This window comes from Tiliqua scincoides, chromosome 3 (assembly GCF_035046505.1).
Source record: "Tiliqua scincoides isolate rTilSci1 chromosome 3, rTilSci1.hap2, whole genome shotgun sequence".
NCBI classification, from domain to species: Eukaryota; Metazoa; Chordata; class Lepidosauria; order Squamata; family Scincidae; genus Tiliqua; species Tiliqua scincoides.
In genome coordinates this window covers 72,518,312-72,806,669 of record NC_089823.1, presented here as the reverse complement: position 1 = coordinate 72,806,669, position 288,358 = coordinate 72,518,312, and the positions used below count along the sequence as shown (strand labels likewise).

At 43.5% G+C, this 288,358-nt stretch overlaps 4 protein-coding genes across 13 annotated transcripts; 2 read left to right on the top strand and 2 right to left on the bottom strand.

Annotated features, from left to right (window-relative positions):
- Nucleotides 1-80,943: 80,943 nt before the first annotated feature.
- Nucleotides 80,944-105,418, bottom strand: TASL (TLR adaptor interacting with endolysosomal SLC15A4). 2 transcript variants are annotated; one of them, XM_066622232.1, is made up of 2 exons: nucleotides 105,405-105,418; nucleotides 80,944-82,573 (listed from the first exon to the last, which is right to left on the bottom strand). In XM_066622232.1, exon 2 carries the CDS (start codon nucleotides 82,570-82,572, stop codon nucleotides 81,697-81,699), a length of 876 nt encoding a protein of 291 aa, XP_066478329.1. In that variant the 5' UTR covers nucleotide 82,573; nucleotides 105,405-105,418; the 3' UTR covers nucleotides 80,944-81,696. The 2 variants fall into 2 exon arrangements, with proteins under 2 accessions (XP_066478329.1, XP_066478328.1); XM_066622231.1 differs by lacking the exon at nucleotides 105,405-105,418 and adding an exon at nucleotides 86,020-86,040.
- Nucleotides 105,419-105,828: 410 nt separating this feature from the next.
- Nucleotides 105,829-159,210, top strand: GK (glycerol kinase). Its single transcript, XM_066619185.1, has 21 exons — nucleotides 105,829-105,955; nucleotides 113,059-113,132; nucleotides 115,015-115,121; nucleotides 118,514-118,591; nucleotides 121,757-121,836; nucleotides 124,377-124,514; nucleotides 125,793-125,902; nucleotides 129,189-129,255; nucleotides 131,681-131,698; nucleotides 133,627-133,662; nucleotides 136,083-136,150; nucleotides 137,531-137,573; nucleotides 138,143-138,223; nucleotides 139,548-139,626; nucleotides 140,597-140,693; nucleotides 141,434-141,518; nucleotides 146,151-146,271; nucleotides 147,646-147,789; nucleotides 149,005-149,085; nucleotides 155,971-156,057; nucleotides 157,715-159,210. The coding sequence occupies exons 1-21, from the start codon at nucleotides 105,872-105,874 to the stop codon at nucleotides 157,726-157,728; spliced, it is 1,692 nt and encodes a 563-aa protein (XP_066475282.1). The 5' UTR covers nucleotides 105,829-105,871; the 3' UTR covers nucleotides 157,729-159,210.
- A 12,759-nt stretch (nucleotides 159,211-171,969) lies between these two features.
- On the top strand, nucleotides 171,970-219,603 carry LOC136644780 (kinectin-like). 7 transcript variants are annotated; one of them, XM_066620914.1, is made up of 10 exons: nucleotides 171,970-172,075; nucleotides 198,973-199,712; nucleotides 199,792-199,913; nucleotides 202,648-202,735; nucleotides 204,679-204,854; nucleotides 206,696-206,897; nucleotides 208,644-208,766; nucleotides 211,063-211,219; nucleotides 217,197-217,433; nucleotides 219,376-219,599. In XM_066620914.1, the coding sequence occupies exons 2-10, from the start codon at nucleotides 199,016-199,018 to the stop codon at nucleotides 219,431-219,433; spliced, it is 1,860 nt and encodes a 619-aa protein (XP_066477011.1). In that variant the 5' UTR covers nucleotides 171,970-172,075; nucleotides 198,973-199,015; the 3' UTR covers nucleotides 219,434-219,599. The 7 variants fall into 7 exon arrangements, 6 of the variants coding, with proteins under 6 accessions (XP_066477011.1, XP_066477012.1, XP_066477010.1 ...); XM_066620915.1 differs by lacking the exon at nucleotides 171,970-172,075 and adding an exon at nucleotides 172,597-172,628; XR_010794111.1 differs by lacking the exons at nucleotides 171,970-172,075; nucleotides 219,376-219,599 and adding exons at nucleotides 182,364-182,454; nucleotides 215,781-216,047 and having other exon boundaries at nucleotides 217,197-217,256.
- A 1,171-nt stretch (nucleotides 219,604-220,774) lies between these two features.
- Nucleotides 220,775-262,513, bottom strand: TAB3 (TGF-beta activated kinase 1 (MAP3K7) binding protein 3). Of its 3 annotated transcripts, XM_066621679.1 has the most exons (8): nucleotides 262,226-262,513; nucleotides 248,627-248,676; nucleotides 242,597-242,787; nucleotides 239,047-240,499; nucleotides 230,977-231,137; nucleotides 227,946-228,039; nucleotides 227,386-227,469; nucleotides 220,775-225,803 (listed from the first exon to the last, which is right to left on the bottom strand). In XM_066621679.1, the coding sequence occupies exons 3-8, from the start codon at nucleotides 242,696-242,698 to the stop codon at nucleotides 225,628-225,630; spliced, it is 2,070 nt and encodes a 689-aa protein (XP_066477776.1). In that variant the 5' UTR covers nucleotides 242,699-242,787; nucleotides 248,627-248,676; nucleotides 262,226-262,513; the 3' UTR covers nucleotides 220,775-225,627. The 3 variants fall into 3 exon arrangements, with proteins under 3 accessions (XP_066477776.1, XP_066477775.1, XP_066477777.1); XM_066621678.1 differs by lacking the exon at nucleotides 248,627-248,676; XM_066621680.1 differs by lacking the exon at nucleotides 248,627-248,676 and having other exon boundaries at nucleotides 220,775-225,776.
- Between the last annotated feature and the right edge of the window lie 25,845 nt (nucleotides 262,514-288,358).

Sequence of the window (288,358 nt, the reverse complement as noted above, 5' to 3'; positions counted from 1 at the left end):
TATTATTATTATTATTATTATTATTATTATTTTGATGGGGATGTAGGCTGATTGAATACGAATTATTATTATTATTATTTTGATGGGGATGTAGGCTGATTGAATACAAAGAAGATCTGGTCTTTCCGAGTGGTGAAGACCAGAAGTGATTGTGAAGAGCTCCAGAAGGATCTCTCCAGACTGGCAGAATGGGCAGCAAAATGGCAGATGCGCTTCAATGTCAGTAAGTGTAAAGTCATGCACATTGGGGCAAAAAATCAAAACTTTAGATATAGGCTGATGGGTTCTGAGCTGTCTGTGACAGATCAGGAGAGAGATCTTGGGGTGGTGGTGGACAGGTCGATGAAAGTGTCGACCCAATGTGCGGTGGCAGTGAAGAAGGCCAATTCTATGCTTGGGATCATTAGGAAGGGTATTGAGAACAAAACGGTTAGTATTATAATGCCGTTGTACAAATCTATGGTAAGGCCACACCTGGAGTATTGTGTCCAGTTCTGGTCGCCGCATCTCAAAAAAGACATAGTGGAAATGGAAAAGGTGCAAAAGAGAGCGACTAAGATGATTACGGGGCTGGGGCACCTTCCTTATGAGGAAAGGCTACGGCGTTTGGGCCTCTTCAGCCTAGAAAAGAGACGCTTGAGGGGGGACATGATTGAGACATACAAAATTATGCAGGGGATGGACAGAGTGGATAGGGAGATGCTCTTTACACTCTCACATAATACCAGAACCAGGGGACATCCACTAAAATTGAGTGTTGGGCGGGTTAGGACAGACAAAAGAAAATATTTCTTTACTCAGCGCGTGGTCGGTCTGTGGAACTCCTTGCCACAGGATGTGGTGCTGGCGTCTAGCCTGGATGCCTTTAAAAGGGGATTGGACGAGTTTCTGGAGGAAAAATCCATTATGGGGTACAAGCCACGATGTGTATGCGCAACCTCCTGATTTTAGGAATGGGTTAAGTCAGAATGCCAGATGTAGGGGAGAGCACCAGGATGAGGTCTCTTGTTATCTGGTGTGCTCCCTGGGGCATTTGGTGGGCCGCTGTGAGATACAGGAAGCTGGACTAGATGGGCCTATGGCCTGATCCAGTGGGGCTGTTCTTATGTTCTTATGTTCTTATGGGGTTCTGTACCTTTAATTCTTGTCTCGAATTTTGCCTTTCAGCACACGCAACTTTTCTGACTCCCACATAGCAAGCCATAAGACCAAAATTCCTTCTTCTGCACAGCTATTGAAAGGTACAGGAGTGCTACCCTCTGTTGAATATGGTTGCTTTAGGAGCAGATCAGTCATTAAAGTCCAACTTGTTCACCCTTCTTCTTCTGTGTCCCCCTCTGACAAGCTAAAATAAGTATTCCAATGTCATTCAGTAAATTCTATATAGTATGTTTGGTCCAAAGAGTAAGCTAAGGGCCAGATCACATGATTCACAAATGCATAATATGGCCTGGTGTTCTGTGCTTTTCAAAATGGCGCGTGGGGGGGGGGGGGAGAAACAGAAACTATGGCAGGGGGTAGTGGGCTTTATTTATTTATTTATTGTGCAATCCTAACCCCTTATGTCAGTACTTTCCAGCACTGGCATAGTGGTGAGAATGGGACATGTGCTGCATCCTGCAGTTGGGCATCACTCACGGAGGCCTCCTCAAAGTAAGGGAATGTTTGTTCCCTTGCATCAGAGTTGCATTGCCCTTATGTCACTGCTGGAAAGCACTGACATAAGGGGTTAGGATTGCACCGTTTAGTTAGTTAGTTAGTTAGTTAGTTAGTTAGTTAGTTAGTTAGTTAGTTAGTTAGTTAGTTAGTAAGTAAGTAAGTAAGTAAGTAAGTAAGTAAGTAAGTAAGTATGTATCCATCCCACTATTCCCAAAGCAAATGCCCAGGGCAGCTAACAAAACTTTATAATCAAGTACAAAGTATAGCAACAAGTAAAAACATCAAATAAGGCATTAAAAACATTAATTTTCACCTTACATAGTGGAATGTAACCAACAGAGCAGAAACAATTATCAGTTGGGTCAAAGGGGAACAAGTAAGTCCAGGGAGGCAGTCAAGTCACAGTAGTATTTCAGAGGCATAGAGGGCAAATATCCACTCAGCAGTCAAATGCCAGATGAAGCAGGTATGTTTTGAGCCCTCGCCGAAAAGGCATGGGCATTTGCTCCCACAGTATTTCCAATCCTGATCATGCCCCTACATGCTATTTTAAACAGAAAACGTCTAACAGGTCAATTCTGTTTCACAACCTCCCAACCATTTCACACACACACGCACGCACGCACGCACGCACGCACACACCCTGCCAGACCATGTTACACATTTCAGAAAAAATGTGATCTGACCCTTACGGCCCAACCTTATTGGGGCTGATAGCAGCAGAATGCAAAAAGCAGTCAGTGCCAGCTGTAAAAGGTGCTCCAACAGTGTGCTGAGTAGTGTCATTCCACCCACGCAAGTGGATTCCCAGCCACCTTACAAAAAATGCTAAGGTGGTGGGGAAGGTGGGAGGGAGCAGGGAAGGCAGAAAGGGGAGGGAGGACAAAACTGAGTGGGGATGAGACATAACTGAGTTGGGGAGGCTGCAGGGAGGAGGTAGATCTGATGGTCACACCAGATCCTACCCCCTTTTCTGCAACCTCCTCAACCCCTTTTTTCCTTGCACTAGTGAAATCTCTAGTGCAGGTCTGAAGAGACCCAACTTGGAGCTGGAGGCTAAAGAGATGTAAGGGGATTTAAATCTCTCCTTTTGCCTCTTTATTCAGCCCACCCCCCACTGGATACAGCTGCACCAGTGGGGGGGGAAGGGGGAAGGATAGGATTGGGTTGTTAGATGATATTATTATTATTATTATTATTATTATTATTATTATTATTATTATTATTAAACAGTATTTATATACCGCTTTTCAACTAAAAGTTCACAAAGCGGTTTACAGAGAAAAAATCAAATAACTAAATGGCTCCCTGTCCCAAAAGGGCTCACAATCTAAAAAGATGCAAAGGAATACCAGCAGACAGCCACTAGAACAGACAGTGCTGGGGTGAGGTGGGCCAGTTACTCTCCCCGTGATAAATAAAAGAGGAGCACCCACTTGAAAAAGTGCCTCTTACCCAATTAGCAGGGGTATATTAGAAATCATAAATAAGATAAAGTATATTAGAAAGTGAAGGGTAGTGATTAGATCATGGCTCAGTTCATATGCTCTGAATATTGTTCCTGTTCTGTGGTCCCAGTCTGTCTAAGGCCAATCACTATCACTGTACCTGCAAGGTATACATGCCTTCTTAAAAAGTAATCAGTACGAATTGTGGGACTTGCCATTCTTCAGATTTTAGTTCTCTACCCTAGATCTAAAGTAGTTCTGAGCTGAGCAAGGTGTCGCTTGTTTCTTGCACACCATGTAAATTTGCACACATGAACATCAATGTACCATGTAGTGCACTGCCTGTCTTTTCATATGTTGGTGAAGCTTAGATAACAGATTATAGGATGTTTATATTTTTCTACCATACCTTTAATCAAAAGAATAAAGATTTCCTTTAAAACTCCACCTGTGTGCAGGAGTATGTTTTACAGTGTGCTCCTCAATGTGCTCCTCAGCCACGAAAGTCCAGCGTGGCTTCACTTGAGTCAAGTCACAAGTCTCCACCCCCACCCCCGCAACTGGTCTCTGAGCCCTGAGACCATTCTGAAAAATAAGCTATTTTGACAGAAATGGGTTCGTCTTTAAGGTGCTATAAGTCTCTTTTTTGCATTGACTACAACAGATGAACATGGTTTCCCCTCTGGAAGTTAGTTTACTATTCCCAAATAAATGAATACAAGTAATAAATAATGGAGGGACAAGGGCCAAGGCAGTGAGCAGTCATATGAAAATAACAACACAATCAATATGGTTAATATGCAGCTAAGGTGCGCTGTGTCCAGCGCAAGATTGGGGCTGGCTGAGGCTCAGCCCAAGGCAAGGGGAAAAAGTTCCCTTTACCCTGGGGAGAGCCGCAGCAATGGGTCTACTCAGATCTACACCAACTGATGAGGTGGTGCAGATCCAAGCAGAACGGAGCAGCCTGGAGCCACTCTACCCTGTCTGGGAATGGGGCTAGGATCTTCATAACTGCTGGATCCCAGCCTCGCATCTCACTCCCTGCCTGCCCACCCACAATCCCACCCGCTGCCTATCCTCCCCCACCCTGAAAGCCTCCTCCCCGCCTCCTCCCCGCTCTCCCTACACTCCCCCCAGACCCCCGCGTCAACTGAGCTTGGCCGGTGCGGACTCGGAGGCTGAATCAGACCTCCGCAGGCCAGTGCTCCTCTGTGCACCAGTGCAGCTTACTCCAAGGGAGGCACAAATATGGTTTATGGCAAGTTTGCAACCCTCCCACGCCAGCGCAAGGGACTTGCACTGGTCAAGCGCATCTTTAGGATTGCACTCTAAGAGTGTTAGAAGTATTTCCCTGTTGTGATCTGTGAAATACTGGAGTTCTATCTGTGAGCAAATACCTGCACGTTGACCAAAAACAAAAAACAAAAACCTGTCTTTTGACTCTGCCACAACAGCTACAGCAGCTGCCTGATGTAGGGCAAGTGAGGCAAAATGCTTAACACTGCAGCAGCAGGAGGAGATGCTGCACCAAGACAGATGATTTCTGAGCACATGACTTACATCACTGTAGCAAGAGAATCAAGTTCCTCTTTCCTTGAGACATTATCTTCCCAGGCCTCAGAGCATACAACACGGCTACTAGTGCTTTGTTCAGTTTGAATCCACAGCACGATGATGCGCACTAAAATCTAAAATCACTTCCCTGAGCCCTTTCCACTTATTCATTTCACTGTTAGTTGAAACATTGCCTGTTGAGACAATCCGGCATGTTGCTTTCCTTCCTTCTCGTTGTCTTTCCCTTAGAGTCAGAAAACATGTTCTACAAAGCCTTCCACTGCAATCATATATGTTGAACATAATGGAGTGATTTCACTCCATTGGAGATTGTACTGCTACATTCCTATGTTGATTTTCAATGCCTCTCATCACAAAGAGCATGTGTTTCAAGGGGCTGATTAACATCGACCACAGGTAATCTTTACAGAAACACGACCACCACTGTGGAGGCCTTGACAGCTGCATGACCCTCTTCTTCCCACTCCACCTCCCTTTCATTTTCTCAATTACAAGCAGGGAGATCAGAGTTTGTATGGGCTGGCTGGAACACACGAGCCCCTTCCCCTGCGAGGGGATTGGAGGAGGGCTGTTGCTGGGGGGAGCAGAGGTATGTTAAGGACACAGCAACAGCCCCCCTTCCTTCTTTGCTCATGGGCACCAAGCAGACCTGACCCCATCCAGCCACCTTAGGACCAGTGCAACTTCCGAGGAGGCCTCCTGTGCTGGATCCCACATGCAGCGTGTTTGGTGCAGTCCAGGCACACTTTCCTGGGAGTGAGCCCCATGGAGTGCAGGGGGACTTGCTTTTGAGCAGACATACTTGGAGTGTGCGCTCAGGCTACCACCTTCCAGCTCGGAACCAGGTCTCCCTGCAGGCCTTGCTGGGGGTCTCAAGCGCACGTGGTGCTCGCAGCTCCTGCTGCTGCTTCCAGGAAGGGTGCCCACTGGGGTTGCAGGGCTGCCGCTTTCCAACTCGGAGCCAAGTCTCCCTGCTGGCCTTGCCGGGGTCTCCAGTGCACGTGGTGTGGTGCTCGCAGCTCCTGCTGCTGCTTCCTGGGAGGGTGCCCACCACCTGCCCAGGTGGCAGGTTGCAGTGCACTCCATGTAGGAGCAGGTTCCGCATGGCGCGAAGCCCTCCCAAAAGCGCAGGCGCCTGGCCATGCACTGCGCGAGCTGCAGGACTGTTGCAGCTCCCTGTGTGCGGCTGGCAGGCAAGCCCGGGGCTCCAGGAGGTGTCCCTCCAAGCGGACGACGTGGCGTTGTGCACATGGGGAGCCGCGCAACCCCCACCATAGGTGGCGGGCGCCAGCTCAGAGCCTCTGTCGTCCCCACCTTCATGAGAGTAAGCCCCAGGGACTGTAATGGGGCTTACATCTGAGGAGCCAGGCAGAGGCTTAAGCGCTGGGGCTGCAACCCCAACCACGCTTTCCAGGGAGGAAGCCCCTTGGGCTATAATGGGGCTTGCTTCTGAGTAGGCATGCAGAGGCTTGGACCATAGGGCTGCAGTCCTTGCCCCACTTTCCAGGGAGTAAGCCCTTTGGACTATAATGGGCTTTGCTTCTGAGGAGGCAGGAAGAGCCTTGGACTCTGGCTGAAATCCTACACATTTCCTGAGAGTTAGCCCCATAGTCTATAAGGGGCCCGTGCTTCGAAGCAGGCATGCAGAACCGTGAACTTTGGCCACAATCCTAGACACGCTTTCCTGGGAGTAAGCCCCATGGACTATAAGGGGCCTTGCTTCTGAATGGGCATGCAGAGGCTTGGATCATAAGGCTGCAGTTCTCTCCCCACTTTCCAAGGAGTAAGCCCCTTGAGCTATAATGGGGCTTGCTTCTGAACAGGTACACAGAGGCTTCGTCATAGGGCTGCAGTCCTCACCCACTTGCCAGAGCGTAAGCCCCTTGGGCGATAATGGAGGCTTGCTTCTGATGGGGCATGCAGAGGCTTGGAACATAGGGCTCCAGTCCTCGCCCCACTTGCCAGGGGTAAGCACCATGGGGGCTATAATGGGGCTTGCTTCTGAGTCTGCATGCTGAGGCTTGGAACACAGGGCTCAGATCCTTGCTCCAACTTCCAAGGAATAAGTCCCACCAAGTATAAGGGGTCTTGTTTCCAGGTAGACATAGCTGGACTTAAGGCTACAATCCTGTCCACGCTTTCCTGGGAGTGTGTTCCATCAATTTTAATGGGACTTACTGATGCGTATACAGGCATAAGATGAGCTCCAGTGAGTGCAAGCCAGCACAGATCCAGTAGCTCCTACACAGGCACATGGGGATGCAAGGAACTGGGGCTTCCCATCTTGCACCGGCCTGTAGGAGGGCACTACCCCAGCCCAATTCAGCCCCCCCAGGGTGGCCGAAAAGGGAGCACCTTACTGGCTTGCACAGGTGGCTGTGGTTGCTCCCCCCCCCCAAAAAAAACCCAGGCAACTTAAGATTGTGTGCCTGACAAAGAGCAGCCCCAGGTCTGGGGTCAGGTTGGTAGAGAAACTCACAGTATCTTACAGGGATATTGCCCCCCTTGGTTGGGCAGGGGAGGGAGTTGCAAGTATCCAGCAATTTGGCTAAAGGGATTTTGATTTACACCTCAGCCGTAATTTGGATGTGCCCTCTGGGGCATATGGGGACATAAGACACCATGCCTGTCAGGGCTATGGCATATTGTGCTCAGCAGGGCTATGCTTGTGAGCAGCATTTCTAGATTTAGGGCTTTTGCTACCTAGTAAAAACCCACTGGGGTGGAGGATCCCACAGTGGGGCTCGAGACATGGCAGGTTATGCCGCCCAAAGGGGCTTGGGGGGAGCTGGAAAGGTAGCAATCACCTGATAGCTAGTGGCAAGGCTTAGTAGTCCTAGGTGCTGGGAGATGTGCCACGGGTGCAGATCCCACGCACTTTTGAAGGCAGCTCGACCGGCAACTTCAGTAGGAGCAATTGCTTATGAGCACATGCCTGCAGGCTCTGCAGCATAAAGCAAGCAGTCTCCGCACACCTTAGGGTGCAGTTGGCCCCAGCCTGGACCCTGAGGGTGAGCACGGGATAGCTGCAGAGGATGCACTGCCTCTGCCAGCAGCCAGAAAGGGGAGCGGCACCAGTTAGATCCCCCCCATTTACTTCATTGGTTGAAGCCTTCGACCCGACCATCAGTCACCATTAAATCAATGCAGCAGTGTAGTTGCTAGTTTCTTGGCCTGGGACAAGGTATTTTGTTAGCTTTGTAAGTTCCAAGTTGCAACCAGCATTGGGACTCTGCAAGTGTCTGGGGAGAGCTTCGCTTCTCTAGGCATTTTGAAATGAACATGCAGACACTTTTGCCCAGCATGTCTCTTGAATAAATAAGGACAGAGCTGAGGTTCTTCCCCCCTTTATGCCCCCATGCCTGGACTCTGAGCGCAGTCCTCTGAGACCTTGGCTCAACATGAACCAGTATGCCACCTTAGCATAGAGCACCAGTGATCTACCGGAGCTGAGCTAGCACTGGTGCTGGACTAGCGCTGAGGGCCGTGAACGTGCTTTCGGCATGTCTGTGACACTCAATGCCAGCGGAGCGCTGGGGATACGAGCTCAGGATTGGGTTCTTAGGCTGTAATCCTAACCACACCTTCCTGAAAGTAAGCCCCATTGAACAAAATAGGACTTACTTCTGAGTAGACCTGGTTAGGATTGTGCCATTAGTCAATTATTTCTCATATCCTTCTATAAGCATGTTTGTGTAGTAATTTCCTTTACAGTGTTCATCAAGGGACGAATAACAGTGTTGAGAATACATCTCATATGGAGGCTAACTATTTTTTAATAAGTTTCTGGCTTCTTTGGTCACCTATAACAAGAAAAAGTAGTCACTTTTTACATATGCAGGCTTACATTTATATTTACATATTTTTATACAATGAGTATGTAACATGGAGATAGGAGATACAAGCTGGTGTAACACCGTGAAGATTGTTAAGAGATGCATTTGTAATCTTCTAGGAAGTGTCTTTCAATTCTTCTCTACTATGTTTATGATCATTTGGAGTCTATGCAGGCTGTAACCAGGCTGCATACATGCTCTCCTGGGGTGAAAGACTATTGCAAAACAGTGTCAACCTAAACACAAGGTGCCTAATATGTTTAAACATAAGTTCTTTAATGCAGTGGTTCTCGCACATTTAGCACCGGGACCCATTTTTTAGAATGAGAAACTGTCAGGACCCACCAGAAGTAATTTCATGACCGGAAGTGACATCATCAAGCAGGAAAATTTCTAACAATCCTAGGCTGCAATCCTACCCACACTTACCCAAGAGTAAGCCCCATTTACTATCATTGTTAAAAGAATATACAGAGTAGCTTGTTAATAGTACGGGTCTGTAACATTTCCCTAAATGCAGTCACATACCATGGTAGCATCAAGTCTAATATATTAAAAATAAAATATTGAAATGAACCAGGTAGCACCTGAAATTGGCTTGCGAACCTCCTAGTGGGTCCCGACCCACAGTTTGAGAAACACTGCTTTAATGTATTGAAAATATTAATAAAATATATATTTTAACAAAAAATTAAAAATAAGCACAAAATACCCCAAGTGCTTGTCAGTCCTTCCTGTGCCTTGCTGAGTTGCTGGGAGTAGGTTTATAGGAAGCGAACTATTGCCTGTGTGTTTTTACTTACAGTCCTGTTAGTTTTAAAAGGATTGGCGGCATGGTTTATTTTGAATGAAAGATGAACTTCAAGGAAGGTGCCTGTGATATACCTGAGAAAGAAAGCTTGAAACACCCCAGCCCCTCCTGCAGCTCTGGCCCTGTATTATGAATTAAAATGTTAATTTCATCTTTCATTTCAGAAGCTGAATTATGTAAAATTCTGTCTTCCATCACAAGGTATGCTTAAGAAGTACCTTTTCAATCATATGCCAGGTTTTTCTCTTTCAAAGCCCACTTACCAGACAAGTTGCCATTTTCAGCAACTAAATTGTCCCTAGATCACCAACTAATAACTTTTGCATGTTCCTTATGCCTTAAATAGACCCCTTCATGACATGCTGTTCAAGCTCATGGTACTGATCTAAAAACTGATGTCACGTGTCAGATCATTACACAACTTTGAACTGCAGAGATATTTCACAGTATTTACCATTTCATAAAATCTAAATGAGTGGCCATGGTCTGTACAATTTCAGTCTATGTCAGTTTGTACGAATAACCTTGATCTTGTTTGCTTCACATGCTGCTTCACATTAATAGGTTTGCTTCAAGACTACGTAGAAAGAATTTTCCCCTGCGTTAAATTGTATGCGTTTTAAAAGTAATTTCTACAGACTACATTGCTGCTGTTCCAAATAACCCACTTCATTTTTTTCTTTCAGTCAAAGAAGACTGAATGGCTATAAAAATTGCTCTTTAATAATTGCATTTTTTTTCCCTAAACAAGCAAGCCCTTTTTGATACGAGAGAGTTCTTTGCTCAAGGTGAAGCCTTGAGTAAAATATGATCTGCTCTTTGTTTAATGAACTAGATTAGTTAATTAACATCTTAATGAATGTCAAATGAAACACTTATTTTTAGCCTTGAGCCCAGGGTTGCTTCAGTGTGTCATGTTACGATGTCATATGGGCTGTCTGAACTCAGCTCAGTCCTTAAGAAAGGGAAGGGAAGCACTACTCATTCCTCATAGGAGAGTAATGACAGACTCCATTACTGCCCAGCTGCTGTCAAGCAGTGATTTTCAAACTTTTTCATCTCACAGTACACTAACAGGGTGCTAAAATTGTCAAGCCACACCATCAGTTCTTTTTTAAAATAATTGACAAGGAACACCATGCTGCTAGTGGGACATTCATATCCCTCAACAGCCCTAATAATAAAGGACCCTCCCCCAAACTCCTGCAGCATACCTGTGGACCATTTGGACACACCAGTGTGTCACGGCACAATGGTTGAAAATTGCTGCTTAGAAGATCGGTTTGTGACTTTGTATGGCTGTGTGCTATTGTTAGCATTTATATTCATATTTGTGTTGCTACTAAGCATGTATGTTTAAAATGAGACCACCACATAATATTTATTCATTTATTAATTGCATGTATATCCTGCACTTCCTACAAGGAGCTAAACGTTGTATGCATTAGTTTTTCCTCCACTTTTCCTTGCCACAATCCTTTGAGGTAGGTCAGGCTGAGAGACAGTGACTAGCCAGTGAGCTTCATGGCAGAGCAGAAAATTGGAGCAGAATGGTGGACAGTTCTGACCTAGGAGGGGGCAAAATATGCAGCAAATCCTATTCCCACCCCAGGCCTGAAAGCCCAACATAGGGCTTCTTGGAGATGCACCAGTGATTTTGCTGGTGCAGATCCAAGTAGCCCCATTGAACAGGCTGGGGTTCAACATGGGGTAAGGGAACAAATGTTTGCTCACTTAGAAGAGACCACTGGCCTGCTCAGTTCCAGTGCTGGAGACAGTGTGGACTGTGCAGCCCCACTTAACCAGCACTGGATAGGATTGGACTGTAAAGCCTCAATCCTATAAACACTTATCTTGATTTTAGATTGTTTTGATGTTCATTATGTAAGCTTATGGAGTTATTCTTTACATTATTCTTACAGAATGGAAAGGCAGAGAAAAACACACACACCAAAAGATCGGTGGTGAGTTAAAAGCATTCGCGTCGGGCGGCAAGCCCCACAGGAAGGCTGAGGATCTGCTCCACTGGTCCCGCCTCCCTCCCATCCCCTGAAACACCTCCCCCGCCCTCTCCCCACCCCATCTCCCCATCACGCCCCCTTCCCACCCTCTCCCCGCCTCCCCCCACATCTCCACTCACCTTACCGTGGCTCGGCAGTCCACGTGACCGCCAAGTAGCGTAGCTCAGGTGCCCGCCCAGCGCTAGCCCAGTGCCGGGAGACGCTGGACTACCACTGGTGCTCACCCGGCGATAAGCCTCGCAAACATGCCCAGGATTGGGCTCTTAAACATTTTTTGGGTTGGGAACCTTGCCAATTGCAAAGAGAACCCTCTTGTTTCATACAGAGAACCCACACCTCCACCCCAGCTTGGAGACGCCTCCAGTAAAATTCTTCAAGCAGCCTCACCTCAGCCTGCCATCCTATTTGGATTTGCAAACAATGCCACAGCCCTGGGACTTTCCTGGCTTTAAGATAGAGGACCATTTGAGCATCACAAAAGAGAGCATCTCTTTACCAATTTCGCTGATAACTCAGTCAAAGCCCTGTGCTGAAGCAAGTCTCATGAACAATGAAGAAGTGCTTAGTCACACCTGTCCCAAGGTGAGGCACAATAAGCCATCTCCTAGCCAAGCAAGGGCAATAAGAACCCAACAAGAACCATCTCTGATCAAAGGGATGATCCAGGATGAGCTCATCTCTCAAAAGTCTCTCCATAGGTCTGTGGCTAGAAACACTACAGTCCTATGGCCAGAGACCACCAAAGTGTGCGTTTCTCATCCCACCTACTTTTGGTGTGTCTGACTGTTATCTCCACCTCCTTTTCCTATGGGGAGGGGGAACACCACTTCCTGGGGCTTGCTATCCCAAGTGACATACCTTCCAGTAAACCAGGCATACCTTTAGAGCTTCCTTTTTTTATTTTGTCCATTAGGTTGTTGAAGAAATGAAAAATGGGACCATTTCTGCCCTGTGCTTTTCATCCCTCCTCCTAGGCAGACACCTTGGCTCTGGGGGCCACTCACATGGAGGTGTGCCTCCTGTAGTGAAGCCCTGGATAGGATATCCAGGGGCAATTTAGCCCCAAGTTACCTGCTGCCTAACTAGGGTGTCCCAGAGCCCACTGCTGATCTTACAGTGCCAGCCTTACGCCGGCACTGGGTGTCACAAATGTGCTGTAAGGTGTGCCCACAACACTCAGCGCTGGGTCAGTGCTGGCACCGGCCTAGCGCTAGTCTGCACTGAGCCCTGTGCCAACCACAAGCCAGCTGCAAGCCACCGGGAGCAAGGAATGAGCTCTAGATTTGTTGATGCCGGGGGGGGGGGGGTGTTCTGAGGTGGAGAATATGCAGGGGAGGGCAGAGTGGGGGAAGGAGGTGAGGTTGGAGGGGGCGAGACCGGCAAAGTTCTGCAGCCCCTGTGCCATTACTTGGAGGAAGGGAACAAAAGTAGCCATATTGCCACCACTGCACCCAGTGGATCCCCCAAGGATAGGACTGGGCTGCCAGTCTCTCTTGGGGATCTGTCCTGGCTCCCTAGCCCATGTCAGTCAGAGTAGGAGCATGAAAAAGTTATGTCACCTTCATACTGTTGCACATTCATAGAAGCCCTTTCAGAACTTCTGAAAAGGATACTTTGTTATTAGTATAACAAGGTCTTTTAAATTTATTTTCCTTTTGAAAAATCTTAGAAGATTGCATTGCACAAATCCTTGATATTCATTTAATGCTACAAAAATAGAAATTAGTAATTGGTTTGCTCAAGCTGCTATTTCCCACAGTCTGCATGATACTCCTCTTGTCCTAGCCCAACATGCCTTTTTTCTACTTCTGCAATTTCCTGCTCTGTTCACACCCATTAACTCAATGTCAAATGCCCTATTGATTTCAAGGGGGGCCAAAATCCTCCAGAACAATCAAGCTGGTGCTTATTGTGAAGAATGACAGGTATGAAAAGTGTTAGGTTTAACCTTCTGCTTTTTGCCTTTCATGGGGTCAGATTTGTTTTTTAAAAAACAAAAGCAGCTCCTTTGCTTGTTTAAAGCTGAGAATTCACAATATTTAGGAAGGAATTGGGTCACTTGTTTCTTTAAAAGAATAGCACACTACAGAAGGAAAAGTAGGAAGTGGTTTCGGTAGAATTCAGGAATGGACATCGCCTTCATATCCCAGTGCTCTCTAGTCAAATTCTGATTCTAGTGAAATCACCACAGGTCTTACATTTAATAAACTCCCAATATCACTCATGTAACAGACTATGCAGATTATTTTCCATTTTTCTTTGGTGTAATAAGGTCACTTATTACTTTCCACAAACATTCAAGGCAGCTAACAAATAATTTACAAAAAAAGAGAATGCAATATATTTTTTGGCATAAGGAGTTATATAGGATGCTGAAATTTCAACATTTAAATGAATTTCTTAGTAGAACTTTTGTTTTATCTTATTTTATATGACAACGATGTTATGGATGAAGGATTGGTTATGACATCTAAATATGTACATACGATAATACAGATATATCCATTGTGCTGCTTTAATATACAATGTGCTAAGGCAGTAGGAGAAGCCAGATCAACTCTTATCAAATCCTAGGCATTCAGTGGGCTAGTATGGCTTCTTCTAAGGGCACAAGCCTAACCAGGTCTACTCAGAAGTAAGTTCTACTTTGTTCAATGGGGCTTACTCTCAGGAAAGTGTGGTTAGGATTGCAGCCTTATATATGTTATTGTTTGCCTTTCTTTATCCTGTGTCCAGTGCAATAATCCAGTCCAGTGCAATAATCTCTGATCCATTAAGACAGTATGTAAATGGATACAGGTTTCGGTGTATTTATCATCCTGGCTGCATGGGGAAGACTGGGAGGGAGGAAAAAACAGCCAGAAGCACATGATGCTCTTGCTTGGCATGTGCATGACTAAATAGATGGTACACACTGTCAGCAACAAAAGCATTCATTACTGAGGGAGCGAACTTAATCCAGGATCCTGTTTACCTGCCCCAGTTTTTAATACTGTCAGAGATTATTGCACCGGACTTTTTTTTTTTTTTTTTTTTGCCAAAAGAGGGGTGTGTGTGTATGTCACACACATATATGCATGTGCACACATGCACACCTCAAAATATCTACTATGGTTGCCAGCCCTCTGAGATTTGTCTGTGGTCTCCAGAAATTGGCATCAGTCTCCAGGTGACTACTCAAACCAATCGTATTAACAGGGCCTCCAGGAATCTGGCATCATGTCACATTGCAAAAGAAATATATAGGAATGGTTTCAGTCAGCACTGGCAACCCTAATAGCAGTAGGAGCGCTCTACTTCTGTGTAGCCAAGTGAAAATCTTAATATACTCCCACTGTTTGATTGTATAAATGAAACTGAGGAGAGAGAAGGAGAAATAGAATTTGGAGGAGGAATGAAATGAAAAATGAAAAATAAACTTTATCTCATAATTATATTTGGTTATCCACATAATCACCAATGATCCAAGTGATTCTGTAGTGATTCCCTTCCCTACATTACATTTTACAAACAGGCATCACCAGTACAAACTCTTGTGAAACATTGACCAGTCATCTGGTTTAGAAGAGCAAGCTGGCCTTACCATTAGACAGAATACGGTGGTCAACTTTGGCAGTCAATTTGGAGGACCATTAAAGGAAAGCAAATTGTCAGCTATTAAATGTGACCACGTACACCCATTTGTTTTTACTATAGCTGGGCATGACTTTTTTCCCCTTTTCAAGCAAAAGCACTAAAGTATCTTGAGCCATCTCCACATAATAGCTTTGCTTGCACATAACACTTTTTTTTCTCAGGTTTTTACTTTAATATTTTACCAAAGCTTATCTTTTGCGAACTGAAGTTCCATGTGTGAAGAAATCAGAAGAGGCAAAGAGTGCAATCCTGAAGTTCAAACATGTGCATTATGAGTCACAAGGCTACCGGTCGAAAGAGAACAATACAGTTGTTTCAAAAGATGCTACCTGAAGCGAGGGGATATTGTCTCTGAAGTATAGAATAAATTGATTTCTACTACAACAGAGAGATTAGATGCAAATGTCTGTTTTATAACTGACATTAAGCAAAATCCACTCATTGATCTGGGTTTGCCAGACTCTTACAGCTAAAAAGACTTACCTTGCTACTATAACATAGCATATCATTCTTTGAAGAATCTCCTTCTCTCACCTGAGTCTACCCATTCTGTACATTAGGAAGGATTTCTTACATGTTCTGTAGTTAGAAGTTTTGAGTTGAGTACTATTGGTTGGTAGAGCTGAGGCATTAAAGTGGTCCAGCATACAATAACCTACCTTTTGCTAAGTGCTTTAGAGCCCAATTCTGTGGTCCACGCTGCACCTCCGCGGTGCGGACCACAGTCGCAAACGTGCCATAAGACACATTTGCGGGGCTTACTGCTGGCCTCCCACCGGAGCTGGCTCAGCTCCAGCTGACGCTGAGCCAGCACGCGGCAGGTGCGCGGGTTCCGTGGCTCGGCGGTCTCCGTGAACCCCAGGCTGCGGAACGGGAGATGGGGGCGTGGTCAGGAGCATGGGGGAGGCGTTCTGGGGAGGGGGGAGACATGGCCAGGGACATGGGGAGGCGTGTCGGGGGGCAGGGGAGAGGTGGATCTGCAGAGCTGCTATTAGCACCCAATATGTGGCCCCTGGCCCTCGGCTGATAATTTCCCCAGCCCTGTTTGGCTGATGGGGATATATGATCCAGACTTTTTGCCCGTCACACAGCTCCTTGTCAGTGGAGCCAAATCCCTGGTTCCCCCTGGCCATGGGCTTCCCAGGGCCATCCACCTCTTGAATGGCTGGCCTGCTATATTTTTCACAGATCAACTGTGCAATTCGTTGCCCCGCCTGGCAGGTGATGTCATTTTTACTCCCATTATGGAGAATGACTTTTACCTCCCCCTGGTAGTCAGGGTCTACCACCCCTCCTAGCACCTGTATCCCTTGAAGTGCAAGGCCCAATCGGGGTGCAATCCTCCCATATGTTCCTGGGGGTACTGTCACCCCAATCCCCAAGGGGATAGTGATCTGCTCTCCTGCTGACACAATTATTTCCTTTGGCGTGGCCAAATCTATTCCAGCACTATCCGGGGTTGCCTGTATAGGCAGAATGCCGTGTTTCTGCGTCTTCCAGACTCTCAAACTTGGTATGGGGGTGGGAACCACCAAACCCACCATGCGCTGCAGGGGTGTTTGCCCTCCTACAATGGGCCTGCTATTAAGTTCAAACTCTGCCTGGTCCAATACTGTGCTCCACTTTTTCAGAGTATGGTCAGGGGTCAACTGTCTGATCTTTTGTTTGATCAGTCTCCAACATCCCGTTTCTGGGCAAGGTAATTGAGCGGGTGGTGGCATCCCAACTCCAGAGGGTCTTGGATGAAGCGGATTATCTGGATCCTTTTCAGTCTGGCTTCAGGCCGGGCTTTGGGACGGAAACCGCCTTGGTCGCCTTGGTGGTTGACCTACGCCGGGGACTGGACAGGGGGAGTGCGTCCCTGTTGGTCCTGCTGGACCTCTCAGCGGCTTTCGATACCATCGACCATGGTATCCTTCTGGGCCAATTGGCCGAGTTGGGAGCTGGAGGCACTGTTTTGCGGTGGTTCCGCTCCTACTTGGAGGGTCAGTCCCAGATGGTGGTGCTGGGGGATGCCTGTTCGACACCCTGGCCCTTGAGATGCGGGGTGCCAAGGGCTCAATTCTGTCCCCCATGCTATTTAACATCTACATGAAACCGCTGGGAGAGGTCATCCGGGGGTTTGGAGTGGGGTGCCATCAATATGCTGATGACACCCAGCTCTATCTCTCCTTTCCTCCAGACTCCAGGGTGGCGGTTGAGGACCTGGAGCGCTGTCTGGAGGCAGTGAGGATCTGGATGGGGGCTAACAAGCTGAAATTAAATCCGGATAAGACAGAGGCTCTCCTGGTTAGGAAATCTTCGATGCAGGTGCTGGACTATTGGCTTGCGCTGAATGGGGTTGCACTCCCTCTGAAGGAGCAGGTCCGCAGCTTGGGGGTCCACCTGGACTCGCAGCTGCTCCTGGATTCCCAGGTGGCGGCTGTGGCAAGGGGGGCCTTCGCTCAGCTTCGGCTGGTGCGCCAGCTGCGGCCGTACTTGGATCGTGCAGACCTGGCCACGGTGATCCATGCCTCGGTGACATCGAGATTAGATTACTGTAACGCACTCTATGTGGGGCTGCCCTTGAAGATGGTTCGGAAACTGCAACTAGTGCAGAATGCGGCGGCCCGTGTGGTTACTGGAGGTAGGCGGTTCGACCCTGTCAGTCCGCTTCTCCAGCGGCTGCACTGGCTGCCCATTCGTTTCCGGGCCCAATTCAAGGTGCTGGTATTGACCTTTAAAGCCCTATACTGCTCTGGACCAGGGTATCTTAGAGATCGCCTGCTCCCGTACAATCCGGCTCGCCCTCTCAGGTCATCAGAGAAGGCCTTTTTACAAGTGCCACCGCCTAGGGAGGTAGGTGGGGCGGCTGCAAGAAATAGGGCCTTCTCAGTAGTGGCACCAACGCTATGGAACTCCCTTCCCCTTGACTTAAGAATGGCTCCCTCTCTTGAGACCTTTCGGCAAGGCCTGAAGACCCTTCTGTTTAAACAGGCCTTCTGAGTTCTTGGCCTTTTAACATCTTTTTAACATCTTTTAATATTTTTTTACAGGCCTGATTCTTTTATGACTTGCTGCTGCTCTATGCTCTTTTTACCTATTTTTTTTTTACTCTGACTGCTGTTTTTAGTATGTGTTAATATGTTTTTATTTGTTTTTTAAATTGTTTTTAATATGCTGTAAGCCGCCTTGAGTCCCTTCGGGGAGAAAGGCGGGGTAGAAATAAAGTTATTATTATTATTATTATTATTATTATTGATCCTTTCTATGAGGCCAGCTGCCTGGGGATGGTGAGGGATGTGGAAAACCCATTGGATTCCCCATTCGTTTGCCCAGTTCTGCACAGCAGCCCCTGAAAAGTGACTGCCATTATCACTCTGCACCTGCGCCGGCACCCCGTATCGCCTTATTAGTGATTCCATCCCTCTAATCGTGGTCTGTTGGGTGGCTCTAGCCCCAGGGTGTACTAATAGGTACCCCGAATATGTGTCCACCATGGTCAGCAGGTACTGCCATCTCCCTGACGGGGGCAGCGGGCCTATGTAGTCCACCTGCCAGACTTGCCCTGGTCCCTTTCCTCGGTGAAGGTGGCCTCTGGGAATTTTAGTGAGAGGGATGTCCTTAATTCTTGCACATATATCGCATGCTGCTGCCACTGTGTGGGCAGCGTCAGCTGAGCAGGGAATGCCCTGCTGCAGTGCCCATTCTCTCGTGCCCTTTGCCCCCAGGTGGCCTGACTTTTCATGGGCCCATCGAGCTATGACTAGTAGTTCATCATCCTGATTTTGGGTCGGTGTGGTAGTTCGAACACGGGCCAGCCGATCAACTGCTTGATTGTACTCTGCCTCTGTAGTCCCAGTAGAGTGCCCATCTACATGTCGAGCACGTACAATCAAATGCTGTAGACACTGATCAATTCGTAACCACAACTCCTGTCCCCACAATGGGCGCTGATAAAGAGTGAAGTCATCCCTTTTCCACTTGTTGAACCACACTGTCAGACCTTTATATACAGCCCAGGAGTCTGTATATATGTATGCTGTTTGATCTCGTTGCTCTATAGCGTGCTCCATTACCATTAGGACTGCCATTAGTTCAGCATACTGGCTGGACTTTCCTGTCCCAGCCCGTGTTAATGTGGTTTGTTGCCTGGGATTGAGTGCTGCAGCCTGCCAAACTCGATTCCCCCCACTATATCTTGCCGAGCCATCTGTGAACCATGTGGTATCCTCCTCCACCTGGTCATAAGGTGGGGCCTCTTTTACGGGGGACTCCCCCAGTGGCTCTGCCTTCACCATCTCTACCTCTTCCCCCACTGGTGTCAGAGCCAACACTTGCTCCTGGAGAGCACTTACCCCGAGGACCAGGGCGTGCCCTTTCTGAAATGTACCACTTCCACTTTATTATGGAGGACTGTTGGGCCCGGCCTATCTTTGGACTGGCAGAGTCGTCCATGATCCAATGCATAATGGGGATGCTGGGCCGCATCACCACCGGGTCCCCTCCCGTAAGCCTCTCGGTCTCCACCGGAGCCCAGTAGCACGCCAGCAACTGGCGCTCAAAAGGGGAGTAATTTCCCGCTGCCCCAGATAGTGTTCTGGACCAGAAGCCCAGGGGCACCTTTTTCCCTTCCTGCCCCTTCTGCCATAGGCTCCACATTGCTACCTCTTGGTTGGCAGACACCTGCAGTTCAAATGGAAGCCCTCTCACAAATGGACCAAGCGGCACGGCTGTAGCCACTGCGGCTTTGGTGGCAGCCAGGGCAGCTTGCTGCTGTTCTCCCCACTTGAATTCCGCCTTCTTTCTAGTCACCTGGTAAATGGGTCGAAGTATCTGGGCCAAGTGGGGGATATGCTGCCTCCAGAATCCCATTAATCCTACTATTCGTTGGGCTTCCTTCTTTGAGGAAGGAGGAGGCAAGGCTGCTATCACATTCAGTACTTTCTCAGGGATATGTCGTACTGGCCCTGACCACACCACCCCTAAGAATTGGACTTGTTGGGCTGGTCCCTGTATTTTAGCAGGGTTAATCTCCCACCCACGAGCCTTCATGTGGGCTACCAGGGCAACTAATCCCTCCTGCACATCCTGTTCTGTAGGGCCTGAAATTATAATATCATCTATGTAATGGGCTAGGAACAAAGTAGGGTTCAAGGTTAACCGCCCCAGGTCTCGTGCCACCAGCCCATGGCACAATGTAGGGCTATGCAGATACCCTTGGGGCAAGACCTGGAATGTATATTGTGCTCCCTTCCAACTGAATGCAAACTGGTCCTGTGATTCTTTACTGATGGGGATGCTAAAGAACGCATTAGCGAGATCTATTACGGCATGCCAGGCTCCAGCGTTTTTCTCTATGTGCTCCAGCAGGGTCACCATATCAGGAACCACTGCAGCCAGTGGTGGTGCTAGTTTGTTTAGTTGGCGGTAGTCAACGGTCATCCGCCAACTACCATCTGGTTTCTTAACTGGCCAGACTGGGGAGTTAAATGGTGAGACTGCTGGCCTAACTATCCCAGCTTCTAACAGGCCTTTTATAGTCTCAGTTATTTCTTTGTGACCGCCTGGTAGGCGATACTGTTTCACAAACACTGGTCTGTCCGGCGAGGGAATGTGCAAAGGGGTCCATTTAGCCTTCCCCACCAGTACTGCCCTCAGTCCAAAGGCATATCGCCCTTGGGGAATTTGAAACTCTTTCCCCCTTAATAGGTCCATGCCTATTATATACTCTGGGACCTGTGAAATTAGGACCGTGGCTATGAATGTTGCAGACTTCCCTATTACTAAACGCACCTGCGTTTCATTTGTCACCTCTTCTCCATCGCCATAGACATTGACATATCTGATAGGCCCTGCGTGTTTCTTTGGGTCACCATGCAATAGGGTCACTTCTGACCCTGTATCCATTAAGGCCAGGAGCATCTGCACATTCCCTTTGGCCCAGTATATAATCAGGGGGATGTGAGGGCGTGGGTCTCCAGGGATCGCTGTTTTCATGGGCCTTACCACTGGAGCCCGCCCACCTCCCTATTCCTGGGGTTGGGCTACATCCCACCCAGATGTTGTGAGATCTTCCTCAGAGGAAGCTGGAGAAATCTCATCCTCGTGGTGCACTTCCACTACGAGGTCTGTGGGACTTGCCTGCCTCACTTGGGGCTTTTTCTTCCCCTTGGTGCACTTGTCTCTCCAGAGCTTACGTAGCTCCATGGTAGAAAGACCATCTATCTGGTCCTTGGGGACTCCTTGTTTCAATAGATCAGCCTAGAGTTTCCACCAGGAAACTACTTGCTCAGGCTGGTGCGACACCTTCCCCTTACGACTTCTCCCAGTGGTCGCCCTCCCTTCATACTCGGAGGGATGCCTCTCATTTTGTACATTTCGGGCCCTTGGCCGGGAGAGGCTTTATCTTGTAGTTGCCCTAACAGGAAAACTACATCCCCAACATCATGTCCCTGGGCTGGTCCTAACATGGCCACTATGGCACCTTTTAGGTGTGGCAGGGCCCCCCTTACCAGTCGTGCCCTCATCCCAGGTGAGAAGGGCAGAGAATCCGGCCCTACGAAGCCTGGCACATACATGCCTATTTGCATGGCCATTGTGCGCAGCTGCCCCATTGCCTCTTCTATGGTGCGCCAACCTGGCAGGTTCTCCTCCCAATCCAAGGGTGAGGGATATCTCGCCTGTATCACCAATCCAACCCAGGCGATAGAGGTAGGTGGACCATGAGCCCCCCACAAATAGCTGTTAATTACAATGTCCCATGAAAGGGCCCCTAATGCTTTTAATTCCTCTGGGCTTAAGTGGATGGCACCCACCCCTTGATCATATAAACAGAGCAACCAGCTACTCAGCTGCTCAGTAGGGCATTGCCTCATATCCCAAGCTATCTCCACCAATTCCTGTGAAGTATAGTCCCGCAGGGTCCTCACTGTTTGTGCAGGAGCGCCTACGGGACCCTTTGCCTTGTTGGTAATCAAGGGGCATGCCCGTAACACAGGTTGTGCTACCCTCCTAGTTTTTTCCATACCCTGGCCTACTGAGGTCCCGGGCATATCTCCTTCTGAGGAGGGATTCACAGGGCTCTCACTGTCTTCCCACCCTTTTGCTCCAGGCTGAGGTTTAGCCCTTAGCTCGATCAAGCGCTCTGTTAGGACCTCACCAACACTTTCTGCTACCCTAGCAGCTTTGTGGGCCCTTGCTAAGGCCTCCACATAGGCTGAGTTCTTTTCTTTTTCCACTAGGATCATCTTTTTTAATTTGGCATTTTCTGCTTTCAGGTAGCATATCTCCGCATTCTTGGTATATGACAAGCTCAATTTCCTTACCAAAAGGATACCACGCTTGACTATTCCTCCCATACACCAGACCATCTTGACCAGAGCCCATCCTAAACTGAAGACCATCCATGCCTTCCAGAAGGCATCAGGGACACTCATGTCTCTCACCATAAGGTCCATTGTATTCCACATCCACCAGGTATCCATTCAGCCTGTTTCCCTGGTTTTTACACTATGCATGCTGCAGGAAACTATACGCCCTGGGTTTGCACCCCACTCCTGGTACCAATTTGTCTTGTCACAGCTCCTCCCCACTGGGCCTTGTACCCACTTAAGGCTGATTAGTTTTCCTTGGTTGACTCACCAGTACAGCAAGCAAGCAAAGATCAGTCGGTTGCTGGCTGGCTCCATGTTCACTCCTCCTACAACCCACAATCCTTTCTATCTCAGGTGCTCCTTATATCCTGAGGGATCTCCTTTAGCCTCTAGTGGCTGCAGCTGTGCAGCACACCTCCAGCTACCACCTGGGCCTTAATCCTGCATTCACTTAGAGCAAGGGGCACTGTGTACACCACACCCTATCTCCTCGGTAATATCTTCCGCAATGTCACTACACATGACAAATAATGTTTTGAACTCAGCATAACCATCTTACCAATGAACTTCTAAGTAAATAGTAAAGAAGACAGTGATGGTGTCTTTGAGGCCAAAAAAGCCACTTTGTGTCTTCTACGATTTATTGCTGCCACAAGACCCTTTATTCCATTTTTATATAACACTGCTGTGCTTTTGTGAAGTAAAGATCATTTCATTTAAGGAGCCTGACTCCAAAATGAATCTACCTTGTTTTTTGTCTCAGATGCATACTATTGTCTTTTAAAAAGAATAATGCAAAGAGAGATGCTGTACTTTTGCAAAGTATGACTAGAGCAATAAAATTGGCATTGTGCAGCAAAGTTCAGTGTGTACTTCAGGATTCCAAGGACTAGTAAAAAGTAGGGGTGTTTAAAAAGAGCGACTAAAATTAAATGTGTGTGTGTTGTGCTGCATTTGGTTTCTGTCAGAATGAATCTTGCTCATCTTGGTTTCAAGGTTTCTATTCTGTGTGCTTTTAAACCAAGGTCAAGCAGTAGGCAGCACAGAGACCTTGAAGGTGTCATTGACAAGGAATATATAAGCTTTATAGCTACAGCACTAATTATTTAGCATTTATAGAAAGGATATAGGTGGGCAAAATGAGACAGAGACTTTTTTTCCCTAAACCTGTGGCCTCTCCACAGAAACATTTCAATAGGTCAATGGAGTGATATACAGTATGTACAAGGGATGCATATCTATGTGTACATGACTAGATTTGTGTATAAAATACAGCACAATTCAATAGAATAAAAAGTATTTATTTAAAATGTGTGGATAGATGTATGTTGAACAACACCCGTGCTTCTCAGAGGCTGTCTGAACAGTCAAGCAAAGCATACAATTTTAAAATCTAAGCATTGCTGTAACGCTGTAATGTAATTAAATGACTGTACTTTTTCTCCTCAACATAGCCTTGAGTTTTTCTCTTCAGTAAAACTCAAGCTTGTACAATAAAAATCCTAATGAAAGAATGTCTTGACGTTTTTCTCCTGCTCTCATACACAGATGATTATCAGTGGTGAAAGGATTCTCCACTCCCACATTTTCATTAGCCTCAGGTAAAATATTGCTTTTTCCAGGCCCAAAGCAAAAACAAAAGCAAGAAAACCCTCATACCAGAATGATTTCCATGTTGTGCAAGACTCAAACTAGATCTTCAAATGTGCTAACACTGCATACTGTTGGAAGGAAGAACTTCACAAGAATTTGCCATTGGTGACTGGATTCTGGTCTGTCAGAGCATATCTCAAAATTGTATGTTTCAAAGAGCCCCATGATCCCCATGATCACAACAGTGTGTCTCATGAATGCCTCATTTCAAAGGTCCCGTTCAGATTTCTGATCCTGACAATGATAGAATGCCCCTACCATTAAGTTGTTCCTTGGGACTGGTTAACCCAGTCCCAGAATGATTCTATGGCAGAATTGGACACACACACACCCATTCAATTTGTACTTTGCTAGATTCTACCCCTTCTTCAACATAGGTGGCCACCTCACCTCCAAAGCACCTTTCCCTGTCCTTCTTGTGGAATTTGTATCCTCGGGTTGTGATGTCCCACTGGTTCTCTGTATTCCATCAGATATCTCAACTATATCAGTGTTTTCTCTAGCCAATTCCCCCATCTTAGCTTTGAGACTTTGGGTACAAGTGAAGTGTATAGGCCTGGCTTCTTCCAAAACATTCCCCGGTATCAAATAAATCTAAACCTCTCCTCCCAACACCACTGTCTTATTTATGCATTAAACCCCCTAAACTCTGCCTGCCAAGCTGGCCCTGCATGTAGAATAGGTAGCGCTTCCAAGAGCGCTACCTTGGGGGTCCTGGCTTTAAGCTTCCTACTAGCAGCCTTAACTTGGCCTCCAGCAATGCCTGACTACATTTCCCCACATCCAGTAGTGTAGCTGGAGGGGTGCAACATCATAAGTAAGTGCAGATTCCTGACCGCAAGTGTAAGCAGCCCCTCCCACTCACACTTGAAGCCATTCAGGCATCAGCAAGGTAGCTGCTGATGCCTGAATGTCTCCAAGGGTGATCAGGACGGGCTGCTTACACTTGTAGTCAGGAGCCTGCACTTACTTATGATGTTGCACCCCTCCAGCTACACTATTGCCCACATCACTGATGCCAACATCAATGCGTGATGTAGAGCAAGTAATGGGTTCCTCAACATGATAAGAATTCATAGGTCATCTGGAATCTTACCCACATAACTGACCCATACTGCAAGCTCGCACCATACATACATACCATCGTACATACATACCATCTTATTCATCAAACAAAAAATGTACATATCCTTTGCCAACTCCTTCACAATATTTTCTCTAAATTTTACTCTTTTTCTTTGCTTGCCTGTTGCTATGGCCAGGGATTACTTTAAGCAACTAATGGTTTCCTTACACCTTTTGCCATTAAAGTTATGGGGTGAAAACCCATCACAATAACCAACTGTTATATGCTGTCGTGGGAATAGACATTTATTTGAAAAGCAGTACTTTTGAACAACAGCAACTGGAGAGTATGACATCATACCGTCTTGCTGAATAGTTTATGAAATAATTGCCAAATCTCACTTTCTGTGTGTTTTTAAAGATTGGATTGGCAGAGCAGCATTTCCGTTTTTCTTCTGTACTCAAAATGGGATTTGGGGAAGAGTACGTCCTGTCTTAAGAAAACAGTTATGGGTCCAAAGGATAAAAAAAGCTTTACAGCCCAATCCTACACAACTACCTCCACATAGATCCACCAGCACTGGTAGGGTGCACACTATATCCTACGGGGCAGTTTCAAGTCCTGGAGGCCTCCTTGGGGTATAGGAACAATTGTTCCCCTGCCCCAGGGTAAGCTTGTGCTGGCCCGCTGGATTTACTTGAACCTGTGCCAGCAATTTTGCTGGTGCAAGCCTGCATAGCCTTGGGTTGGGGGGTCAAGGAAGGGGGGTAGTATATCAGTGGCCCCATCTCCTCTCCATCCCTTCCCCTTCTCACCCCATTCTGCCTCTTCCCTGCCACCTTCTCCCTTCATGCTGACTTAGGTCCCAATCCTATCCAACTTTCCAGCAGCAGTGCAGCCACAATGCAACCCTGAGATAAGGCAACAAATGTTCCCATACCTTGCTGAGGCCTCTGACTGCCTCCCCACCACAGGATGCAGTGCATGCTCCATTGGCACAGCTGCACCAGCACTGGAAATTTTGATAGGCTTGGGCCCTTAGTGGTGCCAGCAGGCATCCTCTGGCATTGATGCAAAGGGTCTGGTCACTCACTGCTTGTGGCGGCATCCAGGCTGCATTTTGTGACCGCCTTAAAGGGTCTTATGCTGCTGGAACACTCATTCCAGTGGCACAAAACTCTAACAGGATTGGGCCATTAGCTATCATGCTGTTGGATTGTTAAGATGTGTTCACCCAATCACACCCCTTTTAGTATCTGATTAAACCATAAGAGAAAACAAAAAGCTTTGGGAAAATAAGTATATGGCTTATTTGGTTTTTGAAAGTTGCTGAAATAGAGATTTGCTCAGTGTCTTTCCTGCTATGATATCTATTGGCTGTCTCATAATCCTAAAGATGCCTTAACTGGCTTGGAATGTACTGAGTAACAGTTTCCTCTTTTTCAGTGTAGTCTAATGAATGCGAGGTCAATGTGCCCTTGTGTCAAAATAGTAACACGCTGGAAGACTGAAGTGTTGTCCTTCTTTCTTTTTTCATTTTTTCTTTTTCTTTTTAAGGAATTTCTTACTTCAGAAATCCTCTCATGGTGCCTCTGCTGATGCTTTCTTTGAGCATTTCTTTAATTGCATTTTTGCTGTTTTCTATCCAGTAAGGTGAACGCATTCCTTTCTTTGTTCACTTGAATATCACTCCACATGGTAGTGAAAAGTCAAGGTTGTGGCACTTCACAAACTAAGGGCGCAATCCTAACCCCTTATGTCAGTGCTTTCCAGCACTGACATAAGGGCAATGCAGCTCTGATGCAAGGGAACAAACATTCCCTGACTTTGAGGAGGCCTCTGTGAGTGACACCCAACTGCAGGATGCAGCACATGTCCCATTGGCACCACTATGCCAGTGCTGGAAAGCACTGACATAAGGGGTTAGGATTGCGCCCTGAGTGAGTGAGAAGCATTTCTGTTTCTTGTGAAGTGTGGATCCCACTGTTCTGGCATAGCCTTTATTCCCTTTCCGTGGTGTGACACCTGGAGACCCCTTTCTCACCTTCCTATATGCTTTCTTCATTTTCAGCCCCAGAGAGACTCTTCAGGTCCTTGCCTCTCCTTTAATTACCATTCTCTTCCTTCCTATGTCCCTTCCACCAGATTGCACATTCTGTTGTGCAATTCTGCTCCCCAAGATTGCTATCAAAAATTACATCTCAATGTTATGTTCTATACTTCTCCTTGGAACATGTAGGAATGCAAACTCAAAGGTACAGTGTTCTCATGATGTCTGCTTCTCATCTTTCATCAGCGGTAGCCAATGATGAGAAGCAGACAGGAAAGAGTTCCTAAACTTTTCACAGGAGTGAGACAGAATGCCATTTTTAGTGGAAACCCTGCTGAGCTTCATAGTTTTCTGCTGCATATACTTCCACATCTATCTTGGTATATTAAATGGCAAGAATAATTTTTAAAATACTTTTTTAAGGATATATGTCCTGCTTTCATTATTAAAACGAGCCCAAGGCAGCTAACAGAATCAATACAATTGGACCACTGTATCCACGGGGGTTCCATTTCCAGACCTCGGGCATTTACCAAAATTTGCGGATAAGTGAATCTGCTGGTCTGGTCCAATTTGACCTCCGCACATGACCAGAGATGTTCTCTGGTTGCATTCGGAGGTATTCTGAGGCCTAAGGAGGTGTCAGAGAGGCGCTTCCAGTTTTTATGAAAACTAGAAGTGCCTTTCCAGCCGTGTTGGGAAAATCTAGTGAGGCTTGACTCGAGTTGGGTTGTGGAGTCACTGCCCCCAAGATTTGACTCAAAAAAGTCATAACGGGCTATGCTGGGCAGGTGTTGCCGGGTTCTGTGTGTGTGTGTCAGAGTTCTCTTTGAACACTCCCCTGAGGTCCCTGCCCATCTATAAACAGGGCAGAGGCGAGTGCAAGAGAGCCGGGAAAGAAGTGGCAAGAGAGAGGAGGAGGACCACGAGCAGCAGATGCGAGGCTTACTAGGATGACCCAATCCTTGCAGCTCTACTCAGAAGTAGTCCCACTGCAACTGGTCATTCAACTGCTCCCTCCCCCAAGTAACAACAGATCCAAGAAACCACGAGGTTGGAAAGGAGAATCGGGCAAAAGAGTTTTCTCCTACCTCCCTGGGCTTCTGCAGCCAATTATAAGGCAAGAAACCCCTTGAGCTCCTCTTCCTGCTCATCCTCAGCCAATAAAAATATCAGAATGCCCATAGTTTGTCCAATGATCATTGGTTCATTCCTTCCTAACAGAGATGGGGGGAAAGCGCTCACTCCCGCATCCCCCCCAATTCATTAACCCTTCCCTGCCTCCGCTCTGGAACTCCCTACTGCTCACTGGTCAGAATGCTGGCCCCACAAGGATTTCCACATGGCAAAAACAGTAAGCAAGCACTCCCAGACCCAGGCAGATTAGATTTAGTGTGTGGGGGGATGAGTGCTGAATCAGAAAGGCCCTGACTTGAGTCTTTGTCAGAGTTTTCCATGCGCGTGACTCACAAGTCACCAAATCACCAAAATACGCACATTTTCATGACTGTGTCCAAGTCACCTGACTCAAGTTCCCAACACTGCTTTCCAGTACCTCCAGAAGCCTTTCTGAGGCCCACAGAAGTTAGGTGCAGCCAATACGGGCCTCAGAAAGCATCCCAGATGTGACCAGAGAACACCACCGATTATATCCCAGAGGTCAGGTCTGATCCTCCACCACAGGTTTGGAACCTGTGCTGAGTTAAATCTGTGGGTTCCAAACCCGCAGATAAACAAAGCAGATCTGTATTACTTTAAAAAGCAACCAATCCTATCCCGGTGCATCTCCATATATACTAGGGCAATGACAACCCCACCAATGGGGAAACCAGGTGGGACACTATAGAGCATTGTGTTTTGCAATGCCACAAGTTGAGATGCACTGCTGGGGCACAAGTTCTGGCCACTCAGCCCAATGATAGAATTGGGCTGATAGGAACCTTATTATTTCCACCTGCATGAATAACCAGGATGACAGGAGTACTGGGTTAAATGTGAGGTTTGTATGTAATGTGAGGTTTGTACGTAATCTCACATCTTAGTTACAGTGTGCACGTAAGTGGTATAATCCAACTCCTCTTCAACAAGGTCTACTTTTGAGCCAGAGAGAAGAGGTTCTCAAACTGGGTCGTCGCAACGCTCCAGCCTGAGGCACTCTGCCCCTTTGGGGGGGGGGGGGAATGCAGCAATGCCATCCCCAGAATCATGCTGCTACCAGGGGCGACAGGAGCTTTATTTTATTCAGCAGCAGCCTCCCAGGGGTGTGGAGAGCCCTGCAGAAGCCTCTGCAGGGCTCTCCAAGGCTTGGAAAATCTAAAAATAAAGATTGCAACCCACTTCCAGCTTTGCAATCACAAACTGGGCCGCAATCTTTATTTTTAGATTTTCCAAGGCTTGAGGAGCCCTGCAGAGGCTTCTGCAGGACTCCCCACACTCCCGGGAGGCTGCTGCTGATACCAGTGAATAAAACAAAACCCCTGTTGCCCCGGCAGAAGCACGATCCTGGGGATCACATTGCTGCATTGTCTCCTCTCCCACAAAGACTTACTGCAGCTCCCAAACTTCCGGAGAGTTTGGGAAGCAGTGGCTTAGAGAATATCTCAGCTCCCAGCTATAGAACAATCCAGATGCCGAAAACCAGACAGATGTTAAAGTCATGTTTATCTGCACTAAAGTGTGTAGTAAAAGTGCAATGCAGATGTTATTCTTTCTGAAGGCTCTGGGAGTCTGCAGTCTTCAGGGTTACTGATTAATAAGCATTCAGGTCAGCAATATACAGTACTCTTAAGAGCTTGCTGGGGGGGGGGGAGTTAAAATGTGCCAGAGGGGGAACAGATTTGATATGTGCTCATGGTCTGTGAACCTGAGGAAATATTATATTTCCCCCAGAAAAATGTCATATTTTTGAGTGTGGAACGCTTTGCTGTGAAACCATATATAATGCATACTTGTGTTGCACCGTATTTATCATTAAAACGAAGACATGTGAATGCAAGAATGCTCCATGCTTTGTAAAAAATGTTTTTCCACTCTGGTATTTATTACAGTTTAGTTCCTTTCCTAGATCTGCTTACTGATTCATAACTTGGTATTGCTCACAATGCTGAAGTTCTAAACTGCCCACATGAGTGGTCAACATAGCCTTGACCTTAACCAAGAGGTTCAGCTTTAAAGACTCACTAATTCAAATGTTGTAAGTTAAATTATAATTGTAATTCTTAAGACACTTAGGCTAAAAATCCGGACAGACACTTGGGCATGCATAATTAGATAAAAGAGGTCAGGAGAAAGATGATTTATTGTCATCTTCCTGTAAGTGTTAAATGAAGCCATGAGAAACTATGAGATACCAAGGGATATGTTGCACAGTACTATAAGTAGGAATTAGGGGCTGATTCACAGATGAGAAAAAACTTGTACTTTGCAGTGCATGAATGATATCTTGGGCACATACTTTACTCTGGACTCAAGCTGTCTTGAGCTCCTGGAAAGTGGGGAAGGTGGGGTATAAATCTTTTAAATAAATAAATACATGAGGAATTTGATATAAAAACAAGATTTCCTATGTGGGTACCAGAACAAAAAGAAATTATCCAGCCAGCATTATACACAAAGAGGTATGTCATGTGCCATCCAATCTCTGTGTCAAAAGAAAGTAACATGTAAAGTGCTCATAAAAATAGAGCCTTGAGGAGAATCTATTGAATAAATGGGTGCAGAAGACAAACTGCTTCTATTACCCTTGAACAATATTACTTTTGTTAATTAAAAAATCAATAGGCAAAACCAGTAATTGTCCATTATAGTGAGGCTTTTCCTAAATCGTACATTCTGATTTATTTATTTTCCTGGTATAGGTCAGGAATAAGTTTTCTCTTCTTGCACAGAAACTGCTACCCATAATCCTATGATATTTTATACTGTACTTGCATTTTGACCCAAATTCTAAGCAAACTATTTCTTCCAAGGGTATTTTTTACTAAAATTAAAACCATTGCTAGTCAAAAAATCAAAAGTCAAAAAATCTAGAACTGAATTGAACTTACGATGCATCCACAGATAGATTTCTAAAAGATTTTGAAAAGATTTTCTTCTATAACCCTAACATAAGATTGCATAAACTGGTTCCACTCAAAAAGGAAGGGAATGGAGTGGGAAGAAAGCTGAGAGGACAGGAAAGTGGTGGGTTAGAGCATCTCTGACCCCATCTCCATATTTCCACCCTATGCTCCACTGCTTTCAAATCCAGATAGTAGAGAAGCAGCAGTAGGATTGGAAGAGGTAAGGATGGAAGCAGATGACAAATACCCCTTATTAGGTCAGGCTTGTGAATCCCAGTATGCTAATGAGTGTACCAGTATGAGTATACCAGTACCACTAGAAAGTTGGATAGGATTGGGCCCTTAGGTTTATTATACTGTTCCTAGAAATGTATCAAGACTTGTAGCCCAATCCTATCCCCAGTGGCTCCGCCAGGTGCACCAAAAAGGCTATTGCTGCATCCAGCTGCACTGCCAAGGCTGCTTTATCCCCTTCCCCTGGGGAAAGCTTCAGGTCCCGCAATGGGGCTTCTCAAGACTATTTTGCGGGTGCAGAATTGAGAGCCTCCATGTCAGGCTTTGCAGCCCAACACAGAGAATAGGATACGGCAGAGCAGGGCTCCGATGCTTTCTTCCCCTGCCCTGCCCAAATCCCATGCCGCCCACTCCCCTGTCCCAAAAGTGCTCACTGTTGGCAGCCCCTCCTCTCCAGGTGCTGTGGATGTGCCTTATGGCATGTTTGCAACATCCGGTGCTAGAGCTCAGTGCAAGCACTAGGGCCGAATAGGATTGGGCCCTAGATCAGCACATTTCCCAGAAATGTGGAGATTTCCTTCCTAATTATTTTTCTGGGTTCACGAATGAACTTTCCTTCCTGTTAAGTAAAGTAAGGACATGAAACCCAAATCAGAAATTAGGTGACAGTATCCATTTGGATTCCAATTCCTTATGTATGTTCTCTGAAGTCTTCAGTCATAATAGTTTTCCTTCTTATCATTAAGCTTATATCCTGATATGATATTTTTTCCGCTTAACAGAACCTTTGCAGTTATTTCTTTTTTAGACCCCAACTTTTACTCTCCTACACCATCCATTCTGGCAGTAAAATGTGTTCACTTTGCTCTTCTGAGATGCAAATATATATTATCAAAATGTGCTCCCCTTATTATTGTTCCATAGATTAATGCAGTCTCTCCTCACTGGCATGCGAAATATTGCTTATATTACCTCAAAATAGAAACAAAACTGCTCTTAAAATGTCCTTTGTGGAGTTTAATGCAAACAATGAAAATAAATAAGGCCTGTTCCTTGCCAAATCTCCTTGTTTTAGAGTTTTTAAATGCACAAATCATCATTAATGAAGCACTTAACATTACACTTCTGACAGCAGGGTGCAAAAAAAATTCCTCACTTATCCAGAGGATAAGAGGGAACATAGCAGATGAGTTCTGGAGGAAAGATTTATTCTCTTTTAACCTGACTTTATGGGTTTAATTTTACTTCCCAGAAAACAAAGAGGGAATTATGTCAGGGGAGGGGTGACATTTGAGGTAAGTAGGTTTTGATGGAAATAAGGCATTAGATACACTTGCATTCCTTATAGCAAATACACAAATTAAAGAAATTTGTAGAACTTTTACACTGATTCACAATTTAGTTGAACATACATAGTCATAATCAGAGAGTTAGATTTTTTTTTTTTAATTGGAATGATATGAGTTACTGGACCTCATTGTCTTAGGCCCCATTCTTATTTTGGTTTTAGGCCCTAGTCGTATGCTAGAATCAGTATTCCAGCAGCTCAAGGTCCTTTATGATGGCACAAAAGCCAGGCCGCTGCTACAAATCATAAGAGACTCATGCCCAATCCTATCCAACTTTCTAGCACTGGTGCAGCCACAGTGCAACCCCGAAATAAGGGAATAAATGTTCTCATACCTTGAGAAGGCCTCTGTGACTGCCTCCTCACCACAGGATGCAGTGCACGCCCCATTGGTATGGCTGCACCAGCACTGGAAAACTGGATAGGATTGGGCCCACAGGCTCCAAGAGGCTCTGCAGGCATTGGTAAGGAAGGGGAGATTCAGGAGTATTCTGAGGTGGGAGAGGGCAGAGAATGAAGAGTGGGAGAAACTCAGGGACAATATGCATGCTTGATCTTATCCCTCATTTTTGGTCCTTTCTCGGACTTATGCCAGTTGTATAGCTGGCAGGGGAAAACCCAGCGTGATACAACTAAGTTGAGTCTAGAGTCTCCGCACCCCGCAACTCAACTTGAAAACAAGTCATAATGGGGGCACTTTCCAAATCGCCAAGTCACCCTTTTGTGACTCTAAAGGACTCAAGTCAAGTCACCCCCCCCTTTAAAAAGTCCGCCGTGGCTCTACGGATGGAAACGGGACTGCTGCCGATGTGTGTGTGTGTGTGTCTGTGTAGAGTTCACTTTAAACACTCCCCTGCTGTCCCTGCTCATCTGTCAACAGGGTTGGATAAGGTGGGAAGGACTGTGAGAGAGCGGGGACAGAAGCGGTAGCAGGGAGGAAGGTCACACGCAGCAGCTGCAAGGCTTACCAGGACGACCCAATCCTTGGCAGCTGTATTCAGATGTAATTCGACTGCAGCTGGTCATTCAATGACACTTTCTCTGCCCAAGTAACAACAAAGCGCCTCAAGCAGCCTTTGTGGTGGAAAGCATGATTGCTATGAACTACCCAGACAAAGGCAGACTCGAATCTGCACGCGTGGGGATGAGTGCCAAGTCAGGGGGGCCCTGACTCAAGTGTTTTTTAAAGTCTTCCACGCGAATGACTCACAAGTCCATGAGTCAGCAAAAAACATGCATGTGGTGTAAGCCACCACAGCCCCACTGGGTCTCCTTGGATATCTGCCAACTCCAGAGGTGGCATATGTCCAAGAGGAGCAGAGCGGCTTGCTCCACAGTGCTTGGGTAACAGGGTTTTGATCTGGCATAACAGCCAGGTCCCAGCCCCGCCTCCTGCTCCCCACCTGCCCGCCTATCTGCCCCCGGGACTGCCCTCCCTCCACCCCAGAATGCCTCCCTTCCACCTCCTCTCTGCCCTCCCCAGACCCTTGAGCCAGCCGACGCAAGCCTCCCTCCCCAAGTTGGCGCGGAGGCTGAATCCAGCCTCTGCGGGCCGGTGCGTGTCCCTGCGCCAGCCCAGCTGACTCTCAAGGAAGCGTAAACATGCTTTATGGCATTTTTGCGACCCTCCCGGGACGGCGCAAGAAACTTGCACCAGCCTAAGGCGCAGTTAGGATTGTGCCCTTAAAGTGGTGGCCTTCTTCATATTTTGTGGTCTCAAACTTCATAGATGACTTATGCGCTGTGCACTTTGCAAGCTCTGAAAGCTTGGTACAAATGTATTATTACAAATGACAAGCAATAGATACTTATTTTTAATGTTAAAATACTTTAAACATATTGGACTTCCTGCATTCAGGCTCTGGTGATTCTGTATTGATTTCCCCCCTCTTGTATTGAGGCCACTTCTGACTGGCTATTGGCCTGAATTAAAGAATTAAATTGCCGCAATTTATTTTATTTTGGTTTTCCCAAACTCTCCCTCCCTCAATCAAGTCTGACATCAGATACTGGGGAATTATAAGCTAAGAAGTGGTCCAGTGCCCCACATCCTACACCAATACACAACTTGATGGGTTGCAGTTTCTAAATGGAGGACAGCAAAGCAGTAACTTTGTAGCCTGGTAGTTACTATCTAGATGACACTTTGCCAGACAGTCTCTGTCCAAACTCACAATATTATTTTTCCAAATCTCAGACATATTTTGGTGCTTACTCAGTGTCGAGAGGCACTGACTGGTCCATGACATTAAAAATAGGTATTGGTGCGAAACATGGTTAAGCCTCAGCTCAAAACCATTGTTCTTTATTGTAGCTAAAAGCATTCATTTGTTTCATTTTAGAGGGAGAACTGGTGGGGCTTTTGAAATATTTAAATAGGGTTGCTAGTGCATTCTTTGAAATTATGCAAATGGTTCCTGAAATTTTAAAAGATTTGTTTTTGTTTGCATCATGACACAGCTGCGTGCACTCAATTTTTTTCTTTTAAAGTCCTGCATAGAGTCAATATACCATGCCATATGGAGTTCCTTAAGCTAAATAACAGCCCAATCCTATGGGCTCTTTACAATGGCGGAACTCACTTTTCCCTGTTGTAAATGGCACGGTACCAGAATAAACAGCACACTGCTGCAAAGTGTGTTGGAACAACTGGTGGAACAGCTGGCAGTTTTGCACACCCTCCACGAACAGACCTGGCCCATGCCAGAGCAGGTAAGGTGGAGGCAAGGGTGGGCTTTGGGCAGTTTGGGGGAGGTTTAGAGTGGGGGAGGTAGATAGGGGGTGGTTAAGGGGTTGAAGGGGGGATCCCGGTGGCAGCAGCTTGCAGTAGGATGCTATCCCCTTTGCAGCCTGACTTGCCCCTGTCCTCTCCTTGGACTACACCAGTAAAATAGCTGCTGGCATGGTCACCCATAGGCCTACTGGCAGGTAAAGAAAAAAGTTTCTCACTGGTCACCTGCCCCCCCCCCACTGTAACAGGCATGTGCCAGAGTCACAGCACCAAGTCTCCCTCCCCTTGGCTTGACTCACTCGCAAGTCATATCAGGCAGCCATCGCAACTTGTTCTGAGACTTTTTAGAATCATTTTGACTCAAGTCTAAGTCTTTTCAAAAAGCAAGTTAAACCCCAAGTCAGGCACAGCTCCACAGAAAAAACAGATGCTGGGGTGTGTATGTGTGCAATTAACATTGTCCTGATATTTCCATCCCATATGCGATGTATTGAAGTCCTTCACTTCAATTGAGTTTGGAAGGCATTCCTTTTTTACCCCAAGGAGAAACCTCTCCCCTGCTTTGTCCACCTTCTTAGCCCCCTCACTAGGCGATCCAGGCATTTTCTTATTGCAAGAGTCCCCTTCCCCATCCATTGGGCTCCTCCCTTCCCTCATCCAGAGAAAAAAAAACAGGCCATCCATTCAGCCAATCAATTGTCCATTCCTTCCAACATGGACAAGAGCGTCTGCTGCCCCCCCCCACCCCGTGTCTTGGCCACCCCTGCCTTCTTCTGGTTCCTCTCCTCAACCTCGTGCAGTCTCCCAGCTTCCCACTACCCCCCAGCCCCCGCCTCCTGGAGCCAACCTACACTCCTCCCACCAAGTCTGCAGCTCGCACTGGTTTGGATGCCCGCTTCCAGATTGCCCACTAAGTCTTTCAGGGCGAAAAAAATAGTAAGCAAGCATGCACGCACACAAAGCCAATTTGCTAAGTTGCAGGCCCAAAATGACACATCTTCATGACTTGTGTTTATACAAGTCATGACTCTTCCAGTCAGAGCCATGAGTCACAGGTCAGTGCCTGAGTCAGCAACATGCATGACTCAAGTTCCCCTGAGTCTTGGAAAACATGTGTTTTCATCACTCAAATTGAGTGCCCATTCCTGCATTGTAGCATGCAGCATGCAGCGCATACTCCACTGACATGGCTGCATGCTGTAGACTGGTGGGGAATAGGATTGGGCTGTAAAAAGCATTGCGATTTAGCTCGCACTCTCTTCTATGAAAGTTCTAACAATTCCAAATGTCACTGCCATTCCCCTCTCACAGAGAGGTTCAGTCTTTCCTGATTGATCAGAAACATGGCTATCCCTATGCTTGGATCTCTAGTTTCTGATGGTAACCAGAAATGCTTTGAACTAACTCCATCTGTTGGGAAGTTCTGAGGCTGAATTGTTATAATGCATTCTATGTGGTGCTTCCACTCCAAAGCTTCAGATGGTGTAAAATGTGGGATTCTGCCTTCTGGCTAGGTTGTGAAAGTGGGGGGGGGGCACTCAGAGGCTCATTTCATGCATATTCTGGGTAGCTGACCATAATTTGAGATATTGAGAGTTATCTAAATTAATGTACAGAAAGACATAAATGAGTTGAGCTCAACTTATTTAAAAGATGGCATCAATCACAGCAGTCTTTAAATACTACATGGCCTTGCCTCACCCAGTGTGGTACCTGGAAAAATTCACCTTTTTTAGTTTTGACAGGACAGGCTCTGATTTAAAAAAAAAAGAAAGAAAGAAAACACCTTGTTTTAAAGACAGGAACAATTGTAGATTTAAGAAAAGAAAGTCTTTGGTAACTACTTCTCCCCTCAGACATATTCTAAACTTCACCCACTCAAGCAGAGCAGAGACCTGCAGCGTTCTGCTCCTTTTCTTGGTGGGATTTTTCATGATCCTAATCACCCTTATGCTTACATAAGTAATCCACAAAAGACACCCTGTGTCAGCTGTTACGATACCAAGCAGAACAGGGTACTTGAAGGGGAAAAAAGGTTGCATAAAGTTCTCTGGAAGGAGTAATAGAAACTTGCTGCACACTCCAATTAGCTGGACTCCAGGCTTTATTTGAGCCAGAGCTTCAAGTGCCCCAGAGTTGATCCACTTTGCCCCATCAGCTTTTACACAATATGTTATGTAAGTATGTGTTGATTCTAAGGAAAGCACTGATTTCCCATTGCTGTGTTTGAAGTTCCTCCTGCTCTTGCTGCCCATCTGTTCATCTGTTTCTTTTGCTCCAGTCGTCTTCCACATTCTAATCTAAGCTGTTTAGACATTTGGCAGAATCAAGCAACAAAGCTTCTTCTCGACCATATAGGACTGCATGTGTGAATATTTACTGATGGGGAAAATTACCATAGAGAGACAGACAGGCAGACACACACACACACACACACACACACACACCAAGGACATGCAGAGAGACACACACACCAAGGGTATGCCAGGTGAGGCAGAACCACCCCTTCATAGTCCATCATAGTCCATCTTGTCCAGCTTTCTCAGCTGTAAGGAGAGCCTCCTCAGATGTAAGCAGGCAGGGCAGCTGCGGTGCTTTCCATGGACTATGATCAGGTGGTTCTGCCTCACCTGATACACCTGCTCCACACGTCTGTCCATCCGTCCGTTTGTCCTTTCCCCCCCCCCTCTCTCTCACACACACACACACAGAATTTCCAATCCCCCTGGATGGCTAAAAACCCTGGCTGTATTTCTGCCAGTGCCTAATCTAACCCTACACCTTGTCAAAGTATGTGGGCTAATTGCTTGACCAAATTCCTAAGAGGTTTGTTGGTATTCTATTGCAGATGTGAGGCTGAATATGAAAAGGAGATCACCTATGACTGGAGTGCAGCAATCAGAATGTTGCAGCACGATAGTATGCCCATTTACTCAGAAGTCAATAGCACAGAGTTCAGTGGGGCTTACTCCAGGGTACATATGAATATGATTCATAATGAACAACAAAAGAATCTAAAATCAATCAGTGAACAACAGATAAAAAGCAAAGTACAATCCAAAACAGATTCAGGGAATTTAGAAACAGGTTAATAGCAACTAACTGAAGGCCTACATTGTTCTCTATCATCCTTCAGCCTTGTGGGTCAGTGTACATCTTAGTACTCAATCCTATTCAACTTGCCAGCACAGATGCAGCCATGTGAATGGGGTGTGTGCTGTATCATGCAGTGGGAGGGGGCAGTCGTGGAGACTTCCTCAGGGTAAGGAAATGTTTGTTCCCTTACCCCTGGGCTGTATTGTGGTTGCATTGGTGCTAGAAAGTTGAAAAGGATAGGGCCCTGAAGCTGACGCCATACACTGCACTAGTTCCATACTAGATGATGAGAATAAGAGTTCACCCATCTATAAAGCTGGTAGCAGCAAAGCATAAATGGTGGCATTGACATGTCCCAATGGTTGCAAAACCAATTGAAGTTTTCCCATTGACTGCAGAGGGCTGGAACCCTCCCAGTAGAAAGCAAGAGGGTGTTATCTGCATCATATGTCAAAAACAGACTGGCTGCTCGGTATCAGCAAAAAAGAATGTTCCATCAAGGCTGCTCCCTTCCCTAACGGGAATTGAGTTTTGCCAAGCTTTGGAAAGAGAGTGCTCATCTGAAATGACACTAATCAGTATTTGTCAGCTTAAGTCTGAAGAATGTGGGAAGAAGAGAGGAAACAAAGGGTTCAACAGAAACTCAAGCAAATCAACATTTCAGTAATGTTCTTCAGTGGGTCATGCATCTTCTGAGCACCTTTTGAATGGAAGCAGGAAAATAACATGGGGATCAGTAATAGGCTATGGTTCAAAACATCAGTCATTTGAAGAATGTACCATAGAGTTGTTTTTTTTAAAGTACCACTTAGTATGTAAATGCAGAATATTACTCTGCATTACTCTGCAATATACTTAGGAGATTAAATGTCCTAAGTATCAAAAATAAAGAAAAATGAATGTTTTAAAGAAAACTGGTAGAACACATTATAAGTACAGGAAGAATACAATTCGGCAGTTTTATCCACTCTATTTTCTTCAGGTTCTGAAATTCAGCATGCCAACTTTTTAATACTCTTTGTTCAGTGGATTTCAAACTGTGTTCTGTGGAACCCTGGAGTTCCTTTAAAGCTAACCAGGAGTTCCCCAATGAGAAAATCAATAACGGTGAACAAAACTCTCTGAAAGATACCTTGCCTGTCTGCTGTCAGTTGCCCCATGTCAATCAGGCATCTGGGCGGCTGTTGCTTCTGTTTGTTATCAGTTGATGCAGAATGATGACAAGGCAGAAAATGAGTGGAGGACATTTTTCAAGATTCTCTATAGCAGGGGTCAGCAATCTTTTAGGCAAAGGAGCCAGCCACTTGACAATGACATCATCACCAAACTTCCAGATTGCTGAGATCCCAGAAGCACCCATTTGGAGCTTAGCTTGGGAGACAAAACCAAAATTTGTGGCACAGGAACTCCACAAACCTGGGCAGGTGGCTCTCTGCCTTTAACTGCCTGACATGTGGCAAATGGGGCAGGAGGCTTCACCTCCCAAGCCAAGTGCCACATGGGCCTGATTACTTTGAGAGGGGGCCCAGATCTGACCTGTGGGCCATAGGTGCTGACCTCTGCTCTATAGCATGTGGGGGTTCCATGGCAGATGCGTAGAGGTTCCGCAGACAAGGTGATATGAGAAAGGTTTCCTAAAGAAGAAAGTTTGAAAGCCAGTGTCTTACAGTGAGCTAATATGAAATTAAGAACCACTTAGAAAATATCTGTAAGTCTTGCAGACTAAACCTAGCTTGCCCCATGCCAGCCCAAGTCCCTTGTTATGGCTCCTCAGTGTCAGGAATGTGCCGGAAAGCATGGTCACAGCTACTTGGGAGCAGGCTGAGTCAGTGCACAGACTTGCCCTGGCTTCCTGGATCTGCCCCAGAGAAGGTGAGTTTGTGCCAGAGTGAGCAGGATGGTGCGGGGGTGGGAGAGGGTGGTAGGAGCACAGAACAGAGGCAGGTGTTTTGGGTGGGGGAGGGCAGCCCAGGAGGCAGATCAGGCCTGGGAGAGGGGTGGGACCAGCCATGGCAGTGCAGGCCAGATCCTAACCCCTGGCCCCAGCCTGACCAGCATTACATGGGCCACTTCGATTCATGCTAGCAAAATCGCTGGTGCAGTAGCCCCACAGGGGTGGCTGGCACGTGACATGAGGTAAGATGACAAAAATCCCCTTACTCCGATTTGTGTTCCAGCCCACACCAACCTTGCACTGGATACAGTGCAAGTAACTTGGTCTGTCTGTTCCAGTGCAAGTTAGGACTGAGCCCTTGGACTCACAAAAACACTAGAGCGCTAGAACACTAGAACGCATATAGCCGAGTTTTATATATGGAGAATAGGAGGAGAAATATCAGTAGGAATGGGAGTATTTTCAGTGTTTGTGCTGTGGAAAAGCCGCTTGTTGAATAACATGGTTTTAGTCAGGTTCAAGAAAGATGAAACGAAGCTGATCATAAGGATATAAGAATAGACCTGCTGAATCAGGCCAAAGGTCCATCTAGTCCAGCATACTGTTTCTCACAGTGGCCCACCAGTTGCCTCTGGGAAGTCCACAAGCAGGAGATGAAGGCTTATCCCTCTCCTGCTGTTGCTCCCCTGCAACATGTATTCAAAGGCCTGCTGCCTCTGAATCTGGAGGTAGCTAATAAAATCCCAACAGCCTGTCTTATGAAATGGGGTTTAAAAGACATGTTTAAGCCAAGGCCAAGGCAATTATGAGGATAGATAGGTGTGGTGAAGAAAGCATATTGGGGGAGGGAATGGACTCAGATGCTGTCAGGTCAGGGAAAGGGGAACATTCAGTTTACTTTTCCGTAAGTGCTTCAGTTTTATCTCCTATCATTCATGATTTTGCAACCTGCCATTTATGGCGGTGGAAATAACAAAGGTCTTAATCCATAATCTTTGTATGACAGAAAACAAGGCATTGTAGTGCACCTTGCTTACCACGGGGCACCAAACAGGCCAATCATATTTTAAAATTATGACAGGATAAATATTTTATTAGAGGTACTTCTGGAAAAGGCCAGGGTCAAGCCTGAGTACCTCCAACTGGAAAGGAAAAAATATACAAATCTCTTGCTGGCTATAATCTGAAAGCTTGTAAAATATAATAGTGATGAGACCGGTCTCCTTGCTACTTCACATCCCATCACTGCCTGCCAAGGCTGAGGAGGACTCACTGACAAACAAACAAACTGGTTGTGCTGCGGCTAGCAACTTGTCGTGCTAGAAACAATGCAACAAAACTAGAGAAGACTATTTCAGTAGACTATTCTTATGGCAACAGAACAGAGACCATGAAAAGTTGGAAGAACCACTGTCAGCGTTCCCCTGGCAGTAGAGCCGCCCAGGAGCCAGCCCCTAGGCTGCAGCAGCAGGAGGAGGGAGCCTGCCTTAGCCACTGTGGCTTGCCTGGGAAATGGAGCCATGTGGCTGCCACAGGCAGACCCTCACACCCACCGGGAGGGTAGTAGTGAGGCCAGAGGGGACAGGCCTGTGGACTCCTGGGAACAAGGGACGGCGAGCCATGACTGGGCACTCAGTGGTACACCTGGCCTGTTCCTGAGCCCGTTGCTGGGGCCATGGGGGACCAGGTCAGTGCCTGTCCGGCTGGCTGGCCTCCGGCCGATGGCACAGAGCTCCAGGGCTCACTATTACCTCCTTGCCTGCCGGTCTGTGGGGGCAATCCATGGCAGGGATGAGCGAGTGGGCAGCAGTCTCTGCAGCCTGGCTGGCGGCAGAGCAGGAGGGAGAGGCACAGATGAGAAGATGGAGGGAAAGCTCATGTGGCCAGCATTGTAACTCTCACAGGGAGGAAGCGGCAGAGCCTACAGGGGGCTATCTCCAGCATAAAACCCAGCCCAGCCAGGGATGAAGGCAGAACTGGCTAGGCTACTGGCTGGAGCAGATGCTGGCTAGCCCATGAGCCAAAGCAGCTGGGGGCTGTGAGAGTCCCAGACTGGGGGGAGAAGGACCTGGGTGATGCAACCCCCTTCCCCCCACAACCCTGCTGAGGCCACTTGGGCCAGGCCGACATCACTAGATCCTGAGGTGCCCTGCCGCTGCCTCCTGCAACCCAGGGGGTTCCCCCGTGTCCCAGGCCTGACAACCACGAATGGTCATTATGATACCCATTGAGGAGACAATCCAAAATAAGGGAGGGCTGACTGTCCCTGGCTTCAGTCTATCGCCAAGGCTTCTGCAGGTGAACTATAACCTCAGCAGCAGCGTTCACCACAAAATCAAGGAGCAGAATAGTATACTAAACTATGCATGTGTTTGATTTATAATAAGCTGGCCTTAAATATAAAACACTTACTAATTACCTTTGTGTATCAGTACGTATCAATTAATCTGTTAACGATTATGTCCGTTGTTTCTTGTTAAACATGACAAGGTGACACACACAGGTTACTTATTTGCATGAATCAAAGTAGAACATACAAGATAGCAACCCTGTAACATAAGAGTAATAGTGTCAACTTTATATTAGCACCTTTGTGGACCTCCAGGCACCATCCCTGTCTCAGGGCTGGAGATATCATTAGGCCAACTAGGCAACTGCTGAGGGTGCAGATCTCAGAGGGGTGCAGTACTGACTTTTGAGGAGCACAGTTTTATGCATATTAGTTTCTTTAACATGCGTAAAAAATGCAACAGACAATTTATGGGTTTTTTCATTTTAAGAAATATTACAACAGTACTATGGAATATAATTAATTTTAAAGTCTTTCAATTGGGGGGGGGCGGAGTAGTTAGCCTTGCCTAGGGCACAAAATAGCCTGGCATTAGCCCTACCCAGATGAGGATCCCACCCACCACATTCCATGTTCCCTCTTCCCATCTCCAGTTTACCACGGTGGTGAGCTGCCATCTGCTGTCCCATGGTCTGTATTTTATTTCTGTTTAATATGGGGCATACAAGCATATTTAAACACTGGTGCGTGTTGCTGGACCTAGAGATCAAAAGGTCAGACCAATATTGTGCCTATTAGAAGGACTGACAGCAACAGTCTATAGTTCCACAAGCCAGGAAAGCCACAATTTTGATTAAGAGCCATAATACCCCCACCCCTCCCCCCACACATACTCCTTAATTGAGTTCTGAAATTCTGTGCTTCAGGTTTGGATGTTAAATGTATTAAGTCATTTCTGCCCAACGTTGCAGATATGCAACAGGGACCAAATGTGTACACCTGTGGGTCTGGCAAAAATGGGTTTAATGTTAATGCAGTTTTCACTCCTTCAAAATGGAAATGAAGCTTTCCATCTCTAAATCCTGCTGTGAAAGCAGAACCGGGGCAGGAGGGGGATGGGACCAGTGGAGCCCTGCTTCCAGAGCCTGGCAAAATAGTCGGCACAGACAGGAGGATACCTATTGCAGCCCCTTAGACTTTACTCGGGGGAAGGGGATAAAAGGGGACAAGGAGGCCCCTGGCAGGCCCAGTGGGGCTGCTAGATATATCAGCCGCTATTTTGGCGCTGTTGCATCCAGGGGTACAATTGGGCTGTTAATGAGTTATGACCTTAGATTACTTTCTGGACACCCAAATTTGGGGGGGGGGGGAATCTTTTGAAAGACAAAGAAAAGTTTTCTTACCTTCTTACCAAGCTCATGATGAAGGTTCCAAGAAACATCTGACCAGCTATTGCACCCTCAATTGGGTGGCAGGACAAAGGCTAACAATAGAGGACCTCCTGACTGAGTCACCTGTGCCCCAAAACCATGCAGGCAGTGATCTGCTTTCCTATCCATTCACCTCACTCCTTCCTTGTAGTCCTAAAACAGAAAGCACAGGACATGTTGGTTGCTCCAGCCAATAACCACTGTGCAGACCCCTTTGCTGGCTGCATGGCAGCTCTATGGTGTTTCCAGGTGCATGGCAATGATGTCATATGTCATTGCCAGACTTCCATGAATGCCAAACTCTGAGCTGCACAGCACTCAGCTTGGCTGGGTTTTGAACTGTGCAACTTGAAGGGAATAATGGCTCTAGCATGACCTACACTTCTTGTTTTGTTGAAATGGAATGTGTGGGAAAGAGCAACGTAAGGGAGGAGAGGGAGGGGAGTGTTTGGGGGAGAGGTTGGGGGAGTGTGCGCACAGCAATGACAGTTGATGGGATGGCATGAAGCTTCAGCTCTGGTTGTGTCATTCCTGTTTGGCAGTGCACGACCACGATCAATGTCATGCCATTTCTTTAGCCCCTCCCCCATGAGTTTCAAAGTCAATAGACACGTGCTGCGTCCATTTGCAGCACTAGATAAAGCATAATAAGGCTTCACAATGTAGTAGACATTGTGCATTACCCATTAATTTTGTTGAGCATACTGTATTCTGTAAATGAGGAACAACTTGGAGAAAGAGTGGTCTTTTAAATTGACTAGAAAGAACTCATTAACACAGTGACAGTTGGAGAAATCATTAGCAGAGTTGATAGTGACCTTCTGTAGCCTTGGGAAGAAGCTTTTACACAGCTCAGAAGGAGATTACATTACCTTCGAATCTCAAAGGCATGAGTCATGCTCTGGTACAACTGAAAACACTGGTCTTGTGAACACTGATTTGCAATTAAAGATTTAACAGTATTACAGCAGTGGTTTAAAGCCATGGAAAAATAAAAATAAAACAGAGAAAACACCAGTTGGAAAAAAAAAACTCTTGAAAACCAGATAATTCACTTATAAATAGGCCAGAACAAAAAAGATACGTAATGTACATGTATAATGATATGTAATCTTCTTTCAACATCCCATTCCTTTTGTTCCCTGTTTGTTTTGGATTGCAAGGCTGTGGGCAAAAACTTGCGGGTTTCTTTATTCATTTTTTAATTTCTGTAGAGCAGTGGTTCTCACACATTTAGCACCGGGACCCACTTTTTAGAATGAGAATCTGTCAGGAACCACAGGAATCTGTTAGGAAGTGATGTCATGACCGGAATTGACATCATCAGGCAGGACCATTTTTAACAAGCCTAGTTGCAATCCTACCCATACTTACCCAGGAGTAAGTCCCATTTACCATCATTGTTACAAGCATATATGTAGTAGCCTGTTAAAAGTACAGATCTCTAACGTTTTCCCAAACACAGTCATACCATGGTAGCATCAAGTCTAATCTATTAAAAATAAAATATTGAAATGAATGGAGACCCACCTGAAATTGATTCGCAACCCAACTAGTGAATCCCGACACACAGTTTGAGAAACACTGCTGAAGACTCTGATAGATAATAAGGATGAAGCTTATTAGGATCTGGAAATAGACTGAAAGAGAGAGAAAATGAGAATAGAGTATTTATTTTCAGTGCCTAGCATTTCAACATCCATTGGTTATAAATCATATGAGTACTATGTTTTTCTGTTTCTACTCTGTACTGCTACATTTTTGTTCCATGTTTTGAAAGTTATCTACTGTTGACGGTTTTGTGGCTTTTGTGCTGCTGTCTCTTGCTTTCTGCTGCTTTTTATATTTTATAATGTTCTATTATATTTTTTTTTAAGCAAGACACCTTGGGCATCCATGACCAATGAATAATTTATTTATAAATATATAAAATAAATTCTCATCTGAAAAAGACTTTACAAAATTAATGAAACATGGTTTGTTATTTACAGTCAGTTTGGTGTTAAAATTGTAGTAAAAACACAAAAAGACATCAGAACTAGTTTTGGCTAGTAAAAATGTGAAGCAACCACCAAGTATCTTGGAAGTTTTCAGATGCAACTAGTCCAGTGTTTCCTAACCAGTGGTATGGGTATCACCAATGATACTTGAGGTGATGTCTGGTGGTACTTGCGGGACTTCTAGACACCTGTCACCCAGCAGTGGGAACACCCAGCAGTGAGACACAACAAACAGCAGTAGGAGGCTTGGCTCATTGAGCAGAACTCCAAAGCATGCTTTTTCATGCATGTTAAAATGGGGGGGGGGGGTGTTTAAAAATTTTGTGTCCCTGGTTGCCAGATGACTACCTATGCCACTGGATGGGCCTGACTGCATACTAAGCTTGTGTAGCATTGCTTTCCTTCAACATTTATAAACCACAATACAAGAAAATCTCAGAAGTGTTCAGTTTGTTATTCAGTGGAAGAGAAAACCATTACACTGGCAGCGGAAATCTGAGAGGCAGTCTCATTGAAGGCAATGGCCAACAAGTGGGAAAGGACCTGGTATGGCACAGAACAATAAAATTAGAGCAGGTGTGTATTTAAAGCCCCACTGAACTCAGAAAGACTTATTTCTGAGATAGAGGTGGATCTTATGCATTGTAACAGGAAAAAAGAGCTGCAAAAGGAATGAGAAACAGAGCATTAAGAGGAGGAGGAACAAACGGTATAATTGGTGTGAAAACAACACAAAAGGTTAAATGAAGAGGAGACAGAAGAGACAGGAGACAGAAGACAAAAACAGCAGAGAAGGAGGGAAACAGAACCCTTAAGGCTGCAATCCTCTGAAGCTTATTTGGGAGAAAACTCCACTGAGCAGTGGAATTGTACTACTAAGTAAATATGAATCTGCATGGGGAAAGGGGTAGGGACGAGGCGGGGGGAAACCAGACAAGGAGAAACTAAAGGGAAAGGGAAATGTAGAATAGGATGGAGCTAGCTACTGACCATCTTTTGCTCCTTTTGAAAAGGCAAGTATATATCTGGACCTGCTTCTAGTAGGTGTGGGAGAATGGATCTAACCACCCCACCTCTCTTTCAGTCACACACACCATTTCTCTATCACATTCTTTCAGCACTTTTCACATGTGCACAGTCCTCCTCCCCCCCTCTCTCTCTCTCGCACACACACACACACACACACACACACACACACACACACCCATCCTTGCCTCTGTCTCCCACTTTTCAGCCTTTGGAGCCCCAACCAACTGAGGTGTGTTCCTGCTCCAGCCTCATTGCCTTGGTCACCCCAACATCTTCCTGAAGTTCCTTTCCAGTGCAGGCTAAAAAAGGCAAGCATATTCCTCCATTTTCTCTCTCCAGCCCCAAGACTGAAAGATCAGAGTATGGCTGAAAGGATGCCAAAGATGGATGCCATAAGGAGAAAAGCCAAGGAAGGAGTGGGAAGCTGCTTTAGGGTTGCCAGGTCCAGAGAAGGAAATGGACTCCTGTTCCTTTAAACACTGAATGGAAAACTCTTAGCTAAGCCTCATGCTGCTGTACATGCAACCTTATGAGGTGTGCAGAGAGCCTGTTATCACTATGGCAACTTGCTCTTGCTCCTCATGCTTCCATGCAGGTGTCAGGCTGCCGGCTGCTGTTGGAGCTGTCCAACAGTGCTCCAGTTTCACACAAAGCACTAAAGAGGTGCTCCTTTCTGCTTGGGGGCAACGACATAGCTGCTTCTGAGCAGAGATGCAGGAGATTGTTCTGTAAAACATTAATGGTATCATGGCTTGCAATTCACTGTATGCAAAGCAATAAGTTCCATAGGGCCCAAGCCTACCCCCTCCAGCCCATAGCATACAGTGCTGCTAATGGAGCATCCACTGCATGCTATGGGGGCAAACAGATGACCCAAGAGAGTACTGGTGATCAGGAGCTCACAACAGCTACGTGGCTTTCATGCCATTGGCCTGGACTTATGGTGGCCAAACATGAGAGCCACCACCATAAACCCAGGACTAAGATTAAGGCTGCAATCCTATACACACTTTCCTGGGAGTAAGCCCTATTGTGCACAGCGGGACTTACTTCAGAGTAGACATGCATAGGCTTGTGCTGTCAATTGTTAAATTGTGGAATCGTCCATCAACAGTTATATAAAGCCAGTTGAAATCTTAATTGGCTTTTCAAGCCACCTGATCCCTACAGGGCTGAAAGCTTCAGTAGACCTTCCATCTCCTTAGAGTGCTACATAGTTCATGACAGTAATTCCCTTTGCTTGCAAGTAATGGCATAAACAATTTATTATTATTATTATTATTATTATTATTATTATTATTATTATTATTATTATTATTATTATTATTATTATTATTTTGATTCTGATTATGAATTCTGGAGAAAATGCAACCATCCCCACCGCCAATATCTAGCACTGAAGTCACATAAAACAGAGAGATGATTGTTTGCTTTGAAATATGCACTATGCCAAAGGTTAGCTGGTGTGAAGCTCATGAGCCTCTTGAGTGAAACTGTGTCAGATTTATTCAAAAGCAACTATGACCCTCAACCAAGGCAAAAGTGATAGTGGCCTTTTCCAGGCCTCCACTTGTAACTTATCACACAAACAAATGAAAAAAGCTGGTATCTGATGTGTCACACAGAGGTGAGAAAAGGTGCACTGTTTTTATAAAACCTGTCAACAAAGTGTCGATTTCTTCTTCTCTGAGACAGAGTAAATGTGCTCCATGTTCTTGGTTTCCTCCACATTTCCCCCTTAAACATAACAAGGTTATTACACTGCCTCAATTACTGGAAGCATGTACATCAGTAGGGTCAGGATCTCACACACATAGGGTGCAATCCTGACCCTCACTTGGGCCAACTCAAGTCCCTTGCACCTGCCCAGGAGTGCAGGTGTGTCTCAAAAGTGTCACAAAAGTGGTTAGGATATCTGGGAGATAGGCCGGCGCATGGATGTGCGCTGGCCTTCCTGTGCCGCCATGGGCCCCGGGGAGAGGGCGAGTTGAGTCAGCCGAGCTCAGCTGACACAGGAGTCTGAGGGAGCATGGGGAGGGCAGGGAGGAGGCGGGGCATTTTGCAGTGAGGGAGGGTGAGGGGTGAGGGAGGGCAGGACTGTGGGAGGGCAGGTGGGGAGCAGGAGGTGGGGCCAGGACCTAGTAGTTATGCCGGATCCTGATCCTGTTCCTGGGTGGCCCAGGGCAGTTCTGGGCTGCTCAGATTTAGGCCACCACGTCAGGTGGTGCAGATCCAAGTAGACTCATTGGGGCTGCTGCAGCGCAACATCGGGTAAGGGGAAACATTTCTCCTTACGCCGGGCTGGCCTGCAGTCAGCCCCAAACTTGCTCTGGATACAGCATAGGCCTGCTGGCATGCCTGTTTCCAGCGCAAGTTAGGACTGGGCTGATACTGATTCTTTCCGAAGTATGTTGACTCTGAGCTCTTGCATAAAAATCTACCCCAAAAAAAGGTAGATTGTAGTCTTTTGCAAGTCTTTGAGACAATGCGCAGCCACATCCTTTCCCATAATTGCCTGGTTTATGTTTTGAAGATAGATATGTTCTGCCAGATCCTGAATCAGACCATTGTTTCCTCTCACTCAGTATCTGTTCTTCCCTAGTAAGAACATAAGAACAGCCCCACTGGATCAGGCCATAGGCCCATCTAGTCCAGCTTCCTGTATCTCACAGCGGCCCACCAAATGCCCCAGGGAGCACACCAGATAACAAGAGACCTGCATCCTGGTGCCCTCCCTTGCACTGGCATTCTGACATAGCCCATTTCTAAAATCAGGAGGTTGCACATACACATCATGGCTTGTAACTCGTAATGGATTTTTCCTCCAGAAACTTGTCCAATCCCCTTTTAAAGGCATCCAGGCCAGATGCCGTCACCACATCCTGTGGCAAGGAGTTCCACAGACCGACCACACGCTGGGAAAAGAAATATTTTCTTTTGTCTGTCCTAACCCTCCCAACACTCAATTTTAGTGGATGTCCCCTGGTTCTGGTGTTATGTGAGAGTGTAAAGAGCATCTCTCTATCCACTTTATCCTTCCCATGCATAATTTTGTATCTGTTAATCATGTCCCCCCTCAGGCATCTCTTTTCTAGGCTGAAGAGGCCCAAACACTGTAGTCTTTCCTCATAGGGAAGGTGCCCCAGCCCAGTAATCATTTTGGTTGCTCTCTTTTGCACCTTTTCCATCTCCACTATATCCTTTTTGCAATGTGGCGACCAGAAATGGACGCAATAGGTGTGGCCTTACCATCAATTTATACGGCAGCATTACAATATTAGCTGTCTTATTCTGAATGCCTTTCCTAATGATCCCAAGCATGGAATTAGCCCTCTTCACTGCCACCGCACATTGGGTCAACATTTTCATCGAGCTGTCCACAAGGACCCAGAGATCTCTCTTAGTTTTATTGAATTCTGTGGCTAGGGAGGTGCAGTGCTACAATTACATATCTGGGGCATGTCTGGCCCTCCGGATACTTCAGACGGCCTTCTGGCTTCCTCAGAAGCCTTCCAGATACAACTGGAAGGCACTTCCAAGTTGCGCATGACCTCCCCATGCTTCAGAACACCTACCAGACACAACTGGAAGGCACTTTTGGTTTGTACTTGCAAACCAGAAGTGCCTTCCAGTTGAATCCGGGAGACCTTCTGAGATCCTCCAGCCGTGGGCTTGGCATCTGTGGATATTCAAATCTGAGGATGCCAACCCTGTGAATAAGGAGGGACCACTGTATTGTCAGGTCATGGCTCTCCAAGGTTTCAGAAAGGAGTCTTTCCCCAGTGCTACCTGGGGAAAGGGACAAGGAACTGAACCTGGGACCTTCTACATCTCCATTTTCTCAGTTTTCTCCCATCTCTATTTTCTTTGTTTTTTATCTTGTAGGTACTCGTTCTTAAAGCATCTCATATTTATGTATCCAGTTATGGAGGCTGGGTGTCGGAAACCCAGCTTCAAATTTCCCACTCAGTTATGGGCTTGCAGAATATCCTTGGCTTTCTCACCATCTTTGTCACAAAAAGATTGCTGTGATCCTAAAACATCATTCTGAGCTTCTGGTGCAATATACACTGCTCAAAACAATAACGGGAACACTTAAACAACACAATGTCACTCCAAGTCAATCACACTTCTGTGAAATCAAACTGTCCACCTAGGAAGCCACACTGATTGACAATCAAGTTCACATGCTGTTGCACAAATGGAGTAGACAACAGGTGCAAATCATAGGCAAGTAACAAGACACCCCCAATAAAGGAGTGGTTCTGCAGGTGGTGACCACAGACCACTTCGCAGTCCCTATGCTTTCTGGCTGATGTTTGGGTGACCTTTGAATGCTGGCGGTGCTGTCACTCTAGTGGCAGCATGAGGCGGAGTCTGCAACCCACACAAGTGGCTCAGGTAGTACAGCTCGTCCAGGATGGCACATCAATGCGAGCTGCGGCAAGAAGGTTTGCTGTGTCTGTCAGTGTAGTGTCCAGAGCATGGAGGCGCTACCAGGAGACAGGCCAGTACACCAGGAGACGTGGAGGAGGCCGTAGGAGGGCAACAACCCAGCATCAGGACCGCTACCTCCGCCTTCGTGCCAGGAGGAACAGGAGGAGCACTGCCAGAGCCCTGCAAAATGACTTCCAGCAGGCCACAAATGTGCATGTGTCTGCTCAAATGGTCAGAAACAGACTCCATGAGGGTGGTATGAGGGCCCGATGTCCACAGGTGGGGGTTGTGCTGACAGCCCAACACCGTGCAGGACGTTTGGCATTTGCCAGAGAACACCAAGATTGGCAACCTCGCCACTGGCGCCCTGTGCTCTTCACAGATGAAAGCAGGTTCACACTGAGCACATGTGACAGACGTGACAGAGTCTGGAGACGGCAGGGAGAACGTTCTGCTGCCTGCAACATCCTCCAGCATGACCGGTTTGGCAGTGGGTCAGTAATGGTGTGGGGTGGCATTTCTTTGGGGGGCCGCACAGCCCTCCATGTACTCGCCAGAGGTAGCCTTACTGCCATTAGGTACTGAGATTAGATCCTCAGACCCCTTGTGAGACCATATGCTGGCGCGGTTGACCCTGGGTTCCTCCTAATGCAGGGCAATGCTAGACCTCATGTGGCTGGAGTGTGTCAGCAGTTCCTGCAAGATGAAGGCATTGATGCTATGGACTGGCCCGCCCGTTCCCCAGACCTGAATCCAATTGAGCACATCTGGGACATCATGTCTCGCTCCATTCACCAGCGCCACGTTGCACCACAGACTGTCCAGGATTTGGCGGATGCTTTAGTCCAGGTCTGGGAGGCGAACCCTCAGGAGACTATTGGCCACCTCATCAGGAGCATGCCCAGGCGTTGTAGGGAGGTCATACAGGCACGTGGAGGCCACACACACTACTGAGCCTCATTTTGACTTGCTTTATGGACATTACATCGAAGTTGGATCAGCCTGTAGTGTGTTTTTCCACTTCAATTTTGAGTATGACACCAAACCCAGACCTCCATGGGTTAATAAATGTGATTTCCATTGATGATTGTTGTGTGATTTTGTTGTCAGCACATTCAACTATGTCAGGAACAAAGTATTTAATAGGAATATTTCGTTCATTCAGATCTCGGACGTGTTTTTTAAGTGTTCCCTTTATTGTTTTGAGCAGCTTATAATTTAAACGTACCTGTTTGGGTGGTAAAAATTCCACCTTTTGTGTTTTAGTACTAAAGTAATAATGCATGGGTGTAGATGCCTGGCATACCTTTTGGAAAATGTGGGTACTTTGCTCATGACTTAAATGTATGTTAATCTTGTCTTATTCCACAACTGTTCTTAATCCCTTCACCCCTGATTACTGACTCATTATGTTGCTTTGGATTGAAGACCTTAGTTCTGTTGTTCCTTTCTTGTATTGCTGCAGCATTCCTTGATTCTTTGCTTATGGAAGTGCATAAGTAATTATGTATTATCATACTATAGGTTCTCAGTTAAAAAAGAAAATTTATTCACCCACCAAGAAGAATTAAACTACTCACAAAATCTGCAGTTATTTGGATCAGTATTGGCAACCTTCAGTCTCGAAAGACTATGGTATCACGCTCTGAAAGGTGGTTCTGGCACAGCGTCTAGTGTGGCTGAAAAGGCCAATCCGGGAGTGACAATCCCTTCCACACCGGGAGCAAGTGCAGTCTGTCCCTGGTCTGTCTCCCTGGCTATGGGCCTTCCTTCTTTGCCTCTTAGCCTCAGACTGTTGGCAAAGTGTCTCTTCAAACTGGGAAAGGCCATGCTGCACAGCCTGCCTCCAAGCGGGCCGCTCAGAGGCCAGGGTTTCCCACTTGTTGAGGTCCATCCCTAAGGCCTTCAGATCCCTCTTGCAGATGTCCTTGTATCGCAGCTGTGGTCTACCTGTAGGGTGCTTTCCTTGCACGAGTTCTCCATAGAGGAGATCCTTTGGGATCCGGCCATCATCCATTCTCATGACATGACCAAGCCAACGCAGGCGTCTCTGTTTCAGCAGTGAATACATGCTAGGGATTCCAGCACGTTCCAGGACTGTGTTGTTTGGAACTTTGTCCTGCCAGGTGATGCCGAGGATGCGTCGGAGGCAGCGCATGTGGAAAGCACTCAGTTTCCTCTCCTGTTGTGAGTGAAGAGTCCATGACTCGCTGCAGTACAGAAGTGTACTCAGGACGCAAGCTCTGTAGACCTGGATCTTGGTATGTTCCGTCAGCTTCTTGTTGGACCAGACTCTCTTTGTGAGTCTGGAAAACGTGGTAGCTGCTTTACCGATGCGCTTGTTTAGCTCGGTATTGAGAGAAAGAGTGTCAGAGATCGTTGAGCCAAGGTACACAAAGTCATGGACAACCTCCAGTTCATGCTCAGAGATTGTAATGCAGGGAGGTGAGTCCACATCCTGAACCATGACCTGTGTTTTCTTCAGGCTGATTGTCAGTCCAAAATCTTGGCAGGCCTTGCTAAAACGATCCATGAGCTGCTGGAGATCTTTGGCAGAGTGGGTAGTGACAGCTGCATCGTCGGCAAAGAGGAAGTCACGCAGACATTTCAGCTGGACTTTGGATTTTGCTCTCAGTCTGGAGAGGTTGAAGAGCTTTCCGTCTGATCTGGTCCGGAGATAGATGCCTTCTGTTGCAGTTCCAAAGGCATGCTTCAGCAGGACAGCGAAGAAAATCCCAAACAAGGTTGGTGCAAGAACACAGCCCTGCTTCACTCCGCTTCGGATGTCAAAAGGGTCTGATGTGGAGCCATCGAAGACAACAGTGCCCTTCATGTCCTTGTGGAAAGATCTGATGATGCTGAGGAGCCTGGGTGGACATCCGATCTTGGGGAGAATCTTGAAGAGGCCGTCTCTGCTGACCAGGTCGAAAGCCTTTGTGAGATCTATGAAGGCTATAAAGAGTGGCTGTCGTTGTTCCCTGCATTTCTCCTGCAGTTGTCTAAGGGAGAATACCATATCAGTGGTGGACCTGTTGGCTCGGAATCCACACTGTGATTCTGGATAAATGCTCTCTGCAAGTACCTGGAGCCTCTTTAGTACAACTCGGGCAAACAGCTTTCCTACAACACTAAGGAGAGAGATGCCGCGGTAGTTGTTGCAGTCACCCCGTCACCTTTGTTCTTGTACAGCGTGATGATGTTTGCATCCCTCATGTCTTGAGGTACTCCACCTTCTCTCCAGCAGAGACAGAGGATTTCATGCAGCTCAATGACGATGATCTCTTTGCAGCATTTTAGGACTTCAGCAGGGATGCTGTCTTTTCCAGGTGCCTTGCCAAAGGCAAGGGAGTCCAGGGCCACGTGAAGTTCTTCTAGGGTTGGTTCACTGTCAAGCTCTTCCAGCACAGGCAGGCACTCAATGTTGTTCAGCGCTTCTTCGGTGACTACGTTTTCTCTGGAATATAGCTCAGAATAGTGCTGCACCCAGCGTTCCATCTGCTGCGCCCGATCCTGGATGACCTCGCCTGTGGCAGACTTCAGAGGGGCAATTTTCCTCTGTGTTGGACCTAGGGCCTGCTTGATACCATCATACATCCCCTTGATGTTGCCCGTGTCAGCTGCTAGCTGTATCTCGGAACAGAGCTGGAGCCAGTAGTCGTTAGCACATCTCCTGGCAGTCTGTTGGACTTTGCTGCGAGCAGTTCGGAGGACCTGCAGGTTGCGCTCACTGGGACAGGCCTTGTATGCTGCTTGAGCTCTCCTCTTTTCCTCAATGACTGGTGTCAACTCCTCAGAGTGGGCTTCAAACCAGTCTGCCGCCTTGTTGGTCTTCTTGCCGAATATGGACAAGGCGGTGTTGTAAACGGTATTCTTGAAATGTTCCCATCTGTTGGATGCGTTTGCGTTGGCCGGGCCTGGAAGAGATTCCTCAAGCGCTTGTGCAAATTCCTCCACTTTTCTCTGATCCCGGGTCTTGCTGGTATCAATGCGAGGTCTTCCTTCCTTTTTCGTGTGATACAGTCGCTTTGTTTGCAGTTTCACTCTGCTGCACACCAGGGAGTGGTCAGTGTCGCAGGCAGCACCATGATAACTGCGTGTGATCTTGATGCTGGGAAGGCTAGAGCGTCTGGTGAGAATCAGGTCGAGCTGGTGCCAGTGCTTTGATCTTGGATGTCTCCAAGAGACTCTATGTTGGGGCTTTGTGTTGAAGAACGTGTTGCTGACACAGAGTCCGTGATGACAGCAAAACTCTAGCAGGCGTTGGCCATTTTCGTTCATCCTCCCAGTGCCAAACCGACCTAAGCAAGTGGGCCATGAACTGTTATCAGCACCAACTCTAGCATTGAAATCGCCGAGGATGAACAATGGCTCCTTTACAGGGATTTTCTTGACAGTGGTGGCCAGGTCATCATAGAATTTGTCTTTGGCTTCTTCTGGAGACGACAGAGTCGGTGCATAAGCACTGATGAGAGTGACAGGTCCTGCTGATGACTGGAGCTGCAGGGACAAAATTCTTTCACTTCCCACAGTAGGTGGGATGATGGATTTAAGCAGGGTATTTCTGACCGCAAAGCCAACGCCATGTTCCCTGGTTTTGTTTGGTGGTTTTCCCTGCCAGAAAAATGAGAAATTTCTCTCCTTGACAGATCCGGAATCTGGCAGCCTAGTCTCTTGAAGGGCGACGATGTCCATCTGCAGTCTGCTCAGCTCCATGTCGATGACAGCTGTTTTGCGTGCGTCGTCTATTTCTTGCAGGTCATCAGAGAAGCCAGGTGTCATTGTCCTAACGTTCCAGGTGCCCAGCTTTAGGGCAGTAGTTTTCTGTTTTCTGTTGCATGGTGCAGAGTTGTCGATCCGCTTGTCGGTTTTCACCCTAAACCCCACGCACCCCATGAGGTTAACGGACCGTGGCGAGGCAACACCTTACTGGCTGGGGACTGCCCAGCTTAAGGCGGGCGGTAGCTGCCCAATGAGATGCAATTATCTCTCCCACCGTTGGAAGCAGCCCCTGGCGTCATGCTCTACGCCAATCGAGCAAAGACTTATAACCGGTAAACTGCTGCTTCCCGTGTTGTGCCGACGCCGTATGGCGAAGTTGGAGTGTCCTCTCCAGTGCGCGAAGCCTGGGTAAAGAAGGTATGGAGGATAGGCTGTTACCCATGCAGCAAATCCCCCCTCTCCACGTCGCTGGAATGGTCCAATGGAAAGGCAGAAGCCAATACGGTTGGTTCCAGCAGCGTCGCAGGAGTTGCCAGAACGTGACTGCGTTCAGCCATGAACTGCCTAAGGGACTCCGGCCCCTGATTTTGCCTCGAGGTTGACTCCTGAAGCCTTTTCCACAACTGGATGTAGCCACAAGGCAGTGGAGGTTTGAGGTCAGAGTTTCCTTCTCTTAGATGAGCTGCCTTCCTAGGCTGACGAGTCCCATCTACCCGGTTATTTGGATCACTGCAAGTATATAAGATCACTCACAACTGTGACATCTGAAAATCACAAAAAAAAAAAAAAAAACCCTAGGAAGACAAGCTATTCCTAAAAAGATAACTCTAACCATTAAACTATATAACTCAGCCCAAATCCTATGCTGTGTTCCACAGCATATCATGTTTTCCAGCTGTCGCAAATGCAACAATGACAGAGAGCGTGGCCTGGCTGCTGTCGCAAGCGGCAAGCTGCTGGGTCCACACAATGATGGACTGGGGATGCCTATCGCCTGAGCAAGAGCTGCTCAGGGGGTGGGAGGGAGGTGGAGAGGGGGTACAATAGGGTGGAGAAGGATGCAATGCGAAGGCAAAGGAGGTGGGAAGGAGAGTGGATGGCATCTGGGAAGGGGGCAGATTCGGAAGCGGCACCCACAGAATCATGAACCCCTTCCCAGGCATGATCCATCTTCACTGGTCCATGCAGACAGGTCTGATTAGACTCAGAGGCCAGGCATAGCCTGGGGCAAAGGAATCAATATTCCCTTATTTCAAGGAGGCCTTCTGAGGCTGAAACCGCCCTGGAGGATACAGAGGATGCTGCATTGGGGCTGCAGCATTGCTGCGCAGAGAGTTAGGTAGGATTAGGCTGTCAGGAGATGGTCTTCCTCACTCAACATCTCCAGTCATGAACTGCTAATGCATGCAAACATCCAACCATATAGTAAATGTTGCAAGGCTTATCTTGGTATAGACCTCACTCTGAGATTGCCTGCCAGGTCCATGTATTCATTGATACAGGTGGCAAAATAACCATATGGGAGAAAACCCTGCCATGCGGGAAGCTGATTGTCTGTACAGTGAGATGAGCTTTAAAATTCTAGTTTTAAATTTGTAAGACTAACTGAAAAATATACTTGCAGCCTAACCCTATGGCTCAGTATGAACAGGCCAGTCCTACTTCCCTGCCAATGCAGCTGCGCCAAAAAAAGGCACCCATTAAAAAGGCTGCATCCAACGGGGTGGGGGGGAGGGATTTGGAGGCTTAGGCGAGATAAGGGAAAATACTTTCCTTTTCCTCTCTGTAAAGCTCCCATTCTCCAATGGGTCTCATTGGACCTTCACCAGCTGTTTAACTGGTGCAAGTCCAAGGCGAAGAAAGGGATGGGGAGCTTTAAAACGAAGGGATAGGATCTGGCGCACAACTTTGCTGCAGCCTCCCCACCCCCATTCCTCCGCACCTCTGCCCGGTTTCACCCCTCCCCACCCATCCCCTACCCCACTGCTACTTTACTTGGTCTGGCGGCATAGCAGTGTCCACCAGCTGCTCTCTACGCTCTCCATCGACAGCATTTTCCACGGTCATAATAGGCTCCACGCAACAACCCAATCTTGCATAGGATTGGGCTGTTAGTTGCGTTTAGCTTACTTAGAAGTTAATCCCACTAAATGTGTGTATTTGTATACAAATGCACAGAAATGTCTGTTTCCTAAATGTTCAGTAAATGCACACAGCGAAGTGAAGCAATCCAGACTTCTTTGGCAGATTGTGAAGTCAACAGGCCATATGGAACTATCTGGGTTCTGCTGCTTGCTTTCTACCCTGCTTTGAAGATCTGCTATTGCACAGAATGTCAAAAAAGAATTCTTTATTTTATTTGACAAATGCGAAAAGCTATTGAAGCGTTAATGGATATTTTCAAATCACACTATTCTCCATCTTTCATGAACACCGCCCTTTACCACAATATTTCAGCCTTGCACAAGTTTGGGTGTAATTTATCGTCTCAACACTCCACCCACCTCACACCATCCTTCACCACTATAAGGCATTATTGTAGCTAGAGGGCTTGGTAATAGTTTTTCAAGGACAAAAGTGGTATTTAGAGACTTTAAATAGCCCTGAAGTTTTTATTTACCCCTTTAAAAATTTACCGAAGTGAAAAATGCTTTGCTCAAAATCACTCCATAAGTGATTCTTCAGAAGCAGCCACAGCAGCTCACACAGTAGGATAACTGGGGAAGGCCTATGTCTCAAAGCTGCATGCAGAAGGTCTCAGGTTCAATCCTTGGCATCTCCAGGGTTGGGGAAAGGCTGAAAGACACTGCCTGAAATCCTGGACAATTAATGTACACAACACGAAGCTAGATGGCCTGACTCAGGGCCCAATCCTGTGGGCCGTGGCACGGTTCCCCACCTGCGCCGCTGACCTGGTTGCTGCTAAAAGTGCCATAAAGCACTTTTGCACCAGCAGTACTGACACGCCACTGGTGCTGGCATGGTGAGGTAGATAACAATCAAGACGAAAGGGAAGCCTGCACCCTTCATGATAGGCATCTTTGAGAGACAACCAAGGTGAGTTACAGATGGCTTGCAAAGCACCAGGCAGGTGCACTGCTGTGAAGAATTAACAGCACTTGGTTTAGGCCCACATCATTGGCCTATATTGGTACACAGTGCTTCTTGGCTATACACCAACAGCTCTGTAAATTGCTGGAGTTTCATTGTTGTTGGAAGCTGTGCTATACTGTTTTGGGAGAAAAACCATTTGAAATCTACAGGTGCACATGTGGAAAGATCTGCAATGGGATTCTATGAGTAGGTCTAAGGCCCTACACCTGCAATTTTCAGTAAGTCCTTTTAGGGGAGGGGAGGGAGGCAGTGGGGGCAGGGGGAAGGCAGCTACAGGGGCTGCAAGAACTGGGATGGACTCACCAGTCCCTGCAGCAGCCTTCCCAGGGTGCAGGGAGCCCTGCGCGAGCGACTGCAGGGCTCCCCAGCCTTCTAAAAGTGAAAGCGGAGCACGATCGCTCCGCTTTCACTTTTGGAGGACTGCGGAGCCCTGCAGTCGCTCACGCAGGGCTCCCCGCACCCCAGGAAGGCCTGCTGCAGGGACTGGTGAGTCCATCCCAGTCCCTGCAGCCCCCAGAGTGACACGATCCTGGAGATTACCTTGCTACCTTTCCCCCCTGCTCCCACCCCTTAAGGGGGTAGAGGCCAGGGCCTTCAAGCTGGGGTGTCAAGACGTCCCAGTTTGAATACCACTGCCCTACACCCTTGATAAAATCATCTGCTTGCAAGCAAGTTTTAGAGCACACATGGATACAATGTACAGGTTTAATTTTTCTAGTGTCAGGCTGAACATGCGTGTGAGTTCTGCTTATGTGCTTCAGCCTCTGCTGACACACTGAAGGATCTGGTATGTGAGCTGGGAAAGGGATAACAGTCCAAGGTTCATTCCTCCCACAACATGTAAAAGCTACAGGATGGGGCTGAGAACAAGCATTCAGCAGGGCTCCCCGCACACAGGGACTGCTGCTGCAGGGACTGGAGGATGCACCCCAGTTCCTGCAGCCCCGTCAGAAGGGAAAGTGGAGCAATTGTGCTCCGCTTTTGTTTTTGTGGAGCAGGGCGCGATCACTCCGCTTTCACTTTTCCTGACCTAGGGAGCGCTGCCGAAGGTTGTGCAGGGCTCACTGCACCCCTGGGAGGCTGCAGGAGGCTTGGGCAAGTGCACCCAAGCCCCTGCAGCCCCCCTGAGCGGTGCGATCCTGCAGATCGCGCTGCTGCCTTCCCCCTGTCTCTAGGCTGCCCCCGCCCCTTAAGGGGGCAGAGACCAGGACCCACAGGCTGGGGCGTCGCAATGCCCCAGTTTGAATACCACTGGCTCAAAGCCTTGTATTTCACCCTGATTAATAAAACGCACACCATCCATTGTTTGCAGCATCCTTCTTTAGGTAGTGCCGCAATGCACGACACTAGACGAGAAAGGTCACAGCACTGTCACATTTCAAAGTGCATCAAAATATCAACATAATGTCATTTATGATGATGGAGAAAAGACAAGCCATTTCTCCTCATGTGAAACAAAGGCAGGCAATAAATACGGTGCACTCAAACCCGAAAGGGAGGATTTTATCTGAAGGGGAGGATTTTATTCATGCTGTAATTAGTTCAAGAAGAAAGAGCCAAAGGGGGAGATCATGAGGACCACATTCCAGAGATATGATGGTACTACATGCTTCTACACAAAAATGATCAAAATAGACATCTTGTATGTCTCCTACATTATGTGGTGTCACAAAGGCATCCCTTTGATTTGGTCCTTGACAGTTTGCCATGATCTCCATTTCTGCTGGAGCTAAGCCTATATAATTCATCTGCATATGCTTTAAAGAAGCTATTAAAAAATACCAGAAAAAGTAATGATTGTAAAATTGCCTGCAGCAGAATGCTATATTGGTGAAACAGCGACATCTTGTGGCGAGCGGAGGATCAAAATGATGCAGTTACATTTTCAAGTAATCATTAAACCAAGAAGAATTCTATTTCACAGATGCACTTGCTGAGACCAGACTTTGCCTAGTCATGGTTTTATTTTTGTTCCATATCAGCTAGTCTTACCAAGTGATTAGCAATGGAAACATAAGCAACTACTGATCCTGAAAAGAATTGCCCCCCCACCCGTACATGGTGTGCATTCAACTAGTTAAGTTGGTACAGTACCCAAAAGTCTCCATCCCACATGCTCCTCTGTCTTCTTTGTCTCACTACTGTGTCTATTATTGTTAAGCTGTGTGTTTTGAAATGGATCCTCCAGAGAAATGCATCACACAAGCATAACAGATTTATTCAGGTTAGGAGGAGCACAATGTTTTCCTCAGCATCAAAGCTATGGGGGACACAGCAAGCTTGTCTTGCAGCCATTTCCAGCTGTGGCCACAGCAGGAAGTATGGGTGGTACTAAGGAGGCGACAGCTTGGACCAATACACTTCCTGTACTCAAGAGAAGGGCAAGCTGGAGCGAGCACAGTAAGTGAGTTTCTGCCTGGCCTACCATCTCCCTGCTTTTTGTCTTCCATTATCAAGTCAGTTCTGGTGTTTCTAATGCATATGTTACAGTCTTGCACTCAGTGTGAGCTAGCTGCTTGGTTCACTGTTGGTCTTTCAAGGAAAGTATTGAGTGAATATTGCTCCCTCACAATTGATAAATAATTTTTGTATTCCACTATGTCACAGTATTGGCATGAAAGCACTTCCTCAGTTCAAGGGTGTTCCAGGGGGGCACAGAGAAGCAAAATGCACAATAATATATGGAATACATATCCCAGACAGAAAAGTGATATAAAAAGGGGAGGTATATATCTAGCCCTTAAAGCATCAGTCATGGGAAGGTTTCACCACTTGACACCCATTTTGCATCAAGAAGCAATTTATTCTGACCTGATGGTGAAAGGTAGGCAAAAACTATGTTTTACATTGGCATGCTGAAAATTACAAAATAAATCTTAAATAGTCTTCACCTGAAACATTAGACAACAAACAAGTCAAATATACTGGCAGGGGCATATGACTAATAGCACACTTACATAAAATGTGATACTAGGAAAATTGCTTTTCTTGTCGGAAAGAAAGCCATACAAACCAATTACTGCAAAATCTAATGATGCATAAATTGCTCGCTGCAAGCAGCGCACATCAAGCATTTCACAAAGCTTGTTTAACAGCCATCAGGCCATGGAGGGGCTGCATCCTATCTGGGCAATGGAGATGACACTTTTTGCCTGTTTTGTGGTGAAATCGCTTAATGCCAAAATCCATTCACAAGACCAGCATACATTAAGTGTCCAAAAGGACTAGATTTGGCCATGGTGCATGGCTGCACATAGGCCCAAGGCAGGACTACACTCCTGCGCTGAACAAGAAAGCAACATGAATTCTCAAATCACTAACATATCACCAAAACCTCCAGATGGGCATTTATGTACATTCCAAAAATAACTTGCCTGGCATTCCTGACTCACCTCCAATAGTAAAACTGTCGCTCTTAACCTCTGGATGGGAGTCATTCTTTGGAGCCAATTCATGCAGAGGCAGAAAAAAGTTTCTTCATTTCATGCTCCCATTGGTCAGATGTACCTAACATGTTGCAAATATTATCACAATTTAAATTAGGCAATAACACATTAGGAAATTCTTTCCTAGTTTTTATGCAAGGGAGGAAACTGTTCAGTGTGCACGTGAATTGATCAGACTTTCTGAGTTGACAGGTAACATGCTGATGATCAGGTGAACATTTTAAATTTGCAGAGCCATTTGAATGTTTGAAAAACTATTTATGATTTTCAAATATAGAAAACAAAAACTGTAGAGACAATTCAAAGATAAATTTCAATGAACAAAAGGTCTAAAACTGAACACTAGATGAGTCATGCAATCCTATGGCCCTGCTATATTGGTGATCTGCTTATGCTGGTAAGATTAAGCTAGTAATCATTCCCTTACCTGGAGATAAGCCTCCATTGCGCGCGGGGGGGGGGGTCCACTCGGACCTGTGCTAGCTAAATATCTGGCACCGGTTCATGTGGATGTACATTGTGGGATCTGGTCCAAGAAGTGGCTCACGGTGCTGCAGTTGAGAACAGTCAGGGCAGGTACATGACCTATCTCGCTTTTGTTACTGGCCTCAGAGGGGATTTGAGTGTAGGCACATGGAAGGGGGTTGAAGTACACTTGCATTCTCCTCCTTGAAGCAGCCCTCCTGGGTCTCACTAGCTTGTCATGCAGAAGGTAGGTAGTAACAACCTTCAGCCTTGAATTCCCATGCTGCTGCCTCCTAAAAGGCAGACAGAGCACATCAGAACATCAGAGCACATGAGCCCCGACCTAAGCCCTCAGTACATTCTGATGTGCTTTATCTGTCTCTTTCTGGGTGGGAGAATCTGAACGTAGGTTCCTAGTTGCCCTGGCTGATTAACAAATTGCAGAAGCTGCTGTTCCAGTACAGCCTCTGTTTCCAGTTGTTCCGGACTTCAGGGGTCTAACAAATCTCATCCAAAGCCAAACAGCACAAGTGGAAAGTTAGGGAAAGTTCCCTTCCAGAGACGACACAGACTGATCCAAACTGGGCCACTGAACAGCAGCTTTTCATAAAAGGAGTCACCGGGACTGGGAGTTCCTGTCACAGATTTCCTGCATCGTATACATTTGTCCTTAAGGGTCAAAACATACTATCTGCAGACTCTGCAGAGGAGGAAGATCTAAACTCCTCCGGCATCATCTGGGGCCAAACTACGTCACACCTGGTATCACTGCCTCAAATTGAGCCAAGTGGCTGCAGAAAGAGGATGTCTGGAGCAGGTGGCTGGCTCAGAGGGAAAGCCACTACCACAACCTCAGCAACCAGTGATGAGCTTCAAGGCCTAGAAACCAAGGCAGCCACCTGTGACACCGATACCACCAGTGGATTCTGGCCACGGAGGTCTGGACCAGCAACCCCACACATGGGACCAACTGCCCACTATATTCCCCAGAGATTACCACCACCCAGATATTTTTTCACATTAAAAAATGTGAGAGCTTGGCAACCGGGAAGTATGGTGGTGATGTGACAATGTCATCATGTCACTGCCAAACTTCCCTCTTGCCAAGCTCCACACTGGGTGACACCATCCCTAGTGACACCTCTGTTTATCCATGCATCTTTTCTATATTGTCACGTGTGATCTGTCCCTTTCTGTGTGAGTGACCGGATAATCACACCTTCACTGCTTTGACTGCCAAAATCATTACATTCCTGTACATTTCTATATGCATTTCAATTGTCTCTGTGGTTAATTGAAATCACAGCTGATAGCCAATCTGTGATTGGAAAGTTAGCACAGATCCAGATACCTGATGCAGCATGGCTGAAACAACTCGCATCAACTTGAAGAAGAAGAAGAAGAAGAAGAAGAAGAAGAAGAAGAAGAAGAAGAAGAAGAAGAAGAAGAAGAAGAAGAAGAAGAAGAAGAAGAAGAAGAAGAAGAAGAAGAAGAAGAAGAAGAAGAAGAAGAAGAAGAAGAAGAAGAAGAAGAATCTGGAGCAAAGCACACAAGATAGGAAAGAAAATATGCATGTAACATTACATGTGTTTGGACTTAAGAGTCTCCACTTTGGATGCTAAACTGGGAGTAAGAATTAAGAAACCTGTTGGTGAAATCCTGGTTTGCTTTTTGATGTCTGAAACAGCAGGATTGGCCACAGAATGTCTATAACTGACCACAATACAAAAGGTGTACTATCTAGCAGATTTCCCCCTCCTCAATTTCATTGGGAAAATGTGGCACAGAAAGAGTGGGTTAAAGTGACATCCTTAGAAACACATCCACTACATGGCCATCAACTCCCATGTTCGAGATTGAGATCGAGGAATAGTTTCCTTCGGACTGCTGCCCCCCCCCAAACAACCAGTCACCACAGACTGCTCTGGAATTATGGAAAGTGAGTCAGGAGCTGCCAAGTGAATGGGCACAAAGACATACCTGCCCACCACCCGGCCTAGAACAACCTTGGCCTATATGGAAATCTTTAAACAGTTTGCGTGCTGAGGTAGGAAGAGCAAATGATAATTTGAGGAAATGGGGTTTCCCCATAGAAGCCACTCTGTCTGAATATGGAGAAGAACAAACCACTTCATATATGTTACAGTGTATACAGTGCCCTTCAATAAGTACAGAGGAAGATCTTATGTTGGCAAGGGTTCCCCTGCTGTTGTAGTGGCCCGGTGTTGGGCAAATGATATCTAGGTTTTAACCTTTTTATGTATATTGTTATACTGTATAAAATTTCATTTCTGTAGGTGCTTCTAACAAACATAAAGAAAGCAATGTCTGATTTGTTGCATAAGTGTGGATACAGCTACAGCAGACTTTAAAAATGCTAAAGCTCTAAGGTCATTTTTTTTGCTCATATCTATTCCAACTTCTACCACACATTTAAAAAAAGTCAAATAGCTGCTCGTTTGGGTTCCTGTCATAACCATTTGGAGATACTTTTCTGTGAATCCCCTGTCAACTCTAAGAGTTTCACATGTCAGTTTGGCTGTGTATCTCTGTAGGAAACCTTCTAAGTCCATCAGCCTTGTAAAAATCACTTTGAGAAGTGATGGTGGGTTTTAAATGTAGTTTAGCATATGAAATATGCAAGCTGCATGTCATACTCCCTTTGCTCACACTTTACAATTGATTTGCTACAGCTGCTGCCAGAAGTGAACTCCTAAGGATGAGAAAGATGAGCCCTTTCATCTCCATGGGCTGCCTTGTACTAATATTTGAACTAGAATATTTCAGCCATTATGGCTCAGATGTCCTTGGAGAAAGAGGGATATGAGGAAAAAAAGTTTGGATCTCAAGGAAGGCACTTGAGAAGGATGACACTGTACTCTAGGCAGGTAGTTGCCGCTCCCAAGAGACCCAGCCCCTCATTTCTCATTTCCTTTCAAGTCACCTAAAGGAGGGCAGAGAAAGCGTGGGGGGGGAGGGGAATACATGGATTTATGCAACACTCTTCTCTCTCCAAACCATTTATCTATCCAGTCATTCCTATTTAGCATCTTCTTTTTTTCCTCTGAAGAAATGTGGTGGTAATATTTCCTCTTGTGCTTCCAGGATAATGAAATATTTTATAGTCCAACTCTACAGGGTGAAAACGGAGCTCCATTCAGTCTAGAAAAGAGAAGGGGGGCCAACAAGGAGAATACGAAACTGGTGGGATAAAAAGAGGAACTAAGCTATCTAGCTAAAATTAGCAAAATCAGATTACTGCTCGCTAAACCCATTTGTGTCTCAGTGCACGCAGGTCTGTTACTGGAAATTCACAGCACCTGATGTGAAACTCACAGCCCAGTCCTAAGCTTCCTGGTGCCCACTGGAGCAGCACTGCCAAAATGGCTACCACTGCATCCAGCAGGTGCCAGAAAGCAGCTGGAGGTCTCCTCAGGGGAAGGGGACTTCTGTCCCCTTTCACTAGGGAAAGCCCCAAGCCCCGCAATGGGGCTTCTCAAGTCTGTGCTGGCTATTTTGAGTGTGGGCTCAAAATAGTGGCTCTGGGCAGTGTGCCACTGGTTCTGGGCTCAGCACAAGTGGTGCTGGGCTGGCGCCAGAGCTGACCTGGTGCAGAGTGTAGTGGTCATACCTTATGGCATGTTTGTGACACTCTGCGCCAGCAAAATGCTGGCACAACAAGCTCAGGATTGGGTTCTAAGGTTTCCAGTGCCAATGTAGCTGCAATGTAGTCCCAAGGTAAAGGAACAAGTGTTCCCTTACCTTGAGGAGGTCACTAGGACTGCCCACCACCACCGCACAATGCAGCACACACTCTGTTGGCACAGCTGCATTAGCGCTGGAAAGCTGGATAAGATTGGGCCCTAAGAAAAATAATTAGTATTTCAGAGAAAGCAAGAAATTGGAAATAGGCACAGGCATTCCTGATATTCTTACCCAACCGTGTTTCCATCTCTGCCATCCTGGAATGATCACTGCAGCTCCATTTAAAAGTCTGGGCCAAGACCGCCTGGTGCTCCATAAGTGTACATTTTGCTATGTCACTTCAGAAGAAGTCTGAGGCCCAGCACATACCTCCCCTTTGCTGCCTGGGAACTCTTGCAGCTTGCTGCTCCTGCACTGCTGCCAGCAACATTCAAAGCAATTGGTCAGGTGAGCAGAAGCCTGCAAAATTATTTCTTCCCATGCACACACTGCTGGGGATGCAGAGCAGGCAACAGCCTGACATGGGTAGTCATGGGTTGTCATAATTTCCATAACACTAGTCCAGCCATTCTCACTGGAAGCTTTATGGCCACCTGACTGATGGACTGGAGGATTGACAATGAACTGGCGCACTGACTAATGGACTAATCCAACAGAGACTACTGAGTGGTGGGGAGCTGAGGTGGTGCTGCTGTACCTGAAAAGACTGCTGCTTGGAGAACTGGGAGGAAGGACCCTGCAGACCTACAGGCAAGCCACCTACTAGTCTCCTTCCTGCTGGGGTACAGTGGTAGTTTTTGCAGTCTGCTAGATTTAGCTGGGGGAACTAATTAGTGTAAAGTGGGCATAAGTTCTTTAGGCAAAGTTCAGCATAGGAATTTGGCAGAACAACATCATAGTGAGGTGGGGTGAAAATAGAAAATGACTGAAGCCGCTAAGTAGCATTCAAGAGGAAGGAAAGCCCTTTACCAGCAGGGCATTTGTTGGAGGCAGGCAAGATAGGGAATGGCTTGCTCTGAAATCCTCTGGAGAGCACCCTGATGCCTCAGGCCTTCTGGCTCTCCAAAGAATTCTGCCTTTATATTGTAGCAGCCCAAACTCAGTTTCCAGACCCCAACTGTACAAGCCTGAAACCCTGAAATTTCCAGCCCTTAGGGGGGGCCGGGTTTACACAGGCAAAACTTCTGTTTAAGAAAATGTAAACAGAGCCAAGAGCCACTTCCTCTCTCAGTTACCTGTATCCAGTCTTACATGAGACTGAAATGCCAGTAACTTCTCTTTTCGCCTGTATACTCATTGATCTGTGAGAATACTCACCCATTAGATTAGTAATGCAGTGATTTCAGTGACCATTTGTATAATTTTTGTCTGTTTTTTGTTACCATATAGCAGGGGTGCCCAAACCCCAGCCGTGGGGCAACTTGTGGCCCTCGAGGCCTCTCAGTGCAGCCCTCAGGGAACCCCCAGTCTCCAATGAGCCTCTGGCCCTCTGGTGATTTGTTGGAGCCCTCACTGGCCCGACGCAACTGCTCTCAGAGTGAGGGCGACTGTTTGACCTCTCGCGTGAGCTGTGGGATGAGGGCTCCCTCCACTGCTTGCTTTTTCACATCTGTGATGCAGTAGCAGCAGCAAAGAAAAGGCCAGCCTTGCTTTGTGCAAGGCCTTGTATAGGCCTTGAGTTATTGCAAGACCTTCATTCATTCATACAAGTTCATCTTTAATATATTCACTTATGTAAACATATGTAAATTTATTCAAATTTTAAATGAAATTAATTCTTTTTTCCCCCGGCCCCAACATAGTGTCAGAGAGCTGATGTGGCCCTCCTGCCAAAAACTTTGGACACCCCTGCCATATAGTACAAGCTGATGTAGTATAATCGCTAAGAAACTGAGCTGCAATCAGGACTTCCTCGGTTCAAATCTTCCCTGTTATATATTTGCAGGTGGCCTCTCAGCCTCAGCTCCCCAGTAGCAATATGGACTTAGTAATACTTACCTACCTACATAAGTACATAAGGTAATACTTAGTAACTTTTGTAATACTTACTTACATAATACTTACCGGTATGTCTCCATTGTTTCTGGCTTGGTCTGTATGTTTTCACTGTGCAAGAGGTGTGTGGCAAATAGTTCATAGTTTTCATGCGGTTCTACATGGCTGTATTATAGTTCTCATGTGATTTACAACAAGCTCAGTAAAATTCATTTGTTTATATAAGTTCCAATGTATTCATTTATGTAAATTTATTTAAATTTGAAATGTAAATTAATTCTTTTTTTTTTTCCTGGCCTCTGACACAGTGTCAGAGAGATGATGTGGCCCTCCTGCCAAAATGTTTGCCCATCCCTGCACTAGAGAGAACAAGAATCTAGGGCAGGTAGCAGGATCAGACGAAGATTTGCTGAGGAAATAAAAGTTCAAGGGCAAGCGCAGAAGCGGATGCAAGGAATCCAAATGCTCTGAGAGGCACAGGCAAATTGCTCTGACAGAACAATGTTCTCTAGCTTGTCAGAAGCCACTTCTGCATTCCTTTTCCAAAGGCTACTGAGGCTGTAGAGAGTGAGGCGGAATAATTGCAGCAGTCCCACCTGTGTCTCATTCCACATGCAGCAGGTGGAGTTAGGAAGACAGATCTGACAGTTGCCTTCAAACAGACACATTTCTGAAAGAAGGAATTGTGCCTGATGGGGCTTTTCTGTTTCTTAGAAGTGCTGGTTCCCTATATGTCAAAAACATCACTTCCATACCTGAGGATTTCTGTCTTGATGGTGGTTTCATTTTGTGGCAATATACACAATGGCTGTCAGTCCACTCTGAAGCTGCAGATTGGGCCTCATTACTGTTCCCCAATTACATTAGAAGAAAACTGCACCAGCAAACCACACTTATTAATGAAAAGTCATTTGAGTAGGTTGGAATCACTTTACATTATAAGGGAATGTTCGTGTACCCTCCAGTAGATCTAGATCCCAATCCTAAAGCCCTTCCCACTGCTGGCGATAGCGTTCAGACAGCAGGGGGCAGGGCCACTGAGAAGAATTTTATCAGGGAGTACAAAGGTTTTGAGAGCTTCTTTTGGAGGTACAAAGATTATTTTGGGCCCTTTCCCTTCTCTTGTGGATCACAATTTTATACAATCATTGGATCATAATTTCTACAAATCACAATACACAAAACTGTGGGCTACCCAAAATGTGAATGCTAGTCTTCACATAATATATACAAAAATTTTCTGAGATCCCAGGAAATTTTCAGTTCTCCTCCATTGGCTTCCAGACCCCTTTTTGACCCTGGGTCCAAGTATGATGTGCACTTCCCCCCGCACTCCCCTCTCATGGGCCCTGGTGAGATCAGAAAATGAAAGATCCCAGGAAATTATTTGACTCTCTCCTTTGTTTCCTGGGCTCCCTTTTTGACCTTGGGCTCAGGTACAAATTACCCCCTACACAGAGGCATAGCTAACAGGGGGCGGGGGCAGTGCGCCCCCAGGTACCAGCCTTGGGGGGAGTGACACCACAAATGACCCAGCATCGCTAACGTTGTGGAGGTTATAAATAACCCCATCATGGTATATACCGTTGGATGTGGAATTAGAAGTAAAATGCAATGGAAAAAACTGTAGTAAAATATCTCATTTCCATCAAAAGTTATGGCCAAAAAACTGGTAACACAAAAAAGGCATGGAGCCCTATGGAAAGTGAAACAGAGCCATATCTCGTTCATAGTCCCTGCAGCAGCCTCCCGGGGGTGCAGGAAATCCTGCACCTTCCCCCCACCCCCGCTGCTTTCCCTGCTCACTCCCAAGCAGTAACTTACTGTGGTCCTCAAACTCCCTGAGAGTTTGAGAACCAACGGATTAAGCCATTAATGTGTTAGGACTATGGAAAGTGTAAATTCCTGGGCCGCCACCATGTTTCTGGTACACTGTGGTGCAGGTGAAAAGAGGAGAAAAATTCCTCCTTGCACCTCTGTGGCTGCTCCCACCTGCTGACAGGTGAGTAAAGTCTGGGAGTGTGTGCTTTGGGAGGATGAAGAGCTGACAGTGAGGGCTGGTGGGGAGAGGGTTGTAATTTCCCCAACCTAAAATTGTCTTGGGAAATGATCCCATTTTGTCCCGTTTTTCCTGAGAAGTCAAATGATTTCTGAGCTAATTTGAGGCAAGTGTGAAGACGGTTGTGTTTTCATCACAAAGCTCCCCTGAGCCAATCAGGGCTAGACTCTTTGTGATGTCAGAGTTATTTTTTCCAAGGAGACTCTGTGTCTGGTCCTGAATCTGCCTGAGCTCTTTAAGTCTTGGTCTTTGGTACAAGGCAGAATCATGTTTGTGCTTGTGATGGACATACCCTACAGTGACTTTGTTGCAGGGCCAGAGCAGCTCTTGCTTCTGTTTCTCTTCACCATCTGGGGTTTCAGGTTGGTTTACTACTCTAGGGTAGAGCCTCAGTGTGGAAGGAAAGATGAGTCCTGGTCTGACTTAAGAGTCTCCCAGAAGTGTCTGTGAGTATGTCACCAAGGAGGAGGAACTGAACCTGTTCATTAGTGTTCTCTTTTGAACGTAAGAATTAGTTTTAGGCCTGAAGACCTGAAGACCATGAAGGTAGGTTACCAGGACTCCTCAGGTTCAGACCCTAAGACTGTTCACACATGTAAGTGAATGGAGGTGGGCCTGGTGGGTGGAGCACCTAGCAGTCAGTGACTAACTCCTATCTCCCTGCTTCACCTTTTTAGGTGGGAGTGAACAGGGAAAAGGTAGCTCACATTGCCACCACCTTAGTTTGAAAGCCTACATGAAATGTGTGTGGGAGTCTGTAACTGAAAAATAACATACAAATTCAAAAGAAACAAAGACCTGATATCCTGCCTCCCCACACATTCTCAATGTTTTATTCCTCTTATGTTCTTATGTTTTCCTGTCTGTGTAACAGGATCGTGGCCCCACAACCAGGCACTCAATGGAGAAAGAGAGCAGCCTCTCTCTTAGTCAAGGACCTCATGGGCAGTGGAAGGTCCTCTGATTACTTCACTTTCTCACATCAGTTCACATGGTCCTTCGTCTGATCTTTGCAGTATTATTGATCTACACCATTATAAGCTACAGCAACATGTTCTGCAAGATATACTGCAGGAAGAAGAAGGCTGCAAGAGGGAAGTAAGTAGCAGTCACTGTGCTTACAGAGAGCCACTACCTTATAACGTCAGCCTAAGACCCACAGCTTTCCTTGCAGGTGTAATGGATATTACATCGTAGAAGAATTTTGCCTGCCATGTTTTGGTCCCTTCTGTGGCTACATCAGCCCTGACATTAATTCCTGTATCTGGAAGGATGAGCCCCATTTCACATCTCATGGCACAGATGATGGGTTCCTTGAGAGTGCGTATGGACCTGGAAGAAGCCACTCTGCAGTGCTCAGCTCTGCTTCATTTCTGCACATCAGTGAGTTGGTGTTCTAATGCCTGGTATATCTTTGTATCCACTAGGTGCCAATCTCATTTGTCAAAAACATCCTTGGACTCATTTTGCTGTTTGATCAGTACTTCGTCTTTGGCAAACTATGAAATCCCAAGCCTATCAGGAAACCCACCATCTCCACCACCTAATGCCCCAAAGAAAGATGCAGCTGGATGTCTGCAGTGCCCTCCCAGACCCCCTAGAGCTGGGCTGAAGCAGATTTGCCATGAAGTCATGACCCACCACATTGGCAAATTTAATATTAGAAAGAAATGGGCTTGTGGGGGTGCCCAACCCCTGAGTCAGACTCCCAGGAATAGCAATCTGCTATTTGTCCAGCCTCCAGGCATCACTGAGGCACAGTCAGGGCTGATGCCAGGCTATTTTGTGCCCTATACAGGGCTAACTACTTCCCCACACACACAACCCACAGATATGGAAACTGGATATAGGGAACACTGTTCAAATACTGAAGCAGTCACCACATGCCTATTCCATTACCTTAGTCAGGGCTTTTTTTCTAATGGAACGCGGGGGGACGGAGTTCCGGCACCTTTTTGCAGGGCCCCCCCCTTTGGAGGCATTCCAGGAGGGGGAGAGCAAAATAGAGGCATTCGCTGGGTGGGTGCTGGGGAGTGCAGGGTGGGCAGGCGCCTGGCCCCTGCCTGACCGCACAACGACCCCCTCCTGCCCCCATCTCCAAGCTCTCGCCTGAGCCCAGCCCGCCTCCCCTCCCCCTGCGCTCTGCTTCTCCGCGCAGCTTCCAAGTCGGTGGAGGGCACGGGGGACATGCACTGATGCCGAGGAGGAGGAGGATGGATGGACAGCCAGCCAGCCAGCCAGCCAACCAGGGAGACGGGCTGCGGCACCCACGGAATGCCCAGGTACTGGCTTGGCGGAGGAGGAGGGGAAGGAAACTGGCTGGTGCAGCCTTGCAGCCTGAGAGCCCAAGCATGTCTACTCAGAAGTAAGTTCCACTGTGTTCAGTGGGGCTTACTCCTGGGAAAGTGTCATAGCCTTGCAGCCTGAGTAGACAGGCAGAGGACGGGCTCTGTGGCTGCAGTCCTCTCCACACTTTCCTGGGAGGAAGCCCCACTGCCTCTAGTGGGACTGACTTCTGAGTAGACAGGCACAGGATTGGGCCCTGAGGCTGCCATCCTATCCACAGTAAGCCCCATTCACTAAAGTGGACTTCTGAGTAGACATGCATAGGATTGGGCTCTTAGGCTGCAATCCTAGGCACTTTCCTGGGAGTAAGCTCCATTGACTAGACTTCAGAGTAAACATACCTAGGATTGGGCTCTTAATCCTGGCAGAGATATATATCTGCACCCGTTTTCACCTGCTAAGGGCAGGTGAAAAGGGATTCTACGTGTGTACAACGTGCTGTCCAGCCTTGCCAGAGATCCTCCTCATCCTTCCCCCACAAGCATGCCCTCCGCCAGCCAGCATTTGCAGCTCCTCTCCAGCAATGCACAGCAGCTGCTCAGGGCAGCAGAGAACATACAATTGCATGCCAAGCGCCTTCTCAAAGACACAGAGTATTCTGATACCTGAATTAAACCATATTTAATCGCTTGTTTGCAAACATAGCTGTTTCTATGTGCACCTAAAGACCCCTCTCGTGTAAGAATTCCTTTTTTGTTCTTACTCCCACAGTTGCTTAGAGTAATTTTACTACATAGAACTCATGTAAGCCATTTTTCGGAATCCATTCACTGCTTCCTCTCCTTGAAGTAGTACCACACTACATACTACATGCTACAAGTGCACCTGTACAGTATTTTTCCCCATGTGTAGAAAAAGTAGCTAGGGGGAAGGGGATGTGGAGAATGACAGCCGAATCCTATGCATGTCTACTCAGTTCATCTTTAGGGGGGAAGCACATAAAAAATATTTTATTTCTCCAATAAAAAATGGTTTATAAATAAATAAAATAAATAAATAAATAAAAGATTAACAAGTTGTGAGTTCCTGCACCTTTTTATTTACAAAAAAAGCACTGACCTTAGTATTTGTGTTTCTTCCTTAAACAAAGTGAAATCCTTGCTGAATGAAGAGCAACATACAAACAACCAGCCTGCACACTATAGGCATAACTGTAGTGGAGTTATACATAACACATAAGTTATGTGGAGGCATAACTAGGGCAGAGACTGAGGGGCACCACTCCGCACCAGTCTCTGCCCTAGTTAAGGAAGAGGTGCTGGTGGTTTTGCATCCCCATTCCTTTTCCAATGGAGAAGGAACAAAGGTGCAAAGCCACTGCCGCAAGCACCCCTACTCCAGGGAGAATCAGGAAGTGACTTCCTTGCACCACAAGTGACGCAAGGTAGCCACTTCTGGGTTCTCCCCAGAGGAGAAGGTGCTGGTGGCTTTTCACCCTTGTTCCTTCTCCTGTGGAGACTCTTCTTCAAGGGGAGCCTCCACAGGAGGAGGAATGGAGGCAAGAAGCAGCCGCAGTGAATGCCCCTTCTCCAGGGAGAACCCAGAAGTGACTGCCTTGCACCGCAAGTGTTGTAAGGCAGTCACTTCTGGGATCTCCCCAGAGGAGGAGGCGCTGGTGGCTTCGTGCCCCCATTACTTCTCAAATGGAGGCACCCCTTCAAAAGGAATTTCCACAGGAGAAGGAACAGGAGGCACACAGCCACTTCAGTGAGTGCCTCCTCCTCTCGGGAGAACTCAGAAGTGACGTCACATGGCATGATGTCAAGTGGCCTCATAATGTCACTGCCCTGGGCACCCGGGGAGTGTGTGACACCTCTGAGAGAGACTATGTTAACAAGAAGTACTTCCTGTTAATGTTCGGTTAGGCTCCATCTAGCATGCAGCTGTTTCAGTTGCTCTTCATTTCAACAACAATTTTGCTTTGTTTAAGGAAGAAACATTAATGCTTCCGGTGCTAGTACACAAACACTAATGTAATGGAATCAGTGCAAGGGGCACAGGCCCCCCGCCTGATCCACGGATAATTGAATCTGCAGATACAGAGGCCTGCCTGGATGTTTTGTGTGTGTTTATCTATTCAGTCATATCTGATGTTTGGCGACTTTATAAGTGAGAGCTCTCCACGCTATCCTGTCAAGCATGGCTTCTTTCAGTTGTTGGATGTTCATTTTTGTATCTGTTTTGCATTCTTTGCCTGTCTCTTTTTCTTGTTCCATTAACAATTCCTAACATCACTGACTTCTCTAGTGAATTCACATGAGATGTTTCATGTATGTTGTGGTATTGATCTTAAAATTAAAAAAAATTATTGCATTTTTGCAGTTGCATGTATTGCAGTTGCATTTTTTACGTGAGTTAAAAAACTAATCTATATAAAACTGTGCCCTTCAAAGGTTGGTACTGTGCCCCCTGAGGTCTGCACCTTAGGCAGCTGCCTAGTTGTCCTAATGATAGCACTGACCCTGGTCACATTTGTGCACATCTTTCCACAGCTGAGGCAGGCACAGCACATTTTCAGCTAGGGAGCCCCTGATAAGGGGCAAGGAAGCAAACAAAAGAAGAACACTCTCTGCAATCCAGGGCTTTCGTCATAGTGGAAGCCATGCTAGTTCTTTTTCTGCACTGCCAGTCAACTTCTGGCAGACTTCCTGCCTCTTTTGGAATCCCAGGAGCCCTTGCAGTGAACAGTGCAGGAGCTTTCCTCTGAGGCTTTGCCCCTCTGAGGACAGGAAACTAACTGTTGTGTCCATAACATATGATTTCCCACTCCAGTGCTCACAGGGCAGTTCTTCTCCATGTTCTGCGCCTCTAGTTTTCAACTAAGGAAGCAGGGTTCCCCTAACAGGAAACACTATTTGATAGGATGTATTTCCCAACCCTGGTTTCTTGCAAGGATGTTTCCCAAGAATTAAGTGAAGTTGGGGTCTCACTGTTGCAACCCACTGACCAAATCAATCACTGTGCGCAGTATATCAGCCAGAACTCAATACATGCCTCTGTTTCCCACGGGGGGGGGGGGGGTGCTTTATGGTCATCCCAAATGGTCTTCTGGCAGTGCATAGAACTGCATGCTACTGACCCAGTGATGGAATGGCCATAGCAGCCCCACATGGAGCAACAGTGGTATCTAACTAAGGGCACAATCTTAACCAGATCTACTCAGAAGTAAGTCCCATTTTGTTCAATGGGGCTTACTCTCAGGAAAGTGTGATTAGGATTGCAGCCTAAGTGGTATCTAACATGAATGTGGAATGGGGTACAAGAATAAAATAGGGCTGTATGATTGGGGGCATTCTGAAAATCTGCTGTTAGCAAGATTGCTTCACTGTAGTTCCTAATTTGAAACGCTGGTCACATTTAAAGGGCAAGGTCACCTGAATCCATCAAGATAAAACAGGAATCAATGGTTTTTCTTGAATGCAATTGACCTTACCTTTATGATCAGTGTGCAGGCACAAGGTCACCAAAGAACTTAATTCTGCAGCCCATGACAATTGGAATGTAAATTGAACAGCAGCTAAAACTGTCTTGTCTTCTTGTTCATTGGTGTTACTCTTTAAATACTTACAGGTTTCTTTAAATGTGTCAATGGTATAATGACTCTTGTAATGTATTTAATAGAGGCTGGTATCAAATTCATTGCCTCTTACCCAAAAACCTCAGAAGAGAGATAAAATCATTAGGAAGTAATCTTGTTCCTGCCTTTAAAATAATATACTCTTCTTCTTCTTCAACTGGGACAGAGATGCATGCATAATATTAACGTTTCTGCTTGATTTAATGAATATGATTATAGCACCTCACATTTTTATCTCACCTAGTCCTCTGGAATATATATATTCATGATAACAGATTCAATACTACTGCTTAGATAAGCTATGTGTGTAGAGATCCTTCTGGATTTTGCTTGAGTGAAGACCACAAGTTGTAAATTAGAGGACATTAATGCAACAAGTTTTTTTTTCCTGATAGTTGCACACTCTTAGAGCTAGACTATACACAGTGGGGCAGCTGCCCACAAGTTTCCTTCATTTTCAAAGTATTTTTTAAAATGAAGAGAAGTGCAGGAAGGCAGAGGAGAGAACCCTTCCCCCACCTTACTTCACTGTCCTTTGCTGCATCTGATGCTAGATATGTGCCAAGCTGGAAAGAACTGCTTAATGGGGCAGAGAACCAAAGATAAGGTGGGAGAGGGAGTGCGTTTCATTACAGGAAAAATGCATGCAAATGTCAAGGAGTTAGAAAAACTATTTCTTAACTCATCTTTTAGGGTAAAAATACACAATTTTGTATTGTGTTCAATCTGTTGTATAGTTGCCCTTGAAGAAGAACTATTTTGCCTGATATGTGCTTCACTGGAGTGAATGTCTAGTCATGTCACTAGTTATGTCTAGAATAGGTGAATTTTAACATTAAATTTGCTGTTTCAAAAGAATAATCATGAATCAGTGACAGTGACCTATACTTCAGCTATTTTCTACATCCCTGTGCCAAAATTGTAGATGCTTGTCAGGAAAAGTAAAGTGCTGATGTCCTTTTGATTTCCATGGGATATATAAGAACACAATTTTCTGGATTGCAGTTGGAGGGGTTTGTTTGCTTGTTTTTCTCTGTTTAAAAAAAAACCCTTTAAAAATACAATTTGGAAAATGCTAGTTTTGAAAAATATCACTAAATTAAAACATCAAGTGTGCAGTGAATTTAGGAAGCTGTACAGGGAAAACCACACGTGCCATTTAAATAACCATAGATTAGGTATTACACAGGACGGTTATGATTGCTGCAAGAAACAGGGAAGCTGCATGATTGTGAAGGGCTTTTTTAAAAAATAATTTTTTTACAGCCAATTCATACAGAAGTAACTATGTATGCCTATACAGCTTTCAACACCTGTGCTCACACACCTGTGAAACCTCAGAACTCAGGATTATTGAGGTTCATCCATCTTTTCTGCCATAGAATAGACAGAAACACTGAAGAAGAATGCAAGGAAGAATTACTCACTTGCCCATGCTCGACATCAGCTAAGGTGGAAGAGGATGCATAATTTCTGCCTTTATATCAGTTGCAACTGCTGTTATTACATTAACAACAGTAATGTAATAATAATAAAGAAATGTTTGTTTCCGCTGGCTGGCAGCTAATTTTCAGTTCAATCCACCAGTAATTACTGTATGAAGACAAACTCTTAGAGATGTCCTGTTGTTTCCTTACTCATTACATGTTAAATGTAGGATAATTACATTGTACAGGTCCAACCTTGTTATACACTGATTTTTCATACATGGATTTGACTCAACACGAATGGCCACTGCAAATGAGAAGAAATGTGCTGATCCCTGAAGAAGGGGAAAATGCATCCCTTTAAAATCACAGTTTAAAAAACTGCTTTTTATTGTTGTAGTCATACAGGTGATTACAAGTATAACCTAATTATCCATAGCTCTCAACACTGATGAGAAGAGCCCTTTAAATAAAAGGAAAACAGTAACAATACTGTTACGGGCAGGAGATCTGGTCTAGAGGGTAGAGCCTCCATTTGCCTGAAGATAACATCCGAAGGTCGCCAGTTTGAGGCCACCGGCACCGTGAACGGCGAGACCTTGAAGCAGCTGACAAGCCTAGCCGAGTTATTCCACCTGCTCTTTTGCCACTGTCGGTCTGTATGGGAGGAAAATGGAGGCCAGAATGTGATGCCAGACCATAAAAGATCCATCTGAAATGTTTGTGGTTCTTGAAAGACGGAGCCTTCTTCAATTGTAAAAATCCCTACTGAGATTTAGTATAGCCTGCCTATGTAAACCGCCTTGAATTGAAGTATGAGGAGAAATCTGACGACCAAGAAAGGCGGTATATAAATACCTGTATTATTATTATTATTATTATTATTATTATTATTATTAACAATAGCCTCATTGATGCTAGATTGGGCAGCCGGCTGACATTCCATCAATCATTCTCCAGTTTCACTCCTCCCTTCCACCTGAGCACTTAAAAAAGGCTTAATGGCAGTGATTATCACCTTCTCCATTCTTTCCCCCTCACTGCAGCTCCTGGTGAAGGGAGGGATTGCTGCCTCCTAGTGAAGCCTAATCACCTGGAGAGAGACTGATTGCCTCTGTGTGCATTTCAAAAGGACAGCAAGGCTGTTTTTAAATCACCAGAGCAAAGGGACTTAGTTTTTTAAATTGATTTGCTTTAGTGTATTTTTTGCCATGAGTCCTGGGAACCCTCAGGAATAACGAGACTCAACCTGTATTGTCTCAAATGTTGTGTAAATGGCTGGCCTGTTTATGTCAGTGGGTGAAGATCTGCCATACGCACACAAAAGCAATCGCTCAGGTCCGATTTACTTCCCTGAAATGAGTATGGGTCTGCCTTTCCAGGTGAGATAGATCCATGGGTGCATTCTCATACAAATACAGTATTACTCTGCATTTATATCTTTTAGTGGGATGTACATTTGGATGTGTGTTTTTAATATTAGAGGGAATGTCTGCTTGTTTGCCTCAGCAGTGTGGAAAAGTCCCTTCTTTCCTTTCCACAAAGTAGATCAGGAGAACAATGACATCAAAAACTCCCTGCAAAAGAGTAAAAGGCAAGGCTGAAATGCAACTTCTGCATCATTAGGAATTCGCTGGCTCTTGTGTTGGTTTCTAGATCAAATACAGCAATATAAAATGCAATATTACCCAGTGAAGATGGTTTCAGTATGTTCTCTAAGGAGACATAACAGCCGAGTCCCAGCCCCGCCTCTCGCCCTCCACCCACCCGCCCCCAGTGATAGCCCTCACCCCGCCCCAGAACACCTCCCTCCCACCTCCTCCCCACCCTCTCCAGACCCCTGCATCAGCCAAGCTCAGCTCACACAACCTACCTGGGGCAGGCCGCCACAGAGGCTGGATGCAGCCTCTGTGCTCCAGTTGACCTCCATACACTGGTGCAGCTTGCTCCGGAGGAGGCACAAATGTGCTTTATGGCACGTTTGCAACCCTCCTGGGCCAGCACAAGGGGCTTACGCTGGCCCAAGGGCATTTTAGGATTGCGCCCTTAAAAGCTAATAGCAGTCTTGAGCATTGTGTTCACTGGGGCTCACCTCCAGGAAAGTGTGTATAGGATTTCAGATGAAGTGGTATTCGTTGAATGCTATAGCTAAGCCTTGGGGTGGTGGTGAAGGGAAATCAGGAAATCTAAGAATCGCATTGATATGAAAAAAGCATTTGGGAAGAGGGTTGCAAAATGTGGGAAGAGGTGGTCTAAAATATGATTGTTGCCAGAAAACAAGAATGAAGAAACATTTGAATAAGCATCTATGTTTCTTATGTAATTTCCAAACCCAGTTTTTTACATAAGCTTATTGCCATTTTTTTTGTTAATATCTTTATACAATTTTTCAATAACAACAAAAAGTTTACAAAGCAGTTTGCAAAGAAAAAGAAATGAAAAAATGGTTCCTGTCCCCAAAGGGTTCACAGACTAACAGCCCAGGGGAGCTGCATCCTGCAGGGAGGCAGTCACAGATGTCTGCTCCAGATCAGAGAATATTTATCTCCTTGCCCTAGGGTAAGCTTCCACTGCCCTGATGGGTCTACTTAGACCTGAACCAGCGATTTTGATGGCACAAGTCTGAGTGGACATGGGTAAGTGAATCGAGGCAAGGAAGGGAATAGGATATTGGTGGAGCTGCCAGCACCAATAACTGCCCCCTTCTCACCATTGGTGCATCCCCATCTCCACCCCGGTTCTGTTCTTCCTCCACCCCATTTCACCCACCCTCTGGCCCCCATGCCAACTTACAGGCACCAGAGTTCCCGCAATGACTGATGTTGCCTGGCCACCATTGCTCACCATTTGCCAGACTGTGCTCTATGGTACCTTTTGTTCTGCGATGGCTATAAAGCACACTGTGCTGTTGATACATGCATTCTAGTGATGCAGCAGCCCAGTACAATTGGGATGTAAAAAATACATAACAGAAAGATACTAGCAAAACAGACACAATATCCACTGCAAAAAGATGTTATGCCGTGATGAACACAGACACTTGTTCTCCCTCTGCTAAATACTCGTATAAGAGAACCAGCACTTCGAAAGCCACCTCTTTTCCTGCAGGGGAGTTCCTTTAAAATAATTAATATTTGAGAGCTTCACTACACAGAAAATGAAATGAACTTTTTCCTTTCTTTTTCAGCTGATTGTACTGAACTGGGAAATCTGGAGACTAGGAGTACTCATTTCAGAGGACCTTTTCCCACTGGCTAGTCTCAGAAGGCAATTAATGACCATGTCTTTGGCTTTGGTGGTCTTCATGTTCCTCTCTTGTGATAGCTTCATGCTGATTTGATCCACGTTGGTCATGATGAACTCTGATGCCAAGATCTGTGTGGGGGATGCATTGTTGCTCAGGTTATCCATAATATATTGCTTGTACAGCTCCACCACCTTCTCCTCCAAGTAGTCATTCAGTACCGAATTAGACAAAGGCTGCTGGTGTTGCATGATGCTGGCAACTTGCCAGCATGATGAATATCTTTGGGCTGCCTTTTGAGGAATCTCAGCACATGACATTGCTATGGATTCCATTGGTGGTGGAATCTCTGATGATTCTAGGAATGGGCCAATCCCACTGTCATAAGTAAAATCTGTTTTTACTGAGTTCATTGGCATCACCTGGTCACCAGCAATATGCAAGTCATTGTAATTCTTACAAATGCTTTTACAAGAAGATGGAACCAGATAAGCCTCTCTGCCCATAGCAGATCCCATGCAGATTTCTACAGCTGAAGATGTTTGCCTTTCAAATACTGGATTGGGAGTAGGCTGGATTGACGTATCCTTTTGTCTTCTACTGTTTCTGTTTTCTTTTGAACAAACAGAGAAGATGAACCTGCCAACAGATGTACATCTCCAAAAGAGATTTCTGTCCTGCGTGTCCTCTGCAGATGCATAGGTGACACCATTCAAGGAGCTCATCTCATGTACTGTCTCCTCTGGCTTGCTGCACAGTTGATATTTCAGGAGATTGTGGTAAGGAATACTACAGAGGTAACCTTCTGCCAACATGCTTTAAAATAAGAGAGAGAGAGAGACATCAGAGCATTGGTTTCAATGAACTTGATCACAGGAACCAGAACTGGCCCACTAATGAGGCCAGGTAAAGCTTGGTGAATTGGTGGGGTGGTGGATGGACATGGAATGTCCTATAACCATCCCAAATCTGCCTACCTCCTTTCACCATTCTGCCATCCACCCTCTGCTTCAGAGGCCAGACAGCCATAATGTTGCTCCTCTTTTTCCTGAAAGTGATGGAAGAAGTGAGAAGGTCTAGAGCATCTTGTGGCTGACACTTTAGGCCACTACTTCTCACTTCTTTAACAATTCCCTTTCTCCATTTCCTGCCCACTCTGTTGTTTGAAAAGGCAGAGGTGTAGGTGGAAGTGAAGAGGTACAGAATAGCAACAGTGGCCAAAAGGAGTTGTGGAACTCCTTGCCACAGGATGTGGTGATGGTGTCTAGCCTGGATGCCTTTAAAAGGGGATTGGACAAGTTTCTGGAGGAAAAATCCATTATGGGGTACAAGCCATGATGTGTAAGCGCAACCTCCTGATTTTAGAAATGGGTTATGTCAGAATGCCAGATGCAAGGGAGAGCACCAGGATGAGGTCTCTTGTTATCTGGTGTGCTCCCTGGGGCATTTGGTGGGCCGCTGTGAGATACAGGAAGCTGGACTAGATGGGCCTATGGCCTGATCCAGTGGGGCTGTTCTTATGTTCTTATGTTCAAAAGAGATAAGGGAAAAGAATAGATTTGGGGAAGGAAGAGATGGGGAGAAGATATGGGAAAGTTTGGTGTATGTCTGGAGAGGAACACTGGGGAAAATGATGGGAGAAGGTTGGGGTGAGGAAATTTTGTTCAGAGCACTATTCATGTCACAGAGATAAAACAAAGCATGATGTTTAGCAGCCTCAAGAGCCAAGTAGACTTAAGCCTATCCTGGCACAAACTCTCCCTTGGGATAGCATGGGTAAGAAAAACCAAAATGTTAGAATTTGCACTCAGCACATATGGATGGCTTAGAATATTAATGATAAATCACACTATATCAACATTGCCTTAGCTTATAACAAAAGTCTTAACTATAAATCTATACAGAGTTTAGTTATAGAAGTCTCACTATAACAAAACCCAGTCTAAACTACACACACACATATATAGAAATTTAAAATTTATTCCAGTTGTCAAATAAACTAGCAGGATTTATGCACTTTAAGTAAAATATCTAAGGTTATTAAACTGAAAGATAAACCCAGTCACTGAGTACATAAGAAAGCAAGCTCTCTATTCTTTCTTGCTGGCATTATTTACTGCTAACAACACATTTGGGATAGTTCAGAGTACAAAAATGATATAGATCTGCCAAAGGGCATTAAAACAAACTACTCTGATCAAGTCTTCACAATGTCATTCCAGTAACCTGACTATGGCTGCAATCATATCCATACTTGCCTGGGAGTAAGTCCCATTGAACTCACTGGGACTTACTTCTGAGCAGACATGCATAAGATTGCTGTTTTTTACAGATAGCCCAAGAACCAGAGAGAGGAAGGCTATTCCAAGCATTAGGAACAGCGTAGCAAACAATACAAATGTATGAGAGTAGGGCTGGTTCAATCCCTCCTCCTGCTCACTCCCGCACACATCCGTCCTACCCCACCTTCTCTGCTGTGCACTGCTGTGTCCTCCCACTGTTATTGTTTCTGAGAGGGCAGGAGAGAGGAGCAGAACAGGGGGTATCTAAAGAAGAGAAGGTGGTATCTCCTGGGAAGATGCTCTAGGCCTAGGTCACCACTCTGCTTTTCTGCAGAGAAGAGTGGTGGTCTGGAGTATCTTCCAGAAGATGCTCTGTGCCAGTGCTTGTCAAACCACAACTCATGAGCCAGATCCAGCACAGCGGTGCTTCCCTCCCTGTGTGAGCAGTGCTTACTTTTCCACCATGCTGCTCACATGAAACTCACCCAATGGCTGCAACATGATGCTCTGGGCAGTCGCGTCTGCCCAGAAATGCAGGTACAAAGCTGGCTGGGGCAGTGGCCTACAAACTTGACTGCCTATAGCAGGGGTGTCAAACATAAGGCCTGGGGGCTGGATGCGGCCCGTGGAAGCTTTTTATCTGGCCCTCAGGCTCTCAGCTGCTGAGCAGTGCTGAGGTGTTACTCCTGAAGGGGCAACCAACATGAAAATTGGGTTCTCCCATATCTTGAAATACTATCAAGATTTGCACATTTTCTCTTTGATCATTTGTAGGTAATGAGTTCCTAAGTGAGAAAAAAGGCTTATTTTTGGTTATGACCTGTTTAATGACATAACTTCCTGCCTAATGACATCATTTCCAGCCCTCAGCAGGCATCATGAATGCTATTCGGCCCTCTGTATGAAATGAGTTTGACACCCCTGCCCTAGAGCATTGCACTGCAGTCATTGGGTGGGCTTCTTTCAATTAGCACAGCAGAACGGTAAAAGCTGGTCCAAATAGGGACCACTTTTACTGAGTACAGTAGATGTGAATTTGGCGACCACTGCTCTATGCCACCACCAGTCTTCTCTCCTTCACAAACTTCCTGTTCCTTCCATACATTGTCAGGACAAGTGATTTAGGCTGCAATCCTATCCAGTCTTACCTGGGAGTAAGCCCTATTGACTGTAATGGGCTTTACTTTTGAGTAGAAATGCATAGGATTGGGCTCTTAGATACATTTTAGGTAATTAACAGCCCAGTCCTAAACTGTGCTGGTGCATTGGGGCTGTGTGGCCTACACTGCATCCAGTGCAACTCAGGAGGCGGCCTGAGGTCTCTGCAGGATAAGGGGATATATTTCCCCTATGGGGCTTTTCAGATCCATGCCATCTATATAGCTGGCACAAATCCAAGAAGCCTTGTGTAGGGCTGCCCAGCTCAGGAAGGGAATTAGGATACAGCAAGGAGGTCTCTAACCCTCCTGCCACCCTCTCCCAGCCCCCATGCCACAACCTTAACTGTGCCAGCTGGCACTTGGACAGGATGTGGTACCAGCAGGCCAGCGGGATAGCACTGCCGGCTCACATGTTGTCATGAACTTACTATATGTCATATTTGCAACACTCTGAGCCAGCATGGGGACGGCTGTGCTCTCTTAGTCCAAAGTTAGGATTGTGCTGTGAATGTAATAAGCTAATTACAGAGAGTGTATTTGGAGAAAAGTGCCTAAATGCTTTGATGCACATGGTGCACAGCTATCTTAAAATATCAACAAATGTTTATTCAGTCTTTTATTAGACATCTTTTAAAATATATTGTCACTTGTGATGTAAACCACTTTCAGTTCTCTTTCCTTAGCATAAGGAGACAAAAGGCTAAACTGAAACTGTTGGTTTCATTATTTGGGCCTAGCAGAGCAGTGACTCAACTGCTGCACAGATGGCATCTTTGGCCTAGAGCCAGCCCTTCAGGGCCAGGTGTTTTACAAGTCCTACCTTATCTAGGAAAGTGTCCAGTCAGGCCAGTAATTCTGCCACAAAGACCAGTGTTACCTGGGATTGCAGTACTGACAAGGGGCAGGAGTTATTAAAGGCAGAGGGGGCTGAAACACAATTAAAATGATGGTAAGTAGCAGCAGTGCATTGGCAACAAAACAACTAAGGCCCCAATCCTATCCACCCTTACCTTATATATACTTTGTGGGTTGTTTGTTTAGAAACCCATCTGGGTTTTCCTGCAGATATATATATACAGGGCTTTTTTTCTAATGGAACGCGGGGGGACGGAGTTCCGGCACCTTTTTGAGGGGCCCCTCCCCTTCGGAGACATTCCGGGGGGGGGAGCAAAACAGAGGCATTTGCTGGGTGGGTGCTCGGGGGTGCAGGGTGGGCGGGCACCTGGCCCCTGCCTGACCACACAACGACCCCCTCCTGCCCCCACAAGCTCTCGCCTAAGCCCAGCACGCCTCCCCTCCCCCTGCAGCTTCCAAGGGCGGGCGGAGGTGGGTGGAAGGCACGGGGGACACGCACCAATGCCGAGGAGGATGAGGACGACGGACAGCCAGCCAGCCAGGGAGACGGGCTGTGGCAACCACGGAATGCCCAGGTACTGGCTTGGTGGAGGAGGAGGGGAAGGAAGCTGGCTGGTGCAGCCAATCTGCAGCACGAGCCTAGGCGTGTCTACTCGGAAGTAAGTCTCATTGTGCTCAATGGGGCTTGCTCCTGGGAAAGGGTGCATAGCCTTGCAGCCTGAGAGCCCAAGCCTATGCATGTCTACTCAGAAGTAAGTTCCATTGTGTTCAATGGGGCTTACTCCCGGGAAAGTGTCATAGCCTTGCAGCCTGAGTAGACAGGCAGAGGAGGGGCTCTGAGGCTGCAGTCCTCTCCACACCTTCCTGGGAGTGAGCCCCACTGCCTCTACTGGGACTGACCTCTGAGTAGACAGGCACAGGATTGGGCCCTGAGGCTGCCATCCTTTCCACAGTAAGCCCCATTCACTATAATGGAACTTACTTCTGAGTAGACAGGCACAGGATTGGACTCTAAGGCTGCCATCCTTTCCACAGTAAGCCCCATTCACTAAAGTGGACTTCTGAGTAGACATGCATAGGATTGGGCTCTTAGGCTGCAATCCTAGGCACTTTCCTGGGAGTAAGCTCCATTGACTAGAACGAGACTTACTTCAGAGTAGACATACCTAGGATTGGGCTCTTAATCCCAATCCTGTCAGAGATATATATCTGCACCCGTTTTCACCTGCTAAGCCTTGCCAGAGATCCTCCTCATCCTTCCTCCACAAGCATGCCCTCCGCCAGCCAGCATTTGCAGCTCCTCTCCAGCAATGCACAGCAGCTGCTCAGGGCAGCAGAGAACATACAATTGCATGCCAAGCGCCTTCCCAAAGACACAGAGTATTCTGATACCTGAATTAAACCATATTTAATAGCTTGTTTGCAAACGTAGCTGTTTCTATATACACCTAAGGACCCCTCTCGTGTAAGAATTCCTGTTTTGTTCTTACTCCCACAGTTGCTTAGAGTAATTTTACTACATGGAACTCATGTAAGCCATTTTTCGGAATCCATTCACTGCTTCCTCTCCTCGAAGTAGTGCCACACTACATACTACACGCTACAAGTGCACCTGTACAGTATTTTTCCCCATGTGTAGAAAAAGTAGCTAGGGGGAAGGGGATGTGGAGATTGACAGCCCAATCCTATGCATGTCTACTCAGAAGTAAGTTCATCTTTAGGGGGGAAGCACATAAAAAATATTTTATTTCTCCAATAAAAAATGGTTTAAAAATAAATAAATAAATAAATAAATAAATAAATAAAAGATTAACAAGTTGTGAGTTCCTGCACCTTTTATTTTACAAAAAAACCACTGTATATACCTCATAACTGCAAAGAAATCTCAGCAGGCTGGCTGTTTGCAGGACTTTGGCCACTGAACACAGGAGAAGTTTATGATGCTGCTGCTTCTTTATATCACCAACTTTGTGCCTGTCCTAAAGGACAACTGAAATTGGAAATCTGTTGGTTGTGAGAGGGGATCCTGGTCATAGAAATACAGAACAGATCCCATTTTAGCATGGGATCCCATTTTAGCATCAACCATTTTGCAAATACAATATGTTTCAGGCTACAGTTTGAACAGCAGTACCACTATGCTGTTTTAATTTTTGAATTCAAGGTTTCTAGTCATCCTATCATTTTTTCTACATGTTGTCTGATATTGTAGATCCCAGCCATTGTTTGGACATTTGTAGAATATTCTGCAGTGGGAACTGCAACCCGAATGGCTAATCTACATACTTGAGAGTGAGTGTGTTACTGTATCTACATAGGGGGTTAATTGTGACAATCTGGTGTTGTAGTTGGTGCAGCCCCACTGTTCACACCCATTGGCAACAACTGCCCTTCCAAAAGACAATGATTCACTGCAAGGAAAGACTGAATGGAGCAAAGGTATAGGTACAAGCAGGAACATAATGTCTTCAGCAAAGGGGATACATTTTAATGCATATCTTACTGCAGAGCAAGACATAGTCAAATACACACAATGGAAACATAACACTGCCATACAGATGACCTTAACTAGTCTGTCCCCAGACCTGTGGGACATGGACAGACCTACACTCCAGGAGGAGAGGACTGCCAGGGCTCTGCTGGAGAAGACAGAGGAAGGGACTGCCTGAACTCTGCTGGAGAAGACACAGAGGAGGGACTCTGCTGCAGTGGACTGCTACTGGGGAGACTGGACTGGAGGCTTCAGACCTTTACCCACTAAGTTAAGTGGAGTTTTGGGGAGGGGAAAACCTCTGGACAAGAGGAATTTCAGGGAATAAGTGTTGGTAGCAATAAATTCTGTTAATTTCTCAAACTGATAAGGAGTTTTGTAGTCATTCCTTTGCACACAGCAGCTGCTGTTCTTTGAAAAATGGAGGTGTTAATTAGCCAAGAAGTGGGCATTGGGAGACACAATATTTTTTGGATGAAACAAATTGGCATAGGCAGCAGGATACGAACCTATTGGACAAGACGGATAGCAGGACCAGCTAAGCTCAGGTCTACCGGATCCTGAGCCCCATGTCGAAGCAAGTGGCCCAACATGGGACTCTTCAATTCTGTGCTGATGTAAGAGCTGCCACAGAATCAAGTAACCCCATTCCAGGGATACTTCCCTTACTCAGGGGAAGGGGATGAAAGTTCCTTTCTTCCAAGACAGCTGCATTGGCTGCCCGGGGCATGCAGGATACTGCAGCAGCTGTTTTTGGTGCCCTGGCTGCCCTATGCTCCAGGCATCTCAGGATAGGGCTCTTAGAGCCCAATCCTATGCATGTCTACTCAGAAGTAAGTCCCATTATAGTCAATGGGGCTTACTGCCAGGTTAGTTTGGATAGGATTGCAGCCCAAGTCTGCAGTCCTATACACACTTTATTGGGAGTAAGCCCCACTGAAGATAGTGGAACTTACTTCTGAGTAGACATGCAAAGGATTGTGCCATTAGTAGAGGTGTTTGATAACGGTGTTATTTATTTTACTCAGAAGTAAGCCCACTGGGTACAGTAAGGCTGTAATCCATCTTCCTTACCAGAAACAAAACACCTCTAGCCATTAGTCATGAATACCTTTTGTAGAATTTAGCTCCATGTCTGTAAAGCACATGGAGGAATAGCTGTCATGACTCATGAATGTAGGAAGAGTTTATATAAGATTACAAAATTTTAACCAAGCACTGAAAATGGACAGAATTCCTATTAAGAAATGGGGTGTACAACTTCGCATACAGAATTGGTTTGATTTGTAGTTTAGAATACAGGCCAAAACAAATCTAACAAATTGTATACCTGTCTACTCAGAAGTAAGTTCCATTGTGTCCAATGGGACTTACTCCCAGGACAGTATGTTTAGGACTACAGCCTATGGTTTTCTTAACTGAAATTCTACAGGCATTAACAAATAACACATGCATGAGAAGACAGAGCAGATAAACCAAGCCAGGTGCAAATGCAGGGGAAGTCTATGCATAGTATAAATGAGTATATGCATAGTATATATGAGTATATTCTCACCTACCTTTGAGAACCAAGCAGCTCCTTTAGAACAAGAAATATGCAGCAATGAGAAATGTTGTGCAGAAATGCTGAATGTCCTTGGGGTGCCTTAAAATCTTGTTGTAAAACACCCTGTCTTCACGAGTGTAGTGATGGGTAACAGGCTTCATTCACAGCCACGGAGATGGATATATTTCTAATAGTTAGCTGCACAGCATTTTTAAATGGAAATCTGACTAGGACGAAGGAAATTCTTTGTAAGTAACTTCCTGGTGTCATGCAACTACAAAATCTTTCTTCCTCTTTTGGTTCTCAAATGAAACCTTTTTTGTGGAACTGTCGGTCGTTAAAATAGTTTGTTGCAACACATTGTGCATTTGCTAACCAACCAACATTTCCGGCCTGCAGTCACCAAGAACTAAAAAGTTTTTCAACAGCCAGAACAGCTTGGCTAGGTGGCACTCTGAAGACATGAAAAAGCAGAGGAGAGAGAAAGAAAGAAAAGGATCTGAGGAATGATCAAGAAAAGTTGTCATGTCAAATCACCTTGCTCTGCAGATTTAGAGCAACACCTATCTTAGGATAAAGAGCTGCCTACCCTGAGCATGGAAACCAAGTCTCAAAGACTTTTCATCTGGCCCACAGCATAGCCCCTTAAGCCCATGGAAGCCCACACACTATTAGACACTTCAACCACTTTTTCCTCAAGCTGAGGAACAGGGCTTCTTGATCTCATCTCCCCCAGTGTGATGGGGTAAGGAGGACAAGTTGTAAGAAGAACTGTACGTGTTCTTCCCTTATGCACCTCAGTTGCTCTCATCTGTGTGTCAGCCAAAACGCAGGCAACTGGCAGTGAACAGCTGCCTCACAGAAGGGCTCTACTCTGTGGCGTCACTAGGGTTTGCATCACCCAGTGTGGGAGGCCAGCTTGTCAACCCCCCCCATGGACCTCCTCCCATGCAGTGGGCATGGTGATGCCCCAAGCGGTGGGCATGCTGATGCTCCATTGCCCCACCCTGCTGGCTTTTAGGCTATAACTTTTGATAGAATGGAATATTTCAATGTGGTTTGTTTCACTGCATTCTGCAAGATATTAGACATCAAATGTTATATAACATGATGGTATTATTTGAAAATACCAAGATTTTAAGAATTTGGGGCAGTAGTGATGTCACCCAACCTGTGTGCATCACCTAGTGACGCCACTGGCTCTACTCAAACCTTTCTTGCTGTCCACAGTGAGAAAAGGGGGCTTAAAGAACTGTGTTGTGGGAGTGAGTCTGTGGATGGAGCTCGGTTCAAACATATGGCCTCTTAAAAATGCCTCATTAATACAGGTGTTTTGTTTCCTGTAAGTAAGATAGGCTTACAGCCTAAGACTTACTGAACACAATGGAATTCTTCTGAGTAAAATAACACCATTTACATCTGCTCATTAACCAAGTATATGGTTCATCCACAGGGATGGTGGAGATGCCCTGAACATGGTTGGTGACAGGCCTAAAGACCAGCACTGGAGGCAGGAAAGGAGTCACAGGTGCAGTAGGTATTGGCTTGAGAATATTATCACTGCCTCACCTTAATATGGTGAAGAAACACTAATATTGAGCAGCGTTAAAAGGGAAATGAGGAAACCACTATTGTGCAGGGATGACTAACCATTTGGCCAGGCTTACTTGGATAAAGCTGCATGTGTTGGGGGAGGGGGGAGAGCAGAGATCCTTCAGGGTGAAGATATCATTGCACCCTTTCCCTCAGAAGGTTGGAAGGGAAGCATCTTAGTTGCCCCGCATTCCAAGAATTCCCACCCTACTTAGAATACACATATTACTGCTTCTTCCCTGGCATACATCTCTCCCAGTGGTAAATGTTTCCTATGAGGCCTATGAAATCATTACATATTGTTTTCCAACAGCAGAATACTTTATGAGTTCAATATAAGTGATCCTGTTTGGTAGTTGCAGTCCATGAATGGGCTAGAGCAGAATCTCTGTCAGACTCACTGAGAAATTCCAGGGTTTCCTTGGTAGAATCCATGACAGTCTGAAACCAGGTGCCCTAAGTAGCTATAAGAAAGAAATTCCCCTCCCAAACTTGATGGCAGAATATTTATTTTTCTTTTGTTTTGCTCCAGAATTTACCACAACATAATGGAGCCTGTTCAGGTGCCTATAGTATGTATTCAGAGATGCTTTTAAAACCACCTATGGTGAGACACTAAATGAGATTTAAAGAAATACATGCAACACTGTTCTATTTAAAGAAATGCAAGCAACATTAGTCTAAAGCTAGAGAACATCAGCTATGAACTATACCAGGGGCGGCCAAAAACACAGCTCATGAGCCATACATATGTTGGCTGAGCTCCTTTTTGCCTCACAATTAATATAAAAGGTAAATAAAAAAATTTTGTTTTATATTTACCGGGTGTAAACTAAGAATCCACTGGATTAAAACATAAGTTTAATATTCAAGGAAATTAAATATATTTAAGAATTTAAATGGTTCTTAAATATTGTGGTTTCCAAAGTTTATCATATGTGGCTCTTACTTTATGCAAGTTTGGCCACACCTGAACTATAGGTAGGTGGCTGGAGCCATCTAGTGATAGTTAAACTGTCTGCTCCTTTTTCATTACTCGTTTTTGTGAGTATGCATGTTTTGATTATATTTTTATATTTGCTGGACTTTTACTACCTCTGCAACCCCCCGCTCCTCACCATGTATACAATTCTGAACAATCAATAGGAATTAACTCAAAATACTTACACAATGGGGTCTTTCTTCATGATATACATGAAAACTTGGGCAGTTCCATGCTATGCTGCCCAGCACCAGCACTGCACTGGCAGCACTGGTGCTGGGTGTCACAAAAGTGCCATAAGGTACTTTCCCACTGGGGAGAGACACCCAGCGCCAGCAAAGAGGCCAGCACCAATCAGTGCTGGGCCTCAGCAACGGCAGGATGCCCAGGAGGACTGCCAGGCAGTAAGTAACCCTGCTGAGTGGTGGGATGACTTCTCAGGTAAGGGGAAGGTGGGGACATGGAGGAACAGGCTGGAGGGAGGGCAGGCTGGAGGATGGAGCAAGTGAAGAGTGGAGATGGCAGCAGAGGCTGCTGCAGGATTCTACCTCTCCTCCAGAGCCACAGAGCCCTACATGGGCCTCTTCAGTTCTGTGCCAGCTCAAGGGCTAGTGCAAATCCAAGTAGACCCATCGGGGCACCCAGAACTTGACATAGGGTAAGGGAACCAATGTTCATTTTCCCTGAAGAGACCTCTGGTAGGTTCCCTGGCCCCATTCCAGTGGTCATTCCAGTGCCACTGTAGTGCTGGGCACCCAGAAAGTTTAGGATTGGGCTGTAAATTAGAAGTATACACCAGATTAAAACAGGACAATAAAAGCATGGCTTTCCCACACAAGATCCATGGGATTTCATTTGAAGATGTGTATGAATTTGAATTTATATGATTTAAAGTTGCCTTTGCCATCACAGACAAACACATTTCTGACCTTAGTCTGAGCAAATTCCATATTAATAAAGAAAATAACAGGCTTACAGTTGATAAGGGGGACAAAATATTAATATAGGAATTTATTTTAATTTAAAGAATTAATATTAAATGATAGGGAAGGTGCAAATTGGGCAGCAAAAGTTCAGGTACTGGTCCTGATGTATTTGGCAAAAAAGTCTAGAGCAGTGTTTCTCAAACTGGGTTGGGACCCACTAGGTGGGTTATGAGCCATTTCAGGTGGGTCCCCATTCATTTCAATATTTTATTTTTAATATTAGACTTTAGACATTAATTTTTAATATATTAGACATTAGACTATATTAGACTTTAATATATTAAAGTCTAGTATAGTCTAATGTCTAATATATTAAAAACCTGAGAGCTCTTAGAAAAACAACTATTGTGTTTAATAAGACTGCCTAGAACACAAGAAAAGCAGCACAGGTTGTGTCTTGGCATCTGTGGGAGTTCATTTAAATCATGTTAAATGAAATCAATTTTTAAAAAACAAAGTCCCTTTACTCAGTGATTTAAAAATAGCCTTACTTACCATTGTAATGTGGGAGGGTGGCAGCAGGCAGTTGATCAATCAACAGCTTAGTTTCAGTTTACTCTGAGGTAAGCTAACCCTCCCTTCCCCCTGAAGCATGCAAATGAATGCAAAGAGATTGCAAAGCAAAGGCGATAATCGCTTCCACTTTGCATACTTTCGCACATACTCTGGGTCACTTTCCTGGGAGTGAACTGAGTTGTTCTAAGCCCCTGGAGAGAGTTTGATTGATTGATTGCCTGCTTGCCGACACTCTCCTGCATTAAAATGGTAAGTGAGGCCGAGTAAAGGAATGTTTTTCCTTTAATTTAAAGGGCAGTTCTCATCACTTTTAGTTAAAACCACAGGTGAAAAATCTGTGGATAATTAGGTTATACCTGTAATAACAAAAGCAAAGGGACAGATTTAGGTGGGAACAATTGAAATGGGCTAGAACAGAGACTCTCAGGGCCCAATCCTATCCAACATTCCAGTGCTGATGCAGCCTCAATGCAGCCCCAAGGTAAGCAAACAAACATTTCTGCACCTTGAGGTGCATGCTGTTCCATGACTGTCCCCCCTCAGCAGAATGTAGCACCCGTCCCATTGGCACAGCTACATCAGTGCTGGAAACTTGGATAGGATATGGCCCTCAAGCTCATTCTTATAACTAGTAGCCAGTCAAGAGGGAGGGCTATAGGAGAAGCATCTCTGTAGCTCCCATAGTTTGCATAGCTATGTGGGAGGCTGCAGTGTTAAACCTCTGCTGCTGATTAAAAAAAAAAAAATCCATGCCCTTATCAGAATTTCTTCATCTTCCTTTCCAAATACTTTGCCTTATCCTCTCCTCCAGAAAGGCCTGCCTTGTCATTTCAAACCACTACATAAGCATATATACAGTATCACTACTTGCTTCCAACAACATGCCCTCACAGTATTTCACTATATAATGTGTAACACACACTCAACTCACTGCCAGCTCCAGGTGTTGCAAAGAGTGGTGTATGGCACTCCGGCATCAGCAGTGAGAGTGCAGGGAAGGCACTGAGTCTCATTGCCATGAAGGTGACTGGATGGTGCATCATGGCAGTAAGCTTATTTGGGGCAAGGAGAGGAGAAGAGGGGTGGAATGGGGTGGAGGGAGAGTGGACTATGGGGTGAACCAGGCCTGAGAGGGAAGTGGAGACAGTGGCAGACTCTGCCACCAAATTCAATACTCCTTCTCAAGCCGGGAAGCATGACACAGGTTTCCTTGATTCTGTGTCTGCTCAAAGGCAGGTGCAGATTTGAGAATACCCATTGGGGCTGCTGTAGGTCGACACTTACTTGGCCCCATAGTATACCGCAGTAGCCATTTCAGGGCCACTATAGCCCTGGGCGCTAGGGAAGTATAGAATTGGGCCCTTAGAGCCCTATGCATGTCTACTCAGAAGTAAATCCAATTATTACTAATGAGGCTTACTCCTAGGTAAGTGTGGATTGAATTGCAGTGTGGATGTTTCCTTAGAAACAGGTCACAATGTGATGTAACCTTCTTATCTAATGTTTAATCACAGAATGCCACTTGAATTCTGATAATGCAGATTGTTTTAAGAGATAACAGTACATCCTGGTGCGTCCTGGTGTCCTCCCCTGCATCTGGCAATCAGAGGCAGCCCGCCTCTAAAACCAAGAGCTTGCACATACCTACTATGACTTGTAACAAGTAATGAACTTTTCCTCCAGAAATTTGTCCAATCCCCTCTTAAAGGCTTCCAGGCAAGATGCCATCACTACTTCCTGTGGCAAAGAGTTCCACAAACTAATTACACGCTGGGTAAAGAAATATTTTCTTCTGTCTGTCCTAACTCTCCTAACACTCAACTTTCAAAGATGTCCCCTGGTTCTGGTGTTATGTGAGAGGGAAAAGAGTCTCTCTCTGTCCATCCCCTGCATGATAATGTATGTCTCAATCATGTCCCGGCTCAGGTGCCTCTTTTCTAGACTGAAGAGGCCCAAACACCGTAGCCTTTCCTCATGAGGAAGGTGCCCCAGCCCAGTAATTATTCTGGTTGCTCTCTTTTGCACCTTTTCCATCTCCACTATATCCTTTTTGAGATGTGGATGCAATACTCCAGGTGTGGCCTTACCATCGATTTATACAGCAGCATTACAATATTAACTGTCTTATTCTCAATGTCTTTCCTAATGATCCCAAACATTGAATTAACCCTCTTCACTGCCGCCGCACATTGGGTTGACACTTTCATAGAGCTGTCCACAAGGACCCCGAGATTTCTCTCCTGATCTGTCTCAGACAGCTCAGAACCCATTAGCCTATATGTAAAGTTTTGATTCTTTGCCCCAATGTGCATGACTTTGACTGTGGCTGCATCTGCTGACACCATATATCTATATATGCTGACGCCTATATCACTTACCTAGTCCATTTTTAAAGTAATTACAATTTATAATTATAAACTAAATTTTAAATAAAAACACCTAACACCACTTTCTGCACTTTTAATGTTGGAAAACACTGAAACCTACAACAAAATAACACTGTTTTCTCCCACCTTTACTGATATGAGATGTATGAGGGCCCAATCCTATCCAATTTTCCAGTGCCCATGCAACTGTGCTAATGGGGCATGCACTGCATCTTGTAGTGGGCAGCAGTCACAGAGGGCTCCTTAAGGTATGGGAACATTTGTTCCCTTACCATGGGGCGGCATTGTAGTTGCTCCGGAGCTGGAAAATTGGATAGGATTGGGCCCTGAGATGAAAACTGAAATGGAGCTATCAGAGACTAACGGCAAAAGGAAGACCTATCTATCAACTCTGCTCATAGTCCCTTCCATCTCTTTACTCTAGGTTTGGGTGAACCTGTTACTGCTTGCCAGTTAGTCATAATTATTTGCTACTCCCTTGCCACTAGCAATGTTAACAGACCATCCCACATACAGGTGGAGCAAACATTTCTCATATTTTCCTTTGAATATCCAAACATTCACTCGTATAGCTAGCTTATCAGATATTTGATATCAGTAGATTGCATGGTATTAGTCATTTTGAGTATTGCTTATCCTTTGACATAATACTTTTTATTTCCTTGAGAACTAGCAACTGCAATACTCCAAGTGATGTTGGTACTCCTGTGTACATCTCCACCTGCCCCAGAACCTCACCTGTTCCTTAAGTTGATTGTTCCAGAGATGACCTTAGTCATCAAACAGATCAGAACAAGAAAATATATACGGTAAGCTATTTACATGATTGAGAAACTTGCACAGTCTGAATTCTTGATTGCATGGAGAACTTATGTGCACACAGCACCATGTCCATAGAGGCCCCTTTCAGATCTTTCGCTGAATGTATGAAGGCCAGGGGAGGGCCAGCAGATGCATTAATGTCAGGCATGGGGGCAGTGGGCAAGTCCCAGTATGCATTGTGAAGACATGCTGGAAATATTTGAAGAGCAGTCTAGGCAGAATTTACTAGAGACAGGCCAGGCAGGTAAACAAACAAGGAATAGCCGCAACTCTTTAGTCTATGGGTTTCCAAACTGATATTGTTGTTGCACCCATTGCTGTTCTACACAATTAGTACAAACTGATGTTCTCCTTCATTGGCATAGCTATGTTGGGCAAGAGGTCCATTGCCCAGGGTACCACACCTTGAGGGGGTGCCAACCCTCACTTCCAATGATGGATTCCAAGGCACAGGGGGGCAGGAGAAGGTACTGCAATTGCGAGAATGCCTCCTCACCACTGTAGTATCTTCTCCTGCACCCTAGCTTGTTGGCACTCCCAACACTTGTGTGTCACTCTGAGTGGATGACTGCTTTTTTCACAAAAAAATGTGATTGGCCACTCAGAGTGGCTTGCACGCCATAAATCCAAAAATAACACAGGCCTACAAAATTGAGGGTCAGAAAAGTTTTTTCCCAAAGTTTATGGTGGTTTGATATGAATTTGGGGTGCTGATTCCAAAAATGGCATCCGTTTTGCCCTATCATGTCTAGTTTTTGGAGATATAGTATAGCCTCATTAGTGAATGGTTCAAGCAGCTTCCTCATGAGGCCATGGTGTAGGCCTCCTCATGAGAAAGCTGCTTGAACCATTCACTAATGAGGCTATACTATATCTCCAAAACTAGACGTGATAGGGCAAAACGGATGGCATTTTTGGAATCAGCACCCCAAATATACCCAGGAATTGGTGTAACGTTTAAGGAAGCAAAATGTGTGTTGACCTGTGTAATTGGTGGTTATGTCATCACAATTAATTCTGGGTTAGGCACTTCTGGGGGTGATGTCCAGCATCACAGCCCCAGGTGCCATATACCCTAGCTACACTCCACCACTGTCTTTCCTGGAGAGACACATGTCAACAAATGAATTAAAAAGTAACCCTGTGCACACTGACCACCCATGGGAAAAAATGAGAGTGTATTGTTTCCTTCCCATTCCCCACAGTGACACATTTTCAAAGCTCTGCTCCCTGCTTCCCTTGTGGACACTTTTTGTTTGCTTCGACAAATCTCTCCGCAGTGCAAGCAGAGGTAATGGTTCAGGAGTATGATGGTGTGGGTTGTGTTTGCCTGCCTATTTCCCTCGCCATTTTTGCTTGGACAGTGTCCATGCTTTATAGAACCTGATCATTCAAGAAATGATTTCAGAATCTTTCCTACAGATGGAACTGGGGAGTTTGCCTCCTCAAGGAGGCAACACAGGGAAGAGGAGGAGTGTCCGTGTTGGGTTACTTCTAATTCATTCTTCTTTGTTGTTTAAATAGGGAAGGAGGATACCAGCTTGTACTGTGTTTCTTTTGCTCATGGCGTGTGGGAACATGATGTCTTGCCAAGTTACTTACAAGACTGAGACAAGGCCTATTGTTCAGTTTAAACTTAGAAAGTGGGTAGGACAGATGGAGCCAGTTCTTCAGGCTGCTTCATCTCTCTGTGGACGCAGCCAAGCAGCAAGTCACAGTTTCTGGGACACATGAAGTCAATGATCTCTTGTGGCTACAAGTTTCAGGGGAAGATAGGTAATGGTGAGCAAGCAAGCTTTCAGGAAAGCATATCTAGTATTATTTACTGGAGTAATAGTTGAAGGTTTCCCAAGGATTCCTCAAAACACAGTCTGAAGCCACTGTCTGAGCTAATTCACAGAGACATTGTCTATATGGCCAGCCACTTATTAGGAACCCAGACTATGCCATACATGTGACACAAACCACAGTTCACTCTGCTTCTCTTCCATACACCTAAATATTTATACCTAAATATTACTATGTAAAATATGGTAAATGAAATAAATTCTTGAAAATCTTTAGCGTGCATACTATGCAGGAGAATAGTTCCAAGTTTCTTAAATTTTTGTTTTAAACTGGAATCAGATTATAAATGTGACAAATGGTGGTGTACATTTGTGGGTTTCTTAATGGTGGAAACTGTGAGCCAAACTACACATTATAATAAACATATGCTTGCACTGGCGTGTGTCTCTCCAACAGCTGCCATGGGGGGGGGGGCCTCAAATCAAGACTGGAACAGTGAACGTGGAAAAGGTTTAAATCCCTCTTCCCTCCATGCATTGATTCTGTCCTGCAGCTGTTACTTGGGCAAAGAAGAACAAGCATGTTAAGGCCACAAATGCAGGGTTATAGACAGCCTTCCTTGCCATTTGGGGCAATTACATTTCTAGGTGGGGCCATGCCTGGTTCACTAATGAGGCAGTAGATTGGTGGGAGGTGGAAGATTGTGAGAAACCTGCCCGCCACTGCCACTCTGCCTTATCAGTCCCAGACACTGCTGCAGCTGCTCCTCCTAATCTGCTCAGTTTTGTGGTTTTAAAAAGGCAAGGGGGAAGCAAAAGGGAATGTGAAGAAATGAGACTTGTGGACTTCACTAGAGCATTTCCTGGGATCTCTTTTTCAGGATCAATTAAGCATATGGGTGATGTTGATAATGAAAAATCCACTGGAAGTCAGAGTGAGTAGAGCTGCAGGTCCAATGGGTGGAATCTGAAACAGTACTAAATTTTTGGCAAGGGAGAGGAAACACCAGATTTTGTTTTTTAAACTACAATTGTTCCTAAAAGAAGCTCTCCTTCTTTAAATGGTGGCTGTCATTTCACAAACTTAAAAGCCAGTTTCCTCCTCCACCGAGTGGTGTAGCTAGAGGGGGAGCCTCTGTTTTGTTCCCCTGCCCAGAATAGCTCTGAAGGAGAGGGACCACTTGCATGCTGTGGTGAGGTGCCCTGCAAAACTAGCTATTTGCACCTCCTCTAGTTACATCACTGCCTCCACTAATAAATTCTAGGTGTGAGCAAAGCAGTGCTCTAGGTGTAATGGTGCATCCACAGCAGCACTGACTTTGCAGCTTGCTTTCTATTGCCCAGTTTTTGTGTGTGTCTGTTTGAGGAGCTGTTTAAAATGACTTTCTAAAATAAAAACAGGTGATTTTTTTTCTGTCTGGACAGACTTTCACACTGACTGATTGTCCCTCCAAACCTGAAAGATGTTTTCTTTAATAGCAGGTATGTGGAAACTGGTTATGTTTACTCATAGTGAGAGGCTATCATTGAGAGTCTATTATGGCTTCACATTTCCAGGACTAAGCTATTGCACTGAAGGCAGGTTTTTCTAGTGATAAGAGCTAAAATGAAATGTGATACTCAGTGCAGTTTTTACCCCTGACTATTCCTGTTTTATAAAATGTTCTCTGGAAACTGCAATTTTACGTAGAACACTGGCATGGGTTGGGAGTTTCTTAACCCTTTCAACTTGTGCCATTCCATTCCCCCCCCCCCCCACACACACACACACACACACACACCCAGCTGTTTTTTGACCTGCTGGGGAAATGTTTGGAAATCTGTGTACATGACTGAGCATCATGTGTAATTTTCCCCTTGAGCTCTACTGGGTCTTGGTTCAAGTTAAATTGTTGTATTTGTCGATGTGGCTGACAGAATTAGTTCTTTTGATCTGGTAATTAAGGGCGCAACCCTATCTTGCACTGGAACAGGCAAGCCAAGAGGCTTGTGCTGTATCCAGTACAGGATAGGTGCCCGAAGTGGCTCTGCTACTTCTGAAACACTTCCCCTTACCTCCAGGTAAGCCACTGAACTCCTATGGGTCTCCTCAGACTTGCGCCACCTCCTGAGGTGGCACAAGTCCAAGGAAAGTGGAGCGGCCTAAAGCCATTCCGCACTGCTTGGCAACAGGGGTTGGGATCTGTCATAACAGCCAGATCCCAACCCCGCCTCCCAGCTCCCCCCACTCACCCCAGGGACTGCTCTCTGCCCGCCCTCCCCATCCTGGAACACTTCCTCCCCCCCAGCTCAGCTGATGCAACTTACCTGGGGGAAGCTGCCACAGAGGCTAGATGCAGCCTCTGTGTGCTGTTGCAGTTTCCTCCTGAGGAGGTGCAAATGTGCTTTATGGCATGTTTGCAACCCTCCTAGGCTGGTGCCAGCCTAACATGCAGTTAGGATTGCACTGTAAATGGTTTTCAATTTGAGAGGATGGAAGTTTCTGGGGAAAAGAAACTGCATGGATCCAGGAAAAGTGTCCCCTAACATCTTTAAAATGTGGATTGTCATAGTTAAATGCGGGCTAGGTGGTACTACTGGTAGGTGGGCTGCCCATCTTCAAATTACCTCCTGGTTCTGTTCTGGAGGTTTGTACAGAGCATACAGAAGTTGGAACAGCTAGCTCTTGCCAGCTCAGCACTATCACGTGTGCCAGAAAGCACCAGAATGGACTGTGCTGTGTGAATGTGGCAATGAGACCATCCATAACTCAGACATCCGTAAATTAGCGACCTGGTGTAATTCCTTTAGAAGTCAATGATGCCTACCCCATATTACACGGAAACTGACTTTACTTTCCTACTAGAAATCCTCTCCTTATCCATTGAGATATTAATGTAATAGTCTTATCCAGCACTGATTAGCATTCTGTTTAAACAGTTCAGCCTTTGGTTACACTTGTGTGGGACAAAAAGGCATATCCTCTGTGTTCATTAAGCTGACAGCTCTCCTCATAATTCGCCTCATCTTTTACAGAGGTACATAATAGAAAGCCACACCTAGTGTTTCCATGGTTTTGTTTGGATATGCACGGTGGTCAGAATTAATTTCTTCTCTTCTTAGTATGTATCCTGTCACCACATTATCTGAAATGTTTTGTGCAGCTCTGCAGTATCCATGCAGAATAACTTACAAACAAATTGACAGTATTTGCATGTGTGATTCTCATTTCCTTTGTACTATATTTCAATAGATTTAAGTAACTTGCTGTTTCTATAAGTGCTTTCTTCCTTGATGAAGTGACAGAACCAGCAGTGCAGACAAAAAAGAGCATAGGTTTGGGACTTTTACAGCAAGGGCAGAGATTTCAAGATCTGGGAATCTAAAGACCTGTTAAACTGATCTCAATACCTGGAAAGACCTTGGAACAGATTACTAAACAGATTGTCTTTGAGCATTTAGAAAATAATAGCAGCCACATGGGTTTATCAAGGACAAGTCATGCCAGGTTAACCTCACTTCCTTTGATAGAACAACTAGACAGGTAGACCATGGGAACACCATAGACATAGTATACTTAGATTTTAGCAAAGCATTTGACAAAGTCTTCCCTGATATCCTTGTGGATAAAATGGCAAAATGTGGGTAGGTGATTCTACTGGTACGTGGGTGGATTCAAAGCTGGTTGAGCAACCATTCCCAACACGAGCTATTAAATGGCTCCACATCAACCTGGAGGGAAGTATCCAGTGCACTGCCCATGATGGCTCCATCATGGGCCCTGGGCTGTTCAATATTTTTATAAATGACCTAGATGAGAGGATGTAGGGAATGTGTATCAAATTTGCAAATAAGACAAAGCTTGTGGGAATACCTATCCTTCCTCCAAGGAGTTCATTTTGATGTGCATGGCTCCCTCCCCCTTTATTCTTGCATTCCAGTGAAATAGGCTGAGAGATAGTGATCAACCAAAGGGCATCCAATAAGCTTATAGCTGAGTGGGAATTTGAACCCGGGTCCAGATCTATGCCACACCCTTCCCAGAAATATTGGTTTGATTATGACTCTGTCATCTTTTAGGCGTCAAATTAATGCTGCTTTACTTTCCCAAGCATTTTTTAAAAGGATCTTCATAGCTGTTCCACATATACTGAAGAAATGTTTTTTTATATTGCAAGGGTCAAAGATACGATGCCAGTGCAGCACAATACATACATTCTTAAATCTCAGTTGTTTTTGGTGCAACAAACTTAACTACTTTTCAAGAATTACAGCACATTCCTATGCATATATACTCATATGTAAGTCCCACTGCATTCAACAGGGTTGACATAATCCTATCCACAATGCAGCCCCACGGTAAGGGAACAAACATTCCCTTAACTTGAGGAGGCCTCCATGACCGACCCCCCCCCCCCCACCTTGGAACATAGTGCACACTCCATTAGCATAGCTGTATCAGTGGTACAAAGTTGAATAGGACTGGGCCATAAGTGAGCATTAGGGCTGCAGTTCTGCAGTGCAGTTATAATCCTGTCTACTCAGAACTAAGGCTGCAATCCTATCCACACTTACCTGGGAGTAAGCCCCATTGAATTATAATGGGACTTGCTTCTGAGTAGACATGCATAGGATTGGGCCAATTTTCCAGTGCCGGTGCAGCTGTACCAATGGGGCATGCGCTGCATCTTGCTGTGGGGCAGCAGTCGCAGAGGCCTCCATAACGTATGGGAACATTTGTTCTTACCTTGGGGCTGCATTGGGGCTGCACTGGGGCTGGAAAATTGGATAGGATTCGGTCCTAAGTCCCTCTTAGTTCAATGGGATGTATTCCCAGATAAGCATACAAAGAATTGTTCCAACCATGTGCACATTTAGCTGGGAGAAACCCTGCTGAACACTGTAGAACTTAGTGTTTACTAAACATTTATTCAATTACGTTGTCACTCTTTATTATATTTGTCATCTGAACCTGGCAGGAGGGTACCTTTTGTCTCAATATAGAAAGCAGTCATATCAATCTGTTCCAGAAAACAGCGGGTGGGTTTTTCCCCCCTCTGTTTCTTTAATTCCACATCGTTGTGTAGTGTGGATTGACACCCACATAAAAAGTAAGCAATTTGACCTCACAGGCATGTCCTCTGAATAGAGTTGTGGTGGGAGGGCAGTAGTGGAGGGAGATTGCCCTCATGCCCAATTTCCTTAGAGGTCATCTGGTTGGCAGGCTCAAAGTTTATACACGTGCCCTCCAGAGCTGCAGTGTGTGTCATCTGCTTATTTCTGCTGCTCTCGTTGCTTTCATTTACCCATTTTTGCCGGGCCCACATGTGTACACATTTGGTCCCTGTTGCATATGCAATGTTGGGCAGAAATGGCTCAAACATTTTAGCCCAGGATCCACTTTTTAGAATGATAATCTGTCAGGATCTGTCGGAAGTGATGTCATTAACCTGGAAGTGATGTCATAGCCAGAAGTGACATCATCAAGCAGGGAAAACTTTTTAACAATCCTAGGCTGCAGTTCTATTCACACTTACCCTGGAGTAAATCCCTTTGACTACTATTGTTAAAAGCAAATACATTGTAGCCTAAATACAGATCTTCCCAAATGCAGTCACATACCATGTTGGCATCAAGTCTAATATACTAAAAATGAAATGAATGGGACCCACCTAGTGGATCCCAACTCGCTGTCGGATGAACAGTGGAAGAATCAGGCTGCAATCCTATATGGCAGTGGTTCCCAAACTGTGGGTTGTGACCTCATTTTTTGGGGGGGGTGAGTCGTCAAAGGGTGATGGAAAGATCAGACAGCTAATTACTTCAAGCCCTGGGGCTTGAGATAATGTAGCTGCTAATTACCCTGCAAGGGGCTCAGTTCCTGCAGTTTGCAAGGATGTGGAAATATAGGGAGATAAATGCTTTTTTCTGATTATTATTAAAGATAAATAAAATATGTCTTTCTAGATCTCTTTTTAAAAGTCTGGTGAACCCAGGTGGGTCCTGATAGAGTGTCATTTTTAAAAAGTGGGTCCTGGTGATAAAAAGTTTGGGAACTGCTGCAATACAGTACACACACTTTTTCATAGAACACAGTGGGACTCACTCCTGAGTAGACACGCATGGGATTGTGCCCTCAGGAATGCATGGGATTGTGTTTCCTCCTGCATGACAGCCCAAGCCTAGGCATGTCTACTCAGAAGTAAGTCCCATTCTAGTCAATGGGGCTTACTCCCAGGTAAGTGCGGATAGGATTGCAACCTAAAGTGGGGAGTTCGGCTCTTGCCTTGTCAACCAATCACAGCGGGTGGAATGTGGATGACGTCACAATAGAGTCTCAGCGTTCCAAGGCTTCTCTGTAGCATCACCAGCCCCGCCTGATGGCAACAGGGCAGGGTGAATGCGGGTGGGCGGGCACAGGTGAGGAGCTGCGGTGACGTCAGACACCCGATGCACGTGACTCAGCGCCGCCTGCCCAGCCCCAACCTCCCCCTCCCTTTTCCCTTTCAAACATTTGTCCCATTGCTCCGCCCACCCCTCCCCCCCACTCTTTCCCCCTCACGCTGATTGGTGGCCGAGCGGCAGCGTGTTGGGCAGCGCCCCTTCCCCGCCCCCTGCCTCTGGTTCGGGAAGCCACGCGCCGCTTTCCAAAGTGAAGGGCGCCGGCGGCTGGCCAGTGTCAGGCTGCTCGCGCGGTCGCCTAGGAGACGGGCCGGCAGAGCCTTCTGATGACAGCGAAGGCGGCCCAAGGGGGGCCAATGGACCCGCTGGTGGGGTCCATCGACCAGGGGACCAGCTCCTCGCGCTTCCTGGTGAGTGCCACCTGCTGAGGGAGGGGGACAGGCGCTGTCAGGCTCGCAGGAGTGACAGGGCAGCTGGGGAAGGGCTGTGGTTGTCCTTGGTGGGAGCCTGGAGGGCAGGAGCCGACCGTGGAGCGACTGCAGGGTAGGGACCTGCGGTGGGTGGGAAGGCAGGTGAGGCAGAGCCTCCCCACCGGAGTCCTTCGAAAAGCGCTGCCGCCGTGCGAGGCACCCAAGTACCCACAACCCACTGTGTACCAGGGAAGTGCAGTGGGTGGGGAGGCAGGTGAAGCAGAGCCTCCCCACCGGAGTCCTTCGAAAAGCGTCACTGCCATGTGGGGCACCCAAGCACCCACAGGAACGGTGGGTGCTTGAGTGCCTCATCTGGCGACGGTGCAGAGTGCCTGGGTTGTGCCTCACACATCAGCGGTGCTTTTTGAAGGCCTCCTGAGGGGAGGCTCTGCTTCACCTGCCTCTTCACCCTTTGCTTGTCCCTGCTCCAGAGCTGGGCAAGGCTGGGCATGTGCCAGGGAGGGCATCGCCCAGAGCACTGAGCTTAAGCGTGGGTGTGCATTTCCCACTCACCCAAGATGATGATGGTGATGATTCTTAACAGTATTTATATACACTTTTCAATGAATAGTTCACAAAGAGGTTTACAGACAAAATCAAACAACTAAGGGCTTCCTCCCTGTTCTAAGAGGGCTCACCATCTAAAGATATGCAAAAGAACAGCAGTAGACAGCCACTAGAGAAGACACTGATAGGGTGAGGAGTGCCAGTTACTCTGCTTAATAAAAGGGGAGCACCCACTTGAAAAAGTGCCTCCTGCCCAGTTAGAAGGGCTAGATTCAAGGTGCTGTATCAGGGACACTTATTTCCAGGAGGACTTAAGCCCCACTATTATTTTTTTTTTCCTACCAATTAAGCACTCAGTGTGTGAGGAGGCACAGAGCCTCTTCACCTCTTTTTCCTGTGTCTGAGGGTGCGCCTAGAGCTGCTGGTGTTGGCTGTGCCCAGTGAGGTGATGGGGTTCCACACTCTGGGGTGTGGTGAAGCGAACTGTCCCGTTCTTGCAACAGTAAGTAGTTAGACCTGTGGTTTTCAACCTTTTTTTCATCTCACAGCACACTGACAAGTTGCTGAAATTGTCAAGGCACACCATCGGGTTTTTGACCATTGATAAGGCACACCATGCTGCTGGGGGCTCAAATCCCCCAATTGCCCTACTAATAAATGACCCTCCCCAAAGTCCTGTGGCACACCTGAGGACCATCTGTGGCACACCAGTGAGCCATGGCACAGTGGTTGAAAATGGCTGAACTGTCAGACATTGAGGACCAAATCCTATCCAGTTTTCCTGTGGCAGTGCACAGGAAGGTGGAAGGGCAGTCACAGAGGCCACCTCAAGATATGAGAACATTTGTTCCCTTACCTCCGGTCTCCATTGCGGCTTCACCAGTGCTGGAAAGTTGAATAGGATTGGTTCCTGAGTCCATTCTTTCTCTTGCTTCAACTGTACAAATGCATGGCTCCTTTTTTTCTTCTTTGGATTTCAAGGAAAGATCAGAGACTGGAGACAGGGAATGAGTGTTGGGAATGAATGCTTCACCCCTATCTTACCAAGTCTTGTGGTATGATGAGTAGGGGTAAAGACTTCTCTTGTATATTTCTGATCCCTGCAAGCCATGCATTGTGCATCCGTAGTTTGTCGCCTCTCCCAGTCAGGGTCAAAATGGACAGAAGTCCCTATGGAATGGACAATGTCCCTATGGTGACAGTGTTAACTTGCAAACTGATGGGTTAGTGGGTGATGCTGTTCACACTGGAAATCAAACAGAAGTGTAAAATCTGGTAATAACTTTCAACATTGCCCTTTCTCCTTCTTATGTTACCAGTTGGAAACATAGGAAATTTCCTGATATTGTACTGAGGTGGAGACCACTGACCAGTTCCCTGGAATCAAGTAGCCAATACTCTACAATACTGTGTAGAGTTGGATTTAGTAAACCTTTGCTGCCCTGTGAGGCTCAGTGCTGAGGAGGATGAAGTAAAAAAAAAAGTTGAGTGTCTTGTTGGCATCTTGCATTTGACTCATACACACATACAAAGTTGTATCTTGTGAAGACACACCCACTGTATCGACTTACAGCAGCAGTCCTTTGCTTATTTACTTGAGAATTAGTCCTATTGTATTCGGAAAAACTGGCAAGTAAGCATAGGATCAGAATATATCGCAGATGTCAGAACTCTTAAGTTGTTGCTGATGTAGAAGTGTCACTTGGAGTTTTGTGTGTTGACTGCTTCTTTCTGGAGCAGGATGTTTTGGTGATTGTGATTACTATTATACATTTATGTGTTTCTTTAGTGTTGCCTTGTCTCAGTAGTCTTTAGCACTAATGGTCAAAAACCTGCTCTGAAGTTCATCTGTGATTCTTTAAATGGCTGTCTTACCTTTTTATTTTCTCCCTCTGGCCTATCTTTAAACAACAAAAAAAGAACAAGTTGTAGCTTTCTGGAGAATTTGGCAGCTGATTGCATTCAGGAATCTGTGTACCAGAGGTTGTGAGAGAGAGAGTAAGAGTAAAATAGCTTTCAGGGCAGTCTAAAGTCCTTTTTGCTTTTGTTGTAGAATTCTAACACAGACAAGGGGAATGTGTGAAAAGCAAGTTAGTACAATTTGCAGTGCAGGGATTTACAGAAAAGAAACAGTGAGCCTGTCTGCACTAGGGTTAAAATGCCTTGGTAGGCTTGCCACGTGTGCCAGTTTTAGCATGGTACAAGAAACAGTCTGCTATTACTGTATGCTCTTGTTAAAATTGTATTAAGTAGAGAGGAAATATGATTTTGGGACATCAGTCAGGATCACAAGAGTGGCAGTCCTCAAACATCAAGCCAGGGTTTGATAGTTATTTCAAAAAAACCAGCAAGTGTTGCATCTGGTGGGTCACTGTGAGATACAGGAAGCTGGACTAGATGGACACTTGGTCTGATCCAGCAGGACTCTTCTTATGTTCTAATGTTTATGTGCAAAATGTTTCATAATTCTTTTCTTCTTTCTTAACAATTCTGAGGTTGACTAGGCTGGGAAACTCCAAGATTGCCAGTGAGCTTCCTAATTTATGCCAGGGTGATCTGCTATGTCCAAAGTTGGCACTCTGTCCACTCCGTTCCTGAGATCCTTACAAGTAGCAGCGAGAAGCCAAATTGTCTTAGTACGAATAGGAACACTACAGTATAAATATATGCTTCTTCAAGATAGTTCCTTTCTCTGGACACCCTGTTAATTTGTGGTATATAAATCCACTGTTTGTTCATTGGTTTTGTAGGTTGGACCTATTACATATGCAGATACTAGATGCAAAAATGTCATAAAACAATGTCTTGGAAAAGTGATATTTGGCATGGCCCTTCCTCTACTTATTCAGGAGTTCATATTCAGTTCATTAGTTCAGTTCATTCAGTTCATTAATTCAGAGATTAATTGTTGCCTAGGGATGAATTCAGCTATGGTTAAAAGCTAATTTGCAATACATGTTTTCAGCACAGTTGGAAACATCTTTCTCTGGAAAGTGTTGATTGAACCTGACTTTTGGAGTAATAGCAGCCTTTAACTGAAAAGCAGAAATCAAATTATCTTTTGTTTTGAAAATGGATTAGATAAAAAGAACTAAAAAGGAACAGGATAAAATTCTATCCTATTCCTGGGGATACATTTTAATGCATATTTTACTGCAGAGCAAGACATAGTCAAATACACACAATGCCATACACTGCCATACAGATGACCTTAACTAGTCTGTCCCCAGACCTATGGGAAATGGACAGACCCACACTCCAGGAGGAAAGGACTGCCAGGGCTCTGCTGAAGAAGAGAGAGGAAGGGACTGCCTGAACTCTGCTGCAGTGGACTGCTGCTGGGGAGATTGGACTGAAGGCTCCAGAAATAATTTTTTTTCACAAATAGTTCATATTAATTGAAAATTCACAGTACTTTGAATTTCTAGCAAAAAAAAATTTTCAGAGTGTAGATCTCTCATTAGACTGAAGTTGGTTGGTTTTAGGAAGCACCTCCTCAGTCCATGTTTTCAGGATGAGACATCCAGAGAACAATGATTCAGAAGCCTTCATCACTGCCGCACCATTTTTGTTACAAAACATTACCCTTTCCTCTAATTCATCCAGAAGCTGAGGGCAACACTCACCATGCTTTCTCCTACTCATTTAATATGACGAAATCAGAACTGCAATGGTTCAAACATGTCTTGCTTCATTTATGAAACAAGGTCTGGTTGTGACCAAGCTGGTTTAGCAGAATTTCTAGCAGCTGAGGTTAAAGATCCTTTTGATTTCTTTATCCTGCCTAGTAAGGAGGTTTTTAAGTAGCTGCAGGTGTACGTTTGCCACCTGAAGCATTAGAAGTACAGCAAAATGATGTCCTGTGCTGTGCTTCCTTCACCAGTGATCTAAGGGTCTTTCTCACAGAATTAGGTGCACGTTCCATGCATTCAACTACTATTTAGTTTTTGTTTTCCTTAGTGTTTTGGAAAATGCCATTGAGTCTAAGTTCTTCTGGGTTTGAAAAACAACTTGAAGTATGTGTTTAAGTTAACATTTTTTCTAGTATCCTCAGCATTTTGTTTGTTAATCTGAGACACTCAACGAGCACTTTGCATTTGAGAGCACTTTCCGAAAGGGAAACTTGTGGGACAACAGAAGATTAAGGGTTTGCATAGTATGACTCAGTGCTGGTATTAAGTCAAGGAATCTTAAGTATTAATTAGTATATTTATTAATTACAGTATTTGCATACCATCTTTATCATAGATTCAAGGCAGTTTGCATCAGCAAGCTGGCATAAACCCCGTTTTTCAAATGGAGTTTTTGCAGTTATTGTTCTATTTGTATAGAACCCTTCATTCTCCAGATGTTTTCATTCACAGTGTGTTTATCTCTCTGGTTGCATAGTTCTCATGCTTTCAAGCTTCCGCAGGCCACTACAAATCAAGCTAGGCAGGTTCTTGTCATCCATTCTAGCCAGCAGACAGCTCCACATCTCTTGCTGTGGCAGCTCCTCAGTGATTCCGTTGTCTCACAACTGGCTATATAAGCTTGTCTACAGATTCCAGTCTCCCCTCCAAGGCGTAACTGAGTTAATCCTGCATAGCTTCTTCAGGCAAGGGCTCGATCACTGGACTACACACCTCCTGCTCACATCGAGTAAATAATGGATTGTGATCAGCTCTTGACCCCGGGCTTTAACTTTTATCATCTTTAGTAATTAAACTTGGTGGTAAGGCAATGTGTTCATTTTGGTGGGAAGATGCAGACAACACATTTATCAATCAAATATTCTGCAATGCCTTATTTTTATGCCTTCCGTGTATAAGACATTTTACTTGTAGGTTCAGTAAACTGAACTGGTCAGAGCTGATTAAAAACATGTCGCATAAATTGGTTATTTTTCACTTACCATCCCTTATAGAGGGTAAGAATATACCTGGTATTCATCCATGTTGCATCTGCCCGAGCGTTTTTAATTGTCTCCAAGCATGCAGTGATATTAATGTGTATATGTAACTACTGTTCAGTGTTTCATGCAACAAAGCTGTCATAAGTACCTGTTGCAATTTACCTTCTCCAAACACTCTTAATATTTGCAGTAGCAGCAACATCTGTCTTCTACACTCATTGTGTACAAATGTTTCCTTCTGTATACATTAGCACCTTGTTTTGGTAAGCCAAGAATGTATGGTGCGTTAACTTTTGTTAATAAGCACTGTGGATTTAGTAAAAGCTTGGCAGGAAAGTTTGGAACTGAATGTATGAAAAGGTCTACAGTATCATCATTTGTTAATGTGGAAGAAAAATAATACTTAAAATTTAGAAATTCTTCCTGCAGTCAATTATATTATAGATGGTCAAATAAAATGACTGGAACTTGAGAAAAGAATTCAGAAAATATGTGATTTTTGATTGGTATGTTTGTATGTAGTCTGAAGAAGCGAATTTGTGTAAATATTTCTTCTCTAGAGTGTTGGGTCAAATTGAGGTTGAAAAAATTCAAATGAACTAGAAGGCTAACAGACCAATCCTGAGCTGCTCAGCGTGCTGCAGCATCCTGAGTGCACCAGGCAGCCGCCAGGGGAACATTTGTCCCCTTTCCCCAAGTAAGGAAAGAAGCCCCTCAATGGGGCTACTCAATTCTGCGGCGGCTATTTAGCTGCCTCGGAGTAAGGGAATCTTGTGTCGGGCCACATGGACTGAGAAGGGTCTCTGGATCCAGTGGAGCTGAGCTCTGCTGGCCCCACTGCCTCCCCTGGAACGCCTCCCCCATGCCTCCACTTATCTCTCCACCCAGAGTGCCTGGTGGTGGTTTGCTGGCCTCCAGACCAGTGCTGGTCCATCACTGGGCTGGCACTAATGATTGCAGGTGTGCCTTATGACATGTTTGTGACAATGCATGCTGGCGGTGAGCAGGTGCACAAAGGTCAGAATCAGGCCCTAAGTTCCCAGTGTTTTAAACAGAACAAGACAGTTGCATAATTATTGTTGTTCATATTGTTGAATTATTAGGTCACCAATATTCAGCTTCTAAAATTCTTATATGGCTATATTTTATGGACATGTGTCTTCTATTCTAAAGAGGTCTTTCCCGTAGCATATCTCTTTTTGGTTAGTAATCCTCTCTAGGTTAGTTTCCTGAGATGGTTCACTGCCTACCTTTATCTGCTTGTTATGCAGACGTTTCATATTGTTGCAAAACTGTTTCAGATGGTTGCAAAACCCTCATGACCCCAAAATCCCTATGTATACAGCAGTTGCTTTTCACAAAGCTTGTTTAAACTTCTGTTTACAGCAACAAATAGCTTATTATCCTGTTCAAGGATTGGGTAGGTATTTCCACAATTTGTTGCTCTTTGTATAAAATGAACTTTGTTAGAGCTGTCAACTATTTTTAATTTTATTCTGAATCTTAATATAATTGACAACAATGAATTTCACTTTTAAAAACCTGTTGTGAATGTGACTTTTTTTTGAATGCCATTTTTTTTGTTTGCTGCCTTTTCTAATTATGGCTTTCCAAACTAATGGGTTGAATTTTGTGTTTGCAGGTCTTTAATTCTAAAACATCAGAATTGATAAGTCTTCATCAGGTAGAACTAAAGCAGAACTTCCCCAAAGAAGGGTATGACCTCTTTTTTTTTTTTTTGGTGATTTTGAACACTGTCATTTAGTATTATGTTAGTAAACTAGATATAATTCCACTGAAATAAGTGGGCACCTACATTTGTTGGATTATTATACTTGTAAAGTAAACGTTGGGAATTTTTATAGTAATTTTTCTGTGTGCCTTCAATACAGGAATGTGCGTTGCAGGGGTGACAGGTGAGGCAGAACTGCCCCATTGTAGTTTGTGGAGAAGCACTGCAGCCACCCTACCCACTTACACGTGAGGAGAAAGCGGGAGAAAGCTGCCTCCTCAGGAGTAAGCAGGCAGGGCAGCTGCGGTGCTTTCCTATGGACAATGACAGGATAGTTCTGCCTCACCTGCTGACCCTGTACCGCACGTCCCTGCTTCAGTCTTCATAAAAATTTTGAAAATCTGTATAGGCGATTTCATACAACACTGTTTCATGTGGAAATGTCATAACTGGACAGTCTTTTTCTCCAACATTTGCCTGACCAAGTAGTCATATGAATCTGTCCCCCAGCAAGTTTAAGACTTTTCCAGGAAGCCAGTAACTAAATATATAATCAAATTTGTATGACCACTTCACCGTGCAAACTCTTTGTGGCATTGTCACTCTAGATCAGGGGTGTCCAAACATTTTGGCACGAGGGCCACATTATCTCTCTGACACTGTGTCGGGGGTTGGGGAAAAAAAGAATTAATTTACATTTAAAATTTGTTGAAATTTACATAAATGAATTTATTAGAGATGGAACTTATATGAATGAATGAAGCTCTTGCAGTAGCTCAAGGCCTATAAAAGACCTTGCACAAAGCAAGGCCAGCCTTTCCTTTGCTGCCACTGCTTCATCACAGATGTGAAACAGCAAGTAGTGGAGGGAGCCCTCGTCCCACAGCTCAAGTGAGAGGTCAAACAGTCATCCTAATGCTGAGAGCAGTTGCGTTGGGCCAGCACAGACTCCAGCAAGTCTCCGGAGGGCCAGAAGCTCATTGGAGACTGGGAGCTCTCCGAGGGCCGGATTGGGAGCCCCGAGGGCCGCAAGTGGCCCCCGGGCCGGGGTTTGGGCACCCCTGCTCTAGATCAGGGGTGTCCAAAGTTTTTGGCAGGAGGGCCACATCAGCTCTCTGACACTGTGTCAGGGGCTGGGGGAAAAAAAGAATTGATTTACATTTAAAATTTGAATAAATTTACATAAGTTTACATAAATGAATATATTAAAGATGAACTTCTAATAATGAATGAAGGTCTTGCAATTTCTCAAGGCCTAGAAAAGGCCTTGTACAAAGCAAGGCTGGCCTTTCCTTTGCTGCCGCTACTGCATTACAGACATGAAACAGCAAGCAGTGGAGGGAGCCCTCATTCCACAGCTCACGCAAGAGGTCAAACAGTTGCTCTCACGCTGAGAGCTGTTGCATCAGGCCAGTGTGGGCTTCAACAAATCTCCGGAGGGCCAGAGGCTCATTGGAGACTGAGGGCTCTCTGAGGGCCACATTGAGAGGCTTCGAGGGCCACAAGTGGCCCCAGGGCCAGGGTTTGGGCACCCCTGCTCTAGATAACCTGCATTAGAAGTGGTCAGGAAAAACCACCCTAAGTTTGCAGTTGCTACGCCCAACCCTTAAATCTGTGCTTTTCACAATGTTCATAAATCATGTAATTCTAAAGCGTTTGTTGGTTCTGGGACAAAAAAATGATAATACAGAAATTCCTCTAAACTCTGCTTGTTGATAGAGTTGTTGATATTCAATTTCTTTAAAAAACACACACAATTTACTAAGAAAGTAGAGCAAGTAGATGATCCTTTATAAATTTCCTTAGTTCCATTTACAAAATTTAGCCTTTTGACATCAGCTTTGTTCTTCATTATTTGTCTGCAAGGTGGGTAGAACAAGATGCCAAGGAAATTCTCCAATCAGTCTATGAATGTGTGGAAAAAACATGCGAGAAACTGAACCAGCTGAATATAGACATCAGCAACATAAAAGGTATAACTCTTATGGATTAAAAAATGAACACATTTAAGGGGGACAGTTCTGAACATAAGAAATAAAACAGAGATAGAGACATAGCCAAATAAAGTGGTGGTTCTTGTGGGAAAGCAAAGACAAGATTTTCCTGTAATTTATATTGTTTTAACCAAAAAAACAAGTTTTTTTGCTTTGGGATGTCATGGAAGTTAGACTACAGTTGATTTAATACATCAGCCTGGCCCAAAACTGTCACAATTTGCAGTTAATGAGAATGTTAGTGATTTTTTTGTAAGGTGTGCATCCCAAGTAATGGAAAATAAGTGGTAGACTTGGAGTGGCTTTTCAAAAGTGTGCCTTCAAGAAAATTGTGTTAAGGACACTAGTCTACAGCAGTGGTTCTCAAATGTTTTGGTCTGCGGAAACCTTTCCGCTTTTAGTCATTAAAACTAAGGCTTAGGCATTAAATTGTATTGGGTCAGGGCTTACCGAACAAACATTTTGGGAAGAGCAAACTTGCAGGACTTATATGTAAGCTTCTTACTATGGAACTTGCTTCCAAGTAAGCATGATTTGACTACAGCCTTGACTTTTCATGAAGATCGCCCAAGCCTGACTCTCGCTCATCTAAGGCATTGAAGGAGGGCCGGATTCTAGCATGTGTGGGGTAGGCTCTCCGGGTGCTTTGAAGTAGTTGTTTTATTGGTTTTTACTCTGGGGGGGGGGAGACCCACTCTCATCTCCTTGCTGGGAGAATGGTTTTCCTTCCATGTCACTCATGTAACTGGCAGCAGCTCCTGCCTGCCCTCTTTTGCAACCTCTCCTTTCCCTGCTGTGTGGATCCAGGGAAGAGAAGGAAACCAGCTCTGTAAACTGTTGCTTGCAGACCTGCTCCTCTCCATCCCACCCCTCAGTGGGTCAGCTGCTGGCAGGTCTCATGATGCTAAGCTCACAGAGTCCCTAAAGGGTCTTGTGGAGCCCCAGGTTTCTGTGGAGCACAATTTGAGAAGCGCTGGTCTAGAGAGTGCTACTCCAGTTGCACAAGTTTGAACAAGGCTGTTCAAGAGAAAAAAATGCTGTGTGGAGTAAATTAATTTTTGATGCAGTTGTCTGGGCAGCAATACTATTGATAATTGAGCACTTCGGGCTGCAACAAAACACGAGGAGGAAGCAGGGAAAGAGTTCACACCATAAAACTTCCTTTATAGCTTTCAGCGAGGTTTCTGTTACAGAGTCATTATTCAAATCAGTGATCTTTGTCCATGTAATGGACAAAGATCACTGATTTAACTGATAATTTTGCAACAGAAGCCTCATTGAGAGCTATAAAGGAAGTTTTTATGGAGTGAATCTCTTCCTGCCTTCTCTCCCTGTTTTGCTACAGTATGCTGAATGAATTGGGAGTTCTGCTGAAAACCAATGTTTGGATTTGTTAAACCAACACTAATTTTTAAGACATGACTGCCTTTAATAGAAGAGTCAACTTTAACCTGATATGGATATTGAGATAGCTTTATCGCAGGTTATCAGTATCACTGTTTGCTGACCAGATGAGGTTTTCCAAAAATTAATCTACTCTTCTGCACACTGTTTCTTGTTTTGAACAGCCTTCCTGAGGGGGAAGGCAGTGGAATGGAGTAGCACTCCACTTGCATTTTCTTCTTAGTGCAAGGTTTTTTGAAGGTACTCTACTTAAAAAAAAAAAAAATCATATACAGGTGTGCGCCATTTAACAACAGGAATATGCTCTCAGATCCTCCTTGTTAGGTGATTAAATCATTAAGTGAACATTCAGCCCAATCTAATGCCTTTGTGTAAACAGGCACTCCGTGCCAGACACTCATAGGCTTCACAGGCAACTGAAGACTGATTGCCTCTTATTTGCATTAAGTGTCACTTTGTTGTGTAAACAGGCACTCTGCTGCAGGCTATGGGAGACCTGACTGCCTCATTACAGCCTCTTTGTGCTTTGGCCACCATCATGTATGCGGTCCATCATTAAGCAAGCACTCCTGTATTAGAAAGGCCCCTTTTTATACAAAAAGTTCTCAAGTTAAAAATTATTCTAACCCATTTTTCTACCACCTCAAAACCAGGAAGGGAATCCTCTTGAAGTTAGACTGCTGCATCATTGCTGTAGGAATATTCTCCAGTTCACGACCCAGATACCTACAAACTTCCAACTGTTATTTTCAGTGTTGTTGTTACCACTCTTGTCTTCAACAGTTTTACTCTAGAAATTTCTAGTTCTTAACACTCATAAGCCAGTAAAGCTGAAAACAAACAACTTTTATCATAACACTCCACTTCTCTGATACCTCTTAGACTTAGGCCCAAAGGCTAAGCAACTTTCCAGCACTGACATAGCTGTGCCAATGGGACATGTACTGCATCCTGCAGTTGGATGACACTCACGGAGGCTTCCTCAAAGTAAGGGAATGTTTATTTCCTTACATCAGAGCTGTATTGCCCTTATGGCAGCACTGGAAAGTAGGTTAGTGTTGTGCCCTTTTTTTCCTATAAGTCTTTAAGGCTTCAGAGACTAAGGCTCCAATCCTATCCAATTTTCCAGTGCCAGTGCTGCTGTGCCAATGGGGTATGCACTTCTTCCTGTGTTGGGAAGGCAGTTACAGAGGCTTCCTCAAGGTATAGGAACATTTGTTCCCTTACCTCGAGGCTGCATTGAGGTTGGACCTGTGCTGGAAAGTTGGATAGGATTGGGCCCTAAGAGCCCAATCCTGTGCATGTCTATTCAGAAGTAAATCTCATTGTGGTCTATGGGGCTTACACCCAGGTAAGTGCGAATAGGATTGTGGTCTAAGGTAGTAAAACTTTTCAGAAGAATTCCAGGGACAGGAAAATTGCTCTAACATTCTTTATTGTTTTGGTTCTCTTTTCTGCTATATTTTTGTTTGATTTGTACTCTGGATGTTAGGCTATCTTATTTGTGTGTGAGTTTATTGTTTTTTGAGTTTAAGCCACCTCGGGCTTTTCAGCTGGGGTAAAGAAAATGCAGGATAGAAACTCTGAAAATGTAACAGTATTTTAGTTTTATGAAATCCAAAGGGCCTTGCACAGTCCTCTGAGCTATTAAACCTTTTCTTTTCCACTGAACTCCACTGCATCTATGGAAAAACCACCCTCCAAAAACCAGGGGACTGTCTGGAATAGTATTCCGCTTAGTTCAGAGGGCTGCTATTGAATATGAAAGCCAGCAGCCCTTTGCCAATCTATGCATACATCCTTTCCTGGATCATAGCTAGTATCTTTGTTGTACATAAATTTCCTGAAGGATAAATAGGTAATGTACAGAATAAAATGGAAACAATGGAAAGTGATTTTGAAATTTATCTACATATTAAACTATGTAATAAATCTCAGAGACTTTAAGGTTTTCTTTTGTTCTTAAGCTATTGGAATCAGCAATCAGAGAGAGACAACTGTGGTTTGGGATAAATTTACCGGAAAGCCTCTGTACAATGCAATTGGTAAGTAGGGATGTTATATTCTACTAGATTTTGTACTAAACCTTGTTAGTTTTAAAAAAAAAAAAAAAGTACTCTCCCATTTGCAAGAATTTTACATACTCTGTTAAAGGAATTAAAATGGTTTTTGATTGTCCCATTGAAAGTGAAAGCTATGATGAATTCCTTAAACTTAGAAATTTAAGTCTTAAAGCACTTGAAGATTAAAACATTTCTTCTTGTGCTGCTAAAGGTGAAGAGGAAAAAACCAAAACAAACCCTTCAGTGTCAAAACTGTTTTCTCATATATTGTCTGAGAAGGCAAACTTAACATTGAAAAACTAGCTGCCCACTCACTAGGTCTCTGCTGTGACTGGTCCCAGCAAAGGCACCACTGCCTGTTGACTTATAAGGATGATGGTAGTATTTCCAAATACTATCTGGAGTCTATTTCTACTAATTATAGCCTACCAGTGAGGTTTTAAGAACGAATACCAAATATAGACAAGGCAATTTCTCCTCTAGAACACAAAAATCAGTGTAATCTTAAGTTGGGCTGTCACTCCTGAAGTGACCAGTGAAAAGTGTGCCACAGTGAGCAGATTGTGACCTCTACTTTGGAAACTGGTGATGCCGCCACATTCTAAACAAGGTGTGAGTAATGGAGGAGCATTGTTAGAAGTGGATATGAGATGGAATTGGAAACATCAAGCACTGTGTCAACAGGGCATGGGATGCCGCAGCATGGGTACCTAGTACAAATGTAGACTTGGGTAGTTTAAATTGCACTGAATGTAACTAAATGGAAAACCTTAAATAGCCCTAAATAAGAAGCTAAATAGAAAACCCTAAAGTAGGAAACTTTAAAGTAGAACAATGCTTACTACCATTTCTTCATGTCTAATAAAATAACTTATGATTTCCCCCTCCATTTTTGTCAAGTTCAATCTGAATTTTTAAATTGTGATTCCTTTAAAAGTACATACTGGCATGAATGATGCGTGTAAACCAAATGAAAATGGATGGCAGTATGATGGATGGCAGCATGACCCTAAACATGTTTGTTCAGAAATAGGTTCCACTGAAATCAGTGGTCCTTCCAGGGGATCAAGTGTGCATAGGGTTGCAGCCTGCAGCTTATTGCTTTAGTCCAGTTTTCTTTTCTAGAAGGTAAATAGGAAGTGATCTTTGGTTGAATGACATTAGTCTCCTGGTAAAACATTAAGTGTGTTCAATCACCTGATTGACCTAGATGTTACAGCTGAATAGAGTATTGAACTTTGAACCGGCTTTGGGTTTGTAATACTGTAGCATAGTAGTGCACATCATTTGGTTTTGCTCGCAAAGCAATCAGACTAGTAATGAGATGCAAAAGTATATGCATATCTTTGCAGGCTTAAATTAATGCTGGCTTATAAATAGACGCTTATAACATTGCCTGCAAGCATTTCCAGCAATGAAACTCTTTCAGGCGTTAATTATATGCCATGAATAACTAATACACATGCATGAGAAAGTGGGCTTCATCTGTGGACTTTTTTTTTTTTTTGCAAGGTTAGGCCAATATAAAAGTTTTTTTTTCCAGATATTCTCTAATGCAGTGCTTCCCAAACTTTTTAGCACTGGGACCTACTATTTAAAATGACAATCTGTCACGACCCACTAGACAAAATATCTAGAAAGAAATATTTTGTTAATAATAATTTATGCATTAATAATTCAGGTCCTATGCTGCCAAAGTGGGCACTCAGAAGGCTGAACTGGAGAGCAAACTGTGCAGTTAGGAAATTCAAGGCCAGGCAAAAGGCTGAAACTGGGTTCACATGTGATCTGCAGCACACTAATTACTCAAGAAAATTTGAAAATGTGACATTTTAATTTGGGGGTATGAAGTCTACCTCATTCCCCAAGTTAGCATTCCAGCTAACAATTTACTTCAGCAAACCAGGCAAGGGCAATGGCATAGCTAATGATTGTGTAGGCAGGTATCGAGCTCAAAATGATTACCTGGTAGTGATGTCACAACTGGAAGTGACATCACACCTGGACTTTTAAAAAAGTGAAAATAGTGGGAAACCCATCTCCTCCTCCCAGCAGCTTGCTACCCACTTGCTTTGCCACCGCCTCCCAGCCAGTGGCATAGTTAAGGCACCTATCTGCTACCTGGGATCAAAGAAGATTTTGTAACCTCTCTATGAAAAATTAATTTAAGTAAATAAATAAAAAGTGAGCCACTTATTGGTTAGGAACACTATGCTAAATACATAAGAGGAGCACCACTTGAAAAAGTGCCTCTTTCTCCAGTTAGCAGGGGTAACTGTATTATGATATATGGAAACGAGAGCTGACTCATATTAACACCTTATTGGCTCCTTGCTGTATCGTATAATATCTTATTGGCTCTCGGAACAATCAGTCTCATAGGTCAGTTCTGAGTTAAGGAAATCCACTATTTGTTCCACAGGACAGTTGTTTTTATTTTCTAGTTAATTGGCCATACCTCTTGATAGAATACAGATATTACAATGCAGTTTGCTTCATTGCATTTTGCATTAAATTACCTTTCCAATTTTATATAGCAAGATAGTATTATTCTTGTTATATTCATGCCAAGATTTTCACAATTTTGGCCACTAGTGTCAAGCTCAGCTTGTTGCCCCACTAAAGCTTGTTGCCCAGTGCAGTTGCTACTCTCTGTACCCCCTTAGCTACACCACTAGTCAAGGGTGCTTGTAAGTTGTTTAATACTTTAAAAAAAATTTGCGACCCACCAAAAATCGGCTTGTGATCCACTGGTGGTTCCTCACCCACAGTTTGGGAAACACTGTTCTGTTGTGTTTTCATAGACCTTTATAAATGATGGTTTAAAAACACACACTCACCCACACACCAGTGGCAAGGGGGTCAAAACAAAGGCCCAGATATGCCTACAGCCTTGGAATTGCTTTACAAAAAGGAGGGGGAAGACACACTGTCAGGAGGCAAAAAGTCCAACATTGTCTTGAGTGTTGTTGATTGTAGGGAGAGAATGATCAGTCTGAAAAAGTCATATGCTAGCTGGGTTTGGAGGAGAGTTGTCTCTTTTTATGGAAGCCTCTTCAGTTTCTGAAGCTTGTTCAATTAATACATTGCTTATGTGATGGGCAGCAAAGCTTTTACCTGTTCCTAATGTTTGACTTTTGATTATAGTGTGGCTTGACCTTAGGACCCAACCTACAGTTGACAAGCTGCTTGAAAAAATTCCAGGACACAATAGATTCTTTTTCAAGGTAACAGCTATTTGGAGACTGTTAGAGACAATGTGATCATGTGAGATTTAGTACATACACTACTTGTTTTGTTGTGAACAAAGTTGTGGTTAGATTAGCACATATGAATTTCTTTTCAAAATGAAAATGTTATAGTAAGGCACTATCGGTATGGAGGATGCAGTATTTGAGAGAACTAAATTTAGCCCTCAAAGGAGTGCAAAAGAGGTTTGAGAAGGACTGAAGGAAGGATTTTTATCATTAGTAAAGGGAACTAAGTGGCTTTTCAGAAACCTGTGATGTCAATAATAAGCGGAATAGCAAGAGTTCACAGTGTACTGAGCAAGCACAAAATGGAATTTCTAAAAGTTTTATAAAAAGCATCCATTGAGAGATATTATTTAAGGTTTGTTATACTTCAATGTAAACTCCGTAAGTTTTTCCCCAAAATGTCTGTTTAATTTTTTCAGTTACAAAATGTACATTTTACAACAGGGTTGTCAAACCTAAGGTCCGTGGGCTGGGTGCAGCCCACAAACTCTTTATCTGGCCCTTGGACTCTCCAAGCACCACAATCAACCTCTCTCAGCTGTTGAGCTGTGCTGAGGTATTGCTGCTGAAAGGGTAACCTGCATGATAATTGGGCCCTCCCATAACTTGAAAATATGGTCAAAATTTGCCTATTTTCTCTTCTGTCATTTGCAGCTAATGACTTCCTAAATGGGGAAAAAAGTGCTTATTTTTGGTCATGACCTGCTTAATGACATCACTTCCGGCTCTTAGCAGGCATCATGAATGCTCTTTGGCCCACTGTATAAAACAAGTTTGCCACCCATGTCTTACATAATGTAAAAATGAATTTTAAAAAAACTTTAACCAAAAAGGGAGAAGTACAAGTAGGTTCTGAAGTAATCATGTTCTTACAGCAGAAGACATGCAATAGTGTCTGTTAACAACACAGATCAAATTACAAGATCAAACCATCTCCCATAATAACAAGTGCTGCATAGCAGGACGTATTACCAAAGCATTTTTGTTCACAAAAATAAGAAAAAGCTACTATAAGTGTTAACCCATTTTTGCCCAGGCCCACAGGTATACACATTTGGTCCCTGTTGCGCATTTGCAACATTGGGCAGAAATGTTAAAGAACATATATACGGCTTGCTTGACCTTAGCAGACTGAAGCCCAAAAGTAAACTTAACAGCCAAAGCTACCTGTCAGACTGTTAGTGTTTATTCATAAACAGATCAGCTAACCTAAACAAGCCATATTTATTCCAGTCATTAAAAAAAATTCTGGATCAAAACATAATGGGTAGGTAAGAAATGGAATAAGTGGCGAAGCTAAAAGCAGTAGCTTGCATTGCTCTTGCTTCCAGGCAGCTGAAGTGGCTCACAAGAATGGGTTTTTAGCTTTTGTAAGGAAATGGGAGTCTCTGGTTGAAACAGCATGTGCTTGAAGGAGAAATTGTCAATGAAATATACTTCTAGTTCAATACAGTCTTTTAAAGTAGGGTTGGGGGGGGGGGTCATTAATAACTTCCTAAGATGAAAAGCAGCATGATATAATACTAAGTTGTGAACTTTAAGGCCACCAAACTTAGAAGAACAATACGTATTAAAATTGCTAAACAGAAGCTGCTGCTTCTGAAAAATAAAGGAATTGCAACTGACCTGCATCTTACATGAGGGTTATATTCCAAGGCCAGAGCTTAAAACCAAAATCACATGCGGCCATTACTCCCTTAATATAGTAAAGTTGTATATGAACTTATTTACCTTAAAAGCTACCACTTCATAACTTAAGAGTTCATTATTTTATGGACAATCCTATCCTCATGATAAAGATGCAGATCTTGCAGTCTGCCATCATAACATGCAGGCACCATCGCCTGAGCTGCTCTGAGGGCAAGTGACTTGCTGCTGATGAAGCACTCGCCGGTAAGCCCCACACAAGCAGCAGACTGGCATCTGGAGTAGGTAAGGTCACGGTGGGTATTGAGTCAGCACAGGAGCGGATCTCAGCAGTAGTGGCATCCACAAGATCCAGAGCCCCATGCTGTGCATGACATATTCCCCTGGACCCAACACATTTATGCCAGCAAAACAGCTGGCGTAGATCTTAGTAGGCCCATTGGGGACCAGGGAGCTGCAGAGGAGATAATTTAAAAATAGATTACCCCTCCCAGCCCCTCAGCTGGCCCACAAGATGTAGCAGTGGCTACATCAGCGTTCCTGCATTGCAGAGGAGATAGGATTCAGCCCCTAGTGTGCTCCAATCAGCATTTGTGTTGTCTAAATACAGGCAGATAGCCTGTATAAAACAACCTTTCACAGAGTGTCTGTGGTTTAGCTACTTGGCGGATTGTCAAACAATCTTTCTTCTTTATTTTTGACTACTGAACATGTTGGAATTGGATTTTAGTACATGTAGGGTTTGCAGTATTATTAGTATGAAAATGAACTTTTATTATGCTTTTCTCAGAGATGAACTTTGTTTGGTAGTTTTATTGCAGTTGTGTATTTTTTTAGCCCCTAACTGACTATTCGTCCTGCAGAATAAGACTGGTCTCCCACTTACCACATATTTCAGTGCTGTGAAACTTCACTGGCTTCTGGAGAACGTGAAGGAGGTCAAGCAAGCTGTTCAAGAGGGGCGAGCTTTATTTGGTACTATTGATTCATGGCTGATATGGGTATGTTTCAATAAGCTATTTTGGAAATCTCTCAGTCAAATTTTCTTCCTTCCTCTTTAAGTTTCACTCAAATATCAGTCTCAGACAACCAACATGCCTTGTTGATCAATAACCAGTAAGATCCCCTCTTCACTATTATGAACTGTCACAATGCTACAGAGGGCTTCAGTACAAGCCCTAGTATCAAGAACTCTGAAAAGCATTGAAGGCATCAATAATAGAATTTTAAGTTCCATGTAGATTAGTCTGCTGTATAACTCCTGCTAACTGGGCGAAAAAAACACGTTTTAAAAAGGTAGTGTTCGTCTTATATTTTGCAGTTGGAAAGCAACCAGAGTAGCATCTTTCTAGTGGGTGTTTGCTGGTGTTTATCTGCATCATCAAGACTGTGAGGCCTTTTGGGACCGGAAACTATTTTTGTTCTGTAAATTCCTTTTGTGAACTGTTTTTTGTTGAAAATTGGTATATAGCAGGGGTGTCCAAAGTTTTTGGCAGGAGGGCCACATCATCTCTCTGACACTGTGTCGGGGGCCGGGGAAAAAAAGAATTAATTTACATTTCAAATTTGAATACATTTACATACGTTTACATAAATGAATATATTAAAGGTGAACTTATATGAATGAATGAAGGTTTTGCAATAGCTCAAGGCCTATAAAAGGCCTTGCACAAAGCAAGGCTTGCCTTTCCTTTGCTGCTGCTACTGCATCATAGATGTGAAACAGCAAGCAGTGGAGGGAGCCCTCATCCCACAGCTCACGTGAGGGGTCAAACAGTCGCCCTCACACTGAGAGCAGTTGCATCGGGCCAGTGCGGGCTCCAACAAATCTCTGGAGGGCCAGAGGCTCATTGGAGACTGGGGTCTCCCTGAGGGCCACATTGAGAGGCCTTGAGGGCCGCATGTGGCCCCAGGGCCGGGGTTTGGGCACCCCTGGTATATAGATATAAAATACGTGTGATGATGATTACACAATCTGTTATATAATTGTCTCTTTATGTGTCTCGAACTGTAGGTGAGAGCGGGGACCTTGTTGGGGTTTTCCCTCCCACTCTGTATAAAGCACCATGTACAAGTATGGCATTAAACAAATCTTTTTTTGTATATACTTTAAATTAAGCTTAATGTCTCAGCTCTCTTATTCATTTTGTCAAATAAGGAGGCTCAGATTATAGAAAATGGAGAACTTGCAGTCTTTAGTACTTTAGACTTGTTGCTTTGAGCATGATAAATGGACTTCTAGTTTGACTGATCTTTGTTCTTTGTTTTTTTTAATTCAGAGTTTGACAGGTGGAAACAATGGAGGTGTTCATTGCACTGATGTAACCAATGCCAGTAGAACAATGCTGTTCAATATCAATTTGTTAAAGTGGGATGCTGAACTCTGCAAGTAAATAATTCTTCTGTACATCTACTGAAATGGCAGGTGTCATTGATGTTCAAAAAGCCAAACAAGCAGCTTGATTCTAAGTAACGTTACTTGTCAGTAAGTACCATTTAGTTCAATGGGACTTATTTCCAAGTACACATGCATAAGGTTGTAAGCATCGTTCTTTTTTCCAAGGTGTCCTGTAAAGCAGTGGTTCTCACACATTTAGACTGGGACCTACTTTTTAGAATGAGAATCTGTCAGGACCCACCAGAAGTTATGTCATGACCAGAAGTGACATCATCAAGCAGGGAAATTTTTAACAATCCTAAGCTACGATCCAACCCACACTTATCCAGGAGTAAGTTCCATTTACTATCATTGTTAAAAGAATAATAATAGTAATAATAATAATACTGGTATTTATATACCGCCTTTCTGGTCATCGGATTACTCCTCTGACTTTTTTCAAGGCGGTTCACATAAGCAGGCTATCTTTAAACCCCCGAGGGGATTTTTACAATAACAGAAAGGTTCTAACTTTCAAGAACTGCACAACATTTCAGATGGATCTTTCACAGTCTGGAATCACTTCTGGCCCCCAGTTGCCTCCCACACTGGCTGACAAGCAGCTCCCTTATCTCTCACTTGAAGGGCAGCCAAGATGCTTCTTCACTCACACCAAAGAGCAGGTGGAATAACTCAGTTCAGCTTGTCAGCTGCTTCAAGGTCTTGCCATTCACAGAGCTGCTGGTGGCCTCGAACTGGCAAATATACATAGTAGCCTATTAAAAGTACAGACCTGTAACATTTCTCCAAATGCAGTCACATACCATGCTAACATCAAGTCTAATATATTAAAAATAAAATATTGAAATGAACGGGGACCCACCTAGTTGGTCCCAACCCACAGTTTGAGAAACACTACTGTGAAGAAAACCTTCTCATAAGCTGGGTTCAGGCATAACACAAAAATGCACTTTAACTAAACCATGAATTTTTGTTGTATCTGAACTCCTATCTGCCCACAAACTGTGGTTGGTTTGTGGCCAGCTCACCAGAGCTTGAAACAACAGTTTGATGTTAGTTTGCTAACCGCAGTTTATTTTAACACTGGTTTTGCATTGTCTCTGATTTCACAGACCATTCATAGCTGGGGCAACTGTTCCTCCTTAAGAAACTACTAATGCAGTGGAAACAGGATTGAGTGTATGAATCTGAGTCCTGAGCAAGTGGCTTATAGAAATGACTCTAACCATTTCTTGCATTTAGTATGCATGGAAGCACCAGTCATGAACTCAGTTATGACTTTGAAGAATAAATTACTGCTTAATAGTGATTACTCATATAGCATAAACTCAAATCTCAATTGTCCAAAGTGTTATTGTCACAAAACAATTGTGCATGGGTCACATTATGTAGTGGCTGTAAAATATAGTCACATAATCAAGACTCATTGGATGAACTGATTCTCTGACTACTTAAAGAGAATTAAAACAATGGCTTTACTTCGTAATTAATACAAAGGCTTTCTGCAGCTTTAGGTGTATATGATGTTGGATCATCCCACTTTATTTAAGAATAATACTGTACATTATTAGATACTAATGTCCTTTAAGAGCTGCATGATGGGAAAGACACTTTAAATATTTTAATTACTGCTGTAAATCTGTGTACCATCAGGTAGGCTATCCCAATTCAGAAAGGTTGTTTCAAAGCTCTGAGAGCAGGCTTCCCTCTTATACATACTGATTCTAGGAGACAAGAATGGTAAAATAGCTCAACATTTAGAAAATTTTTCCTAACTTTGGAGTCACCATCCTAGATGATTTATTTAGCACATAATTGAGTCTTTTACTGTACTGTGGGTGCAATCCTAACCTCTTATGTCAGTGCTTTCCAGCACTGGCATAGCGGTGCCAATGGGATGTGTGCTGCATCCTGCAATTGGGTGTCACTCACAGAGGCCTCCTCAAAGTAAGGGAATGTTTGTTCCCTTAACTTGGAGCTGCATTGCCCTTATGTCAGTGCTGGAAAGCACTGACTTAAGGGGTTAGGATTGCATCCTAAAACTACTGTGTATTTAGCAGTATTTGCAGATTCAGCCAAACTCACATGTGAACTTACCAGATTTTCAGTTGTGTAATTTTGGATATGCTGAAGACACTTTGATGCTGTGGAGAACAGATAAAATCAGCGAGGGGAAGATAATGCAACTTATGGTATTTTGTAAGCTGTATTTAATACCCCTATTGGGGGGGGGGAGGAAGCAGGGTATAAACTGAATGAAAAAATAAATGGCCCTCTAGCAGTGCTGATGCTCAACAAGTAGAAGGTTAACAGGCACTTTGGTTCTTGCAAAGTCTTTAAATCATAAATTAACTACAAAACTTGCTTTTCTTCAAAACAATACGGAGCAAATGATGTACATTGCATTCTCATGGTAGATACCTATATATTTGGTATATATATCTGGTGATCTCATTTTATATAAAATATAAGTGGATTGTTGCATCTCTGCTGAGCCCAATTCATGACCAGGTTAAACTCACTATTTGCATTTAAAGCTGATTTTGTTGTCACTGATGTCAGTGCTATTGATTCATTTGAATGTGACTGCAGTTTACCAAAGCCCTACACATGCCAGGCTTCCATCTTGTTTAGTACTGCAGAAAAGCAGTTTGTCCAATATCTGTGAGACCATTATTACTAATTGGTGACTGTACAAAAATTGAACAATGTTCTTTTTAAATTGTTAGCAGAATATTCTAATTTAGTAACTAAAGCTTGAGCACCATTCTCGTTGCCAATGACTGTCTTCTGGTGACTGATTGTACACACACCTGTGGGCACTTGCAGCCATGGGAAAGCTGCCTATAACACTTGGCTGAATACCAAGGTGATTCTTGCCTTGCTCTCATTGCATTTGCATTCCTTGCCGTTTCAAGTTAGGGCTGAGACGGACTCCCATTTGAAATGCTGGAGAGCCATGCCATTGTGGACCATACTGGGCTAGATGGACCAATGGTTTGACAACTTCCTATACTCATATGAGAGCATGGTTGTGGCAGATTAGCTAATCATGCAACTAACCAATCCAGATTCCCACATAATTATTTTAATGTAGGTCACCAGAGGGATAAGCCATATATGTCTAGTCATACAAATGTTACTGAAACTTATTAAAAGGATAGGAAATAGATGAAGAGAATCATTCCTCTTTGATAATGTTCCCTTAATCATGGGGACAAATGAGCAAACATGAAGGATTTTGCACTAACCTTTGGAAAATAATATTTATTTTCAGATTTTTTGAAATTCCCATGGAAATACTTCCTAAAGTGCGGAGTTCTTCAGAGATCTATGGATTGATGGTATATATAATATTTGTTTGTTTTGGTTAGGTTAATTCTTTTTTCCCTCTGAATGCACCTAATGAATTAAAGTTGTGCTAATTAGGCCTGCTTCGTACAGATCAAGCAAGCTGATTAAAAGTACCAGCATTTTTTTTACCAAACAAACAGGAAATGGAGTAGATCTCAAACTTTCCCAGTTGTTGCATTTAAAGAAAAATAATGTTTAGAATAGAAACTAAAAGTTACTTTTTTACTTATGTCTCAGGGGGACTTACATTTTATGAAATTATTTTTGTTCCACTGAACTGCATATAGACCTTTCAAACTGCTATGCAAATCAATGTGTTTCTGCCGTGCCTTTAACTGAAATAAGTCCAAGGCCCACAGAACTTGTGTGCACAGATCTTTGTTACAGAGGCTTGTGGAGACTGTTACAGAGGCTTGTGGAGGTGTGGCTGTAAGTGATACATTCTGTTAGGTTTTTTGAGGCTGATAGAAAGGGAGAAAACAGCAGGAATTTAAGAGTTGCCCAGTATTTCATAAGACATGTTCACTAGGTCAGCTTCTGTGCTCTGCAGTATAGCACTGCAGTAATAGATACGGCCCATCATAAGCATTCAGATTTCTAATGACAGTTCCCTGTGTTTCTAGCAGTGTCTAGCTCTTACCATTGGAAGAATCCTTTGGAAAGTTGATCACCTAGTACTTTGCCCCTGCCATGGCTCCAAGCCTGATCATAGCCCCTCCACATGCAGTTTTTAATGGGGGGAAGGAAGCTTCAGTTTCAGCCCCTACATGGTTTGGAGCCACATTACCCTTCCTTTAAGGGACATCTCAGTGTGATCCAAAGCTACCCCAGTCCTCTGCCTGTGTGCCCCCCCAAAAAAATTATTATTATTATTATTATTTTATTAATTTGTACCCCGCCTTTTTGCCCAACGGGCACACAAGGCGGCTAACAAACAATTTAAAAATACAACATGAAAAACAGTTAAAAACAGTTTACAATGATTAAAAAGCTAAAAACAAAACAAACCCCGTGGATTTTCATATAAAAAGCAAGAATGCCAGCCAGCCTGTCAACAATTAAAAGCTTTTTGAAATAAAAAGGTCTTCAGTCCACGCCGAAATGTTAGCAACGAGGGAGCAGTTCTCAGTTCTAAGGGGAGGGTATTCCACAGTTTGGGGGCCACCACCGAGAAGGCCCTCTTCCTGGCCGCCACCCCTCTCACATCTCTTAGTGGTGGCACAGTCAAAAGGGCCCCCCCCAGAAGATCTAAGAGCACGGGCCGGATTGTAAGGAAGGAGGTGGTCCCTCAAATACCCCAGACCCGAGCCGTAAAGGGCTTTAAAAGTCAAAACTAGCATCTTGAATTGGGCCCGGAACAGTACCGGCAACCAGTGTAGCCACCGGAGCAACGGCTCAACAAAGTCAAACCGACGTGCCCCGGCAACCACACGAGCAGCTGCGTTCTGTACAAGTTGTAAAAAAAAAAACTTAGGTAGAAGAATCCAGTCCCTTATCGCCTTGTCTCACTTCTTCCTATGTGTTCCTTTTCCATAAAACAAGAACCGCACTTCCTATTTTATTTAAAGAGACTGCACAAGGAAGGAGAGAGGTGAGTAGATACAAACATGGATCAACCCTACTTATGTGGCTTTTTTAAGGTGCAGACAGCAACAAACCACTTTTTTCCCACTTACATTACTCCTTTCTCACATAATCCCTTCGAAAGAACCAGGAAGTATGCTTCCTGATTAGTTTAAAAGACCACAAGGGAGAGGAGTGAGGTGAGTAGGTAGGGAAGTGGATCAACGTGGCTCTGTCAGCAGTGGGCTGGAGAGCAGAACAGCAGGCTCAGGGTAAAGGCATCCAGAGTCTGCCATTTCCTCCCCACCTTCCCTGCCCCCCCATTACTTGATGTAAGCTGCATAATTCACTTCATGAAAGCTGACCATTCCCCTGTGTGCTATTTCCTTTCAGAAAAAAATGAACATGGAGGTGGAAATAACATGTTTAGTGTCACTTTTACTTTGACTCTTACTGAGCATAATGTTAATAGGCATTAAGACAATTGGTTAATCTTTTAACACCAGAAAAGAGAGATTTTCCAATTGCTGAGTGGTTCAAAAGATGGTTTTAGGGGGCTGGTATTCATATGACTCACAGGCCAATCCTAACCAACTTTCAGTGCCAATGCAGCCCCAAGGTAAGGTAACAAACATTCCTTTACCTTGAGGAGGCCTCCATGACTTTCCCCGCATTGCAAGCTGCAGAGCACACCTTGCTGGCACGACCATATCCGTGCTGAAATAGGGTTGGGCTGTTTGACAGCAACTTCTAGGAGGAAATAATTCCTCTGGGGAATGGAGTCGGATTAGCATACTTTGAAACTGTGAATCTGATTGCCTTTCTTCCCACTCCCTTTCTTGCTGACTATAGAAAATCTCCCCTAGTCTGGTGAGTAGAGGATTTTGTTAGGATATCCATTAGTCACATCTTCATCCATTCTGCTTGGATACAGTGCATTTCCTTAAAGAAAATCCCATTCTTAAGGGAACTGATCATGTAGTCTCTCCATAATTGGATCTTCTGACGTAAAAACTATTACTATATTAAAAGTTCTGCTGAGCAGGATGCCTGGGGGAAAAGTTACATATAGGAAAGGGACTGCGTGGCTTCTAAAAGATTTTGTTTTTAATAAAAGAACAGGTGATATATCAAACCAAAAATTATGAAAGCTGGCAATAGCATCTTATGGTAGAGCACCAGCACTTCAAAAAGCCAAATGGAGAGATATCCTGAAATGGAAATGCACTGGCTGCACTTTATGCATGGCTTTGAATTAAATTGTCATTGCTGGGTGCATGTACGCACACACAAAGAAAGCAGTGTTTGTTTGGGGAAGGGTGGGTGTGTGCTAGTATGTCTGGCTGGATGCAAGAATACAACTGCATTTTGTATTTTTTTAGCAAAAAAATCTTCACCTAGTAACTAATGTTCTGTTGCAGATCTTCTTTAACAGGCACTGTGCTCCCATTTTGAAGCATTATATTTAAGTTTATCAAAACTAAAATTATGTTCTGTGTGCTACTTTGGGTTTTTGGATCAACTGGAGAATGAAAATTGTGTTCCTTGACTAAGCAGAGAGGATAGGCATGTGGAAAATGCACACGGACTTCCCACTCCCCAGAAAAGACCATGTGCTGGAGGGGGTTGCAGTAGTGGATAAACAAAGACTCAGTCATTATAGGAAAAATTGTGCCTATTCAGTGTCTTCCTTTGTATAAATACCTTATATAGTTCCTCTTAAAATCCATTTAAATTTATTTTTGCCTACTGCCACCCATCATTTCCAGTTTAGGTGCACTCAGTGCGTGCATATGTGACTGGTAAGATGAGCTCTGTTCAGAAATGCTTCAGGTGCCCTGCCCCAGCATGCTCCATACCCTTCCTGCCATACTTACAGCATAACTATTCTCAGGGAGAGATCTTACCCATGATTAGGAATCTTAGGAATTCAGTGCTTCTAATCACAAAGAGGATCTCTCCCTGAATACAGCATTTTCCTATGTAGACTAATGCTATAAGGGGGTGTGAGTCGCAAAATGACTGCCATGGCGGCCTCTTCATGCTGCATGGCCTCTTTCTAGTTTGCTGGGCTGACATTGCACGAGGTCACATGTGATGTTGGTCTAGCAAGCTAGGAAGAAGAGGCTGTGTGGTGCCCCTGTGAGTGCGAAGGGCACCATAGCCCTGGTGAGTTTGAGAACCACTGCTCTAGACTTTTCAGAATGTAGATTCTGAATCCAAAGAAAAGTCTACGTTACATTAAAATTGTACTCTTGCTTTCGTTGATCAATTAATAGACTAGCAACTGCTTCCTACTTCCTTCATTGTGCTAATGGGGTTTTCTTGTAGTTCAACTAAGAGAGTGGAACAGGGTCTATGACAGCACGATTGAGTACAGGACTTGTTGGACAGATTAAGAGGCAAATATAATTTCTGTGTTTTTTTTCTCCAATGTTGATCGGACAAGGGGAGTTGGCCATTACATAACATAGGACATTTTTGTCTTTCAAAAATAGCCATGTGAACAAATCTGTACATATACTCCAATAGGATGTATAATGTGATCTTATGCATGTTTACTTGGAGGTAAGTCCTATTGATTTCAGTGGGATTTATTTTCGGGGAAGTTTAATCTGAGTGACTTCAAGACTTCTGTTTAAAAAGGCATTGATGTGTAAAAGTTGCTTGATTAGGCTCCCATATGTTCTAGTTGAATGTAGTTTTCCTCATTAATAAAATATTAGAACATCACTCTGATAAAAAGCAGATGAGGTAGACTTAAAAAAAAATCTGCATTCTTTTTTTTATTTTTGTAGAGTTCCGGAGCCTTGACTGGTGTACCAATTTCTGGGGTGAGTTCCCTAAATCAAACTGACATACTCAGGATACAGTTTCTGAACATCATATTTGTTGTTTGCATTAGAATGTTTCCATAATATTTGTTGAATAGAATGTTTTTAAAAAAACACTAATTGTTCCAAAATATGCAAACTAAATGTTAATAGAAGCTAATTGTGTTTCCAGCCAGAATCCCTAAAGATTGTGCTTCTTAGCATGTGTCAGAGTGCCTTCTGTCACTGCTGAGTAACTATGGTCAGCTCTAATCTAGGATTAGGGGAAAGTCTTCCAGGTCTGCATGACCCTTCTTGCAAACCTGAACAGTAGTGACTTTGGCTGCAATCCTAACCACACTTTCCTGAGAGTAAGATCCATTGAACAAAATAGGACTTACTTCTGAGTAGACCTGGTTAGGATTGTGCCCTGTGTCACTTAAATACTGTACTCATGGAAGTAATGTAATGGGTAGAGCTCGTGAAAGCTTAGCAATTCTTCTGTGAAGAAGAAAAGGGAAGCAAGTACTTAGCTCCCATCATGCTAAGAACACATCAGAATGGGAGCTACATTCCCTCTGTCCCCAGGGAAGATATTAAATCATCAAGAAAAAGACTCAAGCTTCCCTTTTTGTTACTTGTTCATTTCCTGAACTGTGAATACAATTTAACTGCTGTAACAACTAAAATATTTACACTTGTTAGGATCATGTACTAAGAACTCTGGTCATACATCCTGTGTTCTTCTTGCACTAGTCAATTATATTTGCTAGGAGATGAGAGGAAATGGTGAAATTGTAATAAGTTTGTGTGGCTCACAAGTAGAACCATTGTACAGGATTGCAGTGCTTCCCCCCCCACCCCACCGCAATGTCTAATATACAACTTGATAAGTGCTTCTACACATGTTGGAAATTACTAGATGAAAGACTAAACATTAGTAGTAATGAATGTTAATAATTTACTGTAATTATACAATACATAGTTTACTGTATATAAAATTAGAATGTGAAACCTTGGAAGTTATATATTTTTCCCATAGTTTTTTCCTCTTAGAGAGACAGACAGGCTTTTGATATAAAGTAATGAGTATTGTTTTAAGTGAAGTGTGAACTGCCTGAATAAAATTCAGATGTCATTTTAAATTAGGTTTATTGTACAAACACACAGTATAACTTCAAAAATTTACTCTTCTCCACTTCCCTTCCATGTCTTTTACTGGCTTCCCCTTGTCTATTCCCTAAAACCTGCTTGGTTGTATTTGTACATAAGCTCCTTATTAGATTTGTACTAGTAATTCAAAGCTTCAAAACAAAGCTCTCTTTAGATGTACAGAAAAACCAGCACCCTTCTTTAGTCTGCCAAAGACTAGCTGTGTTTTTCTAAAGGCCAAACTAGACAGACTTCTAATTATTAGGTATGATGAAGGTCTAAGTTTTGTTGCTAAACAGCATGCAGGGCCCTGTGAAATTCGACAAAACTATAATGTGGATAGATTGGTATTTGTTCATTACCCCACCACTGTTTTGATCCCAATCGTGCCCCCCTCCTGCCTCTATTTTTAGTGGGGGAGGAGTCAGTTGAAAGTCAATGGGGCAAAACTTCTCCAGCTGAAGCTTGGGTTTGTGAGTTTTGAGCCACTTGAAGATGAGCAACCAGACTTCAGTCAGTTCCATTCCAAGATCTTATGGCATGATGATCTGGGGAGATTATCCAGAACAGAATAACTCCTTATGGTCTGCTGTCAGGTCCCCAACCGTCCTTAGCGGTTAGGGAGATAATGGGAGAGAGAAAACCTCAGCTAGTAGCTATCTTGCCCTTGCTTGGCTGGGGGTAATAAATAGGCTTGATGGAGGATAGGGCACAATCTGGGCATCAGCTATCTAGTTAATCTATATGTTTTTTCTATAGCAAAATCCTTAGTGGGACAGCTGGGCAAAATGAGTACCAAACACCATTTTAAAAACCAGCCATGTAATTTGGCTTGCCAGTTAAATCATGCAGGTATACTTTGATCCTCTATGGGGAACTCGTGCAAGGAAAGCACCCTACAGGTAGACCACAGCTGCGATACAAGGACATCTGCAAGAGGGATCTGAAGGCCTTAGGAGTGGACCTCAACAAGTGGGAAACCCTGGCCTCTGAGCGGCCCGCTTGGAGGCAGGCTGTGCAGCATGGCCTTTCCCAGTTTGAAGAGACACTTGGCCAACAGTCTGAGGCTAAGAGGCAAAGAAGGAAGGCCCATAGCCAGGGAGACAGACCAGGGACAGACTGCACTTGCTCCCAGTGTGGAAGGGATTGTCACTCCCGAATTGGCCTTTTCAGCCACGCTAGACACTGTTCCAGAACCACCTTTCAGAGCGCGATACCATAGTCTTTCGAGACTGAAGGTTGCCAACACATACTTTGATTCAACACTCTGGAATTGTTTGTCCTTTCAGTGCTTAGGTGACCAGTCTGCAGCTTTAGTAGGACAAAATTGCTTCAAGGATGGGCAAGCGAAAAATACGTAAGTCTTGGCATTATAATAAATGACTGACTTAAGCTTTCTCTGCTTTAGCTTGATATCAATTGAATATTGTAATTGTAAAGCATCCATTGTTAGGAATGCATGGCATGAAATGGCTGATGTAGCAGCCTTACTGCAAGAATGACAAGGAGTTAATAAATGTGAAGTGCTCTGAACATTTAAATGATGATTATCATAATCATTCCAGATAGTGCATCATGTCTATTTTGGTACTTAACTAAAAGTTAAAAAAATAATTGATTCCCATAGCTGTTTATGTGCACTTAGGTTAGTAGATTTGTAGGTGCTGGTGTCTGTTAAATATTTAAAATGCATATGAAGTATCCAGTACAATAGAACCTGTGAGCAGTTGTCCATCTAGCAAAGAGGGGTTACTGTCTTTGTCAGATTTACATCCTCCTTCCCTCATTCTTTCTCTGCTAAGCACTGGCTTGGAGCATGCCAGAATCAGCACAGTTGGGACATGGCAGTATTCTCAAATGAACATGATTGGCAGTGAGGGTCTGCAGTGCCATGGCTAACAAGACACATCCTACCTTCACTCAGCTCATTCCTTCCCATCCTGTTTTTTGATTAGGTTCTGAATTGTAAATGGAACATTCACACTTAGGTACTGAAGGGGCTGGTTTCTTCTAAATATGCATATTAGAACAACACCCCATAATCCTGTGCAGACGATTATGGGGCAGGCAAGTTCCATTGATCTGCTTAGCCTACATGCCAAACAAACAATGTTTAAAACATATTCCAATGTTTTGCATGATATATCCTAGCTACCACTGTGCTAGGATTGTGCTAATACCACTGTGCTATTAAAACCTTTAATTTACGTACCAGTACTGAATGAAATGAGGGCACTGCTGGCATCCGAAAGAAGAGAAGGGTGGGCTCCATCACCTTTGTACCCCACTGCTGGTTGGCCTACTGTAGTTCAACCAATCCTTGGACCAGCCATTTTCAACCACTGTGCCGTGGCACACTGGTGTGCCGCGAATGGTCCCCAGATGTGCTGTGGGAGTTTGGTGGAGGGTCATTTATTAATAGGACTATTGGGGATATGAGCCCCCCACCAACAGCAAAGTGTGCCTTGTCAGTTGTCCAAAAACTGATGGTGTGCCTTGACAATTTTAGTACCTTGTCAGTGTGCCATGAGATGAAAAAGGTTGAAAATCACTGCCTTAGACTTTTTACTTGTTTGATTATGCAGAGAAATCTTACTACTACACTAAATGAAAGAGGTTAGCATTGTTCCTTTGATATACCTTTGTTTCTGCTGCAATCTGATCATAGATAATGATTGTTAATTTTTTTAAATTTAATTTTATTGCAATTGAGTAACTTATATCATCTTCCCTATAGGTATGGAACAGGCTGCTTCTTACTCTGCAATACAGGTGAAAAGGTTAGTGCTGTGAATTAACTTGACACCCTGACAAGCTGGTATGAAAAATACTGAGCACAACTTTGGATGGAGATGAGGGGTTGAGGGATGACCTGATCACAGAAGAAAACAAATTTTTCTGTCTTGCCTTGGTAATATTCTTCTTTAAAATCTTTATCTAAAATAACTTTAAAAACTTTATGTGAACCTAGGTAGGTCATAATCTGAACCAGGTATAAATAATTTGGCTTTATGATCCTAGGAGAAAAATGTTTTGTATGTTATAATGTTATAGTCACTTGGCAGTTATCTTAAGGTGAACAGAAGGAGTTAAAACTAACCTGACAGTTGTTGGAACAAGTATTTTGTCACCTGTCTGGAAACTTCAGGTTTCTAGATCAGACGTTAAATGTTGAAATAGCTATCCTGAAATGCTATTATGTGGTTATTCGTAATTGTTTGGAGAAAAAACAAATGGAATCTAATCTGTGCCCACTTTTCATATAAAAGCAGATGTTTTAGAAATAACTGTACTGCCTTCCTGATCGAGTGGCTACTGTACATTAATTGTGTGGGTGTTTTGTTTTCAGCCTGCATTTTCTGAGCATGGCCTTCTGACCACAATAGCTTACAAAATGGGCAGAGACAAGCCTGCTTATTATGCATTGGAAGTAAGTAAAACTGTTATCTTTTATGTGATTGGCTTTTACTGTATCCATTTCTTCCTTTGGTTGTTAGAGTAGGGCTGCAATCCTAATCACACTTTCCTGAGAGTAAGCCCCATTGAACAAAATAGGACTTACTTCTGAGTAAACCTGGTTAGGATTATGCCCTAAGAAGTATAACTTCATCATATGCCCAAGTGAATGGCTGCAAACCTACTACAAAATGAGACAGTAGTTGGGATGGTTTAAGATGCTGTGGTCTTTCTGACATAAAGGACAGCATTTTATAGGTTTAAGAAAAGGTGGCTTGTTCATACTTGCATGTTTATTACCATGGCTCTATACTTGGTTACTCTGAACTGGATGGCTGTATGAATAAACTCCACTGAAAAATACGGGAGTAGGGGCCTGAACCCGCAGATCCACTTATCCGTGGGTTGGGTCCGCACCTCCCATGCGTCCTCTTCAGAGGTGAGGAGATATCTACTTCCCTCGCCTCTGGTGGAGGGGTCCTCTGAGCCCAGCAAAAGCCACAGACATCCATCCACAGCCTCTTTCAGACTCGGACTGAGTCAGACAGTGAAAAAAAATCACTTCTAGTTTCTCCGTGAAACCAGAAGTGATATTTTCCTCAGTGTGAGCTCAGCAGAGGCTGCGGATGGATGTCTGTGGCCTCTGCTGGGCTCAAAAGACCTTATGGAGGCAAGGGGAGCAGAGCTTGCCTTGGCTCCAGAAGCTGGGGGGGGGGAAGGCGTTCACCCATAACTGTGATTTCACTTAACCGCAGGGGGTTCTGGAATGGAACCCCCATGGATATGGGGGAATGCCTTTACTGTGTTTGATGTGATGAGAGGAAATAAAATGAAACTTGCATATGTCAGACCTGTGAGAGCCATTTAAAACATGAAAGACACTGTTTAATGCACATCATGCCTATATAAACCTGGCAGCTATCACTGCTCAAATAGTGGATATTTCCACGACACAAAGCAACTGTTACCCTGCAGATGCCTGATCTTGTCTGATCTTGGAAGCTAAGCAGGGTCGGTCCTGGTTAGTACTTGGATGGGAGACCGCCTGGGAATACTGGGTGCTGTAGGCTTATACCATAGTCTTTCGAGACTGAAGGTTGCCAACCATTCCTCATCTCTAGCATTGTGAAGCATTTTGAGATCCTTGAGCGTGGGGACTGCTTCATTTTGAGTCCAGTCAACTTAAAAATTCTGGAGCTTCAGAAAAACGCAAGCCTTTTTTTGTGTGTGTTGCTTTCTCACAATGTTGAAGAATGATGATAAAATGCCAAAGGCATCAACGTTTTTGCTCTGCTTAGGGCTCTGTCGCCATAGCTGGTGCTCTTATTCGTTGGCTAAGAGACAATCTTGATATTGCAAAGACCCCCAATGAAATTGGTAAGTATTAATAATTTGCCTTAATTAGCTTGTTATGGCAAATTTTTTTTTCTGTGGCCTGCTTGCCCAGTATTTGAATTTGCAAGATTGTTTTTCTTCCTGTTTGTGTCAATTTAAACTTCTAGGGCAGTGGTTCTCACACATTTAGCATCGGGACCCACTTTTTAGAAAAAGAATCTTGTTGGGACCCACTGGAAGTGATGTCATGACCATAAGTGACATCATCGAGCAGGGAAATTTTTAACAATCCTAGGCTGCAATCCTACCTACACTTACCCAGGAGTAAGTCCTGTTTACTATCATTGTTAAAAGCATATACATAGTTGTAAAAAGTACAGATCTGTAACATTTGCAGTCACATGCTATGGTAGCATCAAGTCTAATATATTAAAAATAAAACATTGAAATGAATTGGGACCCACCTGATATTGGCTCGCGACCCACCTAGTGGGTCCTGACCCACAGTTTGAGAAACACTGTTCTAGGGTACTAACTATGGCATTCATTTAACCTTTAGAAAAAGCAGTAATACTATTGACTTTATTAAAGCAAATGACTAGGAGGCATTTGAAAGGATGTGTGTCAATTTGTAGTCAAAATCTCTTATATTGCTTTATATAATCCAAGAAAAATTTGACAGTATTTTGTTAGAATACTGCTGATGGTGAAAAAATGAGCAAGAGATTTTTCATGAATACAATTCACTAAGTCTTTAATATTTTAGGGCAGAATGTACAGTCTTGCAAAACATGATGTGCTTCCAGAGGCACAAGAATGTCTTTGCCCACTGCAAAAATTTAAAATGGGAACTACTTTTCTAACCTCATTATTTACTGGAATGACTTATGTGACAGCTTTTCATCAGAACAGCTTACTCTCCCACCTCCCTAAAAAAGGTTTAAGAGTCTGAACTTAAATGTGCTTGGCTCTTCTTGTGCAAAGACAAGTTCTACTCTGGCTTTGGTTTCAGCGAAACTTGCTGCAGAAGTTGGCTCTTCTCATGACTGCTACATTGTCCCAGCATTCTCAGGATTGTACGCTCCATACTGGGACCCCACTGCAAGAGGGTAAATATATATGGCCGAATGTTAGACTTAAAACATTGGCAATTCCTGACATGTATGCACAATAAATTGCCTTATACCAGAAGAGTCTATGCAGAAACCACAGTGGCCTAAACACATGTGATGGTGGCTGACTTGTTTAAAAAAAAAAAAAGGGGTCTGCCCAAATGACACATGAATTTGGGTATATCCAATTTTAAAAGCAAAGAAGGGAGATGTCAAACTTTCCCCCTCCCTTCAGCTTCTCTCCACGTTCTGTTTCCAGAATCATTTCCCCTCAGCTGGTTTTCAATACAGAAATGAACCCAGCTAGAAGAAAATGGTGCTGTGGGCAAGGGGTTGAAGACAGAGGGATACAGCATCTTCTGTCTGTATCTCCTTTTAAATCGAACCTCTCGCCTTACTCTGTTCGATATACAGTATGTGGCTGGGACAGACACACATAAGGAATGTGGGTGTGCTGCCATCACATGAAGGACTATCCTCATTTACTCCAGTGGAATGTTGTGGGTGCAGTCAGTATGTTCTTCTGCCAGCTGATGGAGACCTTGCAGTAGAACAAGGTACCATGGCGGGGTGAGGGGCAGTTATACGTGTTATTTTTTAAACGATTGCAGGAGTGCATCAATATGTGCATAAAAAGCAATAAACTGCACCTGGAATTCTTGGATTAGTCTATATTTATGTTTTAGAATGATACCTTAGCTCCTAACTTTAGTGTTTGCTTTCTTTTTTCTATACAGAATTATCTGTGGCCTTACTCAGTTTACAAATAAAAGTCATATTGCCTTAGCTGCACTGGAGGCTGTCTGCTTTCAGGCACGAGAGGTATGAATGAATGTCCACAGTTCTGTGAAGCTGGTGGGAAAGGGCCCAATCCAATTTTCCAGTGCCAGTGCAGCCGTGCCAAAGGGGCATTCACTGTTTCCACGTGGTGGGGAGGCAGTCACAGAGGCCTCCTCAAGGTAAGGGAATGTTTGTTCCATTATCACTGGGCTGCATTGTGGTTGCACTGATGCTGGAAAGTTGGATAGGATTGGGCCCAAACTTCCTTTTTTAAAACATAAAATAGGAGATAATGTGTTTGAGTTGGTGATTTGATTCAGATATCACATGGAACCATGGTTTAACACCAAAGGCTATTGCCAGACTCTGTCTTGTTTCATCTCATCCTGGTTTGTTTCAATCCTGGTCCCTCCTTTCATCCTCCCACAAAGTGCTTGTGACCTGTGGCATCTTCTTACAGGTCCATGCAGTAGTAATGTTAATAATGTATGATAATATGATTAAGGACACAATCCTAACCAGGTCTGCTCAGAAGTAAGTCCTATTTTGTTCAATGGGGCTTACTCTCAGGAAAGTGTGGTTAGGATTGCAGCCTAAATTGATTCTCCCCCCCCCCCCCCCCAGCAACTAGAGCTAGAATTTCTGTGTCGACTCAGTTATGTCTGTAATGGATGAAAATGCTAGCTACCTGAACCATTTCATAACTTCTTCTGTGTTGCCTACCTTAATTGTGTTATCCAGAAACGAATCTGTCAACACAAGAATCATGTCTCTGGTGATCTCACAAGCGAAAAAGTTGCATAAGTGGTTGACATTGAAGTTGAAGGTTGTCATGTGTAACAGGGGATAGCTAGCCTGTTCTGAATGGGTACCGTGCACCACATCTCCATGTCCTGACACTGCAGGATGGATGCCATCTCTTAGACACAATACTCAAAGGTGGCTGTGGACATTCTTAAGCTTACCTGGAACCACTGATTATCCCTTTCCTTGGAATCCACCATATTCATCTGCTTGTCATCCTACTGCATCAGTGCTCATCTCATCTCGAAAGGTGCAGTGTCTTTCACTATGAGGTGCACTATGATTTCTGTTGCTTGCCCTCATGTCTTTTGCTTAAAAAGGACATCGTGGAACTAGAAAAGGTGCAGAAGAGAGCAACCAAAATAATTACTGGGCTGGGGCACCTTTATGAGGAAAGGCTACAGCATTGGGGCTCTTCAGTGTAGAAAAGCGGCGCCTGAGGGGGGGACATGATTGAGCATACAAAATTATGCAGGGAATGGATAGAGAGATGTCAGGATGCCGCAAGTCATGATGGGTATGTACAGTCTGAGATTAGTTGGTCACTCATAAGAAAAACCCAGCTGGATCTGGCCAAAACCTCATCTAGTCCAACCTCCTCTATCTCACAGTGGCCCACCAGATGCCTCGGGGAGCACACAAGACACTTGCATCATGGTGTCTTCCCTCACATCTGGCAATGTGAGGGAGCCTACCTCTAAAATTAGGAGGTTGCACATACCCATCACAGCTTGTAACCTGTGATGGACTTTTCCTCCAGAAATTTGTCCAATCCCTTTTTAAGGGCTTCCAGGCCAGATGCCATCTCCACATCCTGTGGCAAGGAGTTCCAGAGACTAATTACACGCTGGGTAAGGAAATATTTCCTTTTGTTTGTCCTAATTCTCTCAACACTCAATTTTAGTGGACAACACCCTGGTTCTGATGTTGTGTGAGAGGGAAAAGAACATCCCCCTATCCACTTTATCCATCCCCTGCATAACTTTGTCTCAGTCATGTCCCCACTCACAGGACTGGCTTTTAGGCAATTGGGAAGATTTTGCCCAGTTGGGCTCCACACATGGTGGGGACCCTGCACTGCCCTTCTGCCCACCACTGCTTCCAGTTGGCCCAAAATTGGTGCCATGCAGGTGGCAGCATGTGCGCCTTGCTCTTTCTCCACCCTTGCAGCTTCCAGTGCCATCCTCTTCCCCATCTTGCTTCAGAGTGGGCTGCTGTGGATGGGGCATCAATGAGCAAGAGTTAGGGAGCACTGTGGACTGGGTGCACGCTCCCTCTTCCTTCTGGCTGACCTCCCAGGCACTTAATCTGCACAACCACTAAAGGTACAGGAGTCCTATCCAGTTGCACAGGAGTAACAGATTTTTTTCTTGGTCTGGCTCCATTCAAGTGAAGAGCTAAAAAAAAATTAGTAGAGGGGGCCGCACAAAATTAGAGGGGGGGCCACAAAAGTGTTTCAAATTGGGCCCCACAGCTCCTAAGGGCAGCCCTGCCCCTTCATGTCCCCCTTCATCCTGAGGGCTGGGTAGGAATTTTTTTAGTCACCCAAAGAGAGGGAAGGTATGTCATTAGGTTTCATGCATTAAAAATTGGTCACTGTGTATAATAAAGTGGCACAAGTTAAACCCAAGTGTGGTCTGGTGTCTTTGTTGGGAGGTGTGAGGGTAAATAGAATGCCAGATGCAGGAGAGTGGCAGCGAGATGCAAGTGTCTTGTGTGCTCCCTGCAGCATCTGGTGGGTCACTGTGAGATACAAGAAGCTGGACTAGATGGGCCCTGGGCCTGATCCAGCAGGGTTCTTGTTCTTATGCTGTCTGACTGCAACATTGGAAACTCTGATTGGTCAACTCTGCCACATTGACAACATCACCCAGTGCAGAGGTATGGTGTGAAGACCTAGTGTCATCTCCAAACTGCAAACCACCGTGTCCAGGAAAAGCCCATCCTGATCTGCACTTACCGTACCTCCTTGTCACCACTTATTTTCCAAGCAGATTGTTGCACAACCATGCTCTGGACAGTCGCATCGTCCCAGACATCTTGTTGCACAGCCTGCTGGGATGTTCCTGTGCAGCAATCTGCTTGGAAAATAAGTGGCAATGCAGCAGAATGGTAAGCGTGGCTCACAGCGAGGAGGGCTTTTTCCAAACTCTAGATCTAGCCCACAGGCTGTGGTTTGGAGAGCCCTGCTATAGAGCAACGCATTCTAATCCTTAGGAAAGACTGGCAAGATCCAGCATGCTTTTAAATGCTGCCAGCACTTCCTTTCTATACTCACAACCTTACTACTTTTCACAACCTCCTTGTCCATTGTCACGGAAACATGCATCACTGCAACTGCATCCCTTGCTGATTGGGCCTCCTATCTTTACAGCAGCCATAACAGTTAGTTGTACCCCAAAAATTTTTGAATTATGGTTAAGAACAGTTTATTTTTCTTTTAAACTTTGTTTCTCTAATTTTATTTTTTTCTAAAGCAATGAAATTAGGAATTGAGTTATTGGGTCCACATCTGTTGGGTTTTGTTGTCTCCTTTTTGCAAAGACTTTTAAAAATACTTTTGTCTTTTTCATGAAACACAGCTACCAGCAGATAACCAACAAACATAGCATGGCTCCACCCAGCTCATAAGAAAATATGACACAAGAGCAATTTTTAAATAAAATCATACTACAGGGTCTACCATACAGATTGCTTTTCATATCAATACCAGTTTTGGAAAAACAGTACACTTTAAATTAGACTAGTGTTCTTCAGCCTTGAGGTTGCGAAGCCTTAGTTGTGGGATTGCAGCAATTTATGGACATGAAAAAGGTTGAAAACCACTGGACTAGAGCATATAATAATAATAATAATATACAGTATTTATATACCGCCTTTCTTGGTCTTTATTCAAGACTTTATTCAAGGCGGTTTACACAGGCAGGCTTATTAAATCCACGCAGGGATTTTTACAAATTGAAAGAAGGTTCTCTCTTTCAAGAACCACCACATTCAAGCTGTTACACTCCGATCTGGTTTAACATTCTGGCCTCCATCCTCCCACGCTCCGAGCAGATGGAACAGCTCAGCTGCAGCTTGCCAGCTGCTTCAAGGTCGCACGGTGCCGGTGGCCTCGAACTGGCGACCTTGTGGATGTTAATCTTCAGGCAAATGGAGGCTCTACCCTCTAGACCAGACCTCCTGCCATCAGTTCCGGTGCCGGTGGCCTCGAACTGGCGACCTTGTGGATGTTAATCTTCAGGCAAATGGAGGCTCTACCCTCTAGACCAGAGCACCATCAGTTAAAGGGGGAGGCATCAGGTGTACCCCTTCAGGTTCCAGGAGATCATGTCCCAGTCCTGCTCACATTCTTAGTGATTGTTTGAAAATAGCTTTCACTAATGTTAGGCTTTGTGGTAACTTTTCTACACTCTCCAGTAAGAAATTTGATTACAGTAAACTGTGTTGGAGGGCGCTATGGGGTGGGTGGCTAGAGTCTGGGAGGGAGGCAGAATCGATGATGGTCCCCAGTCTTGTACTTTATTGGCGTCATGCCACAAAAAAGTTGAAGATTAGACTATACAATTTTATAAACATTCAGACCTTTGTGTTGGTTAATTTTGTGAGTTGTATCTTAAGCATGAAGATTATGTTCAGATGAAACATAAATCTTTGAGACATAGCTCCCCAAATCTGCAAAAGCAATTTGAATTACCATTTGGCCTAGCAACATTTTTTTAAGCAACTAAAAACATCAGTATCCTCCTTAAGTTCCACGTAGAACTTCAGATCAAATGCATGCAGTGGTTTTCATAAAAATGAGCAGTTTCTTTTCTTGTTTAACCCACTCATTTGAAAATTTGTAACATGTAAATGCTTCTTTTTAAGATACTGGATGCCATGAACAATGACTGTGGGATGCCACTAAGCCAGGTACAAGTTGATGGAGGAATGACCAACAACAAGCACCTTATGCAGATTCAAGCTGATATTCTCGGTATCCCAGTAGGTGAGACAACTGCCCCTGTACTGCTATTTATAAAGTATAGGTTGTTGCTTGCCTTTCTCTAACTTGATCACTATATTACTTTAATATGAACAATAAATAAATATTTCCAGATGTAGCTGATATAGCAGGATACTCGACCTGACAGAATTTTTCTAGACACAAAAGCTTGGATCTTTAAAACGATCTTGTGGTGCACAGACTTCCTGGCCCCCAGAAGTCCTTCTAAAGGCATTAAAACGTCACTTCTGGTTTTTGCTGAAAGGGGATTTTGCTAAAGGGGATTGGACAAGTTTCTGGAAGAAAAATCCATTACAGGGTACAGGCCATGATGTGTATGCGCAACATCCTGATTTTAGAGATGGGCTATGTCAGAATGCCAGATGCAAGGGAGGGCACCAGGATGAGGTCTCTTGTTGTCTGGTGTGCTCCCTGGGGCATTTGGTCGGCCGCTGTGAGATACAGGAAGCTGGACTAGATGGGCCTATGGCCTGATCCAGTGGGGCTGTTCTTATGTTCTTATGTTTTAAGGCTTTCCGGAGGCCTCCCTGGTCTTCACAACACCCTCAGGATGCAACCAGAGCACAACTCTGGTCACATTCAGAGATTCCAGGTCGGGCCTCAACACGGACTGGAGGATCTGCAGATATAAAATCCACTTTGGTTAAGGTCTGGCCTGTATGGATTATTCATAAAATAATAATTGTAACAGTAAATATGTCAAATGAAATAGCAAAACAAGAACGAGTAAAATAACCATATAATATAGGTGGAGCCTGTTTATCCACAAATTTTATATCTGCCAGTCTGGTTCGGTGTGGGTTCACCTGAGCACTCCTCAGGGAACGTTTTTGAAGAGGGCTTTCTGAAGCCTGAAGAGGCAGCATGCATCTACCCACTGCCTCTGCAGTCTAAGAATTGCTCTTAGAGCCGAAAAAACACAACCCTAGTTTCCCTTGGGAAACCGGAAACAATGTTTTTATGCCTTTTAAGGCATTCTGAGGCCCGGGAAAGCCCTCTTCTGGTTTCATCTAATCGCAGCTTTCACTGTTTATAAGTCACGGGCAGCCCTGCAGAGCATTCTGTGGGGCTCCCCACACACACACCCCAGACCCTGGCAGCATGTAAGTTAAGTTTAAAAATAGCCCATCTCCCTTAACAGTGGCGCGATCCTGAGGATCGCATCACTGCTTTCCCCCTGCTCCTGCCCCTTAAAGGGAAAGCGGCAGTGTTACACGGTGGGTGGGTCACAACCCATCAGTTTGAGTAACACTGCACTAAGCTATCCCACTAAGCTAATAGTAATCAAGTGTAGCTAACGCAATGGCTTAGACTTCTCAAAACTGACTAGTTGTGGCTTTATCTCTTGCTTGTCAGTAAAGCCATCCATGCATGAAATCTCGGCACTGGGAGCAGCTATGGCAGCAGGAGCTGCAGAAGGAGTGGGAGTCTGGAGTCTGAATCCTGAAGATTTAACAGCAGTAACGTATGAACGATTTGAGCCCCGGATCTCTTCTGAGGGTAAAGAGGCAGTTGATACTTAATCTCAGTGGTCCAGATATCTAGTTTGCCACAATCCATGCTGGTGAAGTATCAACAAATCTGGAAGTACCCCAATCTGATTACTTCTTACGATCAGGCACATGGAAGTACCTATACACTGGATCAAGTAAAATTTCAAATTAGCTTAGCATTTTTAATCAAAATGATTACAATTTCACAGTAAGAATGCATTCCTTCTAGTTTCCTAACTTTAACGTCCCGTCCCCCCTTCCCCAGAAGTCGCCTCAGTCTTACACCAGTTAAAGAGTTGGTGTAGGTCTAAGGAGATGCACTGGAGACCAGATGGCCTACAGAGAGGTAAGTAATACAGGTTGGCCCTCCTTATTCCCGGGTTCAGGACCCACAAATTTGACTTACCATCGGTCCCAACCCGCATCTGGAGGGCTTCACCAAACCTTCCAAATGCTTCCTGTTGCGCCTGGAAGGCGTTCTGAGGCACCTCAGAAGGCCTCCCAGAGGCTTCTGAGAGGTACTTCTGGTTTGACGAAAAACCAGAAGTGCCTCTTAGAAACCTCTTGGAGGAGACACGTGGCCACCCCACACCTGGATGCAACCGGAAGGCACTTCTGATCGCATCTAGGAGGTTTGGTGAGGTCTTCCAGATGCAGGTCAGGACCCAGAGTAAGTCCAATCTACTGGTCCTGAACCCATGGATAAGGACAACCAACTTGTATTACCTACCTCTCTGTAGACAATGTCTGGTCACATCCAGATGGCCTCTGAGGGGCTTTTCTGTGGCTCTCAATAACTGCTTGTTCAGTATCCGAAGGGGTTCCAGGAACAGATCCCCTGTGGATAGCAAGGGCCAACCTGTAATTGTTTTTAATTACCTCTTCTGGGTCGTTTGATTTCCCCTCCCCCATAGCATGCAGTATGTGCTTCATTGGCAGTGCTGCATGGTGTGAGCTACCAGGGGATAGGATTGGGCCCTAAGTATGGGCGTGACCTGGGGGGAAAAAAGACCTGCCTTTCTGGGTGACACTTTCAACACTTCTATTTGTTTTGTTGGAATTCCTTAATAAGGAGCAGAGGAAGCTGCTGCCTGAATGTTCTTTTTGAGAGGGCCAATCCAAATACCACATGACTGAATAATTGTTTGTATGCTATACAATTGGAAATCTTTGAAAGTTGAAGGTTTTCAATTTGGGATGAAAATATTCTTTATGGTTTCAGAAAGGGCGCGTCGTTATGACAAGTGGAAGAAAGCTGTTCAGAAGTCTATGGGTTGGACAATGACAGACCCACGAAAGAATGGTAAGGCTTAGAGACGCCAGGTGTAATCTTAATGAATGTGGGTTTAACAAATACCACTTGCTAGAAGTACTTCTATAAACAGTTTTTTTCATCTGGCTTTTTTAAAAAAGCCTCTTGAATTGTCTGCTGCTGCGGAGAGTATATCAGATAATGATAATGAAACAATATTCAAATTGCTTTTTGAAAGTTTCCAGAAAATTGAAATACAATTGGTTATTTAGATTCTGGCAAAACCAATGTATTAATACAGGCCTGCACCACTTAAGAACCTTCTCTTTAACAACAAAGAGGCTCTTAATGAGGCGGTCAGGTCTCCCATAGCCTGCAGCAGAGTGTCTCTTTACACAACAAGGTTCTTAATGCAAAAAAAAGAGGCATTCAGTCTCCAGAAGCCTGGGCAGCCAGCTAGACCCCTGTCTTAGACAGGAAATCCTCTTGGTGCATCTCAAACAGGTGCTTGTCAAGCCTCTGCTTGAATATCTCTAGTGAGGGAGAATCCACCACCTCTCTCGGCAAACTGTTCCACTGCCGAACCACCCTTGCCATCAGGAATTTTTTCCTGATTTCTAATCAAAATCTTATCTCTTGCAGTTTGAACCCATTGGTTCAAGTTCTATTTACAGAGACAGTTGAGAATAAATTATTCCCTTCTTTCATCTGACAGCTCTTTAGGTATTTGAAGAGAGCTATCATATCCCCTCTCAGCCTTCTCTTCTCCAGGCTGAACATACCAAGTTCCCTCAACCTTTCCTCGTAGGGCTTTGTAGGGATCCTCAAGGCTGAGTCCAGGTCTGCCCAGTATTTGAATGTTAGGTAGGCTTGGACTCCCCAGAAGGGAAGTGGAAGCCAACTCTACCTGCTGCTTCAAATTCCAGGTAAACCTGGCCTCCCCTGGGGGAATCTCAAGGCAGAGGTCACATCTACTCATGGCTTCGAGCAGACAAAGACAGGGCTGTGGGAGCAGTCTGCCTTGAGTAATAGTGGCATTGGGTAGGCCACTGGTCCTATGCATATATACACAGTCACACTTCAGTAGGACTTACAGCTCAGTGTGTATATAATTCCAGTCTTTTATTACTTGATTTGAACAAATGTTTTTTTTTCAAAGTGAGATAACAAAATACAGACTGTCATAAAAGTACCGACATTTTATGTAATGTAAAAATTAAAGAGAACTTTGAAATACTAGCTCCAGCCAGAAGACATTGGATCAATACAATCAAAGATTATCACTGTTTTTCTGGATGGTAGGAGAGTTTGAACTCTCACTAGACACAAGATAGCTTTTTGTCTTAAAATTCTAATAGCTGCAATGGAAATCTTGAGAAAGGTGAATATGGTTTCTACCTTTTCTTCTGTGTCAGAGCTTCTTGAAGATGAGATTCAGCAGGTTTGTGAAGATTGGGGAAACAAACCTAAGCACAAAAGAGTCAGTTTGAGCGAAGGTATTCTTACAGTGGAGCAGCTTTCTTGTGCAATTGAAGCACTAAGGGAGGTCTTTAGTAGGAGGAATAAATAAGATATTTTGAGATTTAAGTCCAGTTCCTTGGACTTCCTGTGCTTGTCCTGTACACTTTCTTGCTGGTTTGGCACAAACATCAGAAATGGCCTGACTCCTGAAACAGAAATGATGTATTCAGGTGATCTCTCTGGATTGGTGTAGCATCCAGGATAATAGGGGTGGTAGATCAGTGGACTAGACCTTTTTATCCCTCTACCCTTTCTCAGTGCTGGAAATAGTGAGCTTAGTGGCTTCCAAGAGCCTAAGGAATTTTGTCACCGTAGACAAAAGAGTCAGGTCTCAATTCTGGTAGACTGCCTTGATGCAGTGGAGCACAAAATATCATAGTGCCAGCTCTGGGTGCCATAAACATGCCATAAAGCCCATTCATGGCACCTTCAGAGTAGGGAACTCCAGTGCTGGGCCCATGCCAGTCAGGGTGGGGTGAGGGAGGAACTGGGGCAGGAGGGGGGTGGGATCAACAGAGCTTTGCTCTGCCACGTCCTGAATGTGTCAGGCTAGAAGGCCAGACACAGAGTCTCTCAAGTTTGTGTCAGCAACATAGCCGGCACAGACTTGAGAAGCCCCATTGAGTGGCTTGGGGCTTTCCCCAGGGGAAGGGAATAAAAGCCTCCTTTCCTTGAGGAGACCTCTGATTGCTTCCTGGTGCCTGCTGGATACAGGTAGCCACTTTGGCGCCACTCATCCAGCAGACACCGAGAAGCTCGGGATTGGGTTGCCTGTCTTCAGTGGCACCCTTTTAAGATGGGTGGCTATTTGGGAGAGGGCCTTCAGTGTGGTAGTTGGGGTCAATAGAGCTCCTTACTTGTATCTTATTTGTTTGGCACCTATGTTACTAGCTTTTTGGTGCTAGATAAAAACTGCCTAGTAAGTTTACTATATCTGATATTGTTGGAATTTATGAAGTTCTTGTGTTCTCCAGCCTTTTTCTCTATGCTCAGTTCAGTGGTTTATTCTTGTATGTAGATGTCGTGTTAAATTATTTGTCAGCTGCTTTAGGACCTGCAGTTGGAAAACAGGCGAGAAATATTTCAAATGAATGGCTAGCAGTACTGTACGTAAACTTCATATGTTATTCAGAGGCTGGAAAAATGACATGATTGTTTCCCCTACATGCACACATAAAAAGGAGCCGAGACATAGGAAAAGTGAAGCTGGTATTTTTATGTACCAAAGAAGGACAGGGGCTGAGGAATGTTTGTGAAGGCCACTTCTTGAACCGCCAAATGGGGATAGCAGGAAGAAATGGTGTAAAGTGGTCTTCTTTGTAAGAAGTATTTGTACCACAAGGATATGGGGCACAATCAGATCCATTTTGACTATGCCTCGTGAAAATTCCATAGTCAGTTTTATCAAGCAGTTTAATTTTTCTGAAGGAATAGTGTATTCCTTCACTGATGCGGAGAATCAGTGGGATACCGCAATCCCGGGCTATAAACTCTACAGGAGGGACAGGCAGGGGCGTGTTGGAGGTGGGTGGCCCTTTATGTTAAGGAAGGGATAGAATCCAGCAAAGTAGAGATTGAAGGTGGGTCCGACTCCACTGTAGAATCTCTGTGGGTTCAATTACCAGGCTTGTGCAGCGATGTAATACTGGGGGCGTGCTATCGTCCTCCAGACCAGAAATCGGATGGGGACCTTGAAATGAGGAAACAGATCAGGGAGGTGACAAGGAGGGGCAGGGTTGTAATCATGGGGGACTTCAATTATCCTCATATTGACTGGGTCAATTTGTGTTCTGGTCGCGATAAGGAAACCGGATTTCTTGACGTGCTAAATGACTGTGGCTTAGAGCAGCTAGTCACGGAGCCCACAAGAGGACAGGTGACTCTGGATTTAATATTGTGCGGTATGCAGGACCTGGTTAGAGATGTAAACGTTACTGAGCCATTGGGGAACAGTGATCATGCTGCGATCCGTTTTGACATGCACGTTGGGGGAAAAATACCAGGCAAATCTCTAACAAAAACCCTTGACTTCTGACGGGCAGACTTCCCCCAAATGAGGAGGCTGGTTAGAAGGAGGTTGAAAGGGAGGGTAAAAAGAGTCCAATCTCTCCAGAGTGCATGGAGGCTGCTTAAAACAACAGTAATAGAGGCCCAGCAGAGGTGTATACCGCAAAGAAAGAAGGGTTCCACTAAATCCAGGAGAGTGCCCGCATGGCTAACCAGCCAAGTTAGAGAGGCTGTGAAGGGCAAGGAAGCTTCCTTCCGTAAATGGAAGTCTTGCCCTAATGAGGAGAATAAAAAGGAACATAAACTGTGGCAAAAGAAATGTAAGAAGGTGATACTGGAGGCCAAGCGAGACTATGAGGAATGCATGGCCAGCAACATTAAGGGGAATAATAAAAGTTTCTTCAAATATGTTAGAAGCAGGAAACCCGCCAGAGAAGCGGTTGGCCCTCTGGATGGTGAGGGAGGGAAAGGGGAGATAAAAGGAGACTTAGAGATGGCAGAGAATTTAAATGCGTTCTTTGCATCTGTCTTCACGGCAGAAGACCTCGGGCAGATACCGCTGCCTGAACGGCCCCTCCTGACCAAGGAGTTAAGTCAGATAGAGGTTAAAAGAGAAGATGTTTCAGACCTCATTGATAAATTAAAGATCAATGTCATCGGGCCCTGATGGCATCCACCCAAGAGTTCTTAAGGAATTGAAGAATGAAGTTGCAGATCTCTTGACTAAGGTATGCAACTTGTCCCTCAAAACGGCCATGGTGCCAGAAGATTGGAGGATAGCAAATGTCACGCCTATTTTTAAAAAGGGAAAGAGGGGGGACCCGGGAAACTATAGGCCGGTCAGCCTAACATCCATACCGGGTAAGATGGTGGAATACCTCATCAAAGATAGGATCTCAAAACACATAGATGAACAGGCCTTGCTGAGGGAGAGTCAGCATGGCTTCTGTAAGGGTAAGTCTTGCCTCACGAACCTTATAGAATTCTTTGAAAAGGTCAATAGGCATGTGGATTTGGGAGAACCTGTGAACATTATATATCTGGACTTTCAGAAGGTGTTTGACACGGTCCCTCACCAAAGGCTACTGAAAAAACTCCACAGTCAGGGAATTAGAGGTCCTCTCATGGATTGAGAACTGGTTGGAGGCCAGGAAGCAGAGAGTGAGTGTCAATGGGCAATTTTCACACTGGAGAGAGGTGAAAAGTGGTGTGCCCCAAGGATCTGTCCTGGGACCGGTGCTTTTCAACCTCTTCATAAATGACCTGGAGACAGGGTTGAGCAGTGAAGTGGCTAAGTTTGCAGACGACACCAAACTTTTCCGAGTGGTGAAGACCAGAAGTGATTGTGAGGAGCTCCAGAAGGATCTCTCCAGACTGGCAGAATGGGCAACAAAATGGCAGATACGCTTCAATGTCAGTAAGTGTAAAGTCATGCACATTGGGGCAAAAAATCAAAACTTTAGATATAGGCTGATGGGTTCTGAGCTGTCTGTGACAGATCAGGAGAGAGATCTTGGGGTGGTGGTGGACAGGTCGATGAAAGTGTCGACCCAATGTGCAGCGGCAGTGAAGAAGGCCAATTCTATGCTTGGGATCATTAGGAATGGTATTGAGAACCAAACGGCTAATATTATAATGCCGTTGTACAAATCTATGGTAAGGCCACACCTAGAGTATTGTGTCCAGTTCTGGTCGCCGCATCTCAAAAAAGACATAGTGGAAATGGAAAAGGTGCAAAAGAGAGCGACTAAGATAATTACGGGACTGGGGCACCTTCCTTATGAGGAAAGGCTATGGCGTTTGGGCCTCTTCAGCCTAGAAAAGAGACGCCTGAGGGGGGACATGATTGAGACATACAAAATTATGCAGGGGATGGACAGAGTGGATAGGGAGATGCTCTTTCCACTCTCACATAATACCAGAACCAGGGGACATCCACTAAAATTGAGTGTTGGGCGGGTTAGGTCAGACAAAAGAAAATATTTCTTTACTCAGCATGTGGTTGGTATGTGGAACTCCTTGCCACAGGATGTGGTGCTGGCGTCTAGCCTAGACGCCTTTAAAAGGGGATTGGACAGGTTTCTGGAGGAAAAATCCATTACGGGGTACAAGCCATGATGTGTATGCGCAGCCTCCTGATTTTAGAAATGGGTTATGTCAGAATGCCAGATGCAAGGGAGAGCACCAGGATGAGGTCTCTTGTTATCTGGTGTGCTCCCTGGGGCATTTGGTGGGCCGCTGTGAGATACAGGAAGCTGGACTAGATGGGCCTATGGCCTGATCCAGTGGGGCTGTTCTTATGTTCCTTTTTAGGATGAAGAAGATTGGTCACTGTTTTTAACACTGACTTGATTAAATATAGAGAAAACATACAATTTCTATACAGAGACAGAGAGAAGTAACAAACAAAAATTACTGTATAATGAGCTATATATATATTTGCATTGAAATATTAATAAAAATGATGGCTGCAGGTTGGGGAACAAATAAAAATGTAGGAAGATTACAATGTGTGGCAAATACACACACACACACACACATATACACCATATATAATTTGAATCTAAGAGGTACATGCTCACTTGGGGAGAGTTTCATAACATATAAAAGCTGGTGGTGGTCAGATTTGTGTTTCTGGCTACCTGTGTTGTGGGTGTGTGTGTGTAAAATTCAATGGCAGCATCTGTAGGATGAGTGGAAAAGATGAAAAATGTACAAGAGAAAAAGTCTGTATGTTTCAACTAAATCGGGGTTATTATGCAAACACCTGAGGACCACTGAATGAGATGTAGTACTTCTGATTCCAAGGGCAGGCTTCATGATTGCCCAGCTAGTCCTGCTGCTTCATAACCTCATGTTGTTTGGCATCTGTGTGAAAGACGCTGAAGGTCATAGAACAAGCACGTTATCTGTATTCATAGAAATTAGTGATTTTAGCACACGTAATTCAAAATTGGATAATTGCTACTTTGTGTAGGGGGCTGAACTTGAACCAAAAAACCTATTCAGCAATATTTCTCAATTAACCGAACATGAAATCCCTTGGTTGCCTTGAACATGAACTAGAAGCAAACCCATAAACACAAAAGGTGATGACAGGTTCCGAGTACATGGTTCAGTAATCAGACAGTCCGCCATTATATGATAAGTTATTTTCCTGTGTTTTACTCTGTTACATTAATTTTGTTTGTAAAAAAGTTATACCAAAGCAAAAATTAAAAAAAAACAAAAAACATTTCCATCTCATGTTACATGGTTTTATTCATTTGAGACTTCTGTCTGTAGCATTTTACAGATGTTGCTGCTTTCTTGTAATTGTACGACTTCATGTGATTCTTAAATGGTGATATTTATTTGTATCTCTCTTTTGATTTGTTTGAATGGAACCTCTTCCATGGATGACATCAGGTGAAACTAATATCTTCTGTAGTCTGCCTTTGGGCATTTTTATAATGGGTAGCCTGATAATGTTAATCGGAGCAAGGTACATCGCAGGTTAGTCTAGATTCTTTTCTGCTAGCTTGTGTGTCTGTCTTCAGTGTGTAAGAAAGTATTCATTGTGTTGCATTCTGTGTGCAGAAATAAGTGTTCAGGAACTTACTGGTTCTAAAAAAATTAATTGATGGAATTTTCTTGTGCCATTTCTTTTGGTAGAACCTCTGTTACAAACCCTACTACTTGACTATAAGACCACTTTTTCAAAGTATTCATTTTTGCTTCAGTAAAGGTCCCAATTTTTTGTGATTGTGACAAAACCATATGCTTCCCAATAATTTATCAAAGCAACACTTCTCAAACTGTGTGTTGCATTGCAACCTGGTGTGCAGTGGGTCACAAGCCCACATGCTGGACCACTACGCAATTGTTCCTGTAGCACGGCTATGCCTTCTTGGGAGCCTCTGGGTTGCGCTGGGCCCGTGATCACACCATTGACCCCAGAATGCCCCTGGAAGCAACTTTTGGTTTGCAGATACAACTTCTTGTTTGACCAGAAGTTGCTCCTGCAGGGCATTCTGGGGTCTGCAGAGGCCAATAAGTGGGTTGCAGGCATGGCAAAACCTGGAAATGGCCTCTGGGGCGCCAAGAACACACTTCCAAACTGCAGAGAGCATCTCATCTTGACCTACTGTGGAGTATAAGGTGGGTCACAATTTGGCAGTGCTACAGCCTCCAATTGAAGGCAGTGTACAACAACCTCCAATTGAAGGCACTTTCATTACGATGATGTTGTATCAGGCTACAGATGCAATTTAGTAGCGCATTGTAGACAGCTGTATGCTGGGTGGTAATTGAATGCTTCTGCACAGAAGCTGTGCACAGGACTGGTGCAATCTAAATTCTCTGAGTGGAATCTAGTCTCTTTGAGACAGTTGGTTAATTCCATCTGTCCCAACACATTTTGTTCAAGTGAAATTATCTGAAAATCAAGGTCAATTCTTTTTGATGAAGACCTCTTTTATTAATTACATTGCTCATTGTTTGGTGACCCACTGTACAGGCCTTTGCAGACCACAGAATGGCCCTCAGAAGTCTCTGTAAGCCACTTCAAGTTTTTGGAAGCAAACTGGAAGTGGCTTCCAAGAATCAGAAGTGCCTTACAGAGCCTTTTGAAGCCCACAGAGGCCTATATAGTGGGTTCCCATGCCAGGACAGCACTCCAGAGATTCAGGTAAAGAATGAGGCTTCTGAAATGGTTCCTATTTAGAGCCAAACCAGTGCAAGGGTAGGCAGGAGAGCCTAGATCATGACCCACTGGTGGGACATGACCCACACTTTGGGAAGCACTGGGCTGAAGTTACTGCCGCCATCTGCAGAAAGAGCTTCCAAAAGTGTTTTCCCTCTGCTTTTATCACTGGAAAGGCAGTTGTCTATTACATGGGTACTTTCTAAGCACCAAATAGTATTCCGCATTAAAACAATTGCCATTCCATTTATGTTCAACAAATGTCATTGCCTTTTTTGCAGTTGTACATTGCATTCTACTTTCCTAGGAAAGTTGTCCTATCAACTTCTCTAGGTTAGCATAAGAATTTGCCAGCTGTCATACACTCTTCGCTAAATCTTTTCACAGAAATGCTGAATAAGCATTACATGGCACTCCATCTTTTTAATTCAGATATTTGACTATTGACTGATACATTTTCTCTTTAAGGTAATTGCAATTAAGGCCGCTAAATGGATTTCCAGGTGATTGAAACAGCTGAAGAAATTCCAGTGCTCTGTTCCAATATGATGGCATTGTTTCGACTTATTCACTATCAGAACAAACACGTGACAATTTAGAAAAGAACTTCAGTGTGGAAAAAAGAGAAAGCAAAATGCTGCTATCCCTTGCGGGCTTATATTGATAGTGGGATATGAGCCTTTGTTCGCTTTTTCATCTGACATCACCCATTTGGAAATTTTTTTGAATTAAAATACACTACTGTATATTTCAGTAAAAGTTTTAAATATCTTCAGAACCCTATGGTTCAAGAACTTGGTGCTATACAAAAATCTATAAAGTGATTGTGGTTTCCAGTTTCTAGAAAATTGCCCATAATGATGACAACTGCCAAAGCCATGTCTGTAATGACTAGTTGAAGCAACAACTATTTTTGTTACCATGACCAGATATCCTCACCCAATCTTGAAGTCTTCAATGGTGCTTTTTTAAAAAGAAAGAAAAGCTAATACAATGAATAATTTGTTTATTTGCTCTCTCATTCATGTACATAGCCCATAAGTACTAAGGATCCTGAAAATGCCACAGGTTATTTGACTTTTTTCACCAAATGCATGTTTAAAATTTAAATATATATAGGCTTGCATGCACATTGGCAGGCCAGAATCTTAAAACATCAAGGAAGCTGCACATTTGACATACCATCATTTAATACTAGAAATGAAAAAGCAAGGTATAAAGAGAAGAGTTAAGAAGGCACACTTCTTAATAGGTGCACTTCTCATGATTTTATTTGTGGGTATATTACAAAAGAAATGTTTTTCATTGTCAGGTGGGGGGCAGGAATTTTCGCACTCTTTCCTGCATGAAGTGTTAACAAAAAAAATCTGACCAAAAGCAGCCTCTGAAATAATGATAGCATTCAGGACAGTGGCATTTGCATGGTCTGAGTAAAGGATCCAGAACAACAGCATCAATTATCTAGGCCCCAACACTAAAACAAAGTTGTCTTAATTTTGAAATTGCATCTTCTAAAATTCTTGCAGTGCAGAAATTGATTCCCGTCTTTCATTAAGAAATTGATAACAGATTTACCCTCCATGACTACTGGACCCCTTTGCTGTTTCTCTTGCCTGTGACTTCCTACTCTTCTGTTTTTCCCTGTATTTACAAAACTTGGAACAACAGTGAAAAATGGAATGGAGGAAGGAGGCAAGCAAGGGCACAGATCTCCTTCAATATTAAATGCTACAGAGAGTCATCAAAAGTCCCTAAGAAATTCTCGTAGGTTTTCCCTAAATGTTTATCCTTCCCTACATTGTCCTTTATCCTCTCTGCAGTAGGAGGAGAGTTTGCTTCACTTATTACTAAAATGAGCCTTGGATGCAAGGATAATTTGCTGAATCTCCTTGTACTTGGAGACTTCAGATTACTAGAATGTATCCCCAAATTGTTTCCACAAGGAGTGAATCAATAAGTTTGTTGCTTGTCATAAAATCTCTTGCAAAGACTTGTTTTGGTCAACAGAGAAGATGGCCTTATATAATTTTAACATGAAATCACTTGATTTGTGGGGGTCCAGTGTAGAAACATTCTGAACGGCAGCAATGTTTCTAAGTCTATGCAGTAAGAGTTTAATGGGAATGTGCGTGCTCAAAAATGGCTCTATGTCTGTCTTGTGTGAAACTGCCTTCATTGTTCAGAACTCTTATGTTCTGTCACCAGTGAGTTTGGGACAGAATATTAAGCACTGAAAATACAAACAATATTGACTCTTTACAGGATGTTTGTATCAAATGCCTTTTCTTTAAGTGCAATGAAAATGTAGAATGTACAATAGAATCTATGAAAGTGCTGCACATTTGTCCATTGGTGTGAAATGCAGACTACTCTGACAACTGTTGGTAATGTAATGCCAAAAATATTTGGATTTTGGATCATATTCAGATTTTGAATTTCTGTATAAGTTGGGTTTGAGAGGGGATTTGTAAAACACCGTAACTTGAGAATGACCATCATAAGGCCTGTCATGGTCTTCTCCAGCTTGCAGAGCCTTGTGCTACTACAGTGTGACAATTTTTCCAGTAGCTCAGTGTTCAAAGAAAAGTGGTGGATGGGGAAGAGCTTTTCTGGGGTAAGTCTTTGGTAGAATGGCTATATGGTTCTACTTGCATAGCAGACCCGAGGTAATAGACACAGATACGGTACAAGAAACAAGCCACAGTAGTGGGTTTTTGAAGGTATGAGCTAAGTGCCAAATGTTTACCACTTGTTCCAAACAAATGTCAAAATAGGAAACCTTAAATTAGATTGGAAGTTATTCACTTTCTGGTACTGTCTTTATGTTTGTGTGTGGAGAGTTGCTGATTTATATGGCATTGTATGAGGGGCGGTTTCAGCTACATTTCGGGGGGTGTATAGGACATTAAATTATTTTTGTGAAATTATAATTTACTGTTGCAACATTGTAAATAGACTTTTCCAAAGATTCTAAAACTATAGAATTTGTAACAGTGAAAATTCTGTTCACTTCTTTGTGAAAAGAGGTGTGTGTGTGTGTGAGTTTTCTGTATAAATGTGGGCCTTCAAAATTCTTAAATAGACATGATGAATGTATGTAACCGAAACACTAGTATTGCACTACTAAAGATGACTATGACATGTAATTACAATTACTTTTCCATATGGAAGTCATGAATAAAATGAAGAACAAAATCTGCTTCAGTTGTGGGAATATTTTACTGATCCATTGTTCGTTTGAGGTAAACAAATCAGTTGTTAGAAGAACCCAAGGATGACATTTTATATCTGACTAGAGTTAAACTGAGTTTTTTTCTGACAATTTTTTTTTTCCAAAAACAAGCCAACATGCCTTCTATTGTTACAATATATTTTTGTACATTTTTCCTGGGTTAATATGAATCTTGCATATACCTAGTTAATTTAATAAATTATACATGTACTTTTTTTATAATGCAACACACACATTGCTAGAAAGAAGAGCAGGGATCAATAACTGAGAAGAATTCTCACAAGGAGTCAGAGGATGAAAGTGAAAACCTCTCAAGTACACAGAAATTTCCAGTGAATCTATCAAAACAGATCAGTACAGGTATAGTGTTTGTACACAGACTGTAAAAATTCATTTTCTGCTATAGGTTCTCCATTTAAATAATACTAAAGAGGTCCGTCATCTGCTGACCTATAGACCAACAGTAGCAGCTTTTCCAGCTTCATTATATGATCCTTTTGGCTACAAGAAAGGTCCTTTTTATATCCATGTGCTCTAATCTTCTAAAAGTTCCGGATAATTGAAAGATAACCCAGAAGGGGAGTCCATCAACAATGTAAAATGCTGCTCACATCAAGGAACAGGTTGCTGGGAATAGTGAACAAACTTGAAATGCTTTTAACCCCAAATCTGCTGCTGTTGCTGCCTCCCTCTAGTTTAACCTGTTGCAGTTGGCGCCGCTTCAAGCAGGAAGTGGATCAGGAAGCAATGATCCAGCTCCCTTCCCCATTACCTTGATCCTTCCATGTGTGGTTTCTTTAAATGAAACTGGAAGAGCAGAACATGCTGGAATTGCTCCCCTGTATATACTCCCACCCACAAGCGGCTTCCTTCCTTGCCTGGTCCCTTGCATGAAGAAGGTGACACAAGTGAATCTCAGCATTTTTTGCTGTTAAGGCAGTGGAGATGGATGAGGCAGTGGCAGCAGCAAATTTTCTGTGCCTCATGCACAACCTCTCTTACAACCATGGGCTTACAACTATGTTTATTAGAAAACAGACTGTGGAAAAGGCTAGATAAATATGGAGGTAGGAAGGTGTCATCTGCATATAGAGCCAATTTATGTTCATGACCATTCACCACTATACTCTTAATCTGAAATTTGGATTAGCACACATTAGAGATTCAAGGGCCAAATTAAATAAGGATGCCCTTCCCTTCCCCTCTTATCAGGTGTGCCTATGGAGTTCAAAAGGGGATGGTAGAACATCAGGTTTGTTCTGGGAATGTCATAATAAAGGATGTTAATCCACTGAACAAATTCCTGTAGCGGTTCACTCATCACTTATTAAGTAGATAAAATATCATGGAATCTGAACTGTGTCTTTTTAAAATACACTGCTAGCTCAGCGCAGACACCCGCCTGCAAGTCGATCCCACACATAAGTCGAGGGCAGGTTCTGAGCCAAGAATTGTGGAATTTTCTATGACCCTCAGATAAGTCTGGGGTTAAATTTAGGGGGGTGTCTGACTATAGTTTTGTCTGATTTTACCAGAGGCCAGATCCTGAAAAATAACCCACCACTAATTGTTACCTAAGAACTGTAGTCTCTAATTTATTTAAAACATAGTAAAAGATCATAAGATACATTTTTATCCTTTTTAAATTCTGGTCTTCATCACCTTTTTGTAAGCACTGTCAGAGGAAGTGCACTGTAAACAACATACCAGTAAAACAGTGGTTCCCAACCTGGTACTCATGTAGTCCCAGGGACACTCAAAAGGACCTTTAGGGGTACCTGGAAAAAGAATGGAATAATGGTAGAAAAAGGTAGGTCATGCTCCAGAATGCCTTGCAAGGACAGCAAGGCAGGAAGGGAGGTAGCTAGTTGGCTATGAAAGCCCCACCAATAGCTAGTTTTTGGTCATCAATTCACGTATGAACTAGTGATTGAAAACCAGCACAGTAAAAAAAAGCTGAAACATAATATGGAAAGTGATCAATCAGCCAGAATTTCTCAGCACACTTCTGGTGCAAAACAGTGCAGAGTCTTCTGTTCTTCAAACAGATAAAAAGAAAACACTGTGATAAATACATGAAGTCTGGGCTTTCATATAGAGGAGATGAGGGCTTGTATTATTAATTACAAACATTTTGCTAATATGAAGGGTACAATTTATGGAAATGGGCTGCCAAAAGATATGCAAGTGAAAAAGGTTGGGAACCACTGCAGGAGAACCATGAATCAAATCCACCTTTAAGGTGTCTGATGTGTTAAGCCAGAAGCTCTACGTACAACATACAACCCAGAGCACATAACTGAGAGTGTGCAATTCTATTCACAGCAGAGAGATGGAGCTGCATATATTTGCAACCCTTTTTACTGAGAAGTAGACCCACTGCTTTCCATGGGTGTTATTCTTAAGTAAGGGTGCATTGAATGTAGCCTGCTTCAAATGGAAAGGAGGATTCCCATCCTGGTGTTTCAAAAAACAGACCTCAGGCTTCAGCAGAAGAAAGGAGAATAAAAGGTTAACAAATTGCTTCTAAGGAGCTGTGCCTGCCTGCGGCTTGAGAAACTTGGCGCCTGTCTGCCCTTGAGAAAGGAAACTTTTCAGAGTTGAAAGGCTTTGCCCTTTGATTGACCCGGAGATAAAGCGAAGTGATAATTTGAGCTTGATTACTTAGCAAAAATTTCACGTACTATAGGTGATAGTATTTCTACGGTATAGATACCGTATAGATAGAATACCGTATATAGTATATCTACGTATACCGTATAGATAGTAGATAGATAGTATATCTATGGTATTTATTGGTCTTAGTGCTATTTTTCTCATGTGATGAGCAGGTGTATTTGCTGATAAGACTCCATGGATTCGCTCTTTGCTTTTGATTTATAACTCTTTGTTGAAGGTGGCAGTGGCTTTCTCCCTACTTGGCCCATTCTAAATGGTTCAGTAAAATCTGTTGAGGGCTAAGAGAGCTCCTGAGGGGCAGACCAGCAAGTCGTCTATTTTTTTTTTAACCATTCAAGCAGCTGTTAAGGAAGTGCTTAGAAACAAAAAAAAATGGAAAACAGAACTTCTGTTTGATCAGCTGGGGAGCTCTTTCTCCAGCTCAGTTCATAGGACATACTGTTGTTTGAATAAACTGTATTAAGCATAAAGTCATTTGCACAGATGTTGGTTTCTAGCAGCTACAACTGTGCTTTGCTTCCCTGATAGCAGTTGCCTAAATTAGCCCTGAGTAAATGTCATAAACAATTTACATGCACATAGTAAGTGATCATATCCATAAACTATTCCACAGTATAATGATCTGAGAGTGCTCTGCAAGTTCTTTTTAATAGATCAACAAATTTATATTTCCTGAGCAAAAGAACAGTTATAAAGCATCTTTGTATTAGCTGAAAACGACCAGCTGTTTATCATAAAACTGAAAAAGTTTGTACTAGAATCTTTTTTTTTCATGCAACTAAATTAAAACCCTTCTAATTGAAGCCTGCTGCCTGTATCTCAGATAGAGTGAATGAAATGCTTACCCTTGCCCTTGAGGGCTTGTCTTTAGCTTTTGTATTAAAATAAAATTTCCACTGATCAAGAAGCCTCCATCTGTTATTTAAAATTGCTACTTCACTGTTTCTCTCATAGATCCCTGAAATAAGCTTACAAAGTCACAATTCCCCCCCCCCTCAAAAAAGTATTAAAATTAAGAATAACATCCAGACACAAATAATGGACACAGTATTGTTCCTTATCCTAAACCACTGGAATGAACCATTATAAGCTCTATTTAATTGGTATAGAATACAAAATGAATTGTAATTGTGTGGAAAAGTTTTGCCTGTATGTCTTCTTGTCAACCTCTGCTCATTCATTAAAACTGCTGAACGTATCCCATACATGGCCAGCTATGAATTATCAACTGATACTGCAATATTTTGATTTACTTTACTGAATATGCTGTTTAAAAGGTTTACTGTATAGTACCCAGTCTTGGATAAAACTGTAGAAAGATCTTGAATGCTCCATTATTCATCTGGTAGGCCACTGTGATACAGAAAGCTGGACTAGATGGGCCTTGGCCTGACCAGCAGGGCTCATGTTAAAGGCAGTATGTAATTTATTACAGTATGTAGTAATAAAGGCAGTATGTACTTTACTACTCATGTACATTGTATGCTCAGTTTGTGAGATCTGAGGCCTGAATACTGTACCATGTTTGAATACATCTTATGAGCATAGTATTCTAGAGATCTGATCACTGATTAAACAGTATAATGAGTGGGAAGGATCACTAGTCACAACTAGCATATGTTACCAGCAGTGCTTTTTAAAACACATGCATCATGTGCACACAGGGAAAAACAATTGGGTGCAGGGACTCCGTGTAATGGCCAACAGTGTGACTTTATAGTTCAGCAGGGAAGGAAAAAATAAGATAAGAGTGAAGGTGAGCAAGATTTCACTATGCTCTGTGAGTGACAGCAGTGAGAGGCAGTCCATGTGAGAGGTGTGACCAAAAGTTCACTGCAATCTTCCTTCAGCAGGCTTCCTTTGTCTGCAGCTAAAAGGGGTGGGAACTTCCCCCTCCAGTGACAGCAGGATTTGCCTGCTGTTTGTTTTCTGTGTTGCCATGCATGCCATGCCAGCTGACCAGCTCACACAAGACTAAGCTGTCAATCATTTCTTGGTGCATACAAGCAAGCATGCATAGGATCGTGCCCCAAAGCAGGCAGGCTTCACACCTATACTTGGAAAAGCAGCTAAAGAGATCTCAATTCTAAATATAATTTTGTGTGTATGTATATACCTAAGGACATTTTTGTGGAGTAAGGCCTATTGAACACAATAGGATTTACTTCTGTGTAGGTCTTTCTTGCTCTGTCAACCTGGTTGGAATTTGAGGGGGGAATGACAAAGGAAGCTTCCCTTTGGGACAGCTAAGAGTCAAGCAATAAGAAGCTCAGAAAAGAAGCAAGCCCTGTCCTACTGAGCTATGCTTATATACACTTTCCTGGGTGTAAGCCCCACTGAACAGTGGGACTTACTGCTAAGTGGACATACATAGAATAATGTTACTGAATGCATCACATGGATTAAATTAAAGGAAATAAATAAAATATTAATCATGTGTAACACATGTAAGTGCTTATTCAAAAAATTAATTTTTTTGTTAAGGTCTTCATGTGCAAACCAAATATTTCTGGGCAGTTCCGTAATCTCTATACTTTTTATTTCCAAGTGGGAGTTTGTAGCTAATCAGATCATACAAGTTCAGAAGGAAAGATTTTTTTAAAACTTTCTGTTTACCACCTGCAGATGGGTCCTTTTTTTTTTTTTTAAGAATGTTAATTCATACCCTTTTTCAAAGATGAACATAATCCAGCCACAGTTAAACACTTACGTATAAGTTCTTCCTATTTCAGTGGGAAGGTTTTAAATCTGCTCAGGTGAACGAACAGTGCTTAATGGCTGCATTGTGCCCTTGCATATTACTTCTCGGAAAGAATCTTATGGACACATAAATGTTAAAGCACATAATGTAAAGCAGTGGTTGGTTTACTCCATATTGGTTCACCATAGACCAGCCTGCCCAGCAGGTTCTGCCTTTGTTCTCAGCAGTCATTTGAAACAGTGCAAAATAACCTGACAAAAGTATATGCAAATGATTTATGAATCCCAGCATCATACAAATGCTGTAATTGCACACAGTTATCAAGTTATCAAGTAATTGTACTAAAGCAGTTCCGGCTCAACTGCTGAATACATTCTGATTAAAGTTTTAAAAAAACTGAATGTGCAAAACAAAAAAGAGGGAATTTAATGGAGCCTTGTAATTAATTCTCAACAGGGTGATTTTAATAGAAAATGCCAATGTTTAACTTACCTTAGTTATATAACACTATTTGCCCTCACCTTCTTGGCAACCTGAGTTGATGGAGAAGAAACATGAGCCAGAAGTGGGAACTTAAAGAATAATAATGCTGCAGCAGAACCTTCTTTCTGCAAAAAGGGCTATTATTCATTCACTTCACACTGAGCAACTGATTAAGAAGAAAAATATTACCCTCATCTTCAGAGAAATGAAGGTAATGCGTTCTCAGCAGCAGGCAGCAGCTGTACCATAATAATAGGCTTGAACATGGTGGTGTCATTGACTGCATGTTATTTACAGATGTACTGAAATGAATTACAGTGAAGAAATGAAATTTGACAAACCCCCATGTTTCTGAATTTAAGCAACTCTGAGAATCGTGTGGGAACTCAAGTTTTAGAAATATAAGATTTGACATTCTGAAACAATGAAACTTGCTGAAAACTCCAAAATGGCAGAATCTGAATTTTGAAGCAATATTAAAACCAGCTTGCTGAGTTCAATCGTGAGAAAAACTGTACAGGATCAGTAAACATTATTTGGGATCAGCAGTACAAAGCAGCACAAGAAAGAGTTCAGTATACCTGAATAGCTCACATACTGCTTCGTAAATGTTGGTGATTTACGAATAGGAAACCATGCTGGAACAGTCAGGCCAACCCCACAGGGTTGGGGTTGGCTGTGGCTCAGCCTGGGGCAAGGAGAACAAATTCCCCTTACCTCAGGTAACATGGCAGCAGCCCCAATGGGGTTACTCAGATCTGTGCCACCTAAATTGGTGCTGCGCCAGGTCGACCAAGAGTGGGATCAGGTTAGGTTAGTCTGGCCTATGTGCCAGATCCTGGCCCTACCCCCTGCCCACCCCTTGGCTGCCCACAGTCCTGTCCACCGCCCGACCTCCCCCTGCACAAGAACATCCCCATTCCACCCTCCCCCTGCCCTCCCCAGACCCCCAAGCCAGCCTGACTCGACTGACGCAAACTCACCAGTCTCCCAACACAACAATGCAATCCCAGCTTCCCAAATCCTAAGGTGGTGCAGAAGTGCCTTACAGCACTTTTGCAACACCTCCAGAACAGCAGAAGGGACTTGCACTAGCCCAAGGGTGACTCAGGATTGGACCCTGAGCCTGTGAATGTTGGAACAAGATTAAAATGTTATGGAAACAATGACTACAATCAACATTTTGAGCATCATGTAAAAAATCATGCACACAGCTGCGAAATCAACAGCAAATGTGTTTCTAAATTTAATACATTTACCGTTACGTCTTGCTTTTATTCAGCATTGGGTCCACAAAGTGAATTTACAGTTTTCCATTTTCATTCATTCAGGAATCCTTGAAAGCGCAGGTATGTACTTTTTCACTACTCTTGTACTGGGACGTCACCTGCTCTTTCCAAAGTCAAATCATAGTTTAAAATCATTTTAAACAAGAAAAGATACAAAAACACAGTCAGCACTGCTCAACTGCACCAAAAGGTTCATATATTGCTGGTTAAACGTGCAAGAGATGGCAGTGCATTTTTTACCAGTCTATTTTTACTATCCACTGAGACAGTGAGAGCCAGTTAATAAATCATCTTAAAGAAGGTAAACTTTTTTTCCTCCCCTTAAGGTATAGTAAAACCTGATGACAAATAACTAATGAGATAGTTTTCCCACCTGCTCTATTGAACAGTTGGGAAAACGGAGATTTATCAATGTCTTTATATCTGCCAATGAAATAACTGGAACACTATAATTGGAACTGTAATCACATAAAAGCTCAAATACAATGGATAACATCTGAGAGAAAAACACAGATTTAGAAGCGCAAAGGGGGAAAAAATTATAGAAACTAATTGGGCCTATACTTTCTCCCATGGTTTAATTTGAGCACGTCACAGACAGGAAGCATTTTAAGCTTTCAAACCAGTTGCGTTAGGAGATATTGTCAATGGCCAGATCTCTCTCCACTGTCAGTAATCTAAGGTAAAGTATTTCAAAGAATGAGCTAACTGGCCAGATCACCTGTTGCTTGTAAATGGTGTTCCATATTTGTACAATTTGTTTGAGGACAACTCCGTTTTCAATATGAACCTCAGTCTACCGTTTCCTTTTTATCAATGTATGCAAATCATAAATCACATTCAGAATATTATGCTCATGGTTAATGCTAATTGGCCCTATATGAACATTTCATCCCATTGAAGTTACAGGAACAGCAAGGGTTGCTTTTGAAGCTCTAGAAAATTTTTAAGTGATATGTGATATGACTAGTGATATGACTATAAAACAAAACTGGGAAAAGTAACATAAAGACGCAAGATCAACCATAGCCTTATTTGTAACCATGCAATCACGTAGAATGCTGCTTCTAACAACAATTTATATTTAAAAAATGTACAGATGGTATTACATGCTAGTGAGACTATTTAAAGTGAATGGCATGGATTTGTATTTGTATTGGCAATGCGGAATGGTAAGAGGAACTTTCTCCTATGCATAGTAGGGATGTATATCTCAAACTGCAGTGGCAAAAATTCAGCCAAACCTCAAAGATAGTATGGATATTTATTTTATTTTTTAATATATCCTATCCTCCTTTGTAGATTCAGGAAAGCTTACAATATCACTATAAAAACAATACAATTGATAAAAAAATTACCAACAACAAAAACAGAGATTAAAACAAAGGTTAAAACAGTAGGGTGAGGCAGCACTGACCAAACCATAGTCATAAAGATTCTGCAGAGACCTGCTAAAATAGGCAGGCCTTCAGTTGGTCTCATACGGCAGGGAGTTCCACAGGATAAAGGCAAAGGTCAAGAAAACTCTCTTGTGGATGGCCACCAAATGCACTTCAGGAAAAGGCTGTACTTGAAAGAAGTTCTCTCTGAAAGATCTAACACAGGGGTGTCAAACTCATTTCATATCGAGGGCAGAATAGCATTCATGATGCCTGCTGAGAGCCAAAAGTGATGTCATTATGCAGGAAGTGATGTCATTAAACAGGAACCAAAAATAAGCACTTTTTCTCACTTAGGAACTCATCTGCAAATGACAGAAGAGAAAATACACAAATCTTGATCATATTTCCAGATATGGGAGAGCCCAATTTTCAAGTGGGCTGCCCTTTCAGCAGTAACACTGCTCAGCAGCTGAGAGCCTGAGGGCTGGATAAAAAGCTTCGGCGGGCCACATCCAGCTCCCAGGCCTTATGTTTGACACCCCTGATCTAACAGGTTGAACAGATTCATGTGGGGAAGGGGTGGCCCTTGAGATATTTTGGTCCTAAACTATGTAGGGCTTTAAAGGTAATAAACAGTCTTTAATCACACCCAGAAACAAACCAGTAGCCAATGAAGCTGCATGAAAAGAACTGTGACCTAGTTCTGCTCTGCTCTGCTGCACTGGATCCTGAACTCTGTGTTGGGCTGAAAGGCCCGACGTGGAGTCTCTCAAGTCTGTGCTGGCAAAATAGCTGGTGCAGACTTGAGAAGTCCCATTCCCCTGAAAGTTCCCCCCCCCCCAGACATGTTGGATACAGCAGTAGACACTTCGGTGCTGCTCTAGCAGGCACCCGGAAGATTCAGGATTAGGCTGCCCAATACCAAGACATCTTGGTTGTCTCAGCATTTTAGTAATTTCTGTTTTGATTTGTAGCTCGTGTTATTATTGATGCAACTGTATTAATACTATTCAAGTTGTCCATACTGTCTGTCCTAAAAAGAATATGCTCTGAAATTTTAGTTCCTGTGATGGAAATCTAAATGTACCTGCTCATCACTAACAGGGTAATCCTATACATCTGAAGAAAGTCCTGTTGTATTCCTTGAGGCTTACTCTCAGGTAAATGTGTCTAGGCACAATCCATGAGAAAGTTTTCATTGTGTGCGTCTCCTGCTGGATCGAGAAACTTGAGTTAGATCTCCCCACCCAGTAAAGATTGCACATACAATTCACAACACTGGATCTGAAGTGATGACACATCATTATCCAAATAATTTTACTTTGTTAAAATTATGTAATAAATAACTTTCATTTAAAAATACATTAGGCTATGTCTTCATGCTTTTGCTGTTTTGTATTGCTTTATAACCCCCTAGTTTTCAATCTTTAATTGGGGATACCCCCTCCTCTGACTTAATTGAAATTGATTTGATTTCTTGGAAGGGTGCGGAATAAAGATATGTACATAGAAAATGAAGGTTTGTTAGAAAGGAGGAAGACAACTCAAACCAAATGTAGTTAACCCATTATAAGGATATGGAGAGAGAGAGAGAGGTCATCAATTTAGGGCCCAATCCTATCCAATTTTCCAGCACCAGTGCAGCTATGCCAGTGGGGCATGAGCTGCATCCTGCAGTGAGGGTGCAATCATGGAGGACTCCTCCAGGTAAGGGAGCATTTGTTCCCTTTCCTCAAGGCTGCATTGCAGCTGCACCAGCACTGGAAAGTTGGATAGGATTGGGCCCTCAGTTGGGAAAAAATTGCACGAGTTAACCTAAAGTCAGTACCAGGTTATTGTGGTGCTTGTTCAACAGAGCCATTCCATTGCACGTTGGCAGTCACACCATTGGACCCCTTTTCTCCTACAACCATACCATGTTAATTTGGCATTAAAATAATTTCTCATTATACATGCTTAATTCATACCACATTGTGGGTCCAATCCTATCCAACTTTCCTGCACCTGTGCAACCACAAGGCAGCCCTGAGATAACAGAAGAAACATTCCCTTACCTTGAGGAGGCCTCTGTGTCTGCCTCCCTGCCACAGGAATCAGTGCACACCCCAATGGCACAACTGCACTGGAAAATTGGATAGGATTGGGCCCTGTACTGTTTAGTGTTTATAAAGCAGCTCTTTACTAGGGGAAATCCCATATGATAGGAATTGTGCTTGTATAGTGAATTTACTGGTACATCTCCTTAAAGCAAAATCCCATAAAATGATTGCTCCTATATTGAGGAATTATTGTACTCCCTTTCTATCTAACACACTGTTTCCCTTTTTGCCAACGGTAAACTAAAACAGGACTTGACCAATCTGACTTTTATCATTTCTGACAGTGCAAAAAGTTATCCATGCTGTTTGAAAATAACAGAGCCCTGCACTCTTTTTGGACCACAGTAAATACAGCAAAAGTTAAGTTGCTATGCAAAACTTCCATGTTCAAAAGCAGTAGACACCTGAATGCTTGTTGAAAGCAGGCTACTCTAGTTTAATCCTCCTCCTCTTCTGAGTAGACAGGCAGAGGACTGGGCTCTAAGATGCAATCCTAGCCACACTTTCCTGGGAGTAAGCCCCATTGACTACAATGGGACTTACTTCAGAGTAGACAGGCAGAGGATTGGGCTCCAAGGCTGCAATCCAAGCCACACTTTCCTGGGAGTAAGCCCCATTGACTACAATGGGACTTACTTCAGAGTAGACAGGCAGAGGATTGGGCTCCAAGGCTGCAATCCAAGCCACACTTTCCTGGGAGTAAGCCCCATTGACTACAATGGGACTTACTTCTGAGTAGACAGACAGAGGCTTGGGCTCAAGGACACCCACTGCGTCGCCACAGTAGGTGAGCAGGCCAAGCCGCCTTTGGGCGCGCCCTTCCAGCTTGCCGAGCGCGGAGCTGCGCTTCGGAGAGCCGGCAGCGGAGCGGGAAGGAAGGCGAGCGCGGAGCTGCTTGGTGTTTGCCGGGGTCTCTCCCTCAGCGGTGCGCGAGGGGGCGGGGAAGGGGGAGGCTTAGCAGCAGGTGAGTGAAGCCCGGGCTGGGGGGGGGAGGTGAGCAGGGAAGGGCCCGGCCGCCTGTGCGCATTTACGCAGCGCTCCCCGTCTGGCCTGCCCAGGCCGCTCGAAGGAAGCACTCAGTCTGTGTGTGTGTGATGGAGCCAACGGGAGGAGGGGGGCGAAGTGAAGGACGCAGCCCGGGAGGAGGCGGCGAGCCAGGCAGGGGCCACCCTGGAGAAGCCTTCAGGGCGCAGGGGGGTTTTCCACAGCCACCCCAGGCTCCGATGGTTCTGGCAGCAAGACTGAGGCGCCAAGATCCTCTGCTGGTTGCTTGTCTGTCTCCAGTTGCTCGGAGACGTGCCTGCCTCCGCGCTGTGCTTGAGGTCATGGGCTGTGTGTGCTTCAGGTTCCCCGTCCATCCACAAGGTGGCTCCTTGCAGTGGGCATCTCCGGCCTCCTGAAAGACCAGGCGCCTACAGAATTAGGGCGCAATCCTCACCAATATTCCAGCACTGACATAGCTGTGCCAACGTGACGTGCGGTGGGGAGGCAGTCAAGAGGGCCTCCTCAAGCTCAGCGTATGATTGTTACCTTCCCTTGAGGCTGCACTGCGGCTAGGTCAGGGCTGGAAAGGACTGCGCCCTTAAAAGCCATTTCCACCCAAAGTTGCATATATGCAACAGGGATCAAATGAGTTTCGATTTCTGCCCGGCCCATGCTTGTGGGCCGGGCAGAAATGGGTTAAAAGTCACTTGCAGACATCAGAACTAAGTGCCTTTCCCATTTGGTTAATGGGAGGTTTAAGGATTGGATTTGTCTTTTGGGTCCTCTTGTAGGCTTTAAGGGTTAACATAGGGGGGGGTTAAGTTGCTCCTGCTCAGGGTCATGAAAAAGTAAGAAGGCATTAATGGGGGAAGGAATGAAAGTAGTAGAGTGAAAGCTGAACAGTAGCAAGGGTGGGAAGGAAAACATAACTTGAATGTTTGCTCTCGCCATGTGTCACAAAGTTATTCAGTTTGGTGATGATATTGTTGATTGTAATATTTCTTTGATAATTTTAGCACATGGAAAAAATCCCCCCTTTTAAATTTTGATTCTCCAATGTAGTTAATAGAAAGGGAGGGGGGAGTAAAGAAGTCATGTTTGTTTGTTTCAGCTATAATCAACAACCTCTCAATTCCATTAAAATCAGTGTGAATGTTACCGCTGACTCCAATGAGAAATATTCAGGGAAAGCCTCTAACTCCCATTCCAGCTGTGTCCAAGTTCTGTGTCCATCTGTCACTGTTACCATCAGCTCCTAGCTTCCAAAGTATATTAAATGTCATATTTGCCCATGATTTATGGTGTCTTTACAGTATCATATAGTCTTTCTGGCTAGCTATAAGCTTATTTGTCAGTTTCTTTCAAATTGCAATGTGAGTTTAAAATATGTGGTGGCCATTAATGAAAAGCGCTTAAGTAAAGCCAGTCCCAAACACTGCAACAAACTCTTGGTGAGAGATAACATTGATGAGCTTAGAATACTATTCTCAGCCCTGATTAGTCCTTAGTAATAACCCACTAGCACCAACTTAATATGCCAGTAAAACCTCCTGCATTGGTGTTGAAGCCAAAGCTTATTACAGTAAATAGGATTTTCCGCACTCATTTCTATAGAACTATGCTATGTTTCCGCAAGAACTTTGAAGTGAGAATCAAACATGATTCTGGGGTAGTTTGACTATTGAATCAATGTATTTTTGTCTGTACATTTTGGAGTAATTGTTAACTAGAACAGAGTACTATTAATGTTGTTACTACTACTCTAATTTAGAAATTTTTCCAACTCCAAGTGTGTAAAATATTAGACCTGAAATCCAAAGCTTAATTAAGCACAGCTGCCTGCAGTCCAGGTCTAATTATGTTTAATGAGAGGTGAATCTTGGACAGTAGGTCTTAACTTCAAATAAACTTGGTTAGAATTGTCTGATATGGGGCAGGTAGAGAAGAACAGGACTAATAGCTCATTGGTAAAGCACAAGCTTTGCGTGTTGAAGGTCCCTTAATCCATAGCAATTTAAAAAAGGATCAGTCATCAGTGACCTCTGCAAAACAGCAAAGATATAACTTTCCACAATCTCCAATCACCAACTCCACTGACATAGCTTCCTGCAGACACTCCACATAACATCTCCCACGTAGCAGCTTGTACAGGCTCAAATATATACTGGCACTAGCCAATGGGAAGAAGGGTATGATCTGGTGACAGTATGACTCATAGTCTTGTGACATGGTACTGCAGGGTATTGCATCATCCCTGCTGTGCCCTGTTGCATCAACCAATCCCATGATGCAACAGGGCTACACTGTATGTATTCAGGCCAAGACATCAGGGCCTAGCCTTGCCCTATCCAGCCTGTAAATTCACATAGACCTGGGGCATATATCAAAACAGTGATGTATTAGGTGGCAAATCTTGCCAGAGAACACCTTGGAGCAGATCAAGAATGAAGGTATACATTGAATGAATGGTAACTGCATGTGCTTTTGCTGTGGTGTCATGCTGCTCAATTCTGAATTGCCGTAGTTTATCCACAAATGAAACTGGGGTGAAGGTACTGAGAGCAATTTTGTTTCTTAGAGAAAGACAAGCACAATTTCTTTCTTTTTAAAAATAATCTACGATTGGTACCTAGAACCTGTCTAATTCTGTTGCAAGTGCTTGTAGTTTTACCACATACTGTATTTCAGTATGTATACCCTGGGGGCTGGGGGCTAAGAATAGGCCCTCAGTTTGGCTGTACTTGTCGTAAGAGGCGACTAAACAGCCACCGGGTAGATGGGACTCGTCAGCCTAGGAAGGCAGCTCATCTAAGAGAAGGAAACTCTGACCTCAAACCTCCACTGCCTTGTGGCTACATCCAGTTCTGGAAAAGGCTTCAGGAGTCAACCTCGAGGCAAAATCAGGAGCCGGAGTCCCTTAGGCAGTTCATGGCTGAACACAGTCATGTTCTGGCAACTCCTGCGACGCCGCTGGAACCAACCGTATTGGCTTCTGCCTTTCCATTGGACCATTCCAGCGACGTGGAGAGGGGGGATTTGCTGCATGGGTAACAGCCTATCCTCCATACCTACTTTACCCAGGCTTCACGCACTGGAGAGGACACTCCAACTTCGCCATACGGCGTCGGCACAACACGGGAAGCAGCAGTTTACCGGTTATAAGTCTTTGCTCGATTGGCGTAGAGCATGACGCCAGGGGCTGCTTCCGACGGTGGGAGAGATCATTGCATCTCATTGGGCAGCTACCGCCCGCCTTAAGCTGGGCAGTCCCCAGCCAGTAAGGTGTTGCCTCGCCACGGTCCGTTAACCTCATGGGGTGCGTGGGGTTTAGGGTGAAAACCGACAAGCGGATCGACAACTCTGCACCATGCAACAGAAAACAGAAAACTCCTGCCCTAAAGCTGGGCACCTGGAACGTTAGGACAATGACACCTGGCTTCTCTGATGACCTGCAAGAAATAGACGACGCACGCAAAACAGCTGTCATCAACATGGAGCTGAGCAGACTGCAGATGGACATCGTCGCCCTTCAAGAGACTAGGCTGCCAGATTCCGGATCTGTCAAGGAGAGAAATTTCTCATTTTTCTGGCAGGGAAAACCACCAAACGAAACCAGGGAACATGGCGTTGGCTTTGCGGTCAGAAATACCCTGCTGAAATCCATCATCCCACCTACTGTGGGAAGTGAAAGAATTTTGTCCCTGCAGCTCCAGTCATCAGCAGGACCTATCACTCTCATCAGTGCTTATGCACCGACTCTGTCGTCTCCAGCAGAAGCCAAAGACAAATTCTATGATGACCTGGCCACCACTGTCAAGAAAATCCCTGTAAAAGAGCCATTGTTCATCCTCGGCGATTTCAATGCTAGAGTTGGTGCTGATAACAGTTCATGGCCCACTTGCTTAGGTCAGTTTGGCACTGGGAGGATGAACGAAAATGGCCAACACCTGCTAGAGTTTTGCTGTCATCACGGTCTCTGTGTCAGCAACACGTTCTTCAACACAAAGCCCCAACATAGAGTCTCTTGGAGACATCCAAGATCAAAGCACTGGCACCAGCTCGACCTGATCCTCACCAGACGCTCCAGCCTTCCCAGCATCAAGATCACACGCAGTTATCATGGTGCTGCCTGCGACACTGACCACTCCCTGGTGTGCAGCAGAGTGAAACTGCAAACAAAGCGACTGTATCACACGAAAAAGGAAGGAAGACCTCGCATTGATACCAGCAAGACCCGGGATCAGAGAAAAGTGGAGGAATTTGCACAAGCGCTTGAGGAATCTCTTCCAGGCCCGGCCAACGCAAACGCATCCAACAGATGGGAACATTTCAAGAATACCGTTTACAACACCGCCTTGTCCATATTCGGCAAGAAGACCAACAAGGCGGCAGACTGGTTTGAAGCCCACTCTGAGGAGTTGACACCAGTCATTGAGGAAAAGAGGAGAGCTCAAGCAGCATACAAGGCCTGTCCCAGTGAGCGCAACCTGCAGGTCCTCCGAACTGCTCGCAGCAAAGTCCAACAGACTGCCAGGAGATGTGCTAACGACTACTGGCTCCAGCTCTGTTCCGAGATACAGATAGCAGCTGACACGGGCAACATCAAGGGGATGTATGATGGTATCAAGCAGGCCCTAGGTCCAACACAGAAGAAAATTGCCCCTCTGAAGTCTGCCACAGGCGAGGTCATCCAGGATCGGGCGCAGCAGATGGAACGCTGGGTGCAGCACTACTCTGCGCTATATTCCAGAGAAAATGTAGTCACCGAAGAAGCACTGAACAACATTGAGTGCCTGCCTGTGCTGGAAGAGCTTGACAGTGAACCAACCCTAGAAGAACTTCACGTGGCCCTGGACTCCCTTGCCTTTGGCAAGGCACCTGGAAAAGACAGCATCCCTGCTGAAGTCCTAAAATACTGCAAAGAGATCATCGTCAATGAGCTGCATGAAATCCTCTGTCTCTGCTGGAGAGAAGGTGGAGTACCTCAAGACATGAGGGATGCAAACATCATCACGCTGTACAAGAACAAAGGTGACAGGGGTGACTGCAACAACTACCGCGGCATCTCCTTAGCGTAGTAGGAAAGCTGTTTGCCCGAGTTGTACTAAAGAGGCTCCAGGTACTTGCAGAGAGCGTCTATCCAGAATCGCAGTGTGGATTCCGAGCCAACAGGTCCACCACTGATATGGTATTCTCCCTTAGACAACTGCAGGAGAAATGCAGGGAACAACGACAGCCACTCTTTATAGCCTTCATAGATCTCACAAAGGCTTTCGACCTGGTCAGCAGAGACGGCCTCTTCAAGATTCTCCCCAAGATTGGATGTCCACCCAGGCTCCTCAGCATCATCAGATCTTTCCACAAGGACATGAAGGGCACTGTTGTCTTCGATGGCTCCACATCAGACCCTTTTGACATCCGAAGCGGAGTGAAGCAGGGCTGTGTTCTTGCACCAACCTTGTTTGGGATTTTCTTCGCTGTCCTGCTGAAGCAGGCCTTTGGAACTGCAACAGAAGGCATCTATCTCCGGACCAGATCAGACGGAAAGCTCTTCAACCTCTCCAGACTGAGAGCAAAATCCAAAGTCCAGCTGAAATGTCTGCGTGACTTCCTCTTTGCCGACGATGCAGCTGTCACTACCCACTCTGCCAAAGATCTCCAGCAGCTCATGGATCGTTTTAGCAAGGCCTGCCAAGATTTTGGACTGACAATCAGCCTGAAGAAAACACAGGTCATGGTTCAGGATGTGGACTCACCTCCCTGCATTACAATCTCTGAGCATGAACTGGAGGTTGTCCATGACTTTGTGTACCTTGGCTCAACGATCTCCGACACTCATTCTCTCGATACCGAGCTAAACAAGCGCATCGGTAAAGCAGCTACCACGTTTTCCAGACTCACAAAGAGAGTCTGGTCCAACAAGAAGCTGACGGAACATACCAAGATCCAGGTCTACAGAGCTTGCGTCCTGAGTACACTTCTGTACTGCAGCGAGTCATGGACTCTTCGCTCACAACAGGAGAGGAAACTGAGCGCTTTCCACATGCGCTGCCTCCGACGCATCCTCGGCATCACCTGGCAGGACAAAGTTCCAAACAACACAGTCCTGGAACATGCTGGAATCCCTAGCATGTATTCACTGCTGAAACAGAGACGCCTGCGTTGGCTTGGTCATGTCGTGAGAATGGATGATGGCCGGATCCCAAAGGATCTCCTCTATGGAGAACTCGTGCAAGGAAAGCGCCCTACAGGTAGACCACAGCTGCGATACAAGGACATCTGCAAGAGGGATCTGAAGGCCTTAGGGATGGACCTCAACAAGTGGGAAACCCTGGCCTCTGAGTGGCCCGCTTGGAGGCAGGCTGTGCAGCATGGCCTTTCCCAGTTTGAAGAGACACTTGGCCAACAGTCTGAGGCTAAGAGGCAAAGAAGGAAGGCCCATTGCCAGGGAGACAGACCAGGGACAGACTGCACTTGCTCCCGGTGTGGAAGGGATTGTCACTCCCGGATTGGCCTTTTCAGCCACACTAGACGCTGTGCCAGAACCACCTTTCAGAGCGCGATACCATAGTCTTTCGAGACTGAAGGTTGCCAATACAAAATTTCAGTAAAAGTTGTGCTTTGCTATTGGAAACAAGACAAATTTTCTTAAAAAGAGAGAGAGATACCTTTATTTTTATTTAAGTGTCTTTTCCAGTTGAGCACTCTAGAACAGTGTTTCTCAGCGTTGTGCCATTTCACACGGTCCACCTATTTGAAGTAACACTGGAAGTAACTGGTAGTGACATCACAATGACATTGCTTCTGGGTTGGGAGTCCAGATGCGACATGACAGACACCAGTAAGAGGCTCAGGGTGGACGTGAGGACTTTTTCGAGTGTGGGAAAACTGAGCCTCCTACTGCTGTTTGTTGCATCGTGCTTCTGGTCTCACTGCTGGGTGACAGGTGTCCAGGGGTCCTATAAGTTCCACCAGACACTACCTCAAGTACAACTGGTGGTATCTGTACCACTGGTTGAGAAACACTGCTCTAGAACGCACAATGGGAAGTCTGGTGAACAGACTGCATATCTTGTTCTGGTCTTCGCTAGTGGGGACTGAAGATCCAGATGCATGTGTCTTCTAAGAATGGTGTCCTCTGTGAGCACATTTTAGCATCTTCCCTCCCCCCATGCCCAGTACTCTGTGTTTATATGCCTTACATGTGCACATTTCTGGAGGTATTTGAATTGGATACTGATTTTAATAAGAAACAACATGCTTCCTTTTTCTTAACACACAGAGACAGTGCTTTAAAACCTTAGTATTTTTATCCAAGCAATACACGTTCTGTAAGTCAGACCTATTAAAACTTCCTGGAGATTGATGATGACAAAAAAAAAATCCAAGAAGGTGCTTTTTAAAAAATTAGTGTTTATTAATTCCTCGGTATCATTTGGATTTCAGAGATGGCATCTCTATTCCTCTCCTAATTGTGGAAGACACAGCCTTGTTGAAAGGGGAAATTCTTATTTTATATCTCAGCACAACTTTAATAATATCTTAGTTTTGCTTGGAAAAGCTCTATATACAAATTGAGGAGTGAGTGTGAAGAGAGACAGAAATATAAGTATAAAAAAGATGCTGATTAATACATGGTTATGACTACTTTGGTGGCTAAGGCAATATTCATACATGTGAAAATGGAGTTGAAAAGCTGGATAAGCTTTTGATAGTAAGAAAGGATTCTGGATATTTCACAGACATTAAATGCTAAAAGGAATTTTAATCAATAATAGGTGAGATGTCAGAAGTATTCTATAGCTCTCATTGATTTCCAAGTATTTTGGGAAAAGGCATCATTAACTGTACTGGAGAATCTAAAAAGGTTTAGATTGAGGTTTGTCTGTTGTGTCCTTACTGGACAAGACAAACAGACTGAGATGATAAGCATACAATGTTCAAGGACATCATGACCTCCTGAAAAGCTATTCCAGTGGAATTACAGTTCCTTTTATTGTTTAAAGGACAAATGCTTTAAATTGCTTAGCAACAAAGATCTAATTTTTTCTCCATTGTAGAGTCTAGGAATATGCACTATATAGTGATTGCTGGAAAGTGAAGATTTTCTTTAACCTAGATAGGTTTTCATATCCTATTAAATAAGTTCTATTTTTAAACTTCCATTAAATCAATCTCTAATCCATTCCTATTCATGTCTTCAAAGAATAAAGCATAAAAAGAAATATGAATATGCTTAGCCATCTGCCTTAGGTACTATAACTAGGATAATAACTTTGTGCACAGCAGGATTCTGAAATATATGCCAAAGCAAAACCAAATCCAGATTTATCTTTTCTTGGTGAATTCTTCCCCAAATGTGTACTCCTTCTGTAGTAGGAGGTTTCAGTGTGTAAATATTAATTGATGAGTTGAATAATTTATTGAACATATGGTAAACCTATGGCATGCTAAAAATTACTTGATACATTGCAGTGTTCAGTATGTGCTGGCATATGAAATTGAGCTGTCAAATATTGTTTAATTAACCTTCACTCGATTTTTTTTCTGGAAATATATTTATCCCCCAGGCCAGCAGTTCTGTTATAGTTTTGTCACTTCCTAACTTCATTCTAATTTGTTTGTTTCCTCTTCTGTGCTATACATCTTCGCAGATACAAGATGGAAATTAAATTAAATCAGTTTCCACTATTGCAAGATTTCAGGTTTCACAGAATTCTTCGTCAAGTTGAACAGAAAGGGAACCAGTTGTCAGATATACTTACATATGTATAACATATATAAACATTTGCTGCTTATAGATGAGGAGCAAAAGAACATGTGCACTTAATAACTACTACTACTACTATTTATTAATTATTATTATTATTATTATTATTATTATTATTATTTATTTCTACAGGTAGCTCTCAATTTATGCAGGGGTTATGTTCATGCAAAATGGTGCATATTTTGAAAACACATAAATGAAAAACAACTTTCCCATAGAAAACACAGGGATCTACAGGGGTTTGGGAACAGACCATGAGCACTCACATTGATGACTGATGATTGCAGAGGCAAGCTGCTGAGAGTGAGGCTGCTGACACTGGTGGCTCACTAGCACAGCAATCAAGTTTGGTGCTGGGGCTTTTTCTGTGCATTGTTCTTAAATGCCATGAATGAGTCACCCCCACCCCTCCTCAAAGCTTCAACCACTCCCATGCTTCTACTTGAATCCTGGAGGGACTTCACTCAGCTCTCAGGACTCTGGCTGCAGTGCCATGTCTCTTTCTTCCTCTTTTGAGTTTTTTCCCCCCAGTGTCATCTGGCCAGCAGGCAGGCTGGAATAGATTCTTCTTGCCTGGAATAGACCTTGCCTTGAGCCATTCCAGACTTCAACTTTAGCAGCTTCAGAAGAAGCTGTTTATGATTCTTGCACTAATCCCAACTGTGTTGTTTTAAAAATGAGCCCACATAAATCGAACTTTCGTTATTAATTTTTTTCAGTTGTACTATTTCAAAAATGGGTAAAATAAGACTGTTCAAATCGAGAATTACCAGTATATTGCATTTCAACCAAAAAAAGTTTACAAAGTGTTTTACAGAGTAAATCAAATACATGGCTCCTTCTTCTAAAGCAACGCACAATCTAAAAAAGATGCAGAAGAAGCACGAGGAACAGTCACTAGAATAGACATTGTGCTGGAACGGAAATAATAAATAATAATAATATACAGTATTTATATACCGCCTTTCTTGGTCTTTATTCAAGACTTTATTCAAGGCGGTTTACACAGGCAGGAAAGAGATGGTCACTCTCCCCTAGCTAAATACAAGACAAGCATCACTAGAAAAAGTACCTCTTTGCCCAGCAGGGCATACCTTTGGTTCTTCATACCTTTGGTGGTTCTTAACTCTTGGGGGATTTCAGCTTCTTAGCATGAACTACCTGCTTAACTCATACATTTACAGAAATATGTCTCAGCTAGTGTGATGATTATAATCACTGTTGTAGATACTAACGTAGGGACATTCAAGAAAGAATCAGAAGCCACTGTTAACTTAGGTTCTCCCTTCCCAGTGGTGACACTACAGGCATTTGTAGTCAATACTGTTCTATATTTTCCCCGTAGCAAGCAATAGCGTTGTTAAACTGTTTGTGATAAATAGCTCCAGATGCTTTTAAATTAAAAGGACATTTTAGTTAAAGCTCTTCTGGGAGCCATAAAGAACAACTACTACATTTTACTTATTTGTCCTGTCACTACTTCTTCCAGATGGCCTCATCAACATCTGCTGCAACTGAAACATTTTCTTGCAATAAAGATTAAATAGCTGTGTTGAATGGCTATGCAGGTTCAAGACTCCTGAATTCTGGTAAATACCATATGAAATTTGGTGAATTTGATTGTTCAAAATGTATTTTAAGAGTCTTGTACGCAACAGTTCACTTAGTACCTTTTTCCATGTGATTTAGGACACAATCCAAACCAGGTCTACTCAGAAGTAAGTCCTATTTTGTTCAACGGGGCTTACGCTCAGGACAGTGTGGTTAGGATTGTAGCCTTTGTGTTGTATGCAACATGGCAGGAGTAATTTATCTTTCAAGAGCCGAGAAGTATGGCATTATTTGCTGTCATGTGACTGATTGTTTGACTGTTAAGTATGTCAAAGAGTTTATCCAATGGAGGCTTCTGTTCAGAGTCTACAACTAAAATTCTGTGCACATTTATTAGGGAAGAGGTCCCATCAAATGCAGTAAGATTTACTTCTGGCGATCTTATGATGACAGTATATGTGTTGCAGTTGTGGTTTCAAAAAGGCTTTCTAAGTAACACAAGAGTGGAATACAGTCTACCACAAGGTAGATTGTTTACACAGTTGTTTACTTTGTATTTTATCACACCACACTTCCAAATATACATGGTTCACTTCCCTCCCCCCCAATCCTTCTCCCTGGCTTTGATGACTCTTTTCTCTCTGACTTTGAAGCTTGCTTGTCTCTGTGCTGTCAGTCACCCTTATCCTTGGGGACTTCAGCGTTCACACTGATAATCCCTCTGATTCCTCAACCTCTCACTTTCTCCCCTGTGCCATCTCTCACATCACATCTGCTACTTGCCATTCATGTTATGCTCCCTCTAATAATTGTTCACCATGCCTTTCTTCCTAAGTCATCCTTGCTGTTCTCTGTAGCACTGGTGACTCTGTAGCACTGGTGAAAATTTTGTGGTCCTTTTCAGGAGAATTAACAAAAACTAGTAGGAATTTCCATCTTATACTCTCCCCTCACTACCTCCCTTGCTCTGACTGATGTTTTCTCTCTACTTCCAGTACTATTATCAGATTCTTGGACCCTCTTTCTTCCTTTTTTTTCCCTTTTCTCTTTTATAACGTGAATAAAATTTCACGTAAATTTCACGTAATAAGATTTCCTTTCTCTTCTCCTCTGCCCACCTCTTTTTCTTCCTTCCTTCTATAACATCCAGAAATGTAAAGTATACTTTCTATCCAACAAGAGAAATCTGTACTTGGATCTTCTCACACTAAGTGGTGTGACCGCTATGTTTGCCAATGGAACCAGTGCATTTATTTTTAAAAAATATTTTACTCCACCACTTGGTATGAAAAAATCCAAGATCCTGGCACCACCATGACAGCTGTCGTGCTGTTGGGGCCTCTTCCACCCCCACGAATCCTTACTGCAATCCCAAAGTCCAAGTAGGTCTTTGGGAACTGATGTTCTAAAGATGTCAGTTCTATTTAAGTATATAAGATAACACCAGTAACAAAGAACAGCAAAATAACCATGTCATTACAAAAATTTAATGTGGGTCTCTGCTCAGAGAGAATGGAAGGCTATTAATTTTGGCATCAGGCATCTCCTTAGGAAGAGTGTTCCATAAATAGGTACTGTAGCTGTAAAGACAAATTCCCCACTAATCACCCTCCTGATTTCTGATGGTGGGAGCTCCCAAAGATGAGCTGAAGCGCCTCAGATAATAATCTTAATAAATGGGTAGGCTCATGAAGGAGAAGACAAATCTTACTAGGGTCCTAAGCATGCACAGCCAGGCCTTCTACTGTGTTCTAGTTCTGAGATCTGTTGTAAATTGGGGCATTACTGTATACATTTACCTGGTAGAAATGTTCATTCAACAAAATGAGGCTGGCTTCTGAGTAGGCTTAGGGGTACCAGCCAGCTGGAATAACAGGAATTTTTTTATGTTTAAAAAGAATTTTTAAATTCATTCTCTTTTATTGGTGGATTTAAAAGAAAAAACAAAACAATAACAGCAATGAAAACATAACCAAAAGAAAAGGAGAAATAAAACATAGATGTGTATGAAATACAGATTGCAAAATATATCAGTAAGCAACCTATCAAAAAGATTTTATTAATCTATATACAACTTTCTAAAAAAAGGCTTCCAAGTATCCAAAAATAAATCCATTATGTAGTTGTCTTCTGTAAATCATGTGATAAAATATTGATAAAGTTAAAAGGTCCTCAGTCCATTGAAGTGTAGTGGGAGGGCACTTATCTTTCCAGTGCTTCAATATACAGTAAATCTTCTGGCTATGGTAAGAGCACAGAGAGTCAATTTTGGGTTGTCCTGAAGTTAGTTTCCATGAAATAGGTAAATAACTCAAAAGGGCCTAAGTATCTACAAATGTCAATGTTTGTGGTGATTCAAAATTAACAAAGCAAATAACTTCTGAAAAGGATTTTATCTCTGTGCAAGATTGTATCTTGTGCCTAAATGATGCTTCAGATGTACCACAACACCAACAACTTGATTCTTTAGTAAACTCTTTATTGTAAAGTTGTGTTGTGGTGTCCCATAAAGTCTAAAAAAAAGTTTTTGCTGAATTAATCACAGTTTAAGATCCACAGATATTGCAGTTATAGTGAATAAAGCCTTTTCCCACTGGTTACATGAAACAGGGCATTCCAGCTTTGTATTCCACATCTCTCTAAATCTTTGACTATCATATTTGTTAAGCAACATCAGATACTTATACACCAATATTGTAGGCTTCTTTTCCTCAGTCGTCTCAATAAGTATTTATAAAGTACAGGTGATTCAGAAGCTGATAAAGCCACTGGATCAAATTTAGTTGCTAACAAACTTTGTAATTGTAAGAGCCCTCAGAGCCCAAGAAGTTACAGAGTGAGGATACTGCAGACCCTGAGAAGAGAGAGGTCCTTCTCTCCCCCCCCCCCCACTTTATAATCCCATTCTGAGGCCAGTGGCTGTAAGGAACAACTAGAGTGGGTAGAAGGGATAACAATGATGAGTGTGATGCAATCAAGTGTTTTATTGTACTATCAGTGATAGTACAGCATCTGAAACACACAGGCAGGGTTACCAACTATCTCCTTCCAGCAGGACTGCTGTGCCACTGCAAGTTATTCAACAGACAGTCAAATAATGGGGGGGGGGGGAGCCTGTGAGGTCTGGCTGCATTAGTTAATATACTGTTTGCCTTGGAGTTTACAAAGCTACAAGAGGCCTGACTGGAGTAGGTAAGCAGCACTCTTAAAGCACTATATAAACGCTAACTACTCTATGGCAGCAAGTTCAAAATAGCCATAATCTGTGGACTTTGCCTTCTGCACTTATAGTTTCCCGTGCAGAAGTATTAAATTTCTGCTAGTCACATTGTAATTACATTCCAGTCTTCCTACTTTATTTCAAATCCTGTCCCCAATTATTATTTATTTGATGTATACATTGCTTTTCTGCACAAATGCCCTCAAGGCAGCTCATAATACATGAAAAAAATATAAGAATAGCATGAAGACCATATAAATACATTAGAGCAGTGGTCTCAAGCTTTTTAGCATTGAGCTTTTTAGAATGACGGTGTGTTGAACTTTTTGGAATGACAGTGTGTTGGGACTCACAGGAAATGATGTCATTAACCTGGTAGTGGTGTCATGGCCGGAAGTGACATCATCAAGCAAGAAAATTTTTAACATCCCTCGTACAAAAAAAAATTAAATTACAGTAATTAAGTAAATCAAACATTTACAATAAGTATAAGCTTAAAAATTAATCTAAAATACAGAAGAACCCTCCTAACACTCTCACAGCCCAATCCTATCCAATTTCCCAGTGCCGGTGCTGCTGGGCCTATGGGATATGCACTGCTTCCTATGTTGGGGGTGCAGTCACAGAGGCCTCCTTAAGGTTTGGGAACATTTGTTCCCTTACCCTGGGGCTGCATTGCAGTTGCACCGGTGCTGGAAAGTTGGATAGGATTGGGCTGCCAAGCAGTTGCTGATCAAGTTCAAGTTTATTAGGTTGATCAGCACATAAGCCATACACCTGTTTATCTAAAATCTTAAAACCAGAGTTTAAAACCACATAGAAACAGAATTTGGCTATATCCACAACATACTCTTTGCAAAGACTACTTAACAGTAATTACAGTCTTAAAGAGTCCGAAAACATAGAAAATTTATGTATCCATTTCTTTAAGACTTGATCTCTCCTTGCTGCATATTTTGGGCATCGGAAAAAGATATGTTAAGGGACAATCACAATAATGCTGCTCAGGAGAAATCCTTTGAAAATGACCCTTCATTTGGGCCGTTGGTAAAGCATTGCATCGTGCAATCACATAAGCACGCCTCAACTTGGGAACCGTCAGTACATAAAAATAAATGGGTAAAGAAAATTTAGTGGGAAATGTAATTCCGAAATAAGAAGGGGAGCATTTATGCTTAGCCTCCCTTAGAAGGCAATCCCAATCTTGAATTAACAACTTTTCAACAAGCAGTGAATGGCTTCTTCCACTGAATTTTTCTAGTGACTGTAGGCCCAGCTCACATATTTTCATATTAACGTTGTTATTCCATTTTACCCAGCAGTGTTCTTGTGCTGCTAGTTTTGTGAAAATAGGAAGATTTTCAGCAATTGTATTTAAATCCGATAATAGCTTTCCAAATCAAGGTTGAAATCTTTGGAAGTTCCAATTCCAACCGTATAACTTCAGAGGCTATGCATGGGGCTAGGGCTAAAAGCTTCCGAAAAAAGACTTGCTGGAGTTGCTCAAGCTATTCTACTGGTCCCAAAAACCAGATCGGTGAGCCATATAACATACATGGCAATACCATTGCTTTATATGCCTTTAGGAGTGCTGACACGTACTGTCCTTCTTTGATGTAAAATAATTTTCTCAACGCTAGTACCATCAATTCAATTTTCCCTTTAAGCTACTGTATATGTTTGGACCATGCAAGGTTAGATTGGAACACTACTCCAAGATAGCGAAGTTCATTAACCAGCTGCAACTTATATGGGCCAATTTTCCATCTTTCATTGGTCCTTCTTATTAATTTGGTAAAAACCATTATTTTAGATTTATCCTCATTTATTTCTAATAGTTCTTCACTACAGTAAGCAATAAATGCTTTAATGGCATGTTTAAGACCAATCTGAGTTCTGGACAATAGAACAAGATCATCAGCATATAATAAGGCAGGAACTGGTTTGTTATCTAAGCATGGTGCATGTATATCTAAATCAAGTAATTTAGGAACAAAGTCATTGAGATAGAGATTAAATAAATGTGGCACAAGAACACATCCCTGCCTAACCCCTCTTTTCAGCAGATATGGGGTGAGAAATAGCTCCATCTTTGTTTAGTTGGAGCTTTGTTTAGTTCCTGGCACCTTATATGCAGCATTTATAGATCTAAGAGCTGCCTTTGACTCAGTGTCTCATGCAAGACTCTGGAATAAATTGAATTCTACATCTATGCCTAAAAGATTGTTAAAATTAATAATGAATTTAACATATAAGGAATTTCCAGTATATAAATTCATTATTAATTTTAACAATCTTTTAGGCATAGATGTAGAATTCAATTTATTCCAGAGTCTTGCATGAGACACTGAGTCAAAGGCGGCTCTTAGATCTATAAATGCTGCATATAAGGTGCCAGGAACATTTAATGCATATTTAATAATAATAAATAATAATAAAACTTTATTTATATCCCGCCCTTCTCCCCAAAGGGACCCAGGGTGGCTAACAACATATAAAAGAGATTAAAACATAATTTCACAAACAGATAAAAACATATTAAAAACACATTGGCAGAACCCATAAAAACAGTAGTCAGATAAAAGTCAGAATAAAAGAGCATAAAACAGCAGATGAATCAGGCCTGTAAAAAGCAACTAAAAGATGTATAAAAGATGTTAAAAAGGCCATGAAGTCAGAAGGCTTGGTTAAACAACAAGGTCTTCAGGCCTCGCCGAAAAGTCTCAAGAGAGGGAGCCATTCTCAAGTCAAGGGGAAGGGAGTTCCACAACGTTGATGCCACTACTGAGAAGGCCCTATTTCTTGCCGCCGCCCCACGTACCTCCTTAGGCAGCGGCACTTGTAGAAAGGCCTTCTCTGATGACCTGAGAGGACGAGCCGGATTGTACGGGAGTAGGCGATCTCTAAGATAGCCTGGCCCAGAGCAGGGCATCTTAGCATTGATATTTACTTATCAATGATGCCAAAGTAAAGCAATGATCAATACAAGAGTAGCCTTTCCTGAACCCCGTTTGCTCGTCTCCTAGTATCTTCTCCTGTTCTATCCAATCAAGCAGTTTCTCTTGCAATAGAGATGCATACATCTTGCCAATCACTGTTAAAAGTCTGATTGGTTGATAATTACTCGGGTCTGTCCTGTCCCCTTTCTTATATATGGGTGCTACCAAGAATATTTCCAAGCACTTGGGATAATTCTGAACTTATTAATCAGTGTAAAGAAGGGTGCGAGTACCCGTGCCCATCAGATCAGGTCTATCTTAAAAAGCTCTGCAAGAATTGCATCTATCCCAGGAGATTTCCTCAATTTAAGCCTGTTGATCAGCGTTATGACTTCCTTGTAAGTAACAGGTTCCCATTCAGTAAACTTTGCAAGATGGATCTCAAAGTTCAGATCTGGTTCATGTTCATGCTTCTTGTAAAGATTTTTAAAATGTTTTTCCCAATTTACCACAGATACAGATGATCCAACAACACTTTTTGGCTTCAGCATTGGAGTAATTAGTCGCCAAAGAGATATACCAGACTCCTTGTTGGCTGCCACGATTATCCTATTCCATGTGGATCTCGTAAATTGCTGCTTCTTTGTTTTCAATAATGCTTTATATTCCCTTCTAGCTTGAAGCAAGGAGGCACATGCATTTGGGTAACGTTTCCTTAAAAAATTTGTAGAGTCATTTCCATTGATATTTTTGCTGTCCTACAATTATTATCAAACCATCTCTTTGTCTGCCAATGAGTTTTTAAGACTCTTCTATTTCTCTCTTTAGATAGTAAAATGGGATTGAACATTCTAAAGAGTGATAACATATTTTTGGATATTATAGTTATGTCTGATTCAAATAAAATTTCTTTTTTAAGCTCTTGTACCTTTGCTGCACAAAGAATTTCTTTGGCAGCTTCAGCGGTTTTGGTTGTCCATTTCTGCCTTAAAGGCAGCATCTGAGTTTCTGTTTGACCAGTATTGGAGTGTAACACATCTTCAAATTGCACCTTAATGGAAATAGGAAGATGATTACTTATTGCCTGATCATTCACTGTGAAGTTCAGTACTTTAGGATAATTTACATCATCAATCAACATATAATCAATTACACCAGCTCCTTGTGGTGAGATGAAGGTATATTCACCACATGGATCAACTAAAGTATTCCCATTTATAATGGTTAATGAAAGTTTAGAAGTCATATTTACCAATCTAGCTCCTGCCTTGTTAATAATTTTATCCTTAGAAATGTGTGATCCTTCTGTGGCATTATAATAGAAAAAATCTTTTTTCCAGAAATTAGACGATAATAATTGATTGTCACTTGCACCAATTCTAGCATTAAAATCTCCCCCAATTAGCAAGATAGCTTGGGGATAGTTGCCTTGCAAACTCAATAAATATTCTTCCAAAACTGTCCATTGTCTTTCCAGGTCTAGACTACAAGTTGTAGGAGGGAGATATATATTCATCATCAAGCTTTCTATTGATAACTATCTTGACTGCCATAGCTAGTTAAAATGGGCAAGGGGGGAGGAGAGATTACTTCCCTAATTTGTTAGACACAAAACTCAACAATTCCCCCGGGGATGTCCTTTGCATTTTTCAGCTGATAAACAGAAGGAATTATATCCATCTAGATCCCAAGGAGTACAAAGCCAGGATTCTTGTATCATAATACAGTGAAAATCAGCTAAAAAGGGGATAGTCTCAGGATCCATCATAGCTTTATTCCAACCATTTATGTTTCAACTAAGAATTTTTAATGCTCTTGGGGAAGCAGTCCTACACTTCCTAGACTCCTTTAAACTAAAAAAATCAACCTTATTAGTTAACTGATTGGGAACATTGACAGTTGTTTCCTTAGGAATGGAAGTAGGAATAACTGATTACGATTCTTGTAGATCCTGATTTGTATCCAAGTCAATAGATGGAAAAAGCCTGGCTCTCTGTGAACTTCTCCTGGGCAAGGGTCTGAGGAAAAGGCATTGCTATTTAACACTATGTTACTCTCTACAGGCTCAGCAATGTCACCAGTGCCGTTGTTCACATTATCCACATTGTTACTTACTCTTGGAGTCTCACCCAGCCCAACACAGGACTGGCTGCTTTCAAAATTACAAAGGCCTTCTGCAAGATTCAGTATACAAGGCTGGGGAGTCTGTGTTGATGTTAATTCTATTGTATCCTCTGGTTCTACATGTGTCCTTCCCTTTACCAAATTTGGATTTGAGAATTCTGCAGTCAAGAGAGTTTCTACTAGAGGATCCTCAATCTGATCAAAATTTACCATCTCAGGCCTTCTGCCCCCTCCATCCACAGTGCTGCTCTGTGAGCTGCGTATTGAAGACAGTACATCTGGAACAAGAATAGCTGATATACTCTCAAAATGTGGGTCCATGGTCAGCAGCATCCCTGGCCGATTTAACTATGGATCTATAGCCCCACTTTTAAATGGGGAGGACAAGGTGGCCGTTCCCAACATTTCCTCCTTGTGTGCATTTTCTGTACCTGATTTTGAGATTGTAAGCATGTTTTCCAAATTGGAATTAAGTTGCTTTTTAACGGTGAGCACTATCCTACAGAAATGTCCAAGTCTATCATATCACTTGTCATTTCAAGCTCCAGTAAAGCATGTTCCAAACTACAGCAATTCTGTCTGTTCTGCTCAAAAAGTTTCTCCAATTTGGCTTTCAGATCCATCAGCTCCACTTTCCCAGGAACTGGTTCATCTACCTTCTCAGTATTCTGGGTTCCTATTTTCTTATGGCTTACTGAATTGCATGTGTTTGTCAAATCTGTGTTCCAAAACTGACTACTATATGGTCGTTTAGCATTCATTAATTTTCAAGGACCCAACTCTTTAAATACACGCCGTGGAAAGATATTCATTCTTCTGAATCGCCATATAACTCGAAAAATCTGAGATGGCACAGTTCTGGACTTAAAGTCTAGAAACAGCCTTTTATAGTCATCCTGAGCAGGTAAGAAGTAGAAGTAATTAAGTTCTGTTGAAACTATTCTGCAATTTAAAAGCTCTGCAAGAGAGATCAAGAATTTTGTCCTTACTTCTCCAAAGGTGAGCATCCCTTCTAGGAAGACAAATTAAAATCTGGTGACTTTGCAATAACCTGTGTACATTCCTCTGCTCTACATGCCTTGTACAATTAGTGCTTCTTGGTTTTACTGTTTCATCCAGGAAGGGAGATAATTTTTTGATGTCCTTGTTGTTGTTTGCCAAAGGTTGAAGCCTGTCCACACTCTGATCAGGTTGACTCAACCTCTGGGTCAGGATTTCCATTTGCCCTTCCATTTTATTTAAGCGTCCCAATATCAATATTAAGGTTTCTGCAGATATAAAACATGCTTCTCCCAGTTGTTGAAGGGTGAAGTCAGTAGTTGTTTGGGATAAGGTTCTACCGCTAGTTGCACTATTTCTCCGAGAAGTGTTATGTTATTCACTCAGCTGTGAATTTACTGCTTTCTGTCATTTGAGTTACTAAAACATCTTTAGATTGTGCAAGTTCTGACACCAGAGCCTTAGAATTGTTGCTGGTACTCACAGCATATGCAGATTCCAGAGAGGGGGAGGGAGCGAAGAAACTTCCAATTCCCAACTGCTTCTGTTTCTTCTCTTTTCTCAGGGATTTCTCGTCAGAACTCTCCAGGCATTTTGTGTGGGGGCTCATCCGCAATTTTTTCCGTCCCCTGTTAGGTGTTAAGTCTTTGTTTATCATGTTTACCTTTCGTGTTTTGAAGCTGGAGGGGAAGAGTGGAGACTCCTGGCCTTGGACGCTAGCTGAGTTCCAAAAGAACTGGAACTCAAATTGGATGTAGTCAGAGGGTGGGAGTTTAGTTAATGCTTCGACCAATAGCTAACTATAGGTTATTAGTAGTTATCAATGATTCATTAAATAAAAGTATTAATAAAATTGGTAATAATGAATGTAAAATTATTAAAATTGATAAAATTAACTGATTAAGATGAATTAAAAATAAACAAGGAGGTACAGATAAACAGTAGACCAAGTATAAGAATTAAAAGTATTAAATATAAAATAAAAGCATATGTTAAAATATAAAATATGAAGAAGTAGGGAGCCAGTATAGCACTTCAGGAATAAAATTAGGAGTACAAAAACACATAAAAGGCAAACAATCAGGATCTGGACAAGTTAAAAATCAATTATAATGCTACCTAAAATTGATTTTAAAAGAAAAATAAAACACGGCTTAAATATTAGTCATTCTCTCCCATTTGTTGTTGCTTTGTTCCCTATCATTGGGCAGAGTCCAAAACACAGTTTGCAGCTACCTCTTACTACACGTAGTAGCAAGCTTATTCCTCCTTCCCCTTTGTTGCCATCACCAACACTTCTTGGTCAGGTCTATCTACATCGTTTCCTAAATCCCTCCACACAGCACTTTTACTTTGTTGCTCTGGTTTGGAGTTTCCTCTTTGCTCAGCTAAGGAGCACAGTAGCGGAGATTTTTCTCCTTCTCTCTCTCTCTTTGTTGTGGATGGATTGGTTAAGGTTCAATGGATTGAGGCAAGATCAACGGGCCAAGAGCCCTTAGGCTCTAGCCCTTAGGCTCTTGCCCTTCGGCGCGCACCAGAGGCTCGCGCCTCTAGGCAAGAGCCTGCTGTTAACAGCTACCTGTGGAGGTGAGGAGGAGACAGCAATCAATCCCTGGGCAGTCACCACCCTAGCCTGTAACAAGCACAGCTGAGTCCTATGTCCACTCTTCCCAGCCTTCTCCCAAACCCAGGCTCTGCAGTTGCTGATCTGTTTTAAAAAGATCCCCAAACATCAAAAGGCTTCAATCCTAGTCATACTTACCTAGCAGCAAGCCCCATTGACTCTCATTGTTAAAAGCATATACATAGTTGCCTGTTAAAAAGTACAGATCTGTAACTTTTCCCCAAATGCCGTCACATACCAAGGTAGCATCAAGTCTAATATTTTAAAAATAAAATACCCTTTAGATGAATGGGGGACCCACCTGAAATTGGATCATGATCCATCTAGTGGGTCCTGACTCAGTTAGAGAAACACTGCATTAGAGAAAGCAGCATTAAAATGGAATCACAATAAACACTCACCCAGCCTTAGTGACAGCAAGCAGTCTGACAACCATCAGATTTCACAAATTGCTGAAGACTAGCAGGGATGGCCTTTAAATGCCTGTCTACCAAATTATTTTATAACTGTCTGACAGATCATCATTTTAGTTTATTCCTCACCCCCTGGAAAACCCTTACTTCAAAGAGGATCCTCAATTGCAGCCTTCTTTTGTCAAATTAGTTGCTACTCCTTTGGAGAACTTGGAGCAATTTAAGCAACATTTCCTTTGGTGCTGCATAGGCCATTTCTAGATTGACAACTTCTGCCAGTTTATATTGAAACTCAGATCAGACTATGGGAGATTATTGTTGTATTTTTTAAGCATTGGCTGTCTTTGTCCTAACACAAATACTTTGGTATACTGACTCATTAAAGCCTCTGTATCTGCCCAAACTATTATAGTTGCCCTGATTTAAAAAGAGCCAAGATGCTTGATAAGTTGGCCTGGATAAAGATATCTGCATTGTAATCTTGCCTTGCTAGGAAATCTAACATAAACCAAAAAGCTGTTGGGCTGTTTCTGCCTTTAAACTTGAAGTGATCCTATTGCCATATACTAAAGTACTAAAAACAGACCTATCTTGGTCCTACACATTAGTTTGGCATTATTCCAGGCAGGCTTTATGGCTATCAAAAACGATGGCTGCTTTCCCATTATGATTCTTCACTTTTTCTTCAAGTGGAAAATCACCAGTCACTATGGGTCCAAGATAATCACATTTTATTAATTTCTTCAACAGGAGTATTGGCTCGGTTATCTCAAGCTGCTATGTAACAATTTGTCCCATGTCTTTGGTTTTCATAAAGTTAATCACAAGGGAGATTGTGGCTTCATCATGTGAAGGACATCTGTACAAAGTTTTGTGTGTAGGCTATAAGCACAGCATTATCTGCAGACACCAATTTCCTGACAAATATGTGCTGTTCTCCCTTTCTGGTGAATACCTTGCCATCCCAGTCAGTGAAAATGTAATTTCATGCAAATGTACAAAGTTATCAGAACTGGGGGATACTGTAAGCATAAATATACTAATTTAACTGTTATGTGTTCCTCAAAAGAATACCCCAAAATGCAGAACTAAGAATAATCTAGAGATCCCTGCTCCTTGCCACACATAACTAAAATTACTAGGGTTCCTTGGGAAAGGACTCTAGTGTAGATATGCTTGCAGAATCCAAATGGGAAGCTGGCTTTCTGTAAACTGGGCTGTTTGTGAATCATTTCTTCCTCTTCTCTCAAACTCACCATAATAAAGGCAAGTTAACTACCTAAATGTATACCTGAAGCCCAATAAAAACTTATTGTGTCCGATGAGAGGTTGTTATTTGTGAAAGCTTGTGCCACCATATAATGTTTAATCTTTAAGGTATCCCTCACTGGTTTTCTTTTTGCTGCTACAGACTAACTTGGCTACTTTGTGATAAGACTTTCCTGTAAGACCCTTCTCACCCAACACTCATTCCACTGAGAAATATTGTGCTTTCAACTTTAGAATTAGCAATAACTGCTCTAACCCCTTTAATGGGGTTAACACAGTGTAAAATTGAAAATCAGCTTTCAAAACCAATTCTAAAGATACCTCGCATGACAGCTTTCTGACATATAGAAGCAGCTCATGCACTATGTTGAAATATTTTTCTACTTAAAAAAACCAGCTAGCTAGTTCTTAAGTTGGTCTTTATTACATTCTAGTAATTATTTTCAGAGAAAGTATGGCCTCTTGAGAAAGAAAAGACAACATAAGCCATTTTCTCCCTTTTCATTTCAAAGTGACTATCCTACACGGGGCGGGGTGTGTGTGTGTGTGTGTGTTTGTGTGTGTGTGTGTGAGGGAACAACCAACCTAAACAATCATTAAAAAGTTGAGCTGAAAATATGTGCTAGCAACTTATTACTTTTTTTGCTGAAATCAATAGAAAAACCATCCAAAGCAGAGAATTTCATTTGGAGAAAGTACATGAGCAGTGTTCAGTGCTTCCCCCTGTAGATTCAGGATCATCTAATTGACTTTGTGTTCAAGAGACTTGTCTGTGAATTCTTTAATAGTTCTTGCCTTGAAGTGTGCTAGGGGGAAAATTTTCTTTTTCAACTTCAAATTCATCCATAACGTTTCTTGCAATTAATCTTTCAAATCTCTAATTCTCTTATGGACTCAGTCGTGGAACTATTTACCCCTTTTTATTTTGAAAAATGCTTAGCCCACTTTTCCTTGTAATCTTGGGGAATCAGGTTCTAAAATAAACCTATACAGCTGAACAGCAGTACAATGTTAAGGATGCACTCATTTATGGACTCATTCAGTTAATCTTTTGCCTGCTTCCTGATAAGCCTCTGCAATCTTGTATCTAAATGCTCTGAATGGGCCAGTATTACTTCTGGAGGAATCTTACAATGTCTTAGCAAAGTATCACTTATTGCCTGGAAGTCATGCTTATCCATCCCACAATAGGTCTATTGAGCCCCTCCAGTATAAAAAGCGGCCAATCAAGCTCACTGGTTCAACACTTTCAAAGGTAGACAAAGATGCCCAATATCATCATAATCATCAGACTTCAGATGTCACTCACTGCTCAAGGGGTTTTCCATTAAGAGCTGGATTTGCCTGCACCTGAGCCATTTCTTCCTCAGCTTGGACCCATTCCATAAGTGCCAATACTCCTATTACAACTGCTCCTTCTGAATATTCCTCAGTTCCTCTTTTCACCAGAGCCTCATCCTGCCACTGTTGCCATGCCATTTCAACATGCTGAACAGCCAGCTATTTCATAAGGGCTTTCAAATGGATCAAATGTCTGTGCTCTTCCCCTTCACCAGATGAAGAGTTAAGGTTAGTCTCCATAGTTATAGTCTGACCTTTAGGTTGAGGTTCCTTAGCAGCATCCATAATATCTTCTTTTAGTCACTTCTCCTGCCAAATGCTCTGAAGTTGCATATAAGACCTACTTGACTTTTGAAGGTAAGAATGCAACTTATTTGCAATCTTACCAATAAATTTACACTGGTACATTACTGACCAATTCACTTAAGCTGCCAATTCAAAAATTATATCTGGCCGCAAATATGCCATGACTGTCATCAAATTATATCACAGGATGGCCCAAAGGTGTTGGAACACTTTAAATAGAACAATGCTTTTGAGTTTTCAAGGTTTTATTTTCTCAAATGCATGTCTAAAAATATGAAAAGTCGTTCAACTTTCATCTCCAAGAAAATGAGGAGAAAAAACCCAGTCCAAAGTAGCCATCTAACTGCACAATTGTATGCATGTTTATACAGAAATAAGCATTATTGAGTTGAATGGAACTTACTCCCAAGTTCATGTGTTTAGGATTTCAGCCTTAGGAAGCTCTTCCCATTTCCAGCTTTCTTTTCTTATGGGATAAGATAGCCTTCTACATATGGTTTCTAAACTTTCATATCACACTCCAAGTGGCTTACATTTGTCTACAGAACATATAATGACAAAGTACATGAAGCACTATAGTACTTCTTGAAAGATACAATTCACACAGAGCCACTGATAAATTGACTGACACATTCTTACAGAATAGAAATTGCAGAGTAGAATTGATGCCCCTTTGTCCTTGCATATACCTTTAAGAAAGCCAACACTGACCATTGAAACCACAGCATAGCTCTTCCTCTAATTACTACTGAAAGTAGGGGAAAAAAGAATTTTCTTGAAATTCCTTTTGCTTCAGCACTGCTAACTTTAGTGTGAATGAATCACTATGAAGAAAGTATTCAAATACTTGAGTTAATTTATCCCATAGAGCAGTGATTTTTCAACCTTTTTCATCTCATGGCACACTGACAAGGCATTAAAATGGTCAAGGCACACCACCAGGTTTTTGACAATTGACAAGTCACACCATGCTGCCAGTGGGGGCTCACATCTCCCATTGGCCCTATTAATAAATGACCCTTCCTCAAATTCCTGTGGCACACCTGTGGACCAGTTGTGACACACTAGTGTGCCACAGCACACTGGTTGAAAATGGCTGCCATAGAGTATTACAATATTAAACCTAAAAACTCCACCACAGAAAGGTATGCGCTCTAGCTTGGTATGTCTTTTGCTGTCTATAAAATAAGTCTCATTAACTAATTTGCAGTAACATTCCCAAATGCACATTCAGACTAGCTGAACAACATAGTTATTGCATGCTCATAAAAATTGCTCTTAAAGTATATTAAGAAATAATTGCCATAGATACAAATCATTAACAGCTACATCTACTAAATATATTTCAATACTGCTGTTCCCTGTTAATTTACCCTGTCTTATTGAGACAGTTACATTTAATGATAGCTAATGTGTTTTCAGATACAACCTAATTACGAGGAGTAAAAAACCTTGCAACCGAGCCACTTTGCTAAGGAACTCTCCAGTTATGACATTTGTTTATTGCTTTTCTGAAGGAAGGTCTGACCTCTAGCACAAGGACTGTCCCTAGGCAGGGAAGTTCAGATCAGCATTCATTCACTGAAGAATCAGTCCTCTTTAGAATAGCGATTTTCAACCAGTGTGCTGTGGCACATTGGTGTGCCACAAATGGTCTGCAGGTGTGCTGTAGGAGTTTGAGGGAGGATTGTTTATTGGTAGGGCCATTGGAGAAAGTGAGCCCCCCACCAGCAGCATGGTGTGCCTTGTCAATTGTCAAAAAACTGATGGTGTGCCTTGACAATTTTAGCATTTTGTCACTGAGTTGTGATATGAAAAAGGTTGCAAACCACTGCTTTAGGAGGTAGCAAAAGAAGCACCTCTCCACTGACTTAACAGAACAAATAAAGACAGTTATTTTAACCAGTTTCTTTCTCCTTTCATACAACAAGTGCTGTTACACAGTCACAGTGGGTGACTCGATCTAGCCCTAGTTAAAACAGCAACAAACATAGAGATGGTCAAGCGTGTTGTTATCCTATCAGTACAGTATCTGAATGATCATGCCTTTTGCAGGTCAGACCCCTGGGCAAATGCTCCATCTATCTGATAGATTTCCGCCCCCCGTAACTGCTTTCCTAGAATGTCAGCAAGAGACGAAATATTTTTCTTGTATATTTTCTCCAATGTTAACTAGTAGTAACACACTGGCAAAAGAACTGAGGAAACCTTTCCAGTATTATTGGGTACACTGCATTGAAAACAGATACTGTACGTAAAGATGTGTCTGAAATACATTGTAGAGGTTCTTTAACTTTAACACTGAATATTTTTCCTTTAAGATTAACAAAGGACAGTCATTGTTAATGGAACCTTACTATCACAATGGACAGTGCTGGGCTACATACGACATCAAATACAATCACTGAAAATCCTGATCTTCTAGGAAAGAGAGATGACCTTCAGACTGATGACTGGTTGGCTTCCCCAGAACATACCAGAGATGACCAAGGTGATACTGCTGCAAAAGAGATCATTCACACTGATACTGGAAAAGGTCCAATAATGAGAGAACCACTTCTGCAAATAACTGATTGGGATTCACGGACATTACTTGGCCAAGATGAGGATTCCTTGAAGCGCTCAAGGTACAGGATAGGAGGGTCAGCTGACAGTGTATTGTCTTTAGCATCTTCACAATCTCTTCAGCCTCTTGAATGGAAAACTTTGAGATCTAGCCAGTCACAGGGAACACTGGCACGTTTTTCTGATGACACTTTAGAAAGCACAGATGGGGGATATAAACCAGCATTAGACAGTAACCAAGATGTTGTGGATGATATAATTGGAGATGAAGTAGCTTTCAAAGTATGTGCTCACATGTTTAACCATAATTTAGGTGCCAGTTACTCTGTGGATTCCAGAACAAATTATCCCATAGTGCACCCTGGATCACCAAGCCCTAATGATACAAACTACCCACAGCAGTGTTCAAATGGTTCTCAGTGCATGCCTGTGATGTGCCCAAGAACAGAGAAGCTTTCAGAATTTGGAATGCAAGTTAATCAAGCAAATAACTCTGGTAAGGATAATTTCCTAGCTTTTTGTGAATTGCTGAGTGAACCAGCTTCATAAAAATATTCTTTGTGTCCTTTATTCAGGAGCTGATCAGGAAGACTCACATTTGAGTGACCAGTTTTGGGCCACTGTTGCATCGCCAAAAAGTTTATACAACACCAACACAGCACCAACTGGTTATGGAAGCAATTCTAATAATCATGAGGTATCAAAACATTTTTTTTCCATGCATGGTGTGAGCTTGAATATTACCTACATTTTAGTTGACTTTAATCAGGCTCTGAGAAAATATCAACTCAGGATGTGATGGTTTGGAAAGTTTGGTTTGCTCTTACCTAATCGTAAAATATTAAACTACATAGGTAGTGATCAATCATTTTCACACATGAATCGCTGGAAAAGGGCTTCTGCTAAGCAAGCAAACAAAAAATAAAAATGCAACAGCTGTAAAATACTATAGAATAATATGCAAATAAATAAAAACCCACTGGAAGGAAGGGTAGGCTCCCAATGTATTTCAATAGTATCTTTATCAAGGGAACATATTCATGAAAACTGAGATTATTGCAGCATGCAGCTTTTTGCTGAGTAGTTATCATTCCCTCTTCATTGCTGTATATTGTGTGCCCTGTTATCAACCTTCTGTAGTGGTCAGTGTAGTCAGAGATCTGAGTATAGCAGTCTGTTGAAAGACAATGCAAAGGGACTGAACAAATTTATACTGACTTCTATGTGCTGCTGAAATGCCAGATGACCAATTCTGATGGCTCTCAGTTCTAGCCAGTTGATGCTTCTCCTGGCTTTTGTTTAGATCAGATCCCTTGCACCATCTGATTGTGAAAGGGAATACTTCAGCCCAACAGTTTGGCACCTGTCACATGGAGGAGGCGAGACAGATCATTTGGGGGTGAGGGTATTGCCATGCACAGCCTACCACACTCTAACTACCACTGGAGAGTGGTAGTCCTTGGTTTTAGAGAAAGTGGCAGGTGAAGTTGTTGAATAATTTGATTACACAATGGTAGATATGGCTGCTGGAGGAAACTGGTATGGAATTGCACCCACGGAATTATGTACTAAAGACTCTGTTGTGCCTAGTAGCGCTATAATATTCAATACTGATTGGGCCTTATTTAGCTGGAAGTGGAACCTCTCGTGCTCCTGGCATTAGTTGCCATATTAAACTAGGCTGCAGCTTCTTAAACTGTACTATTGATATAATCCTGCCTTCTGTGCTCGTAAGTAGTTGTAAATAGAGGCCAGGATTCAGGGATTGTTGAGGGTGCTGAATCTGGGGTGAATAAATGCAGGTCAACTGATTAAAACAGTTAATGATATCAGAGGTGTACAGATGCCAATGAGAAACATTTCAAGCACGTGGTCTAATTCATTCAATTACAGTAATTAATTGGATCAAGCAGCTGCTTCTATGTACATTGTAAGCAGTATGTGTCAGAATAACTAGCGTTCACATCTTCTTGAGATGGCCTCTGTTTGCATATGTGTATAAGAATTCATATAGCACAATCAAATGCTATAGGTGGGTCCCAATGCTAAAAAGTTTAAGAATCACTGCTTTACAGGAAGGTAAAGAATTTGCTTATTTATTTAAAAAAAAAACCAGCCAGATGTCTTAACATATATTTCTTTATATTACTTGAAAATGTTTAACCTCCCCTTAAACACAAGGGGAGGTTAAACATTTTCAAGTAATATAAAGAAATGTAAGTTAAGACATCTGGCTGGTTGTTTTTTTTAAACATTTGGCTGTTTTTTTAAAACAGTATGCCTAAACTCAAGGCACTATGGAAGTGAAGATGCCTAGGAAGTGTTTGCAAGTGCATTCTGTTTACAATACATATGCATAAAAAAAAATCTAGGAGTGATGTTACAAGTATGTGATACCTGCAGAAGTTACTGACCTATTAAGATAATAACCCATAAGCCAAAGGAGAAGGAGGGAGTAAGTATTTTTTTGCAGTCACATTCCTTTCTTAAATGAATTGAATTAGCCTAAACTGGAATAACTGATAGAATTGGTTAGTGGCAAACAAGGGCCAGTCCTGAGCTGCCTGTTGCGCTGGGACTGCCACAGCGCTGAAACGACTGCCATGGCATCCTGTGCAGCCGTTGATAGCTCCTCCGGGGAAGGGGACTTTTGTCTCCTTCCCCTGGGTAAGGGAAGTAGCCCCTCAAGGGAGCTGCTTGATTCTGTGGCAGAGCTTGGGCTGCCGCAGAATCAAGAGCCTCCATGTTGAGCTTCACAGCCTGACACAGAGGCTCTGAATGTGGTGAAGCAGAGCTCCACCAGTCCCACCTCCCTCCTGTCCCTCCCCAGCATGCCTCCCCCCACCCATCTCTCTGCCACCTGGTGGTCCGTGCAACAGCTGAGCAGTGGAGCACTAGTGATCCACATGTGGTAGCCCAGCGCCCAATGGCATTGAGCTACCTCTGGCACTGGGCTGGCGTAGAGGGCTGCAAACGTCCTTTACAGCATGTTTGCAACACTCACCGCCGGCAGAGCACCGGTAGTATGAGCTCAGGATTGGGCTCAAAGTTATCACTAAGTTCCTGTATTATGTTGCTTCTGAAATAGGAGCAGTAAATAAAGTTAATTGAAATGCCTCCAAAAGAGATAATTTAGGAAGTTGTATGCTAGACAGATAGTAGTGGCAGAAAGTTAGGGATAAAAATAGTCTGAGTGAACTGTTACAGACTCTTAGGCAGGGCTGTATACAATACACATTAGTATGATTTAACACATTTATATAAACATAAAGCAAAAGAACAGAGAGAGTACATGGAGTACAAAAGTACATGGAGAACAGTAAATGAGAAATAAAATTTTAAAAATTAGGCCAGTAGAAAAAAGGGAAGATGAATTCCAATGTCTTAGTTTTTGTTTTTTTAAAAAGTATATAACTGAATTCATGTTGCAGGAGAAGGATGTTTCTAACCAACAATGGTCAACTCCAAGCCTGCCTGTTTCTGAATGCAGCTCTCCTGTAATTCTGCAACAACAGATAGGTATAAAAGCATTTAACCTTGTTTATTTCATTTTGTCTACAATACGCTTTGGCTTTCTTTTGGCAACTTCTGCTTGCATTGGTACAAGTTTGTTTTAATATGCATGCATCCATAAAATGCTCCTGTTTTGTTACTCATTTCTAATGTTAAAGCAGCAGCCAAAAAATTCTGAAGTTAAATTCTCGATCTCCATGGGCCTAGTGTTAGGTTTAGGGGGTCTAGCACCCATAAAATCCCACAACCGATTGTGTTCGACTTACACTAACCCAAGATTAATCACTTGCTAATTCTTTCTATTTGTTGTCCACTTTACCATATGGACCATGCAGGAGAGAGATAGAGCCACTACATGGTTCTAGGGCAGTGATTTTCAACCTTTTTCATCACACGGCACATTGACCAGGCATTAAAATTGTCAAGGCACACCATTAGGTTTTTGACAATTGACAAGGCACACTATGCTGCCCGTGGGGGCTCACATCCCCCATTGCCTCTACTAATGAATGACTTTCCCACAAATTCCTGTGGCACACCTGTGGACCACTCACGGCACACCAGAGTGCCACGGCACAGTGGTTGAAAATGGCTGTTCTAGAGTGTCATAGCATGGCAAACGTGTTATTTGTGAGCCAGTTTTAGGTATTTTCAGGAAGTCAAGCAACTGCAGCTGTAGCAACTACGACTAAAGAAAAAACAACAACATATGTTTGGCAACACTGACTTTTGGAATTTAAAACCTTTTGGGTTGGACAGTCAGCCAGCTTTAAAGCTGTCTTGACTCTTATTGGTAGAGGTGCTTTGTTTCTGATGAATAAGATAGGATTACAGCCTAAGTTTTACTGAACGAAAGGGCTTAATTCTGAGTAAAATAAATAAGTTTTCAAACACCTCTACTTATTGGTGAAAGAAATATTGAAAATCAGCATGCCTTTCTCAAAAATACCTTCCCCCCCCCCCCCGATAAATCAACATGCACTCAACAAGTCAAGTGCAATAAAAGCCCAACTATTTGCAGACAAAATCTTTTAAAACTGGAATAATTTGCATGAGAAAGTGACCCAAATAATCTAAGGTCTGTAACCAGGAAAGATTCCCTAATTAAAAAGTGCAAGACAGTTAAAGGTCAGAAATGGTCCTCCTCCTGTAAATATGTGTGGCAGATGCAGTTGATGGCTCTTCTTTCCTTACTAAGCCATTTAGTGGACTAAGTGCTATGGTTTGAAGGGATCCAATGCAACAACTTTGCTACAGTGAAGTGCATCTGGATTTGGCAAAAGCCTGGATGGAAGACCACTTGGGAACTTTTTGTATCCCATCCATGTTCCAAGGTGGAAGCAGGGCACAATATACAGTGTAAATGTTAATACGCACACTGATCTTTTTTTCAAATTAGAACAGTTGTTTACGGTTTCCAAAATTAAGAAATAAAATTACATATTTCTAGAGCACCAAGTATCCTTGCAAGACTGATGGGTAGATATATTGCTAACATTCCACAAAGTGGAAAATGGTTTTTATTCTCTTAACTTGTATCATAATGTAACATTCTTCATTTAGTGCATCATTTAATCCTTCCCCTGCAGTTACAAATATTGGGCACAATCCAAAAAAGTTGCAGTTGTTAAGTAAGCACACCTACAGTTGGGGTGCAAGCTGAGCTGTAAGTCTGTTGACTTCCATGGGAGAGGTTTCAGGATAGTAGAGCTCACTATTATTATTTTTTTATTATTAACAGTATTTATATACCACTTTTCAACTAAAGTTCACAAAGCGGTTTACAGAGAAAAATCAAATAACTAATGGCTCCCTGTCCCAAAAGGGCTCACAATCTAAAAAGATGCAAAAGAACACCAGCACACAGCCACTAGAACAGACACTGCTGGGGTGAGGTGTCAACTTTAGCCAGTCATGCCTGATGTGTGTGTTTGCATGTTAATATACAGTGAACCTTAAAAGCCAGATCAGAGACCTTCAGGAAGCCAAGGAGACAGCTGTCTTGGAACTAGCAAAGGCAGATGAAGAGATTTCACAACTGAAACATGAAATGACTCAGTTAAAATCTGACTATTTACAAAAATTAGCAGATTCCAAAGAAGAAAATGTTATTTTGAAGAGAAAGGTGAGGCATCTTTGACAATTACGGTACCTATATATATGGTAGTTCCCTATTTTTACTTTTATATTTGTCCTTTCTTTTTCATATTTTTATACCACCCTTTCTCCAGGGAGCTCAGGTAGTGCATACAGTTCCCTCCTCATGTCTCACAACCACACTGTGAGGTAGGTGAGGCCGAGAGATAGTGACTGGCACAAGGTCACCCAGGAAGATTCCTGGCTGAGGGAGGATTTGAATCTGGATCATCCAAGTCCAACTCCCAAACTACTACACAATACTGGCTGTAGGGGGAAAAAAGGAAAACTGATTTATGTGTACAAGATTCATCAGATCATATAGCAGGTCCCCACATTTAAATCCTTAGCTATGTGGAATTAGGTGTAAAGTCCATGTTAACATCCTTTACTGTTATAACCAAAACTGCATGCTCTTTCCCCTCTAAGCTTGTAAAGGGACAACATCTTTAGATGTTTATTTAGATGTTTCCATTCCTTCACCTGCATATTCCTCTTTCTCCTCCCCTAAATCCTCTGAACTCTAAAAGGCACATTACTGTTTACTACAGTATTGCCAGTTTTTGTATTGCCATCCATCACTAATTGGGAGCAACAGAGAATGATCCCCCACCTGTACCCCCTTCATTCACTTGCCTGTCACCATTGCTTTCTCTAATGGATGTAGAGCTTCCAGCATTACCTCCACCGGCCATTCGAGGTAGCAGTGGTGACACTGAATGTGAAGGGAGAGATAAGCCCTCTCCATCCTCTTCTTGGTGTCTAGTACCACATCTTCTAATGGCCTACAGATGGAATGCTGGGAACCCTGTTGGCTGGAGGCAACTCTAGGGAGGCAAGTCCCCAATCCCTGCCTGCTTCACTTACCCCTCTCCCTCTGAGTCCAGTGGCTCTGCTTCCTCTAATGGTCACAGAGGGAATACTGGAAGAGCAGCATTCCCTTTGCTGGCCACTGGAGGAAGAAGAAACAAGGTCTCCACATCCTTCTCTTATGTACTACTGTGTGAGAATACAGCCAGTTCAGATTCCTGCTAACTTGCCTAACCTGCATCACAGATCCAAAGTTTTGAACTTGTACCACAAGCAGGTCATTCCTTTGGGGGAATGGGTGTGCTGGCTTATAAGTGTTTGGCCTGCTACACTATATAGCCCCCTAACTTTATCTTATTTCATTACTTCTTATAGGAGAACATTAAGTCCAGTGTAGGGCGTAGACATACATGATGCATGAGCATGGACATACCTAGAGTCTGTTACTCCCTGCTTACATTTTCTTATGGAAGAATTTTCCTCCACTAGTCCCTGTTTCCAGGCCCTAATTGCAATTTATAAAAGGCAATCTTTTGTATCTAAATTGATAGATATGTTTTGGTGCCTACAACATTTTTATCTAAATTCTTACCCTGATGTACTTATTTCTTAAATACATTTCTTTTATGTAGAACACACAATGTGTTAACATACTGTAAATAAGACAGAATAGTATTTGAAATTGTTTCAGCTTAGCTACTTTTCTACTTACTGTAGAAAAGTAAATATTGTTACTTTTGTTGTATTTTTACATTGAGTGTTAACACATGGGCATTGCCATGTTTTATCTAAAGTACTACCATTCTAGTAGTCAGACGCATGCATTTTCTTTGTATATGTTGATAACTTTAAGTCAAAACTTTACCACTTTGAATTAGAATGTGGCAATGGCAGAACTTTATTTCAATTTGTTTTCCTAGAAATATGCATTTGTTCTTTTTTTCCAACAACTTTTTCAGTTGTTTCTCTCCTGCTTCAATATATTGAATTCCAACTAAATTTAATGTATTTTTCTTAAAGATCAACAGGATACACAACAGCCATGGTCCAGTAGATACATATGAGCAAGCCCTGCGTGATGAGATTTGTCAACTAAGGAATGAATCCAGGAGCTTGAGGGAAATCAGTCACCAGCTAAATGAGGAAAACCACAGACTGAATGAAGAATTGTGGGATGCAAAGAATGAATGGTTAAAGCACACAGTTATTGACAAACAAAATGGTAAAAGGACCAGCTATGTTACAGTGTATCAGTGAGGTTCTTAAAGCTTCTTGTTAAACAACCTCATATGTTCAGGCAAAAACATCACACCAGGCAACAGGACCACAATGTGATTGTCAAGCAGTCATTTTATTGCAGATGCATATAGAACCCATTCTTCTTACTCTGGTTCATCATACATCCCACTGTTTTGTGTTTCTAGGCAGCTATAAAGATTGATTCTAACATCTTCTGCTTCTCCCAACCCCCCCAACTACCATACAATGAGATTGATGTGGAACTGAAGGTATCCCAAAGGGCTATACTATAATACAGAAAATATTCCTTTGTTCACAGGTATAACCTAGTTAGCCACAGATTTTTTAATTCATGGTGTTATCTCAACGCAATGAGATGTTTGGTTTAAATTAAAGGAAAGTTTAACACTAGCCTCATTAATGCAAGAGAGGACAGCTGACTGACAATCCATCAATCATTCTCTCTCCAGGCACTTAGAACAGCTTCGCTCCAAGGCAAGCCACCCCTTCCTTTCCCCTGAGCATGTGAAAGATAATCAATTTGCATTCTTTCCTAGCACTGTGCTCTGGATGAAGGGAAGGGTTGCTGACTTTCTAAGTGCCTGGAGAGAGACTGATTGATGGATTGTCTGCCTTATGACTCTGTCTTACATCACAAAGGTCAGCAAGACTGTTTTTAAATTGCCCAGCAAAGGGACATTGTTTTTTAAATGGATTTGCTTTAATGTGATTTTTGCCATCCCCATGAGTTCTGGGAACAGAACCCCTCACAAATAACAAGACAACCTGTAGTAACTTTTAGGGGCTAGTACAGTAAGCCAGGCAGGAAAGGAAACCAGAGACCTGTTGACATGCCTGCCTTGACCCTAATTTTGGTGAAAGCAGTGTTTCCCTGTGTGCAGCATGTACACACATATTGCTGCTATCTTCACATTGTCATGCTGATTTTATTTATTTATATACCACCTTTCTCATCCTCAGATTTCTCTTCAGATATACTCAAGACAGTTTATAGGCAGGCTTCTGCTAGATGTGATAAAGTGTCTTTAGAATAGTTATATATATTGTAGTCATCACTCTTAGCTGCAAAAGACGTGGCTCAAGCTTCCACATTTTCCAGGGTCCACAACTTGAAGAGTAGAATGATAGATTCTTGCTTGCACTAGTCAGGTACCTGTTCATACTTCTGATGATCATTGATAGTATTTCACCCTCTGCCCAAAGGCAGTCAAGGCAACATTAGAACTAATACATCAGTAAAATCACTAACAGTACAATCAAACATGTCTACTTAGAAGTAGTATAATGTTCGGTCAGGCTTACTCCCAAAAAAGTACACACAGTACTGCATCTTAAAATGCATTAAAACATATCCTCATAACACACCTTTAGGATTATCCTTACCAGAAGCTTGAAGTGTTACAAGTGGTACTACTTGTATCCCATGCATAGTGTTAAGAATTTTCTTAATTGTATTATTTTCTTAATACCTTGCTAACTTAATGTTCACCCAGTAAACAAGAGAACTGAGTTTCCTTTTCTAAAATCTAGCACTGTTCAGTAAAAACTAGCCATATTTTAATGGAATACTTCAAAAGTTACCATAAAAAATCCAAGGTCAGTTCCAGATTAGCTTTATATATTTTTTGGATACTGCTTCAATGATGCATAGGAATTATATTTACCTAAGCAGCAGCTGGTATAAGCAAGACTTTTACTTTTACTTTAGAAAGACTACAAGAACATTCTAGGAACAACGCTTCTCCGTCATCCATGAATAGCGAATCTACAGAAATGCTGGTGGCTGGATACTACGACACAAGCCTAGCAAAAGAAAGCAGAGACTTAAGAGGTACGTCAGTTCAAGTTTGCAGCCCCATATTTGCAGGATCACTTTGAGCATTTTTAAACACACACAACCATTTCCCACAAACCTGATGGAGCCTGAAATTTTGGGACAGTTCTCCTGGGCTTGGACTTTATCACATAGAGCCCAACCCCCTCCAGCATTCCAGTACCAATGCTGCCGCAGTAGAGCCCTGAGGTCAGGGAACAAATGTTAACTTACCTTGAGGAAGTCTCCACTGCAGCCCCTCGCTACAGGATGAAGTGCATGCCCCATTAGCATGGCTACATGAGCGCTGGAAAGCTGGATAGGATTGACCCTTTAGTGATGCATCCATAAGTTTTACTTGGTAGGTGTTACATATCTGACATCAAAATCCTATACTTATCCTCCCTTGGCACAGTAGTTGCTGCAGCAGCCTTGAGTGTCGTAAACGTGCCATGAAGCACATTTGCAACTACTCCAGTGCCAGCAGTACTAGTGGAAAGGCCTGCACCGGCCTGCCAGCCCTTTATCCCTATCTTTAGCCGCCACCAGACGTGAGTAACAGCATGGGGTGGGGAGAGTGTAGGGCATAATGGGATAGGTTGGAACAGGCCTGGAAGGGGACAGCCTCCACTGTGTCCTAATTCCCTTCCTCAATTTGGCAGCTTTACATCAAGTTGCTCAAATTTGCACCAGTAATTTAGCTGGCACAGATCCAGGTAGCCCCATTGAGGAGGCTGGAGCATTATACAAATGGGGTAAGGGGAAAAATATCCCCTTACTCTGAGTAGACTGCCAACTTCCCCCTAACCCCCGCTGGATACAGTATAGGCCACTCAGCCCTGCTGTGCCAGCACAAATTAGGTTTGGGTGGGCGGTCCGCATTGTAGACTTTGCATGTCAATACCAGCTTTTGCTTCATTTTTAACATATTGGTTTCAGCATTTGCAAACATTTATAGTTATACAAGGGCTTAGGACTGATTTAAAGGACTGCAGAGCAGAACACTGAAGAGATGAGTTCCTTCAGGTTAGGAATACAATTCAAAATTATTATTAGACACACCTTCTGGAGTTGTCACAGTATATTGTGTGGTATATTTGGGAAAAATGAATTAATCTGAGGTCTTTTACACCGTTGCTACTTTCCTAAGAACAGAGAAACAAAACCAGAGCATAAAAGCTTTTAGGGGTCCCCAAAATAGCCCCTGGTGCATCTGCTATACTCAGCCATTTTCAGGGCTGGAAACCTGATTCCTTATTAGGTAAGAGGAGACCACCATCAGTGGCTGCTGCTGCCTGATATAGCATTGGCACTTTTAATTATTTTTCTCCAAATTGGCAATATTCAGTTGGGTTCAAGAGTATGGCTAGTGAAAGAAAATGGACTGGATTGAAATAGAATGCATTGGGGCAGAGTATTGTCAGAAGAAGAATGGATGGCAGTGATTAGTCTGAGGCCAGCTATGAAGGATATTTATTTATAGCATGTCTTCCTGGGTGTGCTCCCCCTCCAGAGGCGAGGGGAGCTCCCATTTACGGAGATGCTTCTGACCTCAGCAGAGGCCAAGCACATCCATCCCTGTCCTCTGTCAGGCTCAGACTAAGCTTTAGAGCTCAAAACACGTGACTTCAGATTTCCCCGTGAAACCATTAGTGACATTTTAAATACCTTATAAGGAATTGGGAGGCCTGGGGTAGCCCTGGAGAGTTGTGAAACCAGAAGTCGCGTGTTTTTAGTTCTTAAGTTCAGTCTCGAGTATGACAGAGGCCAGGGATAGATGTCCTCGGCCTCTGCTGAGCTCTGAAGCCCTCCTGGAGGTGAAGGGAGCTCTGCTCCCCTTGCCTCCGAAGGGGACATGCATGGGGGACGGACGGACCTGGCCCTGATCTGTGGATGACTGAATCCATGGACATGGGGGCCCCTGTATATGACACTTTCCAAAAAGGTCATTGCAATCTGAACATTGATGCAAGGGAGATGAAGGGAAAGAAAATGAGTTTGGAGTAAAACAAGGGAAGAATGTTTGGTTATGTTAGTTATGCATACTTAGTCATAGCAGGGTAGTGTGCTTACAGAGTTCCCAGGACCCGCAATATGTTCTAGTCTTGCGAAAAGTTGTCATAGTCACCAGAACAATGTCTAGACTTCTCCAATTCCAGTATCTAAGGCAAAACTGGCATTTGTTTTAAAAAAAGCTATGACCACACAAACATGCATGGTGGTAGGAAATTTGGTCCCTTTTTGCATTTGGCCCTCTGGAACGCTGATGGTAGGTTTGATGCAGATTTGTCTTGTTCATGCTGTTTCTGTCAAGATGAACACACCACAAAGGCAAAGCACAACAGCAACAACTTCTCTTGCACCGGTCAGCACAATCAAACAAGCCATGAGAACTCAGAACTCCTCATCTCACATTCAGCCTCCAGCAGTCTCTCTGAAATGGACATCTGTACTAAATATTCTTTAAACAAGTAAGTAAGAAATAAATATAATGCTCAGATGAAGAATTTAAATATTGCACTTTTTCCAAAATATTAATAGCAACAGAACACTTATTTTGAAGTATTTTTTTGATGAGAAAGTTTCTGGAAGAATCAGAATAGTTCTCTCAGAGCACAGCTTATTGTGGTGAGAAGTCTCAATACAAACAGGCAGAAAATTAAATTTCATCAGGGATTCTCACATGAGAAAGCATTAGCTGTTCTAATGTCATTATGTTTACAGTTCTTTTTGTCATCCCCAAGTGGAATGTCATTTTTAATTCTCAGTTTAGCTAAAGTAATTAAGTACACCTAAAATTCCTACTGTCATCCCTCTATACAAGCTGTATGTTTGATATTCATATATATATGCGCCAGGGACACGTACCTCAATTAGCTAAGAACTGCAGAATTATCTCCCCACTCAAAGTTGCATAACACCACATATTGAAGCAGACTAACTTGATATAGCGACTGGTTCTGAGGTCCACAGAGTACAAAATATGGTTAAATTCAGTAACCAAGTGGGTTTCAGCATATGGTGAGCAGAAAGCAGCCATGGCTCAGCCATAGAGCATATGGTTCACAGGTCCCAAGTTGCAGATTCAGTTGTTGGTATCTACAATTAGGGTATTTTGGAAAACAGAGCTGGGAAGGCTGTATAAGATTCTGAAGAATCATTGTCAGTCAAGGCAGATAGCATTAGACTTCACTAGAAGGACTATTGGTCCAACTTAATTATTTAAAATTTTTATCCTACTTTTTATTGATCCAACTCAGTAGAAAGCAGGATTCTTTTTTAGCAAACTAAAATTACCTCCCAAAGTAGTCCCCAAAATTGAACTTTTATCACACAATACTGATGGCAGGCATAAACTGATCAAGACACACAATGGAAGAGAGGAAAAATAATGAATGGGGGGAATCAGGGTGTTAGAGTTAACAGACATTTTCATCCAGGTGAAGCCAGGCTGATCTTCCTTTGCTGGTGTTTATTGCTGAGATGGTACAACTACCCAGCACCTGTTGTCATTATAGCTTCTGAGTATTGAGTTTGAATGGACTCATTTAATCCTTTTGATAGAACCCTTTGCATAAGAGAGACTTGGGTTGCACAGTGTTGGAATCTGTTGGTTATAGCAGGTATCATTCCAAATTTTTGTTTCATATGGCAATCAAGTACAGGTGTCTGCCACTTAACAGGGATTCATTCTCCAATCCCTGTTAAGCTATTAGGTCATTAAGCAAACACTAGGCCCAATCTAATGCCTTTGCTGTGTAAAGAGACACTCCCTGTCAGATACTAGCTGGCTGCACAGGCTACTGAAGTAGAGGGTCTTAATGCAAAGCAGAGGCAATCTTTGGTGTGTAGACAGACACACTGCTACAGGGTATGGGAGATCTGACTGCCTTATTAAGAGCCTCTTAGTTGTGCTTTGATCACCATCGTGTATGCAGTCACTTATTAAGCGGTGCACACCTGTATAGTTCCCTGCTGTAAAGAAAACAAGCTTAGAAACCACATTCTATGATTCTGGAGGTCACAAGTGGACAGATCACATATCTAATTCTTCAAAGACTAAATAAATCCATGATATTGGATTACAACCAGCATAGGCACAGCAATTCTGCTTGCAACAGAACTGCAACATCAGCCAAACAGCCTTAGCAAATGAAAGGCCTCAGCAAATGAAATACCACTATTAGGTTTGCTCACGTTACAGTCAGTATTTAAACCTATATTAAATACAGCTAAGCCCACTAGTTCAGCCTCTCTGTGCTGACAGTATGAATGCACAGAAATAGAGCCACTCTTTGATGACACACCAACTAATGCTGCTAGAAAGCGTCAAGACATTAGTATTACATTTTCTTTCAAGATCAAGGCCTGGCTCTGGCTTTTCCTTTGTTCCGATATTGTACTACAACCGTGTCAGCACATTAGAAACAAGTTCGATCATCATCTCTTACAGTACTCCAAGATGTGACAGCTAGGATTGTTTCATCTTTATGGCTTTAGAAGTGTACACTAGGGCTGCATTTAGAAACGAGGACTGAGGGGGAGTACAAATTAGTATAAAATTTACTGACTAGTAGGTCTTGGACTGATAGCTTTAGAAAGCACCCTTCCCTATTAAACCCACTGAATAGAAAATGGGGCATCTTATTTCTCAGTCAGAGTCCAGGGAAGAACTAAAACTAATCCAGGAGACAGGTTGAGTGTATAATAACCTTTCATGTCAGAAATAGAAAAGGGTTAGAAAATAAAATTTGTAAATGCTTCTTTCTATGGCAGCTGCAAGTCTGCACAGATGACAATTGTCCATTGTGTAGGAAAATGAGGCAAGTTAACATACATATTCTCCCTTTGTATAGCACACACACATTTTGCAGTTACAAAAAACCCTCTTGTAAGAAAAAAAGTTAAAATGAATCTCCTCCCGCCTCTGATCAGGGCACAGAGGTGTGCTTCCACCCACCCCTGCCTGCAGCAGCCTCCCAGGGGTCGGAGGAGCCCGGCGCCTGCCTCAGCAAGACTCTCCGTGCAGTACAGACCCCTGCAGAATGTGATTGCGACCACTTCATTTCTTGATCGCAAAACCGGAAGTGGTTACAATTGCGTTCTACAGGGGTCTACACTGCATGGACAGCCTTGCTGAGGCTCGCGCCAGCTCTTCCTGCCCCCCGCAAAGCTGCTGCAGGTGGGAGTAAGTGGAAGTGCGCTCCTATGCCCTGATCAGTGGCACAATCCAGGGGATCATGTCTCTGCCTTCCCCCTGCCCACGCCCCTTACGGGGGCAGAGCCCAGGGCTCTTAGGCTGGGGTGTCGCAATGCCCCAGTTTGCGAACCACTGATGTAGGGTATGCCAAAGCAATTCAGTCCAAGGATAGGAATTAAGAACCAACAAAAATTTGAACAGCGCTAAGCCAGTGGTTCTCACACTTTTCACACTGGGATCCACTCTTTAGAAACAGAATCTGTCAGGACCCACCAGCAGTGATGTCATGAAAGGAAGTGACATCATTGAGCAAGATAATTTTTAACAATCCTAGGCTGCAATCCTACCCACACATACCCAGCAATAAGCCCCATTGACTATCATATAAAAGCATATGCAGAGTAGCCTATTAAAAGTATAGATCTGTAATATTTCCCAAAATGTAGTCACATACCATGGGAACATCAAGTCTAATAAATAAAAAATAAAATACTGAAATGAATGGGGACCCACCTGAAATTGGTTCATGACCCAGCAAGTGGGTCCAGACCCACAGTTTGAGAACCACTGCTCTAAGCTAAGCTAAATTTTATCAAGAAAGTTTTGAAACCTCTTGCAGGACACATTTGCTAAAAGCACCTGCTAAATAGCTATATCTAATCCAGTGTTTTACAAGAACTATGTTCCTAAAAACCTTGGTTTCCCTCAGTGTATCAGGAGCTCCTTACTTTGAAAACTAGTAGTGGACAAACTTTCCTGACAAGCAGCATGATTGATGTTCACTATCAATGATATTCACTATTCTCTATTACTGATGCAACAATGGACACAGCCAAAGTTTCATGTAAACTAAAAAGACATAGCCTACAATCTTTTGGAATACAGAGGGATTTCTCAGCAGACAAATCAAGATGCATGATTCTTTGTTAATATCACACAAAAACTAAAAACTGAGCACCAGGCACTAACTCTGTGTATCTCCTTACAGAACACCTGGACAAATAGGGTTTGTTACCTGGCCATTTATAAAGCAAGCTTTTTAATACAGAGATCTTGGGGAGAGGTAACATTGCGAAAAGGCCGCCTATGCCTCAAGTTATCAGAGCTCAAGAGATATGTACTGTATATTTTCAAGCAATGTAACATAGATTTAGGTGTGGTGAAATGGTTCACCTCAGAAAGATGGCATTCTGATTATAGGCAAAACTGTCCTGATCAACAGACTAATTGAGTTAGGAATGGGGTAGTTTCTGAAACACATGGTATGAATCTCCTCCTGTGAGTAATGTACTTTTGACTGCTGGTTAAGGCTTGCTTCCTGCTGGAAAATTCAGAAAAGCTCTCCAGTGGACTCAACCATTGAACCATCAGTCAGTGAAACAAGATATGCTGGTAGGAGAGGTGTGTTAAAGGGTAGCCGTTTCAGGGACTCCTAAATTCAGTCAATACTAAGGTGTTGAGCTATATACTCTGTAAGGGGTCCAACACCAGTGTGCAGATGCCTCCTCTACCAGTGCCACCTCTGGGCACTTGGCAATAACATAACATAGCTGAACAGCCAGGTTGCCAAGTTCCATGGATGTGCAGAGCTGAGCTTTGAGCTGCACAACCACACAGCATGGGAGGAAGCGGTGCTGGAGAGATTACCTTTTCAGGCTGGAAAATAGTACCAGAGGAAAGTTTCACACACCTAGTCACAAAGGAGATAGGTGTTTTGGGAGAAGGCACATTTTCATAACAAAAAATAGCACAGGGGAAAGGTTTAACCCAGGTTTAAACATGGTGGAATCTGCCTCTCCTTTTAGCCACTATTCAATTTTTTTTAATCTTAGGCATATCCAGTCACAGCAATCCTGCTACTGCCTAGTTTGGCCCCAAGGAAGACACAGCTGCCCCATCAAAAAGAATGCGGCACAAAGAGGAGGTTACAGAAGATGTAAGAAAGATGAAGTCTCTTTCCCAGTCTAATCGTTCACATAACAAAGCACCTTTTGGCAATCCACCATGGACATAAATAACCAAGAATAGATTTCCCTCCCAAGTTTCCTTTCAAAAGTCATGCAATGTCTAGGTCCAAAAGGAGAGGACAAATATCCAAGGTAAAGCATGTCTTTCCCCACTTAACATTTTAAAGTTCCTTTAAATGCACAAAACAAAAAAATGGTAAATCCACAAAATTAAAAAAGAAATCATCTTTTCGTTCTGGCTCTTTAAAGCAATCAGCATGGCAAACTGTATGGGGCCCTGGATATAGGAGGCAGCATTTTAGAACATCTCCATACCCCTCACATGTGCTTCCCTCTCTATAGCTGCACAACCTATATTATAACACTTTTAAAAGTGGAGTTGGGCAAACCCCTGTAAAGCCCAACCTTATCACAATTACTGTGATCACTCCTAATCTTCTGCCAAGAAAGAAAATAAACACCTGGTTTCCCCAAAGACAGGTGCCACAGATTTGACTGGCTTACTCTCAGCCTACTGTAGCTGATAGTGTTATAGCAGAACAGATATTTTTCTTCTGAGAAAGAGCTTTGATTCCATATTTCTGTTTCTCCATGTCCTCTTACATTTTTAGAGCAACTAAGTAGATCTTCCATTTCCACCCTGAAGGAACTCGCTGTGCATTAAAATTTCTCTTGTACTAACATCTGGCTTGCATCTCAGTGGCAAAAAAGCTGTTGCTCATTCACAAGATAGAATGAATAGTGACGGAATTCTCTCAACTTAGGGAATTAACAGTTCCCATTCAGCAGTAGAAAAGAAAATCTGAATTATGTTATAAAGAAAGTGTCAAACACTTGGTTAAGGTTGTAATCAGAGTGCACAAAAACTTTCGAACATATCAGACGTCTCTCAGGTGATTTGTTTGAAAGGGCCAAAGTAGATATGTAGAGGATCTGTGATTTTAAATACCCCTGCAGTGTGTTGGAGCCTCAGCTTTGCTGGAGGAGATCCAGCCCTTTTCTCCTGTGCCATTTCCCGAGTTCCCACCACCAAGCTGTGGAGGGAGAGGGGGAAAAAACAGTTATCCATATTGTACTGTCTTTTTCTTCTCCACAACTAATAGCAGTGCTTCCATCTTTCCCATGTGACTAATGTACAATCTATCCAGAGATCTCTAGACCATCATGTCCAGATTGGCCCTAAATACGTGGACTTCTTTGAAGTAGTATCTTTGTTCAGAACAAGCAATCTCTTCTCTGTCTCCAAAAAGCTATTCATTTTCTATTACTACTTTACCCAAGGGCTCCAATGGGTAGGACAACACTATCAAGAAGACCATTTGCACCCAGAAGTGTTTCAGACCTCAAAATTGGAAACCTAGTGAAGTTCTCGCATCCAACAGGGAAAATCAGTAAAGGAACTGTCAAATATTTGGGACCACTCCTTGGGAGAGAAGAGGACTACCTTGGGATCGAGCTAGAAGGCAATCAAGAAGGGAGGCATGATGGAACCTTTCAGGGAACCCGCTACTTTCTTTGGTAACTTATTCTTTGGTAGATTGTACTTTTCTCCCAACTGCACTTCTCCCCTCTCTCCAAAAGAAAGGGGAGAAAGAATATTTAAGTTTCAAATTCTGCAGTCTGCGCCATCAAATGCAACATTTTAGCTATAGACAATTTGCATCAACACTTGTGCCAGATGCTGTATGGTTAGTACCAGCATATCAAGTGTTGTACTAACAAGTTACAAAATGCAATGTTATATAACATGACAAGCACAACTGTTTAGTACCAAGGCCAAACCAAGATCTATTGACTAGTATAAGTAAACTCAAAAGGATTGGTAGGAACAGAATGGAGTCACAATCATTCTGTTTAAAATGATGAAAGACAGTGATTTAAAACCAGCAGTAAATTAAAACTACATTTCACTTAACAATTGAATCTCAGAATTTAACCATTACCTAAGGACAAAGAAAATGAAGTTTAAAGTAGAAAAAAAGAATTTTTAATTATGTTTTGCTGGTACTCCATATATATCTGTTCCTGCCTACTTTCACCACCTAAAATTTTAGTTAAATGTCACAAGTCTTACTTATGTTTGCTTATAATTTAGGCTTAATGCATGCACACTTAACTGTTCCTCTCCAAGCATCATCTTCAGCAGATTGAGGACAACACTGCAGGTGGTATTGCTGCTAAAAACAAACACGGCTTTAGTTACATGTTGAATTCATGACATAGAATGTTCCTTGGAAGGAATTTGGAATAAACTAGAGTCATTCACCAATTGTATTAAGTGGCTGTACAACAATACAGTGGATGGCGGAGAAGCCTACAAGTATTGGATAAGAACTGCAGTAGGATGAATGCCATTACAAATTGCATGACTAGTTCCTGGGTGAAAACCCATTGGGAAAAGTAATATAGAAGGCCACTGTCCTACCCAGTCTTCTTTGTTGCTTTCCTGTTTTTCTACTCTTATTGTCTTCATTATTCCACATCAACTCATTTTTTCATTCCAGCACTGAATCTGGGAATAATCTCTTCCCAGGGTCAATTTTACAGTCTTAACCATTGTTTTCAGTATAAACATAATTTCTCTTCCATTCATAGAACTTTTTTCCCTTCAAGTCCATGTCCCCTTCATCCCGTAAGCCAGGGGCCAGCAACCTTCTTCCACATAGGGGGCCAGACATCGGGTCCATCAATAGTAAGAACATGTGTATTTAATATACATGCATAAGCCTCCTGGTTAGGCCATAGAGCTAAAGAAAAAAGAAATGGGCATGCCCTGGAGAGACACATGCCCAGATAGTGAATGACAGTTAAAAGAAGCTACCGCCCGTAGTCTGCTTACACTGTAAGCATTAACAGTGATAGAATTACAAACTTGAATTATTTTTTAGGATCACCATGGGCTGGTTAGGTATTTGGGGGATGACTATGGGCCAGATGATTTCAGGTGGCAGGCCAGATTCAGCCCATGGGCCATAGGTTGTCTACCCCCGCCTTAAGCAATGCCCAACCATTTCTCAGTTCTTCCCACATTTTCACCCTCTGTATGCAATTAATTCCATCCCAGTGTTGCACCATACATTTTCACTAGTCTCTCCACTTTCATTGAACACAGAAAACAAGAGCCATCCTCAACAGAAAGGATTTCCTATCTATAGTAAGGCTAAATAAACCCCATCCATTGACAATATTGTTGCATTGATCCTGGAAAAGAGTTAACACAACCACTATCCAGGAAGACTGAGTCTCAGTAAATAGAATCATTTGCACATGCTCCACCAGCAGTAGCAGAAATCTGTATCAGAAAATGATAAGGTTCACTTAACCCACAGTGAATTGCCTGTACTTTAAGTACAAATGTTAAAATTTTCAGTTTAACCACCTCTGTTAATATTCTTTATTTCATTAAAAGTCACACAAAAAGACCATTACATATTACTGAACTTCAATGTTTGTTTTCCAGTGCACCTAACAAAGGAGTTTTTGTTAACTTCAGCAAAGTCATCGTTGCCTGGGAATAATAACTCCACCATGTTCATGGATCTTTAAAGTCTTCAGGAATATGGTACTTCTGATGCAAAAAGGAACAAAAAGTATAGAACTTTGTTCAACAATCAGGCTCCAGTGTTTTTTGTTATAAGCATTTGTCAGTATCTTAAATTTTTGAAAAATAAAACTGTTTCACTTTAAACAAAGAACATCTCTTTTGAAATAGTAAGTATACTTCCCAGTGCACCAGATCACATAATTCTGTTGCATACACTTCTCATGTCCATGTGGTGAAAATTAAACAAACCAGGTAATACAGATACAATTGCAATGCTTCAAGTGATTGTAACAGCTAGGAAAAAATGCAGCCATAACTGCAGAAGTTGTCCAGTTCACCCACCAACCCCCGTGCATGGGATCAAAAGTAAGAATATGGCTGGAGAGGCCTAAGTGATGCCCATATGCAAGAGACTCTCTGAACTAGCCTAATGTTACCAATCATACCATGGGGTGAAAGCACTGGATCCTGACATTCAGAAAGCTCAACGGAAAGGAAACTCTCTGTGCCAAACTACATCTACTAGTTTATTCATAACATACTTTACTGAGGTGCTTTCTTTCAAAAAGTTACCACCATATATCTATGAACATCAGAAATGCAGACCACAATCCAGTGACTTGCTCTTTCAAACAACAGCCTCATGCAGTTCATTGTTGAAGCTTTCAACGTGCTTCTGAAATAGCTGCAAGAACATGGCACTGAGGGAGGGCAGGAAGTGCTAATCTTCAACCTCAACCTAAAAAATTGGCAAGAGTGAAATCTGCGGCAGGACCAATAAACAAATAGTGATAAGTTACGTTATACTTAATGATTGACATGTGGAAACCTGAAAGCTTCAAGCAAGTCAGTAGGATTATAAAAGGGTCAGGTGCCTTTTCTTAGCTACTTTTCTAGCAAGCTAAACTGATTCTTGCCAGAACAGCCGAGGCAGTAGGATATGCAAGCATTTTGGATATAGGTGACTTTTTGGACTCTGAAAACATCATGTGTTAAAATATTTATACCTGTTTTGGAACCAAGTCAAAGAATATCTAAAGCTATACTGTAAAAAGCCCGATCCTAAAAGGACACTATGTATGCAAGCATTCAACAGATTCACTGGAGAGCAACAAGAGCAAAATGTTTTTCCTCACAGGTTGAAGGCACTCATTGAATTTGGTCCCTGAAAAGAAGGTATTTTGATTTACATATTTAACAAAACAAAATGAACTTCTGCAATAAGTTGGGGTGAAAGACTATTTTAGCAGGAGAGACTGGATATCAAAGCAAGTTGTGTGTTTTTTTTCAATTGCTTACTACATATGAAAACAAATGCAGATTACATTTTCTTAGTTTATTGATTTTTTTAAGGAAATGCTGCATCCAGCATGTCATTTGGCAGTACCATGCATGTACAGCCTCTTAATTTTTTTACACATTTCATCTTGCAGTAATAGTTTCCATTCACAGCATACACAAATCTAAAATGTAAGGAACACCCTATTTACAGGATTTAGAAAGAATGGTTTCGTTCTGTAATTTAAAAAAATAACAGAATTTCAACAAAGCAGAATGTAAGGATCAGGTACATTGGTTTTACCACAGATAAGACAATTTTAAAGTCTTTTTAAAGGCCGTTAGAAATTCAGAATATTGCATTAATCTTTGACTTTCAAAAATAAGACCTTTTCCCCTTTAATAGCAGAAACAAGAATGTCCCTACCTCAAAAATCATGGCAACCAAACAACTATTTTGAAAAGCAGATACAGCACACAAGAGGCAGTGTTGGCTATAATACGCGTTTATTTCTGTGCATGTTTTCTTCCTTCTGTAGACTGGCTATAGCATCTGGGCATATACAGAGGACTCAAGTGCCCAGGTAGCTACTTCATACTACATTGTAAACCAATTTCACATTCCAGGCTACACTACAATGTTTTCTTTTGTTAAAAGCTCATCAACCCTCAGTCACAATCACATCAATCAGCAAAATCTTTTCATTTTCTCTTTAAGACAGTCTTTTTGTCCTAATTTCAAAATCTGTCCAAATAATTTGAAAAAGTTTACAATCGTAATGGGAAAATGAAGGGGGCATAACTGGATCATACAGTAACTGAAAGTTTTTTTCAAAAAGAAAACATGACTTAGTAGCATGATTGAGACCAGCTCTTTAAAACGTATACTTGCTTCACACATCTGTCATATAAGGGAACACACATACATACCACAGACACACAAACACACATCTCAATTTGATCTATTTCACGAAACATTTTCTTTTAGCTTTCTTAGCCCCTCCCTCCCTACACAAACAAACTAGCTCGATGGTTCCATTACACATCCAAGTTCAGGACATAATTTTGGTTTGCTCTATCCTGACTTTTCCCACAGGCTATTCTACGACTAAGGTTTGGAGGAGTTTTGTATTTTATATGTGAAAGGGAAGCATTAACAGCAGTTAAATATAAAACAGGCATTTATAAACAGAAGTATTTCAGAGAACCTGGACATAGTAGTCTTGAATATCTAATATCCAAATAGGACACCCACCCAAGCACTAAGAACTCAGATATTATTAAAAAGTAGTGCATTTTTAAATTTATGATGTCAAAATCCCACCAATCAGAAGTGCAAATTCTGAAGTTCTATATGTTGCACTGCATTTTGCATGTTGGGTGATATAAGGGGTAATTCGCACAGTAGCCAAAGGTTTTGATTATGCAGGTTTTAAATAATTCAATTAACATTTGTTCTTGTATAATCTAAAACCACTTTGGTTGCAGGCATCTATTTTCAAGTGATTGCCAAATAGAACTTGATATCCAATACTCAAATAACTTAAAGTCCCCTATATATTAATTTCGTTGCTACAATGGGCATTACAGTATGAATTGATATTTACAAGTAAATGTGTACAACAGATTTTTTGCACAATTAACAGGAGAGCAACTGGGTTTTATCTTTGGATCACCATGTCCACTAGCTCTCATCTTCACCACCACAAACTGTATTTCTGCCTTCCACCCACAGATGAAAGCTATGAGTAAAAGGAAATAGGTCTTTCATAATCCCTACAGGTCCAACACACAGTACTGTAAAATGTATGGCTTCCCTGTTCCCTCCTATGAGTCAGAGAATACTGTGTGCAAAAAATGGAGGCTTCCACATATGCAAAGCATTCTTTGGCCACAAAAGAACCAGGGAAACCTCTGTGAGCACGGAGCTGTGTCCCAAGAGTTTTTGATTATGCTTCCTGACTCCAGAGAGCATGCACTTACAAAGGATTGCACCCAAAACCAAGAGGTTAAATGCAATACTTGTAACCTCTCCCCTTTCCTTTCCCTCCCCAGTTTTACAGTGGTTAAAACAAAGTGGTACATACCTTTCAAACATGCTTTTTCTACTCTTACCTTGATTACTATAAAGTTCTTTACCAATGGCAGTACAATTACATGCCAAATAGGAATTTATATTCCTACAAGGAAAAGCATCAATATGTATTTATGATAATCTTTACTGAACACATGAAGACATGATGTTACTTAACTGAAAAACAAAAATACTTCAACTGAATTAGTCCTAATTTTTTTTACCATTTTATAAAATGGAAAAAGTTTTATATTGGACCCCCATTTTACAATGTGTTCACTTTAGGTTATTCACTTTATGATGGGCTCATAATTGCTGCCAACAGGACTTTGTCGGTGATAACTAAGCCAATCAGTGATGCACTTGCAAGTGATTGTAGCACCTGAGCTAATAGCAGCATTTTTAACATCATGGCTGTGTGTATGGAAGAGAAGACTGTATCAGATGCAAACACTGATGCAAAAGCAAGCCTTTTAGGTAGCATCTCAGCTGGTAGCTGTGTTTTTAACATCGTAGCTGTATGTACTGAGGGAAGGATACAGCCTTGTAATTTGTTACAAATTGTACAAATAAACTGTGCAAACTGATAGTAGGCACCTTTTAGAGAGGAAAATAGCTTAGTTCTGTGGCAGAAACTTCAACTTCTGAGGTCCTGGACAGAATTACGCAAAAACAATGTATTACTGAGTTCACATTACAGTAGTTTCAAAATACAATGGTGTCTCCAGAACTGATTACTATCTTAAAGCAGGGGTCCACAGTATAATTTAAATTCTAGATACATCACCAGGGTGGCAAAAAACTTTTTAAAGTTTGCTTTGGCCATTCAAAGGGCATGTTTGCAAAAGTGTAAAAATCAGGAACTTCTATAAGATCAATTCCATTGCTTGCTACTGGATTTCAGATTGCTTCTGTAAGACTTAAATGAAGATACTCTTCTTCAGCACCACACTACTTTGAATAACAGGCTATAAATCTTACCATAACCATCCATATATACCAGCTGTCTCCAAACTAGACACTGCTATGCACCAAAAACAGCCAACAGCCTCCTCAGCTTTACTTGAGCTTACTGTTCGGGGCAGAGGGAGAGCCTTTCATCTTCATACCCAATGCTCCCCAAACCTCATGCCAGCCAGCTGTGTCTGCCCAAAAATCCAGGCACAAAGCCTGCTGGGATGACAGGACACGGAAGTGGCTGGCTGGTGCAAGGTTTGGGTGAGATCACATGTGAAGATGTGATGCTCCCCTGCAGAATGGTAACCTCCGTTCATGTAGGAGGAGGTAAAGCATTGGCACTGGATCCAGCCTGCGGGCCACAGTTTAGAGAGGCTTGGTATATACCAACAGACAAGAAAAACATTTGTGGGGCAACATGCAAAACACTTGTTCGCAAAAGTTGAGATTTTGATTAGGAGTAACAAAGATTAGGAGTAACAATTTTGGAGCATGTAAGAAATAAACACTATCTTAGTGTTTTACCAGTGGGGGAAAATATTGAGTACTCTCACATAATTTTATTTTAGAATGACTGCTTTTAAAACCAAAAAAACTTCACAAATGAGTGAAGCACAAATGAGTGCTTTATTTCAGCAACTCGAAGCACTCAAATCAAACATTCCCATTGTAATATCAGATGCATCAAAGTACCAGTACAATTCCATTTGTTTTCTTTACATCCATTAAATGATCAAATCCCCCCAATGCAATGTGTAACATTTCAAGATCTGCACTCAACTAGCTAATACAGGCTGGTTTATTAACAATGTGCAAATAAACCCTTATTGAAGAGCTAATATTGATTACTAGTTTTCAGCTAACTCAGAATTTGGGGCACAAGTACCTTCTGTGCTGTAAACATCATGAATTCTTCACATAATTGGAAGCTGAAAGGCCTAAGAAACAGGGTGCAAACACTTCTCATACATAATGATGGCTGAGCTCAAGTCTTCCAAAGATAATTTGGAACAGTTCTGCATTTGGCATACGTCCGCTCCACTGTCATCAAGCACAGTTTTAAGGGAACGTCATTTATAAAAGCATACTTCAGCTTTAAAACACAGTGGCCTAATAAAAGCATGCAGCACTATTTTTTCTCTGTAATATGGTATAATTGCTTAATTACCAGTGTTAACGTGACTTGGTGAGAGCTGTACAAGCAAAAGGGATTGTAAAGTCACCTCTGATTGTACTCTATAAATAAGGCTCATACAGTACTTCTCCCTTCTCACCATGATTCACAATTTCAAAACAGCAATTGTGTAGACTTAAATTACCCTGAAAAAGCAGCATTTATGAATACCATTTTTTGCTCTTTGATTTTACCCTCCCCCAATCTTCTTTTTCAGTAGTTTACAATCTGGAAGCACAGGGAGCCTTTGTTTTCCAACTTGCTGTGGCCAGATTCATCAGGTCTGGTTCTTCACAGTTTGTCAGGATACCTGTAATACTTCACACCACAAAGTAATAGTTCTATGCTTATAAAAATATATATAAGAGCTACTACCCAGTAAAAGTAATTATAGGGGCTAGAACAGCAGCAATCACCTGCTTTCCTGTATACATTCTTCACGGAGGGAATCCGTTTTGGATTTAGGGTACACTTTCAGCCTCACTCACCACAACAGGATCAGAGTATGTATTTCCCAAACTAACCTTTAAGTGCAGCATGAACAGTAGTGGGATTTCTCCCTTATAATTTGAAAATGATTGGTTGGCAAACACCCAGTAGATGGACTGAAAGGTGTCCCACGTTCCTTCTCCTATGGCTGTGTGCTCAAGAGCCTGTTTTTAATCCAAAGCAGCCCATTATGGATTCAAGCATACCGCGGCATTTCACACTGCTCACAGCGATTCAGTGCTGGGTGGTTCAAAAAGGTACAGCTGTCACAATTCCATGGAGCTCCTTCAAAGTCTTCATCTCTTGGGTGTGATCGTGGAGCTTGCTTGGAACTGCTCTGATGGTCTACAGAAAATGATTTTCTTTTAAAGTCTATAGTTTTAAATACACACAAAAAAAACCAAGCATGACAATAAATGGTTAAAATTTCAACATGTTCATATTCACCCAACTGCTTCCCAGTTGTCTTTTTACCCTTGTTCCCAGTGAGGGCCAAAATACATCAAATATTTCCGTTTGTGAACTATTTTTCAGCCATATTATATATCCCATGGGATTTATAGAGCCACGTATCTTGCTCTTTGGAGGTTCAATCTAGCACAGATATGACTCCTAAATTGTAGGTTAACACAAAACACTGATCAGTTCTTACACTTCAGTACATAAACATGTTGAGGTTGGCAGCTTCTGGATCAAAACCTGAATCATTCAGATACTTTGTGATAGCTGGGACTTGTCTACATGTTAGCTTATACAGAATAACAAGGCATATGGACCTATAGATGTCAAGGGCAGTCTGCAGCATTATTGTTGACATAGGTTTTAAGGATATCACCCTCTTCAATAAACATCTACAGACCTGCTGGACTGCTTTCCCTTAGATTTCACAGGTGAATACAATTTAAAAAATAGCTTAAAATGGCAAAAATCTGAGGTATGAAACTATGTGAAATGGATATTTATCAAATAGAATTTGGGGTCCTGAGACTGAATTGTGCTGTAAAAATACAGTTATTTTTGGCAATGGTCAAGGACTTTGGATATGAGGTTTCTCTTATTCTTTCAACTACCTTCTTCCTCCTAGCTATTTCAAATGTTGCCCAAGGATAGCATAAGGAAAAGGCTCTAACTGGTCTTTTAGACAATTTCTGATTTCTGCACAAAATACTATACTGTTTCTTCTCCCATTAGCTAGCAGTATTAGAATGCTAGCAAAATTAATGAACATATATTCAGTATTCATAGAAGGCTGAAATACACATCAGCATTTAAACAGGCATACTACATTGTCAGAGCACTTACAAATTACTCTAGGCACTACTTGGCGGAAAGCCACCAAAATTTCAGTGTATCCTTTTCAGCACTCAGTGCAAAGTACTTTATGTAACATAGACCCTCCATCCAGCCAGAAGTAACCAGAAAACAGACCTGTGGCACCTTTACGGATTGTTTTTTTCTGATGATCTAGCATTATCCAATACACAATTTAATCTCTTTAATCTTTTAACCCATGTGCCACAATACTTAACTTCCCTAAGATCTGTCCAACTAAGCATGTAACAAAATCACCACCACAGATGTACTGATTCTTGCCTTCTTCACAGATTAAATTAGAATTAGCCACCTGTCACACTGCCAATTCATTCATGCTCTGATGTGGCTTTAGTCAATTCCTTTTTACTGCTTTAGGAACTTGCCCAATAGGAAGTTCTGCTTGGGCTCATGATGGGCAATGAAGGCCATATTAAAAACTAAGGGAAAGGGGGAAAAGAAGAGCACTTCTACAGCTGAAAGCATGTTAAATATGGCTGTTTTTGAACACCAAGCACATGGAAATTCTCCTAAGCAGCAAGAAACTAACATTACACAGCTTCAGAATATTCATGTTAGGTAGGAGAATGTTCATATACAATATGCTAGAAAGTAAGTCTATACTGTTTTATTGGTGACTCACCTTTTTTACATGGCTTTGGTGGTACAACAGGACCAGGCTGTATGTTATCATAAAAATTACTCATGGCTTTCGGGTCAAAGTTTCCTATTATTATAAAAGAAAAGATTACACCCCCTTAAAATGAGAGAAAACTATTGAAGAGGTCACAAAAGTTACTACCCTGTTAAATGCACATGGTTCCAATATAAAAGGCATTTACAGCCCATAATTGCTCTTAATGGGATTCATTTGTATCTTCCTGAAATGATGCCTCACTTCACTAGTCTCCACTATTTTTTAAACTGTGCTTTTATGCTGAAGCAGCTATGACAGCCTCATCACCCAAAGAAAAATAAAAACACAGTTCTCTGGACCAGCACAGAATCAGCTTTTTCAAACACATTCTGGGCTTCTTTCACTAGATAACCTGAAATATTCAACAGCATAACTCAATGACAAGATGAAAAAATAAAAATGTTTATTTTTCATTCTGTATCAGTAATAAATCAATGACATGCATAAGATCACTTACTTTCAAATATACCTCTCCAAATACATTTCTGATAAATTAATGTGTATACCTCTAGACTGAAGGAGGTCAATTTCTTTCTGTGTACAGTCAACATTTATCTGCAGCTGCCTGTTCATGCTTCTCAATCTGGTCATCTCCTCAGGCTAAGCAAGAGAGAACCAAAAATAGTGACTGAAGAAAAACTCAGCATCAAAATGTGTTTTGCTATCATGTACATCAAACAAGATCAAACAGAAATTCATTTCATAATTTCATCCACCCACTCTTGATAAACCTAAGCAGATACAGACAGTTTTTGATTTGATAAGGAGGTTAGGTTCCTGAAAAATCCCATGTATACAAAAATACACAATGAAGAGTGGCTTTCCCATAGATAGTAATGGGAACGGCACAGGAAAAGGTACAGTATGTGAGCACTCACTTTAATGAATGGCAGTTACAAAATGCCAGTGGCATAGCTAATGATTGTGTAGCCCAGTGCCAAGCTCAAAATGTTGCCCCGGAAGTGATGTCACAACCAGAAGTGACATCACGCCCAGGCTTTTTAAAAGGAGAAAATTGGGAGGAACCCACCTCCTCCCCCCAGCAGCTCACCACCCACTTGCTCTGCTGCCTCCCCCAGTCAGTGGCATAGATAAGGCACCTAACCGCTACCTGGGATCAAAGAAGATTTTGTAGCTCCCCTCCATGATCAAATCAGATTTAATTAAGTAAATAAATAAAACGTTATTGGTTCCATGCTGTATCATTAAAACATTTCATTGGCACTCAGAACAATCAGTCTCATAGGTCAGTTTTGAGTTAAGCAAATCCACTTTTTGTTCCATAAAGGCAGTTGTGTTTTCATTTTCTGCTTAATTGGTCATACCTTTTGATAGAATACAGAGATTCCAGCGCTGTTTGTTTCATTGCATTCTGCATTAAATTACCTTTCCAATGACATATAACATGATGGTATTATTCATACATACCAAGATTTTCACAATTTTGGTCACTAGTGTCAAGCTCAGCTTGTGGCCCCCCCCCCACCGCTTGATGCCCGGTGCAGCTGCTACCCCCTGCACCGCCTTAGCTACGCCACTGCAGTGAGGCAGTCAACATTGAGGGCCCAGATTGTTAACTATCTCTTGGTGTTTCACAGAAGTAGGAGAGCAGTGTCTTTTGTGCGACTTACATTTTTTCTCCTGCAACCTCTTTAGGTAGCACTGCTAAATGGCCAGGCGCACATTTCTGCTCAATTTGGAATTGTGTTAGCTTTTGCTATCACCCTTGTCCAGGATAGCTAAAGCACTCACAATCAAACAATGCCTTGGTCAGCTGCTATGCTGTTAGTGTTCACACAATACCAACCTCCTCTTTGCTCTCCTTTTCCTTGCATTCCTTCTGCTTCTCAAGCTCAAGCAGACCTTGGGGTGAAAGCTCCCTTTTGTGTGACTAACTTCTCCACATATTCTACCTCTACCTCATCCAGACCCACTTACTTAGCCAAGCCCACAATGTTCTCTCTGGCTGCAGACAGGTCACTTTCAACATTGAAGTCTCAAGAGGCACATACTAAATATGGGCCCAGACATCTCCAAACCCCATTCATACACAAACAGCTAATGGCCTCCCATGCCTTCCTACAAGCATGATAGTGTCTCTGATGTTACAATACATTCATAACTCTTTCACATGCATTCACCCACCATCAGTAGCCTTCACCATGGCAGCAAAGTTTTTCTTAATAAGCCTTAGAGGTCTTACTCACACCCTGATCCAATGGCTGAGTGAGGGAGGTGATGTCAGGGTGGTGACAACTTGGATGTTTTTGCAAAGATATTGAATGGATGGTTGAGGGCATTGTCCATTAGCAGCAAGAGCTTAAAGGACAGGTTTCTTAATTCCCAACAATGCTACCATAAGGACTTCATAAGAGAGTGCTTATACAGTCAGTTCTCTTGATACGCAACTTCACGATCTGTGAATTTGCTTATCAGCTTATCTGTGAGGGGCAGAATTGCCACCTACCTCTCATTATTTGTGACTTTGTTCTCTTTATCTGTGAATACTCTGCTGCTGCATCCAGGGCAGGGGGGACTTGGTGCAGCTAAAAGCAGGCAGGTGAGGGTGAGAGAGGATGCAGTAGGAGGAGAAGAGACGATTGCCTCCTCGTGAACAGAATGCAATACCAGTGCTGTGAAGGGGGAGAAGAAGAGACTCCTGTATAGTACACAGCCAATGGGAGGGATTGCAATAATCACATCCAGTCAATTATATTCCTGCTTTTTAGACAGTTATCTGGATTGGGTCAAACTACTGCATCAAATGGGCACTGGTATTGGCCTGTGGAGAATCCTCAACACATTTGTGTCTACTCCCAGGCTTGCCCCACCATCCTGGGTACTATCTCTATCCTGAGTACTATCTCAGGAACTCCAGCTGAGCCTTCACAACCCCAGTACTGAATAGATGCTGATGACGTCTCACTGGAAGGCTATGTGAGGGATGCTCTGGGGCGTGGACAAGCCCAGGGAAGGAGCCAAGGGTCAGATGGAGAAGGATGGCTGAAGCAACACCTGCCCCACATGTGAACCCTGAGGCCTCACTGTTGGGCCAGCAACCTTCAACAAGTTGAGGGATATCCAACACAGAGGCAAAAGCATCAGAAGCTGGAAATGTTGATGAGTCCTTGCTATCACCCAGCCCCATAAACTTCACGATTCAGGTTCATAAAGTTCATACAGCATATGGTGAAGAAGGTCCCCAGAAACTAACCCCATTTTTCCCAGAGGCTCAACGATTTAGTATCTGTTAATTCAGTATCCACTAGGTTTTCCAAGGCCCTAACCCTAGCAGATAATAAGAACTGACTCATTAATGCCAGATACCTTTTACTATAACCTTTTTCACCTGAGAAGAACTATAGAGCAATTATGAGGACATGCTATTAGCTGGCTGCTGAAAGTGACTGGTTAATTGCACTCATGCTGGTAATATATGGGATAAATTACAAATATGGCATGTAAGTCCTCCACATTGCCAGAAGGGAAGTCAAAATAGTTCATTTTCATTAAATATTGTAAGAACTTCTCACTTACTGTTGGGATTGAGGTTGTACAGCTCACTCTTCTAAGACGCCTTTGCATAAGGTCATGCTCCATGCCGTTCACTTCAGCTTTAAGTTTCTCAAGCTCTTCATTTTCAAACTTTAGTTCCTTTGCTAGCCTTTCCATTCTTGCACGTTGGTGTAATAACAGGGCTATTGTATTATAGAGAACAAAGTCAATGCAATGCATCAAACTAAGAAACACATTTTATAATTTATGAGGTATATATAAAACAAGTGACCTTTTTAAGAACAGAAGTGACCAAAAACATGCAATCAAACATCAGTGTAAAGATGCTTCATGCCAACAGAACCACAACTTCAGACGTAAAGTTCTTCCACCATAGAAGGAAACTAAGGCAGCTGTTATCAATCCCCTCCCCTCTGTACTCAGCCCTCCCCATTGCCAGCTATCCCGCTGAGCTTTTAAGAGTCCAGCCCTATGCGTTTCTACTCAGAAGTAAGCCCGATTGTAGTCAACGGGGCTTACTCCCAGGAAAGTGTGGAGAGGATTGTAGGCTCTATCTCATGCTTTGCACTGTGGGCTTGCTTGTGTCCGTGATTGCCTGCACCATGGGGGGGGGTACTTGTGTGTCAGTGATTGCCTACACCATTTCAATGGGGGGGGGGGAATTTGGCAAACACTAACTGGGTTTTTTAAAGCAATCCCCTCTGTTGCTACCACACCTGCCCGTGTGTGTGTGTGTGTGTGTGTGTGTGTGTGTGTGTGTGTGTGTGTGTGTGTGTGTGTGTGTGTGTGTGTGTGTGTGAGAGAGAGAGAGAGAGAGAGAGAGAGAGAGAGAGAGAGAGAGAGAACCCTCCACCTTGCTGCACGTGTTCTGGCTACAGAGATTTTTGGCCCCCCTTTCCCTGGCTCAGGGGCTCCAGGATTGTTACTGTTCCTTTGCAAGGGGAACCTCTTCCAGGGCTATTTCCCTGCCTGGGCAAGGCAGAGCCTTTTTGCAGTGTTTTGGGCTGCCTGGAAATGGAGCAAGAAGCCAGTACAGGGCAAAGGAGGCAAAGGTGAGTGTGACTTTCGGTTCCCCCACCCCATTCTCATTGAGACAAATCCGCAGATAAAAAATCCGTGGATAAATAGGCTGCACGTGTATTACCATTTCTGCCACTGCTTCTTTTTTGTTTTTGGTCATTGTTCACTCAAAAATAAAAAGGCACCTGTACAAGGAGAAAACTTCTCAGGATGAAATTGCAACCTAAGTTTATCAACAGAGCACTGGCAAGACTAAATTCCAAAAAACCTAGAAAGTTTAAAGACACTGGACCTCAAACGGTCTTTACCACTTCCTATTAGAGTCAACTGATACAGTGGAACGCATTACTATAGACTGTGGTTCCCAAACTGTGAGCTGGGTGGCTCCCTGGGGAGCCGCTGAAAGCAGCCAGAGGAGCCACAGAATCATCCCTTGAAGCCCTCCCCCCTCAAAGCCAGCATTCTCAGAGGAAGCAGAGACTGCTGCATCCTTTCTCCTTCTTGGTTCACTGACACTTCCTGAGTCTGGCTGGGGCTTCTGTTCCTGTTGGGGCTTCCATTCCTGCTATTTTACTTTCACCTTTTGGTACAGTGGTTAGCAATAAAGGCATCCTCTCAATGGTGAATCACAGGAAAGCAAACGGGGAGAGAGAAAGAAGAGACTGACACTCTGAATGGCTTCTACAACCCCACCTCCAGGAGGCAGGAGCAAAACACTTCACTGTCCTCTAGTGGTGAGCATCAGATTTTTCTGGCTTGCAGAGGCAGGAGTGTTCAAGCAAAACTTTGCATCTGTGCCCTGCCACCACTGATGTAAGTGGCTACCAAGTCTGTTTCCATTGCAAGTGAGATGTATCCCTTTTTGAAGAAACTATGAGAAAAAGGTAGGGAGGAATAGGGGCAGCAGAGGATCCAAGAGCCAAGCAGGGCACTGTTTGCATACCTTCATCTGCCTCACAGTGCCACCAAGCTGAGGCTACGAGCGTCAGGAGAACTGGGAGTTCAACCAGACACACCGAGTCCTGAAGCTGCGTTTCCAGCTTCTCCCACAACATGAGGGCAACCGGTGGGGGAAAGAAGGCTCTGATCCGCAGCAGGCACAGAGCAGGTTAGCACTTGGATGTGCTTTTTGCACACACATCTCTCCTCCTCTCTGCAGCAAAACCCTGGCATGCATTTCTCTCCAGCAGCAGCAGCATGGTGACTCTGTCAGCCAGACACTTCCAGGAATGAAATTTCATGGTCTTTTTGGAGCTCAGAGCCTGACTCTTGCTGCCTTGAGTCACATTCTACTGCAACAAGCAACAAGCCAAGCTTCCTTCATTCCAATTATTTACAGGGAGAAAAATAAAAGTACTACTAAGGGTAGTCTTACTCCCCCCCACACACACACACACCCCAAACGTAACGTATTGGGGAGCTGTAGATCAAGGGAGCCAAGGGTTGAAAAAAGTTTGGGAACCACTATGGAATCCTGTCTTTAAAAGTTTCTTTTGCCTGTTTGAAAAGAATCTTATATCTCCAAGATCCTGAAATCAACGGAAATAAAAAATCTGATTTCAGAACCTGAAATCAAAAACAAAAGTAATGAACTAGAAGACTACAATTAGGAGAGACAGATAGTTGCTATATACTTCATATGAAAAGACTGACTCTTTCTTAATCTTCTACTATACAAGTGAAGTTTAATCAGTTCTAAGTTTCCCATTTTATAATAATTTCTTCACAACTCAGGCCACCAATCCACCAATTTTGTCTTTACAAGAAAAATGCAAGGTCCACTTCAAACTAAAGAGATACTTCTCAGGAAGAAGCATTCTATAAAAGCAGATAATGGTCAACTGCATGGAACAGACACTTTTCTGCATGGACATTTCTGAAGACATGTCCCATATTTTCCACCTGGCCTCTAGCAATGCAGTCGAAGGAAGTCTGCTGCCATCAAGAAACTTTTTGTTCTGTGCTGGGAAAGCAGAATTGCTTCCTTTGCCCATTTGCTTAAAGTACTTATTCCAGCAGTCTTCAGGAGAATTGAAGTCTTGGGCTGTCAGCCAGCTGGATAACACCCAGATTCCCTGCAGATCAGATGTGGCAGAAAGGATAGAATCCCTTCCAATTGCTGCCAAATGCATTACTGGGGCAGGGAAGAGAAAGACTGCAGAACAAGTAGGGTCACAAGATGGAAGCCCTTTAACTCTCCCATTCTTGTCTATGTCCAACCTGGCCTGTGCTTGAAATGTTTGCACACTGTGCTAGCTAGAATACTAGTCTGTCAGATTTTCCTATGACTGGATGCAGGACACCAATCCACCTTCCTCATGATGAAGAATTTAAAATGGGCCCTTGGCATAGGACGGAACCACACAACACATCATTATGCCCCTGCAAAAGTTTCAATGTGTAAGGGGTTCCATCTGGTGGTGCATGCTATAGTTCGCAGGCTGGAATGGATCATTAGCAAAAATATGGCACACTTGGCAAGAGAGAGTAACAGCAAAATTTAACCATTTGTAAGAAGGGGGAGATGGCTAAAATGTGATATCGCTTTCCTATGCTTGCTTCTCCAGCACAATTTAATACTTTGCCACTTAGTTCTTACCTTGCTATATATTGTGACTTTTGTGCTTCTTTGCTTCCATCTACACCTTCTGTTCCCACCCCCCAGAATTCTACTTTGCCAGTATAAAAAAATATCCTAAACATACCTGTTTCTACAGTCATGCAATAATGAATGCTGTAGCACATCAATTTGAATGTAGGATCTTCCTAACACTGTAATCCATGCCAAAGCCCTGTAATCACATTTGATTCCATGAACATATACAAAATGTGAAAGGGGAAGGAGGACAATGTATCCTAGCCAACATATGAATCAAATGGAATATCAGTAGTGGAGACCCATGCACACAAAGCTGTACACTTGTAGAGATGTAGTCTCTACAAATCAGTGGAATCCTTACACATTTGGGTTTCCCACTGGCATGGAGAGCCTACACACATAAGCCCACCCACCCCTCCCAATGTTCCACTTGTTGCAGGACAACAGTGGATGAGGTCTTTGAGTGCTGCATATAAGCAGAGGGAAATGTGAGAAGATGGCTCAAAACTGAATGGAAGACAGGTTATATGGAGATCCTGCATTCAAACTCACAAGATACATTTGTTGCTCTTCCTCTACAACAAGGGTCTCCAAACTCTTTGGCCAAAGAGCCACATCAAATATCTGGCGTGGTGTTGAGGGCCGGGGAAAAATTTTAAATATAAAATTTAAATAAATAAGATAATGATGTAACTTAGATGAGTGAATTAATGAACGAATGGGCTCATTTGTTCAACCTCTTTGGCCGTCAGAACATCCTCCAGATGCAACCAGGGCACAGCTCTGGTCATGTTTAGTTGAGTGGACCAGAGGTTTTCAGGGGACAAAAGTCTGGCCACAGGCCGGATAGAAGCTAGCCGCGGGCCACATCCAGCCAGGCCAGGGCTTGGAGATCCCTGCTCTACAGTATGCTGCAAGTCAGGGGAGTGCAGAAAAGCAACTGTCTAGTTCCAACAGTGCAATCCTATGCATGTTTACTTGGAAGCTGCCCTATCAGGACCATGAATCTATTAAAGTGTTTAAAAATCATGCTCCTAAGTGTGCAGGCAGTGCACACTTTTGACACAAGCAAGCTTGCTAAGGTGTTTGAAATAACATGGCTTCTATGCTTGTGCAGCCCCTTACTCATCCCCATAGATAGCATTGCAGAATAAATTACGCAAGGCTTAAAAACATTCTTGTTTCAACAGGCCTTCTGATTTTAATATGGTGGGTTTCATGCCTGATGTCTGCATGTTTTATTGGTGCTTTTATTATTTATTTTTATTTACTTGTTCTCTTCTTCCATTATGTGTAATTAATTACTGTTGGCTGTTTTTAATAACTAGATGTATATGATATTAATTTTGTATTTCATATATTTAATATGTGTCTTTTTTTAATAACCTGTTGTAAGCTTCTTGAGGTGCCCTTTGGAAGAAAGGGTGACCTTTTTATTCCAGAAAGCCTTTGATGCCCAGTGGAGGGCAAGATGGCTGCTTTTTTAGTAATTGTTTTTGAACTGCTGGTTTTTATTGTTGCTATTATCTATAGTTTAATTGCATTTTATAGTTCTTAGGTATATTTTATATATTTTGTTAGCTGTCCTGATGTCCTTTGGGGAGAAAGGCGGGTTACAAATCTAATAAATAAATAAAAGTGGGATTCAAAATGGAATAAATAAATTTGTTTTGTTTTAATGCAGAGTATTTGCAGCCCTGTACTTAATGGCAACAGCAAGTCATGCTATGATTGTGTCTGTATTAAATGTGTACAACTATGTCTGTATTAAACACTACACAAAATAAGCAATACATATTATGAAAAGAAAAATCTGAGAAAAGATAAATATTGTCGAGTTTTGAAAAGCATAATATTTTTACTCATTTTCAGGTACCGCCTAATGTTTGGCACTAAATCAAGATTTTTTATGAGGAAGGTTGGTCACCTTTCAACCTTTTTTGCAGATTAGAACACACACTTGTGGATAATAAAACTAAAAAATCATGTAAGAGCCATTCAACCCCCTCCCCACAAACACAATAAGTACTTTTAGCACCAATCCATCTATCTTTTAACACCTAATTAAAACCCACAATATATTGTTTAGCTTTGTTTCACACATAATTATAGTTCTCTGGTACATCTAGAATTTCATTCATGAAATATTTAGTAACCTTTCTATCTTCAGTCTAAATTTATCAACAGCACAGAACCACTTTTCTTCCTGTTTGCTAGGTGACTTCCTCAAAAGTCACCTTTTAAAAAGATGAATAGAAAAGACTTTCTATTCATTTTGGGAAAAGCGGTTATTATCCAAAATGAAATTTGTATTATGTAATACATGTTAGAATTATACTTCAAAAATATTTACTGTAGATACTCGCCTATAGTACTAAAATTTTTGCCAAGTAATCAAACTCCAATTATCACTTTGCCTTATCTCCGGGTCAATCAGAGGGCAGAGCCTTTCAACTCTGAAAAGTTTGGTTTCTTGCTAAAGCTGGTCATTAAAGCAATGCAGAGATCACTGTTTCTATACTAACTTTCCTGGGAAATTCCAGCCAAAGTTAGCCTTGTATTCTCCTGCAACCTGGTTCCTTTTTGCAAATGCTGTTTTTTCAACACCAGGATGGGATCCTCCTTTCCATTTGAAATAAAGCCCCCTGCTACAATTCAGTGCACCATTATTTAAGAATAACTCCCATGGGAAGCAGTGGGTCTACTTCTGAATAAAAAGGTTGCAAATATATGCAGCTGCATCTCTCTGCTGTGAACTGAATTGCACACAGCCAGTTATGTGTTATGGGTTGTATGTTATATGTAGAGCCTCTGGCTTAACATATCAGACACCTTAGTGAATTTGATGCAGGATCTCCTACAGTGGTTCCCAACCTTTTTCACTTGCATATCCCTTGGCAGCCCATTTCCATAAATTGTACCCTTCATATTAGCAAAATGTTTGTAATAATGCAAGCCCTCATCTTCTCTCTATGAAACCCAGACTTCATGTATTCATCACATATTTTCTCTTTCCATCTGTTTGAAGAACAGAAGACTCTGCCTTTGCACTGTTTTGCACCAGAAGTGTGCTCAGAAATTCTGGATGATTGATCACTTTCCATATTATGTTTCAGCTTTTTTACTGTGCTGGTTTTCAATCACTGGTTCATACATGAATTGATGATCAAAAACTAGCTATTGATGGGGCTTTCACAGTCAACTAGCTACCTCCCTTCCTGCCTTGCTGGTCCTTGCAAGGCACTCTGGAGCACGACCTGCCTTTTTCTGCCATTATTCCATTCTTTTTCAAGTACCCCTAAAGGTCCTGTTTAGTGTCCCTGGGAGTACATGAATACCAGGTTGGGAACCACTGTTTTACTGGTATGTTGTTTACAGTGCACTTACTCTGATAGTGCTTACAAAAAGGTGGTGAAGACCAGAATTTAAAAAGAATAAATATGTATCTTATGATCTTTTACTACGTTTTCAGTAAATTAGAGACTACAGTTCTTAGGTAACAATTAGTGGTAGGTTATTATTCAGGATCTGGCCTTGGGTAAAATCAGACAAAACTATAGTCAGACACCCACCTAAGTTTAACCCCCGACTTAACCGAGGGTCATAGAAAATTCCATGATTGTTGGCTCAAAACCTGCCCTCGACTTATCTGTGGGATCGACTTATGGGCAGGTATCTGCAGTGGCCTCAGTTTATTTTCTCTAAGATGTCAATCACCTGCATCTTTACAACATTTAGGGCTCAATCCTATCCAACTTTCCAGCACCTATGCAGCTGTGCCAATGGGACATGTGCTGCATCCTGTGGGGGAGGCAGTCACTGAGGTCTCCTCAAGGTAAAATAACATTTATTACCTTACCTTGGGGCTGCATTGTGGCTGCATCAGCACAGGAAAGTTGGAGAGGATTAAGCCCTTAGAAAATTGGTTTTGAACATACTCAAGAGTGGTGGGCAGCAACATTAGCAGCATGAAATACTAAACAAGTTATTCCCACTAACTTGCCTGTACGCTCAAAATTTATTACAGGAATTTTGCTACATATGAGAAGTTCAGAGCACATACTGACAGAGGCTACTTAAGGCAGTATGTAGCCAAGGAAGCCACAACCCTTCCTAGTCCCACCCCAATGTTACTGCATGTCTTCTGCAACCTACCATATTGTATCAATGCAACAAATAAGGCCAATTTATGACATCAGCTCAATGCAACAGGATGCAACACTGCACTGACTTTAAGTCCCATACTGACACCTTCTTTGCTACTGCAGAAACCAAAAGCAGCATACTTTTCTTCCATCTCTTCTCCCATATATTTCTATCGTTAACCAGTCTAAAACCAACCAGCAACTACATTTCATACTGGCTAATGAATCTGGAAGACTATTAATAGTTTAGGAACACAAGCTTTTAAGATGCACCACAGCTCAAACACTTTTTGAGGTCAACTGTAGCACGCAGTTTAATAAATTTACCTTGAGTATAAGCATAATCATCCGATCCAGAACTGGAACTCCTCTGGTATTTATGGCTTCCTCTTTCACCTCCAGAGCCTGGCACAACTGAAATGGGCTGAATAGGTTCTGGTGCTGCAGAACGCTCTTCTTGGTCCACTAAATTTAAAAGGTTCTCAGTTGGTGCTCGACCTACTGTGATTTTAAAAACTGCCGGATTGGGCTGAGATACCATTACTCTGGGTGACTGCGTAAGTACACCTGTCGGTCCAGCTGGTTGCGTGTACGTTATATATACAGGATTAACACTATAAGGAGGTTTGGGTTGACCAGACATACTTCTGGAAGGAGAACTTGAAGGAGGAGTAGCAGGCGCATACAGTGGGTGCTGGTTTCGTTGGGTTGGTTGGTTACTTATAGGTGAAGGGCTCCTGTTCATTCCTGCCCCAGGTCTTTGTGGTGGCTCAACTGTAATTTCTATCTTGTTCATAGAGCCTTTGGATAAGTTAGGTCCACCATATGGGAGATAAGATACTGAGTGTCCACCTGGTTTTTGATATGTCTGGGGTGTTTGCTGATATGGATGGGGTAGCACAGTTGAAGGACTAGGAGGCATAAACACATGGGAACTCTGATGCCCCAACTGGGGAGGCTGGACCTGGTGCTGAGGTGAGCCAAAAGGAGAAGGGCACTGAGAAGCAGGAGGTGATCGAAAAGGTGACTGAGGGATCTGGGGCTGTTTTGGAGAATACTGAGAAGGCTGATAGTTCTGTTGGTGTGGATAGACAGGTAACGGGTGTGGCCCATAATGTGGAACTGGACCTTGTGGCGAGGAATGCCACTGTGTATTTTGAGTAGGAGTCTGTCGACCTGAAGAACTTTGAGACGTTGGCCTAATATAGAGAGGGCCAGGACTCCCATAAGGACTGCTTGGAATCGGAGGAAGAATTTGTAAAGCTCTAGGTACAGACTGTCCAGAGGGGAGGTTTTGTGACACTGTAACAGTAATAGGATTTGTGCTGTACCGAGGTATGTGCATATACGTAGGAGGAGGGCCTTGCATAGCAGATGTATTCATTCCAGGTTGAATAGAAGAAGGTTGCTGAGGTGGTTGCGGAGGAGGAGTAGCTGCATTTCTATTCTGGTCATTCATAAAAAATGGATTGTAGCTGGGAGAAGCTGCCACAACAGCTGGAGCAGAATGGGGTTCTTGAACTAAGCATATCAGCTGTTTCCCTGCTGTGCGTTGTGGATCAATATGTCCATCACTTGAACTGTGTACCAGTGTACGACCACCATTAAGTTGAGCTCCATCACCTCCATGATAACCAGTATGAGGATGGATACCCAGGTTAATATGCAGAAGACGATTCCTGTTCATATGAGTTTCATCTGGGCTATGGTACTCCATATATAAATATTTGTTACTCTCTTGTGCAAGAACTCGACAACAGGCATCAAGGTTGTTGTTGTTCTATTAAGAAATAGCAAGATATTAAGGATTTTCCATTATGCAAATAATTATGTGAAGCTATATTTTAAAGTGAACTCCAATACAAGCGATAGGTACAGCACCAAAACTGTCACTAGTTCTCTGACTGAAAAAATCTTCATTTCACTATGGCCCAAATCCTAACCAACTTTCTAGCACTGGCATAGCTGTGTCAATGGGATGTGTGCTGCAACCTGCAGTTGGGTGGCAGTCATAGAGGCCTCCTCAAAGTAAGAGAATGTTCGTTCCCTTACCTCAGAACTGCATTGCCCTTATGGCAGTGCTGAAAAGTGGGATAGAACTGCACTTATGTTATTTAATGCCTGACAACTTATGATACTTTAAGACATATATATATATTTACACTTTAATTAATGTGTATTGGTCACTGATGGTTAGAAAAACATTCCTGGTTGCTCTTTTCCCAATTAATTATCAATATAAGTATTATCAACATAATACTGAACGTTAATGTTAATATTAAATGAATCAAACAGCAGCCATACTGGGATTCAGTATCCCATACTGAGATAAAAGCTAGCTTTGCCAGGCACAGATTCTGTGTTCGTCATTACGTGCCTGTTGGCTCACAGGCTGACAGTATGCCCTTCTCTTACTCCCTCACCTTAGAGTATGGTTATTAGAATTGGACCAGAAGACATTTGGAAATTATTCTCAAGTATCTCAATAGCAATGGATTCTCCGCAGCATGCTTATAAGCACTGTTAAGGATCAGGTCTACAAAGTCTCCACCACTACCAGCAACCTCTCCCTGCTGTACATTCCTCCCCAGTCTGCAAGGATACATACATATGGGAAAGACCAGTGCAAAGGGCCAATGAAGAACTTCACTGGTGTTCTAACAGTCCAAGCTCTTTTAGCTCATCTCTTTAAAAAATCCCCCACACAAGAGTTTTTCTGAGAGTTCACCAAGAAAGCTTGGATAACCAAACAGATTACGGACAGAGCCATACACACCTTGCCCCACACTAGGTACCAATAACAGAAAGAACTGGACCACCACGATTGCGTCAGATATCAAATTCTCTGGTAAATATATATCTACCATGGTTAACCGCCAAATTTCATAAATTATTCCTCTTTCTTTACTTTTAATATTCTGGTAATCCAATTACAATCGTCTGCTCTTTTGAGTGAAACCTCAAAATATGTAGTGTCTTTGGTTTTTTTTCCCCCAAGTAACTAAGTACCTTTTTTCACTAATGTCTGAAAACAGCAGGCTCAGAGTTTTTTCAGTCTTCCCATCTCTACATCTTCTCAAACTTCAGACCTATCATCCCTAATTCTATGAATGACTACTGTCCTTCCAGAATAACACCAGTTGCTACAATTGACAAAACTGTTTATCTTCTATAGTAAAGAGCTACCAAAAGATATACAAAGAATAGCTGGAGGCTGACAAGTGAAAAAAATAGGAACTACAATATTCTGTTCAGTAGAGATTAATTTCTTCGCCTTATTGGAAGATGAACTGCTATAAAGTGAGAGTTTCACTTCAGTAGCTTAAAGAGGAAAAAGATTTTTTTCTTTTCACACATTGCCCATTTCCTCCACATCATTGATAAATATCTGCAATTTCTGATTTTTTCACAGTAACTTTTTTTTGTTTACATCTTCTTACACTTATTCCCTAGTAAAATCAATTCCACATGCCCCAGTTTAGTGCTGTTAAAAATCTCACTACAACTAAATAGCATGGGCACACCATAGGGAAACTTAGCTGCATCTGTATCTCACTGAAATCAATGAGGCCGAAATGGACAGTCAAAAACTTAAAACTCATTGTGCCAAAATAGACATACTTATTCCCCATAGGCTTGTTATGCTTCAGTATATTTTTATTCCCCTATGAGGAAATTGTGTATTCTTTTTAAAATTATGGGCACAGATGTATGTGCCTTCCTCTCCACTACCAAGGATTTAAAATAAATCAATGTTAATAGTCCCGTAAGTTCTCAGAAATGAAGAATGAACCTATGTCTGGAAATTACTAGTTGCTTACAATGGACTTTTACAATTTTCAAATAGGAAAAACTGTTGCAGTCTCTTGAGACCTACCTGGCGCATGCACTGAGACACCACGCCTTCTGGAATCTCAGGGAAACGTTGTCGGAGGTCATGGAGTACCTGCATGTCGAGTTGCTGGCTGCCCTGCGCCATCCCAGATTGATGTTAGTCTCAAGACTATCAGAAAAGAGCAGTCAAAAGGCTTCCCAGTGGTTCTGATCCTCTGATGCTTCAGGCATCTTCTACAAATACATTTACATTATGAATCGCCATGTGAAAAATATATATTTTAGAAAGAAACAGTAAAATGAAGAAAATCATACAAAAACACATATAGTCATTGCATTTAGAAAGTACCTACCGTATTTTTCGCTCCATAAGACGCACTTTTTCCCCCCAAAAAAGTGGGGGGGGGGAAGTGTGTGCGTCTTATGGAGCGAATACTGGGGGGGGGAACAAAAACAAAACACCTCCGGCCCTGCCCCCGCCCGCTCTGCTCGGCTTCCCCAGGCAGGCAGAGGCTGAGCTGGCCGGGGGGCTCCTGCCTTCCCTCAGCGCCCGCGCGGACTGTAGCAGCGCCGGACGGAGCGTGAGGGCGATGAGCAGGGCTCCAAGGTGCCGCAGCCCGCCTGAGCCTCGCAAGCCCGCGTGTCTACTCAGAAGTAAGTCTCAGAGTCACTGGGGCTCACTCCCAGGAAAGCGTGGGTGGGGTGGCAGTCTCGCTGCCCAATCCTGTGCATACCTACTCTGAAGTAAGTCCCATTAGAGTCAGGGGGGCTTACTCCCAGGAAAGCCTGGAGCACCACAGCCTCTCTTTCCCCCCACCCCAAGCCTGGAGCATCACATCCTCTCTCCCCCCAAGCCTGGAGCATCACAGCTCTCTCTTCTGCCCCCCAAACCTGGAGCATCACAGCCTCTCCCCCCCCCCCAAAGCCTGGAGCATCACAGACTCTTGCTCCCCCCCAAGCCTAGAGCATCACAGACTCTTCCCCCCCCAAGCCTAGAGCATCACAGCCTCTCTCCCCCCCCCCACCCCAAGCCTGGAGCATCACAACTTCTCTGCAACATGAACACTTTCCCCCCTCTCTCACACACACACACAGGCTGCCCCCTTCTCTTACACACACAGATGCTCAGCCCCCCCCACACACACACACTCACATAGCAGGGGAGGGGCGCTTTCACTCACCTCATCCAGCATCTGAATGTAAGCCCCCCCCCCATCACAAAGAAAAAACTGTCTCCTTGGTCAGAATGCCAGTGTTTGCTTATTGCACAAGCCCCAGGTAAGGCTCGGTTCTCACCATAAATCCAGAGGTTTGTTGTGTCTTGAGAATTGAAGTTGTGGTTGGACCTTCCACTTGTTCATTTGTATTGTATGGGAACTGGCGAGGAGGTAGCTGTGGTGTCAGCAGTGGCCCCTTTAAGGGTAAGGCCTGGGCATCCAGCAGAGTGTGCTGCACAGCTGCAGCCACTGGAAGGCAATAGGGCCCTCAGGGATATAAGGAGTACCTGAGGCAGAAAGGGTTTGTGGGTTTTGAAGGAGTGCAGGTTGGAGGTAGGAGAGGAGACTGACTGACTTTATTGAATTTGGAATCTGACTGTGGATTGTGACTGGACTTGGATACCCTGATAGATTTGACTGACCTACCGTACCTGGAACCTGACTTTGGACTGTAATTTGGCTTATTGGCTCTGGACTCTGATTTGGCAACTCTGATTGATGGGACTGATTTACTTGGCATCTGTGGACTAGAACTGGACTCACTTTTGCTTGCTGCACTGGTGAGTTGCACAAGGGGGACTGATCAGCCTTAAGCGGGCACAAGGCCCAGTGGATTGGAATTTGGCAGAACATCACTGTAGCAGAAAGATAATGTGATCCTCTATTTGTGTGCACCTGCTTTTGTGAGCAAGAATTCTGAGTTCTTGGGGTTTCCAGAAAACTAGAGTACTCAAACCTTTAAGTCTCTCCATTTGTTAATGGTGATAATTAACGGTGACGGTGGTGGTGACGGTGATAATGGTTCTTAATGCCACTGTTGACTGCTGTTCACTTTACATGGTTCAAATGTTATTCTGTTATAGTTTATTAAATATTACACTATTTGGTTCAGAATATTTTTTTCCTGTTTTCCTCCTCTAAAAACTAGGTGCGTCTTATGGTCAGGTGCGTCTTATAGAGCGAAAAATATGGTACATTAATAACGTAGAAGAATTTTATTATCACATAAGACTATGACCCATCTCCACTATACTCAATGCCATACTGAAATCCTCAGAACATAAATTCTGGTAAATTTATGCAATTTATTAGCACAGATAAACAGTGGTATCACAGGATCTGATTGTATGGGTGGGAGGAGTAGGTTTGTTTTATATAATTTATACGTTATAAAACATTTTATACTGTTCTTAGATAGTCTTTGGAAAGGTGACAATTTGTTTTTCATCTTATTTCTGAGATTTTTCAAAGAATGATTTTCAAAGAATGATTTTGATACACACATTGTTTTGGTTTGGTTTTCTACTGATTTTAACATTGTTTTAATTTTTTTCTCTCTATGGTTGTGAGCAGCTTTGAACATGCTGGAAAAACAAATGTATAGACAAGTATACGACCCCTGCAAATCGATCAACCTAGGTGAGCTGAGCCACACTGAAACATAAAAGTATTATTCAAAGAATAAACCCAAAGTTAGAGATGGAGCTGCAAGTTTCAGCCCCCTAAGGAAGCTAGGGTGTTAATATTGCCAGTTGGGAAAATAAAGAAAGGAGGGTTTTAAGACAACCATCAACATTGTATCAGCAAAATAAAAGTTATTTGGGTTTAGAAACAGGATTTTCTCCAGACTGCATTATCCAAAAACAGAACAAGAAAAGAAGAATCTACAACATAATGAGGTTACAGTGGGATGACTGCACACTCCACAGAAGAAACAATCCATCTTTGAAACTTTTGAACTCTCCAGCTAAAGGGAAAGTAATTCTGTCTCCAGCCTAACATGGTCAAAGACAATCAGTAAAGTCTGACTACCAAGTTAAACTTTATAGTGACACTGAATTTAAGCATTTTACACACAGTAAGCAACACATTACTGCACCACAATAGGCAGAGTCAGCTACCTTAAGTATGCAACACTGTGGGAAAGATTAGAACTTGAAACCTAATTTCAACAACAAAAATATGTTTGAAAATACCAGAGTCAAGGTTTTATTTCTAATCGCAATCAGTTTCCGAAACATCAGCACATGAAAATTCAGAATCGGAATCATTTTTTTCTCCATGAACCTGCACACACCGAAACATGCTATTCTATTCTGTTACACATTTGTCTGCTTGTTGATTTGATGTGCACATAAAATCAGTTTCTTTTAGATGATTATGGAGGAATCTGCAGCAGGCAAAAAGCCAGAAGAGTCACAGGCTACTTTGCACAAAGGCCTAGCCACCATGTTGCAGAAGGAAGATGTTTGGCAGAGCCCCAGACTGCACTCCTGGACCAAATAACAGAACGTGTCGTGTATTCAGTAACATTTGAAAATACTCTCCCAAAGTCAGGCCTAAGTGCGCTACCTGTTTGTAATCCAGTCAAATGCATTAGCAATGCTACCACTGCTTACATTAGTCTCTAAATCTGGTATCTAGAAGATTCACAGCAATATGAATTATCGGACAGCAAAATTATTCTCGGCTGTGAAAATAGTATTTACTTCCATTTCTTCTCCATGCATACGTGGAGATGTAAGTGGAGGATTTCAAATAGAGATATCGTTATCTGGGCTATGAGGAAAGGAATCTCTGGTAAAACTGCACTGATTTAAAAGCAGTGTATGCTGAAAAACAGCCACCGGGTAGATGGGACTCATCAGCCTGGGAAGGCAGCTCATCTGAGAGAAGGAAAACTCTGATCCCAAAGCTCCACTGCCTTGTGGCTACATCCAGTTATGGAAAAGGCTTCAGGAGTCAACCTCAAGGCAAAATGCGGAGCGGGAGTCCCTGAGGCAGTTCATGGCTGAACACAGTCACGTTCTGGCAACTCCTGCGATGCCGCTGGAACCAACCGTATTGGCCTCTGCCTTTCCATTGGACCATTTCAGCGACGTGGAGAGGGGGGATTTGCTGCATGGGTAACAGCCTATCCACCATACCTACTTTACCCAGGCTTCGCGCACTGGAGAGGACACTCTGTTCCAGAACCACCATTCAGAGCGTGACACCATAGTCTTCTGAGACTGAAGGATGCCAACAAGAGATGTATGCTGAAAAGGCCGGTTGTAGTATCTTCAGTGACTTCTGAACTAGAAGTGATCCTCATCTCATTCAGTCTTTATATTTTTAGTAACTTTAATCTAAGAAACTAAACTTCTTTAGTCTAAAACAGGGGTGCCCAAACGCCGGCCCTGGGGTCACTTGCGGTCCTCTAGGCCTCTCAATGCAGCCCTCAGGGAGTCCCCAGTCTCCAATGAGTCTCTGGCCCTCTGGAGATTTGTTGGAGCCCACACTGGCCCAACGCAACTGCTCTTAGCATGAGGGCAACTGTTTGGCTCCCTCCACTGCTTGTTGTTTCACGTCTGTGATGCAGTAGCAGCAGCAAAGGAAAAGCCAGCCTTGCTTTGTGCAAAGCCTTTTATAGGCCTTGAGTTATTGCAAGACCTTCATTCATTCATATAAGTTCATCTTTAATATGTTCGTTTATGTAAACATATGTAAATTTATTCAAATTTAAAATGTAAATTAATTCTTTTTTAACCCCGGCCCCCCACACAGTGTCAGAGAGATGATGTGGCCCTCCTGCTAAAAACTTTGGACACCCCTGGTCTAAAAGTAAGAAACAGTTCAAGAAACTGATAACTTAAGACCTTACTCACTTTCTCGTGAGCAGCCTTGCTGAAAATACTCGTTTTTTCAGCAAGGCTGCAAAAGAGATTACTACACCACTCTCTCTAGTTTTACTAAGAATGTGAGTACCCACTTTATTTCACCATTTATCTTGCTGCTTAGACTGCAGCTACAATATGTATAGATTTATTTTATAACTCTTTCATAGATTTTTGCCAATATTTATTTTACATTTTACATTTATATCCTACCTTTTTTCATTCAAAAAAATAAACACCATTAAAACAGGTTAAAAACACTACACAAAAAACATCTTAAAAACAGCAATCAGACATTAAAAAGAGTAAAAGGGCAACAGCAGTAATTTTATAAAAGCTCCAAGCCTGTGAACCGAATGTTAAAAAGGCCAAGAACTCAGGTTTGTCTAAAACGAAATGTCTTCAGGCCTCGCTGGAAAGTTTCAAGAGGGAGCAATTTGTAAATCAAGGGGGAGGGAATTCCATAGTGTTGGTGCCACTACTGAGAAGGCTATATTTCTTGCCACTGCCCCACATACATCCCTGGGTGGCGGCACTTGCAAAAGAGCCTTCTCCGATGACCTAAGGGGACAAGCTGGACTGTATGAGAGTAGGCGTTCTCTAAGGTTACCTTGGTCCCAAGCAGTATGGGGCTTTAAAGTTCAAACACAGCACCTTGAATTGGGCCCAGAAACAAATGGGCAGCCACTTGGTAAGTGGCCCAACAGAGTTGAACGTCTACCTCCAGTAACTACACGGGCTGCTACATTCTGCACTAATTGCAATTTCCGAACTGTCTTCAAGGACAGCCCCACACAGAGTGTGTTACAATAATCTAACCTCAATGTCACCATGGCATGGATCACTGTGGCCAGATCTGCACAATCCAAGAACAGCAGCAACTGGCGCACCAGCTGAAGTGGAGCAAAGGCCCCCCTAACCACAGTCGCCACCTGGGAACCCAGGAACAGCTGTGAGTCTAGGCGCTTAGTGATGCTAATGTGCTAGAAGACATAGAACTTCTGAATCAAGGATGTTTGTTGAAGGATCTACTTTCACTGTCATCAATCCCACAATCACAATTTTTTTCACTTAGCAGAACCTTCTGTACATGCAAAGAAGTGTTGGTCATCCTAGTAGCATTTGGAAATGTGTATTTAATCTGCCAATATTTGCAAAATAAGTGTTGGGGTGTTTTGTTTTGTTTTTGGTCAGAATTACCTGTAGTGTGAAAATGCTTCCATATGCTAGAAGATGGTCACCCCATTTTGCTACAGGAGAAAAAGAAAATTTATTAGTCTGACATGTAAACTCTAACAATACTCTTTGACTAATGGATCCTACTCCCACCACCCCAGTAAGATGTCTGAACTAATTTCCTCAGACATATCTATGAAAGTTAGAGGGTGATTTGCTCAGATATCAAATTTCTGATTTGATATCAGAAATATATCTGATTGTTTGGGGGGCATTCAGAATTACAGAAGTTGAGGAAATGCACTATGTCTAGTTGAACTATAAAATATATTTTAATATATGGAATCCAAATAAACCAAAACTCTTACCTTTCAACAAATAAACAATATACTCTCTGCTTCTCTGTGTTGCAAGATACAACTTAAATACTTTTAGATGTAGCCTCAGAAACCAGGAGGAGAAGCCAGGTTCAATTCAAACCATCAAGGTTCTCCTTGAAATGTATGTGTCTTTTGACTTATACATTCCACAAAGGTAGACAGGACAATAGTGCCCCAAGCTTTTGAGGGGAAAGGATGTCACTGGAATGATTAAGTTACTCACAGGTTCTCAACGGACAGTACATCAGATTCAGGGTAATTACTCAAGGGTAATTACTCCCTCAAACTCCAAATCCAAAGGTTAGCAGATGACAATAGCTAACAATATATAAGCAATAAGAGAACAGTTTGTGTCTCCAGTACTCTACTGGGTGCAGAAATGCATCTTGGATTTTAATATAATGTATCATACAGGATTGCAATATCCTACTTTAAAATTCATTCATTATTTTCGAAGACAAAATCATTCATAAAGTTTCTTACTTTTCTGCTTGAAAAATTTAAAAAGCATGGAAAAATATAGTTGGTCATTCCCCATCATCTTGTTTTCTTCCTCCTAGGCCTTCACCTCTATACTCATGTTTAAAAGGACAATTTCATTCCCATTTGTCCACTGTGTGTCTCTACGACAAACAAATCAACATACAGAGCGGCTACATACAGTCAGTTCTCTTTATATGCAAAAAATTGCTCTCTGTTCATTTGCTAATCCAAATAGGAGGAGCAGAATTGCTACATTCTCTCATTACCTGTGCCACTGTTCTCGTTACCTATTCTCTGTTCTCGTTATCTGCTACGCAGAGACCTTCCAAAGGCTTCAAAGACCTTGAAGAGACCTTGGGGAGACTTTCACGGACGATCAGGCTTCACCCCAACCTCAGGCATGCAGCTCCTCAGCTGCCCGAGTGGGAAGTCTCGGGGCTGGAGGACATCATCCTGGAGAGGAGAGAAACAATTCCCTAGGGGGGACCCCTTCTCCAGGGGATGGGACTGTATCTGAACGCACTCAGGATACTCCTCAGCGGGAAGGGGTCGGGGGCTATTTGTAGTAGGGGATTCGATTATTAGAAACATAGAGAGGGGGGTTTGCGACAGATGTGAGGACCGCATGGTAACCTGCCTGCCTGGCGCAAAGGTTGCGGACATCACTTCTCATCTAGACAGGCTGGTAGACAGTACTGGGGAGGAGGTAGTGGTTGTGGTGCATGTCAGCACCAACAATGTGGACAAGTGTAGCCGGGAGGTCCTGGAGGCCAAATTTAGGCTATTAGGTAGGAAGCTGAAAGCCAGGACCTCAAAGGTAGCGTTCTCGGAAGTGCTACCTGTTCCACATGCAGGGCCAGCTAGGCAGGCGGATATCAGGGGTCTCAATGCGTGGATGAGATGATGGTGTAGGGAGGAAGGGTTTAGAATCGTTAGGCACTGGGGAACGTTTTGGGACAAGCGGGGCCTGTACAAGAGGGACAGGCTTCACTTGAACCAGAATGGAACCAGACTGCTGGCACATAACATTAAAAAGGTGGCAGAGCAGCTTTTAAACTGATCCCTGGGGGAAAGCCGACAGGAGCCTAGGGGCATCCGGTTCAGGACTCCTCCTCTCTATGGGATGAGGATGGGGAGGTTAATAACAACAACAACAACTCGGTATTTATATACCGCCTTTCTGGTCATCGGATTACTCCTCTGACTTTACATAGGCAGGCATTTCTAAATCCCTCAAGAGGATTTTTACAAGCATAAAGGTTCTCTCTTTCAAGAACCAACAACATTTCAGAATGGATCTTCCTGGTTTGGTTAGAGAACAAGGCAACAAGGTTAGAGAACAACAAGGTAAAGAGAGTAGGAGAAGAAATTGGGAATGGTAGCATGATGGGATGTGATAGATGGTTTGGCACAATGAGAGGATTCAGGGATAAAGGAGCCAATAAGCAGACCATCCTGGGGCATTCCATGTACAAATGCTTTTATGCAAATGCCCAAAGTCTCCGAGCAAAGATGGGAGAAATGGAACGTCTGGTGACTAGAGAAAACATTGACATAGTGGGCATAATGGAAACCTGGTGGAATGTGGAGAATCAGTGGGATACCACAATCCCGGGCTATAAACTCTACAGGAGATACAGGGAAGGACGTGTTGGAGGTGGGGTGGCCATTTGAGTTAAGGAAGGGATAGAATCCAGCAAAGTAGAGATTGAAAGTGGGTCCGACTCCACCATAGAATCTTTCTGCGTTAAATTACCGAGGAGCGTTGTAGTATTGGGGGCGTACTATTGTCCTCCAGACCAGAAACCGGAAGGGGACCTTGAAATGAGGAAACAGATCAGGGAGGTGACAAGGAGGGACAGGGTTGTAATCATGGGGGACTTCAATTATCCTCATATTGACTGGTCAATTTGTCTTCTGGTCACAAAAAGGAGACCGGATTCCTTCATGCTAAATGACTATGCCTTAGAGCAGCTAGTCATGGAGCCCACCAGAGGACAGGTGACTCTGGATTTAATATTGTGCAGTACTCGGGACCTGGTTAGAGATGTCAATGTTACTAAGCCATTGGGGAACAGTGATCATGCTGTGATCCGTTTTGACATGCACGTTGGGGAAGAATACCAGGCAAATCTCTCACAAAATCCCTTGACTTCTGACAAGCGGACTTCCCTCAAAACAGAAGGCTGGTTAGAAGGAGGTTGAAAGGGAGGGTAAAAAGAGTCCAATCTCTACAGAGTGCATGGAGGTTGCTCAAATCAACAGTAATAGAGGCCCAGCGGAAGTGTATACTGCAAAAGAAGAAGGGCTCGACTAAGCCCAGGAGGGTGCACGCATGGCTAACCAGCCAAGTTGGAGAGGCCGTAAAGGGTAAGGAAGCTTCCTTCCGTAAATAGAAGTCTTGCCCTAATGAGGAGAATAAAAAGGAACATAAACTGTGGCAAAAGAAATGTAAGAAGGTGATATGAGAGGCCAAGAGAGACTATGAGAAACACATGGCCAGCAGCATTAAGGGGAATAATAAAAGCTTCTTCAAATATGTCAGAAGCAGGAAAACCGCCAGAGAAGCAGTTGGCCCTCTGTATGGTGAGGGAGGGAAAGGGGAAATAAAAGGAGACTTAGAGATGGCAGAGAAAATAAATGAGTTCTTTGCATCTGTCTTCATGGCAGAAGACCTCAGGCCAATACCGCTGCCCGAACGGCCCCTCCTGACCAAGAAATTGTCAGATAGAGGTTAAAAGAGAAGATGTTTCAGACCTCATTGATAAATTAAAGATCAATAAGTCACCGGGCCCTGATGGCACCCACCCTAGAGTTATTAAGGAATTGTAGAATGAAGTTGACTAAAATATGCAACTTGTCCCTCAAAACGGCCACGGTGCCAGAGGATTGGAAGATAGCAAATGTCATACCAATCTTTAAAAAGGGAAAGAGGGGGGACCCGGGAAACTAAAGGCCGGTCAGCCTAACATCTATACCGGGTAAGATGGTGGAATGCCTCATCAAAGACAGAATCTCAAAACACATAGACGAACAAGCCTTGCTGAGGGAGAATCAGCATGGCTTCTGTAAGGGTAAGTCTTGCCTCACAAACCTTTTAGAATTCTTTGAAAAGGTCAACAGGCACGTGGATGCGGGAGAACCCATGGACATTATATATCTGGACTTTTAGAAGGCATATGACACGGTCCCTCACCAAAGGCTACTAAAAAAACTCCACAGTCAGGGAATTAGAGGGCAGGCCCTCTCCTGGATTGAGACCTGGTTGAAGACCAGGAAACAGAGAGTGGGTGTCAATGGGCAATTTTCACAATGGAGAGAGGTGAAAAGCGGTGTGCCCCAAGGATCTGTCCTGGGACCAGTGCACTTCAACCTCTTCATAAATGACCTGGAAACAGCGTTGAGCAGTGAAGTGGTTAAGTCTCCAGATTACACCAAACTTTTCCAAGTGGTGAAGACCAGAAGTGATTGTGAGGAGCTCCAGAATGATCTCTCCAAACTGGTAGAATGGGCAGCAAAATGGCAGATGCGTTTCAATGTAAGTAAGTGTAAAGTCATGCATGTTGGGGCAAAAAATCAAAACTTCACATATAGGCTAATGGGTTCTGAGCTGTCTGTGACAGATCACAAGAGAGATCTTGGGGTGGTGGTGGACAAGTTGATGAAAGTGTCGACCCAATTTGCAGCTGCAGTAAAGAAGGCCAATTCTATACTTGGGATCATTAGAAAAGGTATTGAGAACAAAACGGTTAATATTATAATGCCATTGTAAAATCTATAGTAAGGCCACACCTGGAGTATTGTGTCCAGTTCTGGTCGCCGCATCTCAAAAAGGATATAGTGGAAATGGAAAAGGTGCAAAAGAAAGTGACTAAGATGATTGCTGGGCTGGGGCATCTTCCTTATGAGGAAAGACTACGGTGTCTGGGCTTCTTCAGCCTAGAAAAGAGATGCCTGAGGGGGGACATGATTGAGACATTCAAAATTATGCATGGGAAGGATAAAGTTGATAGAGAGATGCTCTTTACACTCTCACATAACACCAGAACCAGAGGACATCCAATAAAATTGAGTGTTGGGAGAGTTAGAACAGACAAAAAAAAATATTTCTTTACTCAGCATGTGGTTGGTCTGTGGAACTTCTTGCCGCAGGATGTGGTGACGGCATCTGGCCTGGACGCTTTTAAAAGGGGATTGGACAAGTTTCTGGAGGAAAAATCCATTATGGGTTACAAGCCATGATGTATATGTGCAACCTCCTGATTTTAGAAATGGGCTATGTCAGAATGCCAGTGCAAGGGAGGGCACCAGGATGCAGGTCTCTTGTTATCTGGTGCATTTGGTGGGCCGCTGTGAGATACAGGAAGCTGGACTAGATGGGCCTATGGCCTGATCCCAGTGGGGCTGTTCTTATGACCTTCAGAATGATGCCAGTGACCAGCATGGACTCCTTCAATATGGCCAGTGGAAGCTTCCACTGGTCATTTTAAAAGAATCTGGGCTGATTGCAGTTGGCAATCTGAAGGTCTTGGCAGCCTGTGGAAGGTCTCTGCAGCAGTCAAATATATTCTAACACTTCCTGCTGCACTCTGCTGGCTTCCTAAGGGTCTTTCCTGGATTCTTCTGATGGTACCCCATCCCCCCAAGAGTAGCCCTTGTTCCTTACACCCTTGATTCCATAGGATCAATGGTTTGTTATCTGCAAATTCAGTATCCACTAAGGTTTCTAGGAACTTAAACCTAGCGGATAACAAGAACTGACTGCATATCTGAAAATAGGATTGAGCATGAACCTTGGCCAATGACAGCTTCTGTTTACAAGCATGCACCTCTACTACAATACAATGGTCATTCTAGAAACATACAAGGAATGCAACTCATGGCATTAATGGAAATTGTGCTGTTGCAATGGCACATTCAGCCACTTCAATACCATATCACAACATCTGCATCAGAAAGTCTTTTCAAAAAAGAAAGCATCTCCATACATGTGCCACCAGAACCTTGGACTGGCCAAATGTTCCAATGCGAACAGTATCTTGAGACGCACAAAGTGAATAGATGCTTCAGTACATACAATACCATTAGCTACAAACAACAAAACAGCCTGCACATTCTTAGTAATGCAAAGGGAAGTTGAAGTATTTTGCCTAGAAAAATAAAGTTTTGTTTCAACTGGCCATTTACAGAAGCAGAGAACATTATATAACTGTAATTTAAATATCCCATAAAAGATTCCAGATATGCTGCATAACAACTTGGAACTGGGCTTCTTTCCAAATAATTATTTCTTCATACCTGTCTTTCATTCATACACTTGATCCTTCCATCAAGTTGTTTTCTAAATATTAACAAACAATATACTGCTTCCAAAAATCAAGACTCAGTTGTTGGGGTGTGCACACACACGTATGTAACAATTACTGGACAAAATATATTTAGTTTCCAACACAAAGAACAGAAATTATGGCACAAATGTAACAGTGATTTATCACTGAAAAAACCTGACAAGTACATGCACCTCAACCTAACACTGTCTAAAATAAGTACACAAATAATTAATCTTCTAATTCAGGGATTCTCAAACTCCTCAGGAGTAAAACTCCTGAGACAAGTCTTGGCAGAGGAGGTGGGAATGCAGCGACTTGATCCCTAGGATTGCACCACTTTCAGGGGGATGACCAGGGACTTTCTTGTACTCGCACAATGCAGCAGCAGGCTCCCAGGGGTGCAGAGAGCCCCATGGAAGCTCCACAGGGCTCCCCAAGCTGTGGAGAATGTGAAAATAACTATTGTGCCCCACTTCCAGTTATTTTCACAATCTCTGAGGCTTATGGAGCCCAGCAGAGGCTTCTGCAGGGCTCCCTGCACCCCCAACAGCTTCCTGCTGCAGTGTGTGAGTACAAGAGAGCCCCTGCCCCCCTCCAAAAGCAGCATGATCCTGGGGATCACATCACTGCATTCCCCCCTCCCCACCCCTTAAAGGGATACTGGCATAGGTCCTCAGGCTGGAACGCCACAATGCCCCAGTTTGAGAACCTCTGTTCAAAACTACATATATACAACATAAAGGAATGCATGTGCAAAGATCTGGTATCTATTGGGGGGCGCTGTTTGATTCCTGATATATCAACATCAGATTCTGATTCAAAACATCGCCTCAGAAGGGTGTAAGTTTGCATAACAAATTGAGATACTAATTTTCTGTTGGTACCACTTGCAAGAACAACCCCACAATTTAAGAGGAAATATTTAACTATAACTTGTCCTCAGTGGCCATCTACAGATCCAAACAAAATACAGGTGAATATCACTTAGTGACGTACTGACCAGTGACAGGCCACAGATGCGACAGGTGCCGCTGGTTCCTGTTCATGCCCCCCCACCTTCGAAGCAATGCTCCCCTCACCTTCGGGGGCTTTTCTGAGCCTCACAGAGGCAGCACCCATCCACATTTTCATTGGGAAAACAAAAATCATGTCTTTTCTTCCTAGCATGTAATCAAGTTCTTCCTAACATGTAGTCAGGATATCCTTTGTTGTAATTTGAACGCATTTGTTCTAGTCCTATTCCCTGGAGCAACCAAGATCAAGTCTACTTCACCTTCCACATTACAGGCCTCAACAGAAAGTTATCAAGTCACTTTTTAACGGTCTCTTCTCCAAATTAAATACAGGTCCCACCTTGTTATATACAGATTTTTTAATACACAGATTTGACTCAACACGAATGGACACTGCAAATAAGAAGGAAAGTGCTGATACCTGGAGAAGGGGAAAAATGCACCCCTTTAAAATCACATTTTAAAAAACTGCTTTTCTTACTCTTGTAGACAGAGAGACAGTCATGCAAGTGATTACAGGTATAACCTAATTATCCATGGATTTTTCTGTCTCAATGCAATGAGAAAGGCCCTTTAACGGGGGGGAAAAAAAACCCTGTTTAACAATAGCCTCATTAATGTAATAGAGGGCAGCCAGCAGACAATCCATCAATCATTCTCTCTCCGGGCACTTAGAAAAAGCTTCACTCAGACCCAGTGACCCCTCCCTTCCCCCCCCAGCACGTATGTGAAAGAAAGATAATCACTGTGCATTCTTTTCTAGCTCTGGGTGAAGCTCTTTCTAAGCTCTTTCTAAGCGTCTGGAGAGAGACTGATTGATGGATTGCCTTCCTAACGGCTCTGTCTTACATCATAAAGGTCAGCAAGGCTGTTTTTAAATCATCTAGCAAAGGAATTTTTTTTTTTAATGGATTTGCTTTAATGCAATTTTTGCCATCCATGAATGGATGGTGAATAAAGAGACTCAACCTGTATTCCCACTTTTTCCAACCTGTCTTCATAGGACACAATCCCCAGCATGACTCATCATCCTAGCTGCCGTCCTCTGGACCTGCTCCAGTTTGTCAATATCCTTCTTAAACTGTGGTACCTAGAACTAATTTTCCAGGTGAGCTCTGACTAAAATAGAATACAGCTATTCCACTATTTGTCACAGTTTGGATACTATACTTCTAAAGATGCAGTCTAAAAACCACTATTTCTCACACTTTGGATACTATACTTCTGAGGATACAGTCTAAGATCATTCATCATCTTTGCTGCCATGTTACACTGTTAACTCATGCTTAGCTTGTCATCCACTAAAATGCCCAGATTCTTTTCATGGGTATTATCGCCCAGACAAATACTCCCAATCTTATACATGCAATTCTGATTTTTCCTATCCAAATTCAGAACTTGACATTTATCCCTGTTGAAGTTCATTCTGTTCACATTTGCCAGTTCTCCAACTTGTCAACATTGTATTAGGTCTATTCCTGTCCTCGAGAATAGTAGCTACCTCTCTCAATTTGGTGTCATCTGCAAATTTGATAAGCATCCCCTCTGCTCTCTTATCCAAGTCATTTATAAAAATATAGCTCAGAATCATGCTTCAAGCCAATCACACTCTCCACAAGCTAGTTTCTGGTACAATAGGCTTTAAAAGTAGGGAATGGTGATTTGTAAGGGAATGGTAAGTCATGATGCAAGCTACTTCCACATAACATGGAACTATAATGGCAGTCTTCATATGTTTAAGCATACCATATATCCCAATAGGTATCATGTTGCCTTGAGTGCTCTCAGAAGCATCTGGTGGACCACTGTGAGATACAGAACGCTGGACTAGATGGATCCTGATGCAGCCAGGCTCCTCTTACGCTTCTAACTTCTCCTGTAGAAATATCTCTACATATATTTTAAAGACTCCTACATAGATGGCATCATCACCTGACTCAGGACAAAACTACACGTTATGTTAAACACATGATTGGTACTGGCATAAGTTTATTTTTAATACCCCGGTTGGGGAAAAAAAGGCTTTAAATGCCTGGCCTCTACCACAGCCCCAATCTGGAAAATTTCTTTCCCACCCTCAGGGCTGCTATTTGCCTTACAAGGGATGCTTCCATTGGTATTGGCTGGATTGGAACTGTGGAAAGGACAAAGCACTACGCCTTCCCATACTGTGCTCATGATCCAGATCACCCACACAGATACCGTGTCTCCTATTTAGGAGAAAGTAACGACAAGCACACCAGGTTCAATCTTGTGTTTAACGACAAGCACACCAGGTTCAATCTTGTGTTTAATGCAACATAATTTGACTTACAACTCCTCTCCCCACAAAATCCTATCATTTTATTACATTGGTATGTAACTACCTTTTTTCCAATGCGCATCTCAGGGAAACTATGGGCTGGCCTAATATATTAGGCCAGTGGTTCTCTAACGGTGGATCTGGGATCCATCAGTGGGTCATGCCCCAATTTTTGTTTTTGAAAACTATGAAAACGTTGATTAAAAAAGCTTGCTACTTGGAGGGAGCACTGCTGCCCAATCACTTGTCATCTCACAGATGACAAGTTGCACCTGCTGAAATTTCCTCATCTACACCAGTTTCCTCCTCAATTCCAACTCAATTTATGAGTTGTTTCCAAACGCATTAAAGATGACACACAACCTGTGTTTTGTCACAGTATAAACTCATTGTAATTACATGTCAAATATTGGTCCTGTAAAGTGTTAAATATTTTGCTAGTTGACCCTACTGTAGACCTACTCATGAAAAGCATACCCCACAATACCAACATCCTCCTAACTACAGTATATTTAGCAAGAATGTCATACTGGAAATATAAAATTCTGGTGCTGCTCTAAAACGTTCCTGATTTAGGCATATTTAATCAGCAAAACTTGTATATGATTTTCAGAAATGTAGATGCCACAATGATTATCTTTTATTTTGAAACTGATTTACCCAAATGCAAAAAAAATGACATTTACTAACTCGAGTCCTGGAATCTGAACTGCAACTTTTAAAAAAAGCAAAACCATCAATTAGTCTGGACTTCTTAGTTACATAATATTCTAAAATATACATGTACTCACACATACTACTATTTGCATACAAGTTAACCATCAGATTCCATCATCATCACTGAAGAAGCCATAAATTAAGATTCTCTGGCATCTCTGGCATTGAATCAAAGAGGACATGCAAGCCTGCTGCTATCCTCCTGCATGTAGCCTCCACATTTGGAATCTTAACCAGGGTTAAGATGGTCAAACATGGTTAAACTCAGCCACAAATAAGCTTTATGCTTGCAACAGGCCCAAGTATACTACACAGCCCAAGATACTAGGAGATCAATAGAGAGCGTTCTTTGTTCCCTATTTAGCCTGCCCCAGCTCACTTCTTCCTGTTAGAAAGCAGAGTCTGGGGCGGAAGCTGTCCTTAGATGCTACGCCTCTTCCTTAAGTAGCAAGTAAAGCCTACTCCCTCTTCAGTTGGCTAGCCATACTCCCTAAAGGATGCACGAATCCACAAATCATGTTTTCCCTTCTCCAAACTGGCCTGCTTCCCACAGAACAAAAGTACAAATGCTTAAGGTAGATCAAAGATGTACTATTCCTTTGCAGCAAAAGTATTGGTGTGTTGAGACTCATACAAGGCAATACATGCACTGAGTCAGAAAGAATTGCAAACTCACCTAGAAAAACCCCAAATTTAGCATGCTTATGAACAACTGGTCAAAATGGATGTTATATTTCTCTGCTTGTCAGAAACCTTATGCTGAAAATCACACAAAACAGTGCTAAAGATAAAACAGTTCATGAAAGTAAGTTTAGTTACAAGATTATTCTGTTTAAAGAAGCCTACATTCTCTATTATTTACTGTTTTCTGAATGTCCCAGGAGGCTTGCGATCTTCCACTTCAATTCTCACATCACACACTTCACAAATGGCATAACGGACCCTTCAAAATGCACAAGTTAATGGCAGCTTGTGATGCACTCACTCCCAATACAACTCTCTAGGCTGAAAACGTTGCCCATCTCCTTTACAAAGGTTGTTACCTCACACTGTAAGTACTAGAGATTTGGGACATATTAGTTTTGTTATCACAGAATCAATTCCATACAAAAGTCTAAAATAAAGTAATCCCCATGGCTACCCTCTTTCACATCTTCCCTGCTAGGGAAGAAAATGACACTTAAAAAAATCACTTGGGGAAGCGTGCATGCACACAAGTACATACACACACACACTTGCAAATAGCTAAGCATTAGCAATACTTAGCTAAATAGTAGCAAACAGTATTTAATAGAGCAAACTTGTTATGAACACTAGAACTACCATCCTTAGACAATCCAGCCAAGTGCTCTTTCTGACAATAGCCAGAATGATTCCCCAGGGAAGCACACACACACACACAGCTCAAGACTGGCAGTCTTCCCTTTGTTTCCAACAACTAATCTGACAAAGGTAGACTTCCTCCCAACATGAAGAGCCTATGTCCAGCATTGTGGCTAACCTGACAAATCTGAGGAAGGTAGACTTTTTCTGAATGTGAAGGGCCTATGTCCAGCTATTGTGGCTAACCATCATCAACCACCATCACCCATGAGTCTTTTTCTTTTAAAGTACAATACACTCTTACTCATTTTACTCAGAAATTCAGATACATGGAACTTACTCCCAAGTAATGTATAGGATGGCAGTCTCTCCCCTCTTTTTGTAAGCCCATTTAAAAGTTTTTATCACTTAAAAATTAAGCCCTAGCCTGCTAGATGACTAGCAGACTCACCATTCATCTACTCACCTGTGACATGTAAGAATCTCCTCCAGGCTACCAGGCATGAAAGTTTTAAAAATGTTGGTTCTTCACCCTCACTCTTTCTACCACAAATAACTAGCATAGGCATGTCTGGGAAAGCAGTCTAGCAATGTTTTTGAAGGGGGGGATGGCAATCTATTTGTGAGTCTGCTTTAACATAAAGGGGGGCAAATTTTGAAGAGACTGTATTCCCTTCTGTCATCTATCTCCTCCCCCACCAATGCCCTGACCTTTTGAAGAAATACTTATTTCTCCTGCAGTAAAGCTACTCTGCCTTCCTCAATTGCAAGGGAATTAAATGAACCACATTTAGTACTAAAGAGCAGTGCTCATAAAAACCACTATTTTTCAATTATCTGCAAAGGCCCAAACTCCCTTCCCTTTTCAACAGATATCATCTGACATCCACATAGATCTCAATAGCAGCAATCCAGAAACCGGAAGATGCAGAAGTTTTACCAGGCTGCCAAAACCAAAGTAGCAGTATCATACCGCAGTCAGTCACCATGCTGAGGAGGCATGCCAAAGCAGCAGTTATTGCACATGCAAATATTTACAACAGGAATAAGGCAAAAATCAGGGCGCTCCCCACATCCCTGCTAGACAGCTGAATACATAGGTGTGGCTCAGCCAAGCAACCTGAAAGCAGATTCCAAAACAGGCAAAAAGTTTTGCTGCACATGTAGGTGTGGAAAAGGCACTCACACCCATTGCGCCCTTTTATCTCTCATACACCTACTGAACCAGAGAAAGTGCAACTCACAACCATAGAAAATATCTGTTTGCAACAGGATATTAAAAAAAATAATTAGCAAACCCCATAGGGAAGGAAGAGGTTTGCAGCAAAACACCTGACCCTTAGGCAGCAATCCTTTACCCACTTTCCTGGGAGTAAGTCCCACTGGGCATAATGGGACTTGCTTCTGAGTAGACATGCATAGGATTGTGCTGCAAATAATTTATCCTCAAGCAGGTCTCAAGTGGTTCATCATCACTCAGAACCCTTTTCTTATCCTCAAGCCCCATGTGCTCTATGACATCCCCCCCCAAGAGATTCCATAAACAAAATTGTAAGGGAAACATGAAGAACTGAAATGCATATTTTGTCTTTGGCTTTAAAAAAGTTGGGGACCTGGGAACAACAACAACAACTTTGCACAACCAGCCACACTGGGGTGTGTGGCTAGGAATGCTATCCCCACTTACCTGGGAGTAAGTCCCATTGACTATAATGGGACTCACTTCTGAGTAGACATGCACAGGAAGCGTATGGCCCCCAGTGTGCATATATACACACACTTTTGTGTGTGTGTATGTCTGTGTGTGTACACTAACCCCAGTGCATGTGGTCCCCCCACAGTGTACAAGTGTGTGTGTGTGTGTGTGTATTCCCACAGTGTGCGGTCCCCCACAGTGTCTCACACACTGTTGTGTGTGCACTGACCCCAGAGCGTGTGGTCCCCCCACAGTGTACACACACTGGGGAGGGACCAATTCAGTGCCGAGCCTTTTCCCAACCAGAGGCGCCCCCCTCCAGCCTGCCCCCCAACCCTGCATCACAGACGCACAGCCAGCCCCGGTCCTCCCCTCTCACCGCTCGCGGGGGGGCCGGTTCCAGGGACACCATCTCGCAGCGCTTCCCTCCTACGCGCCCCCCCCGGGCGGGGCTGGAGCTGGGGGCGGGGACGGAGGCAGGCAGGCGGCCGGCCTGCCCTGCCCCCCCTTCCGTCCGTGCGCGGCGAGGGGGCGTCTCCAGGTGACACCGGGCAGGGTGGGGGCTGAGGGAAGGGGCGGGCGGCGCTGCAGACGCCGCCGTGAAGCGCTTCCGGGATCCAGCCTGCGCCGCCCGCCCAGCGCCCGAGCAGGAGCAATTCCGCTAGGAGCCGCCGGGTGACGGGGTGGGCGTAGCCACGCCGCCCTCCCCTCCCAAGAGATAAGGTCTAAAACAAAACCCTCTAAGGCGCTCCCACCACCGGCTCGCGAGCGAAGCGCTTGGGGGCCTCCATTTGCGGGGCCAGAGGGTAGAAGCGCATAGGGGCCCGGCTCAGAAGCAACACCCACAAGACAGGCGCGCGCTCGCAGTGCTTGCAAATGACTCTGCTCTCCTCTGCCCAGGCCAAAGCAGCCCACCCACCCTGTGCACTGCCAGTCAGCCCCACCACAGCCAAAGGGTTGCAAGCCTGTGTTGAGATCTCCCCCCACACCCACCTTTCCTCTGGCTTCCAGGCCCATCTCCACCCACAAGTGTGCACATAAGAACAGCCCCACTGGATCAGGCCATAGGCCCATCTAGTCCAGCTTCCTGTATCTCACAGTGGCCCACCAAATGCCCCAGGGAGCACACCAGATAACAAGAGACCTGCATCCTGGTGCCCTCCCTTGCATCCCTTGCACACTTTTGATCCCTGTTATGTATATGCAACATTGGGCATGAATGGCTTTCAGAAAAAGATTCAGGGCAACAGGCAGGTAGCCCTGCTGGGGATGGGGGACATGCTGCATGTTCTCACCCCTCACCCCTGCCCCTGGGTTTTAAAGCATACATGTGTTAAGGTATTGCTTTTCCCAATTAAAAATCTGCACAAAGCAGTTCACACAAATCAAAATGGAAAACCATATCAAAAAACAACAGACAGCTCCAGAGCCAGACTGCAGTCCTATGCACACTGGGAGTAAGTCCCACTTAACTCAGTGGAACTTGCTCCTGATAGGCATGCATAGGATTGTAGTGCTTTGGAAACATCCTAAAAACATGGAAAACAAAAAGTTATTTATGTGTCTGTGCGGGGGGGGGGGGAAGAGAAGGTATGGGAGTGGTCTGGAGTTCTGTGCCTCTAGTCCAGGGGTCGCTAAACTTTTCGGCCGAAGGGCCGCATCAAATATCTGGTACAGTGTTATGGGCCGGAAAAAGAAATTAAATAATAAAATTTAAATAAATACATTAGAGATGGAACTTAGATGAATGAATGAAGTTCAAATGCCCAGAATTTCTCCAAGCACCAACACAGCCCAAAAAATAAAGTGCACACTTAAATGGACCCCCATTCCCCCACCCCACAAGCACAACTCCGGCTGTGTTTGGTCAGCTGGGCCAGAGGTTCCCAAGGGATCAGAGGCTGGCTGTGGGCCGGATAGAGGCTGGCCACGGGCCGCATTTGGCCCCCAGGCTGCGGTTTGGAGACCCCTGCTCTAGTCTAAAGCTTTGCAGCAGGCAGAAATGCAACAGGCATAGCCTGCCGCCACCCCCCCCCCCAGATGCCACATGGTGAAGGCTGCACTTGTTTGATTTCTGTATTTTGCACTTTTAAAGTCCCAGCAGAAAAATATGACTATAATATGATTTATTTTTTTTCAAAAAGGGGGTGTTATGTGTAAAACTTGGGCTCAGTCTGAGGAGGACCAGAGGGAAAACTGCTGCAAGGGGCTGCAGTACCAGCACAGGGAAGGTAGAGGCTGCTGTGTGCAGAGGCCTATAAAAGGGGCTGCACAAGCAACGAGTGCGAAGACCACCAGGGAAGAGCTGCTATAAGAAGCCTTGGAGAGCAAGCTTTCCAGAGGAAGAAAGATCGCCAGGCAAGCTGGGAGAGGAGCTGAAACCTTAGAGCTGAGGAGAGAGAGCTGCAGCAAGGAGCCCCTGGGAGAGCTACTGAGAGCCAGGGAGCAACTAGCCAGCCTTTGCCTCAAGTCCTGCCTTCCTCCTGCCTGCCTCGTGCCTGCCTCAGGTCCTCACTCAATCAGGGAATTTGGAGGGTGTTGTTATTTGGGTCAGGTTGCATTCCTCACAATAAAAGCCTTAAAGTTACATTGATTTCAATGGTCTCTTCCGATCGTGCATATCAGGGGTTGGGCACTGGCTTCAGTGTCAGTGGCACAAGGCAGTCAAGGGACTTGGGGCCCAATCCTATTTGACTTTCCAGTGCCAATACAGCCATGCCAGTGGGGTGTGCACAGCATCCTATTTGGGGGGGACAGTCACAGAGGCCTCCCCAAAGTAAGGGAATATTTGTTTACTTACCTTGGGGCTGCATTGCAATTGCATTAGCCGTGGAAAGTTAGATAGGATTGAGCCCTTGCACTGCTGTTGCACCCCCAGCTGCAAATGGGAGCATCCCTCAGAAGCCCTTGTAGGCAGAGTGGCCAGATACAAAGGGGAACAGAGTGCCAATTAACCACTGTATAGAAGAGAGAATGTGGGCAGGTGCAGCTCAGCATGGAAAGGTTAGAAAAGCTGCACCTGTCCAAATTCCCTCTTCTATACAGTGGTTCAAGGTATAGGGGGCATTCCGTCCTCCTTTGTATCTGGTCACTCTAGTCCTATGCACATTTACCTGGAAGGAAGGGCCACAGTGTGACTTCAGGCAACTCCCACTCAGCCTCAGCTGCAATATGGGGGGAATAATAATTTGAGTGACCAGATACAGAGGGGGACAGAGTGCCTATTAACCATTGTATAGAAGAGGACATGTGGGCAGGTGTGGCTCAGCATGGGAGGGTTTGAAAAAGGGACATGGTGGCTCAGTGGGTTAAATTGCTGAGTCAGCCAGCCTGTTGACTGCAAAGTTGGCAGTTCGAATCTGCACATTTAGTCACAGAAACTGTCTATGGACGATGCCAGCACTTTGGCTTAGAAATGGAGATGAGCACTGCCTCTAGAGTCAGACTGGGAGAAACCCTTTTATACAGTGGTTCAAGGTATAGGGGGCATTCCGTATCATAGGTCACTCTAGTACTTTGCACATTTACCTAGAACAGGGGTGCTCAAACTTTCAACTTTAGGGATGATGGACCTTTAACAAGTGTATAGAAGAGAGAATTTCAGCAGGTGCAACTTGTCATCCCACAGATGACAAGCTGCACCTGCTGAAATTATCTCTCCTACACAATTTTAAAGGTCCAGGATCCCTAAAGTTGAAAGTTGGAGCACCCCTGACCTAGAAGGAAGGGCCACAGTGTGATTTCAGGCAACTCCCACTCAGCCTCAGCTGCAATATGGGAGGGGGTAAAATTGGGGTGACCAAATACAAAGGGGGACAGAGTACCTATTAACCATTGTATAGAAGAGGGAATGTGGGCAGGTGCAGCTCAGCATGGCAGGGTTCAAAAAGCTGCATCTGCCCAACTAAACGGTTCATGGTTGAGGCACTCTGTCCCCCTTTGTATCGAGTCGGCCTGCTTGGAGGGCAGTGATTTTCAACTTTTTTCATCTCACAGCACATTGATAAGGCACTAAGGGCGCAATCCTAACCCCTTATATCAGTGCTTTCCAGCACTGACATAAGGGCAACGCAGCTCCGAGGGAAGGGAACAAACATTCGCTTACTTTGAGGAGGACTCCATGAGTGACACTCATGCAGCACACATCCCATTGGCACCGCTATGCCAGTGCTGGAAAGCACTGACATAAGGGGTTAGGACTGCACCCTAAAATAGTCAAGGCACACCATCGGTTTTTTGACAAGGCACACTGCACTGACAGCAGGGGCTCGCATCCCCCAGTGACCCACAAGTGATCCTCCCCCAAGCTCTTGTGGCACACCTGCAGACCTTCCATGGCACACCAGTGTGCTACAGCACAGTGGTTGAAAATGGCTGCTGTGGGGCATGTGCCCGTTGGACTGTGGGGGGCGAACAGGAGGAGGACCGAGGTGCCCTTCAAGCCTTTTGGGAGGTACGAAAGAGGGTGGCATGTTGTGGTGCCCACTTCTCCTGCCTTCAAAAGATGTGGGGGACAGCTGCCACTGCTGACAGTGGCTGCAAGCCTATGCACACTTTCCTGGGAGTAAGCCCCACTGACTCAAATGGGACTTACTTCTGAGTAGACCTGCATAGGCTTGGGCTCAGTGTCAGCCACTTGCCTTGGGAAGATGGCAGCAACGATCACCTGGTGCTGCCAGGTCAGCTGGGGGGAGGAGCAGCAGCAGCTCCTTGTCCCAGGCTCTCCTCCCAGCAGCCTGCCCTGCCTTGAGTTCATACAGAGGCTGCTATACCTCTTTTGCCCTGCATGGGAGGGGGGGCGCTAGAACCTATGACTGCGATCTGGAACCGGAAGTACACCTAAAACACCACTGAGTCGGTCATCGGTTCTCTATGGTCACCGAACATGGCCCCAGCGCCCTCAGGAAGTATCGTGAGATCCGGGCAGAGAGGCTCGAGATGAGCTACGAACGGCCCTCTCAGTCCGCTTGGAGGAGGACTGGCTGGTTTCTTGCGAAACTGGGTCAGTTCTAGAGAAAAATAACTTGGTGGCAGTTTTTTCATTGGCATCCGTTCGTGGTGTGTCCCCTTCAAAAACTACAACTCCCGTCAGGCTTTTGGGATACCCGGATGTTAATGGACCGTTGATGGGGATGATGTTCTAGGGCTGGGTTGGTGGGAGGTAGTGCGCATGCGCGGCAGGTGGTGGGTGTGGCTGCCTTGCCCGTGGAAGAATATTCTATTCTGCAGGATACTCACTGCTGGTGGCTGCAAGTGATGCTGGTCTCCCCACTAGCACTGTTCCTCTCCAGGCTGCTGCAATTTACCTTACAGCATGTTTGCAACAGCCATTGCCAGGGTAGTGCATGGGAGACTGGCACTGCCCAGCAATAGGATTGGGGCCCCAGTGTCCAAAACCCCAAACCTAATGAAAGGAAACTTTTTCAGTACCCTGGTTGTAGTCTTTTTCCTTCCTATGCATAAGTGACTCTTGTTCTCCAATAGTCTCTTCTTGTTGCCACCTGTTGTTTACCATTATTTGTTTGCATCTTGCATGACTGGCAAGTTTTCAATTTTCCCATCTTTCTTCTTTTAGTCTTAATATGTTAGATTATGTGTTCATCACTAAGTGACAGTTTTATACTATGCAGTCATGCATTCCTTACTTCAGTGCTGATCAATAATCCTCTTAACACATTTTCATCCACTTTCTAGATGTAAAACTAGGGCAACTCACCCCTCTGTGCTTTCCAAGTATATTCAGACAATAATTCTTATCTGCATAGCTGATTTGAGAATATGGAACTAAGAGTGGACAATTTTGTGTGTAACATCCTGAAAATTGTGAGGAACATTCTGTCTGTTGAAATGTTTTCAGTGTGAAATACTGACTTTTCTTAAATGGCAATTTTTTTTTACCTATCTTTCTCTTACACATATACATACCATCTCCAGACAGTATTGTATTCTAGTACTGAGTTCCAGAGCTGAGACTTATGTTTAAAAAAATAACAGGAAGATAGTGATCCAATTATACTAATGTCAGGGAGGAAAAAAAAAAACTAGGTGTAGCTTAATTAAAGAAATCTTAAGTCATTTCTGCCCAACATTGCATATATGCACCAATGTATGCGCCTGTGGGCTGGGCAAAAATTAGTTTATTATTAATTGTTGGCATTTGTCAGCCTGATCCTATGTTTGGACAGCGCCAGTACTGCAGCTGTTCTAGAGATGGGGAGGGGTGTTTTGGGATGGAGAGGACAGGAAGGGGTTGGTTCAGGCTTGGGAAGGGGTGGGGATGGTGGAGCATGCCTCCACCACATCCTAACCCCTGCCCTGGATCTGAAAGCCCTACACGGGGCTGCTTGATTCTGCACCAGCTCAATACTGGCAGAGATACAAGTAGCCCTATTGAGTGGGCTAGGGTAGGAGAACACAAATGTTTCCTTACCACAAGGAAACCTCCTGCCTGCTCAAGTTCAATGCTGAATACAGTGTGGCCCTGCTACACCAGTGTTGGATAGGATTGGGCTGCCCATCTATTTATCAGATTTGCTTTTCATTTTCAAAGTATATTGAGTGAACACACTTCATTTTATGTCTCTCTCTACACTGTATAATGTGGCTTTCATTGCTGCTTCATCCTCAGCTGTTTCTCCCCATTCAGAGGTATATTTTCCTCTGCATATGAAGGTTCTATTACTATCATCATGAAAAACACATCCAATGTCCATCTTGTTCCAGACAGTGGCCATCTAGATTTAATGTCTCTTGCAATGACTTCTATTCACTTGATCTACCAGTGGCCCACTGGACACTTCCAGAAGGCTACAAATTTTGTAGAATCCAAGGCTTGCTGACTGTTTATGGACATGCTCTCCATCACAGCTCCACTGGAAAAAGCAAACTGCTAGTTGTCTCCAAAGGAAATAGAAAATCCACTCTTGTGGGAGAGATATCAAACTGAAGAGCCATGAGAACTTAAAGTTGAAGGTAGGGTAGGGGCAATGACAAATTTATCAGTCCCAGTATTTTAATTGAGCCCAACAGTTGTAATTGATGAATTTGGTCAATTAATTGAGTAATCTGACTGTCAGTGCCTCTTCGTACCTTAAGGGCTTCTGCACTTTTGTGGGACAGGCTGCAGTTGTGTGCCTGCCATAGACCTCCCTGGGGCAAATGCCCCAGGCGCCGGCCACCAGGACCCCATGGAAGCCTCTCTGAGGCTCCCAAAGGGCAGAAACGGGAAAACTCACAGAGGTTTACCCGGCATGGGACGAGGTTGCATGAGGCTCCGTGAGCCTCTAGTGAGTGTGTGGGGGGGTGGATTTCTACTCGGGCAGGCGGCGATAGCTTGCAGGGGGGTGTGCCATTCCGGAGCTTTGCCCCAGGCGTGGGGCTGCAGAGGTTGGCGGATAACAGACTGCCCACGCTCAGCCTCAATAACCCACCACCAGTGCTTGCACCAAAGTTCCCTCTTGAGAAACCTTTTGACAAAATGAGGACACACACATTCAGAGCAGAAAAGTTTATTAAAGAAAATTAAGTTACATCTTACACAGGTAACCAATGCACATCCTGCCTAGGGCAAGAGAGAGATGGAAAATGGTTCCTGGGATCAGTACACAATTAGCAAAGAAAACAATAAAGCTAACTTGTCCTACACTAAGTCTGAATACTAAAGTCTAACTACCAAACACAGTTTTACCTTGGCAGATAGATACTCATTCCAGCAGCACTTCTTGTGGCAGATGCCAGGCCCAGTAGCAAAGAATAGACTTTCTCAGCATACAGTTATAGCAGATTTCCATGGGACGCATGAGGTGTCAAGAGCCAATAACTTAATCAGAAATATGTTGAGTTATGTCACCCCAAGTTGTTGTCAAATCATAATTCATGTCACGTCCACCTTGTCTCCTCAGGCTGAGACACCTGAGTTACATTCCTTCTTCTCCATTATCTATCTTTCAAGGTCTCTGCTGGTACCTCTGCCTGCCAGGCCACTCAGCATTTGAAAAACAAGTTAACTTTTACATCTTTTACTCTGCCTGCTTTGCCATTTGAGTTCTAAAGCTTGTTCTCAATGTCCTTGGTATTTCTCTGATCCAATTCAACCTTTTGTTGTCTGGTCAAGCCACTGTTGTTACCCAAGATTCCTGCTGTAGCATGCCACTGTGCTGTCTCACTGCCAAACATTATGTTGTTGTTGGCAACCTTCAGTCTCGAAAGACTATGGTATCGCACTCTGAAAGGTGGTTCTGGAACAGCGTCTAGTGTGGCTGAAAAGGCCAAATGAAATATCCCAGAATATACCAAACACCCTGACACTGACAGTTGTTAAAACAAGATACACAAGGAAACTTAAGTAACTACCAAACATACGCGTAGTTATTTTGTAGTTCCTTAGGGAATTACAGTTTAGCTACCAGAAGTCTATGGAAACAAATAATCTCTCTCAAATCTGGCAAACTCTTAATACATGAGGTGTATGAAAACAACAAAAATGGTACTCAAAACATAAGAAAGCATTACAGAGTAAAAGGTAGTACTGTAACAAGATATGGAAGAAAACCACTATTTTCAACCATTTGGAGTCCTCTGTTTTCACTGACTAGCATATAGTGTCAAGTTTTGAATAAAGCATATTATGAAGTGGTTATATATGCCTTACTTATATGGGCAGGAGGTCTGGCCTAGAAGATAACATCCACAAGGTCGCCAGTTCGAGGCCACCGGCACCGTGCGACCTTGAAGCAGCTGACAAGCTGAAGCCGAACTATTCCATCTGCTCTGAGCCTGGGAGGATGGAGGCCAGAATGTGAAGCCAGATCGGAATGAAACACCTGAATGTAGTGGTTCTTGAAAGAAAGAACCTTCTTTCAAATTGTAAAATTCCCTTATTAAATAGGAATAATTTCAAATTGTAAAATTCCCTTATTAAATAGGAATAAGGGATTTAAATAAAGCCTGCCTATGTAAACCGCCTTGAGTAAAGTCTTGAATAAAGACCAAGAAAGGTGGTATATAAATACCTGTTGTTGTTATTATTATTATTATTACTTTATTTGGATATTTCTAAATCAGGTACAGAAGAGGTTCCAAACGTTTTTGACTGGCAGCTCTCCATTAGGGTTACAGTCCTATGCATTGTATAGGGCAGTGGGTTTTTTGCAAGGATTCTGTGGCTCCCCTTGTCTGGTTTCTGTGGCTTGCTGGGGAGCCATGGAGTATGTCCCTTTGATTAAATGAGACTTACTTCTGATGAAACATTTAAAACATAACTGGATCTGGACCACTGAAATGCAAAGCCCTTTTCTGGTATTGCTTTCAGGCTGGGAGCCTTTCTTCTCCTCTCCCTCCCTTTTTTTCTGCTGCCAGTTTCCCAAAACAAACATTCCATGACTCCTGCTGATCTTTGACTCTTGATCTCTCAGGTTTCTATCAGAAGCCAAGAACTCCTGCTGATCATTCTTGGAAGAGAGCACAAACATTTGGACAACTCTAAATGGGATATATAGTCACCACACACAATCTTATAATGTTCTGTGCTTTAGAAGTTTCTGGCTTGAATTAAGGAACCTACCTGCAAGATTGTTTCCTTCTCCCAAAACTTTCCATATTGAACTAACAGCACAATCCTATGCGTGTCTACTCAGAAGTAAGTCTCATTGAATGAAATGAGACTGACAGCCCAATCCTAACCAACTTTCCAGCACCAATGCAGTTGTTCCAATGGGGGCCCACACTGCATTCTGTGGTGGAGGGACAATCATGGAGGCCTTTTCAAGGTAAGGAAATGTTTGTTCTCTAACCTTGAGGCTGCACTGCAGTTGCATAGGCACTGGAAATTTCATTTGGATTGGGCTGTTACTTCCTGGAATATGTGCATAGGATTGCAGCCTAAGAAGCATATATTTGTAATGCATACAGAGCCCAGTATGAACAGTTATCTCCACAATAAGAGGACACTTTGTGACCATAATAGCTGGGATTGTGTTATATCAGCCCATTATCTTAATGAAGGTAGTCATTCTTCCATATGAAGAAGTGGCTGGAACAGAAATGTCTGCAAGAGCGTTTTACAGAATCAATTTGCACTTCCAACCAGAGCATAGGGAAGTGCCAAGGAAATGAATTATATCCTCCTATCACCACATTGGCCATGTGTTGCAGAGAAGTTTTAAAAACAGCCTTTAATGCTCTTAAAATGAGACAGTAGTGAACTGTAAAGACATATACATTTGAATTTCTAATCCAAAAAGCGTCTCTGAGTTGGAGGTGGAAATGGAGGTCAGTGAGGGCAAAGGATAGGAACGGTATTATAATATTGTCTTGGATCAGCAAAATCTGTGATTGGCAGCCAGGGCAGAGACCATGGAGCTACAGTTGCTTTAATTTATCTTATTTTGCAATCTCTCCCTCGACACCAGGTAGCATCAGTGATAGAAAGAATTATATATAGAAGCAAAAGGGAAAGTAGGGCAGGAGGTCTGGTCTAGAGGGTAGAGCCTCCATTTGCCTGAAGATAACATCCACAAGGTCGCCAGTTCGAGGCCACCGGCACTGTGCGACCTTGAAGCAGCTGACAAGCTGAAGCCGAGCTATTCTATCTGCTCTGAGCGTGGGAGGATGGAGGCCAGAATGTGAAACCGGATCAGAATGAAACATCTGAATGTTGTGGTTCTTGAAAGATAGAATCTTCTTTCAACTGTAAAAATCCTTACAGGGATTTAAATAATCCTGCCTATGTAAACCGCCTTGAATAAAGACCAAGAAAGGCGGTATATAAATACCTGTATTATTATTATTATTATTATTATTATTATTAAAGTAAGTGAGCAGGAGCCCCAAAAGACAAAAGTTAAAACAATGGCTAACTGGACCATAGTAAGGTTCCACTCCCAGTCCCATGCTCAAAGCATGCTAACCTGATTGAATTGCCCCATATCACTGGTTCTCAAACTTTATAGCACTGGGACCCACTTTTTAGAATGGCAATCTGTTGGAACCCACTGGAAGTGATGTCATTAACCTGGAAGTGACACCATCAATTTAGGCTTCAAACCAAAGCCACAATCAGCCAAACATCACATTATCCAGCATGCCCATACTGTTATTTTGCATAGCTCGGAATTCAAACATTCCAGCTCAGAAGTTAAAGCAGAAAGCAGTCTTGGATCCTTCTCCAACCACACAGCCCCCCTCTTTCCAGCATCCCACCTATTCAGGGCAAAGCACCATGCCTCTCTTCTACTGGGTGCCCATTTGCCTACCCTGTATTTTCAATTGTGGATGAGCAAGGTGCTGCATGACCCATCTGAATTTGGCTCGCAACCCACAGTGGGACTCCAGTGCAGTTTAAGAAATACTGCCCTATGAAGTTAAAGACCAATAAATATATTTATAATTGTACAACTTTTAGATTTAAGGATGTAGGCAATGAGTTTAGTTTCCAAGTGAACATTTTCACATGGTTAATTTTCACCTGCAGTAATTCAGAGCTGGTGGACAATATAACGGTATAGCACTGGAGCATTCCATCAAAATAAATGAGTATAAATAGCTGACACAAGGTGTATTTTATTCAAGCCACAGTGTGATGCTTTGCGAAGTCAGGAAAATTTGGGACTTGATAGCACCTATATGAGAACATAAATAAGGTTGGACACAAGTGTCTTATTCTGAAATGCTGACAGCATTCCAAGGAGACCACTTTTGTTTTCCATATTCTGAAACAGTCTCTAATTACATTCCATAACAAATTAAAGAGAGTAGCAAATTGCTTCCACATAAAACACAGGAAGACTCAAAGTCTACTCTTGGTTCTATCTACTTACTCATCACTCTCTTGGATTGCAAGCTCTAAATGCGTTCAAGGAGCAACAGAGGCCTGCTAATGAGACATTCCCCATTGTTTCTATTAGATTTTATGAGGTGGAAACCCTGATAGTAGTTACAAAATTGATTCCATAACCATTAGCCACATCCTCTCCAGTTCTTTCCTCTTATTTCACACTTCAGCTCATGTAATACAATCAGGTAGTAGGACCATGGGCCTTCACTTGCTATTCTTCCAGTAATTATCTTTTGTTCATCAAAGAGCCACAATCAACAAATAAATGGACACAATATCCTTTACTCACCCAGTCAGAAACATCAAAAGCACCTGCATCAGTTCTGCCATAGCATTTCCCCCATTGCACCAGAGTTACACCTAGTGGCGTACCTGAGCCATCCAGCACCCATGGGCACAAACATTTTTAGCACCTGGTCAAATTTAATCTCTCCATGTTAACCCCCGTAGGGGTTAACAGCCCCCTAGCATCCTGGAGGTGGTCTGAGGCCTCCCCAAGCCACGCAGAAGCCTTAGGCACTTCTGGTTTTCACCAAAACTGGAAGTGCCTTTCTAAGACCTCAGCAGGCTTTCTGAGGCCTGGAGAGGTCATGCACAGTCTCCCCAAGCTTCAGAAGGCAGCTTTTTCACCTTAGGTCTACAGTTGGGAGTGCTGTTTGGCACCCCCTCAAGGCATGATACCTGGGGCGATGTAACCCCTGCTCCCCCTAGCTACTCCTGGTAGCTACTCCTTGCTACCCCCTTAGCTACTACTGGTTACATCAGAGAAAATCTAGCATAAGTCTAGGAATATTGCAGACAAATCAGTGGATTATGCCATAGATAGAGCATATACGTATTTTATTAAAAGGAAACTGTTAAAAAGGTCACACAATGGTGCAAACATGGAAGGGAGTAGTGTTGCACATCACTAAAGATCAGATACAGTCCAATAGATGTCTGACATATACATGCTCCATTCAATACTCTCAGTAACTATGGATGTGCTCAGTAAGGGGACAACCATATTTTCCCCGTGACAAAACATTGTGGCCCAAATTCTGGAAATATGAGGATTGCCCAGAACAGAAGTGCAGCCTGGAAGGAAGATACTTGGATAATATACAAAAAGTGGATGACAGTTACATATTATTGTGATATCAATTGGCAGTCTGGATGTGCTCCAAGATCAATAAGTATTCTCAGCTCTCTGATTTCCATAAGAACATAAGAACAGCCCCACTGGATCAGGCCATAGGCCCATCTAGTCCAGCTTCCTGTATCTCACAGCGGCCCACCAAAAGCCCCAGGGAGCACACCAGATAACAAGAGACCTCATCCTGGTGCCCTCCCTTGCATCTGGCATTCTGACACAACCCATTTCTAAAATCAGGAGGTTGCGCATACACATCATGGCTTGTACCCCATAATGGATTTTTCCTCCAGAAACTCGTCCAATCCCCTTTTAAAGGCGTCTAGGCTAGACGCCAGCACCACATCCTGTGGCAAGGAGTTCCACAGACCGACCACACGCTGAGTAAAGAAATATTTTCTTTTGTCTGTCCTAACCCGCCCAACACTCAATTTTAGTGGATGTCCCCTGGTTCTGGTATTATGTGAGAGTGTAAAGAGCATCTCCCTATCCACTCTGTCAATCCCCTGCATAATTTTGTATGTCTCAATCATGTCCCCCCTCAGGCGTCTCTTTTCTAGACTGAAGAGGCCCAAACGCCATAGCCTTTCCTCATAAGGAAGGTGCCCCAGCCCCATAATCATCTTAGTCGCTCTCTTTTGCACCTTTTCCATTTCCACTATGTCTTTTTTGAGATGCGGTGACCAGAACTGGACACAATACTCCAGGTGTGGCCTTACCATAGATTTGTACAACGGCATTATAATACTAGCTGTTTTGTTCTCAATACCCTTCCTAATGAATCCAAGCATAGAATTGGCCTTCTTCACTGCCGCCGCACATTGGGTCGACACTTTAATCGAGCTGTCCACCACCACCCCAAGATCTCTCTCCTGATCTGTCACAGACAGCTCAGAACCCATCAGCCTATATCTAAAGTTTTGATTTTTTGCCCCAATGTGCATGACTTTACACTTATTGACATTGAAGCGTATCTGCCATTTTGCTGCCCATTCTGCCAGTCTGGAGAGACCCTTCTGGAGCTCCTCACAATCACTTCTGGTCTTCACCACTTGGAAAAGTTTGGTGTCGTCTGCAAACTTAGCCACTTCACTGCTCAACCCTGTCTCCAGGTCATTTATGAAGAGGTTGAAAAGCACCGGTCCCAGGACAGATCCTTGGGGCACACCGCTTTTCACCTCTCTCCATTGTGAAAATTGCCCATTGACACCCACTCTCTGCTTCCTGGCCTCCAACCAGTTCTCAATCCATGAGAGGACCTGTCCTCTAATTCCCTGACTGTGGAGTTTTTTCAGTAGCCTTTGGTGAGGGACCGTGTCAAACGCCTTCTGAAAGTCCAGATATATAATGTCCACGGGTTCTCACAAATCCACATGCCTATTGACCTTTTCAAAGAATTCTATAAGGTTCGTGAGGCAAGACTTACCCTTACAGAAGCCATGCTGACTCTCCCTCAGCAAGGCCTGTTCATCTATGTGTTTTGAGATCCTATCTTTGATGAGGCATTCCACCATCTTACCCGGTATGGATGTTAGGCTGACCGGCCTATAGTTTTCCGGGTCCCCCCTCTTTCCCTTTTTAAAAATAGGCGTAACATTTGCTATCCTCCAATCTTCTGGCACCGTGGCCGTTTTGAGGAACAAGTTGCATACCTTAGTCAAGAGATCTGCAACTTCATTCTTCAATTCCTTAATAACTCTTGGGTGGATGCCATCAGGGTCCGGTGACTTATTGATCTTTAATTTATCAATGAGTTCTGAAACATCTTCTCTTTTAACCTCTATCTGACTTAACTCCTCAGTCAGGAGGGGCCGTTCGGGCAGCAGTATCTGCCCGAGGTCTTCTGCCGTGAAGACAGATGCAAAGAACTCATTTAATTTCTCTGCCATCTCTAAGTGTCCTTTTATCTCCCCTTTCCCTCCCTCACCATCCAGAGGGCCAACCGCTTCTCTGGCGGGTTTCCTGCTTCTAACATATTTGAAGAAGCTTTTATTATTCCCCTTAATGTTGCTGGCCATGCGTTCCTCATAGTCTCACTTGGCCTCCCGTATCACCTTCTTACATTTCTTTTGCCACAGTTTATGTTCCTTTTTATTCTCCTCATTAGGGTAAGACTTCCATTTATGGAAGGAAGCTTCCTTGCCCTTCACAGCCTCTCTAACTTGGCTGGTTAGCCATGCGGGCACTCTCCTGGATTTAGTGGAACCCTTCTTTCTTTGCGGTATACACCTCTGCTGGGCCTCTATTACTGTTGTTTTAAGCAGCCTCCATGCACTCTGGAGAGATTGGACTCTTTTTACCCTCCCTTTCAACCTCCTTCTAACCAGCCTCCTCATTTGGGGGAAGTCTGCCCGTCGGAAGTCAAGGGTTTTTGTTAGAGATTTGCCTGGTATTCTTCCCCCAACGTGCATGTCAAAACGGATCGCAGCATGATCACTGTTCCCCAATGGCTCAGTAACGTTTACATCTCTAACCAGGTCCTGCATACCACACAATATTAAATCCAGAGTCACCTGTCCTCTGGTGGGCTCCGAGACTAGCTGATCTAAGCCACAGTCATTTAGCACGTCAAGAAATCTGGTTTCCTTATCGTGACCAGAACACAAATTGACCCAGTCAATATGAGGATAATTGAAGTCCCCCATGATTACAACCCTGTCCCTCCTTGTCACCTCCCTGATCTGTTTCCTCATTTCAAGGTCCCCATCCGATTTCTGGTCTGGAGGACGATAGCACGCCCCCAGTATTACATCGCTGCACAAGCCTGGTAATTTAACCCACAGAGATTCTACAGTGGAGTCGGACCCACCTTCAGTCTCTACTTTGCTGGATTCTATCCTGTCCTTAACATAAAGGGCCACCCCACCTCCAACACGCCCCTGCCTGTCCCTCCTGTAGAGTTTATAGCCCGGGATTGCGGTATCCCACTGATTCTCCGCATTCCACCAGGTTTCCGTTATGCCCACTATGTCAATGTTTTCCCTTGTCACCAGACATTCCAGTTCTCCCACCTTTGCTCGTAGAGTTCAGGCATTCGCATAAAAGCATTTGTACATGGAATGCCCTAGGATGGGCTGCTTATTCGCTCCTTTGTCCCCGCATCCTCTCATTGTGCCAAACCGTCTATCACATCCCATCACGCTACCTTTGCCAATTTCGTCTCCTACCCTGCCTTTATCTTGTTGTTCTCTAACCTCCCCATCCTCATCCCATAGGGATGAGGAGTCCCGAACCGGATGCCCCTCAGCTCCTGTCGGCCTTCCCCCAGGGATCAGTTTAAAAGCTGCTCTGCCACCTTTTTAATGTTATGCGCCAGCAGTCTGGTTCCATTCTGGTTCAAGTGGAGCCCGTCCCTCTTGTACAGGCCTCACTTGTCCCAAAATGTTTCCCAGTGCCTAACGAATCTAAACCCCTCCTCCCTACACCACCGTCTCATCCACGCATTGAGACCCCTGATCTCCGCCTGCCTAGCTGGCCCTGCGCGTGGAACAGGTAGCACTTCAGAGAACGCTACCTTTGAGGTCCTGGCTTTCAGCTTCCTGCCTAAAAGCCTAAATTTGGCCTTCAGGACCTCCCAGCTACACTTGCCCACGTCGTTGGTGCCGACATGCACCACAGCCGCTACCTCTCCCTCAGCACTGTCTACTAGCCTGTCTAGACGAGAAGTGATGTCCGCAACATTCGCACCAGGCAGGCAAGTCACCATGCGGTCCTCACATCCGTCGCAAACCCCCCTCTCTATGTTTCTAATAATCGAATCCCCCACTACAAGAAGCCCCTGACCCCCCTCCCGCCGAGGAGTATCCCGAGTGCGTTCGGATACGGGCCCATCCCCTGGAGAAGGGGTCCTCCCTAGGGGATTGTTTCCCTCCTCTCCAGGATGACGTCCTCCAGTCCCGAGACTTCCCACCCGGGCAGCCAAGGAGCTGCACGCCTGAGGTTGGGACAAAGCCTGATCGTCCCCGGAAGTCTCCCCATGGTCCTCCTCTGCCTGCCTGCGCTTCTCCAGGTTGGCCACCAAGGCTTCAAGGGAGCGGACGCGTTCCCTGAGACCCTGGAGCTCCTTGCACCGAGGACACACCCATGACTTATGTCCCAGAGGCATATAATCATACATGTGGCACTCAGTGCAGAACACTGGATAGCCCCCTCCCTGCTGCTGGCTGCCTGACTGACTGCATAGCTTTTTGTTGTTGTTGTTGTTTTATTTAGGGGTACTTTTATAAACCCTACACTGGTTAGCAGCCCTCTTCTCAAGGGAAGAGGAAGGGCAGTGTATGGGACCTGGCCTCCTCGCCCTGCTGCTGAACTCACCCAGATGCTAAACTCTCAGTTTACCTGGCACTTAGGGTTCCCAGAGGCCACACGCGTCTGGAGAGAGCCTCATGCGATGGCAGGCCTAGCTTTATGCTCCTGGCTGGCTCCTCCTCCCTCCTTCTTTCCTGATTGAAAGGGGGGCTGGTCTTCCCAGGTGAGTTTACAAAAGCTCAGGAAGACAAAAGGCTGCTGATGGGCGTAACCTACTCTGCAGGGTCCTGAATGGGAATTGCTCCTTACTAGTTTCTTTCCCTCCTAGTTCTGTTCTCTTAGGCTGGACTGTTTTGTAACCTCAAGCTAGTTTTTATTTGAGTTTTTAATTATTTATTGCTGTCTAGATCCTGTGTCCCAATTTACTGAACTGTTTAGGCTATGTTCTAACTTAGATTAAGTTTAACTTGAGTTAAGTATAGGGTTAATTTAAAACAAAATAGAAAAACCTGCTTTCCACTTTATCCTTCTCCTGTCCTTCGATTAGGTGCTACTTTAGGTGCAGCTAACTTTCAACTTTGATTTAAGTGCCTGACCCTTGGGCTCTTACTCACGAGTAGGACTCTGCTCCTGCTCAGAGTAGACCTACGTACCTCCCTTAGGTGCTAACTTTCAATTTTGCTTTAAGGTTGATTTAAAGTTAAAGTTAAGGTTAGAAGACAGGGAGTTAGAAAGACAAAGAGTTAGAAAGAGTACACTTACCCTCTTGTCGTCTTCCTCCTCTCCTTCTCCAAAACTCACTTGCCTTCTCCTCGCCCAGATGCTAAACTCTCAGTTTACCTGGCACTTGGGGTCCCAGAGGCACTTAGGGTTCCCAGAGGCCACACGCGTCTGGAGAGTTCTGTTTGAAACAGATATGAAGATATACATAAAGCAGTGGTTCTCAAACTTCCCAGGAGATTTACTCCAGGGGTAAGTCTTTGCGGGGGTGGGGGCAGGGGCAGCAAAGCGATCCCCAGAATTGCGCCCCTGTGGGGGGGGAGGGGGGCTATTTTTGAACAAGCCATATGTGCTGCCAGGGTCCAGGGGCTGTGGGGAGCCCTGCGGAGTGCTTGCAGGGCTCTCCGCGGCTTTTAAACAGTGAAAGTTCCAAGTGCGATTAAACCGCAAGTGGAATTTCCGGTTTCATTGCGCTTGGAACTTTCACTGTTTAAAAGCCACCATATATACCCAGGAATTGGTGTAACGTTTAAAGAAGTAAAATGTGTGTTGCCCTGTGTTATTTTCTATACATTACTAAGAAAGTGCCTATAGCAGAATTTGTACCTGCAGTTTATGCATTAAAATTATTCTCAGCCCAATCCTGAGCGGCCTGTTGCGCAGGGACTGCCACAGTACCGAAACAGCTGCTGCAGCATCCTGCACACAACAGGTCAGCCACCACCATTCCTTAGGGAAGGGGACTTTCAGGATTGGGCTCTCTGTCTCCTACCCGCTGTCTTAATGACTATGCAGTATTGTGATTGATGCCTTTTGAAGCGCCAAATAATTTCCATTCTATCTGTGTGTCTTGTAAGCACATCACTTTCCACAGTAGTCTTTTCATGTTGAGGTGGCCCTGTAAGTCCTTGGACCATTAGTAGCTGTTCTTTTAATTGAGGACTATATTTGTTTGAGTCAGGGCCAGGGCAGGCTGAGATAACACATAGCTCTGTCCCCTCTGCTACCACCCTCATTTGGTCACTTCCCTGCAGACTCTTGAATTAAGGCAGGAAATGCAAAGTGTGGTGGGGTCATTCCCATAAGCTCAACATTTCCTCCTTTGTTTAAAGCCATTTCTGCCCAACATTGCATATATGCAACAGGGATCAAATGTGTACACCTGTGGGCTGGGCAAAAATGGATTAAAGAGCCCACATGGAAGAAAGAGTAATCTTGCTTTTAAAGCACCTGGTGGAGGAGGGTGGCAGTGGCAAATCATTGAATTCTGAGAATTGGAACACCTCAACAACCTCACACCTGCCTCTGCATGGGCTCTTTGTACAAAGCAGGCAGTGCAAGGCATTCTGGGGGTACCCACTGCATTGTCTGCTTTGATTAAAGAACCACATGGAGGAAGAGGTTCAGTGGGCAGCTGGCTCCATCTGTGGTGGTGGAGTAGGGGGGAGGTTGCGGCCATCTGCTTTGGCCTCAATCTACCTCCTGATGTGCTCATTTGTATCATAGATGCACCATCCCTGGTCAGCCTGGATTCAGCCCTAGAATAGTTTTGCAAATCAAGCTTCAACCCTATGCAATTTTTTAAAGCCTTCCTCTGAGCTTATGATAAATCTGTTTTGCATACCTCTGGATAACTGCATCTAGAACTAAGCAACCAAGATTCAAGAAAAGTTATAAGTTTTATTGATTATTTGCTAGAGTTGTTTGAAAACTGGTTTTTATTTTACTCAGCTCAATGTGTTCAGTAAGATTTAGGTTGTAATCCTAAATCCTTGCTCTGGAAACAAACACCTCTATTGCCCTACAGTGATTTTCATCTTTTTTGAAACTCTGACAAGATGCTAAAATTGTCAAGGCACACTATTGGTTTTTTTGACAACTGACAAGGCACACCATGCTGCCGGTGAGGGGCTCACATTCCCCCAATGGCTTGACTAATAAATAATTGCCCCCAAACTCCCATGGCACGTCTGTGGAGCATTCAAAGCACACCAATATGCCATGGCACACTGGCTGAAAATTGCTGCCCTGCACTATGATTGTTAAATTACCTTGTGAGACTCCCATTGAGAAGGCAGGGTACGCATTTTCCAAATAAAAAAAAGTACACGACGTTTAAGCTTTGATTACTTTCTACCCAATTCTATGACCTCAATTTCAGAGACTATATTGTATCAGTCTCTTGGATCTAAGTTGCCAATGTCCAGTGCAGACATAAAAGCAATTAACTGAAATTTAAATGTCAGTGAAATGTTTACAGTATCCACTGGTATTTTGCACACAGATCAGGGAAGAAAAATTAACACACCACCCTGTAGTATGCAACCTGTACTATGACACAACAGATTCAAAAGCCTTTCACAATTTGACAGCCTGGTTATGATATATTTTTGTCTTTGCTGACACTGATGTGACACACCATAAAATGTTGTAACCCTCTGGTATTTTCTCCTTTTTTAGAGCCTAATCTCTTTCGCAACAGTGTTCATGACTCAACAGAAAGTCTAGCAGAGGAAGCTGCTACATTATGATAGCAGTGTACTGTATTGTGAGAGAGTAATGAGAATATGAAAACTGCAGTAAACAGAGAGCCAATATAACTATTTTCCCTTAAGGGAATGGAATGTATTGAACAGACTGTTAGTAGATGAGTAGTAAAAATTACTACCGCTGATGCAGTGATGCCAAAATGGGTACCACTGCATCCATGGGGGGGGGGGCAGTTGCAGAGGTCTGGGACTATTTGTACCCATATCTGGGGTAAGCTTCCACAGCGTGGAGCTACTCAGACCTGTACTAGCAAATTCACTGACACAGGTCTGCATGAACCCATGCCATGGAATGGGGTGTGGGAAAGGGGGTAGGATTTTGCCACCTCTGCTGCTGCTAAAACTGTGCCCTTCCTGGACCCAATATCCATCTCCCACCCTGCTGCCTCTCCATTCCACTCTCCCTTGCCCCGTTGCACCTTCTCCACTTCCTCTGCCAACTTACCTGCTTTGATGGATCTGCTGGTACAAGTTGGAAGATTCTGGCCTTCCTGACGGCACTCTGGCAGTGCACACTTCTGTGTAATGTTGGCGTGCATGTTACAACTGCAGTATGGCAGTTAGCACTGCAGCCCAAAAGGTCTATTAATATGTTCACTTTTAACATGAATCACATGTTCCACATTGCTTATTTATTTATTTAAACCATTTATACCCCTCCTTTCTAAAAGCTCAAGGCGGCTTACAATACTTGACCCACAATATTCCTCAATATAACCTAGATGCCTATGCACAATGGACCAAACATAATAATGTCATGAATACTAATCAGAATTGTTAATAAGTAGCATTGTAGGTGCAAGGGATAGCATTTAATTTCTAGTAAGCATAAAGCCCCAGACAATAATACCATTTAGAACATAAACATCAGTTTACAACTGCTTTGCAATATGCTTCAAAACTACTGGCTTAAGCCTTGTCCCAGTTTAAGGCCAATGAGTTCATGCAGAAATATCATTATCATTTCTTATAGAAAACATTATTTTATTCTATAATATGTATTTACTCCATGAATCTGATATGTTAATCATGAAATACAATTAATTCTATAATAAGTATAATGATATAAAGGCCAGAAGAGGGACAAAGGAAAAGGAAAAGGGCATGGATGCTATGAACCAAGAGTGACCAAAGCACAGCTCTTTGACGTATAAAGTGTGGCTCTTGGAAATACGTTGGCCAAGCTCCTTTTTTGCACCACAGTTAATATAAAAAGTAAATAAGAAATTTTCACATGTTACAATTATTTACCAAGTATAAACTGAGAGTCCACTGGATTAAAACATAAATTTAATGTTCATGGTGACGAAACATATTTAAATATTTAAATGTTTCTTAACTATTGCAGCTCTCAAACATCTGTCTTGCAGCTCTCAAGAATCTATTACAGGGGTGTCCAAAGTTTTTGGCAGGAGGGCCACATCATCTCTCTGACACTACACAGAGACATAAGGCCAGGGGAAAAAAAGAATTAATTTACATTTAAAATTTGAATAAATTTACATAAGTTTACATAAATGAATATATTAAAGATGAACTTATATGAATGAATGAAGGTCTTGCAATAGCTCAAGGCCTATAAAAGGCCTTGCACAAAGCAAAGCCAGCCTTTCCTTTGCTGCCGCTACTGCATCACAGACATGAAACAACAAGCAGTGGAGGGAGTCCTCATTCCACAGCTCACATGAGAGGTCAAACCGTCGCCCTCACGCTGAGAGCAGTTGCGTCAGGCCAGTGTGGGCTCCAACAAATCTCCGGAGGGCCAGAGGCTCATTGAAGACTGGGGGTTCCCTGAGGGCCACATTGAGAGGCCACAAGGGCCGCAAGTGGCCCCAGGGCTGGGGTTTGGGCACCCCTGATCTATTATATGTAGCTCTTAACATTAAGCAAGTTTGGTCACTCCTGTTATAAACTGATGAGGAGCAGGACTTCCAGATGGATTCTCCCCACAAAGTAAGTGGGGAAGGGTGGGAGATGATTAGAAATCCATGGCTTGAGAATTGTCATGATGCCCATTTGGGGATCTAAAAGGATAATACAAAAGTTGTGGTCAGGGCATCTGAGAAGGATTTTATCAGGGAGTACAAAGGTTTTGGAGGCTCCTTTTGGGGGTATAAAGATTCTTTTGGGCCGTTCTCCTTTAGATCATAATTTCACATGATCTAATGATCTAATATCATAATTTCTACAAATCAAAATATATAAAACTATGTGGGCTTACCCAAAATATGAATGCTACTTCACACAATATATGCAAATATTTTCTGAGATCCCAGGAAATTTCCAGCTCCCCTCCATAGTCACCCATGGCCCTTTTTGGCCCCAGGCCCCCTGCACCACCCTTTCATGGGCCCTGATGAGATCGGAAAATTTAAGATCCCAGGAAAGTTTTTTGCCCTCTCCTTTGGTTCCTGGGTTCCCTTTTTGACCCTGGGCCAGGGCACAAATTACCTCCTACACCCCCCACTCATGGGCCCTGCACTCCAACTAATACAAATGCAACTTGTAACTTCTTGTAACATGCAAGTTGTAAAATGCAACTAATACAAATGCAGCCCCCTCCCCATTGAAGCTGCTCTAAGGCCCGTTTTGTACATTGCACATCAACAAAAGAAGGATTACCACAGAGTGTACAGTCACTAGGGGGTGAATTATTATTGATTCTATAGTATATAGACAATCATTTAGTTAGATAAATATTAGGATTGGGTCATTCATGTGTTAGGACTATGGAGAGTGTAAAATCCTGGGCCTCCACCACCCCTGTGTTTCTGGTGCACTGTGGAGCAGGTGAAAAGGGGAAAAAAATCCCTCCTTGCCACCTCCGCTGCTGCTCCCACTTGTTGACAGATGAGTAAAGTCTAGGGGGAGCATGCTTTGGGAGGGAGAAGAGCTGACAGGAAGGGCTGGCGGGGACAGAGTTGTAATTTCATCAACTCAGAATCAACTTTATGTATATTGTGGTTATTGACCTTCAAATTAAAAAAAAATTTGTTGCGTTATTGTAGTTGCATTGTATAGCAGCTGTATCATCAAAACAGATACAAAGATGAGCATCCAGCAATTGAAAGAAGCAGTGCTTGACAAGGTAGCATGGAGAGCTCTCATCTATAAAGACACAACTGAATGGATGAAACACGCACACAACATACAGGGTACCTGTATCAGGTAACAGCAGATTCAATTACCGGTGGATCAGAAGAGGGCCCTGCTCCCCCTGTGCCAATTCCACTCCCTTAGTTTTTGCATGTTTCCTCCTTAAAGTGAAATTGTTGCTGAAATGAAGAGTGACTGAACAAGCCTGCATGGAGTGAGAATTCCAGGTTTTATAGGATGGTCCCAGCTTTTTCTTTACTTCCTACTTGAAGCACATAGGCAAAAAAAGCTTGCACATTCCATTATCTGTGCTACAGAGTGCATGAAACATAACCTGTTCCTGGCAAATGGGAGAACTTGCCATATCGTTCACCCTTTCCACCAGATAAGCAATCTACAGAGGAAGATGGAGAGGCAAATGCAGGTTCATTACTCTTCAGGGTAGATCTCAGTGTTGTACTCTTTTAGGTTCTCTGTACACTTCTGCTTATCACTCACTAGCACTGATTAAATGATGTAGTTTACAAAGTGCGCATAAAACCAGTGCAAAGCTCAAAAAGATCATAACATTTTTAATTTATCTGCAAGGATGTCTTTTTAACGCAATAATAATTCTGTAATTCATTTATCGAAATGGGGACCTCATCCTATGAGTGATGAGGAGTCAAAATACTGAGAGTGGATAGATCTTAACTCGTATGATGGATGGGCAATTGTACATGGTATGACAGCCTCTTGTCTCAAATCTCTGTTCAGTAACAGAGAAAAATGTTTCCAGAATGAACATTGATCACAGCACAAAGAGAGAATTTCTTCTGGCATATCACACTCCTTTCTGTCTGGTAAAAATCATATGTAATATCAGAAGCATATAAAAAAAACAGGTTAAAAAACTATTGCACTAAAATATTACTTAATATATATTTTAATATAATAATCTCTTTTTATATCAAGATTTGAAACATAGGATCCAGGTAGCTCCAGGCACTATAGATAAGTTACCAAGATACGAAACAGTCACATTCCAAGTTTCTAGCACTCATACCATAAGGAAAGATGCTGAAAAGGTATTATTGTACTATGTGACAGAAGCAGAATGTCAATTTATTTATTTTAAACACTACCGAGATCTTGGAAGCTAAGCAGGGTCAGGCCTGGTTAGTACTTGGATGGGAGACCGCCTGGGAATACCGGGTGCTGTAGGCTTATACCATAGTCTTTCGAGACTGAAGGTTGCCAACCAACCATCACTGAAAAAGTCATGGTTTCAAAGTAGGCAACAGAATTAGATGGGGAGGCTGAAATACAATGCTGAATATTACTCTTGCCTATACACACCTATCTTACTTCTAAGTAGACATGCATAGAATTGCACTGTTGATCAGCCAAGATATCTGAAATGCAGCAGACAAGACCTGCTAGATGGCAATCCTACTTTTTTGTTGATGCTTATTCACTTGTAGGGGGAATTAGACAGCAGTCTTGAACACAGTGGGGATTTAGGGCACAATCCTAACCAGGTCTACTCAGAAGTAAGTCCTATTTTGTTCAATGGGGCTTACTGTCAGGAAAGTGTGGTTAGGATTGCAGCCTTACTGTACTTCAGAGCAGACATGCATAGGCTTGTGGTGTCAAGACTTTGAACTTGATGGAGATTTTTTGTGGGAGATTATAACAGGGTTGTAATTCCTTTTTTGCATCAAGCCCTTACATATATTTAGAGTCACCACCCAAACTAAGGCTATGTACAGTACAGATCACATTTATATTACAACAGCATTTCTCAGTGTTTATCTCCTGCTGCCACTTTTCATTGTCCAACTATTTGGAAGTGCCACTGGAAGTAAGTGGTGAATTGGGAGGCCAGGCGCAACATGACAAACACTGGTAAGAGGTTCAGGGTGGACGGGAGGGCTTTATTGAGCACACCAAAAGTGCATGCTGGAGCTCCACCTGTTGAACCTCCTCCTGCTGCTTTGCTGGTTGTGGTGGTGGGGGGTCCCAAGGGTACCACCAGACAACATCTCAAGTACCAGTGGTTGAGAAAGGCTGCATTACAACATGCAAACGGTTAGCTGCTAGTACAAGTATCAAGCTAATACAAGAGTTTGGGAAAATCAAACACTTCTGCAATTTGCTGCTATTCACAGTGCATATGAGGCTACCTTACTTGCAAGGTCTCCAGGGATGGGGACTTGGGAGGGCAGTGAGTCTTGCGTTGCATCCCAAGTCTCCGCCCCCCCCCCCACAACTCAACTAGTGCATGAGTCCTAGGGGGCACCTTTTGCTGACTTTCCCCCTGAAATTCCCAAGTCACTTTGACTCAAGCCAGTGTCTTTTGGGTCAGGCACACCTGGGCATGAAACAAAAAGGACTGGGAGGTGTTGGTGCTTGGTAAGGTGGGAGGGGCAAGACAGAGGAAGGGGACAAAATCAGCAAGCAGGAGAAGAGTCATGCAGCAGCAACTGGGAAGCTTATTTTAAGAGTACAACACAATCCTTTGCAGCTCTACTCAGAAGTAGTCCCATTGCCTGTTGTTCAGTGAGGCAGCTTCTTCCTCCCAGGTAACAATGGCTGGAGCCATGAGGAACTGCTTCCAGGCTTTCCCACCTCCTTTCCTCCCCTTCAGCCAATCCTAAGGCAGGAGCCCTCTTGGGCTTCTCCTTCTACCCTCCATTGTCCAGAGGGAAAAAAAGACCACCCATCCTTCATCCAATGATCCATTGGTACCTTCCGAACAAAAGAGCCCACTCCTGCCTCCCTCTCCCCACCTCCTGCTCAATGCAAAACATTAACCTTTCCCAGCCTCCTGGCTGCAACTTTTGTCCTGCTCCTTGCCCGGTCTGAATTATGACCCCACAAGGTGTTTCACACACCAAAAAAAGTAAGCAAGCACACCCAGACACAGACAGTCTGCACACCCATTTCCAAGTC

Excerpts from the sequence above, each read along its gene's own strand:
- TASL (XM_066622232.1), bottom strand. The coding sequence starts at position 82,572 with ATGTTGGCAGAAGGTTACCTCTGTAGTATTCCTTACCACAATCTCCTG.
- GK (XM_066619185.1), top strand. The coding sequence starts at position 105,872 with ATGACAGCGAAGGCGGCCCAAGGGGGGCCAATGGACCCGCTGGTGGGG. Across the intron at positions 118,592-121,756 it reads GCCTCTGTACAATGCAATTG|TGTGGCTTGACCTTAGGACC; the intron begins GTAAGTAGGGAT and ends TTTTGATTATAG. Across the intron at positions 125,903-129,188 it reads TGGGATGCTGAACTCTGCAA|ATTTTTTGAAATTCCCATGG; the intron begins GTAAATAATTCT and ends ATTTATTTTCAG.
- LOC136644780 (XM_066620914.1), top strand. The coding sequence starts at position 199,016 with ATGGACAGTGCTGGGCTACATACGACATCAAATACAATCACTGAAAAT. Across the intron at positions 199,914-202,647 it reads GCAATTCTAATAATCATGAG|GAGAAGGATGTTTCTAACCA; the intron begins GTATCAAAACAT and ends TTCATGTTGCAG. Across the intron at positions 204,855-206,695 it reads ATGTTATTTTGAAGAGAAAG|ATCAACAGGATACACAACAG; the intron begins GTGAGGCATCTT and ends TTTTTCTTAAAG.
- TAB3 (XM_066621679.1), bottom strand. The coding sequence starts at position 242,698 with ATGGCGCAGGGCAGCCAGCAACTCGACATGCAGGTACTCCATGACCTC. Across the intron at positions 231,138-239,046 it reads TGATTATGCTTATACTCAAG|CCCTGTTATTACACCAACGT; the intron begins GTAAATTTATTA and ends ATAATACAATAG. Across the intron at positions 228,040-230,976 it reads GTACAACCTCAATCCCAACA|CCTGAGGAGATGACCAGATT; the intron begins GTAAGTGAGAAG and ends TCTCTTGCTTAG.